At 35.2% G+C, this 211,985-nt stretch overlaps 1 protein-coding gene and 1 non-coding gene across 10 annotated transcripts; one reads left to right on the top strand and one right to left on the bottom strand.

Annotated features, from left to right (window-relative positions):
• Positions 1-3,405: 3,405 nt before the first annotated feature.
• Positions 3,406-126,680, bottom strand: CNOT2 (CCR4-NOT transcription complex subunit 2). Of its 9 annotated transcripts, XM_045073083.1 has the most exons (18): positions 126,559-126,598; positions 75,706-75,778; positions 59,551-59,608; positions 53,677-53,777; positions 49,524-49,646; positions 38,139-38,205; positions 27,595-27,742; positions 26,675-26,857; positions 24,265-24,344; positions 21,291-21,416; positions 19,377-19,501; positions 18,325-18,445; positions 18,077-18,233; positions 15,271-15,332; positions 15,132-15,181; positions 12,920-13,020; positions 10,744-10,888; positions 3,406-4,561 (listed from the first exon to the last, which is right to left on the bottom strand). In XM_045073083.1, exons 5-18 carry the CDS (start codon positions 49,632-49,634, stop codon positions 4,475-4,477), a joined length of 1,563 nt encoding a protein of 520 aa, XP_044929018.1. In that variant the 5' UTR covers positions 49,635-49,646; positions 53,677-53,777; positions 59,551-59,608; positions 75,706-75,778; positions 126,559-126,598; the 3' UTR covers positions 3,406-4,474. The 9 variants fall into 9 exon arrangements, with proteins under 9 accessions (XP_044929018.1, XP_044929016.1, XP_004752499.1 ...); XM_045073081.1 differs by lacking the exon at positions 53,677-53,777; XM_004752442.3 differs by lacking the exons at positions 53,677-53,777; positions 59,551-59,608 and having other exon boundaries at positions 75,706-75,848; positions 126,559-126,680.
• LOC123390082 lies at positions 66,064-66,195 on the top strand. The gene has a single exon (XR_006604725.1). It is a non-coding gene; the product is annotated as a small nucleolar RNA SNORA18 (small nucleolar RNA).
• Positions 126,681-211,985: the final 85,305 nt, after the last annotated feature.

Below are 211,985 nucleotides of genomic sequence, written 5' to 3'. Positions count from 1 at the left end.
GAGCTCTTTTCTTCCTTAGCGGTACAGTGAAGTCGTACCTAATAGTTCGCAACTAGGTTTGCTAAAATACAGTAACTACCCTATTTTAACACTTTTCCAATGAACAGAAACATTCAGGTCATCCAGTTCAACTCCTTACCTTATGCACAAAACACTGCCCAGTCGGTCTCTCCTTAGTTATGTTCTGAGGTTGAACAGAATGCCTTACAAAACAAGTCATTTCAAAATCTTAACTATCTCCGTTTTAATAGTGCACTGAAATCTTTTTCTCTGTTTGGTCCTAGTTCTGTTCTTCAGACCCGCAAATGAATGACAACTCTTGAATTTGATACCTGAAGAAAGATACCATGTTTCTAGAGTTTATTCTCTAACGCTAAACTTTGCTACTACCTGTTGGGTTTTTGTTTTTGGTATATTTAAAATGTAACGTAAAACAGAGATATTAAAAACCTACCTTAATGATGCTATGCTAAAGACAGGATAAAATAATGCATGTGAAACACTTAGTACATTGCTTGGCAGCTAGAAGGCATGCCACATCCTTTTCTCCTGCGTTCCCCAGTCCTAGCAGCTCTTAAAACACAGCAGACTTCCTACCTTGTTCTGAGCACTTTACTTTTAATGTAGCTAAAAAATCGCTGTCAGTATTTTTGGAAATAGTTACAGTTTACATTGATCTACATATCAACCACTCTTCAGACAGGTCACATTCCACTATTCTTTATTCTTTTAGCAACTGAAGTGGGAAAGTAATCCTCTTGACTCAGCATATCCTATATGATGCAACTCAACATACAAACTACTGGGTTAGATTTAGATCCTGATTTTGACGTGCACTGCGTTTATTTGCCTCCTCTCCTAGATCTATCAAGTATTTATGATATGATCTACTTCACTGGCAATGCTAGTGGCAAGGAAAGAGCTTTCTGGCATGCTGTTAGGACCTAGTTTTTAAAAAGGCATTGAGGGGTAGCTCAATGGGTTAAGCCGCTGCCTTCGGCTCAGGTCATGATCTCAGGGTCCTGGGATCGAGTCCTGCATTGGGCTCTCTGCTCAGCAGGGAGCCTGCTTCTCTCTCTCTCTGCCTGCCTCTGTCTACTTGTGATCTCTCTCTGTCAAATAAATAAATAAATCTTAAAAAAAAAAAAAAAGGCATTGAGATAAGTCTGGCTTGTTATCCACAGATTGTCTTAATGGAACTAATTAATAGGTATTCCTAGGTCTCCTTTAACTACACAAGCTATGATTAAGAGAACATTAAATATGAACATCTCTCTTATGCACGTGCACATTTAGATTTTTAGTAACCTTCTGCAAAACTGATGCTATTAAGCAAATCTAAGTTAAATAATAAATGCCCTTCTTTGCAGGGATGCTCAGATTCCCCATAATTTATAAGCACTGGGTGTTAACAGAATGGGAGATCTGTTTTTGAAGAAGAATTCAGAGGAAGAATCAACTAGAAAGGGTAAAGTTGGAAAAATTTGAAAGTTTCAAAAGTTAATTGAAAATGCCTTAAAAAAGGATTTTGAAAATGAAATTACAGCAAAAAATTGTAAATTATTTCAAAGCCCAATGCTTTAATTTGTACATTTTATTTTCAAATTGAAATATCAATTTATACCATTCAATCAACATGTATTTATCAAGCACCTACGGTGTACCAAGTTCAGTGGCAAAAAGGAAAAGACCAGTTAAGTGGTTGGCTTTATATTATACTGTAAGAATTCAAATAAACTTTTCAGTTCTTAAAAATTTTTTATATCTAAGGAAAACTTTGTGCAGTGAAAAAAATCCCTGAAAATGGAGTTTTATCATATAAATTATAGTATCACCACAAGAAGCATAGAATATATATTTGAAACTGAATAGGTGAAAGGACTTTCTTTTGCAACTGAATAGCTTTTTACCCCTAGAGCCAATTATAATATAATCACAAAGTTAACAACGTACACATCTATGTCACTAGTTATATAGGGAAAATTTAACAGAATTAAAGCTAAGAAAGAAAATGTGAAATATTAGTTCAGGTCAACTTCTGTACATGTATAACCACAAGTTATAAAACCAAAGAATATAACAGTGTGTTATATTAAAGAGTTTAATATAGTACTTTGAAGATTTCAAATAGACTTTTTAAACTTGGATTTGAAGTCAAGAGCATGGTAATTTCGGATATTAACAAGTTATAAAAAATTGGTTTACATGCAAGAGTTTTCTCATTTTGATGATTCAGGGTAAAAAGAACTTAGAAACTGGAAAAGTGTGCACTTAAAACTTTCTAATGGCCGTTAAAACAAACAATTAGAGTCAAACAACAAAAGACTTTGATATGAGCTATCTTGCTTTTCTTAGTCATTCACAAAAGTACCAGTCATGATCAGGGTGACACTTTATACTGTTAGGTTTATACTCATAAATATAAAGATCCCTTCCCTTTTCTCTTTTAAGTGTTTCTCATGATTATGTTGGAAAAGTTACGCTTTACAAAGTCAATTATTGTGAAAAAATGTAATGTTTTTTTTTAAAGAAAACAGTTTCTAGAATTTGATTCTGGTTTATGTCAAATATGTGAGAGGGGTTTGTGCACAACAATTAAAACTATAATTATATAAGTGCCATCTTTCCTACAGAAGAGATGCTTTGGTTTAAATCTGAAAGGTTAAAAAATCCTGATATTTTTATGTCAGTTTCTCCATATCTCAAAATACATAGAAAAAGGTAAATCTTAATTCATTTCATATTCCTGATACACAAACACAGCAATGTCATAAATGTTTCATTTTCAAACATGATTTGGTAAATGTCAACAAACTTTCACTCTTCATAGAAAAATAGGTTAAAAATGAAAATTTAGAAAATCAAAACTCACTGCCTTTTTTACTCTCTATCTCTAGTGTTTGTAGCTTCAGTCTTCAGACATTTTTAAATACAGTATTTTCCTTTAGATGGAAACGAATCCATCAACTTGTAAATGTGAAATATCCAGGCCAGCACGCTGAAGGTAAAGTCTCTTATCCCTGCTTTTGGCTTACCTTAATTTGTGTATTAATTCTTAAAGCTAAATCTCAAAGGTCTGAAATGTCTCACAGATTTCTCACTAAAGTATTTTGACTGGGTCCCGTAAGTGTTCAGAAAGTTTTATTTCTAATGCAGCCATAATTATTAAAAAAAAAAAAAAGTTTTTGACTTAGTTAATAAAGAAAAATGCATCTGCATTTTTAACCTACAAGTAAAATAATGTATGGCTCCATCAAATTACTTGTCAAAAGCTGAAAAAAAGACTACATTTTAAATTGTTTAGTCACATCATTCAGTTGGATATTTGTAAAACTTGAGGGTTTGGGTCTATTTTTCATGTTGAAGAAATAATTTCACAATTTCAAATCAAAGTCAACACTGCAGTGAGGAGAGCTTTTCTACTTTATTACAAAGAGAAGAAGCCTTTATGTGGTCAGAAAATACAAGATTGATCTTTTTTTCTCTTCCTATGAAACGCTGCTGTTCAAACAGCCAGAGTGAATTGTCTCAGTTCACTTCTTTAAGTCCCATCACATTCACTTGGGTATGGATGTCCTTGGCTGCTGAAAATCTGGCCCTTTAGTGCACAGGGCGACAAAGTCCCCTGACCAGCAGTTCCAGAATGTCCCATTTTCATATATTGCATCCATGCACACCTCCTAAAAATGAGGTACAGCAGGGCAAACATTTTCCAAAATAGATGTCATATATATAATATATACACATTCGTACATACATACCTTTATTCATGTGATGTCCAAAAATTTAAAAAAAATGTACACATTTATTACAAAATCGTAACAAAGACTGGACAGTGTTTTGCTCATTCTGGAAAGATGAAGCTCAGTAATAACACAACCCTGGAAACCATCCAGAGATTGTGGCAATATCTTTCTTCTAAACAGTCAGATATTCTTGCATTAAGCTTGGCGAAACTGCCTTTCAAAAACAGAAGGGGAAGTAAAATGAAGGAAGCAGACCTTGCTCATCTTTCCAAATGAAATACGAGAAGGATCTTCACATAAAAAATGCACAAACATTTGTTATTTTATTACCAATAGTGCTACAATGAACAATGCAAATTTTGTGGTCTAATTTTGTTGAGTCTTTTGTGGGTTTTCTTTTTTTACATTTTAGAAACTAAATGGTAAACTTCTGTCAGTGTGTACTTGCTTGTCTTTACAGACTCAAGTCTGTCTGCTGGCAAAAAAAAGAAAATAAATGAAAAAAAAAAAATTCAGACCCTGCTCAAACTAGAGAAAAACAAATTACAAATTTAGTTGTTGGGCAGCACATAATTAGTAAGGCAGGACCTCAAATGGTGACCCTTTGCATAAGCCAATTGCCAGATCCTCAAGGAATTAAAACCAGGGTGCCTGAGCCACATCAGTTCTGCAGTTATGTTGAGTATTGTGCTGAGACAGCCATACCCCAAGAAAAGGGAAGTCTTTTTTTAGAAGGCTTGCTGAGCAGGGTTGTAGTTGAAGGTGGATGGCAGGTGAGGCCGTTCTTCTAATTTGTCATATTCCAGATGAAACTCCTATAAAACCAAATTTAAGAATTTAGATGATTTCCATTCCCTCAGATCTCAGATTTTTGTCAAAATATATTTTACTAGGTAAACAAAATACCTACATGTATGAGAATGAACAGACACAGATGTACCAACTCTTTTTTACCCCTCTAAAATACAGCTTGAAGAAAAGTAATGTGCTGCCGTTTCTGCTAAGTGACTTTCTGTGTAGAAGTCAGAGACTACTCATGAACATTTATTTTATAACCACTGAAACCATGCATTTTTTTGCTCAAAAGTAGAAGTCTGAGCAGCAATTACTGTACCATCAGTAAAAAGCACGGAACATTGCAGGATATTTAAAATAAAGGCAACCTTCAATGATGTAAAAAAAAAAAATTTTTTTACTTTTTTCTAAAAAAAAAAAAAAATTTTTACTTTTTTCTCAAAAAAAAAAAATTTTTTTTTCCAACTTGTAATTATTACACCTACTTTTTAAAAAAAGCAAACACATAAAGTTATCCTAACCTTACAATTCACTTCTCTCTCGACTTCCCACTTCAAACCCAAACACTGAAAAGATGTAAATGCCACTCAAAACTAAATAGTGGTTTTGTTGTATGCACATCTTAACACAAACTACTTAGCTCATTTTAATTGAACTTTCAAAATACATGAACTTCATGAGAGTTTTAAAGTTTGAGAATGAAGTAATTTCTTTATACTTCCTATGATCAAGACAGAGAAGAAAATTTTGTATATTAAAAAAAAAACAAAAAAAGTACCTTTGCAAATCCAAAATGCAAAAGGTTCTAAAATCACTAATTCTATAATATGAATTCAGTAACAGCACAAACTAAATTCCATTTAAGACATTATGAACCTTTATTTATACTATGTATTAAAGAAAGCCAACAAGTAGTTAACACTATGGGTTAACATATCTTACCATACATTCCCATTATTAAATTAAAATGAAAACCTATGTTGTAATGATTGAACTCTGAGATATAAAACCAAGTATTTAAATTTAAGAATATTACATTAACAACTGAAAATCTAGTATGTGCCCAAACTAGAGAAACAGCTAATTTTAATCTTTCTGATTGTATATTTCTGTAAATATCATTATCTTCATTGTGCACCTGAAGAAATGAGGTTCCCAAGTAACCTGCCCAAATCATATAAGTGGCAGATCTAGGATTAGGATTCAGACCTATGTAGCACCAAAGCCCATGACCACCTAGAGTTAACACATTATTTTTAATAGTGTTAGCACAAGATCTAAATAAATTCACTTCATTACAACCCTTACGCAGAAATGTTGAAAAAATTCAGTTCACTGACAAATGTTCTTAAAGAAGGGACAGTGTAATGTCTTTAATCTACAAAGGGCACATAGGTTATTTGCTTATCATTAAAACTAGCAAACTCCAGAATCACCATCGTTCCCTCCCACCCCCCCAATGCACCGTGTAGACACCACTCTCTTTCTCCCTACCCCTAAGTTTTAAAAGCAATTTATTGCCTGGCTAAAGAAGAATATCAATATGAGTAAAGAAAGAATCTTCTTCTTATATCACTCTTTACGAATTAAAACTGGCAAGTTAGTTCCAAAAGATGTGTAGCTGCAGGGTAAAAAATCTGTAACTATAACAAATCACAGGCCCCAATAAATTACGTAAATTTTGTTCAGTTATCCTGTCCTTGTCATTGTACAGAGGTGAACTACACAGTATTATTAGAAATTAAACTAGAGTAACTTCATCAGTGCACATATTTTTCTCCCTACATATTAAAAGAAAAAGATCAGTTTTAAACCTAGGGAACATAATACATTTTTTAATGTAATTTAAAAACTCATATATCAGAGATTCAGAAATTAAGTAAGTCAAAATTTTGTCTTCCTTCTTCTTACATCTTTGTTTTAGTCTTCTGTTTATTTTTATTTTTCTTAAAATACATAAATTTACAGTATATACTGGTATCTCTTTGTACCCTTTGACTGTTGGTAACATCTCTTTTACACATCTGTTTTCTGTACACACAACACACATGCACACCTCTTTATATAACCAGTAGGTACAAAAATAGGCCTGTTTTTGTATACCACTACATACTGCCTATAATACAGTGCCATGCCCCTAGCAGGTTTGTAATTAATGGCTGATGAATTAATAAACACCAGTTTCTTTCATTTAAGAACAAAACATTAAAATTTAATGATTTAAAAGGTTATAAAGTATTTTAGACACTTTTTATAGACAACTTTTAAAGTTATTTTTCTGTTAATCAAACTAGGCTACATATTCTCAAAAGTTCACTGTAAGCAGAACTGTACTGTACATGTACCGGATTCAGATAATCAAATGAAATTACTACAAAAGCATTAATGTAATCACTGATCAAATGACACAGAGAAACATATACTGCAGGAATATTTTCTCTAATTCTCAAAAACGTCAGCTTTCTCTTACCTAAGATAAATCCTTCAATTTTAGGAAGTTTCAAACTATCTTACGTATACTTATTAGACATAATTTTTTGCTACTTTGATGAAAAGTACGTATTACTGATTAAAGTATAGGTATACTAATAGTAATGTGTACCAGTGAAATTAATGAAAAAAAATCACATTTATATCAGGCTCTGTTATTATAAAAAATTTTAAGCATTAGAAATCCCTAGTCAGTGTTGGATCTACAAGGTGAAGTCAGGCTAAAGTAATTCAATTTTTAAGTCTTTAGTCTGAGAAAGCTACTGATCGTATGGCAAGCCTCCATCACCTGAAAATTCTGTGGACAAAATTATTTTTAAAATTCTACTCATTAAGAATATACACAATCTGGGGGTGCCTGGGCGGCTCAGACATTGGGTGTTTGTCTGCTTTCAGCTTGGGTCATGATTCTGGGGTCCTGGGACCGAGCCCCACATCAGGCTCTCCACTCAGCAGGAGGCCTGCTTCTCCCTCTCCCACTCCCTTCTGCTTGTTGTGTTCCCTCTCTCACACACTCGCTCTGTCAAATAAGTAAATAAAATCTTTTAAAAAGTTAAAAAAAATATATATATATATAATCTGAATGATCACTATTTTTAAATTAGTGAGATAGTGAGTAATTCTAGTTAAATTACAAAGGCTAGACCACATAGCCTGCTGACAAGTCCAGATTATTTAAAAGGGGAAAAAAAGATACAGTTCAAAATTCTTACGTATACATTACTGACATACAATAAATACTTTAATGGGCTGGATCCTAGAACTCAGTTACAGAATTTTCAGGGCTAAAAAATACTTATGATTTAAATCATCAAATTTCATAATAACGATTTTTCAAATCTCTGAAAATATTAAGTAATCTGCAAAAAAGAAAGAACTTCATATAAGACATTGTGAGATGGAGGTCTGACAAAAGTCTAGATCAGGTCAATACTTTCCAAAGACAACATGATATTATCAAGCTATTACTTGTAATACTAATTCAGACTGCAGGCTTCTTACAATGAGCTGAAGCTATTTACCTGTGAGTAAGAAACCACACCCACTTTATAGGGTGGGGACATTGAGGTTAACTTGGGACATGGCATTTTAAGGGCTTTTCTGTAGTTTGATAAACTGTTAATACATTTTAAATGGAACTAAAGGTCTTAATTCCTAAACAATTTAAGAAAACACTGAGAACATCTTTAAAACAAACAAAAACCAGAAGCCATTGTGAAAAGTTTATTCTGAGGATACAACTTAAAAGTTTTAAGTTCATGAATCTATTTTAATATAACAAAAGTGAACTATGTGTAATACTTAGTAGAAACCAGTAATTCTGCTTGCTTTCATCATTGTGAAAATAATTTTGATGAAAAGTGTCAGTGCCAGTGGCAAGCAATTACCTCAAAAGAGATTTCTTAAAGAAACAGTTTAATGATATTTCTCAAATTTTACTTTCCAACTTCAGAGCTAAAAATTATAAAGGTAAAGGTTAAGACAAAGCTCAACTGTACAGGAGATCAGATAAATTTGGGTAAAATTACTTTATATATGCACACTACATATTTATACACACACACACACTTTTCTTTAAAATGACATGTGTGTGAGTGGGGAATTGCTTTTGATGGGAAAGTAAAGGGGCCTACTAATGTTTAAGTTGCTTCTGAATATTTAACTTTGTGGGAAGAAAGTAGTATTAGAAACGGACCTTTTCACATAAGAAAATCTGTCATTTATACTGAACTATAATTTAACTAAAACAATACATCAATCTACTACAAACATCCATCCTTTTTGCATATAGAAGTTTGGAATAACACAATGATATTGAGCAAAAAAGCTTCCAATAGAATAAAGAAAACTTCATTTATTTACTAAAAGACTCTTTTCCCCCTCCAAAGATCATTTTTCTCTCCGGTACAATCAACTGTTCTTGAAGTATGGCTCAAAGACCAGAAAAATCATTGGCATCACTTAGGAAATTGTCAGAAATGCAAACCTTCAGGCCCCATGCATAGACTTCTTAAATCAGAAACAATGGAGGTATGGCTCAGCAACTTATGTTTTTAATAAGGCTGCCAGGTAATTCTGGTGCAAGTTAAGTTTGAGAACCACTGACCTGACCTAACAACAGTTATAGTTTTTCCATCTTTGAAGAAGAGTAGTAGTAAGCTGTAAGAATGCGGAAACAGCAACAAACTACAACTACTCCCATGTATCAAATACCCAATATATGAGAAACATTGTACTCAGTGTGTGTGTGTATATGTGTGTGTGTGTGTGTAAAATCTCATTTAATCCTCACGACAATCTAGAAGCAAATATGATTTTGATTTAAAAGATAAGGAAGCAGGCATGGAAAAGAAACATGCACAAGGGCAAAGCGTAAATAGCTGAAACAGCAGTTAAATTCAAATCTATGATGTAAAGGCTATCACTTTCTACCACACTATACTTCTTAACAGGTAACATATACAATGCCTCTTGTACTATTTGAAATGAATGTGATTATTTCTACTTAAAAGGTCAGATCATGGATCTGCCTTCTGAAATTAAGATATGCATATTAATTATAAATGTTATAAAGTAGCTCAAATACAGTATGGTGGTCTATAAACTTGGTCTGAGAAGTAATGACATTTACCACTGACAAACACCCAAAAGTAAAAATAAAAAAAAAAAAGATTTAACCTCTTGTATGTGTCTTGTCTGGTGTTTTTTTACTTGGGCACAACTTTTCCTATTTTCTTCTTTAAGGTTTGTATTAAATTTTCTTGTGATGTAAAACATTTTTGTGATAAAGATCTGGTAAGCATTTTACGTTATCTCGTTAAAATGTTGTACCTTCTTATTAATTTGGTAAAGTTGATTCAAAAGATAAAAAAGCCCAAACCAACAACTAAAGAATTATCCAATGGACTGTCAAGAAATGTTTTTCTTCTGTTTAAATTTTTTGAGAACACTTCAGTTTTTAAACCTAAGAATCCTCAAGGGAAACAAGAAATTTGGGGAGTTATGAAATCAGATGTTGGTTAATACTCTCTACTACTAGGTAGACTAAATTTATACATAAGAACTACATACAAACGTGAAATACGCTATGACACTAATGAAAATTTTGCACATGGGACAGTTAAATAGGTGGTTTTGTGAGGAAAAGTTGCAAAACAAAACGTAACAACCAACTTTTCCCACAGCCCTCTTCCCTCCAATACTCAGCATACTAGTCCTAGGAACAATCATGGTTAATGCTTACAATTTTCTTTCTTTTGTTTTCATTCGCAAACAAAAACTCAAGCATCTTTCCTGCAATGAGTGCAAGTGTTTTAAAAAGCCTATTATCTGTTTATATACCAGTTTTAGGAAAATCTTCTACTTGCTTAAAGTAGTAAGAATACATGACTGGGATTGCAAGAGGGTGATCTTTATTTTACAACTGAGTAGACACAAAAATATTTCAATTGTTACCAAGGCTTGTGAAAAATTACAAAATTTCTTACCAAGTTCAATCATTTTCCTAACTATGGGTGAAATGAGATGTTTCCGGATACTCTCCTAGAATTTAAATCAAGCCAAGGAGGTGAAGACAAAAAAACTTATTTAGCAAGTATCTGGCACATTATTGGAATTGATGTATTGGTACATATAAACAGATAAAAGAGGATACTTCTTTTTAAAATCTAGATTTATACATTTACACATTTGCACATGGAAAAAAATATACCTTAGCTACTTTCCTCCAGTTAAGACAGTCAAAGAAGTAATATGTTCCCCTCTCATATGTATTGGTTTTCATTGTTGGCTCCATGCCTGGTGCCCTGGTAATCCATACTCGTTCTTCTTTGTGGTATCTCCAATCACGGTTAAAACTTCAATTTTTAAGAGAAAAAGACAATTAATTTTTTCCTGTGGCTCACATCCAACATTTCCTACATTTTGTAAAAATTTTTCTCAGAAAATAATTATACAGAAAATACATAAATATGGATGATTCTTTACCCTTTGTTATTAAATATAACCTTAGTGAAATAGAGGAAAAGAATTCCTTAATTTTCCAAAAACCACACTCATTAATTAATATACACATCTTTATTTAACTGAAGAGACTTTTTTATGCAAACATTAATGAGATCTTAAAAGCTCTATGAGCAGTGTGTGAAAAACTTAGGCAGACCAAATAAAGATACACTGTGTTCCAGAAACTTCACTCCTTTTTCGTTCTTCTTAACATTCAATAGAAATTGAGATATCTATTAAAACAAACAAAACCCCCAGCTATTTGTATTATTTTCTAAGGAACAAAATACAGTATTTTTATCTACTTAAATTCACATAATTTTTAAACTATGCTGAAAATAGAATATCCACTTAAAAAATTCTTAATGAATGTATTACTTTTTTTATTCAAATCTCACTGATCTTAAATTTTCAAAAGCCAAAATGATATCCATTAGAATTCATGCAAGAATCAATAAGGATTTAATATCACTTGTAAACTGGGGAAGTAACATCCAAAGGAGGTAGAAGTACCAGAAAAAACATCTCTGGTAGAATAAACCTCCATGTAAACAAATTCTTTCCTACTAATAAGTGAGATCGTTTTTAGACATAAGATATGAGACAGAACTGCCAGTAATGGATAGGTGAATGACTAAATGAATTTATTTACTTATGAATAAATTAAAAAGAACAGGTAACAGTTGCTATGTTACAAAAAATGAGGGGAAAACATGGGAGAAAACAAATTCTCAATAGAGAAATAAAAAAACAATTTATTATCAACATAGTGAATTTTACATTTTTAAGTATCTGATCCAAGGTCATTTATAGAAATATTAGGAATATTATAAAATACTTAAAATCTGTAAAAATTAGGTCTCTATATCATAATTTTCTTTTTGTAAGCTCTAGGCCCAACATAGGGCTTAACCTCACAACCCCAAGATCAAGAGTCACATGCTCTACCAACTGAGCCATATGGGAGTCCCACAATATTATAAAATTTTAATAGCAATTTATTCTAGTAAACATGATTAATAGAATAATCTATTGGTAACAAAATATACTACCAATTATATATGAGAAAGGACACAAAAATTTTTATTCTTAGAGCATCAGGTAAAAACAGAAATGCTCAAGAAAAAACATTCCATGGACCAACTTCTTTTTTTTTTTTTTTTTTTTTTTTTTTTTTTTAAATATTTTATTTATTTATTTGACAGAGAGAGATCACAAGTAGGCAGAGAGGCAGGCAGAGAGAGAGAGAGGGAAGCAGGCTACCTGCTGAGCAGAGAGCCTGATGCGGGACTCGATCCCAGGACCCTGAGATCATGACCTGAGCCGAAGGCAGCGGCTTTACCCACTGAGCCACCCAGGTGCCCCATGGACCAACTTCTTAACACTAATTTATTTAAGTTGGCCAACAGGCTTCTGATAATGAATGTGGACTTCATCAATACTTCAAAACACACAAGATGTATGCAGTGCTTTGCCCATATAATACTCAACAGATGTTCATTAATGATGAAATTCACTATCATTAATATATGTGTTTCCACAAAAAGATGAGCCACAGTTATGAACCATATCTTATACTTCACATATTTATAAAAAATATTCATAAAAATTAGATTCACCAAATTCATGAATCAATTCTGTCTTCTTACAAATTTAGGATTTAAATCTGAAATAACTCTTTTTATACAGTGACCATTAACCATGATAACAAATTTTCAATCTAAATTAATTTTATTAAATGTAAAAACAGATTTTTTCTTGATGGAAATATTTTCACTTTAAAAACAAAAGACAGAAACCATAACTATCATTTAAAAGAAAAGCTTTCAGAATAAACAAGATCCACTATAATACAAAAGTGTTTAAAAATACTTTGAACATACAGCTCTACTGCAGCTAAAAGTTGTAATACGTCTCCTCCATTCATGTAATAGAGATAGAAGAGCAGGTCTTCTCCGTATCGGCCAAGTTTTATTGCAGCCAGCTGGAAAAGAGAAATCAATTATTCTGAAGTGTAAAATAAGTTTGAAAATCCTAACATATTGCTACCACTTAAGTAAAAATAAAAAGATAAACAGAAACTCTTTTCTTTATAGCAGATCACCATTATTACGTGATTTTGCAGGTAGTTACAATTTTAAGGGAGAGTTTTACCATTTAACTGAAGTAATTTAACAATTATTTCTGGTACCTCTACTTTATGTACTAATAGGATAAAAGGCTATATAAAAACTTCTAACCAAGACCAAATGCTGTTTTACTAGAGGGCTTATTAATACCCAACATGGTAATAATAGTGGAAACAATGCTCAGAGATGTAGGACTTCTATTCAAGATCCAGTTCCATTATTTACAAATATAATCATATCTAAGTTATTTAATGCTATGAACTTCCATACAAAATGCAGAAATGAGACCTATTACATTATTAAGAATGTAAATGAAATGGATAAAGTGTCTATATATGAATGTACCTTAAAGAATGTCTGATCACATAGAAAACTTGTATGAAATGTTAGCTGAATCTACACTGGACAGCAACTCACAAATCAGTAGGTTATGCATTTTACCAAATCACAGATGGTAAACACAAAAATCATAAAGGGATTCTCTTTATTTTGTTTAAATGGATGATTAAAAGATGACTGCCTTACATCCTTCCACAAAGCAGAAACATTAACCGCCAATCAAAATAGAAAACATCAAGTTGAACATTATCGAAATCTTGTATTAGGAAAAACCTTTATTTAAAAGCTAAGCAAGGGACGCCTGGGTGGCTCAGCGGGGTAAAGCCTCTGACTTCAGCTCAGGTCATGGTCCCAGGCTCCTGGGATCGAGCCAAGCATCAGGCTCTCACTCAGTGGGGAGCCTGTTTCCTCCTCTGTCTCTGGCCTGCCTCTTTATCTACTTGTGATCTCTGTCAGGTGAATGGATAGAATCTTTAAAAAAAAAAAAAAAAAAAAGCTAACCAAAATGAGCACTTTAATCTCTTCCCCTATTTCTGTATCTAAATGTTTATTTAACTGTTACACAATTGTGGAATATAATTTTTGCCTCCATTTATATCATCCCCATTCAAGCAGCACTTCTGAAGGTGATAAATTCTCCTAAATCAGTATTTCTTAAATTGCCCTAAGAAAAGGTTCTGGAACCCCTAGGTGTTTGGAGCAAAAAAGCCCTATCTATGGTGGAGGTGGCAGAAAAATCACAAAGTCCACAAACAGAAAAAATTAGTTCTATATCACACTTCTTGTCTTCCATTTACTCAAGTATCAAAAGACATATTGAGAAGTATCTCTTTAACTTGCCTGTCCAAAAAATCAACATCCATTTGACCATGCAACTTGAAGGCACAGACAAAGGACACTGTCATTTTGGTATGTATTTTATATATTTATGAAATATTTTAGACTTATACTTAAATATATAATACATTAGACACATATGTATAACATGTAATTTTTACTAAATTATGTCCTTCCTCAAGGCCAAAATCTAGGGACACAATTTCTAACAGAAATGAACACTTAGTTCTTTCCCCTAAACAAAATATTTACCATTTTCTTCTTTAAGAATAAGAAAAAGATTAAAACTGTAATCTGTTAATAGTTACTTTAGAACTAGCATTTTGGGTAATTAAGACATTTTAAAAAGTCAAATGTCAAAGTTTTTAAAGTATATATTTATATGCTGTTCCACTGAAAACACTATATAACATTTGTAAAAAGCATATTTTATTGATAAGAGCATAAAATGAGAATATCAGAAGGAAATTTATCAAATTTTCTAAGACAGTTTATTCTCATCAACCATGGTTATACCATTATTAATAGTAACTCCAAGAAATACTTTACCAGTCCTACCACTGTTTTTAAAACATACTCTTTAAATGTAACCCAGGATCTCATCAAAACAATAAGATAAACAAAAATAGAAATAAAATTGTTTTACATAATTGAATGGACACATATGAAAGCATACCCCTGAAACCACTGCTAATTATTTCAAAAAATTTTATGCCATCTGACCTGAATAACAGTACCTGACAAATAGATACATTCATGCTGACTGAGGAGAATAATAAACTACACTCACCTTATCCCTAATGTGAATGTTCGTTAAGTACTCAGATGGAACATGGAAGTCTGGATAATAAAATGAAAAAAGCCTTATTAACTGATTCTCAGTTAAAAAAATATTTTTAAAAGGTCTGAACACAAATTGATTCTCCTACCTATGTCTTGAGGTCGACAAGGTGAAGATGCCCAGGGTGATGCAAATTTGGGGTAGAGATTTCTGAATAAGAGGGGGAAAAAAACAAACACTCTGAAGTCCAAAGCAGAAAAAATTTCAGATTTTATTTCAGAAAAACAGTGACTTCAAAAGTGAAACGAGCATCTTTACTTCTAATTTCTTTTCATGTGTTTACTATGACTTATACAGAAAAATGAAACAAGTTAACCAGGGGTATGTGTGTGTGTGTGTGTATACATATATATACGCAAAGTGTATAAAGTTATGTATATGTGTGTATATATATATTCATTCATTCACATTTACATGTAACTTCAACTCAGAATGCTTTAAACTGATAAACAGCATGCCCCCAAGTAAAACTACTTTCCCAGAAAAAAAACAGTAATTATTAAAAGCTAAAGTTCAAATTCACCGAATATTTACTGAGTGTCTGCTGTATGCCTGGCACTGTTCTAGGTGTTCTGGATACATTAGTGAACAAAAGAAAGGAAACTGACAATATGAAACTTACTTTCTGATTGAGGAGGATAGATGAGAGGGAGGCAGACAAAAATAATTTGCATAATAAGTAATATTCCATGTTTGTGGAGAGGTGGGGATGGGAGATTAGTTGCATTAAATAAAGCAGTGAGGTTAGGTCTCATTCAGAAGATCAGATTCGAAGAAGACTTGAAAGACATGAGGGAGTTAGCCCTATTAATTATCTGGCAGAAGACTACTCTAGTCAGAGGGAACTGCTAGAGTAACTAAGGTGGGGATATGACTGACATGTCTGAGGTACAGCAAGAAGGCCACGAAAGCTGGGAACAGAGTGAACAAAGGGACAAGCTATTAAGGTGGAGGAAGGAGAAGATGCCTATAAAGATAAATAGCCCTATAAAGATTTTGGGTTTTTTTGGTTTTTAAGATTTACTTATTTATTTGTCAGAGAGAGAGCATAAGCATGAACAAGGGGAGCAGCAGGGAGAGGGAAAAGCAGGCTCCCCGCTGAGCAGGAAGCCCAATGAGGGACTCAATCCCAGGAATCATAACCTGAGCCGAAGACAGAAGCTTAAGAGACTGAGCCACCCAGGCATCCCAAGATTTTAAGTTTTTATTCATAATGAAACCATAAACCCTCACTGAGCAGTGCACAGAAGATTGACCTATTCAAAAAGGATGGTCCTGGCTCCTCAATAAAGAAGAGACTGTGAGGGACACAGAGAGAATCAGGGATACCTGATGAATGGCTAATGGAGTAATCCAGGCAAGAGAGGAGGGAGATTCAAACCAGGGTGGCAGCTGTTAAAAGCTCTGAGAAACATACAGCAGTGAATCTACTATGCCAAACTGACAGGTCAAGGAGGATAAATTCCTTACAAGCAACCACTGAATTTAATAACATACACATCCATTTGATGACCTCCATGAGAGTAGTTTTAGTGAAGTGGTGAGGGAAAATTCTAAATGAAATGGGTTTAACTGAGAATGGGAAAACACAAATGGGAGATGCAAAGATGGCTTTTTGAAGAGTTTTGCTCTCCAAGAAATAAGGGCAGTTAACTCATAGAAGTTAGATAAAAAGAAGGCATTTTACTAACATAAAGTAACAGAATATTTGTATGCTGATTAAAATGACCCAACAAAAGCACAAAAACTTGTTAGAGCCACGTCTTTGAGTTTTCAAGAGACATTTTAAGTAGAAAGCATGGATCAACTATATCAACAGGGTGGAAAATAAGAATAAGGTCTTGGGATACAGACAGTAAACAGATTTGGTGGTAGAACTATGCTGACATTTTCTTCTGATTATTTCCATCTTTCTTAGTATAAGTAGAAATAAAAAACAAGGTCTTAATTCTACATCTGAAACTAGTATTATGCTGTTTGTTAACTAACTGGAATTCAAATAAAAACTTGGGGCGGGTGGGGGAAGCAAGGTCTTAGAATCTGAGAGTAAGGACAAGGAAAAAGATAATCAGATGTCTAAAGAGACAAATGTGAAACAGCTGCATAGGAGAACAAAAGAATGAATGGACCTGGCATGCCAGGTATGAATGGCAGAATTAAGCGCCTACTTTTGAAGTTCCTGGCCATGAATGAGAAATGAGACCAGGTAATGAAGCTGTGTGGTTTTCTTTAGCCAGGCTCAGTAGCAGAGATCAAGAATGGAAGTCAGAGTATAACCAGGGTTGTAGTTTCTGCCACACAATCTTGACAAAAAGCAAGAAAGGGGCAAAGTAGCCAAGAGTATATATAAACAATTATGAGTGACCACAGAATTTAACTGGATAAGAAGGAAGTGAGTCCTTCTCAGGGGAACTGTTGTGGAACAGTGAAAATATAGAGTAATCAATGGACTGAAGATCCCAAGGAGTCAAATGATTATAGGAGCCAGAACTAGAGGGAGAAAGATGGAAAACAGGGAGTGGTATGGGAGCACAGATAAAAATTATAAAGAAACTGAAGTTACTGATAATGGCAAAGTCAAAGGGATGACTAAATATGTAAGTAGCTGAGATACGGCAGAGAGTAAGATTTTTGAAGGTGAGAAACTCAATGAGCCAAGATTTCAGGATTTTGGAATGATCATATATGTGTATTCTGAAACTGCCAAAGAGGAATGATATTATCAAGTGACAGTAATCCAGAAGCTAACATGAGAGGGAATGACCCAAACAGTCAAGACATAACAGCAACGAGTGGCTACAAGAGATACAATCTGATCACATGAAATTAAAACCTAGAAATCTGCAAATAGGTATTACATACAAATGTAGAAGAAAAGAAAATGGAAAACTTACTCAGGAGAGTTCAGATTGAGGCCTAATGTTGTTAAGTCACTTCCTAATGCAAGATGTACCATTCCTGGGTCCGTCTCTGCTGCCCTGATAAATGTTAACAGGCCAATCATTCCAAATTGGTCCGTCACCATCCCTTGAGGAATGTTAGTAACCCGACCTGGACAAGAAGAACACAGTAATTTTATCTTTAAGGAAAAAGCAGAGAAATGAATTCTATAATATTTCTGAGGTATTTTATAGAGTCCCACCATCAGGTAACACCTGGATCCCTTTTTTCTGCTGGTTATTATTTTGTGTTGTTGAACTTTTATCTCCAGGGAATTTGGGTCCATCTGTACTTGAAGTTGTCTTGCCAGATGTATTCAAATTCTAACATGAAAAAAATTAAATGTGACATTAAAATTTGTTAAGTGTAAAAATTTCAAGTTCACATATTAGTTATCTTTCTATTCATTCTTTATTATATTTAAATTGGTAGTAAATTATTACCTGTTTTTCAAGTTCTACATGAAATTTTTTGTTTCCACAACCGTCCCATGGTTTATGAATAAATCCTGTATTTTACACATTTCAGTATTAAAAGGACAAGAAATATATGGAAAATATTCTTATTTAATCTCAGATCTTCGGTCACAGAAAAAAAAAATCTCAGAACTTTGCTTCAAGTTTCCCTCTTCAGTACTTTAATTTAGAAGAGAATACTACAGTATGTTGCCTATAAAATCAGCATAAAAACCTCCAGGAGAAGTTAGAATATATAAACTTTAAAAATTCATATTTAATTCTTACCCAATAATCTTCTTTATCAATTATTTTAACAATACATACAAACTCCCATCACACACAAAAAAGCTATTTTCAGTGAAATGTGGAAGAAATAAACACATTCGTTAAGTCAGAAAGAGGAAGCTGAGTTGGCTGAATCAACACAGGAATAAAAATGTGTATAAAGATTCTTCAAGGAGAAAACTTACTCAAGAAAAACACAGCTCCTTAGAAGGCTATAATATCAAACTTCATGGGATCCAGCTGACAGGGACTACAATAAAAGTCTAAATTAACTCTGAGAAGTTCAACAGAAATTTGCAAACCTATATGAAATAGGAAAAAAATAGGCTATCTTCTAAGTTATAAAGGTTTTCCACAGTCTTCAGAAGTTAGATTATTACAGATATTCAAGATAAACAATTTTGTAATAGTATTTAGTAAGTCCTTAATATAGTCTACAAAACTGTTAATACAAGAGAAATCTGAAGGGAAAAAACTACATCACTCACATATGTAATTCTCAGTTACTTACAGATTTACTGTCATCATTACTTGATGTTGGATCTTTATAGCTGGAACCAGGTAATGCTGGAAAATCTTCGTTGTGTATTGAGAAGTCCTGGGATTGCTCATTTGCTGGTTTTGTTACCATTCCAACTATGTAATGAAAATAATCCAGAGAATTGCAATTCATATTTATGGTATTTTTTTACAAATTATAAAAAATTAACTTTCCTCATGATACTGTACCAAAATGATTTTTTAAAATTACACTATGAAAACACACTTCAAAAAATTAGTATTCAGGATAACAATGAAGAACTAAACTTTTATATACTGATTAATAACTCAATATACAAAACAGTACAAGGGAAGTTAAGTGGTAATCCTGTAATTCTAAATCTAAGGTCATATATAGATGCTTAAAAACATAATTTGATATTGGTAATAGTTATCAAAATTTTTGGTTTAAAGCTTGATTTAAATATTTGACTAGCTATTATAAACACCAGTTAACTGTCAAATACAAATGAACAAAATAAATTTTAAAAGAACATGTCAGTATTCTACTTGAAAGTGACTTACAGAGTGAGCAAATTGCAATCAATTATAAAACAACTCCATATTATTTCAGATTTTCTTGGACTCCATGTAATAGATGTAAAACATGCAAGAACTGGGAAGTAATCCTCCCACTATACTTGGCATTAGTCAGGCCCTTATTGGAGAACAATATCCAGTTTGGGGCTCCACAATTCAAGAACGATATGGAGAAACTAGAGTTGGTCCAAGGAGAGCAACGGGAATGATTAAAGGGATGAAAAAATGGACCTATGAGGAAAGGTTAAAAACATTAGAGTCTGAACTGAGAATCAAGTAGCTAGGTACTCAACTTCCAGGGCAGATCATTTTTTGGTTATTTTTGGAAGACTAATTTGGAAACTTTAGAATATTAACAATATATTTTTCCCTTCTTCACATATTGTTATTTGTATTCATATTCTGAAAGGCAAAGAAATCCTTCTTGGATGAAAACAGGAAAAACAGTTATCTTAGAAAAGTTATGAACTGACCCCTCTAAGTTCATTGTTGCTAGTACTGTTGCTATCTACCAAATTCTCCCAAAAGGAAACAACTATGTGCAATGCATAGTAAGAATATGGCTGCACTGCAGTTATATGTAATTTTCATGTCCAAATTGTTACTGCACACATTTCACGCCCCCCTCTTTCCATTTAGCCAAATCTCTTATTTATTAGAGACAGTGAGAAAGGGTTTAAATTGTGACCAAGAGTCTACATAAACGATCCATGACCCAGGAGTCAGTGGTTTTCAACAGAAGACAATATTTTCTCCCATGGGACATTTGTCACTGTCTGGAGACACCTATGATTATCACAATGATGGGGAGGGGGTTACTACTGGCAACAAGTAGGCAAAGGCCAGGGAAATTGCTAAACATTCTACATCTCACACAATAGCCCCCTATTTATAAGGACTTATCTGACCCAAATGTGAGTAGTGTGGAGGTTAAGAAACTGGCTTAGAAAAAATCTTCCATGTGTGGTTGGTCATTATTAATCAATAAGAATGCAGGATTTAAATGAGTGACTTATAAAACGTGTGATGAATTAAGAAAAGGCAGAACACAAATAATCACTAAGGTGTAGTAAGACAGAAATGTCACAAGAAAATTACCGCTGAGTACCAATTAGGATTTCCTTTGGGGGTTTCTGTACAAACTGTTTGCTCATTTAACTTTTCTATCATGGCATTCTGGGAGGAAAATGCACTGTGCATGTATCAACTCTGACAAAACTATACTACCCTGATTAGAAAACATATGTGTGTGTGTACACACATGCACATGCATATAAATGTGTAAATGCATGTGTGTGCGCGCAATGGAAAGTTTCCATCAGCCATCATTAAAAAGTTTAATTACCATAAGGAGCTCTTCCAGCCAAGGGGTTTATTAATGGAGTTGGGTTACCACTTCCTTCCCTTCTGTTTCGGTCTGCTAAAGCTGGAAAATCTGAAAGGTCCAATCCTGTCACATTTTCACTTCCATCTAAATAATGAGAAAGAACATTAGTTACTGATTCTACAAGCATTTTATTTTAAGTAAGCTTTATGCCCAATATGGGGCTTGAACTCACGACCCAGAGATCAAGCATCATATGCTCTACTAAGTCAGCCTGGCACCCAGATTCTACAAACATTTTAAAGAGATTATTGAAGACCAACCATAATGTAACTTGAAATGACAGTATCTTCTTCCCAAATAATACTCAGCACTGTACTAGATATGTGTAGGTGTACAATAAACACATGAACTGATCTCACACAAAAGAATTTCATGAATAATTCAGTAAAGTAGTATGTAGCTAGCATAATAAAAGTCTCAAATCCTAGTGACTTCAGACAGACAATAAGGAGTAAGGTGGGACACTATTTCCCCAAGGGTGGCACTCTAAAGTTATAGCTTGTCAGCTAACAAAAAAAAAAAGACTGTTGTGATGTAATCGCTCTTTTCATTATATCCAGAGGTAGAGGTAGTATCTGGATGCTTGAAGCTTTAGTCATACACAGGTATGATAATGACAGTGCCTCTTGCAAATGACCGAATATTATCTGAAACACAGGCAGTGGAAGCAGAAACTCTAAGGATTTCTGTCCTGTGACCTACCTGTCCCATACACAAATGTGTGTGTGCATGTATGTGTGTGTTTTACAGTTGGGAAATATAAGTAAGGTTGTATGGACAGGGTTATAAGCAGGGTTCCCATGTATGGGAGGTGTGTGGAAAGCATGGGAATACGATACAAAGTCCAGAAGTTTATATTACTTATTACATAGTAGGCGCTCAATAAATATATATTAAATGAATAAAATTAATCGTTCATTTTAATTGAAAAAGAATTGGTTCACTTCCATTTAAAAATTAAAATTTAACCCAACATTTCTACTTTGCCTGTTTTATTTTTTAAAGATTTTATTTTTTAGTAATCTCTACACCCAATGTGGGGCTTAAACTCACAACCCCAAGGTTGAGTCATATATTCTACCACCTGAGCCAGCCAGGCGGCCCCTCTATTTTGCCTATTTTAATTATCTCCTTGATTTCTTCTCAACTTTTATTATTCTATTATTCTTACAATCTTACATTCTTAATTTTTGAAGAATTTAATTTCCTACCTTAGTTCTAGCCTGTATTATAGCTTTTCTTTAATCTTTGTTTTGTCTAACGTTTTAATGTTTTATAGCATTTTCAATTAATTTGGCCTTTCAGTTAATTTTTAACTTTTCTCCAAGTTCCATAATTAGAAGAATCTCAGAAACTAATTATTCACGATTACTTTGTTGATAGAAAAACAAAACACTCTATTAACATTTCAAGTCAGGTTACAATTTAAAAATATGAAAAGTAAAAGATAAAATCATGCCCACTATTTCTAAACCAATTGCAGTTTGTAACTTTTAAAAAGATACTACTAAATAAAAAGACAATAAATTTATACAGTGTTTCAAGTTATAAAAGTAATCTTACTTGAATTATTATAGTTACACAGTTATAAATTAACTAGAAACACTGAATATATATTAACTTTTAACACACATCTTCAGGTCCTGTAAGATGGAATTTAAAATGGTCATAGTATTGGAGAATAACTTTAACCGAAAAATTAGTTAGTAAACCCCCAAGTTATATTTTTAGGTAAAGACCTGGAAACAATTTCCCTAAAAATAGTTAAAATTTACTTAAAACTGAATTTTAGAAATGATTTAAAAATTTATGGAAGTATATGAAACCATAATTCAGAATATAAGATGGCATTGTCAGACACATTGTTACTTTATGATCCATTCAGGAAAAAAAGGATAACTTGTCAATTAAACTATGATACATAGCCTGATTTCAGAGATGATATGAAAAAAGTGTGCATTTCAGAAACAACGGGAATATGGTACTTAATAGCATTTTAACATCTTGAACACATAACTATAATTTTTAAGTGCTAAAATTTGGAATTTTAAAGTCTCATTTGATCAATCTATGCTGCTAAACATGTAATAACACTTAAAAATTAAAAGCTCATAGTCACAAATGACATTTCATTACTAAATCCTGTCTCCTGCTTCCACATATGCTACATTCCACTGATCAGTCTTTCCCTTCTATTTCCTTTAGAAGGAATGATTACACTCTCTGAATGATTACACTCATTATTTTTGCTCCTATGGCCATACTACATCCTTTATATCTTTTCTCAGGAAATGGTCTGGAGGCAAGGGTGGAAGAGGGTGAAATCTGAAGCAGAATAGAAATAAAGCCTCTTGTTCTCTTTCTCTGAAGCAGCTGATAAAACAAATAAACCAACAGACCACAGGAATTCAAAATCAGAATTCTATGTAATTAAAATTTACACATAAAACTGGATTAAAAAAAAACCCCAAGGGTTAAATGCCAATTATTAAAATTATTAAGAAATTAAGAACTGTTAAGTGCTCCAGTATAATTTTAGAGGTTTCTTTGGTCTAGGTCTCTATAGCCAGAATACCATACCACTCAATCTAATTTAGACTGCAGTGACAGGAATGAAGCTAGAAAATGCTCGAAGCAAAAGATATTCTGAGGCATATAGACTAAATTAATGTTTAGGCTTTCTCTAGGTGTTAAGGAAATAGTTCTAAAGTTATAACATTATGCTATTACCGTATCAAATGAAAAAATATATTTAAATATCTCTCAACTATTCACTGAATTAAATCCTATTCCTGTCAAATCCTCACTAAATTAAATTCTACCGGTTTAACACAAAAATCCTATAATATTTTAAGACCAGTATGTTCAATTGCTTTATATTTCAAAGATCTACCATATTTTTTATAGGTTACTACCTCCAGAATAAGCTTACCTGTTCCATTAAAAATGTTACTTGATAAGGAGTTATTCATTCCAAATGCCTGATTCCTGTTCATTCCAAATCCAGACATACTGGGTACATAGAAAATAATTTTAGATATACAGTAAGAACACTAACTTTTAGATGAAGAAAAACAAAAGTGTATACTTTTGATCTCCTCATATAAAACAACAGTATGCTTAAAAACAAATACTAATTTTATTTTTCTGAGTTTAACCTTTATTTAAAAACCCTCCTGAAGTCCTTCCATGAATAACTGAGAACCAAAATGTCTTAAACAGATGATTTTAAAAACAAATAAACAAGGAATTTGCATATAAGCCTTGAGGAAAACAGAGATTAATAGTACTATTTTAGTACTTGGAGAGCCAACTTACTGGATACACTGGCAGATGTAACTAACCTTAAAAACATGCAGTTAGAGCATAACTATTGTTCCTGAATACTTATTTTCCTTCCACTACTGGTAAGTATACCATTTACCATTATCACTTTCCATAAAAGATCATCTTTCATACAGAGTTTTCCCCATCTAGAAACTAAACGCCTCATGGACAGGATCTATGTCATGGTCATCTCTGCATCCTCTGCCTTCACTGTTCAGGAGGATAAAACAGGCACTCAATAAATGTTTCATTTACCTGAATTAAATGGTGCTTTTCTTTAACTAAGCTTAGTGTTCTAAAAAAAAAAAAGTCATTCTAATCTAAATATAGTTTATCTTTCAGCTACCTAAAAGAAAAAGCAAATCTCTCCATAAAACCCTCCATTCTAAATTAATGCACAACTGGTACTTGGTAAGTTACAAATGCCTCCTTTGTCTGCACAAGGCTAAACATGAGAGAACAGAAACAAGTCTGAACTTAAAGCAAGGCCAGAAGTAATTAAGAATGTCAAAACCAGCTATTAATGCAAATTCTACAATGAAAGTATGCAACTTTAACATTAAATAATCTGATAAAAGACAGTGTTATCAGTGTTATGAGTAGGGTTAAACTGTTTGTGGAGATGATGGGGTTTTTTGGTTTTTGTGTGTGTGTTTGTGTGTAACTTTGTAAAACTAACTATGGCCAAACAATATTTTCAAAAACATGAAGCTGGTGAAATAATACTCTGGAGAAGAGTAGGAAAGCCATTAGAAACACCTGTTTAGTTAATAACATGTTAGAATTGTTGATATAGGTACCTTCAAACACTGAAGGGATGAAAACATTCTATAACAAATACAACTTATCAACAGTAATAAGCAGGGTTATAGAGACCCATGTTTCATTGATAATTTATAAATAATGTGTTTTTTAGAAACAAAATGTAAAAAAAATATGGTAAGGCAAAAATTTAAATACACATTCAATGAACAATACTACAAGAAAAGATGTGATCAAGTCCAAGAAGTATATGATTAGGAAGCTATCAAGTAGATAAGAATTTTGATGACCCTTTACAAATAGTTATTTTTTAAATTAAGAGTAGTAAATTATTAAGAGAAATACTCATAAATCTAAATAAAAGAACTAGAGCTCATGGGATAAAGATCAAACAGGAAATGTGCTAATAACCTATTTTTAATCCACATTTTGCAAGCAGTAGATGAAAGAAAGTGAATTAAATGGGTAAGATGATAGCAAACAGATCAAGATCCTTTTTCTTCATACAGTTCCCCATTTAAAAAAAGAGATGAAAAAAACTGGCAAAATTAAATACAATTTTTTCAAGATACAAAGCCTTATACTGTAGTCATTACTCTCATATAAATTACCCGAACAGCTTAAAAATCCTAATAAAATGGACAATTGGTCTTCGTATTGTCATTATCACTTGCACAGTAAATATATGCAAATAGAAGTGCAAAAAGGAGTGAAAAAACACAACAGCTTATCTTCTTATTTTAAATCCCAGAACATGACACTATTTTCGAATACTGTAAATGTAGTCTTAAAACGTCTTTGGTCATTAAGTCTCCAAAGCACAAAACTGAATTTCAATTCAAAGAGTACTAAACCAAAGCACAAGTAAAGCAAGGCAGTAATAGTCAAACATATCCCCACTACTGTTTGTAAGTCTGGAACTCTTACACGTAAGTGGCCAGCCTTTTAACTGACAAAGGACATAAGCACAAAAATTTGCCTAGTGACAACTAAAGAACAAAATTCTTTTCTAACAATAACAAAAACCTCTAATGTGCTTTCCAAAATCAAACTAACTCTCAAAGAAGTGTCTTTAAGTTTGGGGAGACTGAAGTTGTAACATGTAACAGAAAGAGAATCTTTGGTCATAAAAATATGATGAAACAAACTTATGAGACAGAAGCCAAGACTCAAGAACAGAATGTTGAATATGAGAAGGCAAATTTGAAAATATCCAGAAAAACAATGATACACAGTATCAATAAACATCTTACCTGTTCACAGTAAAAGGCTGTCGAGAAGGCTGCTGCTTTGGCATACATATTATGCTTGGCGAGCTTCTGTTGGGGCTACCTAACCCTGAACTGCTCATGCTATTTGTCCTGCTAGGAATTCCAATGCCCTGACCAACCTGGGAGTGGTTCATCATATTCCTAGGATTCATAGGCAAAATACCCCTGAAAAAGAAGTCCATTATACTAAATAAGCTCTCTATAATCACTCATTAAAATTCTCTGTAAATAATCAATTGGCCTAACCCTAGAACCTCAAATATACTTTCAAATTATACCACTAATTTTCATTAATTTAATTCTTTTGTCTGGTCATTCTAGCTCTTTGAAAAGTCACACAAACCAACAAGAAATCGGGTAAATTTTAGCAGAACTAGTATATGGTGATATTTAAGATGAGAAAACTATTGGTTTGACTAAGACATAAAATAATACAAATGTATTTCATGCATTTATTTAAAATAAGTTCATTCCAAATGTATGTCATTCTACTTCAAACTAATATGCATTCATCTCTGTAATCAATCTCGTTTTATTTTACTCACTAGAGCAATGTATGTGTGTTGAGGGAGCAATAATCATAATTATCTGAGGAATGATTTTAAATTGCCCATCCTCTTTTGAGGAAAAGTTGACTTCTGAAAAAGCTCCCCAGGTGGTGATTAACCCTTGATACCCACCCCACTGACAACCAGTATGCTAGAAGCATGATAAAAACATCTTACACTATCCTTATCAATTTGCAGCGAAATAAAATGAGCATAGGGTATTAACTTTCTTTTCCTCAGTGAAAGGCACTGAACCAGAAAAATGAAATAATAGTTATCTTATTAAAAAACTAAAATGCTTGCTTACTCTACAAAGATACATTTTGAGAAATATTCTGGTCCATCAATAAATACCTGCTTGGAGATGGAGGCGTGTGAAGTGACATTGTTGGTACCCCTGTTGTTGGCGTGACGTGGCTCGGTAACTGAGTGCCTTGTGATAAGCTGCGATTTAACTGAGGGGTATTGTTGCTCATCCCCCTCATTGGAAGGCCTAGTGCACCTATTAAAAAAATTCAGAAGAAGGAAATTCATTGCCATCAGGAATGAAATTGTTATCCATCTTCTGGAGTTGGCAATTTAAAACATTTTTAAATGACCTAACATGTAATATAGTATGCAAATTTTTAATGGATATATTCAATTCACTCCAAATGGACTCTGATTTTAACAAAAATGTTCTAATCTGAAATTTAATATTATGAATGGATACTGCCTTCATATTTCTATCTTCTGTTCATATTTCTATTTTACAATAAACTATGTCTGCCCATGGTTTTAACAAATTAGATGACTTGTTTAAATGAAAACATTTTGTACAAATATGGCTTTAAGAAATTTGCAATCTTGTGTTTTTATGTTTTAAAATCATAACTGAGGTACACAGACATTTAACCCCACTTTGCTAAAGTAGCTTTAATTTTTATATGATCCTTTTAAAATGCATTTAAGAAATCTCTACTACTTACACATACATATTTCTCAACATTATAATTTTTTACAAACCCAACATAAAATGTCAGCAACTGCTAAAAATCTCAAGCTGATACTACGAGAGACAGGAATTTAAAACATTTAAGTTTTCAAAGTATAGCAACCTTCCATTTATCTAGTACTCCTGGGGAGAGATACAAAAGAATGGATGTGTTCCAACAGGTATATTTTACAGACTACTTAAGTTTCACCATTCAGATACAAAACATAAAAAAAAAAATGGGATAAATATTTCAAAAATGTATGACATATTTCCTTTTATTAATATGAAATATAAATTACTGATTTCTTAATGATTCATAAATGCCATGGATATCTAATATTCTAGATCTTTAGATATCCTTCCTACCCCTTTCATCCCTCAGAGTAAGGATGTCCAGCTGTCACCAGCTATCATATCTGCCTATGGATGCCTCCACTTCCTGACCCACCCTTTTCAGTGATTTCTGTTTCTAGTCAGTTGTGAAACAGCCTATCAGTCAACAAAACTTAACTCTGAATGGGAAGTTAAATAAAGTGATAAGATGAAAAGCAAATAAATACATAGTTACTTTAGTGCTAGGGATTTAAAGTGACTGATCTAATTACAAAAGCAAGAATTTCAAGGACCTGAATATTTTGAAACTGTGACCTCCAAAAACTGGTGTGTATATATATGTTCTGAATGGTTTACTTCAAGTACTTTTGTAACATTTACCTTTGGCATAACAATGTCATACCTAACCTAAGGAGAGCAGTGGGCCACAAAAATTCCACTGGAATCTGCCAGCCACGGTACTCAACTTATAGCCTAACTTTGCTTCTCAACTGAATGAACCCAATAAATCCAACTCAATGTAGCTACTATGTTCTTTGTACTAGGTGTACTCCTTTCAGTCAGGTTCCATTAGGACAAGAGGTTAGTTCTACCTTTCTTTCAATGACAGGAAGAGAATGAACTGGCCTAGATTATATGCTGGTTTAGTTCATCATATGTAATGTCGTGACCGTGAATGTACCACTAGGTGCAAATGTGTTCTCTGAATTTGGGACATAATAAGGAAAAATGAGATGAAAAATTAGCCATATAAGATTCTTCAGAAGAAATCAGTCTTTTCCTTCTCTTAAGCCACTCTAGTTTTCCTGATTGCCCTCTAGGAGCTCCCACAGTGAACCACCAAAGTGATACTTTTCATATGCATTCAATAAACATTTATTGAGTGCCTACTATGTGCCAAGCACTGTGCTAGCTGCTGGGGATACAGCAGTGAACAAGACAGAAAAGCTCCTACCCTTGGGGAGTTTACATCCTTCTCCCCAAATACTGCTGTCCTAAAGTCAGCAACAGCTGCAAATTAACCACAGGAATGTGTTTCACACAATTACTGACCACACCAAGAAATACACAATTTTAGAGCCAGAAGGGACCTTAAAGATCACCTAGTCCAATGTTCGCATTTTACAGATGAGGAATCTGAGCCTCAGATGAGTTAACTGCTTTCTCCAAGGTGACACAAAGAACCAAGACTAGAATTTAGATCTCTTAACTCCTAGTGTTCTTCACAGCAGCCTTATGGGAGGCTCACAGAACTCGAAGTGATCACCCTTTGTGTCTACCAATTTGTAACACCTCTTGCCTATTTTATGTTTTTTCTTGCTTTCTTTTTCTTTTTTAAAATATTTACTTCAAATTTTTTCTAAACCTCCATTTCCTGGTCTCTTCCCTCCATTTTCTTTCTCCCTCTCTTGTTTATACCTGTTCAAGTTTTCTTTCTCCTAATTTTACTTTCCCTTTCCTTTTCACTCTCATAACTTTATCATTTTAAATAAACATACACTTCCCAAAACTCTAGTACCCTCTGGCTGTTTTCTAGTAATCAATGCCTTACAAAACTGAGATTTGTTTACTTTAATCCTTCATATACAAATTATTCTATGTTGTATTATGAAAATCTAGAACTTCAGAGTAACTAGAGATTATCTGTAGCAGAAAACTTTTGGAGATCGAAACAAGAATGTATGATTATTTATTTAATCAATTAGGGACTGACACATGAGCTAATTTATAGTGCTGAGAATGGAGGAAGACAATATGAAATAAACTCAAAGATTCGTGTCTACTTTTATTTTTCCTTCAACACTCGATTTCATGAAACAGCTAATAATAAATTCAAAAAATCCGAACTGCATTTTGTTGAACTAGGGAGGTATGAAAAAAAGGAGTACATCAATTTCAAATGGGATCATCAAGCTTTAAATACCTTAATAAGCTAGTTCAAATTCAATTAAAAAACCGAATTCTTTTAAAGCATGAAGAGTATCACTGATAGGAACATACAAAGATTTATTTTTAGGAAACAAAATACACTAAATCTTTAAATTTGAGTTACTTGAGTCTAACACTTATAACTGGGTAAGGTCAAAGACAGAACTTTACTCTTTTAGTAATATATTTAGAAACAATCACAGAAATCATCTCCAAAATATTTTACCAAGAAGATATGCAAGCCAAAAGAGAATACCACGGGAAAAAGACTCATAAAAAAATCTGGCATAAAATACAATAGGTAAAAAATATAAACGAGGAATAATTGAACAAAAAGAGCTAAAAAGTAGCTAAAAAGGTTATAGTTCTGAAATTTTTCCTTCAACCTGACAAATTGCTAATGAAGAATAATACAGTATTAGGAGAAATATATGAACATACTCAAAGTATATTTCTACCTCTAATTTGGCAGGGTGCTAAACAGAGAATGAACTGAATTAATTGACCATTTTTCAGAAATCCAAAGGAATATGATCTAAGAAATGCTTCCATTATTTCCACTGTACAAACTGATTAACAGCAATCCCTTAAATATCTTATGCCTCCTTTATTCAATCTTTTGCTAAAAACAAAGAATATTAATAATATAAAAGTTATAAGAAAAAATCCAATCACAGCAACCAAATCCTTGGATACTGATACTTAAATCAAGTCTCCTGAAGGAGAAGGATACAAAATCCTAACTGCTGCCAAAGGGCTTAAAGCACACACTCCCCCTTCTATTTATTTCCAAAGCAACTAGTTTATCCTAGGAACCCACTGTCCTCTCCACACTGATGAACAACTAAACCTTCTAACCTCTAACCTGTCCTCACATCTTACTCCAATCTGCCCCGTACTCAGCTGTGTAATCTTCTCTGTAACATTATTTTAAGTATTTTCCTTCATTAAAATCAAAGGATTTTGGAGATAGAAAAGTCTCCAGAGATCATCCAACTAAGTTACAGATAAAGAACATCAAGAATTAAGTTACTTGCCAAAAATCACAATGAAGAATAAAAATAACAATCCAATTTCTTAACTCTTATTTTCATCCTTTTTCTGACCAACTTACTTTCTACTTCTTATAGTAGTTGCTAACTTTTACATCACCTGCAGAACACTAATGTCTGGGTCCCACGCCTAGAAATTGTCACTCAGTCTGAATGCTGGCAATTCATGACTTAGAGAGATTTAAAAAAAACTCTCCAGGTGTTTTTAGGTATATAGCCAGAGTTGCGAACCACTGCCTATTAATATTATATTCAATCACAGTTTAGTCTTTTAAACTTCTCTGTCAGGACTAAAAAGATTCTTTTAATCTCTGGGGTTTTTGTTTGTTTGTCTCCCAGCTTTACTGAGATAGAACTGACATCTATTCCTAATTAATATTTTATTCACTCCAATATAAGCTCTTTTTATATACCACATATTTTACTTACACTCTTCCTCTTTTCTCTGGTCCTCTCTCCAAATTTGTCCCTGAACTTTTATTCATACCTGTCTCCTCACCTGGAATACATCCCCTTCTCTCACCCTATAGAAATACAGAAGAGTATCTTAAAAAAAAAAAAAAAAAATCATGATGCAGCTGTTTACACACAGCACATGTTTAGTGTGCTCTGATGAATATGGGAGAGACCACTAAGTCAGATGTGAAAGTAAAATGGATTCAGAATCAGAAAATTGTTTCCTGGAGGACACAGTATATGAATTAAATAATGAAAGAGACCTAGTCAGGTACTTGGTGGTGGTGATGAGGAGGGATCAGGAAACTCAAAATGTTGAAACAGCTGAGCCTTAAAATGGCAAGATAAAAGAAGAGAAGGACAAGTGATATGCCTGGAGGAGGAGTGGGTTTGCTTTTGAGTACTAAGGGATGTGCGTGACAAGAAAGATACATGGATGAAGTTAACCAGCTTCAACATCCTCAACTAGGAAAAGCTGATGTTATGTTAGAACTGGCAGAGGGTACCTGCAAATGTTTGGCTAGATCTTTACAGAAACTGGCACTCTACCTATGGAACATCCATGTGAAGCTCCTAAGTATAGTTTGTACTCCTCAACCTAAGTTGCCATTACAGATTCATGTAACGCATTCATCAAGTAATGCAGATCTCAAACCTAAGAAATCCTGAGTCTCTCTCTTTCACATCCTCTATCACCATATAGTTTTAGCTCTATCTCTGAAATATCCCAAATCTGACCACTTCTTAACACCTCTACGCGCAGCCCACATCATCCTATTTTCTTGCCTGGACTACTGAAGCATTAGCCTAGTCTTGCTCTCTCTTATTATTTGTCCTAGTCCATTTGCTACAGAGCAAAGTGGTCTTTTAAAAATGAAACTGTAGGGGCACCTGGGTGGCTCAGTGGGTTAAGCCGCTGCCTTTGGCTCAGGTCATGATCTCAGAGTCCTGGGATCGAGTCCCACATCAGGCTCTCTGCTCAGCAGGGAGCCTGCTTCCTTATCTCTCTCTCTCTGGCTGCCTCTCCATCTACTTGTGATTTCTCTCTGTCAAATTAATAAATAAAATCTTAAAAAATAATAAATAAATAAATAAAATGAAATTGTATCTTAAAATCCTTCCCGTTAAACTTAGAATAAACCTAAATTATTTACCAAATCATTACAAGACTCCATGATCTGACACCTGGTACTCCATTAACCTTGTGCTTTCTTTGTTCACTACACTAGCCCTTTCGCTCTTCCTATAATACATTCAGTTCTTTCTTGCTTTCTCATGAGTAAGCACTTTCCCATTTGCTGTTGTCTGTACCTAAAAACCTCTCTATCAGATCTTTCCAAAGATTTCCCTTTCTCGACACTGAAGTTTTCATTCAAATACCACCTCCTCATAAGATAGCTTCTTTGCTCAATCCCTTAATCTGACTTGATTTTTATAGTATTTACTAGAATCATCTTATTTACTTAGTTGTCTGCATGATTATTCTTTCTTCATTAAAATGTAAGCTCCACGAAAACAAGATCTTTGATATTTGCCATTCTCTTAGCTCTTGGAATAGTATTTCACTCATGGTAGAGGTAGCTAACTAAATACTACCCCAATGCTCTGGTCAGTAGACCCTTGAAATCTGTGGATTTAAACATTTGCTGTTTCTACTATGTGCTAATGGCCCTCTAGGGTCATGACATTCAGTAAGCAGTATGTAGGATCCAGGTTTCAAGAAACTTCTGTTCTCATGTTAACATAGTTACACTTACTAGGTAATGTAATCCTGGCTCTACTACTTATTGCCTGTAAAACCTTGTGCAAATTCCTTAACCTCTTTCGGGATAGATGTGAAGATTAAATGAACTGATTCACATAAAATATTTAAATTAGCACCTGACACGCAGTAAATACATAATAATTATTAGTTTTGGGGAAGTGGTTGGGGTGGAACGTGAAACATGCCTATGCAAAAAAAAAAAAAAAAAAAAAAAAAAAAAAAAAAGAGTGAGTGAGTCAACAGGTGGTCCTAAAGGTGAAGGTGAAGATTACAGTCTAATGAACTAATGGTTTTCAGCAGAAAATCACTGTTTTCTGATGGAAAACTGTATGCTATAGCTCTGTTCTTGACCTTGGAAAGTGGTAAAGATCTTGAGAAATGTCCCACAGTATTGTAAAGACTGTACTTCTTGAATGAAATCAATCAACAGCCTAGTAAGTTTCCCTTGCCTTGATAAACCAGACCACTCCCAAATCTACCCCATTCTGTGGGTGTTGTTCCCACTACTAGAACAACCTTATCCAGTCTCTTCAAGGCCAATGACAAACATGACTTCATCTGTAAATCCTTTCCTGATTATTCTCCAAGATACGTGATTACTCCCACCTCTGAAATGTCTAGAAAACTCTACTACTTCCTTTGCTCTGTAGGAAAATAACTTGTGTACTTATCTACATTACATGTAGGAACCATATCTTGCTCATCATGCATTCAAAAAACATTTCTGAGTGCCTGTCATGTACAGAATACTAAGGATACAAAAGCAAAGGAAGACATGCAATAAACAAATGCGGCAACGTAATAGCAGTATGTATTCTGTACAGGGATGGCAGAAAAGAGCCTCTACCACTATGCAGCATAATGCCATTATACGGCAGGCATTCAGTAAGTATCTATTAAACTCCTTTTTGAAGCTTTTCCTTACCACTTAGCTCACTGTGCTCTTCTCTCTAAACCCTAAGTCTGTCCAACCAATTCAGTATGATACCTTTCAACCTATGTATCAACACTGTAGACTGTTATTTAACATTTTATATATAAATGTCTTGACCTCCCAAACTAATACCATGTGCTTCTTGAGAGCAAGAACTCCCAGAATATTAATTCAAGTATCTGTTAAATGTTCCTATAATTTCTTGAAGCTACTAAAATCTGTCAATGGACTAACCACACTATCAGTAGCATCACTTTTGAATCACCCCACCTGTGCTCTGGTTCTCCACAAAACTCATTTCAGTGTTGTTAAAACAGGAGGCCAAATAAATGTTGCTAAGCATGAGAATATGCCACTGCTCTCAAGCTGGGAGTCCAGATCCCAGAAAGACAAGTTTCTTTCTTTCCCCAGCTAGATGACTTGGTCCTCTGAGAATTCAGGTACAAGTGCGTTATCATGGACTCATCGTTGACAGCTAGTTAACCTATGTGCCTATAAGACAGTAGGCACAGAGGAAGCACTCAGTAAATAGTAGTTGCCCTTTTCTCCAAAACTCTAACGCTCTAAATCCTGTTGGTAAGAAAGTAAAAGTGACCCCAACTTTATTACCACTTAATTTTAATGCACTGAATATCAAGGAGAGATTAAATTCCTGGTTCCTAATTAATTCCAATCTAGTACAAGCTTTGGGGAGCCAAGGGGGTCTTTAAACTTATAAGGTACATCTAAAATTTTATGCACACTTGCAAAGAAAACAAGTAGAAAACATCATGTAACTGGAATATAAGTTTTTGTTCAATGGCTTCTATAGCTATCATTTGGTGCACTGTATTCACATGAATGTCTAGATGAAAAATCAGTTACATACTAGGATACAATCAGACTATAAGGGGATCTGTAATCATACAAGCCCCTAGTGCAGCACTTTCTAGGCACCCTTATATATCACACAATTACTTCCACCCAAATCTGGCAAAATGTAGGTTTCAGCAGCTCTGTATCCATTCCAAGAGGAATGTCCTCCCTTGTTTAATCTCAGTGAGACTGTTCTGGAGGATACTTTTCCTTCCACCTCTAAACTCTGTAATTATCAGGAACACAAAACAGATAGTAGACCCCTATTTTAATGGTAAAAATTTCTACTGAACTTTGCCAATCTGAATACAGAGTTAATGGTAGTATTCAATACACTCGTGAAGCAAAAGAACATTCAGTTGTATCAAACCTAATGTACAATTACAATTTGTTGCCATAAGAATAGTATCACTAACCTCTCCCACCTGCTATTCCTTCAACCTCTCCATCCTTTATGACAGTTAGCTCCTCAAGATTTATCATTCTGACTAATTTATACTACTGAAACCCAGACCCTCAAGTCCCACAGGGTAGCTGGTGTTCTCTCTGACAAGGTGTATGTTCAGAGTACTCATCAGCTAACTGAGCTATTTGGCCCTAGGGTGTATCCTAACAGATAGGAGAGACTGGGAATCCAGCCTCTGTCTTTTTTCATTAGTTGCAGTTTTCTACATCTGTACCCTGGAAAGGAGTAACTGTACCCTGACTTGACCCATTTCAGTTCCAACTGACCTAAGGTTCAATTTTTCTGTAGACTAATACCTTCACTGTCAGTTAAAAGACTAAACTGCACATTGAAAATGCTGATTACAACTGCTGCAGGAATACAGTCATTTAATATACTAAATTCCAAAAGGAAATATCTGTCATATGTGATTTCTTTTTAAACTGAATACCTTAAAATACTTTTTCTGATGAAAATAACTTTGTTCATTTACTAAGCTTTGATATCCCTAATAACCAGCACAATCATTTTACACAAATTAAGAAGCTAATATCTAATGTCAATAAAATAACTATATTTCAAACTTAACCCATTCTGTATCTTAGCCCAATTACAATTTCACATTTGCAGGTTAAAAAATGACATCAGATTCTAGAAGTCTATACAGCTGATTATATTGTAAAATAATTGCCATCCTCCTTCAAAAAATAACCTTAGCTTCTCAAATATAATTTTTCTCCATTCCATATCTATTTTTGGTTGCGATAAATTGTGGGCTTTAAAAAGAAAACAACAGAGGTTCTTTGCAGTTACTCTATAGAAATAAAGGGTAGCTTTAAAATAACTAAGTATTTTCATAATAAGGGTTGCCAGGAAGGTGAAAGTAGTAGGTTTCATACTAAAACACAGGCTAAATGAAGCAAATAACTAGCTAATAATATCCCCTCAACAATTAGGATAAACGTTTGTGAATAAATGAAGCAACACCTCTTTAACACAATATAAAGCTTTTAAAAAATGTTTTCCACTTAATTAGAGGAAAACTGCTAATATTTGTAACCAATTAATGAATTTTATTTACTAATTCTATGTTAACAAAATTGCACACCACAGCAAAAGGAGGAGGAAGAAAAAAGTAGATGAAATCTATATTTGTCTAACAAAGTAAGTTTCTTCCCCCTATTAAACTTCAAAATAAATCTAAAGAATGAAGTGGTCTGACAAACTATTCTGATACCTATCAAAACTTTATTTTATTATACTAGAAAAGGGTTCCAAATCAAATAACTGATTTTTATTTGAAGCTGGTTAAGATACTCAGTCATCAGATTGTTTTTTCCAGTTACTCTATGTCCTATAATCTTGGATGGGAATTTATATCCCTTTTAATACTCCCCTTCTGTTAACAGATGAGAGATCAGCAGTCTCTGACATTAACAGAGATAATAAAATCTTATTAATATTTAACAGTTTGGAAAATTAATGGAAAAAACAGGAAGATTTTATAACTTAGTTTTATAAAAATTTTATGTGATAATAATAGCAAACATTTATTGAGCGCTTACTATGCGCCAGGCACTGTGCTAAGCGCTATAAAAGCATTACAGTACTTAAAAAGAAATAAAATCTTAAATGTAGAAAAAGCATTGAACTGTGAGTCAAAAACAAATATTCTATATCCAGATGAGCAAAACTAAAAGAAGAAATATTTGCTAAACAAAGAGCATTTTGCAGACTGTTAAGTAATGGTCCTTCATTAATAAAAAGGCCAAAACCCACAAATAAAACCACCCATTTAACTGACCAAACAAAAAAGTTTAAGTTCCTCTAACTGAAAACATAGAGGAGGTCTATTTTTTTATTTGTTTAGCAAATTCTTCAAAAACATTGTACTGCAAAAGAACATACAGAAACAAACGATGTAAAAGTAACTTCCAGTCTTTCCTATACCCAAATAATAACAAATTTTGAATTAGAAAATATCTGAAATAATGAGGTTTTCCTATGTTAAGTGAAATAAGAAAAACTGAAAATTAAAAATCTTTCCTTTTAAATCTTAGAACTGACCCAGAAGGGCAGCACTGGTTGTTCTTTATTTTGTAGCTATTTTTTTCCTTAAATAAAGCATCCCAGAATAAATACAAAATTCTTACTTTGTTGCCCGTATAAACTTGCCCCAAACTGAGACAGCTGACCTGATGTAGATGGTGATGCCAGCATCTAGAAACAAATTAATTATATTAGAGCATAAAGAAAGTACACAAAGCAATGCGTTTACATGTTATGAATCTGTACAACACATAGTATGTGAGAGCCAAACCACATTTCCTATTCTTCAAAAAAGATAAACATTACATAATAAATTCTGTGTTTCTTAAGAAAATATTACAACTGGATAAAATAAAAATGTACAAACAAAACTAATTTCTGATTACAAGGTTTCTTCTTTCAAGTTACTCTAAAGAAAACTATAGCAGCATCATTACTTCACTTAAAAAACAATACAAAAAAAATAGGCTAACAAAAACATGAAGACAGTATCTCAGAAAGTTAGCCTCTATAAATTTAAATGAGTCTAATTATTGATCTTTAGATGATATATTAAGCTAAATTCTAAATTCAGTTTATAAAAAGTTGAAAATAAAATTACCTGAATAGACGAGTTTTGATTTATAAAAATATTACCCAACATTTATATATACAAATAGTTTATGTATAAAATGGGTAGAAAAATCTAACAAAGCATATAATCATATAATAAATGGAGAGATGACAAAATACCAAAGGACAAGTCAAAATTACTTACAAAAATATACAGACTTGGTATATAATGTATACTGTTAGTGTGACTTTCATGGACTTTTTTAAAAAATGTTTTATTTTATTTTTTATTTTTAAATATTTTATTTATTTATTTGACAGACAGAGATCCAAGTAGGCAGAGAGGCAGAGAGACAGGCAGGGGGTGGGAGGGAGAGGCCAGGTTCCCTGCTAAGCAGAGCACCCAATGCGGAGCTTGACCCAAGGACCCTAAGATCATGACCTGATCTTAGGCAGGGGCAGGGGCTTAACCCACTGAGCCACCAAGGTGCCCCTTTCATGGACTTTTTTTTTTTTTTAAAGAATGAAAGGAGAGAGCACGAGAGGGAAGAGGTCAGAGGGAGAAGCAGACCCCCTGCCGAGCAGGGAGCCTGATGCGGGACTAGATCCTGACCTCTAGATCATGACTCTAGATCATGACCGAAGGCAGTTGCTTAACCAACTGAACCACCCAAGTACCCTTTCATGGACTTCTTAACAGTGCCTTTCAATTTATTGCATCAGTACCTTTTTTCCTAATAGAATACACATTTTTTTTTTGATGACATGTTATATTCATGGAACACGTTACCTATATTTTTTATTTCCTCAAAGACACTGGCACTGCAAGTGCAGTGCTACAGACAAAGTAGATACTTAAATTGAGTTAAACTAAAGCACATACATGCAAATACATGTTTAAGTACTCTCTTATATTAAGTAACCACCAAGACAATTTAAAGACTTAGGCCATGTCATCAAAATTTTCATACCCTGTAGATGAAAAGAATGAATTATGTACCTAATTATACTCTAAGGCACAATGAGGTAAATCATCTGAAGTATCACAATAATCTAAGTATCAAAATAATTCTAAACAAGGGTGAGGTAACTGAAATATTTTACAGAGCAGTAACATCTGATAAGGAATCTTCCAGGCTGAGAACATGCGGTGAATGTAGTATGATAAAAGTTAGTGACATGATTAGAATACAAACAAAATAAGAAAAATTAGTGATTTCATAACAGGTAATTAGTGAGAGGAGATGAGGCATACACCGCTATGCACATGTGGACATACACAGAAGAATGAGAGAGAAAAAAGAGTATGCTGGGGCCAGATGTAAAGGGCAGATGACTACCAACTATGGCAATAAAAAGAAAAAAGCAGTATTAAGGAAAGAAGTGACCTGATCTGGCTGTGCTTTAGAGAGTTAATTCCAAAGCAAAACTGGATGGAAACAGGAAGATACTAAACCAGAACAGCAGAGGCGGAACTACAAAAGAGGGACCTTCTGGGGGTAGAAGCAACAGTATTTCAAGACCTGCTGAAATGGCTGACGTATAGGGAAAAAGAGGAGGGTAAGAATCACCCGACAGGGAACTCTCAGGGGCCACTTTGGTTTCCAGTGAAGAATTGTGCTGACATTGACCATCGAAAAAACAGAAGGAGAAATATTCAAATGAGAGGTTTTCATGTCAAAATTCTAAGTTGTTGTTTTAAAAAACAGTGGTTCTAACAAATGATAGAAATCACTCTTCTGAGGTAGGGCCAAGTAACACTACTTTAAAACTAGCAGTATTTAAATAAAGTAACAAACTTTCTAAAGAAGCATCAAACCTTGTAAATATTCCTTTTCAAATACAGAGGGTACACAATCTAAACAATTAAACTAAAAGAATACACATTTAATGCCTGATCAAGTTCTTTTGTTAGGTACAATCATCATTACTGTTAACCACATAACTGGAAATATCTCAAGCACCTTAAGACTCATTTCCATTGCAAAAACAAGATCAAAGAAAATGTATAATATACAGTAAAGCTTTAGTTAGTGACAGAAGGCAAAAGGTTTATATAAAACACTTAAAATCATGATATTATTATTATTGTTAAGCTACAAAGAAAGTAAAACAGCAGTTTCTAAAAGAGACTGGCAAATGACTGTATGTTTTAGAATGATCCACAATGTGCAGATTTTAGAATGGACCACTTAAAATTTTAATTTTCTCAGAAATTTATGTTTACTGAATATGTAAGTCCAAAGAACAGATATTTTAGTCTACTTTCTCTCAAAGGTTATATATCTACAAGGAGTTACGAGTGTGCCAAGATAACAACCCTCTCAGCGCTAGGAAGCTAAGAGAGGGGGGCACAACACGAAGGTAGAGAGGGAGGGCATGGCTCCCTGGGCCAAGTACTGCTGATCAAGAGCAGCAGAGTGACCCATTTACCAGTGTGACATAATAACTACTATCATTTTCTCTATGTGTGAGAGTACATGAGAAGGTTAGTGAACAATACTTTAAAGGAATATGAAAGTAGTTTGTTAAACTTCAGAGTTTATAGCCTTCAAAGCATCCATGTAAAATAAGCATTAATCAGTTCTGCAAACGGATGTTAAAATGACTGCCTCAAAACATGTAAAAAATGCAAAATATATAATTTCTTATTAAACCAGTTCCTAATGGTATATAATTTTGAAACACTGAAAGCATGCTTCATGAAATATGTCAGTGCTAAAAATATATGTAACGCACAATGAAGGAATGTGAATGGGATATAAATGCTATTTGAGAGGGCAAAGAAAATGCACAAGAAATGTACCATGGCACAGCAATAACTACAGTGAACAGACAACAGAAAACTTACATATTTACATACTAAAAGTTAATATAAAGATTAATTTCTTAGAGAAATATCAAAGTCTTAGATCAAGAGACACATTACAGTAGGAATGCAATATAAGCTCAGTTTTGGAGTTAAAAAAAAAAAAAATCTAGGTCTGAATCCTGGTTCTGACACTTACCTATGGGAGAGCCAGGCCTCTGTTTCTTTCCTGTTAAGATGGAAAAAATACTACCTACCAAATAGAGCTGAAGTGAAGATTAAATGAAATAAGCTATAGCACATAGTATGTGCTCACTATATGGTAGCAGCCTCACTAACAACCTAATTTTCCTCCCAAAGGAGGACTTCTTTTAACAGCAGTCAAAGGGTCATTCAACCTCTGGGGAATTTACCGCATAGTATCCTACATTTATACTAATTTTTGTCTAAGAAACTAAAGAAAGAAATTCATCATCACAAATTTCAGGTAAAATAAGCAGAGCTTGTGATCGTAGATGGGGGAAATGGCAGAAAAGAATTAAATGTTACATAATTAGTAGAACGCTGAAGCCACCAAGGATACTATGTTCCCAGTCCAAAACCATCATTTCAATTACACTCTTCCTCAGTTCTCAAGCAGTCTATAAAATAAACTGTAGTCAGACAACAACAAAAACCAAGAAGCAACTAGAAGAAACAGTAATGTGATTCATGATTCATGATGATTCCATGATGACCCAACAAAAAGCCCACTTACCCTTGGTTTACTACATAGAATGTTAAGAAAAGTTAGTAAGTTAGAAACTATTTAAAAAATTATTTCCACTGTTACTAGATACAACCCTGAAATCCATGACCAAAAAAAGTTTAAAATGTATATATATATATATATTTGAAAACTTAATAAGCAAATATGGGTCCTGCCCTCAAACCATTAACACCACAAAAGTATCAATTATTCTGTGCTTTCTAATAGAGACCACTTCTCAATCATTCCCTCCAATAAATGTACCTTCAATCCTAAAACAGATTTTGGAAACATTAAAATCAGTCTAGTCAAGAAAGTATTTTCTCAATAACAAATTACTTCAAAATACAAGAAAGTTTGGTTAAATAAAAGTTCCCTGCCCACAAAAGCAATTAAAAAATGAAGTTTTTAAATAACCTTTAAACAATTCATTGATCATATTACTTAAAGGTGTGGTAATAACATAATTCTAAATTCTGTTGTTAATCCAGAACAAAAATAACAAAGTATAACTTCAACTATAACATATATACAAACAGGGAGGGGGAAAAAAAAAACCCACAAAGGAAAAGAAGTTCTAAACCTAGGACAGAATCTGAAGAACATTTTAAAATTAAAAACAGTATGGTTTAAAAAATGAAACCACTCATCACAATGACATCTAACTGACACACAAAGAAAGACTATAAGAAGACAATACATTAAAAAGAACAAAAGAAAGGAGAAAAGAAGGCAGGAACAGTCAGATAAACAGCAAGTCATAGGACCTTGTACCTTATGAATCAGATAAAAATAAACTATGGGTTTAACTCAGTATTTCAAATAATTCTGATTAAAACATTAAGTTTTAAAAAGAGCATTTTAAAAAAGTGTACTACAAGCTGAAATAGTCAATGTAATTAATTCCTATTGAGCATTTAACATTCAAATTCAAAATATGACCATGAACATCTTTATATTATATTGTCTAAGTTTTAGGTTAGAGCTCAATATATAGCAAGGCATATGAATGAAGAAATGTTCACATTTTTAAAAGGTTTTCAGTACTCATTTCTAAACTGTTTTAGAAAGTCTGCATTAATTATAGTTCCCCAGCAATTGCTTCAATGACCTCTCAGAGAGCGGCTATTCTTCCATGAAAAAAGCACCTCCTGGGGCACCTGGGTGGCTCAGAGTGTTAAAGCCTCTGCCTTAGGCTCAGGTCATGATCCCAGGATCCTGGGATCAAGTCTCGCATTGGGCTCTCTGCTCAGTGAAGAGCCTGCTTCCCTTCCTCTCTCTCTGCCTGCCTCTCTGCCTACTTGTGATCTCTGTCCGTCAAATAAATAAATAAAATCTTTAAAAAAAATAGGAAAAAAAGGCGCCTTTCTAGTATAACAGAAAGTATCATTTTCTAACTATGAATTTTTAGTTATTATTGAGATGAAACATTTTATGATTCTTTTTGTACATATATCACAATCTGATAGATCTTTTAAGTATATCGTTTTTTATAAAAAGGCTTTTGTCTTTAAATACGGAGCTTGAAGATTTTGTGAATGTCAATGAATTTCAAAGGTTTTTAGAAGATTCCCTTCAAACGATTTGACATTTAATTCCAGTATCTTTAGAGTATAGTCTGATTTACTTACATTTAACTCTATTAGGTTATCACGGTCATAAAAATCTCCACATTTATATACATTCATTTTTTAAAGATTTATTTATCTGACACAGAGAGAGCACAGCAGGTAGAGTGGCAGGCAGAGAGGGAGGAGAAGAAAGAAGCAGGATCCCTGTTAAGCAGAGAGCCTAATGCGGGAACCCTGAGCCAAAGGCAGACGCTTAACTGAGCCACCCAAGTGCCCCCATATTTTCTAATTTTAAAGGTGATTTTTTAGTTTTTTAGGTAAATAATATCATCTACAAATAATCTTAACTGTTATATTTCAATATCAACTCCCTTCCCTCCCTTTAACAGATTCCCTATTTCCTGCACATTATTATATATAAGTTCTAAGAACATATCAGTAAACCAGACAGGCAAAGACCTTGCCCTTGTTAAACTTAAATCCTAGTGGAGTAGAGAGGATAATAAACAACTGATGAACACATACTTTTAGGTGAAGAGGTGTGATGACTGTAAAAATGCAAGAAAGAATTTAGAAGGATACAGTGGACGTAATATTCATAGTATATATGAGGCTACTTAGGAAAAGAAAGAAGGTTTCTTAGAGAAGGTATTTTAGCAGGTACATGGATATAATGAGAGAGAACCATGTGAAGATCTGAAAAACAAAGAGGAAAACTGTGCCAAGGTCTTCATGCAGAAAGGAATGTGAATGCAATGAACTGGAGCGTCAGCCAAGCCTGGACTCCAAAATGCAGTTAAATACTAATCACGCCAAGGACAATAATGGTGAAAAAAAGTATCCTTATTTTATAACAGATCCGCATTATAAAATATTGGTTATTAATTGTCCTGAAAGAAATCCTAGCAGCCATAACTGTTATAGGCTAACAAGTACGAAAGCTAGGTATGTGGGGCGCCTCAGTGGCTCAGCGGGTTAAACCTCTGCCTCAGGCATAGGTCATGATCTCAGGGTCCTGGGATCAAGCCCCGCATAGGGCTCTCTGCTCAGTGGGGAGCCTGCTCCCTCCCCCCTTTCCTGCCTCTCTGCCCAAAAAAAAAAAAAAAAAAAAGCTAGGTATGCATTCAGAATGTTGCTATTTGTCAAAAGAAGGAAGTGGTCTACTCTTACCAGTTTAATGAGTTTTTTTGAATGTAAGGAAAAGGTGTCACATTTTATGCCTTTACAGCATATATAAAAACAAGGAAAAAGTTTGTGCCTTTAAAATGATTATGCCTAAGAATCAAGTGAGTGCACAGACTCACAGGACTTTAAAATGTTAGCAATTAAAATACAAATATACTTAAATAACTCTTAAGATGCTTAATTTATATAATCCCCCCAGAGTTGTCTATTAACATCTTATATGAATGCTTTTAATGCTTTTAATTTTCTATAATGTCCCCCAAAAGAAAGTAATTATGATAAAAAGGAAATCAAGTCTGTATCTGCCTATGATTTATTTAATCTTGAAAAACATTTAAATAACATATTTGTAGTATTTATAAAATTAACTGTACATTTCAAATAGTAAATTCAGCATTCTATAGAAAGATACAAATATATACAGGTATCTCTTGATATAAAAGGCCTTGGAAAGGGAAGTAGTCCTGAAAAACTATTTCATAATTTAATTAATAGAGTCACATAAAGAACAGCCTCCCAAATACTTTTACAACCATGCATATGACAGAATTATATTTTATACTTTATGGATAAGGTAAATCAGGATTTTGTTTGTAAGTGGCTTAAAGACCGAATCACTGGCCAGTTTTTCTTTAACATAAATTAGAATTTGAAATTATTTTCTCACTGTTCCCAGAGAAAAAAAAATTACAAAATTATCCCAGTCATTTATGTTTAAAAACTTTCTCTTCAATTGTTTTTATCATAAAATAATTGCTATCTGCAGATGATATATATAACTATGTTAAAAAAACACAAAAGAATCAAATGGAGTAATATTATTATTACTACTTATTTTCTACATATTAATAGCAAAATTTATTACTATTATTTGCTACATATTAGTAGCAAAATTTACTTAATATTTACTATCTGGTCTTCTAAAAGTTTTGCATACAGTTATAACCAGCCATGAGTCACATACTATTATTCCTATTTTATAGATGAAAAAACTGAAACATAGAGACTGAGTAACTTCCCCAAGGACAGCTAGCTAGTACATCATGCGAATGAGATATAAAATCAAACAGCAGGACCTACAGAGCCCATGTTCCTGTTCCCATTCAACAAAAACTAGTTAAGAGTTTTGTTAGGTAGTTGGTTATAAACTAAACACACACAAAAGGTATTCTCTATATCAATAAAAAACAAATCAGAAAAAAGTAACAAAAATAAAATCCTACTTATTAAAAAAGCATAAAGAACAGAAATAGGAGACCTAGACTTCTGAAAAAAGGAAATCAGCAATATAAATGTTTATAAAGGACGTGAAAGACCTTACCTAAGATGTGAACAGTCTATAAAGCAACAGCAATTCAACTATGTTGTAGTTCTGCCATAGAATCAGTATGAGAAACAGAACAAAAGAGTTGGGAAACAGGCCCAAGAATACATGACATTAAAATATATTAAGGGAGGATTTCAATTAGCCTTAAATGAATGCTCTAACTCAAGGGTGAGCAAATTACTTCCTACAGGCCAAACCTAGCACACTGCTTGTATTTGTAGGTACATGTAGGTCTTTTTGTTACTTTTTAAATGGTTATATAAATACCCACATAATATACTATTATCTGGTCCCTTATGGAAAAGTTTTCTAACCTGTGATCTAAATTGTAACTGATGTTGGGACAATTAGATATTGGACATGCTCACTGAGAAAGTGGGGGAAGAATACAGGGAAGAGAACTGGGCACCACTATATTCACACCTTAAACCAAAATACCCCCCCCCTTTTTTTTGAGAGAGAAGAGAGAGACAGAGAGAGATTGTTGGTGGGGGAGGGGCAGAGGGAGAGAGAGAATCTTAAGCAGGCTCCACACCCAAAACATCACCCCACACAGGGCTCAATTTCACAACCCTGAGATCATGACCTAAGCCAAAATCAAGAGTCAAATGTTTAATCAACCAAATGAGCCACCCAGGCACCCCAACCAAAATACATTTCTAAGGCAGAAATTTTACTACTAAGTTATATCTGAAGAATGAGGCACAAAAACGCTTAGAAGAAAATAGATGGAAAAAGTCTAAGTATGATCTCAAAAACAGAAACCACAAATATAAAAAGACTGATGAGTCAAATTTAGTAAGAATGATAAATATTTTTATATTAAAGAACCACTCACTAAACTATAGGCAGAAAAACCTGGGAAAATATTTGTAACAAAGTACAAGAGACCATTAATTTATAGAAAACACTAACAAATAAACAAGACTTACCCTATCAAGAGAAAACAAAATGGCACAAAAATAGGTAATCCACAAAGGAAGAAATACAACTGGCCAGTAACTACATGGAAAAGATACATTACTTAGTGTGCGTAAATTTAACAACATCTTTACGTACTTTTTAAGGTGGGGAGGGGCAGAGGGAAAGGGAGAGAGAGACTCTCTAAGCAGGTTCCATGCCTAGCATGGAACCCCATGCAGGGCTCCAACTCATGACCCCAAGATCATGACCTGAGCCAAAATCAAGGGTGGATGCTTAACCACTGACTATCCAGGGACCCATCTTAACGTATTTTAAAACAATAAGCCTTTTTTTGTATATTGCAAAGACTTAAAGGTAATAGCTGATGAAAGTAGAAACTGGTATAAACTTTTTTGTGGAAAATATGCGGACATGTTCCAGAGATTTACATAACATTTTTAAAATAAAAATATTTAAAGTATTAAGTTAAAATTTTAGTAGTAAACTATTTCTGATCAGCAAAATTAAGGGTAATTTTTCTTCTCCCTTCTCATGCATGTTTTCTAAAATTTGCAATACTGTTCCTATACTATTTTGTTACAAAAAAGGTATCAGCAGCAGCAGAAATTTTTAAGTAGCTATTTATTATTATTCCCTGCTTAAAGAAGAAAAGGCTGAGGCTTGGTGTTCTTGCCAACAGGCCCAGCGAAGGTCCATACACATAAGGGTAAGGCTTTAGACCCTAAATTCTTAATCTCTATGTCTTACTACCTTCTTAATTTAAAAAGTTTAGTAAAGAAAATCATCCTGTGTTATTTTCATGACAACTAAACAGAAATGATAACCAACATATATAAGTGTATTTAATCATTCTGACTAAAAACCTCTGATAAAGAGTATTTCTGCTCTCTAGAAGACAGACATCTCTGTCATTCTCTGTACATACTTTATTCCAGATTTCAGTTTGAAAGCTTTGTATCTTCCTAATCAGAATGAGTACTTTTCATCAATAAGTAATATTACACTACCATTTTTTCCATCAAACTTAACTATGTGTGTACTATACTATGTGTATACTTAACTATGTGTACTATACAATCACAGTAATACACGCATGGATTAGTTTTATAGTTTTTACAAGCAACATGACATTCTTTAACTAGAATATCAACATGGGAATAAATAAACATAGAAACTTCAGTAAAAACAAATTCAATTATAATTTACATCCAAGAACAAAGAGCTATATGGTAAGTAAAGCAACAGAAAATTAATTAGATGACATTATTCAAGGAGCTATTAAACTGCACACTAATTATAAAGTCACCACATATTTTGAAAAGAGCCCTAATAACATAACTGATACATTATTGACAAAATGAAATAATTTTCAAATAAAAATAAAGGGGAGCAATAGCACAACAGAAGGAGAAAAAAATTCACCAAAATCCTAAATCTAAATTAAGCCAATCTGTGAATTCTAAAACAGAGGAAGTGATTTACTAATGATCAACTTTAATGAAAAATGAGAGCATTTGTTACATATTTTAGAATTTTATAAATGCTTTAAACATAAATAAGAATCTCAATAGCCTAATAACTAGAATAGATTGTTACACAGGTAGGGAAATTAGGAATAGCAAGTTTTAAAAAGGGTTCAAAGGAGAAAAAAGGTGTGTGGATACAAAGTACAAAAATGTAACTGGTTTGACTACTACAGTATATTATGTATATATGTATACATATGTATATTTAAAAAGGCTTACAAGAATTTGAAAATAACAATTTATTTAAAAATATTTTATCAATTTGCTAATTATGACTTGGCTGTGTTAAATCCTCATTCCAAATGGGATTACAGAACTACCAGCCTTCCAAGGCATTTAATCCACACCTCTATAATATAACAGCTTCAATGTTCTGAATATAGTTCTTCAAAAATGTTTCTGTAGTAGCATTCCTACAGCTGAACAGGAGATGCTCTTACTAACTAAAGTTTATGCTTACAGCTTGAAGGTTCCATAGCAACTGTAAAGTTTCATTTAATTTTGCCATTATATCTTTAAATTTTGCAAATCTGCTTTCTACTCTATGTGCCTACTTAATATAAAAATAGCAAGTTAAGAAAAACAACTGATGACCTAGATGTAATACCATGTTTACCTCTTGTCTTTTAGGGCTTCCAGTTTTGCCATATCCCAACTTCAGAATCACAGGACATTTTATCTCCCATTAAAATGTAAGCTCATCATTTTTGTATCCCCAGGGCCTAGCACTGTGCCTATAACACAGTCACTCGACCAAACATGGTATTCTGCAATTCATATACTGCTTTTCCAGAACCACAAAGAAACATTTACTGCTGCATAAACACAATATAACTGATTAACTTACATCTTTTTCTGACCGATGTGGAAACATAGAAGACTGGCTGTAGTACATGTTTTCGTCATGGTAGTCACTGTCGACCCCCTCTACAAACTTCTTTCTTGAAGCACCAAACATGCTGTTTGTCACCTAAACAAAAATATTGCTTTTATCAAGAGTAATATTTTGGAAAATGTCAAGCTTTACGAAATTCCTATGTGGAAAACAGAAAATGAAGGAAAACAATACTAAGATAAACAGATCAACTAAGGAAGGGCTAATAATGGGTCATGTGAAAAAGTCATAAATCTAACTAACTATAAGGATATAACATTAAATTTTTGCTTCCAGGCTCTAAAAGCAAGAGAAGAAACTTAATAAAGCCTATCATATGCAATAATTCCACTTACTTTAAAGAAATATATACCAGTTATTCTTGAGAATTTGCAACCTCAAATAAAATTTTCCCACAGAAAATTTTAAAAATTAACTTTGGGTTTAATTATTTAAAATCTTCACATGTATTTTTGATATCACTATGTCTTTTGTAAATGATCTGTTTTTCAGAGCGTATCATCTTCACTGACAATTTAAGTTTATTGAGATACAGCACTTTTTGAGTCAACATATAATGGCAGACTAAAAACTTTATCTCAAGCTACAAGCACCCACTCATAACAGTGATGTTTATCATCTAGGTGTAAATTTATGATTTCTATTATGTAACCTGCTTATTCCTCTTTTGCTTTTCAATCTTTCCCACATCTGACACTAATAATTTTGAGCCCACACCAATGCAAATAATTACTAAATCTATACTAATTTTTTTTAAGGCAATACTAGAAAATGGTCTTAACGCTTCTTTTATTTAGGCAATCTCTCCACCCAAGGTGAGGCTCAAACTCACGACCCTATGATCAAAAATGCATGTTCTACTAATTCAGCCAGGGAGGCAGCCCATGCTAATTTTCTTCCTTAGGATGACCTCTTAATAAAGTTTCCAAAACTATCAACTGACTATGTTATTTATGGTCAATGTGTCTCCCAACAATGGCACTTTGTAGTGCAAAGTAAAGTGAAATGTCATGATGGAAGACATCTATAAAGACTTGAATACATGGTGACTACATCTTTTCACAAAAATTTGGGGGAAAAACTCACATCAAATTTGACATCTGTCTTATACACTCATTGTGAAAAAGGGTATTTTCTTCAATTATCACTAAGAAACAAACAATTACTTTTATTTCTCATTTCAAAATAAGACCGTCTAGTTACTACTGTTTATCAGTAGACATGGTGAACTGATAAGCTACAGTCTTTAATGACCAAATTTGACATGCAAGTTTGTTGAAAGCATCAGGCTATTTAATAATTGCTTTTATATCTTAAGGTCCCTGTTAAGTTCTTAAGAACAAATATTTAACTATTCATCCTTTTGAGGTCTGAGAGAAAATTTTTAAGTTAAATATCAACAATGGTCTGATGACAGCTTAGACTTGCTGTACGTACTTGCTGTACGCTTTGGGGATATTAATCTCCTTAGGTCTGAAATACAGAAAGTTATTTTTAAAGTGTTTATTATTTTGCTAGAATATACTTAATCTTTTTTAGTAGTAGACTCCCTGGTAAATCCCATAAAAATTCTTCTGTAATTCTGAATGTAATTTCAGAGAGTAGAATCCTATATGCCTATCCACCAAACCCATAAGTATCCCTTAACAGGAAAAAGAAGTGTTTTTTTAGGGAGTTTTATTGCAGAAAAGTTAATAGTGAAAAAAAGCACTTTAGTCTACAAATTAAGACTCTTCACAGATGAGATTTTAAAAGTTTATTTTGAAAAAGTTAAGAATACATTTAATTCTCTTTAAAGGACCATTATTACTGAATTCTAAGGATAAACATGGGGAAATGGCATGTTACCTAGAATATTCATGGTTACCTCTCATCAAATCATACACACATAAATCAACTCAATGCATATAAAGCAAACTCCTCGTTTGACAATTCTGGTATAACATTTATCATCAAAACCAATTATAGACTCCCAGAATTCCAAAATTACAATTAAGTATATTGAATAGAAAATTTCGTACTAATATTGTATAAGAGGCTTCACTGTTTGCAAGTAAAACTAAACATAAGTAATGTCTCAAAGGAAGGCAGAAATGTTTGTTCATGAATACGAGATTTTCCTACACGAGATTTTTACTGCTCTGTGTATGTCTGTGAGAGAGTGAGAGAGAGAGAGAGAGAGAGGGAGAGAACGAGACGGAGAGAGGAAAGGAGGGAGGAGGGGAGAGAAGGAGAAAACACAAATATGCAGAATTTCATTTTTGTTTTGTGTGCTTCAACAAAGAAATTACATATCAGTGAAAATACTAATTATTCTTATGTGACTTCGGGAAAAAAAAAAGTGTTAATATTCTATGCTCCAAATGCAACACAAGTCCAGGAATGGGTTCTAAGACGAAACAAAGAATTATCTGATCCAGGGCAAAAAAGGAAGAAAAAGGAAAACAGGAAAAAAGAAAAGGAAAGGAAGGAAAGAAAAAAGGAAAGGACAGAACAACATAGTAAGTTTCTTACAAAAGCTAGTTTATTCCATTTTTAATTCCACACAGAATGATGCAATGGGGTAAGAAAAGCATTGTAGACTAGCCATGAAAGATGAAACTATGAAGATAATAATCAGGCAGAGAAGTAAGGGAACCAACTAGGCAAAAACCTGTGGGAAGAGCATTCAACAGACAGGCAACATCAAGATCCTTAGTGGTGTGACTCAAGCAGTAGGAACTTAAGAGAGAATGGGAGAAACTGAAGGTGGTCCCAAATCATGTTGTGCCTTGCAGGCCCTAGGGAACTTTTGGATTTTATTCTATGTGAGCTAGAAGTCAAAAGGGCTTGGGGATAGTTTCAGGAACATAATTTGGCAGGTATCTTATTTTTTAACCATTGCAGTTATTCTATAGCTAATGGACAAAAGAGGAAGCAAGAGTAAGGGAAAAGCAGGCAGTGAGAAAGGACAGTAGCTTAGACTACAAGACGCGGTGAGACATGGTTAGAAAAGGATCTATTTTGAGAGAGACCTCACACTAATGGATGGATGAATGGATGATACCAAAGGGTAAGGCCTTCACATTATCTCCTAGAAGAGAATAAGTAGGAATCAAAGGAATCTAGAAATCAATTTTTATCAATTTCTAAGAGGATATATCAACAGTATATTGAAATTACTGGTAATACCAAATATAGTGAGGTCAACTTGGTAAACGAAAATTTTTTTTAGATTTCATATAAAATCATACTACATTTTACATTATATATACCATAGTATCTTTGGTATATGTAATTTGTCAGCTTTTTTCAAGCAAACATAGCAAGGGCTTACATCTATTTTGTTAACTGACACATCCTCTCTTGACTTTTATACCCGATGTTATAACAATGGAAGAGTAAAACGTGAGATTTTACCAAGAAAAAATATGATATGACATATGTATACACCAAAAGCAGTTTCTTAAGCTTTTTTTGAACACAGATCTAAAACATTTAATAAAGACATTTTATCTTTCCTTTGATTCTACAAACTCTAATCAGAAAGCATACACATAGGTTAGCTTACACTAATCCTTTCTATCAGTCTAAACCCCCCAAATGCCACCCCTCAACCCCGCAAAAGACTTGGTCTCAAAATGAAGTAGTAGAGAGAGGGGGATTAAAGTGATAGGCAGAATGGAAGCACCAAGTTGGCTGGATTTTCCAGTATACTTCTTCATAATTTAATTTGGACTAGCAATGAATTCCTAAGGTCCAGTACTTCAAGCTCAAATGCAGTAAATCAGAATAATCACCAAAAAGAATGTGCAAAACCCCAAACTTACGATGATCTAAACGAGTAACTTCAAAGATTAGTAAAGAGGCTCCAGGTGGAACGGATGACAATTAAAGAACAAGGAACGAGAAGCAAAGCCTGGAGCTTTATAGAAAGTCAGAGAAACAAAAGTAGGACACTTTATAAATGAAAACTTGAAAATATATGTGTATATATGTGTATATACATATACAGAAAAAAACACATATAAAAGGGTAAAAAATAGACTCATATCATATCCAAGGCAGGATAATATTTAATCTTACACATTATTTCCTTCAGCAAGGCCTCTGGAGAGGAACTTACTCTGAAATCATTTATTGTCTATACTGCTGGCAAATGCTGGCCCAGGCATGGAATCCTATTCCCAGGGACAGAAACACATCCATGGCAGAGTGGTCCTTTTCCTGATAGCAAACAAATGTAGGTTGGTTTCAAAATCTATCTCCAGGTGTAACTCAAGGTTCTAGCAGCAAATTTTAAAGTACCTCTAAACATTTCTACCTGAGAAGTATAATTAATAAACTAAATCAGTTAATATTTAAAACTGATTTTCCAAGTTACTTTCTCTTGCTTTGTTCTGTACATCCAAGTTCTATCCTTTCTTCAAAATGGCTTTCACATCTGTTTTTGCCATTCTTCCTACCATCATCTTAGTTTAAGCTCTGAACTAGTTTGTTTTAGTCTCCTGACTGGTCTGCTTTCACATTTCAATGAACATACTAAGAAAATACTATATGAATTATGCCAAAAATTGTGATAATGTGGGGTACGTCAGCTCAGTCAGTTAAGCATCTGTCTTCACCTCAGGTCATGGTCCCAGGGTCCTGGGATGGAGCCCCATGTTGGGGGGGGGGTCCTGCTCGGCGGGGAGCCCGCTTCTCCCTCTCCCCCTGCACCCCACATGCTCTTTCTCTTTCTCAAATAAATAAAATCTTTTTTTTTAAATATGGTAGTGAATACAAAAGCTGAATAAGTAACAGTTCCAAGTCTTGAACAATGTCACAGTCTAGCTAAGAAACCTATCTGCAAATAAACAATTACAATATGAAAATCTGCACAGGTACTTTAAGAACACAAATAAGGGAATATCTGTGTCTGAGGAAAACTGACTATAACATGGTATTAAAAAAAACTAATGTCTGAACAAAGACTTGATTAAAAAAGATTTAAAAAATTTAAAAGTTGAAGTACATGGGTGGGAGATGGAAGCAAACTTGTGGAATAAGTAACAGCATGCACAAGTTCTGAGAAGTGAGAAACAGCCCAAGTAACAAGACTAGGAAGTCTAGAAGAATGGTGATAGGTGATAAGGAAAAGGAGGCCTAGACTTCAATGCCAGATTAAGAGGGAAACAGTATAGGCAGGAAAAGCAGGTACAAAAATCTAGGTGATGAACTAAGTCAGACTTCCCTTGACTAACTAGTTATTATGGTGCCATGTTAATAACCACTACACTGACTCACTCTCTTGCTCTCATCTCTTGTTAATTTCTCCTACCTAGAGGATACAGATGAAGATTTCTGAGATCATGACCTTAATGTGACTGTTTGGCAGTAATTATCTCAAAATACCAAACAAAACTTATGCCTCAGCTTAATATGAGTTATTCAGAGTTACTCCTATTCATGTTAATCTCTGCAAAATGCCATCTGTACCTTCTATGATCTTCAACAATTAAACCTTAAGCTGACTAGACTGACTTTAAATGTTTATTGACATTATCTATCTTTCCCTAGCACTAGCATCTTCAATATCATTCAAACAGATCTTTATTTATTAAGCCAATTCTTATTCCCTTCAAATAGACTCTACCACATTAACCAAAGTGAGTTTTTAAAGTAAAAATGTAATTGTTGTAGTGCTACTGATTGAAATGCCTCAACACCTTCCTAAAATAATATTAAGGCTTATGAGGTTCTATGTAAATTATCTGACCTTAACTCTCTCCACAGGTCCCCTGTCACCACTAAACTGCTACCACACCAACACAAGATCTTTCCCACCTCAGGGCTTTTGTATATGCTGCTACCTCTATTTAGAATGTTCTTTCTCCCACTTGAAACTTTCACACTAAGTTAGGGCTCCTGATTTACAGTCACTGAAAATGCTTTACCAAAACTACAATCATACAGTAACAAAAAATAACTTTCATTGACCACTTACTATGTGCCAGGCAATATACCCTAAATTCTTAAAAATGTATTGATTTACATAATCCTCAAGTATTTATTTGTATACTCCTCATTTTCAGATGAGAAATGGGGAAGTTGGATAACACGCCTAAGGTCATATATCTGATGTGCCCAAGGTTCCATTATCTGATAAATGACAGAGATGGGATATGAATCCACGCAATCTGCTACAGCTCCCCCTTTGTAACTACTATAGTATATTCTCACACATTCAACTAATAGTTTAATGTGTATGTTCTCCCTAAACTGTAAGCTTCACGAGGCAAAAAAGGAGTAAGGGTAAAAAAGGGAAGGGTGCTTATTTTGCAGTGAACAACAAATATACAGAATGTTACAATAAAATATGTGTGCAAGTCAAAACAATCTCTTTAGCAGGAAAATGAAAATGAACTGACTAGAAGTACATGAAACAAAAGCCACTCACTACCAAACTGTACCTATTTTAGAGAAAGTTCCATTAATTTTAGGATAAAATTATGCTTAAAAGAATACTATTACAATGATTAAAAAGTAATTAGTTTCCATATTCCAAATCAACTAATATTTTTAAGTACTTTCTAAATACAGTGAACAAAATTTAATCCTTCAAGGAATGAGGATTATAAAATCTCTAAGTTTCCTTATAAACCACTAAAATAGACATTATAGCATTGAATGTGTAGAATACATCTATTAAATGAGTTCAAATAAGAACAAATACCTAATGGCAACAACTTCTTATGGATTCTCTTCTCTAATGCAGCCAGGGGTTTTACGGTTAACACACTGATACATGTGCCCCACCATAAAATCAACTATTTCACAACTTTAAAGTATGAAGACTTTTTCTAGCAACAGAATTTGCTCCTAACTTGTATAATAAAGGATAAAACGTGCCAAATATAAGTCATATGGTGCCCTGGAGGGGAGGTGAACAGACTGTCCTTTCTTACAGTTTCCCTAATGGAGATTTTTACTAACTCACTCTGATAGCTGAATAAAGAATTTGACTTCTTCCTTGCCTTTCCCTCTCAATTCCACATTCACTATCAGCAAACACTTCACATACACGCAAGTTCTCTGCTGTCTACAAAGTAATCAGAAACTAATTAAAAATCACAATTACCATTAATATTTACCAGCTTTATCAAGATGCAATCAACCAACATTGAAACCAATCATGCAAAGCCATAATATCTGAAGATAATCTGGTATTTTTATTACTACCCATTACAGAGAAAAGTGGCAGGTCAAATCTCACTGAGATACTGCTCAAACTTTGTGAAACCAGAACATTCGTTTATCAAATATTATAGATGACAGCCTAGAAGTATTTATAACCCAAGGAATTTTTGTTTTGGAAGTATTTTTCGCTAACGGGATTCTAAGCTACCAACCCCATTTCACAACTACCATAAATAATCCTTATTTTACTTCATTCCTACAAAACAATAAAAAAAAAAAAAAAGAAATGGGCTTAAGTAAAGGAGGAAAGGATACATACACTGGAAAAAAAAATCTAGCTTTTCAAAAAACAAAGAACTCCGTATCTGAATATCTTTAGAAAAACAACAAATGATCTTTCTCTTCTCATCTAAGAAACATATTTCTTATGAAGTCCCACCAGTTCCAGAATACTGTATTTATAATCTGGCAAATACATAATGAAGTTTATGAATCTGCTTATGGTGGATCTAAGAAAGTGAAGGTTTATATAAATTTTAGAGGTAGAATTTCTAAATTCATCAACTTGAACCAAGAGCATATAAATAAATAAAAACAATTCACTTCACTTCAAACGCAGAATGCCCAATAAACGAATAATGAAAGCATTAATGAATACTGAAGAGGCAGTGAACAGGTAGAAGCACAGAGAACACATGTCTCTGGATTCAGCAAAAAACTAGGGGCTTATATGAACATATCCATAAACATTATTTTTCCAGGTAAATATTCTGGCACAGAGTTCTTTCCAGGGATTACAGAGATATTTTATAAGAGGTCTCATTCAACAAGAAGACCAAGGTAGCACATAATCAAGAAAAAAATGGAGAGGGCAAGCAAAGAAAAAAAAAATCACATCACTCTTCTTAATTCAAAAACCATCTAAAATGGTTTTTTAGAACTAAAATCTATTGTCTGAAGCTGCTTAACTCAGATATTCCCCCAAACCATGCACACCATCTCTTAATAAAATGCACCCCAAAATCAACAAATTCTCTAAAAAGTGTTACCAAGAGTCTATAAATGCCCCATCAGTTTGACTTTGATCTAGGGAGAATATGTTCTGTATGCCTCAACTTGAAGAAACAGATTTTGTGATTTTCCAGAATCTTAACATCACCTGTATCGATATGCCTTATACAGATTCAAAACTAAACCACCAAAATATAAGCTTTAAAAAATACAATATCCTAAAACAAAACTCTAATAACTCAAAATGTGCTACTCCACAGAAGAAAATACACAATTATATACCAACTAAAGAACCAACTATAATTGGTATGCCTTATGGGCACTAAGTTATTAGAGTTGAGAAATCACATAATAGTTCATAAAAATTTAAAAAACAGTACTTCATCCTTAAATATTAGAATATAAATCTATCATGTACAAGTAAAAGGACATACAACAATAGAAGATCTGCATGTTTAGGATACAAAACAAATCCTGTAAGCATAAGGGAAACTCTTAAATGAGAAGGAATATAGTATCTTAAACTAATCTTAAACCTTAAGAGAAAGGATCAGTCTAATAAAGAGGAAGGGAGAAAGGGAAATCCAGAAGAAATTGGATGTAGGGACTGCTTTGTCAAGGGACTATGTATTTCTACAAGGCTCTTAGTAAATTTAAAACAAAAACAACAAAAGCAATTCTAGAATTTAAGGGAAGAACAAGGGGGGTAAATTGCTGAGGATTCTCTATTTTTACCTAAAGTGCCAAACAGTCAGTGTTCCAAGCTCTTTGAGTGTGACACACTTTCTCTGAAGAAATGTTAGCAACCATAGGCTGTATTAAGTCTCCTTTCCCCGAATATAATTTTGAATGTCTTGTTATGTGCAAAAGAATGTAGAAATCATTTGAATAAGAATTATACAGGATCAGTCTGGGAGAATGAAAGAAACAATTTTTGAAGACTTTCTGAGAAGCAAGAGCCTAAAAGAACAGTATTAATTAGTAAGCAAAGTAGTACAGACCTAGGGCTACATTGCTACAAAATTATTTCAAATAACCATATATTAAGATGGAAAAATCTGTAATGTTAGATCATGACTTCCAGTACAAACCAGACAAAGAGAAAAATGCCTGGAGTGTTAGAATTTCACACACACATACACACACACACACTCTGGTGACCTTATTAATCCAACAAATCTTTGCTGAACTTCTGCAGCAGACATAATGCCTTCACTGCTCCTGCATTCATTTTTGTTAATCTCAAACCCCAAGATGGTAGAAATGTTCCAGTCTTCCTGTCTAGACCTCACAGAAAAAGACATTTGAAGTTTCTATTCCTGCAGATTTTAAAAATACAGCCATTTGCCTAAAATCTTGAGAAACAGAAGAACAGCATGTCTAAAGCTAGTGGAAGGAAACTAAAATTTGCCCCATTCTGAGACCAAGCTACATGTAGCAAAATTTTAAGTCCATGAATTTACACCTTCCCCAACATTTTTTCTTAGCTTCTTTTCTGAAAACAAATTTTCTGGTCCTGCCACACACTGTGGAAAAATATGAAGTTGGTTTAAAAAAAAAAAAATTTAATAACCTTCCTTTGTATTATCATATTAATGGCTTATTCAGTTTAAGGGTTTCTGTTTCACATCTAATAAAAAAGTAAAATTATTTCTTAGGACACTAGACTCTTCTATTTAATAATTTATGAAAGTTATATGACAAAGACATTGTATTTTTAATCTAACAAAATGACTCACTGGTAAATGGCCCAACATCCACCCTCAAAATACTGATGACAGTACCATTCCCCCCCCACCCACATACTTACCTGTGCAACTTCTTTCAACATTTGCTACTCTGGGGATTGGAAAGCTCAGAGCTGGAGGCTGAAGTGAAGAAGGAAAGGTTGGAGGGTGAGCCATGACACCAGCCCCACACTAGGAGCTCCCCTGAGATACTACAGCAGGGTTGACACCATAGCTCTGAAGTTCAAACTCCAGCAAACGATAAGAAAGGAGTCCAACCAGAACATGATAAACGATGGGATTCTTCTGCTCTTTGAAAAATAAGGAAATCATGCTATAAAGATCTGAACATCCAGTTTCAACATTATGACTCCCTGTTCACATCTTCATTATTCCCAACCCCAGAATCATCTCTCAGACTGATTGAAAGCATGAATCAAAAAAAAAAGGATGGGGGCAAAGTTTTCTATAAACTTGAACAGTTTTTCAGAAAATGAAAGGATAGGGCTTACCTGGCGATCATGAAACCATCTAAGACAGTATGTTAAAATACTTTGCCTATCCACTCCTTGTATACTTTTTCTTGTTCTCCTAAGCACTTGACATTAAATCTTAGACTCTCATATATATTAACACCATCAGCCAGCAGAATGACAGCTAAACTACATGGATGTATTAAAATTCTTAAAAGTGGACCAGTGAACTTTTTGAAAACCAGGGATACCTTCTGCTGTAAGTATATTCCTTGGGAGGAAATGACTGAGATCATTCCATCCTAAAACAGCAGAGTACACATTCTTTTCAAGAGCACATGGAACATTCTCCAGAATAGATTACATACATTAGGCCACAAAACAAGTCTCAACAAATTCAAAAAAACAGAATTTCTTAAACATGTTCCACTCTGATATAAACAAATTAAGGACCCCCTCAATTAAAATAACTTGAAACAAACTAAATGATAAAGAGAAAAATGTAAAGACTTTTAAAGAAATCAACCTAAACCCAGGACTTAAATGTGATTTATTCACTTTTATAAAAATGTGAATCTTTGTTGTATAATATAAGTGAATTACTGATTCAGAGAAAACCAGATCCTATTATGAATACTAGGGCTAATAAAATAGATGCTTTTAAGTTATTTAAAGATAATGTCTATTCAATAACAAATATTACTAAAGGTAGCAAATACTCTGAAATTGTAAACTAAATATAGCGGAGTATCAGAAAAATGTTATATGAAGCAGTTAAAAATGCAAAGTATTCCTTTAGCAAGGGAACACAGGACCTTTAAAATATTTCTAAACATCTTGCCATATAAATTAATTCAATAAACATTCAGTAGGCATCTACTATGTGTTAGATAATCACTTTTCTACTCTTACATACTTTACCCACTTGATGCTCAGAAATAAAAGAACATTACAGATCAAAGGGAACAGAGGTGAAAACACAAAAGCATTAATTCATTTACCCTTATCTTAAATCTCCTACCATTTCCCTTTCTCTTACTGTCTTCCTGCCACACTGCTTTCCCACTTCTATTCCAGGCCTTTGCACTTCTTTCCTCCAGGAATGCTATTCCCCTAGATATGTATCTGGGCTTCTTATCCCACCCAACTTCTGTTACGCAGTCATCTCAGTGAGGACTACCTTTCTTTTCTATTGAAAATTATGCTACCATTTTCCCCAACTCCTAAGACACTTTCCAACTCCTTTTTCAATTGTTTCTCCACAATATTATCAACATATAATTTATAGTATATTTTATTTATTCTGTTTAGTTAATTTTATTTATTTCTATGCTCTAACATATCAGCTCCATAAAAACAGAAAATTTTGTCTCTTTGTCTCCTTAGGACCTGGAACACTCGCTGCCTTACACAGTAGGCCCATAACATGAATGTGTACTCATTTTACTGCCATTACTTGAGTGTTACTTGACACAAACTGACCAATGAATTGCTTACAGCACAGGGTAAAAATTTTATGACACAACAGTTATTTTTAAAACTAATGGAATTATGTTGAAAGTTAATGTTAAACTTTACATTTCTGAAACATATGAATAAAATTGTTTTATGCCTTTTCTGACAACCACTGACAACAGACAACCACCTCCAAAATACCTAGAAGACTGTCAGAAACCTTCAGTGGTTAGAATGCTATGAGAAGTAGCAGATAAGAACTGGGATATTAAAAAATGTTTTTTCCATTTCCTTAATTTTTTTTTCAAGTCAGACTGCCTTTTAAAAAAAGCATGGTATGGTTTAATACAAAGAGACAAGACATGTCTCTTTTGTATCACAAAATCCCACTAGCAGAATTATACTACTTAGAGCCACTGGGTTGCACTGTAGTCCATGGGAATATGTACTCCTTGGGAGTTAGCCAAACAGTGCACTGCCTGAATAGTCTAATACAGTGAGCCTGCTACAACTAAGCACGAGTAAGTACTGTTCAAAGCACTGTGTAGGTGTATGTATGTGTATACATGCATGTGTACATGTTACACAGGTACATATATACATATGCACATATATATAAAACTTCACTTAATCACAACAAAACCTCTGTAAGATGATTACTTCTACCTCAAATTGAGGCATGGAAGAGTAGAGTCTACAGGTTCCAGATAGATCAAAGATGTTTTCCTATCACAGTTATCATGGAGAATACCCAGCCCTTGTGCCTCCAGTAAGATACCAGAAAAAACCCAAGTGGATAGGCTCTAAATCTTGGTACTTAGCCAAAGTGCAGGTAAAGGGTGAGGCACAGACCTGAAAGTTGAAGGATGAAAACATGTTTTAACTGTAAGTTCAATCCTTCTCTTTCTTTCCTTAACATGCTTACAGAATGCTACCACTGAAAAATATTAAGAACCACCTCTCTGTCCTCTCCTTGAAACTATGTATTTTCTGTGAAAAACTGAAATTGCTCAAGAGAAATGAACTTCACACACTATCAAAAGGAGGTACTTAGCCAACAGAAAGACTAATTTAATTACATGGTAATAAGCTCTGACCCCAAACATTGTCACCATGTTTTAAAAACTTTTTATTTAGAAATTATTTTAGACTTGAGAAATAGTACCAAGTTTCCATATGCTCCACTTTCCCCTAGTGGCAACATCTTATATCACCATAGTACAAGTACCAAAACTAAGAAATTAGCTGTTAACTAAACAACTTTATACAGATTTCATCAGTTTTTCCATGAATGTCTTTTTTATTTTTTTTATTCCAGGATCCACATTACTTTTAGTTTTATGTTTCCTCGGTCTTCTCCAACCTGGGACTTTACCTGTGTTTCCTTGCCTTTGACAACATGATGTCATTAGTTATACTGATGCAACTATACCATAGTGTCCTGCCATGTGAATGGGTCTTGTGTTTTCTCATGACTAGAGAGAGGTTATGCACTTTGAAAGCCACTTCACTACAGAGGTAATATGTCCTTCTCAAGTGCATTCTGTATGATGGACATATCCAGGAGTACATATCATCATAGTATGTTTTATTACAGGTGATATTAACCTTGATCTTCATTAAGCTGGTACATCTACCAGTTTTTTCCACTATAAACTCCAATTTTCCCATTAAAACAATTAATGCTTTGAAATATGTTCTTTGAGAGCATGCAAATATTTGTTTGACCTTAAAGTTTTACGTACTATTACAGTAGTCATCCATGGATACTGCTTGCAGCATCAATTACTATGATGCTCTAAGGATGATTTGCTATTTTCATCCTTCTATACTGTATTTGTTAACTGAAATGCTTCTATAAGAATTTTATAAAGATCTCACTTTTAAATATGAAGAGTGCCAAAGACTTTAACAAAGACTCCAAAGTAATATAGGTAGAAACTGAAGTATAGTATCTCAAAATTGTTACTCTAACAATCATTCTTTCAGGCTTATTACATTGCCTTTATCCCACTAGAGAAAAAGAGATTTAAAATTTCATATGTCCCGGGGCGCCTGGGTGGCTCAGTGGGTTAAAGCCTCTGCCTTCAGCTCAGGTCATGATCTCAGGGTCCTGGATCGAGCCCTGTATCGGGCTCTCTGCTCAAGCAGGGGGCTTGCTTCCTCCTCTCTCTCTCCCTCTCCCTGCCTGCCTCTCTGCCTACTTGTCATCTCTGTCAAATAAATAAATAAAAATTAAGAAAAAAAAATTCATATGTCCCAAGCAATCTCTCTTGACATTTCTGGCCCTAAATAAGAAAGATCTTCATTTTCTTTTTATTCTTGGAAAAATATCCCCCCCCCTTTTTTTAGCATTACGTACTATGCTGTCTAATTTACTGAGCCAGGTTAAACATAAAAGAGATGATCTAGTATTTTATGTTATAGGACACATATTTTACAGGAATACTAGTAAAATTACTACCTCAGCTAAGAAGATAAATGACTACTGTATTTACAGGTCTATTAGATTCTAGAAAACCTTGGGAAAGGAATTCAAGGGAAATCATGTAATTGTTTGCTTTAGGTTAAAGAGAATCACAGCTATGAAGACTACATATATGAATTGTAATATATTCGCTGACCTGTACTCTTTTATGTGTCTTTCCAAATGACTAAGTGTTAAGAAGTCTAATAATATTTCTGTGTATTACACACCACACAGCATTTTACGCAACAGTAAGTATTCAAGCATTAACTGAATATTGACACAAAAGCTTGTTCTCTTTATCAGAAATGATTTCTCATCTATCTTCTCAACTAAAATATAATTTTTTAAAAAATGAATTATGATTTGTACTTCCAACGAAGATGGAGTAGTAGGAGCAACTTTCCCTCCTGCCTTACCTGAAACAACTATAAGAAAGGACACAATACATGAACCAACAGTTTTCAGACATAGGACATAAGGCAGTTCAAGACAGTAAGCCTTAAGAGAGAGAGAATTGATGCAAGCCCTGCAAGTGCCCTTGCTTACACACTAGGGGAGTTTCTGGGCTGCATTGCAGGGAGAGGAAGCCCTGGTGGAACCCAGAAATCTCTGCGAATTGAGGAAGCGCAGATCTAGGTAGGCTAAGGCAGCAAGAGTAAAAAGTCTAGAACACCAGACAGAAGAGCGCTGCAAAGAGAAAGAGATACTGAGATCTGAACAATGTCCCTCTTGAGTCTTCAGCTAAGTACTGATCCACATAAGCACAAAGCAAATCACCAGGGATGCCTAGGTGGCTCAGTCAGTTAATCATCTGCCTTCCACTCAGGTCATGATCCCAGGGTTCTGGGATGGAGTTCCACATCGGGCTCCTTGCTCAGCAAGGAACTTGCTTCTTCCTCTGCCTGCTGCTCCCCCTGCTTGTGCTCTCTCTCCTTCTCTCTCCCTCTGACAAAATCTTTAAAAATAAAAACAAAAACAAAAAAACAAAGCAAACTACCAGAGGATAGAAAAAGACAATGGAAATAATCTCCAGGATTCACACAGGGCTGTTTCCACAAGTCAGAGTATTAAAATGTAATTCACTGTGTAGAGTACTCAGAAGAGTACAGTCTCAGTAGTTGGGAAAAATTAGCCTGAGATTAAAGGCTACCGGGGTTCTTTGTAGAAGAAACTTGAGAAGAAAAAAAGAAGGCTCAAAGGGCTCAAATGCTTCTAAATAACTAAACTTTGTTCCCAAGAAAGCTCAAGAATATCAACCAAAAAACAAATACATAGCACTGAAAAGATAAAATTTCCAAGGACTGGCATCCAAACAAGTTACTAAGCATACAAAGATGCAGTAAAATAAAACATATAATGGCAAAGGAAAAAACCTAAAAATCAACATAAACCCAAAAGGACACAGATGGTAGAACTGATAGGCAATAACACTAAAATAGTTATTATAACAATATTTTGTTTGTAAGTTATAATAAAACTGCCATGATAAAGAAAAAATTAGGAAACTTGAAAACAGCAATAAAAACTATTCAAAATAAAACACAGAGGACAGAAAAGAATTTAAAACACCAGTAAGCTGTGGGACAACTTCAAGTGAATCCACAAAGCAGAATAGGGAGAGAATAAATATTTCAAAAAATAATGAATTTAAAAATCCCCAAATTTGATAAAAACTCTGAACACAAACTCAAGGGGCTCACTAAATCACAAGAGTCATGTAGAAAATTATACCAAGATACGTCATTATCAAGAGGGCGCTTCGGTGGCTTAGCAGGTTAAGCGTCTGCCTTCAGCTCAGGTCAAGAGTCAGGGTCTCTGTATCAAGCCCTGCAGTGGGAGCCTTGCCTTTGCCCGTCCCTGCCATTCCTGCTCTTGCTCTCAAATAAACAAATCTTAAAGAAAAAAAAAAAAGTGTGTGTAAAACCGGTTAAGAAAATCTTAATAGTAGCCAGAGAGAAAAAGTTACATTATGTGAAGAGGATTAAAGATAAGAATGACATATTTTAGGTCAGAAATTATCTAAGTTGGAAGATAATAAAGCAAAACCTTTAAAACACTAAAAACAAAAAACCCTATCAATCTTGAATTCCACACCAGGTAAAAAAAAAACTTTCAAAACTGAACATGAAATAAACTTTTTCAGACATACATAAAAGAATTCAAAACCATCAGAAATGCAATACAAAAATGTTTTTTAGTTAGAAGTGTGTGCTGATGAGTCTTTATCCTGTAGAGCCATATTCTTGAAAATGCTTCATAGAGTAAATATGCGGTTTGCTTTATGCACAGAACTATTTGTTAGATCTATAGAAAAGAATTACTTGACAGATACTATACAATATCTAACAAGTCATTTTTTTTCATATTAGGAATTGGTCTATCCCAAAGATCTGTACTATTCTAGGGTGTGAAATAGTTTAAGAGTGAATACAATCAGAACATCCAGACACACATATTCAGGGTGTCTGAAATGGACAGAACTCTGACCATAAAAGTGGCCCTAAAACAAACTGCTTGATAAAACTGGATCCCAAAGATTGCAGGTTGGAAATTTCTGAAGTATGTCATCAATATGTCCATATTCAAATAGTAATCAAAGAAGCCCAACTAAAAGAACTGTGGACAAATGGGCATGACAATTGTGGGTTAAGCAAAAGTTCTTTTTGAAAGGGCTATATCGAAGATTATGACTCAAACTTTGGAGGAAACAAGGTGACAGGCTGTGCTGTGGAAGGAAACACAACATGTGAAATTCCTTAAATAAAAATTTAGTAACTTTAAATAATTCTGCCTAGATTACACATAAGAAAAGACTTAGAAAGTTCTGCAAGTAGAAAAAAATGACACTGAAGAAAGGGAAGGAAAGAAAAGGAAAGTGAAGGAGGCAGAGAGAAAAGGAGGGAAGAAAAAACAGAGGTATAAGAGAAGAAAAGGAAGGGTAGAGAAGGGATAGAAAAAAACTATCTAAATTCTTCTGTTATAGATGATGATAAAAAGCAGAAATAACATTAGATTCCCCTTCCAAATTACAATGAACAATAAGAATATGTACGAGAAGCAGGAAATGCTTCCTTAAAAAGTGAAATTTCAGCTGAGACCTACAAAATGATCAAGATATATGTTTCTGGTACTAGGGTATACTATGAACAAAAAACAAAATGCTCCACTCAAAACCAACTGAAAAATGCTCCCTGAAATCCTTATTCAGCCAATCAACACTTACTGCACATACCAGGCATTATTCTTAAATGCAGATACACTATGAACAAAATATCACTGAAAACTAACTCAGTGATTACATTTTTATTTTTAAATGAATTGTTGACCCTGGGAGGTTGGAAAGGAGGGAGAGAAGGAAATTCAACACCCCAAAACAAAGCAAAAGCTGGAGTACAGAGAAGCCACAAGTTTAAATCCCCAAAGGAGAATTTGTCCAAGGTAGAAAAGCTGTTAAAAGACCATCTCATAAACCTTTTTTTTTTTTTTGAAGATTTTATTTATTTATTTGACAGACAGAGATCACAAGCAGGTAGAGAGGCAGGCAGAGAGAGAGGAGGAAGCAGGCTCCCCGCTGAGCAGAGAATCCAATGCGGGGCTGATCCCAGGACCCCAGGATCATGACCTGAGCTGAAGGCAGAGGCTTTAACCCACTGAGCCACACAGGCACCCCTCTCATACAGCTTTTAAAAGCATCTATCATAACTGTCAACCCCTTAGTAAAAAAGGCTCTTGAATGTCATGATTTTGATGTTACACAGAAAGAGCTACAGGAAAGCTCTTCTTGGAATCTATAGCCATAAACCAGTCTGAATTCATAATACCTATTGTGGACTGCAACTTAAGCTAACATTTTATTTTTAAGTGGTCCTAGACTGATAGTTACTTAGGCATCAGCAAAAGCAAATGCAAATCAACACCCCTTGGGAAAAATGTCCTTCCACCTAGTCTTCAAAAATTCCCAAATAGTTCTAAGAAACATAAAATGGTAACTTAACACACACACAAGGAAGCAAGATACCATAAGGGAAGATCAGAAAAAACAAAAGACATTAGAATGATCTATAGCAACTTCCAGTTGTTTGATTTACCACATATTAAACATAAGAATGTATAAAATAATTAAAGAAATAGAGCATATGATGGAATATAGATCTAAAGGAAGGAATAAATGATAATGTGTGAATAATGGGTAAATACGTGGGTAAAGAAGATAGACTCCAAGATTAACAAATACGATCTAACGAAGAGAAATACAGCAAATATACCTGCCAATTAATTGGTCAATATGCATTTTGTTCAAGTTCTTAACAAGGAAGTGGTATACTTAATCACATTCTCTAGCTACAGTGGAATTACATGAGAAATCAGCAACAGAAAGACAACTAGAAAAATCTGCTAGGTTTAAAAGATTATAAACACTTAAGATTAAAGAACATCACAATAAACCCTAAGTAAAATAATTAAAGACTGATGAACAAAAATAAAATGATGAATACGAAACAAAAATTAAAAGAAAATAACTAAAGCTAAAAATTTCTAGTAAAACTGACAAATCTCCAGCAAGACTGACAAATAGAAGAAAAGGGACACAGACAACAACCATAAAAATGAAAAAAGTGCTACAGAGGAAAAATAAATTCTTTATCCTGATAAAGCATATATATAAAAAAGATACTGCATGAAGTATCATATTTATTGATGACAACATAAAGCTTTTAGGACAAGTAACAAGAGAAAGATTTCTACTATTAACACTTCTATTTGACAATGTATGAGAAGTATTAGTGAGATCAGAAAAGAAATTCAAGTTGTAAAAATTATAAAAGAGGTATCAAAACTATAATTTCTAGATGTTTATTCATATGAAAACACCAAAGTACCTAAAGATAAATTATAAGATTAAAAAAATTTAGCAATATTGACACAATCATCAGTTTAAAATGTTGACTGTATGTCAATATAATAGTAACACCTATAAAATGTAATTTTTAAAATGCCATTTACCAAAAAATCCCCAAACTGTATGCATATATCTGGGTCTTTTATTAAAAATATAACAAAACTTTACTGAGAGAAAATACAGAAGACCTGAATATAAGACTTCAGGAGAGGAAGACCATCATAAACATGTTACAATTCTTTCCCAAATAAAAATGAAGTCAATAAAATTCCCCTTTTGAACTCAATACTTTTGATATATATTGTAAATTTGTCATTGAACAAAAGGCCAAAAAAGTTAAGACACTCAGAAAGACTATAACACAACAGTATAGCAACTGAAATTCAGTACTGGTGCAGGTGTAGGCAAACACATCAAAGTAAAAGAACAGAGATTTTAAAAACAGACCCATGAATATAAAGTAACTTGATTTATAATACAGTAGTCCCATTAATTAGTTGAGGAAGGAAGAAAAAAATCACTACATGATCCTAATATAATCACCTATATGCCAAGGAATGGAAATTGGACTCCTAACACTGTGTATCAATTTCAAATAAATTTAAATAAGAAAAATAAAATAAATCTTTCAAAAGACATAGACTATTTTCATTTACTTGATATCAATAGCTCAGAAATGTTTCACACAACCTCCATAAATTCTTTAAAAAATTAAAACTTTGGCACCAAATGTCAGATCAGTATCAACACTAATGAGAACTCAAAATTAGTAAAAATATTCCTGAAAGACCTTTTGTGAATTTAATTTTCCTGAATTTTGAGAATATAACTTGGTTCAAAAAAACTTTCCTAACTTCATAAAGCTCCCTCCTTCTGTTGTTTTCATGTAACATTTAAAAAACACAGTGACTTGTTTTCTAGGACTTTCTGGCTCTGTTCTCCTCTATCCTTTTTATTTGGAGGTTCTCTTTCCTGTCTCTGTTGCCTCTATCCTGCTCAACTGTGATTCCATTCCCAGAAACTTCTCGGCAGGGTCCTGGGAAAAAAAAACACTAGTAGGCCAGTCTCGAGAGTTCATATTCATAGAGCAATCCTGCTCAAGTCTCTTTGGCCCACAGGTCCTCTATGAAGATCTAATGCAGTGGGAAAAATTTCTCACAGCTTCAAATTGGATAATTACACTTAATCACTTTCAAACTGGTAGTTCACCACCTTTGAAGTACATGAGGTGTTCCCAATGCTTCTTTCTACTTTCTTACACACTGTAAGTGATATATGTAGGTTTTCTGGTTAGTTTTCATCTGTTTATATTTGGGGATTCATGGAGATACCTCGTGAACAAGTTTTATTACAAATGTTTTCATGTGTCTGGGTTTTGCTATGTAGTTGTTCTATTTTTATGTGGAAATTCAGAAAGATCTAAAAAACTAAGCTGCCACCATTGATGCAATCATCTCAGAATCTAAGCCAGGCCTAGGAGTGCATTTTAAAAAATAATTTTGCTTACTTCTATATTTTTCTGGTTCACAGAAATATCAGCACTAATGTTTTAACTTTCTGTTTAACAATAAACATATTCCATATTTATGACTGAGGCAAACTACTAAAATGAAAACATTCTTCTGAAAGACAAAACAGCATATCATGTGTAAAACCTATGGCAAAAGGAATAATACCACAGTGAATACAGGAATGTATTAAAATATCTGGGATTTTAAATCTTGCGGAAACACAGCAGGATCTGTCGGTTACCATGCTAGCTACCACTATGACTTAGAACTAATTACTGAACAGAGCTGTTAGTTACTTCTTGTGGCCTAGGGGCACTGTGAAAAAGCTACCAATACACTAAGGGTATCATATACCATGTATCTTGGTTAAACTTGCTTTTTGGAAAAAAATTATCTCATTTGATGATTTCAGAAGATGAGGAAAATAAGTATCAGAAAATATAATGTAATCAAAGAAAGACTAACACTGTTGGTGTCCTGTAATAATGAGCCAACTAATGAAGAGTACCTTGGGAATTCATTGAACTTTATGTTCTTGGTTGGCCAGAGGAAGAAAAAAAAAAAAGGTGCCAAAAGTAACAAATAAATGTCAATTTTTAAGAAAATATTTAGGTCATGGAGTCAAAATGTTGTTGATAATGTGATTGTGACATAAGCAGAAGCATCACATTCAAAAGTGTAATTGTAAGAGCAACCCCATTGTGTAACTGAAAGTGAACAGTCATCCATTTTCAGTTTTTTCTATCTCCTTGCTTCATCTCTACCTACAGACAATAGGTTACAGCCATTTGTTCGCAAGAGTTGCAAGAGAAAAGAAGAGTAAGCTGTGAGCCAGTTCACTGGTTTCAGCCATATTTTTGAACTAATTCCTTCCTCAGTTAACTCTTCACCTTAACCCAACACCAAACAGCAACAATAATGAAAATCTCCATCTTTTTGCTCTGAGCACCAGATCCACTCTGACAAATCTTAAATTACTAAGTACCCATTTTCTAAAATTTCTTGTTCATTTTATTAAGTATTTTTATTTTATGTATCTTTAACATACTTGAACCTATTACAGATTCTAAGATGCTTTGATGTTGGTGCTGTTTTCAATCATACTAGACGGTAATCATCCAATAATGGTTACAAGCTACAACTATGACTCCAATATACCACAGTGTAAGATGTATCCTGACAGCAGAAAGACATAAATTTTCAATGAAGTGTAACTTAGAATAAAAGAAATGGGCATTTCATTCCTTATTTACATTACATTTTTACTACAGTGCAAAATATAAAAGTTAGAAATAGTCCTGTAACTGTCTTGCAAACCAAATGGAAACACACCTACTGATGCATTTGTATGTGTTAAAATAACTAGGCAACTTGTTCTTTAAATGCTTTATATTATGCAAAAATACTTGGGTGAATAGTCAGGTACTGAGTTGTTTGGCAATATCTGGGAATTTGTTCTGGGTGGGCTAGAAATTCATTATTTTTCTTCCTATATGAAAAAACAAAATATATAGTACCACTTTCCCCCAAATCACCACACAACACACAAAGAAAAGGTACACCTGTATATACTGAAACACACACATATAATAAAATTATAAAAATAAAAAGAATGAAACACAAAATTCAAGCTAGTGGTTACTTCTGGGATGGAGGCAGGGGAAGAAGGATGGCACATAGAAACTTCCCCATTAAGTACAACATGCAAGCTGCAGAAAAATGTCTATTTGTTAAAAACAAAGACAACAAATTACATTTGCCCCTATACAGTCACTAGAAAAGATCTGAAAAGATACACAAACTAAAGAATTAATGTAAACTTTCACATTCTATTTCCATTATTCTTCAAAGCTTTTGCAATGCACCTCTATAACTTCTGTGATTAACAAAATTAATAAAAAGGAAATAAAGTATTTAACTGCAGGGGTAGGTAGGAGGAAATGGCAATACAAATCACTGTCACAGTCATGTAACATGTTATATTCCACAAAGTTATAAATCAGCGACTGGGATGCATTAGATCCACACAGATATCACTGAACTAACCAACATGACATGATCAATGACCTCATATTATAAAAAGTTCCATTTGGAATAATATCTAAAAATTTTTGTAATATTAGTAATATGTTACCTAGCATATGCTACACTTTCTTTCTTTCACTTATTTCCTTGTTTTAATTTTACTGAAACAATGTGCATTAAACCCCTGTTATTTACCCAAAATCATGGTAGGTATTAATAGGCAGTATCAAAATTTAAAAAAAAAAGTGGCTCCAGTTTTCAAGAAGCTTATAACATACAGTAACACTGCAATGACAGAAAAGTTCTACATCTGCACTGTCTGACATGGTAGCCATTATCAGCAGGCAGCTGTTAAGCATCTGAAATGTGGCTAATGCAACTGAAAAACTAAATTTTTAAATTTTAATTTAAATGAATTTAAGTTTAAATATTCACTATGGCTAGTGCATATAGTATTAGCACAGGCCTACAGGAAGACAAGGACAAATAAACAGAACTACAATCTATTACGGTCAGCACTAAACTAGAAGTATTACAAAGGCTATGAGAGCAAGGAAAAGGAGCACTGAGCTCGTCAAAAAAGGGTTTCTGGGATTAATAACACCTAATTCTTGAATCATGTAAACAAAGGTGAAGCATTACATGAAGAGGAACTAAAACGAATAAAGGCTTAAAGCTATAAAAGTGTATGGGAGGTAGATTAAAATCAGCTTTATATTCCTAATTGAAAAAAATTCATAGTAGGGAGTAAGAAGAGAGACTGGAATGGTGAAAGCATGTTGGGATCAAAATGTAGAAACACTGTATAATGTTTAGGAGCTTGATTTTATTATATAAGAGAGGAAAAGCCATTGATGAGTTAAGATTAGTAATTAACATAATTAACATGGCTAGATTTGTACATACTTATAGCTGAAGTAAATTAGTATAAATTAAAGGAAGATAAGAAAATACTAGCAAAAAGCATTCAATGGAAAAAGCTTAACAATCCTTCCAAAAAAGAATGAGCTATGAATCATTTAAATAATTAAATTCTCATCTGACCTAATACAGCAGTCTAAACAAATACTTGTTCTGAGTTCAAATAAAACTCAACTACTCTATACAAACTCCAAAAACTTAACTGGGCCTAAAATTACAGAAAGAAATGCAACAAAATAATTACCAGTATAAAAATCAATACTTCAACCAACACCCATGTGAAAGTCGTAGGTTTTAGCACAAACGTGATGGAATGCATATTCTTAAACTAAGTTCCTAAGGCTTCAATCAGGTCTATAAAGAAATGAGAATTAGAAAAATATTATTCTTCTTGTTAACTTCTGGAATATTAGCGTATAATTATCAGGCTCCTTAAATATCACTATACGGCATCAAGTATCCTTCAAAAACAGAAGCCCTCAAGGATAAATTTAGTGCAAACATCAGTACGAAAAAATCCTACTTTACCCATGAAAAACAACAAATTCCTCAAAATGGAATTTTTAAAAATCCAAATCCTTCCATCTCAGCATATACAAACTTTCAGTGTTACCTATAAAAATACAAGTTATTTAATATTCCTTTGAATTTCCCATATGCTTTTAATATATGCATCATGATCAGATGGGAAATTATATTTCTATACATGTACTTTGCAGGAGATGCTTCAAAAATAAAATAATTTTACAGAATAAATTTAAATAATTGTTTCCAAGGGTATTTCAACATGCATTAAGTGTCACTAAGTAACAATAGAAGAAAAAAGGGGAAAATATTTTCAGCCAGAAAAACACTAACCAAGAATTCTTTCAGGTAAGTTAAGGAACCTGGATTAGTTATAAATAATGTAACTTGAACAACAGATTATTTTTAGAGTAGAATGAGCAGGAATTAGGAAATCTCCTCATGTATAAAACATAATTTCATTTTATTCCTTTCTTAAATGTAAATTTTGAATTCTGTATTAAAATGATTCTATGAAGTAAATTAACAACATTGTGTAGTCAATACAAAAAGTTCTATACTTACACTTTACAAACTTGATTATGAGCAACAAAAAGCTACATAGCCTAGAATCACAATATTCTTAAAATAATTTAGCAAAACCTATCAAAAGATGCAACAGCCCAAGTAGTATGACCAATTAAAACCTTATGAGTCAAGGTAGTTGGAAGTGGTTGTGAGGAAGGAGCTATAGCAAGTACGAAAATTAGCAAAGGCCGTGTTAGTCAAGTCTATGAGAACTCTGAGTAGGAAAGGTTACAGGGAGGAACTGATTTTGCATTGCCACAGCTATGGCTTATTAAAATCGTAACATTCTGGCAAGAAACTTCAGACAAGAAGTTAAGTGAAAGGAAGAATAATTTGACACTATTTTTATTAGGCACAGTGCTCAAAGACTCTTTGCTATTAACACCATGAAGACCCATTCACAACTTTTTCCACTATCTACCTTTCCTATCTGAGGGAAAAAAAGATTAACTGGGCTTAAATAAATAATTAGCAGATAAATGGTTAGTGAATCAAAGCTGTTACCACACTAGTTGCTTCAACAGTCTAGAGGGAATGAAAGTGGTAGGTTAAAGGGTCTGAGGGACACTTGAGTATGTTATCAGTGCAGAAAGCCTAAAGCTTATTCATACTTGAGTGGTGAACTATTCTCTATTGTGAATTGCTGCATAATTTGGTAATAAGTTATTATCAAATTTTAAAAAGGAGATTTTCTTTGAAAATATTAAATTGAAAAAATGTTTTTTAAATCACTACTTCATACCACTATCTTTCACCTTCTTTTAAAATCTAAGAAAGAAAAGGGAGTATTATACTTCAACCATCCTTTCAGCATCCTTAAATGCTACATAGGGAATGGATATTATTAACCAACTTAATAAATGACAAAACAAGAATCCAGCATTGTAAGGATAGCAAGCTAATGAGAAATTCAATAGAATTTGGGTCTCTGAGCACCCCGGGATTTGCATTTCTTTTATACTCTAACCAATTTTATCTACATTTCTGTGATGCTCTATTACTCTGCATACAGCCTAAGAATTCAGGTTTAGTCTTCCAGGAATAACACATATGAAAGTAATCAGCACTTTATTTTACAGAATACTACCTTGAAACCCAGCCATGGAGTCATAAATTGTGTATCAGATAATCTAAGTTTTGACATATACATGAAGCACCAGAAAAATGTTTTGATATTAAAAGAATATACATTTATCATAGCATTGTTTATTTTGAAAAATGTCCCCACCTATTTCTACTGCCAAAGCCAACACATGTATTTTAAATTATAAACCAAATTTTTCAAACTGAAGTGCATCTAATCTGCTGGTGTCAATTAAATATAATACATTAAACAGTTCAATGCACCTATATGAACAACAGAGAAAAAAGGAAAAAAAAACTGATCTTACCTGGTAGTTTCTTTTCTCAGATAATGTATGTCCATCAGTCCTCACCATAGAGTCGTGTCCTTTCCTCACAGTACTGGAGGCAATCAAACAGAACTGTCACTCAAGGGTCGTGTCACAGGAAGGACCGCCCACCAGTTCTCCCTCTAGAGTGGAATTATCCAAAAGCCGTCAAAATTACTAACATGTATATATATATGAACAGTAGCAAAAATATCCAATATGATACACAGAAAACAAAAACTACTTTTTTAAAAATAATACAACTCATCTTCCTCTTAACCACCTAGGGAGGGCTAGAGTGGGCAGATACTTTGAGAATTTACTAAATATAAAGAACTCTTCCCTCCCACTTCTACTCTCACCCATTAAAACTGTCCACCAGACTTCACACACAAGGAAGACACATAAAAAGTAGACAAAAAAATCAGCCCTCAGCTGACATATTTTTAAATATTCTCCTCTTAGTCTCAGAAATAACCAATTAATTCAGATTCAGTCATATAATTTCAAATCATTCTCCTCCAAGTACTTGTTTAATACAGCTGTTATTCTTTCAGTTTATGAGGTTTATTCCTATGCCATAAGACTAGAATAAATCATATATTCCCAGGATGATTAGTAGATATGAACTTAATTCAATTTTCTATTAAACTGAATTATAATATAACTTTATTTTATGTTATATATAAATGTATTTTATAAAAATACAATTTTCTATTAAAATTTACTCCTAGGAAGAGGAGCAACACATGTCAACTTTCTGGATGCCTTTGTCCTTCAATCCACCAATTTTGTACATGCTCTAATAGAATTTATTTTTTCACATTAAAGCAGAAAAATAATGGAGCTCATTTCTTAACCTGGACGGATAAATAATTCCAAAATGACGAAGCACTGTACACCTCAGTTACCAAAATAAATAAACAAACCACTGAAGTAGAGGTGATAGTCCCTAGAGATGCTAGTTGAAAAATACAGATTTAAAACAAAAGATCAAAAATTCAAAAGTGGTATCTACAAAGAATTTGTAAATATATCTTATCAAGACCAATGTCCCTCATCTAAGTTTTAGTAAAATGTTTACCCTATGGAAGTAGTAAGTATACCTATTAAAATAATATAATAATAGTCACTAATCACTAGAAATTATATTCACATTTAGAGCAATTATTTAACAACATATGAAATTTACTTTGGGAGAAGATAATAAAAACCTCTAATTTAAATTCATAGTAAGTATGAATCAACTGGATTAAAACCAACCAACCAACACACACACACACACACACACACACACACACACACACACGGATTACCTCTAAAAAGTAATCTAATAAGAGAAAACATTTCCAAGGAAAATAAATCACTGAAAATTAGTATGATTACATTTAAGTTTTTTAAAAAGTCCACATAATGAAAGCCTATATTGAAAACTGATATTCCATCTCTGGTTTTATATTTGATCACAAGCACAAAGTTAGTGAGTGTTATATTTTTACTTAATTTTAACCATCTTACATTGCATGCTTGGCTGAAATACTTTAATATGCCTGGCTCAAGGCCAAAAATGCTAATTGCTCATTACCAATGTATATGTACTACTGATATTAAGTATGTCTCCTCAAAAATAACAGAGAAAGACTTTTTTAAACCATAAGTATATTTACCCCCATAAATGTAAACTTTATCATCTCAAGGAATTAGGTTATTCATAAAATAAAATTATCAAGTGAATTGATGTCCAAGAATAATTAAGTGACACACATTTAGCTCCAACTTAAATTTTCATGACTGTTACAAAATGAGAGCAAAACTATTTTATTATGCATCCCATGAAAAAACATTAACCCCATTTTAATGTTAGTGCTTTATAAAAGTAGTAATTTAAAGCACTACTTGCCTTAACTATTAATCTTATCATGGCAACTCTGAATTCAATGGATAATAATATAAAGCTTCAGTTTTTTCTCACAGGCTAAATATGTTTCCCTTGTTAAATTAGTTATGTTTATATCAAAGTACATGCATAACATCACATTATGCATTTCATCAAAAGATGTTAGAAATCTAGTATCAGGCAAGACAATTTGAATGTAATTTAATGTATTTTAGCATAACCTAACTAAACAGGTTATAAAAAGACAACTAGGACTTTATATGCTAAATAAGACTTTAACTAAAAATAAAGGTTATTATTTAATCTGTAAACTTACCAGCTAAAAGAAAAGTATTAATTTTGGAACACTATGAATTTTAGTACAAAGGAAAAACTTGTTTTTGTTCATTTCTTTTGTTTCTTCCTCTTGGGATAACTTCAAGTATTTCATGGTTTTGGGTTTCAGTCAACAGCCACTTAATGCTCTAAGGACTATATGAATCATTATTCTATACTGATCAATAACTAAGACTCATCTCCTTTTGATAAAGGGAAAAAGGAATGGAGGCACTCTATTTTCTTTTAGGTAACCATAAAGAGCTAACATTTGTCACCATTATCTTGTATTAAATAAAAATCTTCAGTAATAGATTGCATTGATACTGGGAATGAAAGAATGCATAATATATTAAAAAGAAAGTAACTGTACATGTTAAGAGTATGTGAAAAGGAGCAAGTATGAGAAAACATGCCCTCTAACTGCCTACATTCACTGACGTTTATAAACTGGTTTTCCTACAAAGTCATGAATACTCAAAAGTAAGAAAAGACAAGTATTTATAAAACTACAGTGAAATTTCCTATAAGGCAGGAGGCCTTCCAAGATGGAAAAACAGAGACTGTATTTATCCTCCTGCCTTAAATAACTAGAAGATTAAATAAAATATATAAAATAATGATTTTCAGACAACAGACATCATCTCAGGATGTGTCCTGAGACAGAACAGAAAAAAGAACAACCAAACTAATGAAGCTCTACTGCTTGTAGAAGTATGCAGCTAAAACAGGGAGGGGGAAGGCAGAACCCAATCAAAGCCTAATGGTTTCAGTGAGTTAAAGGAAAAGAACCCAGACCTAGGAGAGACACCAAGACAGCTAGAATTTGCAGCGCAAATGATGAGAAGGAAGCTGCAGAGAAAGAGTTTCAAAGATCTGAAGACAACCAGATTGCCCTCAAGGTTTTAGATGAGTACTTATCTGTGTACGCATGTGAAAAAACTATTGAATCTGGAGAAAAAGCCTCTGAAAAGTAATCAGACCAATCCTCAGAACTCAAGTTTCCATCATCTGGAGTAGGGCAGTTTTAACACATGAAATACTGAATAGAGTTCAGAAGCTAATACATGCATGAACAATGAAACTGAGTAAGCTTTAGACTAAGGATATTCTGGAGCAGCAGTAACAAAGATAAAACAAGCCTCAAAAGGATAAAGCTACTTCACTTTTTTTTTTTAAGATTTTATTTATTTATTTATTAGAGATAGAATGAGAGTGCACATGCCAGAGAGCAAGCAAGAGTGAGTGAGCAGAAGTTGTGGGGGTTGGGGGGAAGGCATAGAGGGAGAAGCAGACTCCTGCTGAGCAAGGATCCTGATGTGGAGCTCAATGCCACCACCCTGGGATCATGACCTAAGCTGAAGGCAGAAGCTTAACTGACTGAGCCACCCAGGTGCCCCAGATGAAGCTACTTCTAAGTGCCATAACTGTAATCCAAAACAAAACCCAACAATATTAAAAACAATACAACACACTCCCACAATTAAATAATATAAAATTAAATGTCTGACATCCAATAAGAAATTACCAGTCATGTATAGAAACAGGAAATTCACCCCAAACAAGGTCAATTATAATAAGGAGAAAGACCAGCAATGATACAGGTGATAGACTTAGTAGACAAGCAGATTAAAACAGATACTATAAATATATTCCATGCATTCAAGAAGATAAAGAAAACTATGAATATGGTAAGAGAAATGCAAGGTCATGGAAAAGACCTAAGTTAGCAACACAGGAATTTATGGTGACAGAAAAGTTCTGTATCATGCTTGTGGTGGTGGTTGTAATAGGATTCTACATGTTTGATAAAATACCACCAGAATGATAAAGACATACAAAAAAAGAGGGATCTTGTGAAAACTATACTGTGTCAATTTCTGATTTCAATAATGCACTATAGTTATGGAAGACATCACTGGAGGAAGATGGGTGACAGGCATACGGGCTTCTCTGTGCTATGTTTGCATCTTCTTATGAGTTTATAATTATTTGAAAGTTAAAAAGATTTTTAAAAGGCTCAAACTGATCTTCTAGAAATAAAAATTCAGTATCTATAACTAAACATGCATTGGGTAAGATTAGCAGTCTTTTCTAAACTTTAAAGAAATATTTAATGAACTGAAGACACAACTAGCAATCAAAACATATATAAATATATATATAAAATATAAAGATATACATAAAATACATAATATATATATATATATATATCTGGGGTATCTTGGTGGCTCAGTCACTATAAGCATCTGCCTTTGTCTTGCATTGTGATCCCAGGGTTCTGGGGTCAAGCCCCACATCAGGCTCCCTGCTCAGTGGGAAGCCTGCTTCTTCCTCTCCTACCCCCCTGCTTGTATTCCCTCTCTAACTGTCTCTCTCTATCAAATAAATAAATAAAATCTTTAAAAAAGCAAATTTAAAAATCCAAAACTAAAGACAGTGAGAATAAAAGGAACTGTGGGACAATGAAATGTGAGAGAATAACAAGTGAAAAAGAGAACTACTGGGCAATATCAAGCAACTTAACATTAACATAACCAGTGCCTCAGAAAGAGTGAAAGAGTGGGAAGCAAAGAAAACAATGGCATTTTCCCTAAATCTGATGAAAACTATATTCATAGATAAAGAACTTCAACAACCTCTAAAGAGAATGAGAGCAACACCACCCTCATAATTTTAAAGTCAAGTTGCTGAAAAACAGTGAAGGAGAAATCTTAAAAAGCAGACATCAAGAGACAAACTACATACACAGAGAAAAATAACTCAGGAAAGACAGCAAACTTCTCATTAAAAACAATGCAAAGCAGAGGAGAGTGGATCAACATTTTTAAACTACAGAAAGAAAAATATCAACTAAGAATTCTAAATTCAGGGGTGCCTGGGTGGCTCAGTGAGCTAAACGTCTACCTTTGGCTCAGATCATGATCCCAGAGTCCTAGGATTGCGTCAGGCTCCGTGCACAACTCTGTGCACAGCCCTCCCTCTGCCTCTTCCCCCGGCTTGTGCTCTATCAAATAAAGAAATAAAATCTTAAAAAAAAAAAAAATTCCCCGAATCGCTAAGGAAATGTTAAAAAACAAAAATAAAACTGAGGGCATCACGTTACCTGATTTTAAGCTTTACTACAAAGCTGTGATCACCAAGACAGCATGGTACTGGCATAAAAACAGACACACAGACCAGTGAAACAGAGTAGACAGCCCAGATATGGACCCTCAACTCTATGGGCAAATAATGTTCGACAAAACAGGAAAAAATATACAGTGGAAAAAAGACAGTCTCTTCAATAAATGGTGCTGGGAAAACTGGACAGCTATATGTAGAAGAATGAAACTTGACCATTCTCTTACACCACACACAAAGATAAACTCAAAATGGATAAAAGACCTCAACGTGAAACAGGAATCCTTCAGAATCCTAGAGTGAGAACATAGGCAGTAATTTCTTCGATATCAGCCACAGCAACTTGACTTTCAAGATATGTCTCCAAAGGCAAAGGAAACAAAAGCGAAAATAAACTTTTGCGACTTCATCAAAATCAAAAGCTTCTGCACAGCAAAGGAAACAGTCAAAAAAACAAAGAGGCAACCCACGGAATGGGAGAAGATATTTGCAAATGACAGTACAGGCAAAAGGTTGATATCCAGGCTCTATAAAGAACTCCTCAAACTCAACACGCACAAAACAGATAATCATATCAAAAAATGGGCAGAAGATATGAACAGAGACTTCTCCAATGAAGACATACAAATGGCGATCAGACACATGAAAAAATGTTCATCATCACTATCCATCAGGGAGATTCAAATTAAAACTACATTGAGATATCACCTTACATCAGTTAGAATGGCCAAAATTAGCAAGACAGGAAACGTGTTGGAGGGGATGTGGGGAAAGGGGAACCCTCTTACACTGTTGGTGGGAATGCAAGTTAGTGCAGGCACTTTGGAGAACAGTGTAGAGATTCCTCAAGAAATTAAAAATAGAGCTTCCCTATGGCTCTGCCATTGCACTACTGGGCATTTACCCCAATGATACAGATGTAGTGAAAAGAAAGGCCATCTGTACCCCAATGTTTATAGCAGCAATGGCCACGGTCGCCAAACTGTGGAAAGAACCAAGATGCCCTTCAATGGACGAATGGATAAGGAAGATGTGGTCCATATACACTATGGAATATTATGCCTCCATCAGAAAGGATGAATACCCAACTTTTGTAGCAACATGGACGGGACTGGAAGAGATTATGTTGAGTGAAATAAGTCAAGCAGAGAGAGTCAATTATCATATGGTTTCACTTATTTGTGGAGCATAACAAATAGCATGGAGAACAAGGGGAGTTAGAGAGGAGAAGGGAGTTGGGGGAAATTGGAAGGGGAGGTGAACCATGAGAGACTATGGACTCTGAAAAACAATCTGAGGGGTTTGAAGTGGCGGGGGGGTGGGAGGTTGGGGGAACCAGGTGGTGGGTATTAGAGAGGGCACGGATTGCATGGAGCACTGGGTGTGGTGCAAAAATAATAAATACTGTTATGCTGAAAATAAAAAAATAATAATAATTTTTTTAAAAGACTCGAAAAAAAAATTCTAAATCCAGCTAAAATACATTTCAAAAAATGAAGGCAAATACAGCCACTTTGGAAGAGCGTGGCAATTTCTTATAAAGTTAAACAGACTTACCACACACACACAACCCAGCAACTGTGCCCTTGGGTATTTACCAGAGTGAACTAAAAACAGTTGTTCACTTGAAAACCTGTTCACAAATGTCTGTAACAATGAAGATGTTCTTTCAACAGCTGAAAGAACAAAATGGTGTATCTATACAATGAAATTCCACTCAACAATAAAAAAAATTAGCTATTAATTCATGCAACACAAATTTTCAATGTATTTTGTTAACCAAAAAGGCTGTATATTACTTGTTTCCATTCATATGACATTTTGGAAAGCAAAACTACAAGGACAGAAAATAAATCAGCGGCTGGCAGCAGACTGGAAAGGGGTGGGAGAAGTGACTGACTACAAAGACAGACACACAGGGGAACTTTTAAAGAAATGAACTATTCCATACAGCACTGAAATGGTAGATAGATAATGCTATGCATGTGTTTAAATCCATAGAACTTCACAACATAAAGAATGAACTTGAATGTGTGCAAATTTTAAAAGTCAACCAGGAGTTAGTAATGTAGACCTCAAAAAAGACTACCAGTATCATAAATGTATGAGTATGCAAAATGCAGTGACCTAAGTAACTTTAGAGAATGATGTTTTGACTGCTCGCTGTTAAGAGAGAAAAAGAAAACTCTACATAAATAGTGTATTTTAGTTGGTAAAGTGATCCATCACAGAGCTATGGGTTAATAACTCTGAAACTGCTATGCATGTCTACTGGAGATAAATATGAAGTAAAATAGACAGTGGTTGGTGGGAACCAGGTTCTCACTATCAGAATTATTAGCAGTGCGTTAGAGTCAGAAACATCTCTATTGGTATCACTCTGTTCTCAATTATAAAACACTTCAAATAAAGTAACTTCAGATCATTACAGAATAGATCATTTCACTAGTATATGTCACTTAAAAGTAATTAAAAGTTGATAAAATGCTAGGTGATTAACAGGTATGTCAAAACTATATTTTAAAACTTAAGTATGGGGGCGCCTGGATGGCTCAGTGGGTTGGGCCACTGCCTTCGGCTCGGGTCATGATCTCAGGGTCCTGGGATCGAGTCCCGCATCGGGTTCTCTGCTCGGCGGGGAGCCTGCTTCTCTCTCTCTCTCTGCCTGCCTCTCCATCTACTTGTGATCTCTCTCTGACAAATAAATAAATAAAATCTTGAAAAAAAAAAAAACATAAGTATGATAAAAGGGTTTTTAAAAATTTTTTAACAATGTAAACAAACCTATTTTTAAAAGGCTCCAAATTTTATTGAGTATTTGCAACCAAGTTAATTAAGTTTATCTCTAATCCTTTTAAGAAAATGGTCGCAGAATTAAATGTCAGGAATGCACAGTACTCTGTTTAACACATGTTATCACTAATGTCTACTCATGTGCAAAAATTTCTCTCAAAACTCAGGATACTTTTAGAATAAATTATTGAACACACCAGTATAAATGGAAAAGGTTGAACATTTTACACCTCCCTTTTCTGTGCTGAAAAGCCTTAAAATAGACTTAGTCATGTTATCAGCTTAAAATCTGACAAGAAGCCACTAAGGGGGGAAATATAAACCAAATCTTAAAATGAGAAAAAAAAAGTAGGCTATTCATTCTAGGTGTTTCCCTAAATCAGAGCCTAATTAAAAAAAAAAAAAAAAAGCACGTATTATCTAGTATAAATGATAACTGAACCCCAATTTTTCTTTCAGAAAAAAATTTCTCAGAATAAGAAATTAGTGATCATGAGTAAAATTCCTAGAATATACTTGAATAGAGACTGAAAATAGTTATTAGTTTTATTCCCTGTGTTAAATTAAATTTTAGATGTGACATTATCATATAAAAATGTATACCTTGAATGGCACAAGAACCAGAAAATCTGAATTCTAGGATTAGCTTAATCAATTTCTCCTCTCTGACCACAGTTTCCTAAGGAATTCATGAATTGTTTCTACAACATCTATAATCTGGCAGTCTTTACCAACTCAACTTTTAAACTACAGTGTGAATATGGTCAGGTTAAGATGGTCAAACCAGTTGGACAGGCTTTATTATTTTTTTTAAGGGGACATTATAGTCTAAGTTGGCTATTAATTAAAATAGACTACCAGATGGGATCAATTTCACTGGAGTTCAATAAAAGCTGAAGCGCACTCAGCCATTATCTTGAAAATATTAGGGTTTCTCAATTCCAGAACTATGTCAAGAGACTTCTTGTATATAAGGAAGACTAGTTATAAAATGTTATGACTTTATTTTCTGAACTAATTTTTGCTTCAATCACATGGATAAATGTTTTTAATATTCTGAGTTGATGACTTATGGTACATACAAGAAACGTGGGCAGATGAAACAGAAATAAGTAAAACTCAAGAATATCAGTTTCATACCAAACTGAGTCTGGGAAAACTGCCACATTAACTAAAAATAGTTTATCTGAATGTTTTAATAATACAGGTTTCATGGGTCTGTGATTATCATGTAAAATGAAAAGTTGTCTATACTTACAAAGAAAAATAAAAGTAAATTGACAGTATTCTCTTGAAATCAATTTATCCTCTGGTTGCCATAATTTCATATTTTGTAATTCAATTTGGTGCATCTTCTATTTTTTGTAGTGGTAGCCTCCCTGAGGCACTACTTCTAAATTTCTATGTAGGTCTCTCACATATATGCCAAGGAGGATTCTAGCCACCAGATACACAGAATTTAGTATGAGTAGAAAAATCAGTAAATCATCTAAAAACACCCAGCATCTCAAGACAGAAATTTTCTACTACCAAGTCTTAAAAGTCCCAAATAAAATGAAAGACAATAAAGACAGTCCCTGAATTTAAATGACAAAAGTTCAACTATTTTTTGAACCACAAGCTTGGGAATCAAAAGCTCCTTCTTTATTTTAGGCTTAAATGAAATTAAAGTCCAAACTTAAGACAACCAAGGGCCTTCTAATCTTCCTGCTACCCAAAAACTTACATATGTTTACATAAGTTGTTTAACCTGAGTGATTCAATTTCTTCACAGGAAGATAAGATCTATGCAATCTAGCTCATGACTATGACCAAATAAATTTGTAAACCAGATATATGATACATAAAACTTCACTTAAGTAACTGTTGTTTGAATTAATTCACTAATCGAATGTGTAAATGGTATAAATTATTAGTACTTAGCTAATTTCCTGCCAGTTTAGAGCTAAAGAAAGTATTAAAATTAATGAATGTTTTAGAACCTTTCATTACAATTGGCTAAAAATCCACAAAGATTTCCAAGGATTGAAGTAGCTATTGCCAAAGCAGTCCCTCTAAAATAAGACCAAGTCATATTAGCTTCACAATCTACTGTGGAATGGACAGACTAATTCTATTAATTCAACAGGGGAACCTGCTAAAGTTATAATCTATAATTACAACTCCTTAAAATATATAACAACTCCCCTGTTACTCTGCCTTGTAAAGTCATTAAGTATAGTTATTTCATATCAGCAATTAAAAATACCACGTGTGAAGGAGAAATCTGAAAACTGCAATTCTACTGTACTAAAATTTTTTTATAGGTAATATATATTTTTTTCATAATTTACAAGCTGTTGATTCTAGTGATAATGTGATTATCAAAACTGCCTAGTTCATATCCACTGCTTAGGCTTACCAAATTATCTCTGAAAAAAAATGTAAGTGACAAAGGGAAATTAAATGGTTTCTTATAAAAAGTAATTAAAAAGTTGCTCTTGAGGAGCACTTGGGTGGCACAGTTGGGTGAGCAGCCAGCTCTTGATTTCAGCTCAGGTTATGATCTCAAGGTCCTGGGTTACAGCCCCATGCTGGGCTTCAGCACGAGTCTCCCTGAGATTCTCCCTCCCTCTGCCCCTCCACCCCTGAGCATGCACATGTGCAGTCTCTCTCTCAAAAAAAATTTTTTTAAAGATTTTTATTTATTTACTTGACAGAGATCACAGGTAGACAGAGAGGCAGGCAGAGAGAAAGGAGGAAGCAGGCTCCCCGCTGAGCAGAGAGCCTGATGTGGGACTCGATCCCAGGACCTTGGGATCATGACCTGAGCCGAAGGCAGAGGTTTTAAGCCACTGAGCCACCCAGGTGCCCCTCAAATGTTTTTTTTTTAAATCTGTTCTTGAAATAAATCTAACAAATTAATTATATATTTTTAACTCTCAAAACTAATTATTTTCCAGTTTTCCTAACAGAGTATTAAATAAAGCTTAAGTAGAAGAGCAGAAAATAATTACAGCTGCCCATTAAAGAAGATAACCTAATAACTGGTGAACACTAACTATATGAACACTTCTTAAACCCCTCAAAGTTTAGTCTTTATACAGAAGAGGCAAACTGTACACAGTTTTTTATGTGATGGGCAAGGCAATGGCCAAAGGCATCCTGAAGAGGCCTGGTACACGACTGTCTAGGGCACTAACAAAGGAAGAGAAATGGGTATATTTAGAGAAGACAGAAACAGGCTCAAGGGGGCACCGGGGTGGCTCAGTAGGTTAAAGCCTCTGCCTTCAGCTCCGGTCATGATCCTAAGGTCCTGGGATGGAGCCCCACATCGGGCTGTCTGCTCAGCAGGGAGCCTGCTTCCTCCTCTCTCTCACTGCCTGCCTCTCAGCCTACTTGTGATCTCTATCTGTCAAATAAATAAATAAAATCTTAAAAAAAAAGAAAAAGAAACAGGCTCAAGGATTTATACTGTTTTTTCATCACCAGATGCAAATAAAATCACCTAGGGAGTTAAAAAAAAGTACTGATGGGGGTGCCTGAGTGGCATAGTGGGTTGGGCCTCTGCCTTCCACTCGGGTCATGGTCCCAGGGTCCTGGGATTGAGCCCCGCATAGGGCTCTCTGCTCAGCGGGGAGCCTGCTTCCCTGTCTCTCTGCCTGCCTCTCTGTCTACTTGTGATCCCCGTCTGTCAAATAAATAAATAAATGAATAAAGAAAGAAAGAAAGAAAGAAAGAAAGAACGAACTGATGTCTCCTCCCTTGCCCCTACTTTCATTACTTGGACAAGAATGGAACCTGGTCATTAAGATGCTTTTTAAAGAACTCCAGATGATTCTCATGTACATCCAAGGCTAAGGCTATCAGGGCTAAGATTGAACAGGAAAGTTTTCATCTCAGCATTAAGTATTAACCAAAAATAAACACTATAAATTAAAGGTAGTTTAAGAGCATTATTCATTTCCTTTGCACGCCAATGTGCCCTTTCCCTGCCTCTTATTCCTACCTCCGAGAAATAATACTAAGCCTTAAACATTAATTTTTAAAATGTTTTAAAAAGATTTCTTCAGTTGAAATACACTCATTAAGTTCAGAAGTGGCTAATACAAGAAATGCAAACATTACAGAAAACTTCTTTGTTAGAAGAAATTTCTAACATAGTATGGGTTTCCTTCACTATCTGGAAGTTTGCAATATGCTACTTCACTTTTATAAAAGACCTATATTAGTATCTGCTTTTGTTAACTGAAAGAAATCCAAAGAGGATTTTCGTTTCTAGGAAAAGGTAATTGTTTCTTTGCTTTACGTTGTTTCACTTAGGTTAAGGTTTCACAGGAATGAATGCTCTACTTACAGATAGCAGGGAAACCTCTACTGAGGTTTTATTAATTTTTTATCATTTTATTTATTGAGAGAAAGCACACAAGCCGGGGGGAGGGGCAGAGGAACAAGCTACTCTCCACCCCCACCCCTCCATTGCTGAGCAGGGAGCTGGACTCAGGGCTCCATCCCAAGACCCTGAGATCATGACCTGAACTGAAGTCAGATACTTACCCAACTGAGCCACCCAGATATCTCTGTTCTTACGGAGATTTTCTGGTTTTTGTTTGTTTGTTTTAAATATCTTATTTATTTGACAGAGAGAGAGAGAGAGAGAGAGAGGGAGACAGCGAGAACAGGAACACAAGCAGAGGGAGCAGGAGAGGGAAAAGCAGGAGAGGGAAAAGTCAATCCTCAGAATAATTCAGTAAACATTACCATCCCTTTTGTACAGATGAGAAAACAAACTAAGATCAAGAACTAGCAGTGCATTAACTAGAAGTAACAAAACCAGAATCTGAGTTCATACCTACTTGACTTGTATCCAAGTCTTAACCACTACACTTTACTACTTCCCACATATTTTTCATGAAAAAGTTATTTTTTGTTATGAAACCATTTCAAGAATTTCTAGCTATCAAATAATACTTCTCCTCGAAAGTCTCATTCTTCTGCTACAATGAAGAAATCAGCAATGGGGAGAAAAGTAACGGACGTTACTCACTTTGTGTACTCACAGTACACAAAGAAGGTGATCAGGAAGTACCCACAATACTGTTTCAGACAAAACAGCAGAAGCTAAGCAGAGAAAAAAATAGACACTAACAGCTAAACTGTTTTTATTTAATTTTAAAGCTGGCAGATTATTCTGGTCAACCAAGGTCTTGCTGTCTGCTCCAGCCACAGAAATGAATAAATTCAATGTATGTTATCTTTACACAATTCTTCATAAAGAATTCAATTCCTTTACAAATCCACTTTCTACATCTCTATCACCACCAGCACGGTTCAAGCCACAATTATTTCTTACCTAATTGATCTCCCTCTATTGTTTCCTCTAAGAACCATCTACCAACCAATCTGGTCTAGGTATCAGTGCATTTTGATATCTAGGAGTCAGATGAGATGAAACAAGCAAAGAAAACTGAAGGAGCATCAGTGATGGAAATGAAAACCAAGGAGGGTATGTAAGTATGTTCAAAATTTACCTGGAAAAGTGGTTCAAGGAAAAGCATAATGAATTGTTTCAAACACCACTGAGTAAAAAAAATACATTAAGATGGAAATTAATCTTTGGATTTAACAGCATGAAAGTCAATGCATAATCCTGACAAAAATAATTTTGGTGGAATGGGAAATAAAAGCACTGACTGGATCAGATTCATAAAATAGAAGGAAAAAACTGACATCCTTTTCAAGGAGTTTTGCCATAAATGTGAGGAGGAAATGGGAAATGTCTGAAAGAAAATGTCGAGGCAAGAGAATTCTTTTATAAGCTAGGAAAAATTACGGTATAAAGGGGAAAGCTGATGACATAAGATGGAGGGAGTAGTATTACTAGATGAAGGAGGGAATATGTAAGAGATATTGGCCTTAGATAGGCAAAAACATAAATGAGTATCATCGGAGTGAGGACAGTAAATGGGTACCAATTCAGGCATGTGGATAGAGCTTTCACTAAGTATGGGATTTCACATCTGCTTCTGTTTTCCATTTTCTTAATAAAATAAGAAATTAGGTCATTAACTCAGAGTGAAGATATAAAAAGAAGTATTAGAAATTTGAAGAGGGAGAAAAAGGTGTGAAACAGTGTTCTAAGAAAGTAGGAGAGACAAGAGATCAGAGGAAATGCCTCTGCCATGTAGAACTGCCAACTCTAAGTTGGTATTCATCGTTCTACTTTTCTCCAGCCATATGCAGCTGCAGTGGTTGGCAGAGGTTTGATTAACCAAAGCTAGTGAGTACAATGAAGCACGAGAAAGGAAAGGAGACGAAGGGTATAGACAAAATGATAATCCCAATGATAGGTAAGAAATAAAGTGAGGGTATATCTTACCATTTGCTTAAATTATAGCCAGACTGGATTTCTTTGTGACTCTCAAACACACCAGTCAGTTCTCATCTTAAAACCTTTACTTCAGTTGCTCCTTTTCAGTGATCTTCCTGCAAATTTTCACATGCCAGTTTCTTGACACTCACATCTCTACTTAACTATATTTTTCTTCAGAGAGGCCTTCCCTGAACATTCACAATCTGAATTTTGTTCTCATGTGTTTACTACAGTTCAGAATGCAAGCTCCTTAAACAGAGAAATCCTATTTTGCTTACCATTTAAAATACCTAAAATAGTTACAAAATAGAAGCTTTTAAACTGAATTCATTGAATAAATGAGCCATAAAAATATGCTAAATCCCTTACTAAGTTTAATATGAAAACACCATTTTCCTTAAAAGAACTGCAATAAAAGCATCTTGTCTGATAAGAACAAGATCAGTAATCACAGGTTAATTTTAAAGTTGGCTGCCACAAATATCACCCCAAAAAATTAAATACATTGCAAATATAATGCACATTTATTCCCCTTGATATTTTCATGCAGGACTAGGCCTTCACTTTAAGTTTAGGATTATTAAGTAGATTATCACATGATCTTTCTGTATAAACCACATCTATAATGCAGGTCTTAATATTTCCAGTTTTAATCTAGTTCAAAGCTGAACAAGATCTTAGAGATACTTAAGTAACAGAATCTTTCTGAATTCTTATAAATATTTTCTAGTGTTTTTAGTAATTGTCTCTGATACAGCACTTCATTAATGGTCCTTCTCCCTTGTGAATGCTAAGGTTGTTCACGTGTTCAACCATTTCCATATGTGTTAGGGGAATATACTGTTTAGTCTAAGTCAATAGGACAATGCTACCCATTTCTCAATAAATGATTTATGGAAAGGTATTTGAACCAATTCTGGCCACTGCAACATGCGGGGAAATCTAATGGTAGAATATTAAGAAAGGGCCGGGGGAGGTCTTTCTTTTTCCCCTGGGTATTGTCATATCAGAATACCCCATCTAGAACTACTTACTGAAGCCATCTTATAACCATAATGAGAGCTAGCTCAAGGGGAAAGAGGCATTCTAACAACTGGAAACAAAGATGGAAAGAAAATTGGCCCTGGTGTTGATCACACAGCTGCTGCATTCAGCAATACAAAAACTAACATTCCTCCAAATATGTGAAAAAATTAATTTCCTTTACTGTTTAGTTAGTTGAACCAAAAGCTTTCTAAACCTTTAGGCTTATCTACACCTATTACCCATTAATAATTTTCAAAGCACTTTTTTCAGTCTTCCCAAAGCATCCACCTTGTTTTTTATTAAAACAATTCTTTGGGGCACCTGTATGGCTCAGTTGGTTGAGCGACTGCCTTCAGATCAGGTCATGATCCTGGAATCCTGGGATAGAGTCCTACATCAGGTTCCCTGCTCAGCAGGGAGTCTGCTTCTCCCACTGACCTCTTTCCTCTCGTGCTCTCTCTCTCTCAAAAAAAAAAAAATCTTTAAAGAAAAAACAATTCTTTCAATTCTTTCTACACTTTTATTTCAGTAGCTTAGGTCATATTTGGAGTAAAAACTACATTAACATGGCCATAAAAACTAATTCTAATGCATATAACTAAGATCACAAGAGACAGATACAAGAGTAAGCTAGAGTAGTTCACAAGTTGTTGAGTGCTCAGAATACCATGGACCAAAGGAATTCGAAACAATGGTTGAAAAGAGCATGCCAGTTAAGTTTTTAAAGGACATTGGTCACAAACACAGATTCGATATATAACAAATAAATATGGTCTCTGAGGGGACAATAGCTAAAAAAAAAAAAAAAAACCTATAAATACTTAGGACATATGTTTCCAAGAGAGAAATTAAAAGTAGAAAAATCTAGAGTCAAAGAAGTTAAGAATATGAGCCTATTTAGTCTCAACTCAAGCCAAGCAGCACAGAAGTAAAAGAACATAGAATCTATAAAGAACCTTCACCCCAATATGTATTGTTTTACTGCTAATGAATTAAGAATACGGACAAAATTCTGAATTCAAAAACTTTCAGGCAATAAAGACTTAAGCTTTATTTGCTTAAGAGCCAAGCTCATTTTATCATGTGTCATATTAAGGATAACTATAGCAGTTGCCATTTATAAGGAATATTTGTATCCCCACTTAAGAAATAGAAATTTATCACTTGAAACAATTATTCACTATTAAAACAGTTAAAGATGCTTGATACTAATTAATAATCATACTCTTCTAAGTTCCTTCCAAAAATAATTACTGAGCTGTACCATATGGTAGGTAATAAACAAATAGTAATAGTAAAAAAGAGAACTCAATGAGAAACAGAAATCAGAAACACAAAACTAGAGAATTTATTTCTGTAATAAGAAGTCCACTTGTAAATATCCTGGGGTCAGAAACCATGTTTTCAAATTATTCTCCATGAAGTTATAATGCAGTGAGTAACACAAAGTTACAAATGGCAGTAATATTCACATCTTAATGATAACATTCCTTCACTAAGAAATGTAATTAATATGGTATTAAACATAATTTGATGTTTACCTAACATAATTAACAATAGCTTAAATGTCTTGGTGCCGAAAGTTCTTAGCCTGGGTTCTACAAATCCTCAGTCTGTTGATGAAATACAGAAGGTACGTGAACTTGAGTAAGAAATTACATCTTTATTGTATGAACCTCTGACTGGAATTTAGTATTTCCTTAATTACAAATGTAAGCAACAAACTATAGCAGTATTAGTTACACCATTAGAAACCACAGATATTTTCTTATCACTTTAGTTGCTTCAAATCTCAAATTTCCATTTATGCATTACTAGATTAAGAACTGTACACTACTAGACTTTGAGATGTGCATTACTGAATTTATTTGCTACTAAATACATTCTAGGGGCACCTGGGTGTTCAGTGGGTTAAAGCCTCTGCCTTCAGCTCAGATCATGATCCCAGGGTCCTGGGATCAATCCTCGAGTGGGCTTTCTGCTCAGCGGGGAGCCTGCTTACCTTCCTCTCTCTCTGCCTGCCTCTCTGCCTACTTGTGATCTCTGTCTGTCAAATAAATAAAATATTTTTAAAAACATTCTAATACATAATTAGATGCCTCATATGCATATACATTTAATTTTGCATGATTAAGATATTACTTCAGACAAGGATCCACATGCATCACCACAGACCAAACAGGTTCAAGCCCAAAAAGGAATAAGAACGCCTAGATTAGAGTATCAGAACATGGATTAGATTGTTTGCAGAGGTAACACCAAAGAACTTAAGGGCTGAAAAAAGCCTCAGGAGCATATTTAATTAAAATTCAAAGATAAACTGTGGCCTGGTAGAACTTAAGTGCCTTCCTCAAGGTCACATACCCAGCTATTTAGTGACAGGGCCAGAGAAACAGAATCTAGGTTTTCTGACTCACAAACTAAACGAACTTTGATGTGACTGGGATATAAGAAAGCAAGACAGGGCAAAGATAACTCTGCAAATACATGCCAAAAAGTTATTAGGAAAGAAATAAATTATACAGGAAGAAGAGCTAGTTTTGAAAAAGAAAATGGTTGGTTGAGGTGTTAAAGTGTTTTAAAATATATTATAGGGGCTTCTGGACAGCTCAGTCAGAAAAGCATGTGACTCTTGATCTCAGAGTTGTAAATTGGAGCCCTGTATTGAGTGTAGAGATTATGTAAAAATAAAATCTTAAATAAATAAAAATAAAAACAAATTCCATATCACATGCCAATACAAATGCTGGAAAAAAACAGAAAACAAATAGGTGAGATACTTTTTGCATACTAAATGCAAAGAAATGTTCTGAACACCTGAATATTCTAAATTGTCTATAATATAGTCTCCCCCACTTTCCTCAAACAGGAACTTCTCAATCTGTTTTCCCACTTTATAGAAAGAAATGTATAGAATGAAAATTTTACTTCCTTCCTAACCTATAAGAATTAGAACAGCATAAGCACAACAGTAAATATCAAATAACAGTTGGAATCAGTGTCAGAGAAAAGAAAGCAGAAACTGTGGCAAATAAGTCTGAACTCTGGACCACCTAAAGAAGGTAGTTGCTACTGCTCACCTCTAGTTAAATGCCACAAGAAATGTCAACCCAGAATTCTAGATGGAACAAAAGTAGCCTTCAAAAATGAAAAGGAAATAAATACATTTTCAGATGAAAGAAAACTAAGATAATTAATCATAAACAGATGTGCCTGAAGAAAGAAATTTTACTTGGACAAAGAGAAACAATGCCAGAATTTCATGAACAACAAAAATAGCAAATATGTGGATATGTATAATAGATGAAGTTGGCAAATTTCTCCTGTAAAGGGCCAGCCAGAGAGTACGTATTTAAGGCTTTGCAGGCCAAATGGTCTCTGTTGTAACTAATCAATTCCAAATTGCAGAGCAATAAAAACCATAGACAATACATAAACTAACAGGTCTGGCTGTATTCCAATAAAATTTACAGAAGCAGGTGGCAAGCTGGATTTGGCCTACAGTAACAGTTTGCCAATCCCTGTGATAGACTATGCTTTTCTTCTTAAATTCTTTAAAGTATGCAAAATAATTGAAAACAAAATTTACATCACTGTCTAAAGAGATATTCAAACCATGTGGATGAAATGCAACAACTACAACACAGAGGAGGGTAAAGAAAGGAAACTACAGAGTGACAAATTTCCACATTTTAATTCAAGTAGTAAAACATAAATTTTATGTGCAATAGGTTAACTGTATACCTGATTAAGATATATTCAACACCTAATGCCTGGTACCTCTGAATATACCCTTATTTGACATAAAGCCTTTGTAGATGCAATCAAGTTTAAAAGAGATGATACTAGATTTGGATGGGCCCAAATCTGATGACTGGTATTTTTACAACAAAGGGAGGGAGACAGAAAGACATACACAGAACAAAAAGACCCTAAGTGAAGATGAGGCAGAAATTGGAGTGATACAGTTATATAAGCTAAAGAATACCAACAACTAGTGACAACCATCAGAAGCTAGAAGAGGCAACAAAGGATTCTTCTCTAAAGCCTTCAAAAGGAACATGACCCTGCTCATGGCCTCCATTTCAAACTTTTAACCTCCAAAATCAACACACAATATGAATTATTTCTACTGAAAAAAAAGTGAATTCACAATTAAAATCCTCCAGGCCCAAACAGTTTCACCAGTGACTTCTACCAACATTTAAAGAATAACAATTCAAGACATTTTCCAAAAAGAGAGAACATGATGGATTATTTCCAAAGACATTTTTATGAGACTTAACATTATAATGATACAAAAACCAAAGAAAATTCAGGAAAAGAAAAACCTTAAAAACCAATATTCCTCCTGAACACAGATACAAAAATTCCCAATAAAACATTAGCAAATTAAATTCAACAAAATACCTAAACACTAATAAAAACGTACAAATAAAGCTTACTCTGGGAATACATCTGCTCTCCTTTCTTCTCTCAGTTTCTTTAAATAACACGAAATCATATGAAGGAATAATAACAATATACTGTTGGGTTTATAAAATAATGCCTGTAATATGTATAACAACAGCACAAAAAAAGAGAAAAATAAAACTACACAGAAATAAAATTTCTACATTTCACTGCCATTAGTGTTAAGTCTGAAACAGATTCTGACACAGTAAGATGCATATGATAAGCGCTCATGCAACAACTAAAAATATACAAAAGAACATAGTGAAAATACCACTAAAAGAATTAAAAGGTTACGATGGCGGGGGGTGGGGGGCATTTGATGCAAAAGAACACAGTAAAGGAAAAATTAAACAAGAAAACAAATCAAAATGGCAGACAGGTTGTATTACATCAATATTAAATAAACAATCCAACAAAAGGCAGTGTCAGACTGTAACAAATCAGAACCAATAAATTACATGTTGTCTACAGGAGACACACTTTACACTCAGGTTCACCTGGGTGACTCACTTAAGTATCTGACTCTTGGTTTTGGCTCAAGTAGTGATCTCCCCATGGAGATATTAAGCCCCATGTCGAGACTCCTTAGTAAGTGGGGAGTTTTCTTCCCCTCTGCTCTTCCCCCTGCTCACCTGCATGTGTGTGCACTCTAATAAATAAATTTTTAAAACTTAAATTAAAAATTAAAAATGCAAATAAACTGAAAGTAAAAGTGCGGGAAAAATATATCATGAAATACTTTTACAGCCAATACCAAATTAATGGCTGCATATGTTCTTCCAGGACTTTTGTCATTTTAGGTCTCATATTAAGACCTTTAATACATTGGGTTTATTTTTGTATATCGTGTAAGAAAGTTCCAGTTTCTTTCTTTTGCACATAGCTGTCCAGTTTCCCTAACACATCTGCTAAGAAACGGCCTTTTCCCCATTGCACATTCTTGCCTCTTTTGTTGTACATCAATTGATCACTTAAGTCTGGGTCTATTTCTGGGCTTTCTATTCTGTTCCATTCATCTAGGTGTCTATTTTGTGCCAACACCATCCTGTTTTGATTACTACATATTTGTAGTATGTCTTGAAATCTGGGATTATGATACTTGCAGCTTTGTTCTTCTTTCTCAAGAGTGCTTTAGCTATGTGGATCTTTTGTGGTTCCATACAAATTTTAGAATTATTTGTTCCAGTTCTGTGAAAAATGTTAGCACTTTTAGAGATTGCATTAAATCTATTCATTGCTTTGAGTTGTACAGACATTTTAACAATATCAGTTTATCCAATCCATGAGCATGAAATATCTTTCCATTTGTTTGTGTCATCTTCAATTTCTTTCATCAATGGTTTTTATAGTTTTCAGAACACAAGTCATTCACATCTTTGGCTAAGTTTATTCATAGATACTTCATTATTTTTGGTACAACTGTAAATGAGATTATTTTTAATTTCTTTTTGATACTACATTATTAGTATAGAGAATTTCAACAGATTTCTGTATATTAATTTTGTGTCCTGCAACTTTAGTGAAATCATGTATCAGTCCTAGCAGTTTTCTGGTAGAGTTTTTAAGGTTTTCCACTTATAACATCATGTCATCTGCAGATTAAGGTTTTACCTTTCTTACCAATTTAGATGCCTTTTATCCTTTTTCCTTGTCTGACTACTATGGCTAGGAGTTTCAGTACTATGTTGAATAAAAGTGGTAAGAGTGGACATCCTCATCTCTATTTCACTTATTTCTGCTCCAATCTTCACAATTTCCTTTCTTCTGCTGGCTTTGGGCTTGTTCTTTTTACAGCTTCCTTAAGGGTAAGATTAAGTTGTTTATTTGAGATTTTTCTTATTTCTTCAGGTAGGCCTGTATTACTATAATCTTTGCTTAGTAGCTTTTGCTGCCTCCCAAAGATTTTGGGCCATTTTGTTTTCATTTTCATTTGTCTCCATTTATTTTTTTATCTCCTTTTTGATTTTTTTGGTCTACCCATTCATTCTTCAGTAACATGCTAATTGGCCTCCATGTATCTGCATTCTTTCCAGACTTTCTGTGTGATTAATTTCTCGTTTCCTACTATCGTGGTTGGAAAGGATGCATGTTATGATTTCAATCTTATTTAACTCACTGAGATGTGTTTTGTGGCCTAACATGATCTCTTCTGGAGAATGTTTCCTGTGTACTTGAAAAGAATGTATATTCCACTGTTTTGGATGGAATGCACTGAATATATCTGCTGGATCCATCTGGTCTAAGGTGTCATTCAAAGCCATTGTTTGTTTTGTTGACTTTCTGGAATATCTATCCACTGATGTAACTAGGGTGTTAAAGTCCCCTAGTATTATTGTATTACTATCAATGTCTTCCTTTATGTCTCTTAATACTTGCTTTATGTATTTAGGTGTTGCCATGTTAGGTACACAGTTCTTTACAACTGGTATATCCTCCTGTTTGACTGTTCCTTTTACCATTATGTAGTATCCTTTTCTGTCGCTTGTTACCACCTTTGCTTTAAAGTCTATTTTGTCTAATACAAATATTGTCACCCCAGCTTTCCTTTCACTTCCATTTGCACAGTAAATGATTTTCCATCCGTTTCCTTTCAATCTGCATGTTCCTTTATGTCTGAACTGAGCATCCTATAGGCAGTATATGGACAGGTCTAGCTTTTTTATCCATTCAGTCATCCAATGTTTTTTATTGAAACATTTAGTCCTTTTACATTTAAAGTAATTACTGAGAGATAACTACTTGTTGCCATGTTGTTACTGTTTTACAATTATTCTGTAGCTCTTCTCTGTTCCTTTCTTTTGTTCTCTTTTCTTGTGATTAAAAGCATTTTTCTAGATAATTCTCCTCAGGCAAGTGAAGTGAAAATAGAATTATACTACTGGGACTATACCAAAATAAAAAGCTTTCACAGAGCAAAGGAAATCATCAATAAAACATCTTCTCCCACCAAATGGGAGAAGATATTTGCAAATAATATATCTGATAAGGGGGTTAATATCTAAAACATGTAAGAAACTTATATAATACAAAAAACCCCACAAATAATCTGATTAAAAAATGGGCAGAGAACCTGAATGATCACTTTTTCCAAAGATACATAGACAATGGAATATTACTCAGCTATAAAAAAGAACATCTTGGGGCGCCTGGGTGGCTCAGTGGGTTAAGGCCTCTGCCTTCGGCTCGGGTCATGATCCCGGCGTCCTGGGATCGAGCCCCGCATCGGGCTCTCTACTCTAAGGGGAGCCTGCTTCCTCCTCTCTCTCTGCCTGCCTCTCTGCCTACTTGTGATCTCTGTCTGTCAAATAAAAAAAAATAAAAAAAATAAAAGTTTAAAAAAGAACATCTTGCCATTTGCAACAACATGGATGGATCTAGAGGGTGTAATGCTAAGTGAAATAAGTCAGTCACAGAAAGATAAATACCGTATGATTTCATTTGTAGAATTCAAGAAACAAAACCAATGAACAAAGAAAAAAAAGAAACAAAAAAACCCCAGACTCTTAAATACAGTAGAGGAAAAATACGGTAGAGGTAGAGGAATGAAACAGATAAAGGGAATTAAGAGTACATTTAACTTGATGAGCACTGAATAATGTATAAGAAAAACAAAAGTTACTTATTTGTGTCTTCAAAAATTTTTAAACTCCTTTTCTATCATTATAGGCCAACAAAATCTGCAGAGTTTTAAGGGATTTTAAAAAGACTTCTAGCTCAATCTCTTACACATCTGCAAGAAATGAGTCCACAAAAATGACTTTTCATTAAGCTATCATGAAAAATATGTTCTAGAGTTCCCCCAATTAACCAATCTAGGACAACATAGTTACTATCAACAAATTTTTACTCTTATGTAGCTCAAAGACAGAAACCCTTTCTTAGTATTGAGTGAAAAGAAATATTACTATTATTAAATTTTACAACTCTAAAGTTACTTTAACTGTATTCATCAGCTATTGCCCAAAACTCACAGACAACAGAAATATTAGTTCCTTATTTTTACATTTGTGGGTTATTAAACTAAGCTCAGCTAGGCTGGCATCAAGGTGCTGGGTTGAACTAGGGCTAATCCATTTTTTCTCATTTTCAAATCAGTGGTTTCATGATGGTCTTCTGGTGGGAGAAGCAAGAGCACAAAGAAAAAGCCCACCTCCACCAATGCATTGAAAGTCAAAGCTCAGTCTGTGGGTGAACAGTTTTTTTTTTTTTTTTAGTTTAAATAAAAGACTTTTTTTTGAGATGGAGAGATAGGGAAAAAGAGAAAGATGGAGAAAGAGGGAGAGCACACACACACACACACACGCACGCACAGGTCAGGTAAGGGGGAGAGGGAAAGAAAGAATTTCAAGCAGACCTCATGTTGAGCATGGAGCCTGATACAGGGCTCAATCTCACAACCCTGAGATCATGACCAGAACCAAAATCAAGATTTGGATGCTTAACCAAGTGAGCCACCCAGGTACCCTGAAACTTATTTTAAATGAAAAAATAAAATAAGGCCTATGCTAGCTTGTAATCCACTAACATTCCTTTGGCCAAAGCAAATCACATATCCAAACATCAATGGAGCCAAAAAATAAATTCTACCTCTCATGGTAGGAACCACAATCACAAGGCAAAAGGTGTGGAATGGAGGACAAGTGGAAAAATAATGTGATCTATCAACCTATTCTTTTCTTTTTGAAACTAAAGCAGCAGTCAGTAACCTTCTTAGGAACCCTAGAAGACCCTACAGAATCTGATAAGCCTTCTGGATTTGAATGTTGGCTTTTCCACTGACTAGCTGGGAAAATTCTGGGAGATTATTCATCTTTTTCAGGTCCCAGTTCCTAAATCTGTAGAAGGGGAGAGTAAAAAACACGTATAAAGCTTAGCATAATGCGCTACCCACAGTAAAATGTGCTCAGTAAATACCAGCTTTTAATACTGGGTCACTCAATAGACTTTTTTTTAGAAAACTCTATTATGAAACAGCAATCACATGAATTCTGGAGTAGCTCAACTAATATATAAAATAGACTTAAGAATATTTTTGGAGATAAAGAGAAATACTTTCCTATCATAAATGGGTCAATCATCAAGAAAATATAATTAAAACATTAGATTCTAACAGAAACCCCAAATAAATGAAGTAAAAACTGAAAGAACAAAAGAAAAGTAGTCAATTCAACAACAGTCAGTGGGAGACTTTAATACCCCATTTCCAATAATAGATGAAGCAAGATCAACAAGCCAATAAGAGACCTGAATACTAATATAAAAACTAGATCTAACAAATATATCCAGAACACCTTAAAACAGCAAAATATTTGTTCTTCTCAAGTACTAATGGAACATTCTCCAGGATAACCAGATATGACAAACCTCAATAGATTCAAAAAGACTGAAATTATGCATATAAAAGGTTCTCTAACCAAAATGTAACAATGTAAGAAATAACAACAAAAGGAAACTGGGGAAATTTACAAACATGGGGGAAATTAAACAATACTTCTAAATAAACAATGGGTACAGAATCAAAAAGGACTAGAAAATATTTTCGGAAGAACGAAAAAAAAAAAAAACAACAAAAGAGATACCAAAATGTATGGAGTGTGGTGAAAGCAATAAAGGGAAATTTATAGTTGAAATGTAAAACCTCTACACTTAAAGAGAGATTAAATCAGGGACACCTGGGTGGCTCTGTGGGTTAAAGCCTCTGCCTTCGTCTCAGGTCATAATCCCAGAGTTCTGGGATTGAGCCCCACATCGGGCTCTCTGCTCAGCAGAGAGCCTGTTTCCTCCTCTCTCTCTCTCTGCCTGCCTCGTTGCCTACTTGTGAACTCTGTCAGTCAAATAAATATATAAAATCTTAAAAAGAGAGAGAGAGAGAGAGAGGTTAAATCAATAACTTAAACCTACTGTAACAATTTTTTTTAAAAGATTCTATTTATTTGAGAGAGACAGAGTTAAAACATGAGAGTGAGAATGAGAGAAAGAGTGCATAAGCAGGAAGGTGAAGGACAAGCAGGCTCCCCACCCCACTGGGCAGGAAGCCTGACTCTGGGCTCAGTCCTGGGCCTCTAGGATCATGACCTGAGCTGAAGGGAGAGGCTTAACCGGCTGAGCCACCCAGGCGCCCCAACTTTAACAAATTTTTAAAAAATAAACTAAGACAAAAGAAAGAAAATAATACAGATGGGTTGAGAAATAAGTGAAACACAAGAAAGACAAAAGAGAAAAATCGAAAGAACCAAAGTTGATTTTCTAAAAAGATAAAAAGATTAAAAAAAAAATTGACAAACTCGGAGCTAAAACGACCAAGAAAATAATTCAAAGTACCAAAATCAGGAACAAGAAAGGCACAGTAATAGAACCCTTACAGATAAAGGATCGTAAAGGAATAATATGAACTGTGTGCTGACAAATTAAATAACTAAATGAAATGGACATATTCCTAGAAAGTCACAACCAACCAAAACTGTCTCAAAAAACAGACAATCCGAATCAGCCTACAAGAAGTGAAGAGACTGAATTAGTAGCTTAAAAACTTCCCACAGGAAAAAAGTAATAAAAAATAAAATAAATAAACCTTCCCATAAAGAAATCCCCAGGCCCAGGTAGCTTCATTGGTAAATTCTATGCCAAACATGCAAAGAAAAATTATCAATGTTTCACAAAATCTTCCAAAACATAAAATAAAAACACCTGGAAGACTTCCCAATTCATCCTATCAGACTATATTATTTCTCCTGCTAACACCAAAACATCACAAGAAATGAAAACTACACATTAATTCCTCTTATGAAAAAGATACACCAAAAAAACACACTAACAGAATACTAGAAAATCAAACCCAGCCAATACATAAAAGGAATTACACACCATCACCAAGGAGGATTTATCCTAGGAATTCAAGACTTATCAACATCCAAGCATCAAATGATGAAATATACTAAGTTATTAGAAGACAAAAATCACATGATCTTCTTCATGTGCAGAAAAATTATTTGAAAAAAGCCAACAGTCTTTCATGATAGTAACATCAACAAACTAAAAATAGAAAGGAACTTCCTCAAACTGATAAAGGGTATCTAGGAAAAAACTACAGTAAGTCTGTCTACTCTTGCTACTTCTATTCAACGTTGTACTTACTGAATGTTCTAGCTGGAATAACTGGGCAAGATAATGAAATAAAAAACACACAGATCAGAAAGGAAGAAGTAAAACTATCACTGTTTCCAGATGGTATGATCTTGTATATAAAAAAACACTAAAAAAGTTACTTAAAAACCTTAAATTTTATGCAAGTTTAGTAATAGTTTAAATTCTAGTACCAATTTTATAATAGTTTAATAAGAGTTCAGCAAAGATGCGCCTGGGTGGCTCAGTGGGTTGAAGCCTCTGCCTTCGGCTCGGGTTGTAATCCTGGGATAGAGGGGTTGTAATCCTGGGATACCCGGCATCCAGCTCTCGGCTCAGCAGGGAGCTTGCTTCCTCCTCTCTGCCTGCCTCTCTGCCTACTTGGGATCTCTCTCTCTGTCAAGTAAATAAAATCTTAAAAAAAGATTTAAAAAAAAAGAGAGAGTTCAGCAAAGTTGCAGGGTACAAATGTGCAAAAAAAATTGCATTTCTATATACTAACAATAGGCAACCAAAAAATGAAATTAAGAAAACTCAGGCCACCTGGCTAGTTCAGTGGAGCATACTACTCTTGATCTTGGGGTCTTAATTCAAGACCCATGTTGGGCCTAGAGCTTACTTTAAAATAAGAAAAAAAAGAGAGAGAGAGTGAAAAGAATTCCATTTTTGAAGCATCAAAGAGAAAGGAATACTTAAGTTACAAGTTTAACCAAAAAACTACAAAATTAATATTCTGAAAACTACAAAACACTACTAAAAGAAATTAGAAGATGAACTATATAAATGGGAAGACACTCTGTTCACAGATCTAAAGGCAGGCAGTACTCCCCAAACTGAGGTACTGATTCAACACAAACACTACCAAAGTTCCACCTGGCTTCTCTGAATGGACAAATTAATCCTTAAATTCACAATGAAATGGAAGGGACTCAGACTAATAACTATCTTAATAAAGAACAGCAAAGCTGGAGTCGTCACACTTACTGGTCTGAAAATTTCACATTGTAATCAAGACATACTGGCATAACAATAAACATACAGATCAACAAAAGAGAATCGAGGGTCTAAGGGGAAAAGAGAAAAAAAAAAACAAAAACAAAGGAATGTATCTTCACAACCTTAGGTTAGGCAGTGCCTTCTTCCACACAACAGCAAAGACAAAATAGTAAGCTGAATGTTATCAAAACTATAAAAATTTAAAAATCAAATATCCAGGGTCCGCTGGGTGGCTAAGTCAGTTAAGCGTCTACCTTCAGCTCTGGTCATGATTCCCAGAGTCTTATCAAGCCCCACACTGGGCTCCCTGTTCAGTGGCAAGTCTGCTTCTCCCTCTCTCACTGCCCTTTCCCACCCAGCTCATGCTCTCTTGCTCTCTCTCAAACAAAATTAAAGGGAAAAAAAAAGGCATATCCAATTAGGAATCTGTATGTAGAATATACAAGAACTCTTAAAACTCATTAATAAAAAGATAAACTAAAAATAGATACAGGATCTGGATCTGACTAGATAGTTCTCCAAAGAAGATATACAAGTGACTAAATATGTACACTCAAAAATACTAATGTCGGGGCACGTGGGTGGCTCAGTGGGTTAAAGCCTCTGCCTTCTGCCTTTTTTTTTCCCCCCAGTTCTGGGTATTTTATTAGAAGAAAACAAAACCACTAATTTGAAGAGGATATGAGCCCATATGTTCATTGCAGCATTATTTACAATAGCCAAAATATTGAAGCAGCCCAAGTGTCCATTAATAGATGGAGAAAGATGTGGTATAGGTTATACAAATGCATGTTACTCAGATATTTTTTTAAAAAAATGAAATCTTGTCATTTTTGACAACAGTGATGAACCTAGAGGGTATTATGCCAAGTAAAATAAGTCAAAGACTAATAGCTTATGGTTTCACTTACACTAGAATCTAGAAAAAACCAACCAAATAAACCAGAAACCAACTCATAGGAAACAAAAGTGTTGTTTAGTAGTTGGGGGAACAGTTGGGGAGTGGGTGAAACAGGTGAAGGGGATTAAGAATGGTCATTAAACAGGTCATGATTCCGGGGGTTCTAGGATTGAGACCCGGATCAGGCTCTCTGTTCAGTGGGAAGCCTGCTTCCCCCTCTGTCTCTCCCTGCCTCTCTGCCTACTTGTGACCTCTGTCTATCAAATAAATAAATAAATCTTTTAAAAAAATATTAATGTCACTAATCAGGATAATACAAATGAAAACCACAAAGAGATTATACACAGCAGCATGGCTATAATAAAAATAATACATAATAAAAAAGATAAAACAGTAACAAGAGTTGGCCAGGATCAGGCACCTGGGTGGCTCAGTGGGTTAAGCCACTGCCTTCGGCTCAGGTCATGATCTCAGGGTCCTGGGATCGAGCCCCACATGTAGAGAGCCCACTTCCCTCTCACTCTCTCTGCCTGCCTCTCTGCCTACTTGTGATCTCTGTCAAATAAATAAATAAAATCTTTAAAAAAAAAAAAAAAAAGAGTTGGCCAGGATCTGGAGAAATTAAAACTCTCATATTCTGCTTGCAAGATGTAAAACAGTAGGGCTACTCTGGACAACAGTGGGCAATTCAAGAGGTTTAATAATATTACTACATGACCAAACAATTCCACTATGTATATAAGCAAGGGAAATGTAATGAACACTCATACAGAAATGTTCTCAGCAGCATATTCAAAATAACCAAAGTGTACAGAAAAAACAAATGTCCATCAAGTGATAAATGCATAAGTAAAATGTGGTATATCCACACAATGGAATATTCTTCAGCAATAAAAGGAATAAAATACACATAAATGCTTCCATTTGTACAATCTTTGAAAACATTATGCCAAGTGAAAGATGCCAGTCATGAGTATTCCATTTACATAAAATGTTCAGGACAGGCAAATGTATAGAGACAGAAAGCAGATCTATGGTTGCTTAAGGGTGGGTCAGGGTGGGGGTTGGAAGGAAATAGAGAGGGCCTGCTAAAGTGTATAAGATTTCTTTCTGGGGTGAAAAAAATGTTCTAAAATAAACTGTGGTAATGGTTGTAAGACTTTGTGAATAAACTAAGAACCACTGAATTTGACATCTTAGACACGTGAGTTAATACGTGGTATGTGAATGATAAGAAAACTGCTCTAATCAGGAGTGTCAATCAATACAATCTACCATATTAATAGGCAAAAAAACCAAGTTACCGTATTAACTGACACAGAAAAATTATTTGGCAAAATTCAACATTCATTCATCACGAAAACTTTCTGTGAACCAGGAATAAAATAGAATTTCCTTAATTTGACGAACTTGCATCTATCATTATACTTAACGGTTAAAGACTGAATTCTTTCATGTTTTAAGACTGCAAATTAGGGAAGGATGACCTAGGTAGTGTGGTAATGCAAGAAAAGAGAAACAAAAGGCATAGATTATAAAGACAAACAAATCTTCCCTACTTGAAGATGATATGGATTGCCTGAGTAACATTACAGAAAAATCTACCAAAAAAGTTCCTACTATATGAGCTTTGCAAGGTCACAAAAAAGATCACCATGTGAAGAAAAAAAAAATCCCATTTCCGTATCTAGTAACAGTTAGTATAGCTCCAAATAATTTTTCCAAAATGTGATATTTAAGTATAAATAAGATACATAGTTGTAAATCTAACAAAATATTTTCAGGATCTGTATACTAAAAACAAATTCACTGACAAGTAAAATCAAAGAACTAAATAAATGGGGAGATATATATACCAGGTCTAAGGTTTGGAAAACCCAATATAATTAAAAATGTCAACTTTTCCCAAACTTATTGATCAATTATTACAATGCCAATCAAAATCCCCATCAGATTTTTTTTATAGTGAGAAACATTTCCACTAGTCATTAGGGAAATCCAAATTAAAACCACAAGACCAAACTCAGTATAACAGCTATATTCACAAAAACACAGTAACAAGTGTTGGAGAGAAGTGGAAAAACTAGGTACCTCATACCTTGCAGGTGGGAATGTAACATTATTCTAGGTGGATACACAGGCAAGATACTAAGTAAAAAATAAGGCAGGCAGAGTACCTGCCCTCATGGATTTTCATCTAACAAATAATAAACACCAATGATTTCTGATAGTGACAGTGATAAATGCTAGGCCAGACAGAGAGTAATATGCTACTACAGTGAAGAATAGCAAAGGTATAGTACCAGATAAAAGTAATCAGACATGACCTTTCTGAGATTACAACCGCTATGTCAGTGGAAGGATGAGATGATAATTTCCATTATATATTTATATATATAAAGGGCTCACATGTTCAACAAGGACTCAAAACTATTTTTCTCCTATTTATGATTTTATTAGATAAAATGGGTTTTCTATCTTTATTAAACCCATGTAACTACCAATAAGGGATTCTAATCTCCAGAAGATGGTTGTGGTTACCATAAATTGATAGGTCTTTTATGAAAAGCCAAAAACAGTACTTTTAATTAGCCTGTTCAGTCTCAAAGCAAATAAAAATTTTTCATTAGGTTTGCATTTCTGAAATACTGAAATAACAAATGTATCCCAATTTTCAATGACCCCTTGAATCCTAAGGCACACAGGATTAAAAACTCCAAGTCCAAATCAGAATGTTTCCAGTCTATCCTAATGCCTAAAAACTGAATGCTAGTTTTTAAGGTTCTTATTTTAACATTTTTTTATATCTTCAAAAGCACAATTTATTATCTATCCCACATTATCACTTACAATTTAATCCCTATTGTATTTTTTCCTACTAAATTCTATCTTATCCTCTACATTATATATTTTCAGACTGAGCTACCCTTCCTCTAATAACTGTTTCATCTAATAGCTTTTTCTAATGAATGTGTGCTTACAGAAGCATGTTTGATTTAGCCAGTTATCAATAAGACAGAAAGTCAACTAAACTTAAACCATAAAATTTAAGAAAAAATGTAACATACTGGCAAACAGTAAAATTCTGTAGTGAAAAAAAACTACCAAAAAATACCCTTCAAAATTCAGTACCCCTGTTCTAAATTTTTTTTTAAGTTTTTATTTACATAATCTCTACACCCAACTTGGGACTCGAACTCACAACCCCAAGATCAAAGTCACATGTTTTCCAACTGAGTTCGTCAGGCACCCGTCCTTATTCTAAATTTGCTATATATACCAAACACAATCACAAAGCCCACTACTATACCCCCAACATTTTAATTTTTTCTTCCCAAAGGTCAAATCTTTTGATAAAAGCATAATCAGAAGTCACTTAAACCATATCAACATTTACAGCTTTAATAACCTTTTAATTATTTAGGTAAGTTAGAAACTATCTTCTGGTCACAAAAAGATTTAATATGCTAAAAAACACATTAAGTCACCTCTGCTCCAAAGCCAAATAAAAAGTTTAGTTCATTCAACAAATACACATTTATATAATACTTAAATACCCAGCAATAGCATTAAGTGGGGGGATTAAAAAGCAAAACGCATTAATTTCAAAAGCCCACCAACAGTGAGGCATGTACTAGATACCTAGTAGGTATTAAATTAAAATTTGCTGAATGAACAAATGGTATGTAAAAAACTACTACAAAAGCCTGACTCAAATATATGTTAGTTTCCTGGTTCCTTTCTCCCCATTAGTATTTTGCTCTTTGAAATAATTATCTGCCAATAATGAAGAGCTAGAATTACCGCTATTTTTTCCATCTTTTTAATTTCACTAAGCCTTCAACCTGTGAAAAAAAAGTTTATGAATTCTCTTTTATCATTTTAATTAGCAAAAACCTACAATTTTGTGACCTAAAAGTAAACTAATCAAGACCTAAAAGTAATCGATTTCACTAGATAAAACTGCTAGTAAGCATAAACATGTGTTTCTTCAAACCATTAATGAATACTAATAAAAAATCTAAAACTGCAACTCTATGGGTAGACACAATTTTGTTAGTAGATAAAAAGCAGACACTAAACACCTCTGTCCAAAAATCATCACTAAATTACATTACTATTTTTACAAAAGGCCTAATACATGTTTTACATAGAATGTTTACACACAATTTAATACATCAACAACTATTATTACCTTCATCTTAGAAAAGAGGAAACTAAGCTTAAAAAAAGTTAATTAACTTGCCTTATGAGGTATAGGGTGGCAAAACAAAAAGGATTCATGCAAAGGTCATTCAGCCTAAATCTTGAATATCTTTTACTATTAAATCATTCCATTACATAATGTATACACAACTTAAGTCTAGCAACATGTATACACAATCTAGAAGAGATTTTAGCATCCTCATAATAGAAAAAGAAATGCAGCAAAATTGTGGAGGGAGAGGTATTACTGTGCTAAATATGCATTCATTCAACAAAGTTGTAGTCACCTGTTAGAATACCACAAAATACTAACCAAAAGAAATGAACGATTGATACATGAAACAACACTGAATTAAAAATGTCACATTGAGCAAAAGATGTCAGACACAAAAGAAAGCATACTGTACAATTCCATTTGTTCAAACCTCTAAAAAAGTAAACTCCCATCTATAGAGACAAAAAGCAGATTGGTGGGTGCCTATGACCACAAATAAGGACTGCCTGGGCAGTAAACTTTGGATATGATGAGAATGTTTTCATTTGGATTGTGGTGATGGTTACGGGTATATACATTTGTCAAAACTCATTCTAAGGGACACTTAAACGGGCGTCTTGTATTATATGTATGTAGTTGACTTATAAATAAGAATGGTAATAAAGTGCTTTAAAAAAATGGTACTCGTTCCTATAGATATCAAACTGAACATAGGTTCTGCCCTAAGAGATTTGTAATAGGAGATATATGTATTTTTAAAACTTCTTAGAATATTTAAGAAACATATTAAATTGCTTTAAAAAAAAACAGTATAATAAATGTTTGACAGAAATCAGTAGTAGTGGTAATAGCAGCATTAACTTGTTGTTCTTAATTGTCCTATCCTCTTGCCACAAGACTTAATTCCGCCATCTAAATTTCCTTCCTAAGTTGCTGTTTTTCTGGAAGGAAAATTAAAATCATATATGAACTTTCAAATGTTATATATTTTTATAATCTGATTGCATAACATCTTGCTTCCTAACCGAAGAGCTAATTCTATAGATATAAGGATTTTTCTTAAGTAAACAAAGCACTCTTACAATTAATTCAAAGCCACAGATAAATTTGGAACTTCTGGCATTATAAAGAAAACAGTGTAGTGATTTTCAAACTATGGGCTCCAACACCGGGCCATGGAATCAATACAGTGTATTAAAACTAGCATGTTTAAAAACACGTTTTATAATGTAATAGAAGGTATCTGAATATATTTTGCACTAAGAGAACGGTTTTCTGAGCCTTTTAGTCCCCACACATGCATGGGGACACTCACCCTGGATCCACACTATAAATCCTGGTTTGGCTTTGGCCAGTGTGGGGGGAGGGGTTATTGTAGAAAGCCTCTAGAAGTATGCGAGGCAAGAATGACCGTGTAATAAAACAGCCATAAACTTTGAAGTCAAAGACCTAAGTTCATATCTTGGTTCTGCCATTCATTAGCTATTAAGACTTTGAAAAAATTAACTACAAGCTACCCTACAGAACCTTTATTAACTAAAAAATGGAAATAATTCAACCAACTATGTAACAATTGTGCAGTGTATATATAAGATTATTTTACTCAGAGTTAAAACCAAAGTTCTTTTAATGGCTTATAAAATCTTTCCTAACTTGCCTCTGGCTTCCTACCTTTTCTGTACCAACCTGCCATCCTCCCCGCTTCCCACCACATTCCAGTCACATAGGCTTCCTCACAATTTTTCAATCATAAGTCATCAAATCATTAGACATCCTTTCTCAGGGCATTTGTTCTGGGGTTTTGTTCCTTCCTGGAACCATTCTCCTGGATATGCAGAGGACTGTTCCTTCACCACAGGCTCACTCAATCACCTTCTAAGGAGAGGACTTCCAAGACCAATTTAAATCTGCATCCCATACATATTTCATACTCCCCTGGTCTCTTTTTCTCCATACCCCTACCATCCTCTGACACAGTATGTGTTATTTTTTATGTTACTTATTTTATTTGTTCATTTTATTATATTCTCTCAGAACAGTGCCTGGCACACAACAGGAGTCAAATAAATTATTTGCCAAATGAATAAATAAAAGAAATGAACAACATACAGAAAATATCTAATACAATACGTGTTACTTTGTCTAACGCCCACTATCAAACCACTAGCTCTTTTCAAATTCACATCTGGGTATCAAACTGAAGCCCTCCAGACAACGTAAGCTTAAGAAAATAGTAAAAATACAACCTTATTTTGGCATTTAATGTAACAGCTGCATTTTTACTGTTAATTAGCAAATTAAATTAGGGAAAAATCTCTTAAACTTTTACATCATTAGTTTATTCAGTGTAAACCATTTTTGTGCAGAATTTTGGTATTGAACCTCTATATGTTAACCTCACTCCAGATCTGTGTGGTATTGAATATGATTTGCTTTTCCCCCAGGATATATAAAATGATGCTTAGGAGAGGACCAGAGTTGGCATTATAACACTTTATTATTTTATTCTTAGTATTATTATTGAGAATGAAAGATATGAACAGAAAACATGTCAAACACAAATTGTACAATAAAAAAGATCCACTCTTCGAAAAGCAAAACAAAAAACCTACCAATTTTTAATATTCTAAGTTTATACCTTCAAATTTTAGGACTTTTTTTTTTTTACACAACCGTACTCCGCCTCATTAACAATAAAGTGAAAAAGACAATTCATTCACACATAGCTGGTGAGAATGTAAATTGGCAAAGCCTTGCTGTAAGAAAAAAGGTAAACACTAAAAGCTTTAGAAAATAACCTTTCATACATTCAACAATTATTTGTCAGGCCCTACATAAGGTTTCAAATACACATTAGTGAACAGAACTGACTCAATCCTTACTCATGATCTAGTGGTAGAATGAGAGACAAAATTGTTAAAAGTAATGACTATACAATAAATGTTACAGGAAAAGAAGCTTATTTATGAAAGGGCAGATGAGGAATGCTATAGGCTGTGCTGTTATTACATAGACTATCACTCACTGCTAACAATCCTAGGAGGTTAAGTATCAATATTAAGCCTCTTTTATAGAAGACATTAAGCTTGAAAAGTTATTTGACTAAAAACTCAGCAATTACTTAATAAGCACTGGAGTTACCTCCAATACTTTAAAATAATAATTACACTTATAGAAGTTTTTTTTTTTTTTAAGTTGGCATCCCTTGTGGAGACCAATAAGGTGCCTGAACTCAGGACCCTGAGATCAAGACCTGAGCTGAGATCAAGAGTCAGACGCCTAACCAGCTGAGACACCCAAGTGTCTCTAGAAACACTTTCTAAAGAAATATTCAAATGCGCAAATAAGAATGCAGGTACAAAAATATTCACCACAATATCATTTATAAAAATGAAACATCAAAATAAAATTAGATGTTCAATAATAATTAAGTCAGTTATGTTCTGCCCATTAGGAGTCGTGTTTTGGATAAATACTGAATGACACTGGAAAATGCTTATGATCTAAGGGTGTTTGTTTTTAAAGATACAGGTTGCAGGGGCGCCTGGGTGGCTCAGTGGGTTAAAGGTCATGATCCCAGGGTCCTGGGATTCAGCCCAGCATCAGGCTCTCTGCTCCGCAAGGAGCCTGCTTCCTCCTCTCTCTGACTGCCTCTCTGCTTACTTGTGATTTCTCTCTGTCGAATAAATAAATAAAATCTTAAAAAAAAAAAAAAAGATACAGGTTGCAAATCACTAAGTACAGCTCAATTTCTCTATTACAAAAATGGGAACAGTGGTTGTTTCTGGATGTTCTCCCTTTCTTTTTAAACTTTCTAGCAGTTTTTGGATATTCCACATTACCCTGTGTTACTTTAGTAATCAAGGAGAAATATAAGAGACCACAGTGCTGTACACACACACAGACACACACACAATACAATAATGTCTGCCCAGGTTAACAGTTTTCTACTATGCAAAACTGCCAACTAATTTTTACTTTCTTCTTTTTCTCATCTTTATTTTCCACTTTTCTATAAGTATTTGCTTTTATTACTTCTTACCAGACTCCTTTAGCATAACCTCACATTTTATTTGCGTCATATAAAAATGTAAAACTAGAAAATACTAGTATTTAATTTCCTCAGTATACTATAACAACATGTATCTATATTCAAGAATCCAAAGTGGTAAAATAGTAAGTTACAAGGAAATCATTTCTATTACAAGTTTTCTCTTTTAAAAAAATTCAACTTCTCAATACATTAATGTGAGTAATTTTAGAAATCAAAAGAATTTAGCTGTTCTTTTTCTGAGCCAATTAATAAGTCAGAAATAAAGATAAACGGTTTTTGAAGTAGTGTTAAAACTGAATCTAATTTTGTAAAATCAAAACCTGGGGCACCTGGGTAGCTCAGTTTGGTTATATGGCTGCCTTCAGCTCAGTCATGATCTCAGGGTCCTAGGATCAAGCCCCATGTAGGACTCCTGTTCAGAGGGAGTCTGTCTCTTCCTCTCCCTCTGCCTCTGCCTCTCCCTGCAGCTTGTGCGCGCTCTCTCACACTCGCTCTCTCTCTCTCAAATAAGTAAAATCTTAAAAAAAAAAATTACCTTTGCCATGTCTTAAAATTTCAGCACACTACCGCCCCAAGGCTCGCATATACAATTAAAAATAAAAGCCCTCTGGGGCGCCTGCGTGGCTCAGTGGGTTAAAGCCTCTGCCTTCGGCTCAGATCATGATCCCAGAGTCCTGGGATCAAGCCCCGCATCCGGCTCCCTGCTAAACTTCCCTTCCTCTCTCTCTGACTGCCCTCTGCCCACCTGTGATCTCTATCAAATAAATAAATAAAAATCTTTTAAAAATTTTTTAAAAAGTTAAAAAAAATAAAAGTTCTCTAACCATACAATTTAGACTGTAAACTATTCTGGGGAAAAAAATGAATTCTCTAGCTACTCTAGTCAATTCCAATTTTACAAGGGTGACAGTAAAAGCAAAGCCTTTCCCTTCAATGAACAATCAGTTTCCAAATTTCATTACTCTCTGATTCACTTTCTTTACTCTGCTACTGCAACTACTTAGTACTGCTTTCCTTATATGGTATTCAATACTTCAAAGGACTCAGCACCCAAGAGAGCTTACAGATTTAAGGGACGAAGGAAAAAAAAAATTAAGAAGTTATTCATACATATTACATAAACAAAGAATATACAACAGTTTCAAACTACTACATTGATACTCTCAAAGTGCTAATTGTAAATTATAAATGAATTTCACTTGTAGGGAAAACAGGCATGAAGTTCACAAAAATATGTCTGACTAGGGGTGCCTGGGTGGCTCAGTGGGCTAAAGCCTCTGCCTTCAGCTCAGGTCATGATCCCAGGGTCCTGGAATCAAGCCCTGCTTCGGGCTCTCTGCTGGGCAGGGAGCCTGCTTCTTCCTCTCTCTCTGCCTATTTGTGATCACTTGTGATCTCTGTCTGTCAAATAAATAAATAAAATCCTTAAGAAAAAAAAAAAAAGTCTGACTAACAATAATAAAGAGAAAGCACACCAATACAGTTACAAACAAAGGGAATAACCCAAAGAACATTTACCATCTTTCAACCTTAATGAAGAGGAAATGAAGATGAGGTAAACTTCCTGCCATATTTACTTACAGAAGGAAAGAATCAGGACTTCAGCATGCAAAAGTATCCAAGTATTAACCAGCCTACTACGATGAACTCCCCACACTCCCTCCTCCGAAAAGTCCAATAAGCCAATTACTTAACTGCACACAAATAAAGGGAAAACCCAGTGGACACAGCAGTACCACAAGGTAAAATAAAATGAAAGAATGAACACACAACTTAAAACTACTAGTTGTATCACAATCATTAATAACCAGGAATCATTACCATTAACACTTTCACACTGCCTTACAATTAAGCAAATGCTCTTGCTTTCATTATCTCAATTCTCATCAGGAACATTAAAAGATATAAATGACTAAAACGCTCTGCAATAGTAATTGATTTGCCCAAACACATAGCTGATAAATTCCTGGAACCCAGACTAGAACCCATTTGTTGAATCCAAGTGTGGTAGTCTTCCCAAAACAATGTATTATCTCTCTGTTTAAGATAAGCATATACTCAAAGGTAAATAAACAACCTGAGTTTCTCAACTTTCAAAAAATAAATAATAATTCTATGCTAATTTTTCCCTCTGAACTTCCTCCAATATTCTGGAATATTTACTCTGCATAAAGGAAAAGTGACACTGGGGCACCTGGGTGGCTCAGTGGGTTAAAGCCTCTGCCTTTGGCTCAGGTCAGGATCCCAGGGTACTGGGGTTGAGCCCCACATTGGGCTCCCTGCTCAGCAGGGAGCCTGCTTTCCTTCCTCTCTCTCTGCCTGCCTCTCTGCCTACTACTTGTGATCCCTGTCAAATAAATAAATAAAATCTTTTTAAAAAAAGGAAAAGTGACATAAACCCACACTGCTACAAATCTATTGTCAGATAGTCTACATGCTCCTAAGAAGATATTTTATTCATTTTAAGGATTTGGAAACTGAGGCAAAGAAAAGAAACTTGCTATAGACAGCTCGACATAACTCAGGCTTTAAGTGGTAAACACCTTAACTAAGGTTCTCTCCATTAGGTTTACCCATTTACCAAAGTAATTACTAAATGCCTATTATACCATACACCCTACCAAGAGCTTCAGAGAGAGCAACATATTTATTCAAAGAACCACCAAAGTACTTAACACAATGTGATCTAAAGAAAATTTCTGGTAGGAAAAACGTGTAGATTCTTTTTTTTAAAAGACTGATTTATTTATTTGGCAGAAGAGATCACAAGTAGGTAGAGAAACTGGCAGAGAGAGAAGGAAGCAGGCTCTCCGGGGAGCAAAGAGCCCGACTCGGGCTTGATCCCAGGACCCTGAGATCATGACCTAAGCCGAAGGCAGAGGCTTTAACCCACTGAGACACCCAAGGGCCCCCAAAATGTGTAGATTCTTAAGAGCAAAACTGCATTCTCCTTGTTTACATTTATAAATCTGACACAAAAAAGAGCATATTGCACTGTGAAAAACTGTGGCTAATTCTCTTTTGCTTCAGAATCTCATCTTTAAGTAGCAATCCCACTCTAAAAACAAAACAAAAACCCGACTCGAGCCTTTATTCCTTACATCAAATCTATTTATCCACATTTTTCAAATGAGAAAACTGAAGTTTAGGGAGAATAAGTCGGAGAGTTAATTAAAAGTGGTAGAATGGTTATTCCCATTCAGACTAGCTAGTACCAGAGAATTTAATGACATCATGTACAATCGCAGCACAATTTAATAACTCTCTTTAACAGGAGTCATAATCAGTTCCATCTTATTCAGCCAAAAATAAACTAAATAGACAATTGGGTAACTTGGGCAGCTGCAAGTCATAACGGTAAATTCATTAACTTCTGCTATGAAAACTGGCATATAATACATACTATCAAAGTATTAGTTTGCTCAAACTGCATTCTTATGGAATCAAGTCTGTTTAAAAACATACATTTGAGGTTTTCAGTTTTGTTGTTTTTTTTTCATTTTGGAATTAACAAATAATGCCGATAACCTAAAATAAGTGTGTAACTGTTATATAGTATTCTGAATAACATACACAGATGCACATATCTAAACACTATAAAATAAGCACCTGTAGTAACATAAATACAGGTTTCTCCACCATCTAAAAGTAAAGCATTCCTATGAAACCTTAAAGAGAAGCAATTACCATTAATTTGTATGGAAAATTTTTTGAGCATTCCCAAAGTCCCCCAAAATTTTTCTCTGGCTTTGCTGATATCTTAGGACACTTGTTGCTAACAAATGCACAAAATAAATCAAGATAAAGCACAGGTGCCTCCAGACACAGTTCAAAGCTATGGCAGCTTGATACTCAGATGCTGAGTTGGTTCCCGGAGAAGCACCCCTCTTGTTCACTCCAAATGTGCACTGAAGAGACTCACTATAAAACACTAAACACTACTTTCATTTCTCCTTCTTCTCATAAAGCAAAAGTTCTCTTCTTTTGGTTAGGGAAAACAGATAATAATGTAAATATTTCATAAAAACAAAGTGGCACAATGGGAACTTTTGAAAAGGAGGGAACACCTGTATAGGTTGGCATCATTTTCTATGAAGAATCTATCACTAACTCATATTGCTGGGGTTATTATCATTTATCTAAGTAATGTTAAATCTCATGCCTGCAAATAATGTCAAATAACATTTAAATTTTGCCTGCCCTAAAACGTATGTAACAAATCTCATCCATTGATGTAAAACTTCTAACTACCAGTATTGGCGTAAACATTTCTCTGGAAGATAGAAACTTAAAAGTTTCAGTCATACAGTTCTTAATAAATAACTTCTGCAGTATGAATAAAAAACACTCAATTTTTCTAACGAAGAAAATATATTCCTTCAAGAATTCCACACCATCAAGCTCATGATTTTAATTATAATGTGACTGTGGAATCCAAAAATCCCCCCCCACAAGCATAAATCTGATTATCACTAGCATTTAGTTAAAAAAAAATCCATTAATTATTCCTCATCATGTAAAGAAAGCGTCCCACATTATGGCAAGTTCATTCCTTCAGACAACTTCTCATTAACGTCCCAGAACTCCATTAAGAACTATAGCAGATTACTTTGCAATTCTCCAAATCCTACACACTCTCCCAGGCTCGGTTTATCTACAATGCTGATCATGTGCCCTCCACCACCTAGTGAACTCCTAATCACCCTTTAGAGCCCAATTCAACTATCTCCTCCTTGAAAACTCATTAACTACCTCAAACAAGGTTGCTCTACTCTAACATGTATCCACAGCATGCACCACAAAAAGTGAACCTCAAGAATTATTCAGTCGCACCTTTAAAAGTGCATGGCAGTGTACTGAACTGTACAAAGAGATATAATTAAACATGAAAATTATTACTAATTAATTTCTAAGGAAAATCTACTATGAACAGCTTTGCAAAACCCAAAACTCTTGAAGCATAATTCTATGCCAACATAAAAAGTTTAAAATCTACTCTTTCAAAATTTTCCACTAATGCAGGAAGATTCCCAATTCCACCTGATAAAGCAAACATCATGCCTCTTAGTAAAAAAATAATCCCTGCTGCCTATAGCTGTCTGTAAAAGTTACTGTAAATTACTGGATCCAACACAGTATTTTCAACAGCTGAAAGACACAAACTGTCTTATCTTTTTTCCTTTAGAATTTACCACTATTTATGCCAAAAGCACTAAGTAACTGCTGATGAAATTTCTTGTTACCATATGCAAAATTTGACCCCCTCTCAGGGCCCTCTGTTCTTCCTGTCTGGGAAACCATTCCCCCAGACTTTTGCATGGCTTTCTCTTTTTTTCAGTTTCTGCCCAAATGCTACCTCCAGAGAAAGGCTTTCCCTCACCACTCTACTTAAAATGGTTTCCTTCTTTTATCCGTGATCAACTGCCATACCCTTAACCCTCTTTATTCTCTTCATCACAATTACTATCTGAAATTATTTACTTGTTTATTTTGTCTCCCTAAGATGTAAGCTCCATGAAGGCAGAGACTTGTCTTGTTCACCATCACATACACCCAGCACTACAGCAATGTCTAGAAGAGCATAAACACTCAAATTATTAAAGAATTTATGTGAAAATACTTATAATGCTAACATTGAATCACTTGAGTCTGAAATTTAAACTTAAACAATTTCTACCCAAATGTTACTCAAAAACAAGTAAATCCTATGAATTCTTTATCTACGAAGAGACGAAACAGCCTTCACTTTCTAAAACCACAGAATTTCAGGGTGGAAATGACCTTAGCGATCAAGTCCAGTGGTTTTCAAACTATGCTCCGGAACACCTAAAAAGCAGAGTCAAATTCCCTGAAGCACTAGACTACAACTGTTTAATACATACACATCTATTTTAGGATGTGTGATATACACACACACAGAATCCAGAAGTACATCTCACATCAAATTTAAACACTTTGGAGGCTGCTCATTGCTGCCAGGTTAAATAGTTCTGCCATGCATCTCAAAGTCTAGCTTGACAGGTCTATGAATTCATCCACAATTTCTCATAAGTGGGCACAGATTAGAATGGTTATAGCTTTACTTTTTTTCTAATCTAAGGCCAAACATGCTCACTCAAATTATAAAAACTAGCATTTAGTTAAAAAAAAAATCCATTAATTATTCCTCATCATGTAAAGAAAGCGTCCCACATTATGGCAAGGGAAAACAGATAATAATGCACTATTTTGTACACTAGTAAATCAAGGCAAAGCTCAAGGCATATCTGCTCCACAATTATTGTCCTTTCAAAATAACTGTGCAGTAAGTTTATAAAATGTTGCATCGATGTGATATAATATTACTATCTATTCCTATATAACAAAATATAATTTATTTAAAGTTCTGACATTTCTTGACAGTTTACAATATTTTAAAATGTGAACTGTTGTATTTTAACAAAGTCAAGCTTGAAGCAAAAAATTTCCTCCCACCTCTCTTTCAAAAGTCTGTATTAATTATCCTGAATCAGCAAGATGACCAATTAAAAAAAAAAAAAACCTTCCACTTATACCTATTTAATCTGATAAATCAGGATAGAGTGGTATTAGTGTAGCATTAAACTGAGAAATATATTAGATGCTGAGTCCAGTCTAAGAATAAAATGGTTTTTATAATTCCCAATTACTAATGTTATTTATGTATTTTTTAAAGATTTATTTATGTATTTATTTGTCAGAGAGAGCGTGCACCCAAGCGTGAGCCCACATGCCAGCACAGGTGAGCGCAAGCAGAGGAGCAGCAGGCAGGAGGAGAAGCAGGCTACTCACTCAGGACTCTATCCCATGACCCAGGGATCAAGACCTAAAGTAATGGCAGACACTTAACCAAATGAGCCACCCAGGCATCCCACCAATTCCTAATTTCAGTAAAAGTCAAAGCAGCTTGCTTGTTCTATCTCCACGTTAATGTTAACATACAGACTTATTTAAAAAGTAACCATCAAGATGACAACCATGTATAGTTGAGATACTGGGGGCACCTGGCTAGCTCAATTGAAAGAACATGCAACTAACTCTTGATCTCTAGGTTGTGAGTTCGAGTCCCATTTGGGTGTAGAGATTATTTTACATATATAAACAAACAAACTTCAAATGGAAAATAATGCATATGAAAGTGCTTTGCAACCTATAAACTATTTTTTAAAATATTAAGTAGTAAAATTAAGCCAAAAGGAAATCAGGTCTTTTGAATGACATTAATTATTGAATACTGTTATGATACCACCCTCTAAAAACTCTTACAACAGAAAATTAAATATAAAAATTATATGAATAAGCATAATTTACAATATAAAAAGGAACACAAGAACACATTCCTGCCAAATATGACACAAAACCAAATGTTCTTCTCCCAAGCACACTGTATTACATAATCAATCATTACATTTTGTCAAGATGCTGACACAAAATGGAGTTCTGTTTCAATATCCAAACATATAAATGGTAAGACGGCATATCGGTATATTTAAAAAAAAAAAAAAATCAAGTCTACCCATTGTTACCTAAATTGCCAGGACACATAATTTTCTCTTGTTTATCATTCCTTGGCTGAGTAAAAAAATTACTAAGTGTGGCACTCATCTACTTTCATGTAAGGAAAGACATTTCAACTCAGTAAAAGCAGAGAAAGGACTGGTGTCCTGAGTACTGGATCCAATTACCTTTTTTTCCCCCAATTACATTTTTATTTTTATTTTTTTAAGACTTTATTTCAGAGAACAGAACGAGAATACATAAGCGGGGTGGGGAGGAGGCAAAGGGAGAGGGAGAAGCAGACTCCCTGCTGAGTGGGAGCCCAACGTGAGGCTCAATCTCTGTCTGGACCCTGAGATCATGACCTGAGCCAAAGGCAGACGCTTAACCAACTGAGCCAACCAGGAGCCCCTCAAATTATCTTTTTAAAAAAAATACCCTCTCTGTATCTTTATTTTTCAATTATTAAAAAGTCTCTGACAAATATATAAGCAAATGAAGCGTTTAAAAGATTTCTAAAAACTTAAGTGAAATATTAGCCTCTCCACTAAATGCAATTCAGTGAGTGTTATTTAATTTCTACCTCTCAAAAAATGGGACTCAAAATTGGTGCACAATCTCTAATTCAAACCTTTAAAGGCCAGATGGTTCTCAGAATTGAAATTCTTCAGGTTTTAAAAAGACAAAATAGTGTATATATCATTTATAACCTAATAAATTCCGGAGTGGCCTCGAAAGTACCAATAATCAAATACATTAATACTTCTCCAGCAGAAAGCTGGAAAATTAGATAAACCAATGAAGCCTATGGTCAGGTTTACTAATTTCAGTTGGAATTAGCCACCATGCTTGCAAATAAAAAAAAAACATCACTTTCAGGGCTTTTTAGATTTTAAACTACCAATAAAGATACATTAAGTCATCCCTACCTAGTTTTCATAAGGATAATGGTATTTGAACTGGAGAACTCCTAGGCACTCAATCATTATAAGTAAAAATGTGAAAACGAAACAATCTAACTTCAAAAGCGGAAATCTAATAGGAGCTCATGGTTAAGCAATGACAAATATATGTTACTGTGTAATAAACCCATTGTAAATTGAAATTATCATTATACTGAAAATGCATTTAATATTCCTAACCTACTGAAGACCATTCCTTAGCATACCTACATTAAATGTGCTCAACTGGACAAAAGGCCGCAACTGGACAAAATGCCACAAAGCATCTTTTATAATAAAGTACAGAAAATCTCATGTAATTTATTGAATATTACACTGAAAGTGTAAAACAGAATGATTATGGGTGTACTGGTTGTTTACCCTTGCGCCAGGCTGGCTGAGAGCTCTGAGTGGCTGCCTCTGTCCAGTATCAGAAGAGAATCAGAAGATACTGTCTAGTATCAGAAGAGCACACTGCTAGCCCCAGGGGTGGGTGGGAATCAAAATCTGAAGTATAGTTTCTACTCCTTCAGTAGTTTTGAGCCATTCTGAAACATCATAATGTCAAAAAAAAAATCATCAAGTTAACCATCCTAAGTCTGGGACTGTCTGTACTAAATATCTCCTTCAACCAGTGACCTTAGCCATACAAAATACTGCAATACAGACTTAAACACTCTGCCAGAGGCACTTTATTACTAATATCCTTCCCTTTCCTACACTTACTCTACATACAATTCTCTAAGAAGATGGTTATCTAGTTTCCCCTAGGTAGTTAATTAGATACAAATCTGTAAAAAAAAAATTCAAGGAAGCAAAAGAATACAAGGTGGACCTTCCTCCCATCCCCTTCTCCAGTCTGTTCAGCTCTCTGAAAGCATAGAATCAAAAGATGATATGGCACAGTTCAGTTTACCACATATTTATTGATAACCTACTGAATCCTATGCACTACAGAAGATAACAGAAATGTAAACATAAAAAAACAAAGTCCTACCTTTTAGGTAGGAAGGTACTTACAGTCCACTGGATGTTATTATGGTAGATATAGTGGACAGTAAATTACAATACAGCAAGACACGTTTAATTATCGAGGTTTGAAGACTAAAGGCAGTACAACAGAAGGATTTGGGGATTTAGGAAAGATTTCACTTAAAAAGTGACACCAGAGGGGCATCTGGGTAGCTCAGTGGGCTAAAGCCTCTGCCTTTGGCTCAGGTCATGGTCCCAGAGTCCTGGGATCCAGCCCCGAGCCCCGCATCCCCGCATTGGGCTCTCTGCTCAGCAGGGAGCCTGCTTCTCCCTCTCTCTCTGCCTGCCTCTCTGCCTACTTGTGATCTTTGTCAAATAAATAAATAAAATCTTTAAAAAGTGACACCAGAGTAAAGTTCTGAAGAATAAGAAGTTTGTCAAACAACAAAGAAGTGACAGTAAAAGTACTCCCACCCACCCACACAAAAACAGATGCATGAAAGCAAAAAAAAAAAAAAAAAAGGAAAAATTTCAAGGTGGCAAATATGTCCAAAATATCTAGCTAAATATAACTAGACTTAGACCCCAAGTAAGCCTATACAAAATATTTAAGAGTATCCAGAAATGGGAAATTTTTTTCTCCTATATAACTTATATTTCCATATTATATAAGCTATGAAATGTTACCAAAAACAAACACTATAAACCGTTTTATTATTTCGTAATGCAGCATACCCCCAAATGATATGCCAAGAGATGTGCATCTGCATCTCAGAGAACAAGCTGTTAGAAAAACATAATAGGGAATTCTTTTTCCAGGTCATCCCTAAAGTATAGACAAAATAAATAAATGAACGAGCCATATCAGCATGGCCCGTCATAGAGAGGAGTTTTAAGAATTAAAAATAAAGGACGCCAAACAGAATAACTAAAGCAAGAGGAAATATATATACATAGTATTTAAGCTGAAGATGAAAAGACTCCATGAACAAAACCAGGATCAAGATTTTAATTTTAAAACCTAAAAACACTAATGTCTATTCTATTTCTTTTCAAAGACAGGCTTTCTGTAACAGACATCAATTTACAGCTCTTTGAAAATATCTAATGAAAGTCACAATGTTAAGTATCACAGGTAGAAATTATCCGTAGTAAAGCAGAATGATCACCTATATCATCAATCAGAATGATTCTTATAACACAGCGCTAGATCCCTTGATAGTGTATGTACATACACTGGATGTAATTATATTCAAAAATTACAGTGCAACTCAGACTGACTCTCTGTCTGTAAAACTGCCCTACCTGGTACCCTGGTTTTCTTTTGCTTCTTTGTATTACAAAATCTACTGGAGGACTAGGTAACAAACAAAATCTTACTTAGTAGTATCTTTTCCTAAGACTGTATCACTATTTGCATAAGCTGTCCTCACTGCCTATTAAGTAACCACATGGAAATAAAGATATAATAATAGAACAAAATTTGTACAGCTAAAAATTTCAGCCTAATTTAAAAATACTATTTATCACTGCTTTTAAAAGAGCAAAAAAAACCCTTATTTTTATTAGTCTATTAATGTCTACTTGTTATTTTATAAATATAAAAGTGAAGCATGATCTACTTTTCTATAGTGTCAGAAAATCTCATGAAGCAAATCTGTCACTGAACAGGGCAAAATTATAACTTCCCATGGGTTGTGAAAAATTCTCTAAGAGTCTTTTAAGATACAAGTACCTTCAATACCATTACCTACCAGAGATAAGAACCAAAACAACTAGGTTAGAAGCACTTCTACTCATATATCTGAAGTACTTATTTTCTTATGAACAAAAAGAGATATCAGGTTAAAACTAAGTATCTCTGAAAAATCAAAAAGTAAATTAAACATTGAAAATCATTAAGTAACAATACAGATAATTAGATCTCTTGAGGAGGAATATCATTTTGTGTTTTATCTTCAAGACCAAGTACCTCTCAAACGAAGAGATATAAATACACTCTAACATTTTGCCCCAATTTTTCCACAACATAAATTTACTTTAAAACCGAAGTATTACAGGAACTGAAAAAATTTTAAAGGCCGTATCTGTTGCCTGGTTAAGCATACAGGCAATTCTCATTCCCCAAGAGTATCAGATTAGGTTACAGATATCTCTATACAGTATACTTGGAATAAAAGGGTTCTGCTTAAGATAATCTATTTTTACTGACACATTAATTAGGATGCAAAAAATGGGAAAGTTTCTCAATTCCTGTCTACAAAGTATGCACAGAAGTCACTGCAATTCACTGTCTTTAGAAAAGGAGAAAAGTACCTTTTTAAAAGTAAATGAGACAAAGTCAAGAAAGTGGAACAGTTTTGTTTTATAGTTACTTTTCCTTTAGATTTATTATCAGAAAAGAACTACAAACTAAAGAGGAGTTCAACATACAAAGCTTACTGAAGATCCTGGTCTAAGCAATATTTCAATGAAAATATCTGAATGTAGACCTCTAACCATTTCAATGTAGACATTTTAACCATTTCAGTCCAGTGCAATTCTCAATCAACCCTTTTTAATCCGGGATAAAGTTATCTTCCAAAATTGCAAAAGATATGTGCTCAATGATATTTAAGAAATAACTGCTGTCAAATATACTAAGTATTCCCAAACAACTCAACTTAAACCCATTATGTAAATAGATACTTTGAAATTTCTATCCAATAAATACTTTATTTCCACTAATGTTATTTCAAAAGGCGAATCAAAAGCTATACTTAACGATTCTTGAAGTCTAGAAATTCCTAATATCAAGCATGACAGGAAATGTGTTAACTTTGAACGGAATTAAGTATAGCCTCCCTCGTGAACAGATTTTAACTCCATACTCTCCACCATTTCTCCAAGAACGTAAAGATTGGTATTAATGTACTTAATTGTTAGAATAGGTCCAGAAGATTAAGAAAGAAGTAAGATTCTTTGACCAAAAGTTCTATGAAAATGAAACAGAATGTGTTGCATTCGGTCTTCTGGATGTTTAAAAGTGAAGGAAGGCCTCTCCTAGGATGCAAAGGAAGTTGATGTTTAGGTTCCTTCCGAGAGGGTGGTACCCGTATGTAAGACTTTTGTGGTGGAAATACCATACCTACAGGGCCAGGAATAAATGCAAATTCTAAAACACTGGAAGAGCTTTTATAAAAGAAACCTAGAATCCTCATTCGCCGAGGACTAACAGTTAACAAGAGTCAGATGCTCTCTCTCCCAGCTGGACTACAGCCTCAACTAAAAACTAGGAAGGCCTCCTTCAACCCCACTCATTTCTTCCGTGAAACTTTTAAGTTAGACCCAAGACAGCACAAGGTGGAGAGGCCCCGGCGGAAGTAGAAAGCTAGGACTAGCAACTTCACAAACAGAAGCGTCTCGGGTTCCTCCGCCGCCCCAGGACTATCCCGTCTCAGTCTCTATCTCTCCTCGCAAGCTTCACCCTCCGGGTGCGGTGGCAGAGAAAGCATTATACAGTTGCACTCCTCCTCTTTCTACCAACCATACTCTTTGGTATCCTAGGGCCTGGGGGCTCCTGAGGCCCGTTAGCCAGTCCCGTGTCCGTCTCCCCCAACCCCATCTATTACACACACACACACACACACACACACACACAAACACGCACAAGTTGCAGGTGATGTGGGTGTACTGAGAAAATGTGAACAGCCAGAGACCGCGGAAGCTGCTGGGAACGCGGCAGCCCGTCTAAAGCGGACCCGGGCTCCTCGGCCACCGCTGCTGCCGCCTTCTCTTCTTCCCCAGGAAGCAGCGCGGCGGTGGCGGCTCCTCCGCGCTGGCGGGAGCCGGGCGGAGCGGAGTCTAGGAGAAGCCTCCGCTCCCGCGAAAGGGACCAGGCCTAGGATCCAGGGCTGCCGCTGCAGCCACCCAAGTACAGCGACGCTTTACGTCCCGTCCACCACCCTCCTCATACACACCCCCTCCCTCCTCCACCGCCGCCACCCCCCCTCCCCGCCCGCTCCGCTCTCCCTCTCTCGATTGGAGCCGAGACAAAAGCAACGGGAAGCGGCGGGCCAGGACGCTGCCCGCGGACCCCGAGCGCGGCCGGGCCGGCCCCGAGGCATTCCCCAGCCTTGAGGGGGCCCCGAATCCGCCGCCCCCGCCGCGCGCCCCGCTGCCAGACTTCCGAAAATTTGCCAAAAACTCACCGCATGAATTTTCTTGTCCCGCGGATCCAAGATGGCGACGTATCCACCGCGGAGGCTGCTGGGAGCAAGACCTTTACCCTCTGACCCCCGCCGTGACCCCCGTCGTTCCGGCTTCACTCAAGGCGGCGGCGGAAGGTGGGAACAGCGATTGCCTACCGGACAGGGTTGGGGGTGGGCAGATCGCTTCCCGCGCGTTCAACAAGGGGTGTGGAGAGGCACTTCACTCCCTCACCTTTTCTCCGCGGCTTCCAGCCTGTCTCCCACCGATTCGCTGGGAGGCGCGCAGCCTCTTCGCAGCCGTTGTAACGATCAGGGCCCCTACGGCCGCTACAGTCCGCCTGGGGCCGGGTTGCTCTGCACTGAGCACTGACCCTCGGTCCGTGGCGGGCCGCGGGGTCCAGGGGCGGGGAATGGTGAGGTGGCGTCGGCCCGCCCTCTCTGGGGACGCGGAACGTGTTTGTGTTTGTGTTCGTGTCGGACACCACGCCCCTCCCACGTCCTCCTGGAAGGGCCCCCACACCCACCCCACCCCCGACTCCCACCACCTGAAGCAAAACTGATCGCTGTCCCCTTTTCTTCCCTCAGCCCCCGCGATCTCCGGTGCTTGTGCAGGCACTTCCAGGGACTGGCAGCATGTCACCATCACCTCCTGAGAAGTGAGTTTCCCTCGGCTGAAACCGTTGGTATTTTCTACTCACCACCCTTCCTTTTTTTTTTTTTTTTTTTTCTAAACTTGGTGGGAGGGAACTTACAGGGGAGCCAGTTTTTAAAGCACGGTTGCCTGAGTTTGCGCTAACCGAGTTAGATTTATAGCACTTTACCTCGCTTCTACTCCTCAGTCCCCACCTCAGCTTGAGTGACTTGCTGGGCTGTGAGCAAGACCGTTTGAAATTATGGTGCCTTTGGTGGAAACTTTGCGAGAGTGAAGTCTCTATTTTTCAGAAAAACAGTTGTCACTCAAAATTAAATTTATGTTCTTTGAAACAATCTCTTTTTATTCCTTTGTATATCGCTAAACGCTTTCCTTTTTGTTACCATTCGACATGTTTAGACGTAAGAAGAGTCTCTGCAAGTGTGTTTGGATTTGTGTAGTTTCATAAAGTGAATGGTTATTTTTTTTTTCTATTTGAATGATAGAACGTATTAATGTAAAGTACAAACCATTTGAAGTAAATAAAATTTCTCCTTCCTTTGTTGGTTTCTTTTATACAATCACCTTTTCCTTCCTAAAAGAATCACTGTCATCCAATTTAAAATTTATGATTGAAGGGCAGAGGGCATCTGTCAGCCTTAAATAGCAAGGAAAATAAGCATACCATAAATGAAAGGTGACTTTGTTACGCTTACAGAATGGAAGGTATTTTTACATATTAGTAAATGTTGTGTGAATGAATTTAAACTGCTAATGGTGCTGATGTCGCCAGTAGAAAATGTTTTGCCTGGTTATTCAGTCCATTAAACATTCTGCTTCGCTGTTTTTTTACTTCAGGAAAATTCAAAGAGGAGCAGCACCTCCTTATGTCGCTCCCTTCCCTGACCCTAACGGTTCCTTCCTGCCTCTTAAACATTCTCTTCTACTCTGTAAGATGGTGTGTTAAAAGACTGAATATATCTCTGCGTAAATGTAATCCAGCTTCATCCTGTTCTCACCTTCTTGCTTCCTTTCTATTTCTGTCATGCACCACCGAGCTCTTTCCGGTCTGCAGCAGAGACTGTTAGTTGTCCCTAAAATTTCTCCATTTTTTTAAATACTAATAGACATGGACACATGGCTGTCCAGAATAAAGACTATTGGTAGCCATGTGGTAGTTTTAGCCAGTGGTATATAAGCAGGTACATCATGTGACTCTCCTTTAGTACCATTCTTAGAAGACAGATGGTGTGCACCTTCAGTCCTTTGTTTCTTTTCCTCTTAATATCTTGCACCCTGGAATAAGGATGTGATGGCCTGGAACTCAGTCAGTTTGGGCTCTAGGCAAAATCTTAAGCTGTGGAAACCTGAGTCTTTGAGACCCTTGTGGAGCACCATACCAGCTCTACACTCTTTACATGCAGATTTTGATGTGAGGGGAAAGTAAACTTCTATCTTATTAAAGCCACTATTTGGGGTCTCTTGTTCTCAGTTGAATTTAATCTTAACTGGTACTCCATCTCAGGACCTCTGCACTTGCTGTTTTTTGTTTGTTTGTTTGTTTTTTCTGCCTGGGATGTGCTTTCTCTAAGTCTGTATGGCTAACTTATTCTCATCCTTCAGATCTTAACTCCAAAATCATCTCTGACAGGCCTTCCCTGGCCACTGTATTTAAAGTAGCTCCTTTCACCATTTATTCTGTTTTCTTTAATAGCATTTGTAATTTATCATTATCTTTATTAGCTGGTTCCCTTCATCCTGCTAAAAATTTAAGTTACATGAGAGCAGGGACTACATTTGTTTTGCTCACTGCATTCTCCACATGAAGTAGACATTAGGGAAGTCATGTTAAATGAGTGAGACAATGAATAAATAAATCAATGAATGAACGAAGTAGATTCTTATCTACGATTAGGTAATCTTTTTTTCTTTTTAAATATCTCAAAAGGCTTCCTTCACATGATGTGTAAAATCCAAACTATGAAGCAGTTGGGAAAAGTAGTGCTAACCTAATGGAATATGCTAGCTTCCAACCCTGAATAATGAAGAGTATACCTTTACAGCTTAATTGGGGAGGCATACTGACAAATCAGAAGAGTAGTCAGCATCACAACTGGGACAGAAATTCCTACTATGTAGTGGTCTGATTTATGTAACTTAATGGACCTCAGAGTCTTCATCTAGAATGTAAGTAAGAGGAGTGCCTGGGTGGCTTGGTTGGACATCCAATTCTTTTTTTTTTTTAATTTGACAGGCAGATATCACAAGCAGGCAGAAAGAGGAAGAAGCAGGCTCCCCACCGAGCGGAGAGCCCGATGTGGGGCTCGATCCCAGAACCCTGGGATCATGACCTGAGGCAAAGACAGAGGCTTTAACCCACTGAGCCACCCAAACGCCCCTGGACATCCAATTCTTGATTTAGGCTCAGGTCATGATCTCAGGGTTGTGAGTACGAGCCCTGTGTCCAGATCCATGCTCAGTGAGGAGGAGTCAGAATGAATTTTTCTTCCTCTGCCCCTCTCCCCACTTGCACACACACTCTCTCTCTAAAATAAATAAATGAATCTTAAAAAAATAAAAATAAATGTAGGTAAGAATCTTACACTTTCAGAGTAATAAAAAGGTTTTTTAATAGTCCAACTTATGAGTGACGTGTTATACATTAATTTGGACTTCAGGTATTATTTTAATAGGTGATTTATGTCTTGATAATACTAGCAAGGATTCAGAGAAACAGGGCTTCTTAAATGTCTGAGAATATAAATCCCCACACTTCCAGAGTGCTATTCGACAGTATGTATCAGAAGCCAGGAGCATGTGCATTTGACCCTGAAATTCCTCTTCTAGAAATGTATCATAAGGAAATAAGACTATATGTAGCAATTTGATTATAAGAGTATTCATTATTACATGGTTATGAGGATATTGGTTAAGTAGGTTAAGCTATATATATAATAGAACAGTATTCAGCCTTTAAAAATGATGTGGAGGAGGGGTAACTGGCTGGCTCAGTCCAGAGAGCATATGACTTTTGATCTCAGGGTCGTAAGTTCAAATTCCGCATTGGATATAGAGATTACTTAAATAAAACTTCAAAAAAATGATGTGGAGAAAATTTTATTGGCATGATACATTAAGTGTGAAGAGACATTTTAAAATGTAGACTTAACCCTTGAATAATGCAAGGCGCCTTAACTTCCCTCCCCTGCATGCGTAGTCGAAGAAAACTAAAGCATACTATTGACCAGAAGCCTTATTGAAAATATAGTTAACATATTTTGTATGTTATATGCTTTACATATTGCATAATAACAAAGCAAGCTAGAGGAAAAATATTAAGAAAATCATAAGGAATAATAAGTACAAAATATTGTACTATATTTGTTGAAAAAATTTGTGTTTAAGTGGACCCATGTAGTTCAAACCTTTGTTCTTCAACTATAATTCCAGTTTTGTGAAAATTTTAAGTCTCCTAAAGATCTAACATGATATAGACAAAGGGTTAATTCAGCCTTGCAGAAGTATTATTTACAGCTATTTATATTTTATTATTTCTGTTTAATGGTTTTTCTATTTCCATTGAATAAAGATTGTGTATAATACTAATTAAAAGGCTACTTCTCTCTTTATAAAAATAAGTGGATAATTTGGGGCAATAGTACCACATACTTATTTGCCAAGCCTAATATCTTTTATTCTTTCTTCTGCCCTAAGCCCCACAAATAATTACCAATTCTTGTGTGTTTTACCTTCTAATTAAGACATAGTAATAGCAGCAACAGATGTAGCAGACACTTAAGATTCACTACATGCCAGGCACCGTTGTAAGCATTTTACCTATATTAACACCTGAAATCCTTGCAACTACTCTATGTGCTAGGAACTGCTAAAATCTATAGTACAGACTAAGTTCTCTGTTAGAGCAGGAAAAAACAAAAACAAAAAAAAAGAAGATTGGTGTGTCTGGGATAATTTCACCAAGTGGCTGTTTAAATTCCATGTTGAATGACTGATTAGATGTGGATGAAAGGAAGGGACATTTTCAGTGAGGGGACTAACATGAGCAAAGGCAGATTGTATTTGCAAGGGCTGCTGTACAAAGTACCACAGACTGGGTAACTTAAACAAATTCATTTCCTCACTGTTACGGAAGCTAGAAGACTGAGACATAGTTGGTTTCTCCCCAAGGGCCTCTGTCCTTGACTTGTAGATGAGTCTGTTTGTAAGTTTACATGTATTCTCCCCACATGTGAGTTTGTTTCCAAATTTCCCCTTACAAGAACACCAGTCATATTGGATTAGGGTATACCCATTTGACTTCATGTAACATTAATTACCTTTTTTAAAGCTCCTATCTCCAAATACAATCACATTCTGAGGTACTGCGAATTAGTACCTCATAAATTTGGGGAGAACACAACACAATTCGGGCCAGCTCAGAAGCAGAAATGAGCATGGGCCAGGAACTAGAACCAAAGTAAGATAAGCAGAAGGAGGCTAGTGGAATTTATATAGAATAGGGTGGCAGGTTTTGGAGTGCTTTAAAATGCAGAATGTAGAAATGTTGATAGATGGTTTTTAATAAGTCACTGCAATCAATCCTTTCTCAAGGTTTAGTCAGCACCAAAAAGGGAAAAAATAAATAAATAAATAGGGGCGCCTGGGTGGCGCAGTCGGTTGGGCATCTGACTCTTGGTTTCAGCTCAGGTTGTGATCTCAGAGTTATAGGATCGTGGGATCCAGCCCCATGTTCTACTCTGTACTCAACACAGTCTGCTTAGCGGACTCTGCCCCTACCCATTGTGTGTACAAGCAGGTGCACACTCGCGCGCGCTCGCGCTCTCTCTCTCTTTCTCATATAAATCTTTAAAAAAAAAAAGAGTCATTTGTAGTATATCTTTTATCATACTCACTTTTATCACCTAATGTCACCACTGTCATCTTGCAAAGGTAAATTATCTGTGAATCAAAAATATAATATATAGCTATGTATCATCTCTAAATTAATGTGATGTAGGGGTGCGTGGGTGGCTCAGTTAAGCATCTGCCTCCCTGGGATTGAACCTCAAGTCGGGATCCCTATTCAGCAGGGAGCTGGCTTCTCTCTCTCTGCCTGCTGCTCCCCCTGCTTGTGCTCTCCCTCTTTCTTTCCCTCTCTGTCAAATAAATAAAATAAAATCTTTTTTTAAAAAAAGACGTAATTTTTCCCCATTCAAATCACTTACAGAATAAAAGTTTTTTCTCCACATCATGCAAAAGAATTGCTTACTCAATTATATCAGCTGTTAAATGTTCAAGTGCATGGTTAAGCTGTTTTTTTTTTTTAATAATGCCAGTTACTCTGTATGAATTATAAAGTATCTTTCACCTAAAAAAGTAAAATAAACACCCCAAAAGTTTCAAGATTCAATGAATATATAATAGTAAATCAATTTAAAACACATGTAATCAGCCAATACATTTTTTCTGGCAATAAAAAAATCAACTGAAATCTAGTTTAAAAGAGAAACAAGGATTAGGTACTGAAATGATAGTAGGAATGAAATTAATCTATATATACACAACTGATGAATTATCTGTGCTTTTTAAATAGTGATGGATTTAGTGATAGCCATTCAATGCTGAATGTTAATCTGTTTTATAACTGCGGAAATTGAAGTGAAAATACATTCAGTATAAAAGAAAGTGAAGATTATAAAATATATAGATCCCAAGAAAACCTTGGTCCTGGAAGAAGCAATCTAAACCATCCCCTTCCCTCCAACTTCAATTTATTCCATCCTATTCAGTAATCTTGCTCTCAGGAACTATTTTATGTTTATTTAACCTAAAATTTTTACATTGCCTTTTTGTTTTTGGATTTTATTTTTATTCCTTGAAAATGCCCACACTGCAAATTGTTCATGGATGAAATACAGACTTTAGCAGGTTTTTTTTCTCTATAAAACTATGGTATAAACTTGCTCAGTTTTCTACCTTGCTAATAAATGTTATACCCACAGAGTTTGTAAAAGAAACCCCTTCAGGACTAAATGTGTAGAGTATGCTGCAAAGTACGAGAAGTAAACAAAAGAGTATATAAACCTACATTTGGACCACCACAGTACTGAGTGCTGACAAAATCATAACATGGGGAAAATTTTTTTAGAGAGGTGTGGTTCAAGAGCACCTGGCCAGCTCAGTCAGTGGAGCATGTGACACTTGATCTCCAGGTTGTAAATTCAAGTCCCATGTTGGCTGTAGAGATTACTTTAAAATATATATAGGTATATATATATATATATTTCAGTCCTGAAAGGGTTAAGTAGAAAACTCTATGTATTATTGTTTGTAACCATCCATCACACATTACAGTGCTTGAAAACAGTCAAGTCTGGCACAAAAAATCACGCAATTTCTGTCTACATCAGAAACAGTAGTTTTTTTAATCAAAAGTAACTTGGTTAATAATTGAGAAACATTGTTTCATAAAGGAACTCAGTTACCCTGTTAAACGTGAGGAGTTAATTTAATTCTCAAAAACTGCATTGGATATTTTCAGTGAGTACCCATGATACCAGTTATATTTAAAGGATTTATTTTAGAGAATGAGTAGAAGAGGGAGAGAGAATCTCAAGCAAACTACCCGCTGAGAGCAGACCCCAATGCCAGGCCTCATATCATGGCCCTGAGATCACAACCAAACCCAAGAGTCAGTTGCTCAACCAACTGGGCCTCCCAGGTATCCCCACACCAATTTCATTTAAACAAAATGGTTGTCACAAGTCTGTTCAGTAAGAGGAACAAATATTTCACTAACTAATATATATACCAGCATGCCTTAAGTTGCCAAGGTTTAGGAAAACTCAGCAACAAGTTGAATATACTAGTGTTCAACTCTGAAACCTTTCAAAATATGAAGGGAATAGCCTTTAGCTCACCTTCCCAGTCTGATAAATTCAGTAGAACTAATGAAAACTGTTACGGGATCATTAACTCAGCTTCTATGCATATTTTTAAAAATTGCATAAAATAAGAGTATAAGATCTAAATATCTACTCAAAAAGTGGGGGTGGGGGATAACTAGAACAGGGGCGCCTGGGTGGGTCGGTCAGTTAAGCACCTGCCTTTGGCTCAGGTTATGATCTCAGGGTCCAGCGATCAAGCCACATGTCAGGCTCCTCAGGAAGGAGTCTGCTTCTCCGTCTGCCCCTCCCCCTCACTCCTTTTTTCCTCTCTCTCTCAAATAAATGAAATCTTTTAATAAAAAAAAAAATTAGAGGGATGGCTCATCTGTCTAGAGAGCCTCAGTGGCTCAGTTGGTTAAATGTCTATCTTTGGCTCAGGTCATGGTCCCAGGGTCTTGGGATCGAGTCCCTCATCAGGCTCCCTGCTCAGTAGGGAGCCTACTTCTCCCTCTGCCTCTGCTGTTGCCCCTGCCTGTGCTCGCTCACTCTCTCTCTCTCTTTGACAAATAAATAAAATATTTCTTAAAAATTAGAACATACTGTACTTGAAGCACTCACAATTCTAAAATGAGTCATTGTGAGCGGTGCCTGGGTGGCTCAGTCAGTTAAGTGTCTGACTCTTGATCAAACATCTGACTCTTGGTTTCCACTCAAGTCATGGTCTCAGGGTCATGAGATAGAACCCCACATGGGGTTCTGCACTCAGTGTGGAGTCTCCTTGTCCCTCTTCCACCTCCTCTGACCCCTTCTCTATGAGTGCACACATGCTGGTGTGTGCTCTCTCTCTCACACAAGTAAATAAATAAAATCTTTAAAATGAGTCATTGTGTTGATAAATAACCAGCATCTCTAATAAAGCCATAATTTGGGGAGGGGGATATGTTCCATTGTACATATTCTTTTGAAGATACTCTGTACAGTCTGAGGTTACTGTTTAGTTATAAAAACATTTTCTACTACTTGATCAAAATTAAGCATTTTGTGAATCCTCATAGTGATGTCCACAGTGACCCTCTCAAACACAAAAAAATTTATCTTCAACTGGTTACCTGTACATTTCATGAAATACTTGATGCTTAAAAATACCAAAATGACAATGAAAATAAAAGAATTTGGATAGTCCCTTACAGTTTATTATATAAGAATTTCTCCCATAATTTTGTTTTCAAAGTTTTGCATTATTTTCATGGTACTTTCTGAACTCCATCAATTTTTTGTATCCTTGTAGAATTGTTCCAGATATAAACATAAAAGGATGCTTTTAATATGACCAGTTTTGAGGAAAATAGAATAAATGCTTTCTCATCAGAATATATTGTTCTGTTCTGACTTGGTATCCATTTATTATTCGTTATTCGAATGTGATTGATTCTCAGGTTATATGCCACACACTTTATTTTATTTACTTTATTTTCATGTAATTTTCAAACTATGTGACATAGGTATAATAGTACAATTTCCTCCATTTTCTTGTATGCCATATGTATGTAGCAGATCTTACCCAATTTAAATTTGTGAGCCATATTTTGACCTTCAAATATCCTTGTCCTTATATTGAATTATCGTTTATTATTCATCACCTTTGGAATGGATCACAATGATGTTAAAGTTGCTTAGTATTTTGACCCAAACATTAAAGATGTCATTACCCTCCAGTGCTTTTGTGGATCACTATCTGTAAAAATAGATAGCCTAAAAGGAAAAACCAAATAAATAAGATAACAAGTGGGAAGAATATAAGATCCTTAGAAACTAGAAAATAGCTGCAACAAACCAATCAGCACAAGAAAACCTCAAACAGTAGTTAGAGATAAAATAGGAGGTCAATATTGTCCTGTTCAGTATAGCTACCACTTAATTTGGCATCTACTAAACTGCAAGCATCGTAATTACATTATTTTCCTAAGCTGCATAACATGGGATAGGTGGTATTCACACTGTACAGATGAAGAATAGAGATTTTAAGAAAGGTTACCTTCAATTATACAGATTATTTCCACCTTCACAGCCTGTTCTGTCTTTTAAACGTAGTTTATAATATTGTGTATTTTAAATATATATACACATAGGTATGTGTGTATATATAATATATATGTAATATATATGTGTTTGTATATATATATATTTTTAATTTATTTTATTTTATTTTTTTGGTGGGGAAAGAGCCCATAGATTTCATAAGATTCTCTAAGTGCTCCCTAGTGAAAAAGTCTTAAGAACCACTGAAATTCACTGGTGGGCGGGCATCTGGGTAGTTTAGTCAGTTGAGTCTTCAACTCTTGATTGAAGCTCCAACTCTTGATCTTCTGAGATCAAGACCTCGTTGGGCTCCACGCTGAACCTGCCAGAGAGAGAGAGAGAGAGATGGAAAGATAGATAGATAGGTAAAACCATCAAAAATTAAAGTTGGACTTTTAAAAAAACCTCACTGTTGGTTCAGAGCATTTATTATGAGAAAAAAGTCTAAGATATCTTGGCTGAATCAGTCAAATGAATAAATATGGAGAACCTACATAGATAATTAAAATTCTGGTTCAACTAACAATTGTGAGTCCTATTATGCACCAGCCATACAGATTGTGTAGTACTGTTGCTCAATCTTGAATAATATAGGAACACATAAGAATTTTTGTATAATCCCAATATAAGTTATTTTTATTACAAAGTTACCCTAATATGTGCTATGTGAACATAGAAAACCTGGTGTAAATCTGTGCTGATGGCTCTTTTTTAACTTTTAAACCAGAAATAAAAGAAATTAAACTAAAATATTTGAAATTAATAACATTAATTTTAGTGTAACAAAGAAAAGAAACAGTATTGTTTTGCTGAGCCTAAATCATCATCGTAAGTCATTACAAAGTAATACAGCACACATTTGTTTTAATTTGGAATACCTATATTACTAAGTGATGATTCAAGTTTCCCACCAGTTTTCTCTGTTACAATTTTTTTTTTTAAATCTTTGTTCCAGAACCAAGCAATCGCAATATTTGACCTTTACCTGGCATGTATGCTTCATTCATTTGTTTGTTTTTATTCTTTATTATATCCCAGGGCAATTTAAGTTTTATAGCTTGGCTCTAATTCAGTTATAAACATAGAAACCTGGCATTCAAATCAGGTGAAAGTATGAATTTATATAATGGTCTTCCCTGTGATCCAAAGTCTAATTATATTTTTAAGTTATTTTTGAAATGAGATTTCAAAACTAAAGGTTTTTGATAAGAAATCATAAATATTCAAGAAAATATTGCTGAATCACCAGAGATTTGAAAAGCAAAGTGTAAGAGCTTGGGGTTTTAGAATAGTTCTGAGCTGGAATTTTACCCAACTAAAATACATGTAAGCTGAGGTCCCTTGGGCAAGATGTTTAACCTCCAAGCCTCAGTTTTGTTACCTGAAAATTCTATGTGAAACTATTACCATGCCTTTCAGGGTTGTTAAATTTATTTATGAGATGATCTTTGTAAATCTTAGTATAATGTAGAAAGAGGCAAACAATCACAAAATAGAAGTTGCTGATATCATATTTTTATGTGAAATACTACATGTAATCTAAGAATTTTAAATAGAGAAGCTAATTATTAAGGCAGCATCTGAAAGGGAAAAATGCAAGAAAATGATAGATAATATAAAGAGCCATTTTAATAAAGGATAGCAGAGGCACCTGGGTAGCTCAGTGAGCTAAGCCTCTGCCTTTGGCTTAGGTCATGATCTCAGGGTCCTGGGATCAAGCCCCATGTGGGGCTCTTTGCTCAGCAAGGAACCTGCTTCTCCCTCTCCCTCTGCCTACTTGTGATCTCTCTCTCTCTCTCTGACAAATAAATAAATAAAATCTTTAAAAAGATAAAAAATTTTAAAAAGACAACAGACATAACTAGCTGTTAATATGTTTTCTGTTGAGAAATAAAAATAGGTAAAGTAGGGAAAGGAAACATTCTTAAATTATTACATTTCATAGCATCAAGTAGTGATTATGTTATACTTTGCTACTGTAAGACTATTTTTTAAAATAGTGGGGTTTTTAAAATAAACATATTAGCTAATCTTTCAGTTTCTGTGATGGCATCTCTTCTATAATTATTAACAGGATTTTAAAAGGCCCATGACTTTTTAAAGACATTGTTTACAAGAAGGTAGTTACTAAGTATTTACAATAATTTTCAAGTAACTTTGTATGAAGTTACTTCTTATAGTTCTATATGAAGCAGCTAGAAATTATATTCAGTCAATTAAGGTGTTTTTAAAAGACTGCTGGAGGGGGCAGTGCTTGGCTGGCTTAGTTGGTGAAATATGTGACTCTGGGTCTCCAGGTTGTGTAAGTTTGCTCTCATTGGTGGAGAGATTACTTAAAAATAAAAATCTTTTTAAAAAAATAAATAAAAGACTGCCTAGAATAGAAGTGTACACCATATTTCATAAAACACTTGTATTTCATCAACGTAAATAAATTTAGTTCCTATTAGCTTCTAGATATTAAAAGTTGTGCTATCTGCTAAACCTTTGGTGATGTTCGTGATCTTAGAAAAATATTATCTCCATACCTTCTCTTTTCCTTTTAGTGAAACAGCCTACAATTAGGAAATCAGTCTTCCTAAGCATAACCCACATTAGTGGGCATAGAACAGTTAAATGGCAGAACTCAGAGAAACAGCCAATTATTCACTTACAAATTTAGCCACTACTACTGAGGAGATAATTTGGTAGTGTAGCATCAAAAGAAATCTTAACGCACAAGACTTCTAAATAGGAAAGAAGACCTTTTCTGGCAGCCTCAACCCAGAAGCTAGCTTTTCCTGCTAAAAGCCAAGGAATCTTTTTTCTCTTTTTCTTTCTTTCTTTCTTTTTTTTTTTTAACTCTTACTATAGTAGCAGAGGAAGGAAAAAGCCTCTATTTTGAATGAACCAACAACAGACATACTTATTATACTTCTTTAAGTTGAAGAACTTTATAGATTTAGATATGTGTAGTTCCTTGTGGACACAAAAATTACAAAAAGGAAAAAGAAGAGAGGGAAGAAGGATCCAAACTAGGTTCCTCAGATTAGTTTCATGAGATATTGGGAAGTACTCTGGCGGGGGGGAGAGGGGGGATTCCACTGTAAATTAAGCACAGGGAATGCTGAGTTAAACCAAGTAAAAGAAGTTTCATTATTGCAACATTTGCTAGAATTTTTAATATGCTAATACATGTGTCTTAAAGTGCCTAAGTTGATTTTAAGACTTAATTCCTCACAAAACCATGAACTATCTAACTACATTTAAAAAAATACTTGAACGGCTTGAATTTTGGATTCCTGTAGACTGAGACTGAGGATTCTCCACCATCAATTTTGTTATAAGGAACTGGTATGGGATTTGAACTGGGTATCACAGTTGTTTTGAGGAGGACCAAATAAGAACTATTTCTCTTACCACTTAAGTGTAAGGTTTACCAATATATTAAGCAAGGATTGGCTGACATTTGATAATCACAATAATACTATAGTTATATAGCATATATAGCTGAATTTTTATATAGCTACATCATAGAATATATAACTGAGTATTTATATAGATACATTACAACAATGTAATGGATACATTACAACAATGTTCCACATTGTAGGTTAAAATAACTTAAAAATCCCACAGCATTAACTGAGTGTCACAACCAGCCTATCACCACCACCACCACCACTACCACTCCTACCCAGTCTTAGTCAAAAAACAGAGAGAGAGAGAGAGAAAGGAGACTGTTGGAGAAAGCAATGTTTATGGACAAGCTGTTTCTAATATGTAATTGGGGTGAAGAGTGCTTGAAGAGAATCACTTCTAAAGCTTGGATTTCTAAAATGGGGAGACACATATCTTTTCTCTGTTGGACATTTGCTTAGCCACAGGACTTGCTCATCTCCTAGAATGCAGGAGGAGAAAGAGGATTTGAACAGTGATAGACTGAGAGGCCACCAGGATAGCAGGGAAGTAACCCTATACCCATCATTTAGTGTGGCAAGAAAATAAAGTTTCCTATGGGTGGTACAAATCCCAGGAAAGGCTTGAGCCATTTTGTCAGTATGGGGGCCAACTACAGCAAGAGGGAACATTGTAGCAAGGAGAATGAAAGCCGTCCTAAGCTGGAACACAGCTTTTGGACACTGTCACATAGAAGTTATCAATATCCAGTCAATGAAGATTGCATTCTTACCCAGTCAAGGAAGGAAACATTTGCCTTTTTCTCTTTAAAGTAAGGAAGTTTTTTGTCTTTTCTTTGTCCTTCTCTTTGCCATAAACAAGGGCACCAAATCTAGAGAAGAGAGGAAAAACAGGCGTCTGAGAGCCAGATATTTCCCTACTCCCTCCAAGTCACTAGAGCTTTACTTGTATTGGGGTTGGTGGGTTGGTGGAAGAAGGGGAGAAGAAGTTCGAATCGAGTTCAAGGTTGAAGCTTTCACATTAGCAAGACTGATTCTTTAATCTTAGATTGTTATGTTTTAATAAAGTGGCTGAAAATCATAGATATATATGTATGGTATCATGAAAGGAGACACCCCTTTGAAAAAAAGAAGTTCTACCTGGTATTGTTGGGGATAGGTATTGAAAATAATAAGGACACTTCTTATTTATTGTCCCAAAAGTTTAAAGCATTTTAAGTGTTTGAAAACAAATACTTAAAAACATTTATGCTTGGAGCAACTGGGTGGCTCAGTCCGTGGGCATCTGCCTTCAGCTTAGGTCATGATCCTCTGATGGAGCCCTGCCTCCTTGGGCTCCCTGCTCAGTAGGGAGTCTGTGTCTCCCTCATCCCCTCCCTCTCCCCCTGTTCTGTCTGTCTCAAATAAATAAATAAAATCTTTTAAAAAATTATCCTTAAGTTTTATAAAAATTGTGATTTCTCCAATTTTTCATCAGTCTCTTCTGTGAACTTATAAATTTTTGAAATTTAAAACATCCTTACAAGTATTTTAGAGGTGTATCCACAACTGACAGTTTTGCTGAAGACTTTGGGGTCCAGACAACAAAGTAAGCAACACCCTATACAGAATGTAATTTTTAAAGTCCTGCCCCTTTCTACATTTGCCATCCATTACAGAGACACACAGCTATGTCATTCAATCCTGCTATCGTCACCCAGCCCAGATTTTAAACCAAAAAGTGGGATTAAAGAGCAAAGGGGTCTAAACTACCTGTTTTTTTGCACTGGCCTTGTTTAAGTTTTTTGTTTTTGTTTTTGTTTTTTTAAGATTTTATTTATTTATTTGACAGAGACACAGCGAGAGAGGGAGCACAAGCACGGGGAGTGGGAGAGGGAGAAGCAGGCTTCCCACTGAGCAGGGAGCCTGATGTGGGGCTTGATCCCAGGACTTCAGGATCATGACCTCAGCTGAAGGCAGCTCTTAACAGCTGAGCCACCCAAGCACCCCCTTGTTTAAGTTTTTGTTTTGTTTTGTTTTGTTTTTTAAAAGATTTTATTTATTTATTTGACAGACAGAGATCACAAGCAGGCAGAGAGGCAGAGAGGAGGAAGCAGGCTCCCTGCCGAGCAGAGAGCCCGATGCGGGACTCGATCCCAGGACCCTGAGATCATGACCTGAGCCAAAGGCAGCGGCTTAACCCACTGAGCCACCCAGGCGCCCCTTGTTTAAGTTTTTAAGTCAAATGAAATTCCACAGAATTTTAGATCAGTGTGTTCACTTCAAATTCAATAAAATTAATACTTTCACCCAGAAAAGAGTAAGGAGTAAATCTAAAACTTTTATTTAATATGATTTAGGATTAGGGGCACCTGGGTGACTCAGTTAGGCATCTGCCCTCAGTTCAGATCATGATCCTGGGGTCCTGGGATTGAACCCTGCATCGGGCTTCCTGCTCAGTGGGGAGTCTGCTTCTGTCCCTCGTCCTGCTCCTGCTCTTTCTCTCCCTCTCTCAAATAAAGAAATAAATAAAATCTTTTTTTAAAAAGATTTTATTTATTTGTCAGAGAGGAAGAAAGAGTGAGCACAGGCAGACAGAGCGGCAGGCAGAGACAGAGAAGCAGGCTCCCTGCCGAGCAAGGAGCCCAATGTGGGACTCCATCCCAGGACGCTGGGATCACGACCTGAGCCAAAGGCAGCCGCTTAACCAATTGAGCCACCCAGGCATCCCAAGAAATAAATAAAATATTTAATATGATTTAAGATTTGATATTCCAGATCAGTAGTGAATTTCACTGATACTTGATGGAATAATATCTAGCCTATACCTGTTCAAACATTTTTAACCATCTCACTCATTATGGTATGAAGCATGAAGAATTATTTTTTGTTTGTTTGTTTATTAGTGAGAGAATAATACAATACAAATGATTGCTTAGCAACTTCAGATCTGGGGACAAACAATTGGATCATTCTCATGAAGAACAACATGAGGGCATGCAAATTCCCAGTGCATTCATACTGACAAATATTTACTATGTGCCAGGCACTGATCCAAACACAGGGAAATAAAGCAGTAAGGAAGGCAGATAAGTTCCCTGTTTTCCTGGAGGAGATAGACAATAAACAAATATTTGTCATAATATTATGCAATAATAAGAATTATGGAGGAAATGAAGCAAGATAAGGGCTAGAGAGTGACAACGGGGTAGGGTGCTCTTTTAGATAAGGTGGTCAGTGCAGAGTTCCCTAAGGAGGTAATATTTGAACAAGTGTTCTGCAGGAAATGAGGTTGCACAAGTTCATTTGATAGACACGTGATTTTGGTGTCACCTATATTAGCTATGAATTTAATATCCCTTAAAGACTCTCTCTGTATAGATAGGTAGGTAGGTAGGTAGGTAGATATAGACCTACCTATAATATAAAATCAACACGCCGATCCAAGCAACAAAGTTACCTTGTCTTTACCAAAAGTAGCATATGGCTACTGATTTTTTGTTGCTTCTGGTCTCATTCCTTTCATTCCATTTTAATTCAACAGATCTTTATTGAGTAATTGCTATGTTCCAGGCTTTAATATAGGCTCTTGCCACATACCACTAAGTAAAACAGGTGAAGATTCCTGACTATGTGGAGATTACATTCTAGCAGGAAAAGATAATAAACACAATATATATACCTTATTAGGAAATGATTTATGCTATACAAGAACAAGTAGACCAGAGAAAGGGGGATTATAAATATGAGGACGAGGATAGTTTTCATTAGTAAATAAGCTAATGAGGGGGAGTCTCAATGAGATTAGACCCAAGCAAACACCTGAAGAAGTGGGGAAGTTAGCCCAGTGCCTATCAAAGGGAACAGCTCTCATTGACACATACCTGCAAACACACATATATACTTGTGCTTTTGCTATCAAGGAAGTTACTGTCTTTTTTTCAAAACACATTATTTTTTTTTTCTGCTTCACACCCCACATGGAACCTGATATGGGGCTTGATCCCAAGACTGTGAGATTGTGACCTGAGCTGAAAATCAAGAGTCAGATGCTTAACCAACTGAGCCACCCAGGAGCGCTTCAAGAGTGGTTATTATATAAGCTTATAAAAAATAGAGTGGATAGGGGCACCTGGGTGGCTCAGTGGGTTAAGGCCTCTGCCTTCAGCTCAGGTCATGATTTCAGGGTCCTGGGATAGAGCCCCTCATCCCAGGGCTCTCTGCTCAGCGGGGAGCCTGCTTCCTCCTCTCTCTCTGCCTGCCTCTTTGCCTACTTGTGATCTGTCTGTCAAATGAATAAATAAAATCTTTTTAAAAAATGCTTCCTCTTTCTTAAAAAAAAATAGAGTGGATATGATATACCTTTATTATATCACACAGAAAATATACTGTATCCTTTCTTGTTCATAGGTGCTGGTGTTAGAAGTTATGTTAGAAATCCAAAATAATTTAAAATAAATTGGAAAACACCTTAGATTACTGATTTCATGCTATAAATTGAATGAAAGCTTAAAAAGCATCATGATTTGTTAGTATTAGTAGTTAGAAAAATAGAATTTTATGAGTTCATTCAATAAAGTTAAAATTGTTTAGATTCTTTCATCTTATTTTTCCTTCATTTCATCTGTTTTTCCAGGCATCAATAACTTTATTATAAATTTGTTTAAAGTCAACCCTCATCAGTTTACATGCAATGTCTGTTATTCTACAAAGTAAAATCTTCTAATCTTTTTGTTCCTAAGACATGACTTTTTTAAAAAAAGTAACTAAATAATTACGACTAGCCATTAAGATATAGTAGCAATATTTCTCTTCCATTTTCTTTTTTCTTTTTTTCAAATAGCTTTCTGTTTTAAATTTTTAAGGACAAAATTACACTTCACTTCACTGATTTGTACTTTTGAATCAGTATTGAGTAACAGGCAACTTATCGTAACTTTAATTTTTTTTTTTTTTTTTTTGAGTAGGCTCCACACCCAGTGTGGGATTTGAACTCACAATCCTGAGATTAAGAATCTCATGCTCTGTTGCCTGAAACAGATAGGTGCCCCAACTTTTTGTAACATTAAATACCATATCTTTCACTGAAAGATCACAAATGTTTCATAAACTTAAACATTGTATATACTTCTTTTACTAAGATGAAAATAATATGTTTGATTTTGATTTTCTAAAAAAATTTAACTGATTTTTTTCGTAAAACTCTTTTCAATCCCAGGCTACAGTGTTCCCTTTCCTATTCTGAACTTATTTTCTTATCATTTATTTAACACTTCCTTAGTAGATGCTGACTTCTGTCTGTTTTAATTCCCCAAAACAGACTATACATTTTCCAAGGACAAAGATCCAGGTCTTATCTGTCAACATAATGATTTTTCACAAAGTAACTGTTTCACTAGCACTTTTTGTTTGATTGATACAAGTATAACTTGTAAAACTCAAAATTATACTATTGAGATATTGTGATTTTTAATAACATGTATTTGGTTTCTATCCCCATTTCTGGTAGAGTTCCCAAAAGCCTTAGGCGTTTCCTAAGTGATAAGAAAGATAAAGATGGGGCGCCTGGGTGGCTCAGTTGGTTAGGCAGCTGCCTTCGCCTCCTGGAGTCCCTGGATTGAGTCCCGGGATCAAGTCCTGAGTCCCGATTCCCGAGACGGGCTCCCAGCTCCAAGGAGAGTTTGCTTCTCCCTCTGACCTCCCCTCTTGTGCTCTCTCTCATTGCCTCTCTCTCAAATAAATAAATAAATAAATAAATAAATAAAATCCTTAAAAAAAAAAAAAAGAAAGATAAAGATGCCTTGTTATTCTTAAGGATCCCCTATAAACCACACCTGAGACTATGTTTATGAGGTGACTTTTGGAATCCCCCTAGGATGGGGGCTGGCTGCCAGGGGAACTGTGAATAGAACTTTCAGCACCACCCTACCCCCAACCTCCAGGGAGAGGGGAGGGACTGGAGCTTGGCTCAATTTCCAATGACCAGTGAGTCAATCAATCCTATCTACTGCAATGAAGCCTTCACAAAAACTCAAAAGGATGGGGTTCAGAGGACTTTCAGGTTGCTAAACATATGGAAGTGCTGGGAGGGTGGTACATACCCTTCACCCATACCTTGTTCTATGCGTCTCTATCTGGCTGTTCCTGAGTTGTATATCCTTTTATAATAAACTGATGATCTTAAGTAAACTGTTTTCCTGAGTTCTATGAGCCATTCTAGCAAACTAATTGAACCCAAGTAAGGGATTATGGGAACCTCCAATTTATACTGAGTTGTTTAAAGCATAGCTAACAACCTGGACTTGGAATTGGCATATGGGGGCACTTTTGTGAGACTGAGCTTTTAACCTGTGGAATCTGATATTGTCTCTAGGTTGATATTGTCAAAATTAAACTGAATTGTAGAACACCTGCTGCTGTCCACAGAGAATTGGAGAATTGCTTAGTGTGGGGAAAAAAACCCACACATTTTGTGACTAGAAGTGTCAGAAGTGAAGTGTGAGTGTTGTGTGTGTGTGTGTGTGTATATGTATATATACATATATATATATGCACATACTATAATGTACAAAGTTATAGTGTACTCTAAGTTTGAAAAGTGTTACATAGTATACCTTCCTTAGCTAGGAAAGGAGAAAAGTCAAGCTTTCCACAATTTCTCCTTCCTCTGTGGCATTTGGGGTTCTATTACCTGAAAAATTATGTAGCCAAACTGGTAATCATCAGCTTTTAGATATAAAAAGTTGGTCATGAAAAGTATTAAGTTGAGCTCCTCAATTTTTTTTTACTTTGACACCAAAACGTTTTTTCTTTTTTTTTTCTTTTTAAAGTAATTTCTAAGCCCAACATGGGACTCAAACCCATGATCCTGAGATCAAGAATCTCATGCTTTATGGACTAAGCCAGCCAGGCACCCTGTTTTTGCTTTTATATCAACAGTCTGAAGATTCAAAAGATAAACAAATGAAAGGGCAGCATTCTAATTTTTCCCCCCTAATCTGTATAAGTGTTAAACATAACAGTAGAAACATTCTGGCTATTAAAATAGGAGTATTGTATTTTAAAAGCAGCCATGAGAACTCTGCTGTCTGATGGACTTAATCTTTGAGTAACTAAGGTAACACATTCCTAGTTCTACCCAACTATGCATGCCCTTAGCTACTGATGCTAAATTAGATCATATGTCAGAATCAGTTGTGTCTAAGATGTCCTTAGGAAAACAGGTTCATCTTTGACTCCTACCCCTTAATCACTTTATGTCCTTGTCACTGGTAAGTACTTTCTTTCCTGCAGGAGCACTCCAATTCTATGGGAGATTGGGGATGGGAGAAGAGAAACCCCAGTCTTGGAAAAATCAGGTACTACACAAGTTATCAAGGCCCAGGAACCCAACTACTTTAACTAGAAATACTGTGGGAAGTTGAAAAAGGATTATTAGCCAATTAACCTGATGCAGAATAATGTGATCTATAGACACTGTGCTCCTTCAGTTTTTCCTGACCAAGGACAACATTGACCCATTAGCTCTGGGTACAGTTGGAGGTTCATGTGAAATTTTGTTTAGAACTGTAGGTAGTGGAAACAGATTGAGCAATTCATACTGACTTCCAGTTTCCCAGAATTTTTGCTGCCATGTTTCTCCTCCCTCTGCCTTTATTCTACCTACACACAGTCTTCATGGAAATTTACTTGTTATATATATATGATCTTCTCAAAGCCAAACAACCCTTACTTTAAAAAGGGTATCAAATAGTTAGTTAGTCTGATTATACAACCAAACACAAGAGGCCTACACTCCTGCACAGGTTGCATGCCCATGAAACTAGCCCTCTACATAAGTGCAGGATATATAATGAAAATCCTAGAAGCCTACTGCAACAAACACAACTTCTCATCCTGTCTTCTTCAAGAACTCTTAAGAATCCTTATGCTTATTAAGGTTTTATTTGGGAAGTTATTTGATGATATAACCGTAAAAGTTGTCATTATTTTATCATAGTCCAAATTAAAATGTACAACTATGTTAAAAATTCAGGAATCAGTATTAGATAAATCATAATCATTATTTTTCTTAACAACAGATATAAATTCAGACTAAGAGAAGTTATTTTTCAGATTGAATAAGAGGATGCAATTTTAATAGGGGTACTATGTCTTCAGTAGGATATTCTTTTGAACTCATTAATAAAAAGTTACACTTTAACAAAGGAACCCTAGTGTTATGCCAAATAACTGCTTCATTGGCCTGATTATTAATAATCACTAGACAAGGGACGCCTGGGTGGCTCAGTGGGTTAATGCCTCTGCTTTCAGCTCAGGTCATGATCCCAGGGTCCTGGGATCAAGCCCTGAGTCAGGCTTTCTGCTCAGCAGGGAGCCTGCTTCCTCCTCTCTCTCTCTGCCTGCCTCTCTGCCTACTTGTGATCTCTGTCTGTCAAATAAATAAAATCTTAAAAAACAATAATCACTAGACAAATAACTAGGAGAAAAAAAACACACATTTCACATTTATCAGACAAGCTTATGACTATAGAACCTATAAAGTACAGCAGGTAAATCCCAATGTGCTTAACCAAGTTTTTGTAGTTTACATATTCTTATAATGTGGAAACTGGAATTTGACCAAGAACCTTTAAACTTAATCTGTTACAACAGATTTACTAGCCCTTCTCTCCTTAAAAACTTTTCCAACAGTTAAGAAAGCCAAACTCACTTGATTTTTAAAATTATTTTTATTATTTTTAAGGATTTTATTTGTTTATGTATTTATGTATTTATTTATCAGAGAGAAAGAGAGACAGAGAGGGAGGGCACAAGCAAAGGGAGAGGCAAGCAGAGGGAGAAGCAGGCTGTCCTCTGAGAATGGAGACTAATGCGGGACTCGATCCCGGAATCCTGGGATCATGACCTGAGCCAAAGGCAGACACTTAGCTTACTGACTCACCCAGGTTCCCTAATTTGATTTTTTGTAAACTTCTAATTAGTGGATGAGATTGATAAACAGATAAATTCTCATTATGACAGTTCTTTGTAAAAAAAAAATAATAATAATGGCTACCTAAATACAAAACTTAAGTTTCAAGCTTCCTAAATTGCTTTCTTGAATTTTACAACTTACTCTTGGCCTTGAGAAACTGGATCACTGAATGAAATGTCTTCTCATATTACCCTGTCTCTAGAAATCTACTATGTGCCAGATGGAGCTACCTCAGTTAGCACAACTCAGGCAGCAAAGCTGCTTCATGGAATCAACTCTGGAAGAGAGTGAGGCAGGCCATAGACACTAATACATAAGCAAAATTTTGTTATGTTAGATGTGGTTAGTACTAGGAAGAAAGAGAAAGCAGTGAAGGAACATGGGGAATTCTGGGCGTGCGTGTGTGTGCAGGGGGAGTCTTTCAAGAATAAATAGAATAAAAGGATGTCCTCTCTGAAAATTTGACTAAATGGAAATGTGGAGAAAGAAATACTATGAGCTATTAATAATCTGGGAGAAGAACATTCTGGGCAATAGAAAACTGTAAATGCCAAGTCCTAGGGTATTCAAGGTCCAGCAAGAAATCCAGTGGAAAGCCACTGGAAAAGAATGAGCAAGTGGTAGTGCAGTAGGAGACAAGATAAGAGAGGTCATGAGGTGAGAGTAGAGAGTCTTGTGGACAAAGGTACAGGTTCCAATGACATAGTCTTTGCAAGTTATTTCAGTAATTTTGACTTTTACTCTAACTGAGATAATAAGCCATTGGAGGATTTAGAGCAGAGAGGGGACATGATTTACTTTGTTCAGGTCTGACTGAGCTGGTCAAGAAGCAGAAGCCAGGAGGCCAGTCAGGGTGCCAATAGTCCAGGTTAACAGAGGTAATGACGTGGACCAGAGCAATAGTAGAGAAGGTGATGAGAAATAGATTCTGAATACAGAATAAAGTAGAATAAAGAGCTCCCAAATCTATTTAGTTTATCATTGATTGAAACATTAATTTGTATAATTATTTCTGTTATGCATTTTCATGGTAAAGGGTGATGATTATTTCCCATTTAAATATTTTCTACCACATAATATTAGTGGCTGCAAAGTGTAGCGTAGATATAGCACAATTTAGCCATTGTATAGATAGAACAATTTATTTAATCAGTCTTCTGTTGTTGACCATTTAAGTATTATCCGTTTTTTCTCTATTATAAATACCATTAAAATGAACATCCTCATTGTTATGTCTTTGCAGATATAATTACTATATGATTTAGGGATCTCTGCCTGTTGATTTTAATAATTACTCTGCTGAATTTGAACTAGAAAGGAGAAACTAAAAAAGCCAGACTATTTATAAACCAACAACTTAAGTTGATATATTTTTTTAAGAAATCTCTATACCTAATATGGGGTTCAAACTCATGACCTCAAGATCAAGACTCACATGCCCTATAGACTGAGCCAGCCAGGCACCCCTTATGTTGGTATTTTTTCAGCTACAACCACAGAAAGAAGATTGTCTACATCAGATGTGCATTGATAGAGCTTAAAATATTAAAAAATATTTGAATATGAAATATTTACGAATTCCTGCTCAAGTTTGAATGAACATTCTGTATTTCAGAATTTGTTTTCTATTTCTGATAGACTTAGTTATTACTAGGAACAGATGACCAATTACAAGAATTGTCACCGTTTTAACATTCTACATGAACTTAGCCAGGCTGGATTTTTGGCACCTGAGCATTCACATCCATCTGTTTATAGGGCATTATGCCCACTCATGGTATTTATGCCAATTTCAAAAAGTCATGTGTAAATCAAGATAGACAATGGATATTCTTTGAGCTATAAATCATCTATTATTTAATCTCTTTGGATTATCTTTTTAAAAAGACTTTTAACCACTTACTGATTTAAGGTAACTTTTAATTAGACATATATAGGAAGAAAAATATAAGCAAAATTTTAACTTTATTGAGTAATAAATAGGATACCAACTTTTTTTAACATGAGAAAGTTGAAATTAGGAAAAGAGTAATGACAAGTCCTTTTAAAAAGTTCTGAATATATTATTTGAGGGAAAGAAACTAACATTAATTTGGTACCTGCTATGTGCAAGGTGCATTTACATAATTTGTTTCTGTAATTTTCATAATAATCTTATGAAGTAGGTATCATTAACCCTATTTTGCAGATTAAAAAAAAAAAACCTAAAAAGAAATGTCTTGCCTAGGATCACACATAGGAAATAACTAAGATAATTTCAAACCCAGTTTAATTCTGACTCCTAAACTCATGCTCTTTTAGCTATACAACACTATGTAAGTGGTTGGGATTCAAAAACCAGAGTGAATTTACATATCCATGGTGTGGATTGAAAGTGGTTTTTGTGAGTTAAAAAAAAAAAAATCAACCAATCAAAAGATTGCTTTACTCTTAAAACTCAACTAAACTTTCCAAGGTTAAGTGTGAAGATATACATTAGCTGTCATTATCAAGAAGGCAATACCAAATAGCAATTAATTATTTTTACTGTAAGAGAATATCTACTCCCTGAAACAAATAATACATTATATGTTAATTAAAATTGTTTTAAATGTAAATAATAATAATAATAAAGAAAATATCTACTATACGAAATAAGAGGAAAACCCAATCTGATGAGCTGTTTGCTTCCCTATAGATCAGTGATTTTTACACTTAAAAAAAAAAAAAGCTATTTCTTTTCCCCAAACAAAACTACATAAAATAAATGAGAATGGTTGAAGCAAGGGTGCAAGTGGGAGGTAGAGGCTGTTTGTTCCCTGTCCAATTTCCTCTCCCAATATTACCATGACCTCTGAGGGAATGCTTATAAATCCCAGGACTCAGGATGTCATTTAAATCCCCCATGTTGTGGCTGGAAGACTTGGTTGATCAGCTTACCTCTTCAGTATTCAACTGATTTATTTCGGTTATCCATCAATCATGGTAAAAATATGACTTGAAAGTGGTAAGAAAGTTCCTAGGACAATAGCAAAGAACTTTTTATTTTATACTGAATTGTCTTTCCTTATTTGAATGCATAATTTTTTTAACTAGTATACTAATTATATATCTGTAAAATTTCTTTCCGAAATGTAAAAGCCAAATCTGTGACTGCAATTTAAATACTATAGAAGAAATCTTAGATGCATTAAAGGAAAGGTTAATATACAGGAAAAATGAGCATTGCAGTTATCAAAAGTTTTGTGTTCTATTTCCTGTTGTGCAACTTAGTAGCTAGTTACCTCACTTAAATCACCTAATCTCTCTGAGTCAGCTTTAATATGATCATAAAAAAATTTGCCATGCTTGACAGGATTGATGTGAAGATCAAATATGAAATAAGCTAACATACATTAGAGTGCTTCATAAAGTCTAGTATATGATACTTCCCATATGCATACATACAAAACTTTACAATCACACTTCTATAAAACAGCTAATATAATAGTGAATATGTGTGAAATTGCGTATTCTGACCATTTGCTGTAATAGGGAAGTCTTAGTGAAATTGTTTTTGGAGAACTTTTTAATTTGATAACCTAGACTGCCAGTCACTTAATTCAAGTTTGTCTGATCTCTAAATGAGTTGAGACAATTTTCTCTCTCCTTTCCTTTGATCTTGCTTTTACGTTTCACCTCTCTTCAGTTCTAAATTTTGCTGGAATGCAACATGAAAATTTTTACTTATAACCATTAGAATTTTTTGTATGGCACATCTGAGTTTGTCTAGGGATTCTCCTGCAACAAGAATTATCTAGGGGTGCCTGGATGGCTCAGTCAGTTTAAGCGGCTGCCTTCAGCTCGAGTCATGATCCCGGAGTTCTGGGATCAAGCCCTACATTGTGCTCCCTGCTTAATGGAAAGTCTGCTTCTCCCTCTCCCTCTGCCTGCCGCTCTGCCTATTTGTGTTCTCTTTCTGTCAAATAAATAAAGTCTTAGAAAAAAAAAAAAAAAGAATTATCTAAATGCCACTTAAGAGTGTGAAGAATTTATTAGAAAGAAAAAATATGGAAGGCTTTTCTCATTGATAACCTCTTACCAATTAATCTATAACGAATTAAGGAAAGTCTTGGGAGGAGGGTATGAATAAGAGGATGGATAATAGCAGTATGTTCAGCTTTACTCTGGAGCGCCACCTGCTGGTAAGTTAAATCTAACAGTATTTGGCAAACAAAAATAAGAATTATATTGGAAGATTAGGACAATCAACTTGTTTTATATAAAGCACATACTAGTTATTAGAGTTATTGTGGAAAATTATGACTTGATTTACTAACTAAATGGTTCAACTTTTTTTTAAGATTTTATTTATTTGACAGACAGAGATCACAAGTATGCAGAGAGAGAGGCAGAGAGAGAGGGAGGTAAACAGACTCCCCACTGAGCAGAAAGCCCAATGCAGGGCTCCATCCAAAGATCCTGGAATCATGACCTGAGCCGAAGGCAGAGGCTTTAACCCACTGAGCCACCCAGGTGCCCCTAAATGATTCAATTATTAAAGAGATTTTTCTCAAAGCTTTTTTTTTAACACTGTTAAACACTCCTTAAATAGGAGTGTTGAACAGAGCTGAAGCATCATCAGCTTTTCTTTTTGGTCTGATCATATCTTTTTCTTCAGAACCTGAGCCAGTTTATAAAATCCAATCCAAGATCAAAGAATGATGAGATGATGACTCTGTTTAAACTACTTTCACTTTAGTTTACCATTGAACTATGAAACAAGCAGTGCTAGGGATGCAAATGACTGGTTGCAGCTCCCTACTGCCTTTCTCATATTTCACAAATGTCCAAGTTCAATAATTGAGGCAGCTCATGAGGAATCAGATCAAATCATTTGAGAACGGTACACCTCTGTAACATTGGGTTGGGTGAAGGGTGGTACTTGATCTAACCCACTACCATATAAAAAGTTTATTGTTGCACTACAGTACTGCCTGGATACAGTGTGTTTCTTAATGCCTTATGCTGGACCTGTAGGCCTACCAAACTTTCAGTGAAACCAAATCTAATTGGAGAGCTAAGAGTAAGATACAAACTTACATGGAATAATTGTTAGCTTAGAACTGAAATAAAAATTGAATTAAAAGAAAGGGAAACAACTTTTTTAATGACCTGACTCTTATGAAACTGGCTCCCATTGATAGCCTTTTATTTTGCGCTTTTTTTTGCACACATACACATATGCAAATAGCATACCTATCAATACAATCTATAAGCATTGATAAACTCCCTTCTTCAGTAAGAGAACTCTGAATTTTAGTTGGGCATTTTGTTGGTCCAGCTAACAGACTATGCTTCCTAACCTAAATCTCTACTAGGAGTGGCCATGTGATGAGTTCTTGACCACTGAATTTTAAGAGGAAGTGTGGTGTGGTATTTCTAGAAAATCTTGAAAGAGAAAGAGTGAATACCCATTCTTTCCCTTCTTTGATACTGCTGCTTGGAATATAGTTGTTGTGACTGGTGCTCCAAAGTTCACGTTAGATCAAGAGGTCAAGGGCTGTATCTAAGGCAAAACAACAGAAAACTGAAGGCATCTTGGTATGGTGTAGAGCTATTATACCAGCCCTGAGCCATCTCCTTTCTTCTTTTATGTAAGAAAGAAACATCTGTCTTGTTTATGACATTGCTCTCTGGAGTTTCTTTTACTCTGCTGAATTTTATCCTAACCAATCTGGTGAGTAACATAGATTTTGCGGATGTTTTCATGGCAAATGGAGGAGAAGGCATCATTTCACAGCACAAAGTAAACAATCTTTTCATTATACAAATTCCCTCTCTAGTCTCTCTCCAGATCCAAATTCTCTTTTCCCCACCTCCCTCAACCCCAACCATCTGTAACATTTTTTTTCCTCTCTTGGATCCCACTGTCCTGTCTCTGATCCTGTAATAACATTTGGGGGGAGGGGCAGATTCTGTTCACTTCAGCACTTCTTCAGGGATTCCTTTCCCTGTGAAGAGGGCCTATTTTACCTGAGCCTTTCCTCAGTGAGTATTTCCTCAGTGAATCCTTGTACAGTCAGCCACAAGAGGAAAGTAACAGTAGCATCAACATCAACCACATGATTAAATGCTTACTAGAGGCAGTCATTTTTTTTTTTTTTTTTTTTTTTAAGATTTCACAGCGAGAGAGGGAACACAAGCAGGGGAAATGGGAGAGGGAGAAGCAGCTTCCCACAGAGCAGGGAGGCCAATGTGGGGCTCGATTCCAGGACCCTGGGATCGTGACCTGAGCTGAAGGCAGATGCTTAATGATTGAGCCACCCAGGTGCCTGAGGCAGTCATTTAATTCTCACCACCACCCTATAAAGTATTACCTTATTTTACAGAGAGGGTAGGTAATCTACCTGTGGCAGAAATGGCTAGCTCTCTACTGAAAATTCACACTTCTCTTTCCCTAAAATGGAGTTTTCACTGAGGATTCGCGTTCATCACACTACATATATATTCATAATTGTCATATTTTCCTAATGATCCTTGATCATGATGAAGTATCCCTTTCTGTCCCTAGTAATACTCTTTTCTTTGACGTCTATTTTGTCTGATACTAATACAAAAACTCCTGCTTTCTTGTGTTTACTGTTTGCATGGAGTATCTTTTTTTCATCTTTTTTACTTTAAATCCATTTGTCTGTTTTTAAGGCACATCTTGTGTAGACTGCATATAGTTGATACTTGTTTTTTTAAGATTTCATTTTTAAGTAATTTCCGCACCAACGTGGGGCTCAAATTTATAACCCCAAGCGCAACTGTCACATGCTCCAGTGACTGAACCAGCCAGGTGCTCCTATTATGTATTAAAATATGTGGTTTTTAAAAAATTTATATTCAATTAGCCAACAAAATAAAAATGAAATTTGTATTTCATATGCATATTAAACACATTTCATTTTAATATACATGTCATGTAATTCTGGGCAGAATTCTGTGGTGGGGTGTTCTAGAAAGTTCAGTGGCAGGGTGAAGATACTGGGCACTTTGGGGCACCTGTGTGGCTCAGTGGGTTAAGCCTCTGCCTTCGGCTCAGGTCATGATCCCAGGGTCCTGGAATCGAGCCCCACATCGGGCTCTCTGCTCAGCAGGAAACCTGCTTCCCCCTCTCCCTCTCTGCCTGCCTCTCTGCCTACTTGTGATCACTGTCTGTCAAATGGATAAATAAAATCTTTTTTTTTTTTAAAGATACTGGGCACTTTATAGGGTTGGTAAGTGGGTAGAAGGGAGAGTAAAAGAAAAAGAGGAGAGAGAATACCAAATGGGGATGCAAGAATCATCCAATATTTATTCATTCAGTAGGCTTATTTGCATGCAGTAGCTACTAAACTTGTATTCTCCTTGAAGTGGCATTTGTCAATGACCATTTATTCCCATGGTTCCTTGCTGCTTTGCTCCTTCATTGAGATAGACATCAAAGTCCTTCGTAAAGCCTACTGTACTTTACATAGGCAAGATATTTTTATTATTTTGCCCTTCACACCTTCAAATTCCAAAGAGTTGCCTCAGTAGTTGAAGAAATTCATACCTAATAGAAGGACACAGTGAGAATACTATACCAGAGAAAATATATATGCTAGTTGATCAGGGCCTTCCAAAGATGATACCTCTCATTCCTTGGCTATCCCACATGGTGACAGCTCTTTGGATGAAATTTTAAACTAGATGAGAGAGAAGACAGAGATCTGCAGATGCTTTGGCCAGATAAGCCTTTCAAAGGCTTGTAAGGCAAGTTGCATTGTCAGCCTTTCAGTCTTTCTTCCAGGAGCAGTCCAAAGGAAGGAATTCTTAAATACACACACACAAAGTCAGAGATTCAGAATATGGAGGGACTTAATAAATTGAAATTTAACCCCTTCGTTGTACAAATAAAAAAGATTCAAGTCTTGACATTTGATTAACTTAACCAAGACTGTGCATAATAATGGCAGAGCCAGGATTAGAACTCAGATCTTTTAGCTGCTAATCTAATGGGTTTCCACAATAACACATTGCCCCAAGTCCAGTTGTTAGGTATACACCTTCAAAGCCCATTAAAAACATCAAACAAAGCAAGGCAAAAAGCCAAAAGCAAGATCCTGCAGGTCTGACATCAAACACCAGGTGAAAAAATGTGTAAACAATAGGTGAATTAGACTCTTAAGCCATGCTTTCTTTTGTAAAAAGTGGATTATGTCAACTCTACTAAATAATTTCTTCCTCCTAAAATAGCTAAATAAAAGAAGGGAACATAGGTTGCTGCTTCGTTGGGCCCTGAAACATTTTTTTGTATCAAATGGTGTATATCGTATGAAATCTTGCTTCAAGTGATTTGGGCAATACTTTTGGCCGACAAAGACTAAGATGAGCCTTCTGACAATCAATGAGAATATGTCTGGATGTGCGAGGTTCATCTGCTTTTGGACTGCAGTTAACTGCACGTGACTAAACCTTGGAAAGCAAAATAAGCAAATAAGTGGGAACTACCTTACTTCGTGATAGTTGGAATCCATCAAAGATTGCAAGAGATATTTATTTTTTTTAAAGATTTTATGTATTTATTTGACAGAGAGAGAGAGAGAGATCCCAAGTAGGCAGAGAGGCAGGCAGAGAGAGAGGGGGAAGCAGGCTCCCTGCTGAGCAGAGAGCCCGATGTGGGGCTCGATCCCGGGACCCTGAGATCATGACTTGAGCCCAAGGCAGAGGCTTAACCCATTGAGCCACCCAGGCACCCCTGCAAGAGATATTTAAATTAAAGGTTGACTTACCCAGAAATGTTAAAAGATCTAACTATACACATTCTCATCGAGTCATAGCTAAGTAGCAGTTTGATTATTCTGCAGAAGTATAACAGAAATGTTAAGTGATGTATAAGTAAAAGGGAACAGAATTATAAGAAAAAGAAGCATGGTTTTTAGGAAACATCCATCTAGCCTCCAGTTTTAAGAAGTTGATACGCCTTATAATGAAGTAGTAGTCTTTTTAACCAGCCAGGCCTCCTGGGATCTTAAAAGCAACAACTTTAGATTATCTCTCAGAAGAAGATTTTCCACTTCTGTATTCCGAAAAGTCAGGCAATTTAAAAATGTTAGATGTACCACAGCCATCTAGAGTGCTCTGCAGTTCTCCAAATGGCACATGCGCTGTTCGTGATCATTTTCCTGAGAAAACCAGCATGCTATTTTGACAGAGGGCACTGTGTCAGCATTAATTTACTCACTATATCCTTTTCTGAACCAATCCAGGGAATCCCAAACCACGTTTTTCCTTTGCCTACTCAGTTCTGTGTATCTGAAAGATTTAACTCATAAAGAAATTCAGTGAAAGGCCACAACTCTTCAGATTTATAGAACAACAATATTATATGTGCTGTAAGACAGTAAAAGGAGCATCAATGTCTGTGAAAGTACAGTTGTGATTATGAGGAATTTATTAGATGCATCAGATAAAAGTCCTTATTGAAAGAATTGTTTTTATGTTCATAGACCTTCAAACAAGGGCTTTATGGTTGAGGGAAACCTGTTTCTGACTCAAGTGATATTCGTGGAATTTATTAATGGGTACCAGCTAGGTGGGCCAGGCATTATTTATTTCAGTTTAGTCTTACTCAATGCCAAGTATTGTGCTTATGCTAGGTATACAAAGACAAATAAAAACATAATCACCGCCTTCAAGAGGCTGACTGTCTAATTGGGGAAAGAGATTCACAAGTAGTTGAATTCAGTAACGATGTGGTAAGTATAATGAAAGAGGCAAGCATGGGGGGGCATGGAAGTACACAGAGGGGGTTAGGCAAAGCCTTCTTTAAGACTTCGAAATAAGTCTTGAAGAAGGATAGAAGGAAGAAGAAACAGCTTGAGCTAGGGCCAAAGGCTAAGAAACTATCCTTCAATGGTACTGGAGAACAGAGAAGGGTGTGGGGAATGGGCGGATAATGATGGCCAAAGAGTCAGGCAGACTCCAGATCATGCAAGGCCTCATGTGACATTTTAAGGAGCTTCCCTAGAAGATGAAATATTTTGTTCCTAGGGAGAATTCTGTGGGGAAAGTGGTTTGGAAAATATTGGCTTGAAAACGCTTCTTTAACATAGAGTCTGTGAGAAGCTTAAAAATGCTAATATACAGTGTGACTCTCCAGGGACATAATATACAGTTTTCTGACTATGAAACACTTATAAAATATCATCTTTTGGGACTAGGGTTCTGAGAAACACACTTTGGGAAGTAATGCACAAATCTTTGGGGGAGCCGCTGAGGGTTTTAAATAGATCGGTGATGGGACAAGTTTGCATTTGAGAACACACTGGTAGCATTCCAGAACTCTCTGGCAGGAGTGTAGGAAACATTTTAGAGGGACAAAGTTGATGTCAGAGAGGCTAGTTAGGAGAGGACCTTTGCTTAGTAGTAGGAGGAAGATAAGAATTAAAAAAAATGTTTAGGAGATTGACCAAACTCGATCATTGACTGAATGTAGGGAGAGTGAGGGGTAGGAAAGATTCCAACTTTCTAACATGGGTAATCAGGTGGATTGGGTACCAACACTTGAATAATGAGAAGAGGAGGCATAGGTTTAAGAAAGATACCATCAGTTTAATTTAGAACAAGTTGAGATTGAGGAAATCTATATCATATCTAGAGGAAGTTTTAGGAGATAGTTGCATGAGATTGTGTGATAATTGGATGTTTCTGTTAAACACCCAGATTTGGTAGTCAGCAGCATTTAGGTATAGTTAAAATTATGACAATATTAAAAATCACTCAGGAAGCACAGGTATAATTAGAAGAAATATGGACCATATGGACACATGGATAATTGTTAAACTAGATTAAAAGCGTATATGTACATACATACGGTTTTAGGATTATAGGTGCATGTAATGTATATGTCACATTCTATAAGAGAATCATAATAAATAAATAATAGCAACCCACTAAATTTATAAATAAGACATGGTACTCATGATCTTAATAAATATTATTCTAGATTCAGAAGAAAAAAAGAAATATAATCCAAGTAGAGAAACTGGGGGAATTCTGACAAAAATGTTTACATACATAACAATTTCAAAACCTGAGACAACTCAAACCATAAACACAGGCTGCTACTTAAAAATACCAAAACACAATATTAGATCTGTTTTAGTGGTGATTTTATATCTGTATTAATTTCATGTCTTTCTTTACTTAGACTTTATATTTGTCTATTTCAATTATTTTATTTTATTTATTATTTATTTTTTAATAATTTTTAAATCTTTTTTATAAACATATAATGTATTATTAGCCCCAGGGGTACAGGTCTGTGAATCGCCAAGTTTACACACTTCACAGCACTCACCATAGCACATACCCTCCCCAATGTTCATAACCCCACCACCCTCTCCCTACCTATTTATTTTTTAAATAATTTATTTATTTATTTGACAGACAGAGATCACAAGTAGGCAGAGAGGCAGGCAGAGAGAGAGGAGGAAGCAGGCTCCCCGCTGAGCAGAGAGCCCGATGCGGGGCTCGATCCCAGGACCCTGAGATCATGACCTGAGCTGAAGGCAGAGGCTTTAACCCACTGAGCCACCCAAGCGCCCCTCTATTTCAATTATTTTAATAAGCATCTCCACTTTCACTTCAATTTTTAAATTACCAGATTTTTTTTTTTTTTTAACTTTGAAGTGCTTTCCTTCTTTTCATTGCTCTTTGAAAACAGATCTGGTGGCAAATAGCGATTTGAACTGAGGCCATCATATTTAAACCTATGATTTTGCAGATTGCTAGTGGTGGCTCCAAAGTTTCTGCTTAGGAAGGGCTTGGGCTTGGCTGAAAGAAGGGGCTAAAGCAAGGTTTAAATAAATGTTTTTACTAGGATTGAATATTTTTTGGGGGAGGATAAGGGATGGTGAAAATTATGCATGGGATGGAAGGAGTTAAATTATCCATAGAGTCTCCACTTGGCTCCATGATGCTGATTCACATAATTAAATATATAGCAATGAATGTTTTTTTGTTTATGAGAGACAGAAAGAGTTAGTTTGTTTATGAGAGTCAGAAAAAGAGCATGAAGAAGGGAGAAGGAGAGAGAAAATTTTAAGCAGGCTCCGTGCCCAGCGCAGCACGGGGCCCAATGCAGTGTTCCATCTTACGACCCTGAGATCACGGCCTGAGTCAAAATCAAGAGTCAGATGTTAACAGACTGAGCCACCCAGTTGCCCCTGTAGCAATTAATATTTCCAGCTGATATTAAGACTAACCTTCTCAGTAGCTAATAATGTGTCAATCTGAAAAATATAAAAATATATTGTGCTAAGCCACATCTTCACTATATATCTAATACCTAATGTAGATTGTTGACTAAATTACCTATTAACATTCTATTCTTTAGTACATTGAGGTTGCTTTTTTTTTTTTTTTTAAGCAGTATGATAGAAGCTTTCAAACAAAATCACCCATGGCAAAACATAGCTTTGTTAGTATCTACCATTGTTGGCTCTCAGTCTTTATATTGTAGATACTAAAATTTTTATGTAATCATCTAAATTCTTTGTGGAAAGAGAGTATAAATAAAAATGAGTAAATAAGTATATGCAGCATTATACCTATTATGATAAACTATATACAAGATAAATTATATATCTCACATTGTAAATGACATATTTTGGTGTTTGTGGTGCAAATTTAATGTTATATGAATGTGCAAGAGTATTAAAGAAACAGAACAAGCTTTAAAAAATTGTGAAATATTCTGTGTGTTTATTAATTAACAGCAATTTAATAGATTATACCTCATCGATTTGAAGAATTAAAGCAATTAGTTTCCTTGGCACAGAGTTTTTGTCCCAGGAGTAGGCATTACAAAATCTGTCATGTAGTTGTAACACTGGAAAAAGCAGAAGCAATGTCTCTGCTGTATTTGCCCTCTCGAAATACAGCTTTATAGTAGGCAGTTTTGCCTAGAATCCTTGCAATGGGTCCAATTATATGAAACTTACTAAAATCAAGGTGGTTTTCAATGCCCAGTTTCATGATCAAACCAATGTTTATTGTGCTGTTCTAGGAATGTCGAAGCATGGCTACTTCTTTGGCACAAGAGATAACATTTGGTTAAAGAATAAAACTATGACAACAATTACTTTCCCCAAAGTCTCGTTTATTTCAAAGAATGCCAAAGAAAGAGCATTTTATAGCAACAGAATCTGCAAATTTCAAGGAGAAATAGTAAATTGCATCTCTTAGGACTTTAAAGGTGGTGCTTAAAAATTTTTTTTATTTATGAAGAATAAAGCATATAATAAGAACAGGAAGTACAGCTTTGAAGAAGAGATAGTCTGTAGCTTATTCTTTGTCAGAAGAAGCTGGAAGTTAGGCACTGAAGGTGAGATTTTTAGTTAATGAGATAGATGATTATATTAACTAGTATTTCTTAGGAAATTTAGCTTTGGTATGTCTTTTTTTTTCCCCCCTCATACCTGGTATGACTTAGGAATTTCCTAGTTAATTCTCATAAAGTCTGCTTGTACATATGTATAATGGTAATGTTTATGGGAACATATCTCCCCTGCAGAAAGATGTCAAATACTTCTTTGATTTTTCTGGTTTCAAATTGAAAAGGAACCTCAGAACATAGGAATCTGGAGTTTAAGGATGACTAAAAAGGAAAAGTCTGCATAGAAAGGCTGAAGAGAATTTCAAGATCCCAAGGTGGTTAGCGGTACCATTTCCACACCCACATCTCCCCTGCCGCATTCCCTGAACGTGTATAATCCAAAAAGAGAAGGAAAAATATGCTTGAGAGTCAAAGAATAATGAAATATTCTTAGTAGACAAAGAACAAAAAACATTCATTTTTTAAAAAATTATGTAATAATTTTCTTACCCATCTTCATTCATCAGCGACAGGTTTTATTTATGTCATGAAAACCAGATCACATGAATGACCAAGAAATCTAGGCAGATGTTTGTGAAGCAGTTTTGATAGATTTTCTGTGTTTAAATATGTCTTTTACTTAATCCACTTTCTAGTAATATATAATTAATCCATAGTAAATCATAGATTCAGTATTGGTTGATTTGGGGGTAACATTTATATACCTGCATTCGTTCTTTTTTTTATTTAAGATTTTTATTTTTATTTTATTTGACAGACAGATCACAAGTAGACAGAGAGGTAGGCAGAGAGAGACAGAGAGAGAGAGGAGGAAGCAGGCTTCCTGCTGAGCAGAGAGCCCGATGCAGGGCTTGATCCCAGGACCCTGAGATTATGACCTGAGCTGAAGGCAGAGGCTTTAACCCACTCAGCCACCCAGGCACCCCTACCTGTGTTATTTCTAATAATATTTTTGATTTTAAGAAATGGCTGTTTTTGGTCATAGTGTGGTTTACTTTCTACTTTTTATATGATTATAGGTACATATCCAATTTGTTTATACTCAGAATTACTGTTACTTATTATAGAAAGGATTCTAACCTGTTATGTTTCAAAATGTTAATTATTTTACTTATCAACACAGATTACTTAGGTAATATCTGAATGCCTATGAATGCTCTTCCATCCCTTTGATCTTCTCCAGTTCCCTCTGTAGCCATCACTTTCAGCCACTCTTCTCACTCCATACTGTATCTTCCTATTCCTGCTAAATCGTGTTGAAATGGCCTTCTCTAGGAAATGTGAATTTGAACATAGTCAATCTAAATTTGACATGAGCTTTGAAGAATATTTTCATTAAAAAAACCAAACATTTTCAAAAGAATCTAATTTAGAACAACATTCTTGAACATGGACATTCAGCACCCAGGGCAAGTACAAGATGATCCATGAGGTATGTGATACAACTACTGGTGCTTCTGTTTCTATTTGTGCTTCCTTATTCTCTTAGAATTTCAAACTTTGCATGTTTTACAATATACACAATAGGTTCATAATACGTTAGTCTAGTTGAGCACATGTAATTTTTCTTTTTTTAATTGTTAGGTATAAGATCAAAGAAATTAAGAAATCAGAAGTGTAAAGATTAAAAACATTTGAAAAAAAAGGAATATTTGCTTAGTAGTCTCATAGACTTAGATTTATTTTTTTGTTTTTTAAAGATTTTATTTATTTTTTGACAGAGAGAGACACAGTGAGAAAGGAAACACGAGCAGGGAGAGTGGGAGAGGGAGAAGCAGGCTTCCCACTGAGCAGGGAGCCTGATGCGGGGCTCAATCCCAGGACCCTGGGATCATGACCTGAGCCAAAGGCAGACTCTTAACAACTGAGCCACCCAGGCACCCCTAGCCTTAGATTTGATCATTACTTCTATCATTTACTAGCTATGTCATCCTAGGCAGGTTCCAACACCCCTCTATGCCTCAGTGTCCTCATCTGTGGAATAGTAATGAACTTACCTTGTAAATGTTATAATAATATAATACTCTCTTGAAGAGCAAATTAAATGATGACTGTAAAGCACCTAGTGCTTAGTATATATGCAAAAATGTTAGGTATTTTTATGACTGGAAATGGTCATGTGGAAATCTATGGAATAATAGACCCAAACTCAAGGTTTCCTTTCACTGAGACATGGATTAGAATTTTATTACAGTCTGAGAGGTTTCAATTATCACATATTATTCAGACAGATCTGCTCATATTTTAAAGAACGGACTACAGAATCACTTCTGAAACCAATGATCTAGCTAGCACATGTTGGCCTGAGTTATATAGAGTGTTAATTTTAGTCCCATTAAAAAAATATTTATTCACTCAATACAGATAAAGATTGAATACCTAAATACATAATTCTTGGATCCCTGAAGGCGACAGGGCTCCTTCTGTATTTTTCATATATAAAGTTTGCTGATTTTCAATGTTATTGCAAAACCCATCCCATTAGAGAGATTTTGTTTTAAGTAATCTCTAGGTCCAATGTGGAGCTTGAACTCAGGGCCTCCAAGATCAAGAGTCCCATGTTTGACCAATTCAATCAGTCATGTGCCCCGAGAGAATTTTTGATTTTTGTAAAGAGGTATAATAAAGTAACTGACAACCATTACCCACTCAAAAATTATTGTGCATCAAATTTGTGTGTGTTATTAATGAGAAAAACCTCAATAATAATAAATATGGGAATCCTGCAAATCATCCTAAAAAAACTTATCTATTGATAACTTGCTCCAGAATTACAGAATAAACAACAGAATTTTTAAAATCAGTGAGACAATAAATTTTTATCCTCAGGTAGTCTTACCTCACTGAGATTTGAGAGTCTTCTTCACTCTTTTATAGTAGAACAGGGTTTCTCCCCCTAAAGCTTTGATAAAGATCAAAATATATTTTAAAAGGTTTGTTTTGTTTTGTTTTGTTTTTCGGTTTAGGCTGTGTTGACCCAGTTAGTCACTCGATTCAGAGAAATCTCATGAAACCTGAGTGTCAAGATGCTTGGATAATAGTTTTATTATGTGCTTACTGTGGAATTCTAAGAGGAAAGGATGAAAAGAAAAGTAAAGCAGAGGGACACCTGAATGGCTCAGCTGGTTAAGCCACGGATTCTTGATTTGGGCTCAGGTCATGATCTCAGGGTTGTGAGACTGATTGCTCTTATTGGCCCACACCCATGCTGTGCTAGGCATGGAGCCTGCCTAAGACTCTGTTTTTCCCGGGGCACCTGCGTGGCTCAGTGGGTTAAGCCTCTATCTTCCGCTCAGGTTATGATCTCAGGGTCCTGGGATTGAGCCTTACATCGAGCCCTACATTGGGCTCTCTGCTCTGCGGGAAGCCTGCTTCCCCTGTCTCTCTGCCTACTTGTGGTATCTCTCTCTGTGTCAAATAAATAAATAAAATTAAAAAAAAAAAAAAGGACTCTATCTTTCCCTCTCCTTCAGCCCCTATCCCCCCAACCCCCCACTCTCCTCTCTATCTAAAAACAAAAGCAAAAACTTTTTTTTTTTTGAAAAGTAAAGGCACAAAATGGAGTCTAAATATTTATGGCAATTGACCTGACATAAGGCTTTCATCTAAGTCAATATATGACTTTAGCAGAAATTTATCTTAAATAAATATACAATGAAAAAGCATATTCAATAATACATTGATAAAAGACTCAACATGCTCAGCAAAAATGTATGAAGCACCTGTTACATACAAAACATTACAAAATTCTGGGAGTGAGGGTGGGAGAGATGAAAAATATTAAGATAGGGGTGCCTGAGTAGCTCAGTTGTTAAGCGTCTGCCTTCGGCTCAGATCATGATTCCAGAGTCCTGGTATCAAGCCCCTCATTGGGCTCTCTGCTCAGCAGGAAGCCTGTTTCTCCCTCTCCCACTTCCCCTGCTTGTGTTCCCTCTCTCGATGGGTCTCTCGCCGTCAAATAAATAAATAAAATCATCTAAAAAAGTAATAAGATATACAGATAAATAAGACATGGCCTGTCCCCACAAGGAACTTCTACTCTAGTGAAGGAGATACACTCATACATGGTAGGCATAAGAAATATATTTTTTAAAAAACTGTCAGGTAATAGAAAGAAGACTGCTGGGGTTGGATCTTAAGCTTGGACTTAAAGTAAGTTTTTCTTACTGGTCTAGACTAAGTTGCCACATAAAAGACAGGACAGTAATTTAAATTTGAATTTTAAGTGAACAACGAATGAACCTTTAATCCTAAGTATATCCTATTACATGGGACAAACACTAAAAAATTACTTTTAAAAAACCTGAAATTCAAATTTAACAGGGCATTCTGTGTTTCTGTTTGTTAAATTGGGCAACCCTATCTTAGGCAACGTGCTGGTTATTTTTGGTTTGCCAAGTCCATCCATCCTTTTCTGCTCTGTGTCCCTCCTGGAGGCTGGCTCCTGTGATATCTATTTCCTGTACTCCCTTACCAGGTGGTTTTGTGTTGAATTCAGTCAGTGGGAGGACCTGGAAGGAGGGTCGACAGGATGAGGGGAGAGAGGTGAGGTTTTCTTCCTTGCCTCTTCCGTGCCTCAGCAAAGCATTGTTGGTGGTGGCAGTATTCCTCTGTAACTACAAGTCATGCCTGACAGTTCCTCCTATATGACTTCAGCGTTCCTGAGGTTCTGGTCCTTTTCCCTCCCATTGCTCCTTCAGTGTTAGAAGAGCAACAGCTTTCTTTTCTGCTAACTTCTGGGTGCTTCAGCAACCTTTTCGGTTTCCCTAACTTTGCCCATTTCTTTGTAGGTAGTCCATTATTTAGAACCACTGAGTTAAATTCTGTTTTCTTCCTGCTTGGAAGCTCAACTTGGAGCTCAACTTTTTATTTTCTAAAATGAGGGGGAAAATACCTCCCTCAAACATTTTTTGTACAGAGATTATATATATGGATATTCTGGTGGGGGGGTCTCTAAAATTTGAATTTATATTTAGCACAATATATTAATGACTCTTTCCAGCTCTGGTATGGCTGAGTAGTACCTGTTGAATCAAATCTCCTATAGATAACAGCTCTAAACTCATGACCAAATATTAAAATCAACTCTCTGAAGGAATTGCATAATGAGCCAAAGCAGGCAGATAGTGGAGTAGAGTTAATAACTGGATGAAGAGAACAGCACTGGGTAATCTTCTCATTTTTGTAGCTTTTGGATTGAGGACATACTTTGGTTTTCACCAAATGGGGAGGTTAAAAATCCTGTAGTCTAACTGGCTGAAGAACCATAGGACACAGTTTAGGACAACTATAGCCACTAGACAGTGAAGGAGGAAATCCAAGAAAGGAGAGTTCTAGAAAGGGGAAGTTCCAAATTATATGTGTAAACAAACTCTTCCCAAATTTCTGGCTGACCCTTAAATCTTACCTATATGGGGCAGACTCAAACAGGCCAACTAAAACTAAAGAACAGTACTGAGATTTAAGCTGGAGAGTTGGTAGCTTGAGTCCCTCTATTTTAAGTGTGTATTAAAACAATGGACACTTTTCAAAGAACTCTACAAGAATCTAGAGTCTCTACAACATATCACTCACAGTGTCTAAAATATAATCCACAATTGCTTGATGAAGAAACAGAAAACATGAAAAGTTTAAAGAGAAAAGACAATTATCAGAGGTTGACTTCTAAGAAAACACAGATGTTGGAAGTATCACACACAGATTTTAAAACAGCTGTTATAGCTATGCTTAAGGATATAAAGAAAAATATGCTCACAACATATGAAAAGATAAGTAAGTGCTATAGGGAAATAGAAACTATAAAAAATAAAAATTCTAGAACTGAAAAAAAAACACAATACATGACAAAAATACCACTGATTGGGATGGGCACAGAATGCATATGACAGAAGAAAAAATTAACTCAAAGGCAATAGAAATCATACAAATTACAGAAAGAAAAGATTGAAAAAAATTTACAGTACAAAAGGCATAACACTATATAATTGGAATCCCAGAAGAAGAGAAGAGAGAAAAATGGAGAGAACAAGATATTTGAAGAAATAACAGCTGAAATTTTCTCAATTTGGTAAAATAAAGAACTTATAGCTTCAAGAATCTCAGAAAGCCCCAATCAGGGTAAGTCTGTAGAAAAGCCGCACCCAGTCATATCATAGTGAAACCCAAGATGAACAGAAAATCTTGAGAAAGAAGGCTGAGAAAATGACACGTGGTATAAGGAGGAACAGTTCAAATGTTCAGATGAATTCAAACAATTTAAACAAACTCATCAGTAATAAGGAGGTTAGAAAACAGAAGAACAATATCTTTAAGCTGCTAAGAGAAAAAACAGAAACTAGAATTCTATAGTCAACCAAACATATCTTTCAATAATGAAGTCAGAATAAGCACATTTTCAGATTAAAAACAAAAACAAACACCAAAACCAAGAGAATGCATTGCTAACAAACCTGAGCTACAAGAAATGCAAAAGCAAGTTCTTCAGATAGATGGAAAATGGTAATTTTCCAGATAGAAATTCAGATCTTTAGGAAAGAATGAAAAACATTTCAAATGGTAAATATGTAGGTAAGTAAGTATTTCCTAGCAATTGACATGAAAATATTTTTTTCTCAATTTGGTGTTACTTTATAATAATGTATATAAATATATGTGAAAGACTAATAGATGAAAACTTTCACTGGAGACACCAAGATACAATAGAGGCCACATTCCAAAGGGTATGGTAATCTAGATGCAGATTTTCAAAGGAAATAGCTGAGAATATGTTAGATGACTCACCCATATTAAAAGTAAGCTGAGGGTTTTGGAGGGGAGGGAGGTGGGGGATTGGGTGAGCCTGGTGGTGGGTATTGTGAAGGGCACATATTGCATGCAGCACTGGGTGTGGTGCATACACAATGAATGCTGGAACACTGAAAAGAAATAAAATAAAATAGAAAAAATTTTTAAAAAAGCACTGCATTCTCAAATTTTTTAAAAAAATTATAAAAGGTTGGAATTTTGGAAGGTTGAAAGATTTTAAACAATGATTAATTTAGAGATAGCTATGTTGTGCTGTAATTACCAACTTTTACCATACAAAGAGATTGGAGTAGGGGACCTGACACTAAGTCCAATGAAAGGGGCCTCAATGGGACCATTTGGCTAGCTTGATATATGTTTCCCATTATTGAAGGGCACAAGAAGTTTTATTTAGTCTTTTTTATTTGCTAATTCAGCTTTATTGAGATATACATACAGTAAAACACACCTTTTTTTATTAGGTATACAGTTCTATGAGCTGTGACAAATATATATAGTCATATAAATAACACCACATCATTACCCCCCCCAAAAGTGCTCCTTTGTAGATTTTTGTCTCTATAGTTTTGTCTTTTGGAGAGTATCATATAAATAGAATCATATAGAATGTAGCTTTTTGTATCTGCCATCTTTCAGTTATCATACTGCTTTTGAGATTCATTTGTGTTATTGCATGTATCAGTAGTATTATTGAAGAATTTGTCCTCATCACAAGTTGATTATTTTGGGGTTGTTCCCCAGTCTTTGGCAATTATAAATAGAGCTGTTTTAAGAATTTGCATATAGATATATTTGTGTGAACATGTCTTCATTTCTCTTGGGCTAGAAGTGGGGTTTTGGGGGGCACTATGTTAAGTATATGTTTAACTTTACTAAATTGCTGTTTGACTCTGCTTGGGAAATCTGCCAGGTGGGTTCCTCAGTAGCTTTAACAGGAGAATGAAGGAGTGCTATCTGCTCTACCAGAGTATGCTGGGTTAAGGAATACATGAGTACTTACTATAAATCAGATAACCTTTGTATCAGTTATTTATTACTGCTGAAACAAAACCAAATGCAAACACCAGCCCCAAATACAGGAGCTTTAAAAGAAGAAGCAGTAATATATTTGCATATAATTGTGCAATTTGGACAAGACTCAGGGCTGGCTTGTCTCTGTTGTGTTGGCTGGAGTGTTTCCCCTCTGTGTTGCTGGAGAAACTAAAATGTCTTCACTCCTGTATCTGGTGCCTCAGCTGGTATGACTGGATTACCTGGGGTCTGGCAGAGCCTCTCTCTCCAGCAGAGTAATTGGACTAATTTACATGATGACTCAGACTTCAAAAGTGTAAAAATGGAAACTGTAAGGTCTCTTAAATTCTAGGCCTGGAAGTCACACAGCATCACTTTTGCTTCATTTTATTAGGATCATCCCAGTTTCAAAAGGAAGAAAAATAGACCCCATTTTTTTTCACGGGAGGAGTGGAAAAGTGACATTGCAAAAGGGAAATGGGATGAGGAGTGAATGTTAACGCTAGCTTTAAAAGCAATTGCCTTAGCCGGCACTGCATCTGTACTAGATTCTATTCAATATTGCTACTTGGAAGGGTAATAAGGACCTCAGAAGAAGGGAGTGGAGATGTGCTGTGGGATTCTAGGAGCTGGGAGAGAGTAATTCACTGCCAGAATAAAATCCATTCACCCAGATCAAGAGCACTAAAGTTGAGAAGCCTTTAGCGGGGTCAGAGATTTCCAAATAGCCAATAAAAATGTCCCGTGGGAAAAAAAGTCAGTTACACATCTTCCAGGCCCAGAGAACGCAAAGCTACGTCCCAACAGTATTAGTCATATATTAGTCATATATGCTCTTTCTCATTCTTTTCATATCTTCTCCCCCTTCCCATCCCACCTCCAACTCTGTTGGACACAGAAAATCAGAAACCATTGTTAATATACCAGGGAAAGAGGAGCAGGGAAAAAAAGAAGGACTTCTCTCGCTCTCCACTTGTTTATGTCCAGCCTACAGCAGGCCCTTGTTGGGAGAGGTGGAAAGATTTTTATGTTAATACAAATCTGGTCCTTTATAATAATGTACTTGGACTTATTTGTGACCTAACATGATTATAGGACTTTACTTAAGGGTTGTCGGAAAATACATGGGGCCTGCCTGAGCTTTAATCCAAGGATAGGAGAAAAACAGTTCACATTGAAAGCTTAAAAAGAGTGGCAGGAAACAAGTAATTTGTTTAAAATACCAGGTATCTTGTTAGCTCTATAATAGGTGAGGTTTCATGATAGTTAAAGAATCATTTAAAGGTGAAAAATTCTATTAAACAGGTACCTGGCATCCCCTGAGATATACTAGAATGTTCCATCATTTAACCAACTGTGTAATCATAGGCAAATCAATCTCTCTGTGCCTTATATTTTTTCACGTATAAATGAGAAAAATTACATCTGTCTCGTTGGGTAGATTAAGTACTTAGAACAGTATCTGGCAAATACTAGCTGTTCAGCAAATGATAGTTACCACTACCACCATCATCATCATCATCATCTGCCTAAACTTTTTTGCTGAGTTAAGTTTTTTTAGCAAGTCCGTTTTTCATTTTCCTTTTGTTAGTAGATACTCATATTTGGGCTTTAAAAAATAATAATATTTTTAATAATGCAATAATATCCTTAAAATGATTGAACATAGTAAGTGTTCAATAAATGGTAGTTGTAATTGTGGTCACTTCAAAGCAAACACTTTCAACTTTCTTTCTTCCGAACTAGCTATATACCATGCTAGTGCTCCATTTAATCTCTTTGAATTTCAGTTTCTTCGTGTAAAATAGGGCTTTTACTTGCTTTACCTACCTCACAGTGTTGTTACTGAGGAATAAGATCGTTTTTGTGGAAATACTTATGAAACCCTCTACAAATATGAGTTAGCATTCTTGTTTATTGTACAGATTACTTCTTTTTTATATTATTTATAAAATTCTTTCAAATGATTTTGAATGATATTCAATATTTTTCTGTAAGAAAACAGAGCTGAAATCTCCATTCACATATAAGCTGCTTTGTAAAAGTAGGTGTGTATTTTCTAGCCCTCACACATAGATGCTGTGATTGCCGAAGAGGTACAAGATCCCACTAGCCTCTCAGTTTTTCTTCTTGGTGCTGAGCTACTCTCTTATCTCACCTGAAATTTCTTGATTAGTGTTTCTAGAAAGGTCTAATATCCGATAACACATTCAGATTTTACCTAGAAAGGTAAGGCAAACTTAGGAGTTCAGAGAGTGTACTGTCTCCTAAAACTTCCCAGAAAGAATTAATTGACTAACTAGCCCAGAGTTAGCTAAAAGCATCTATCCTACAAGTGTGTAATTGTAAGATGGGTACACTTCACCAGAAGAGCAAAACATGATCACAACCATCTAAGAATAAATAGCTCAACAAGCTTTTATTCTATTTATGTCCAACAGAAGGTGGCCGCTTCCCTAAGATGCCTCCCACCAGATGGTGACTTCTCAGTTCATTTTTAACTACCTGCAAAATCATGGCACATGGCTCTGACCTCATTTCATTTTAGAATTCACCTTTTGTTTCAGCACTACATCACTATAGCTTCTGATTTCCATCTGGGCAAAAAAAGTTCCTCAAAAGGCAGGAGGTCAAAGTCATGGGCAAACACATAAGCACATGAATATATTTCCTTTTATAAACAACTTACTCTTCATAATCCATCTGTAATAATGGGCAACTGATTTTTTTTTCAGACCAGGTTCTCCTCTCTACACATAATAACAGCTACCTCTACTGACTTACTGACTGAAGGAATGAAAACAGATTTTAAATTATTCTAAAGAAAACCTCATTATGAAGACATTGGAAGTTCTCTCTATATAATGCATTGTAAAGTCAATCCAATAGATTGGATTACCTGTATCAATCCTCATATTCCAAATTTCCCTTTATTAGTATTCTTGACTGTTGACAGCAATTATATATTAAGCCTCTAGGACAATCAGGATAAGGAGTCACTAGGGAACTTAGCCATAACTCTAATCAATTACTTTGCTTTGCCTGGATTTATGACCACACATTGCCCCCTTAAAATTAGCCTGGAGAAGATATATATATATATTTTAAATAAGCTCTACTCCCAACATGAAGTTTGAACTTAAGGCTCTGAAATCAAGATTTGCCTACTCCACTGACTAAGCCAGCCAGGCACCTGAGGAACAAAGATATCTTAGAAGTTGGTGCTGCTTGTAGGAAAAGGTATACAGCCTGTAGAAGAATCAGGATCACTACCATTGAGAAAATAACTCACAATAAGCAAAAGATGGACTATTTTGCTATTTTCTTGAATGCAATTTAGCGAATGATGTTTTGAAGAAATGGCAGTGACCTACTGCTTTGCTATCAAATATAAATTTATCTCAACTGTTTTCGTTTTCCTTTTCCAGGGCGAATTGATTATTGTACTGAGTATAACAAATAGGTAACTGGGGAAAAGTGAAATGTATATATGAAAAGCAATTAGTTAAAAAGAAATAATGAAAAGTTAATGATACAGTTTCAGAACTAATGATAATTCCTTTCAGCATCATATGGAGAACATTGGTTGCTGTGTACTTTTTTAAAATTTCAGATTCTGTAGCATAGAATATTACAGCTGGAACTCTAAAAAGTGTAAAGTTGAAAAGAACATTTGAGAATAACTAGTCCAACATCCTAATTTTACATATGGGGAAACTAAAGGCCACAAAGATTAGGTGACTTTCCCAAGAACACACAGCTAACTTATGGCAAAAGATCATACCAAATGTGATCCCACATTCTGACTCTTAGTTTTACATTCTTCCCATTCCTATACACACCCAGCAGATAATTGCTTTTATATTAAAAATTAATTCATGCGCATAGTTAAAATTATACTTAAAAAGTAGTCCTCCATCTTAGACATGCATTAAAGTTATTTGTAGAGGGGTGCCTGGGTAGCTCATTCAATTGAGTATCAGACTCTTGATTTCAGCTCAGGTCATGATCTCAGGGTTGTGAGAGCAAGCCCCCAGGTTGGGCTCCAAGCTCAAACTGGAGCCTGCTTGAGATTCTCTCTCACTCCCTTTGCCCTTTCCCCCTGCTCACTCTCTCTCTAAAGTAAATAAATCCATAAAATCCTTAAAAAAATTAGCTGAAGAGCTATTAAAACTCCAACACCAGACTGTATCCAGATCAATTATATCACAATGTCTGCCAGTGGGATCTAGGCAGCACTAGTTTTCAAGTTTCCCCCCGTGATTGCAATGAGCAGCCAAGTTCGAGAATCTCTGTACAAAAATAATTATAATAATTATAATGAAAAACGGCCATCTTTTGCCTAACTCCTTCTAATTCCCTAGTCCTCTTCCTATAGTAGTTCTCAAAATTTGGGCCTAGGATGAGAAGCATTGTTAAGAGATTCTTAGAAAGGCATGTCCATGGAGCCCACCCCAACCTACTGAATCAGAATCTTTGAGGATGGGACCCAGTAAGCTATGATTCTTACTCATGTTAAAATTTGGAAATCCCTACCCCATAGACTTCCATTTTCAACTACTTTTAGTGAATTCCTCTGTATTTACCTCCGTCTCTGAAAATGCTTATAATCCTCTTTCTTGTTTTGACAATTTTCTACTTCCCCATTAACTTCCTGTTATGGCAAATCAGAATTTATTTAGTTCTATGTATTTTTTCTCCTGCCCTCATCCTTAGTAGAGTTATGTCGTAATTTTTTGCTGAACCAATCAGTCTGTATTTACATTATTAATAGTATAAAATGTTTCCTGGAAAGCCTGGATAAATCTATGCTTGTATGCCTTTGCTTACATAGTTATTGTTTTTCCTGAGACTAATAATTGCCTGGTTGTTTATCGGTTTGTTTTCTATGTATCTGTTCTTATTTTTGTACATACTCCTCTATATCTGTTATGCTTATTAATACAATTTTCAAAATATCCAACTATGAGATTTTGTGTCCAGCCCATTTGGGATCCTATGCCCCTCACCTCTCCATCATCCTGTTCTGATCTGAACTGTTTATTCTCTGAAGTCTGTGATACAGCTGATACTCTAGAACTTGGCATCATCCTTGACCTGTTTCTCTCACACGATCTTCAGTCTGTAGGCAAAGCTGCTTCTACCTTAAAAATGGATCTGGAATCTGATACCTTCTCTTGATCTCCTCTGCTACCATCCTGTCCTAATCACCATCATCTCTCACCAGGCTGACTGAAATTGTTTCCTTAATTCTTCCATCCATCATCCCCCCTTCAAACTGTATTCCACATTGTGGCCTTTAAAAACACAGTTCAGATCACATTTCATGTATCTATAGTTAAGTGTAAATAAATAAAGGAGCTATGTGCTATTTGTAAAATGTTTGTTACTTCCTGTGTATGGGGTGGATGGAGATGGGTTGGGGGAGAGGATAGGTGAACAGATTATGGGTGTGACAATTGCATATATCTTCTGATTGCCCTGTATAGGGTAAAACAAACAAAAAAATGAAATCTTTATACAGTGAATACTTACTGTGCACTTCTAGGATACAGAAACAGAACATGTGATGCTAGCCTGTGAAATGTACCAATTTTTATAGGAGATAAAGCATGTACATACATTACACTAGACAAAACAAGGTTGGATTATATGTAAAAATTAGTATTATAAGGCATCCTTAGAAATTCATAGAGGGGCGCCTGGGTGGCTCATTGGGTTAAAGCCTCTACCTTGGGCTCAGGTCATGATCCCAGGTTCCTGGGATCGAGCTCCGCATCGGGCTCTCTGTTCAGTGGGGAGCCTGCTCCTTTCGCTCTCTCTCTGCCTGCCTCTCTGCCTACTTGTGTTCTCTGTCTGTCAAATAAATAAATAAAATCTTAAAAAAAAAAATTCAGAGAGAATGAATCATTTTGGCTGACTAATCAGGAACACTGTAGAGAAGGCAGGATTTGTGTTGGGCTTAAAATATGGTTAATATTTTCATGTTAAGAGACTAGATGGAGAAATTTTAGAGTGAGGTAACAGTAGCATAAAGTGAGGAGCAAATATAAGGAATATTGATAGGACAATTTGACTGATATATTGAAACAGTGCCAGGAAATAGCTGAAAATAAAATGCAGAGGGTAGATAGGTTTTTATTGATGTTGAGCATTTAGTGGATTGGTTGCCCTTTTTAATAAAAAATTGATTTAATGAATCCTTTATATATTATGGGCAATAATAATAGCTCTCAGCTAACCCAAGAAAGTAGATTTTATTATCTCTATTTTATAGACAAAGAAACTTGAGGTACAAAAAAGTCAAGTAACTTGCAAAGGTCAGAACACTAGAATGTGGTGTAGCTAGTATTTAAACTCACACAATCTTGTTCCTGAGCCTGTGTTCTTAAATACCGCCTATATTGGCTTTACTTGCCTATGATGTATGTTGCAAATACTTTCTCCATTTTTCATTTATCCTCTTAACTTTGTGTATGGTATCTTTCACTGTGTAGACATTTAACATTTTTATGTAGTCATACTTTCAATATTTAAAAAAATTTTACTCGGTCTTGTTTCATATCAAGAAAGGCTTAGTATGTAAGGTAATAAAAATATTCTACTGAGCACACTTGTCATGGTAAAAACTGAGTTATGTGTGGTATTGTTGAATCAATATATTGTATACCTGAAACTAATATAATACTATATGTTGGATGCCTGGGTGGCTCAGTCAGTTAAGCATCTCCCTTTAGCCCAGGTCATGATCTCAGGGTCCTACAATTGAGTGCCATATCGTGCTGCCTGCTCAGGGGGTCGTCTGCTTCTCCATTTGCCTGCCTCTCCCCCTGTTTGCACGTTCTCTCTCTCTCTCGCAAATAAATAAATAAAATCTTTTTTTTTTTTAAAGAAAGAAAAATACACTGTATGTTAACTACACTGAAATTAAAATTAAAAAATAAAAAATATTCTCCTACTGTATTTTATTTGGAAGTTTTAGCTTTCATTTTTAACTTTATGATAATTAATCTTGAGTCTTTTACTGTGTGTGTTTATGGTCTGAGGTAGGGATCTAACTTTATATTTCCTCCAAATGGCTAGACAGTTATTCCAAAAATATGTTCTTTCGTTAGTGAGTTGACTTGCCACCTTGATATAGTTGATGTTCAGAAATTAGCCATGTTGCTACACAGCATACCAATTAATGTTTCATTCTGAATAAGAATTCTTTTAAAAATCCAACCCTGGAAGGAATACCAATTAGAAACACTACAGTGTAAATTAATTAGTTAATGTTGGGTTCTTAATACCCACCTGCCACAAATGTATCCAAGAACAGAAATTTTGGCTCTGGAGGTCAAATCTTCTGAAGGAAGAAGATGATGAAAGAAAAAGTTGATTTTTAAATTAGGGCATGGTAGAAGAAACTATTGCCTTCTTTACAATTTGGTCTTTCATAGGCAAAATTCTCACATTTTAGATGACGATAATTGGAGACCTTCTGACACCAACTGAAGTAATGAGTACTTATAACCTGACTTTTTAGTAAGCAAATCTTTTCAAATTTTTCAAATATTCACCAGTTTGGGACCAAAAAAAAAAAAAAAAACCCATCAAGCAAAACAACCATAAGGGTAAATAGTCCAATGAAGGCAATTTGAAATGGAAATGTGATGGGTTCTGGGGGGAAATGCCAAATCTTTTCCTTTCCTCCAGGACAACATCATACATGTATATCATTGGTCCTTCTATATTGTGTAGCAGGAACTCTATATGCACATATTGAATAATTTCCCATTTCACTACATGCCTGCTCTGAACAATTCATGTCCTTACTTGCCTTCACAATGGTTCAGTGTGATCTAACACGTATTCAACCATCTGTCTGTGTTTTCTTCCATTTGCACCATTTGTTCTTCCTGCTGATCTGACTGCTTCTTTTCTCTGCTTTCTGATTCAGACAGAGCAGTCTGTTCCAGAAATGTACTTGTTAGCCAAAAGTGAGTACCTTGGACTACAGAAATATAAAATTCACCCCAGCTAACAACATTTAAGAAAACCACTGTTTTGTTTTTTAAGTATGTAGCCTTTTTAAAGTATGTAGCATTCTAAGTTCTTAACGACAGACACTTTTTAACCTGTTGACAAAACCAAATATATATAAATCTAAAACCATACTTGGAAGACATAAGCAGTTTTCCTTGGACATGGCCCTGGGGATCATTAGTGTCCTGTTTCAGTATAGTGGTAAATCCTCTCAGTTTTTTTTTAATATAGTATATTTCATTTTTGTTCTCAGATCGTTTCAATTATATATTATTTCACTATCTTCTAGCTCCCATTATCATTATTATGACATTAGCTGCCAGGGTTACTTCCTTGTGGGGAATCTATCTTTTCTTTCTAGTTGTTTTTAAGATCTTCTTCCTGTCTTTGTTGTTCTGCAGCTTCACGCTATGTGTCTGCATGGGTTGTGTGTGTGTGTGTGTGTGTGTTTTAATTTTTATTTTTTACTGCTTGGGATTTATTGGGCTTCCTGAAAGTGACAACTGATGTCATTCATCAATTTTAGAAAACTTTTAGCCTTTTTTTTTTTTTGCATGTTGCTTTTCCTTATTTGAATTACCTCTTCCAGGAATTCTGATTAGCCCTTCTCACTCTATATTTTATGTTTACAAAACTCTCCTTAGTGTTTTACAACTATTTCTCTCTCTGAGCTGGCAATCTGAATATTTTTTTTCAGTTCTATAACCCCATTATTTATTCTAATCAGCTGCATCTAATCTGCTTTTTAATCCTCTGGTTGAGTTTTAAATTTTATTCATTACATTTTCACTTTTAGAAGCTCAGTATGGTTAGTTTTCAAATCTTCCTGATTAGTTCCTGTTGTCTTTTTCTCATTGCTCATGTATTTCAATCTCTGTGTTTTTCAATCTCATTTATATTTCTACAAACATATTAAGCATAGTTATTTTATATTTTTGTCTGATAATTCCAATACAAGAGGTTTGTCAGGGTCTGGTTCTCTGGTATGTTATTTGCTTTCATTTCTGGTGGATTGCCTCTTTTAGTGTTTGTGATTTTTAAGATATTATTAAATAATATTTAGAATTCTATCATAGAAATTTGGGCTAGCATAAAGAGCCTGTTCCTCCAGGGAGGGTTTTCTTTTCCAGGGGCCTAGAAACACAACACACCAATTCCACTTAAATTTCAACATTCCATTAGAATAAATTTAAGCTCCAAACCCTTGTGAAGGGCCACAATATTGTGGAGAGACTTTTTTTTTTTTTAACTTCTACCCAGAGCCCATTCTGAGACCAATCATTTATTTTACTATCAGCAGGGTCAGGTTTCTTTTCATTTTTAAAAATTTCATTCTTACCCTGAAAGCGTAGGCCTTCCAGGATTCCATCTTTATACAGTATGATCTCTGATCTACTCAAGACTGTTCCTACAAACTCTTCTGCATAGTAGTTCTAAAATACTATGACTCATATTATTGGCTAAGAATTTGATGACTTTAGGGTTCCCATATCTTTCTAATCTTGTGTTCCTTGCTTAAACCTGTCTTCAGTAGATTTCTATTATTTTGTTGCAGACTCATTCAATAATATTAAATGAATTATCTTTAATTTTAGAGAACAGTTTTAGCTGTTCTGTGGCAGGAAGGTTTTAAGATCTCTAATACACTATATTGCCATACTACTGACATTTTTATTTCTCTTTCAGTTTTGAAGGATTATTTCACTAGATATATAATTGCTTCTAGGTTGATTTTTTTTTCTCTCAACATATTGAATATTTCACTCCACCCTCTTCTTGCTTGCATAATTTCTAATAAGTAGTCTGGTGAAATTCCTCTGTAAGCAAGGTTTATCCTGCCTTGGTTTCTTTCAAGATTTTCTCTTTGTCTTTGGTATTCTGAAATTAAATTATGAAATGCCTAAGTATGGGTTGGTTGGTTGGTTGATTTGTTTCTTGTATCACTACTGTTTAGTGTTCTATGAGCTTACTGGATCTGTTGTTTAGTATCTGTCATTAATTTAGGAAGACTATTGGTTATTATTGCTTCAAATATTTCTCTCGCTGTTTTCTTTTTCTTCTCCTACTGGTGTTAAAATTATACATATGTTAGACCTTTTGCTATTGTCCTCAGTTCTTAGATTGTTCTGTTCTCTTTCTTTTATTCTTTTTACTCTTTGCTTTTCAGTTCGGAAAGTTTCTATGGACCTATCTTCAATTTCACTGATTCCTTCCCCAGCCATGTTGAGTCCACTGAAGGCGTTCTTCATTTCTATTACTTTATTTTTTTTATTTTTTATTTTTTGATTTTTATCACTTCTTCTGATTCTTTCTAAAAGTTCCCATTTTTCTGCTTATGTTACTCATCTGTTCTTGCATGTTGTCTACTTCTGTTAGCATCCCTAACATATATTTTAAATTCCCTATCTTATAATTCAAACATCTATGACCTATCTGAGTCTGGTCTAGTGGGTGCTTTGTCTTTTCAGACTGTGCTTTTTCTTGCCTTTTAGCATGCCTTATAATTTTATGTTGTATTGGGTAATTGCAACTGAAGCAGACAGATCTTTAGAGAGAGATTGTATGTTACTCTGGCTAGGAGATGGTGCTGCTTAATGTTCAAATTTCTCTAGTGTTCTTATATGTTCTTCTGAGGCGGTATCAGTCTATGAAGACTTTTTTCAACTGTAATCCATAATTATTATACTAGAGCTTTACTGGTATGGTGATAGAGTGTGTGGGAGGAGGAGCATTTTATAATCATCTGAGTCTCATCTAATTGAATCTTTTAAAGTGAGCCTATGCCTTGGGAATTTTGGCCTTCATAAGTGTTTCTATTCCTTCTTCAGTTGAATAGCTTTTACCATATATTCCCTCCTCTCTGGCTATAACGTTTTCAGTCTATCTCTTTAAAGCCTTGTCCCTTATTGAGTAGGGTTTTTATTTGTTTGTTTGTTTCCTTAAGACAGAAAACAAAAGGGACCTGGAGAGAGGAAGAATTCCCTTTCCATTCCTGGGATAAGTTTGTAAAATTGTGCTTTAGCAGCAACCTTTTCCCTAGAGAGTAGGCCTTTTTTTTTTTTTTTTTTAAAGATTTTATTTATTTATTTGACAGAGAGAAATCACAAGCAGATGGAGGGGCAGGCAGAGAGAGAGAGAGAGGGAAGCAGGCTCCCTGCTGAGCAGAGAGCCCGATGCAGGACTTGATCCCAGGACCCTGAGATCATGACCTGAGCCGAAGGCAGTGGCTTAACCCACTGAGCCACCCAGGCGCCCCAAGAGAGTAGGCCTTTTTTATGGAGAAGACTCTGGGTGTGATTTGCAATTGTTGCTTTCCCCACCCCTCACTCACCCATTGCCAAAACCAAGGATGAATTTTTGTGGGATCCTTGCCATGAGCACTTGGTGGCATTCCTGAATAGATAGATAACCCATGAAAGTGTGGGAGCCCCTCAAGACTGCAGTCCCTTGGGGCACTTGGGTGGCTCAGTGGGTTAAAGCTTCTGCCTTCGGCTCAAGTCATGATCTCAGGGTCCTGGGATCAAGTCCTGCATCGGGCTCTCTGCTCAGTGGGGAGCCTGCTTCCTCCTCTCTCTCTCTGCCTGCCTCTCTGCCTACTTGTGATCTGTATGTCAAATAAATAAATAAATATCTTAAAAAAAAAAAAAGACTGCAGTCCCTAGGGGTTTTTCACTCTCATACTAGTGCAAACTTGACCCTCAGAAATTTGTCAGAATTGCCACTTAAGTGGTACTACCAGTTTATGTCTCCACTAGTTTCTGCTTTAGGTAGGCAGATGTTGATTGCTCTTTCTCCCTGGTACCTGCTTTTCAAGATTACAGGGTATCACTTCATAATAAGGCATCAGTTCTCAGCTGGATCCAAGAAAAGTCACTGATTTTTCAGTTTGTCCAGATTTTTTTGTAAGGAATGGCAGAGACATCTTCCAATTTCTTTACACGTCAGAGTTAAAGTTAGAAGTTTCACTATTGGGCTCAGTGGCTCAGTGGCTCAGTCAGTTAACTGTCCAACTCGATTTTGGCTCAGGTCATGATTTCAGGGTCATGGGATCAAGCCCCACTTTGGACTTTGCACTCAGCATGGAGGCTACTTGTCCCTCTCACTCTGTTCCTCCCCCCTCCTTTAAAATAAATAAATAAATAAAATCTTTTTAAAAAAAGTTTTACCTTTTAGGCACCTGGCTGGATCAGTGGGTAGGGCATGTGACTCTTGATCTCAGAGTAGTGAGTTCAAGCTCCAAATTGGGCATCGAGCTCACCAAAAACAAAACAAAACAAAAAAGATTTCACTATTGACTTTTACATTTTCATTGCAGTTTGGGTACTTTGTTTTCAAACAAAAGAAACTAACACTGGCTAAGTTACATAAAAAAGTATTTGTGGGGCATATGGGTGGCTCAGTTGGTTAAGTGTCCAACTCTTGATTTCAGCTCAGGTCATGACCTCGGGTTGTGAGATTGAGTCCCAAGTCAGGCTGCATGCTAGGCATGCATCTGTGCTAGGCATCTGCTTAAGATTCTCTCCTACTCTCCCTCTGCCCAACTTGCATGCTCTCTCTCTCTTTAAAAAAAAAAACAGTATTGGTTAGAACTATATTGAGAATGAAGAGAGCTCTGGAGCATTAATTAATAAGAACTATAGGGAAAATTGATGGGGGGAAGTGGGTGGAGGATGGGCTAAATGGATAATGGATATTAAGGAGCACACTTGTGATGAGTACTGGGTATTCTATGTAAGTGATGAATCACTAAGTTCTACACCTGGAACCAATTTTACCATATATGTTAACTAACTTGAATTTAAATAAGAACTTGAAATTACAAAAAAAAAAAAAAAGAAGAAGAAGAAGAAGAAAGAAAGAAAGAAAAAGAAAAAGAACTATATGGAGTTTTATCAGCAACACTTTAGTTAGGATACCTCCACTGAGATGAGTGAATTCAACTACTTTCAGTACCTTAATTAGTACATTCAATATTTGAATTTCAGGAATTCAGGGAGGAAAGTGGCAGAATTTTCTCAAATCCTTCCACAAAAATAGAGCAAGGAACTAGATAGAAAAACTATCTGAGGAGGATTTTTAACAGAACTATGTGAGAAGATGTCCTCCCAAACCCCAAAACACCAGTATCTGTAGGTCTGTGTGTTATCACTGCCTTGGTAGAAGAAAGCAAGCCAGAGCAATGAGGCACGTGACAGAACAAAGAACAGCACAATACCTGAATAGCCAACAGGCATTTCTGGAAATTGCAGTGGATCAATTTGAGAACAGCAGCTGCGACTGGGAAGAATTTTACCCAATCCAGTAGATGATAAAGCATGATATAAGGACTCCTGGAATAGTCTATCTCCAATTCTCAAAATTAATTTACCAGAGTTTTCTTGCAATACTGAGCCACACAATGAAAAAGAAACTTCAGAGAGTAACATATGTTTTGAAAATAATGGCAATAGAGACTTAAAAAGGGCAAGATTCAGAAAATAATGGGAGGGGGAGACAGCCAGAAAATCTTGTAAGTAAACCTCTAATTTTAAAAACAGTATGTGATAAAACAACAGAAAGAGCTTTATGTAGGGGCACCTAGGTGATTCAGTTGGTTAAAGTCTCTGACTCTTGGTTTTGGCTGGGGTTATTTTCTGGAGGTCCTGGGATGGAGCCCCATGTTGGGCTCCATGCCCTGTGTGGAGTCTGCTTGGGAATCTCTTTCTAACTTTCCCTCTGCTATTCCCCTCAACCCCCTTGCTCTCTCTCTAAAATAAATAAATTTTGAGAGAAGAAAGAGCGAGCTTTATGTAGTTAGACAAGCTATCTGCAACAACCCTCCTTCTTGTAGTTTGGGAAAATTAAATTCATATAAAATTGAATAATAAAGAATCACAGTCAAATTCCTTACAAAGTTACTGTAATATAAAGAAGAATGAGAAACAGATAATTGCCTTATAGACAATGAATCACAGAAAACACATACAAAAATCAGATCAGTACTGTAATATTCTATTTCAAAACAAGCTAAAAGACATTAAGAAAATGATGCAAGGCATGAAGAAAAATAACATAAATCAGAATCAGAAAATGTCAAACATGAAGTGAGATTCTCAAGACAAAATTAAAAACAAAAAATATAATTTTAGAAATAGATAAAAGCAACATAAGCATTAATAAATATATCAAATAATTCTTTAGTAGAAAAAGAAGTACAAAGGGTACAAATTTTGGAAAGGAAGAAGAAATAAAAAAGGGAAATAAAATTAGAAAAAATGACAAATATTAAAGACAGGTAAAGAAGATCCATTATGTAAAGCCTTTATAGCCCAACAATCTATATTGTATATAGATTGTGCTATGTACCATAGTCATATAAGATGTGGGGAAAACTGGCACAGCACAAACATTTTTAACTGTACTAATATTAATTGGTGTTGGTATTGGTGTTCTGAGCTACTGTGTATGTATGGGGGATAAAACAAATGAATAGTTGTGGGCAATTATGACCTGTGTTCTTGAGAAATGGGACTCAGTGAGGAAGAAACTTCTGGTTTCCATAGTTTCTCTTTATTTTATTTTATTTTTTCATCATAAGTGTATACTTTTAAATCCCTAACACCTACCTATCTCCCTCTGGTAACCATCAGTTTTTTCTCTATAATTAAAATCTGTTTTTTGATTTCTCTCTCTCTTTTTCCACTTTGCTTATTTCTTTGTTCCTTAAATTCCATATGAGTGAGATCATATGGTATTTGTCTTTCTCTGACTGATTTATTTCACTTAGCATTATACTCTCTAGTTCTATCCATGTTGTTGCAAATGGCAAGATTTTATTCTTTTTTATTGCTGAATAATACATATATTATATATATATGTATATATATATATATATATATATATAATACCACATCTTTATCCATTCATCTAACAATGAACAGACACTTGGGCTGCTCCTACAGTTTGGCTATTGTAAAAAATGCTGCAATAACCATGGGAGTACATATATCCGTTTGAATTAGTGTTTTTTGTATTTTGGGGATAAATATCCAGTAGCATAATTACTGGATTGTAGAGTAGGTCTATTTTTAGTTTTTTGAGGAATCTCTATACTGTCTTCCAGAGTGGCTGCACCACTTTGCATTCCCATTAACAGTGCAAGAGGGTTCCTTTTTCTCCACATCCTCATCAACACCTATTGTTTCTTGTGTTTTGCTTTTAGCCATTCTGACAGGTGTGAGGTGATGTATCATTTTAGTTTTGATTTGCATTTCCCTGATGCTGAGTGATGTTGAATGTCTTTTCATGTATCTGTTGGTCTTCATTGGAGAAATGTCTGTCCGTGTCTTCTGCCGATTTTCTAAATTGGATTATTTGGTTTTTGTGTATTAATTTGTATAAGTTCTTTATATAGTTGGATACTTTATGTATTTTGGATACTAACCCTTTATTGGATATGTCATTTGCAAATATCTTCTCTCATTCAGTAGGTTGCCTTTTAGCTTTGTTGTTTCCTCTGCTGTGTAGAAACTTCATTTTGATGTAGTCCCAATAGTTTGATTTGCTTTTATTTTGCTTTCCTCAGGAGACATATCTAGAAAAATGTTGCGATGGCCAGTATCAAAGAAGATACTACCTATGTTCTCCTCAAGGACTTATACGGTTTCACATCTTGCACTTAGTCTTTAATCCATTTTGAGTTTGTTTTTGTGTATGGTGAAAGAAATTGGTCCAGTTTCATTCCTTTGCATTTAGCTGTCCAATTTTCCCAACACTGTTTATTGAAAAGACTGTCTTTTTACCATTGTACATTCATTACTCTTTTGTCAAAGATTAATTGACCTATAACTGTGGGTTTATTTCTGGGTTTTCTAATCTGTTCTATTGATTCATGTGTCTATTTTAATGCCAGTACTATACTATTTTAATTACTGCTGCTTAGTAATATAACTTAAAATCTGAGTTGTTATACCTCCAGTTTTGTTTTTCTTTTTCAAGATTGCTTTGGCTATTCAAGGTCTTTTATGGTTCCATACAGACTTTAAAATTGTTTGTTTTACTTTTGTGAAAAATACTGTTGGCATTTTGATAAGGATTGCATTAAATTGGTAGATTGCTTTGGGTAGCATAGATATTTTAACAATGTTTGTTCTTCCAACTCCTGAACATGACCGTCTTTCTATTTGTATTGTCTTAAATTTCTTTCATCAGTGTTTTATAGTTTTCAGAGTACATGTCTTTCAACTCTTTGGTTAAGTTTATTCCAAAATATTTTATTGTTTTTGGTGCAAATGTAAATGGAATTGTTTTCTCAGTTTCACTTTCTGCTGCTTCATTATTAGTGTCTAGGTATGCAACAAATTTCTGTACATTGATTTTGTAGCCTGCCACAGTTTGTTATGAAAAATTATCTATCACTTGTATTATTGTTCTGCTATATGTTCCATGTCTTTTTATTTCTGTCTGCTTTAAGATTTATTTTTTATTTTTATTTTTTTAAAGATTTTATTTGTTTATTTGACAGACAGAGATTACAAGTAGACAGAGAGGCAGATAGAGAGAGAGAGAGAGGGAAGCAGGCTCCCTGCTGAGCAGAGAGCCCGATGCGGGACTCGATCCCAGGACCCTGGGATCATGACCTGAGCCGAAGGCAGCGGCTTAACCCACTGAGCCACCCAGGCGCCCCCGCAGCTTTTAAAATTATGAAAATATATATAGTCCCAAGGGGCCACAAGTATAAGCCCCACTGGCCACCAGAGTTAGGTGGTCTGGAAGTATCCTTTGGGTGGCAATCACAAAACTCCGGTCTTCAGATGAGTGTAAACACTTGTTTCTGGGAGATACTGGCAAGCTAGAGGAAAACAGGAAAAGTACAAAGATGGCATCCACAGCCTACATTCCTTGAGAGCAGCTGTGTAGGTCACTAAATGTGTGCCAAACCTGAAACCTGCTCCTCAGTTCAAAGCTCCAGGACAAGCTATGTGGCATCCTTCACAGGAAGATGGGGAGTGTGCCTCAGTCTGCTGTCTGTGCCATGCTTTGGAAGTAGTAGCCTGCCAAGAGCTGTCTGTCTATTGCTACAATTCCGTGCAAACCAAGGGTGCAAACCCTTCTGTTCACCAAAACCAGGCAATCAAAGGGTCATCTCTTGGGCATCAGCTGCAAACACCAGGCACTAGATGCATGTAAAGCTCCCCACTAAGAGACTGACACTCTAGAGCATGACAAAGGTTGAGGATAAAGATTGTGCCTGCCCACTGAGGTTTTGGAAAGATTATAGTAATTAACCTGATGAATAGTTAAAAGTGATGGTCATAAAGCTGCTGGCTGAATTGGGGAGAAAAATGGATGAACACATTGAGAACTTCAAAAAGATGAAAAATATATGAAGGTAGCAAATAGAAGTTATAGGGCTGATGAATACAATAACCAAACTAAAAATACACTAGAGGGGTTCAAAATCAGACTAAGGGAAGCAGAATAAAGGATCCATCAACTTGAAGACAGAGCGATGGAACTCAATCGGAGCAGCAAAAAGTAAAAAAAAAAAAAAAAAAAAAGGAAAAAGAAAAAAGATTAAATGAAGATAGCTCATTGAACACGGGACATGCAACAACATTAAACAGACTAACAGTTGTATTATAGGGCTTCCAGAAAGAGGGAGAGAAGGGGCAGGGGTCTCAAAGAGATAATGGCCAAAAACTTTCCTAACGTGGGAAAGGAGGCAGATATCCAGATCCAAGAAGACTGGAGAGTTCTAAATAAGATGAATTCAGGGGCACCTGGGTGACTCAGTCAAGCATCCAACTCTTGATTTTAGCTCAAGTCATGATATCAGGGTCATGAGATCGAGTCCCATGTCGGGCTCTGTGCTAGGCATGAAGCCTGCCTAAGATTCTCTCTCTCTCCCTTTGCCCCTCCTCCCAACCCCCTGCTTACTCATGCACGTGCGCTCTCTTTCTCTGTCTTAAAAAAAAAGATGAACCCAAAGAGACCTAAGACACATTACAGATCTTCCTCAACTTATGATAGGGTTACATCTCAATAAACCCATTCTAAATTGAAAATATTGTAAGTCAAAAATGCATAGACTATATCCAACCTACCAAACTTCATAGTTTAATCTAGCCTACCTATGTGCTCAGAACACTTACTTTAGTCTACAGTTGGGCAAAATTATCTAACACAAAACATTTTATAATAAAATGTTGAATATTTCATGTAACTTGTTTAATACTGTACTGAAAATGAAAAACAGAATGGTTGCATAGGTACAGAATGTTTGTAAGTTTATCAGTTTTTTATCCTTGCAATCACATGGCTGACTGGGAGCTACAGTTCACTGTCACTACCCAACATCATGAGAGAGTATTGTATTGCATATCATTCGCCTGGGAAAAGATCAAAATTCAAAATTTGAAGTACAGATTCACAACATTGTAAATGTGTATTGTATTCAGTAGAAATGTGTATTGTTTTCACACCATTGTAAGTTGAACCATTGTAAGTCAGACTAACTCAGAAAAGTTATCATTCAGAATTGAAGGAGAGATAAAGAGTTTTCCAGGTGAACAAAAGCGAGAAGAGTTCATCCCCTCATCACCACTATATTAGTCTTACAAGAAATGTTAAAGAGACTTCTTTAAGTGGAAGAGAAAAGGCACTAATTATTAACAAGAGCATACATGAAAGAAGAAATCCCACTGGAAAAGTAAACATATAGTAAAGGTAGTGGTTTAATTATTCATAAAGCTAAAGTCAAAATGAAACAAGATGGTATCCAGAGGGAGACAAAGCCTAAGAGACTCTTGCTTGCTGGGGGATGGAGTGGTAGGAAAGGGTGGTTATGAACATTGGGGAGGGTGTGTGCTATGATGGGTGCTGTGAAATGTGTAAGCCTGATGATTCACAGACCTGAACCCTTGGGGCAAATAATACATTTTATGTTAATAAAAATAATTTTTTAAAGAAGCCAAAGTTTATAAGACACAAGTAATAAAAATAACTATGATCAAAATAATTAGTTAAGGGATACACAAAATAAGAAGATGTAAAATGTGAAATCAAAAATATAAATCATGCATGTATGTGTAGAGAGTAAAAATGTTGAGCTTTAGAACAGGTTCAAACTTAAGTTGTTATTAACTCAAAATTGACTGTTATAAGTTATTATAGTAACCTCTTAATAGCCACAAAACAAAAACCTATGGTAAATACACAAAAGATAAAAAGAAAGGAATATAAGCATACCACTAAAGAAGGTCATCAATTTACAAAAAAAGCAAGCAAGAGAAAAAGGGAACAGAGAGGAACTACAGAAAATAGCTACAAAAACAATTGACAGAATGGTAATAAGCACATGTCTATTGATAATAACTTTAAATGCAAATGGACTAAATTCTCTAATCAAAAGACATAGAGTGGCTAAATGGATTTTTAAAAAAATACCCATTTATACACAGTCTATAAGGACATATTTTAAAAGATTTTATTTATTTATTTGACAGAGAGAGAGATCACAAGTAGGCAGTAGGCAGAGAGGCAGGCAGAGAGAGAGGAGGAAGCAGGCTTCCCGCTGAGCAGAGAGCCCGATGCGGGGCTCGATTCCAGGACCCTGGGATCATGACCTGAGCCGAAGGCAGAGGCTTAACCCACTGAGCCACCCAGGTGCCCCTATAAGGACACATTTTAGATATAAGGACACAAACAGATGGAAAATAAAGGATGGGGGGTGCCTGGATGGCTCAGTGCATTAAGCCTCTGCCTTTGGCTCAGATCATGATCTCAGGGTCCTGGGTTCAAGCCCCGCATCAGGCTCTCTGCTCAGCAGGGAGCCTGCTTCCCCTTCTCTCTCTGCCTGCCTCCTCTCTACCTACTTGTGATTTCTCTCTGTCAAATAAATAAATAAAATCTTTAAAAGAAAAGAAAAGAAAGGGATAGAAAAACATATTTCATGCAAATGGAAACCAAAAGAAAGCTGAGTAGCTACATTTATATTAGACAAGATAGACTTTAAAAGAAAGACTGTAATAAGAGACCAAGAAGGGCATTATATAATGATAGAGGATTGACTCCAACAAGAAGATATAAATGTTGTAAATATTCATATATCCAACATAAAAGCACCTAAATATGTAAAGCAAAATATTAACAAACCTAAAGGGAGAAATAGACAGTACTATAATAATGTAGGGGACTTTAATACCCAACTTGGATCAATATATAGATTATCCAGACAGAAAATTAAAAAGGAAACATCAACCCTAAACAACACGTTAGACCAGATAAACTGAACAGACAATTATGGAACATTCTACCCAAAAGCAGCAGAATACACATTTCTTTTTTTCAAGTGCACTGAAACATTTTCCAAGATCAAATGTTAGGCCACAAGATAAGTCTTAATAAGTTTAAAAGAATTGAAATAATATCAAGCATCTTTTCTGAGCACAGTGGTATGACTCTAGAAATTAGTTACATAAAGAAAACTGGAAATTTCACAAATATGTGGAGATTAACAACATGGTGTAGAACAACTAAAAGGTCAAAGAAGAAATCAACAGAGAAATAAAAATATACCTTGCGATGAATGAAAATGTAAAGGTAACTATCAAAATTTATTAGATGCAGCAAAAGCAGTTCTAAGAGGGAAGTTCATAGCAATGCCTATCTCAAGAATCAAGAAAGTTTCAAATAAACAACTTCTTCACATCTCAAAGAGCTAGAAAAAAGAACAAATAAAGCCCAAAGTTACGGAAAGAAATAACAAGGATCAGAGCAGAAACAAACGAAATAGAGAAAAAAGGTAAAAGAAAAGATCCAGGATGGTTCTTTGAAAAGATAAACTGACAAACCATTGGCCAGATTCATCAAGAAAAAAAAAAGACTCAAATAAATAAAATCTGAAATGAAAGAGGATTGCATTTGATACCACAGAAATACAAATGTTCATAAGATATTACTATGAATTATTATATATAATATAACATTCATATGATATGCCAAAAAACCTAGAGGTTTCTAAAATTCAGTCAGCTAAGAAACTAACAAATTTCAAAAAAAATGATCTGTGTAGCTAAGGAAAACACATTATTTATGACAAAAATATAAACTTTTCAAAAGATTAGTATTTCAGAAGAATAAATATGGTAGTTTCCAGTTACAAATAAAACATGGCTTTGTTTACTAAATCTATATAAGCTTTTTGGAATATTTTTAAAATGATCATCTGAGATATATAATATTCTAACATTAAAATAGATAATCAATTATCTCAAAAATTATTCTCTACACATATTCTTATTAGCATTTTGGATAGGTAAGTCAAGATAGATTAGGACCATGATAACTTCTGAGTCTTGGTTCTCCAAATGATGTAAGCCAATCATCTCCTGTGACAATTTTTCCCCCCCTCTATAACAACTTTTCCCTCTCTATAACACCTTTCCCCCCTTTATAACTCCCTTTCAATAACACCTTCTCTTCTCATTTGCTGGAAAGAATTTGGGATCAGAGATGCCTGGGTGGCTAGTCTTTTAACATCTGCTTTCACCTCAGGTCATGATCCCAGGGTTTTGGGATCAAGTCCCATGTTGGCTCCCTGCCCTGTGGGGACCATGCTGCTCCCACTGCTTGTGCTGACTCTCTGTCTGTCAAATAAATAAAATCTTAAGAAAAAAGAATTTGGGATCAGAATGAGAGGCACTGATCATCATTGATCATTTAGAAATCAAATGTCAATATTGAATGAAGCATCATTCAGCTACATTAACTAAGGTGGTTGAGTATGCAGTTATTTGACCTGAACATGCTCTCTATCTCTGCTGATCATTCATTGCTATTTTTAACTCTCCAAAAAACTCTGGATGGTGTCCCTGAGAGACTGCCTCAAAGATTTCTGTGATTGTCTACATTTATTTATAAAATATTTATTTGCTAGACAAAGGGTTAATAAGCACTTGAGAAGATGCTCAACATCATTAGCTGTTTGAGGAGTACAAATTAAAACAATTAGACACCACACCTACCAGCATGGCTAACATAAAATGACAAGCAAAAATAAGCATTAGTGAGGATATGGAGGAATTAGAACTCTTATTCATTGGTAGGATTGTAAAATGGCTCAACCACTTTCCAAAAACAGTTTGGCAGTTCTTCAAAATGTTAAAAACAGGGTTACCATATGACCCAGAAATTCCATCTCTTGACATGTACCCACGAGAGTGGAGAACATATGTTCACATAAAACCTTATAAATGATTGTTCACGGCAGTATTTTCATGATAGCCAAAAAATGGAAACAACCCAAATGTCTATCACCTGATGAATGGATAAAAAATATGTCATAGACTCATATAATGGAATATTATTCAGCCACAAAAAGGAATGAAGTGCTGATACATGCTACAACATGGATGAAACTTGAAAATACTATGCTAAGTAAAAGAAACCAAAGCAAGAAAAGGCTACACATTATATAATTCCATTTATATAAATGTCCAGAACAGGCAAATCTATAGAGATACAAAATAGATTAGTGGCTTCTAGGAGTCAATGGGAGGAAAGAGGATTGCCAATGGGTGAGGAAGTTTGGGTGAGGATGATAAAAATGTTATAAAATTATATAGTGGTGATGGTTACACAACTCTGTGAATATAGTAAAAACAAATTGTGTACTTTAAAAGGGTGAATTTTATGTTTGTGAATTATTTCTCAATAAGTTTGTTATAAAAAATATTTATTGACTGCTTGTTCTGTGCCGGAAACCTTTCTAAGTGCTGGGAGTTAATGTAGTGAAGACATTGAAGACCCAGCTCTCAAAATAGATGTGTCTGCTGAATCTAAGTTTGTGTCCCTAACAGACTGCACGTAGGTTGGGGTCCTATACTTTTTGCAAAGGGAAAATTTGGCAGAATAATTTTCCCCATAGTAATTTTCACTTTCCCTTCTCTGTAGCTTTTTCCACTAAGAATATATAAAAAAGAAAACTGTCAAAGAAGTACAAGAGGAGAATGAGTTTTCACAGATTACAAGAATTTCAAGAAGGTAAGAATGAACAAAATTATCAGATGTTTTTCAGAGAGGTCAAGAAACATACCCCTTGGATTTAGCAATTAGGAGGTCTATGATAATCTCCTAGTACGGTTTCAGTAGAATAGTGAGCAGAGAGCAATTCTGTAATTGTTGCATGTAGCATAGTGCTGAAGACATAGTAGTTGCTAAAGATAATATTTGTTGGATTGAAAAATAAGTATTCTGTGAGAAAACAAAGACTATACTGACCTGAAGTCCTCATGAGAAGGGAAAATAGATAATGGGTGGATTTGAGGGAATATGAGTTAAAGGAACATATTTTTAGTGGAAGAGAAATTGACTGCAGTCTGAGAACACATTGTTAGTAGGGAACAAAAGTTTGTATGTAGTAGAAAGAGAAAAGGCAGCAAGGTTTGGAATAGGTGAGAGGGTTCCTCTGGGATTAAGTTAGATCTCTGTAGATACAAGTATATATGCAGGGGTGGGCAAAAGTTTAGGGAAATAATTAATATCTGAGGTCTTCAAATTTATTAATTAGGAAGTGAAATCATCTGCAAAACGTGAGGGTGAGGGGCGCCTGGGTGGCTCAGTGGGTTAAAGCCTCTGCCTTCGGCTCGGGTCATGATCTCAGGGTCCTGAGATCGAGCCCTGCATCGGGCTCTCTTCTCAGCAAGGAGTCTGCTTCCACCTTTCTCTCTATCTGCCTGCCTCTCTGCCTACTTGTGATCTCTGCCTGTCAAATAAATAAATAAAATTTAAAAAAAACAAAAACAAAAACCGTGAGGGTGAATAGTAGGGAACCATGAAGAGGGCTTGAAAAGAGCAGTGAAGATTTGGAACCAATTGTAAAGACTGGAAATATAAACTTGCCAAGCACAATATGAACTTGCCATAAGAGGATTGCCAGGGCATGGTGAGGTTTCCAATGTAACTGATGAAATTATTCATTAATATGCCTAAATATTTCAGATTTTGAAGTGTTCTTGGGCATACTTTCTTTAAATGTCTTCCAAGAGCTATCTAACTTCAAGGATAAAAAGATAAAGAAGGTGGATTAATGCTATACTGACATTTTCTTATGTGTGTGGATCTTACTGTTTTTAGAACTCAACTGAAGAATAATTCAGATTATAGGCAATACTTAACATTTTTTCTTTAATGAAATTGTCAAACATAACTTGTGTTAACTCAGATACCATCTTTGTTCTTTGGGCCACTTAAGACATGGATGAGACTGACTTTTCAACATTATCCGGTGGATTGTAGTTGTTCAAAAGTTTCCTCAAGATGTATGTGTATTCCCTGAAACCTTGTGATTTCATAATCATTTCTGGCTTGGAGCGCCTATTTCCTTTTAGTCTAGTTTATAGATCATGTAACTTTCTGTTCATTTTGCCTGTTTCCTATCATGTTAACCCAGTTGTTGATTTTGGTCTTTATCCCAGTAGCCACTAGACACATTCACAGAGGCAGAGACATGTAGAGATGACTTTGCTGAAGGTGGCAATATGCAGGGATTCTTATATCGTAGTAACAGAAAACAACTCAACTTGGTGTCAGTCTCCTGTACTTTTCTTACTCTTCTTTTCTGTCCTCTATTCTAGGGAAGAAAACTTCAGTTCCTCCCACTCTTAAATGGAGAGTCATTTAGCTGTTTATGTCTCCTGCTGCCAAAGTCAGACTGAGATACATCTCAGCCTATGCAAAGCCAATAAAATGCTCAACTGAACAAATGGACCTTTTTAAGAAATCTTTTTGTGTCCCTTACATAACTCTCTAGCCAATTTCATTTTTTCTTCTTTTTCAGAACTTATCATTAAACATATTCTTTTTCTTGCAAAAGATAAGACTATTAGGCAAAATAGAGGTGCCTGGGTGGCTCAGTGGGTTAAAACCTCTACTTTCAGCTCAGGTCATGATCCCAGGGTCCTGGGATTGAGCCCTGCACTGGGCTTTCCGCTCAGCGAGGAGCCTGCCTACCCCCTTCTCTCTCTGCGTGCCTCTCTGCCTACTTGTGATCTCTTTCTAATAAATAAATAAATAAATATTTTTAAAAAGACTATTAGGCAAAATAATTCTTTTTTAAAAATATTTTATCTATTTATTTGACAGACAGAGATCACAAGTAGTCAGGGAAGCAGACAGAGAGAGAGGAAGGGAAACAGGCTCCCCGCTGAGTGGAGAGCCCAATGCGGGGTTCAATCCCAGGACGCTGGGATCATGACCTGAGCCGAAGGCAGAGGCTGAGCCACCCAGGCACTCCTAGGCAAAATAATTCTTTATCAGAACTAAAAAGAAACTTAGATGCTGCAGCTCATTCCTGTATTGTACCAAAAAGAATTACAGTCAGAGGCCAGCCACATAGCTTTTCATATTCCTGAGTTTTATTTAATTTTTTAAAAAAGATTTTATTTATTTGAGAGAGGGGGACAGAGGGAGAAACAGACTCCCTGATGAGCAGGGAGCCAGTGATGGGGCTTGATCCCAGGCAGACACTTAAGTGACGGAGTCACCCAGGCACCCCAATATACTCCTAAGTTTTAAAAACTCTTCCGTATAACTTTTTTTAAAAGATTTTATTTATTTATTTGACAGAGAGAGAGAGAGAGAGAGAGAGCACAAGCAGGCAGAGGGAGAGGGAGAAGCAGGTTCCCTGCTCAGCAGGGAGCCTGATGTGGGACTCGATTCTAGGATCCAAGATCACAATCCAAACTGAAGGCAGATGCCCAACTGACTGAGCCACCCAGGTGACCCAACTTTTTTTTTTTTTTTTTTTAAGGTGAGGAAGGGCAGAGGGAGAGAGGGAATCTTAAGTAGGCTCCACCCCTAGGGCAGGGCCTGGCTATAGGGCTCCTCAGGGGTTAGGGCTTGGGCCTTGTCACCTGGGGTGGGACTTGGGTCTGGATCTCAAAACCCTGAGATGACCTAAGTCTAAATCTAGAGTCGGGTGTTTAACTGAGTGAGCCACCCAGATGCTGTACTTTTGTATAACTTTTATAGTCTATAAAACATGCAAAGTTTTCAAAGCAGACCATGTTTTTCATTAAGGCACCAAAGTCACATATTTTCTTTAGTGTTTTAATTTAAACTGTGGTATCATTGATAGGGATCTCCTGTTGACTATCATGGTGCAGTCATCATTACATATACATAAAAATCCCTATGCCAGACTTTTCACCAAGAAAAAAAAAATAAAAATTTACTTTATTAACAGACCTCATTTTTCTTAGTTTGGTGGAACTTTCCTCTGAAATAGCCAACAAGGTTCCTTCTCTCTTCCTGAGGGTAGTTGGTTGAGCTCTGTGTGGAGAATCAAGAATACTGGGTTATGTCATTAGACCTACCACTACTTGTTTACATCAGCTAAGTGCCATAACTGAACCTAATTGTTCATTAATCGCTCCCTTACAGGGATGAATAAAGAAGAAAAAGGGACTGTTTGAGAACAGTTGAGAAATCCAAAGAAAAATCTTTCTTATTAGATATGCAAGCAGTGAAATGGTCCAGTGAGTTCAGGATAATGCTGCAGGTGTTTTGAAGGAACCAATCAATGGTGAGGAAGGTGATGAGACTATAATCACATGCTGTCCTCACCAGTGGGATTGTACCTATTGTATCAAGAAGAATAAACAGGAAGTATTTTAATGGGAGGTTGAGAAGGAGCCTGTGATTTGAGCAATCCAGTATTCTTATTTCTAAGGAAAACACCCTCCTAGGATAAACACAGCAGGCTTTTCAGATTCAGAATGGTTCAGCTGTTAACATTAATGCAACTGTAGCTTAATGAAAAGGATTTCATGCTGTGACTACAAAATGTGACTGGAGATCCTTAATAACAGTAAGATAATAAAATGTCCAGGGCATGGATGGTCTTTAAAAAGTCGTTACTAGCAGCAGTAACTCACCTTGTACTATGGCACTGTGAGGAATAGAGAAAGCAGGGAGACCACCACTTGGATGGTGAAGGAGTGGAGTGGGGTGAAGGAGCCCCTGGGTTTTGTGGAGAAGGGGTTGGGGGATAGCTAGAATATCAGAAGATGAAGAAAACTGGAAATACTGCTAGCTCGGCAGGGAAGAACATTAGGGGCCACATGTTAAAAGAACATCTTCGCCGATACTCTATGTGTTTTCTGACTCTGGTGTTGTATTTTCTTTTTGAGCATTATAAAATTGTAAAATCAATGGTCAGACTTTTTCTAGGACCTTCTGAGGAGTTAGAGAATCCTTCAGAAATAGAAGACTGGAATTGGTAACTTAAGACAAAAAAAGAAAAAAAGAATAGAATATTGCATGGGCTGGAAATGTGTAGAGACCATTATTCACAAGTGAAGTATGGATAATAATAATAATAACTACCATTTATGGAGTTCTTACTCTTTTTTTTTTAAGATTTTATTTGTTTATTTGACAGACAGAGATTACAAGTAGGCAAGAGAGGCAGGCAGGGAGAGAGAGGAGGAAGCAGGCTCTCCATGGAGCAGAAAGCCTGATGTGGGGCTTGATCCCAGGACTCTGGGATCATGACCTGAGCAGAAAGCAGAGTCCTTAACCCACTGAGGCACCCAGGCACCCCGATGGAGTTCTTATTCTATACCAGGTGTTGTATTAGGCACTTTACAAAGGGAACCTCATTTAATTTACATAATAAACAAGGTGAGTATTTTCTCATGTCTGTGAATGAAGGAAATTGAGGTTAATTAGATGCATTCTGAAGACTAGAATCTATAAAATAAATGGGAAGTTCCAAGCAGGCATACTTGTAAGGAAGAACTTAGTAAACTCTGAGACCAGTGATGATGAGATGGTGTTATCTACTTTGTGCTTTATAGCAGAGATTAAGACTAGGGCCAAACTCGGGATATTAGTGGAGAAATAATTATCAAAATCTTATCCTCGCCTTGCTACCTTTTTAAGCACTACTAATCAGTTGCTGATATTACAATGCTAAACTAATGAAAAGAATCTCAAATCTCATGGAGCTTACATTCTAGTATGGGAAACAGATCATAAGTAAACAGATATTAAAGTAATTTCAGATAGTGATTTTGTTATGGAGAAAATGTGAAGATGAAATGGGGGAGGTTAACTTTAATTAGGTGGTTGCCTGCAGGAGCAAATTTGAGCTTATTCTCAAATTATGTGAATAGGTCAGCCATTTGAAGATCTGGCAGAAAAGCATTTCAGGTAAACAAAGTAAATATTGGGGAAATATTCTGATTGTTAAATACGGATGTTCTAGACTATTTAAAGATTGCCAGTATTTTGGTAAAGAAAGAGAGCTTCAGTTTGTCTTAATGTATCCCCTAACTTTTTTACTATTTAGATACTCAGTGGTCCAGTCTGCTTCTAAGGTTTCACTATAAATATAGTTGGTGGGCTCTTGTGTGGAGGCCTCTTGTGTCCTTTTCAGCTTCTGTCCCAGGTCCTAAAGGAGAAAGGTGTTACTCTACCCTAAGTAATTGCTTTAAAGACATCTGCAATGATTCATTCCATCTGTGTACAAATGTTTCTTTACAACAGTGATTTCACTACTTCTTTTATCAAGAGATAAAACCCTTTCTCCACAACCTTGAATCTGGCTGGCCTTGTGACGTGCTTTTCCAATAGAATGCTGTTGAAGTAATATTGTCAGATTTGTGAGTGTAGGCTTCTAGAGCTTCTGCTCTTGTCCTCTTGGGATGCTGCCATCCATATAAAAAAGTCCCAGTCAGTCTCCTCTAGAATAAGAAACCACATGGAGACAGTGGCCCAGCCAAGGCATCACCAACTACCATACTTTTAAAGAGTCAGGCCAGCTTTGATCATGCATCCCTAATGGCCTCATAATGCAGTGAGTGACCGTCAGCAGAATGATTGACATCAGCAGAAGAACCATCCAACTGAACCCACCTCAAATTTCTGACCCACAGAATTATGAGCAAATAAAATGGTTGTCATTTCAAGCCTTTAGTTGGCTATGCAGCAGTAGATCATTAAGAAATTAGCTAGGCTCTGAAGATCTTTCTTCTGGGCTTCATGTTATCTTGCTCTGACCTGAAGTTGCTAACTGAATGCTCCTTTGAGAGTTCTCTTGGAAGGTGCTAGAACGTGTTCTACTAATCTTTCATGCCTTTTTCAAATGACATAAATTCAAATTATTTTAAGTATGTATATCAGCAGAAAGATTAATTCTGCTTTTTTTTATTTTTTAAAAAGATTTTATTTTATTTATTTATTTGACAGAGAGAGAGATCACAAGTAGGCAAAGAGGCAGGCAGAGAGAGGGGGAGAAGCAGGCTCCCTGCTGAGCAGAGAGCCCGACGCAGGGCTCGATCCCAGGATCCTAGGATCATGACCCGAACTGAAGGCAGAGGCTTAACCCACTGAGTCACCCAGATGCCCCTGATAAAGTATTCTTAACTTATTATCCTGAACCTATGGACAAATGACAGTGCTAAATTGAACAGATGGATTCAGAGTCCTTTCTCACTGTTCCAAACATTTGTTTTCTTTTAGCCCATGCTCTAAATTCCCAGTTTAGGAAACATTTCTATATTAGGCTACTCACCAAGTATAGATGTCTAGTGTCCTGAGCACTAGAATCTTGACTACTAATTGTCTATAGATTCTTAGTGTGTCAAGTATCAAAGGGACGATTTTGATTTGGGACATTATAAAGATATAATTGAGAGTAATGGAGCTCAGATTAATAAAGGAATCGTACATAGTTCTAGCCTACTATCTGGCTGTGGCCTTAATTACTGCTTCCACTCCACTAAGAAATGGAGGCACTGGTTATGACCTGTCTTTATGGCTTTCCAATGTTATGGCTACATTTATTCCTTTTTGCTACTGAACAGATCCAGTCTCAATAATTCTTCAATTACAGAAAGATGCCTGCTGCAGTTCCTTTTAGGCACCTTCTTTTTCTGTTGTTGCTACTATGATAGTTTTTTAAGGATCTATGATGTTTGATGAGTAATCAGTTACTGATAGGAGTGTTTACTGAAAACCCTTCCACTGCTACTCATAGTTCCACCATTCTATGGTTATTTGTATTTCATTCAATCAATATCCCTTTTCTGCTTTCCCATCAGCATCAACTGTGGTCAAAGTTATCCATTTGCTGACCCACTGGGATTTGTGTGGTTTATTCAAGCAGGTGGAGTACACTAGTCTCTCAAATATTAGACTGACCATGTAATACCTCAGCCAGTTTCATTTTTAACTCCAGCTTTTCTGCATGGTGTCATATCCCTTTTAGACCACTCTCTTTCTGTTCCTAAGCTATGTTCCCTTTTAGACTAGGCACTCAACTTCCTGCTTCTTATTTGAAAAACAGTTCTCAGTTTAGAGTAGAAACAAATGGTATTTCCTGAACTCAGTCAGTTGTTGAAATTATGCTCTGCTCATTCGCTGCCTTAAATATCCTGCTCTGCACTTTTACCCATATTCTTTTTAGTGATTAACACTCACATCTTCTTAAGAGTTAATGTTTCTAAATGTCCTTTAGTTATAGTATTATAGTACCTGAGACTTTAAACATTTTAAGATGAAAGATGAATTCCATTAATGCTTTTTCATAAGGGATAGCAGATTTATAATTGGCAGACTTTTATAGATTTATTGATCTATAAAATTCCATCTCAGAAATCCTTTTCTATGATTCTATGTTATCAGTGTCTAAATGTGAAGTCGAGCAGAATGGGCTGGAAATATTGGTAGGATGCTAGCGCTTAACTTTGAAAGATTTAGATGGGTATTGAAGACATTGGTTACCATTTATAAGGTCTTCCCGTAGTAAAACAAAACATAAAACCCTAAAACAACATTTCAAATTCATAGGTATAATCTGGCAAGCTAATATTTGTATTATATTTTTTGAATGACATAAGTCCTACATGAATATGTTGTCATTGTGAAAAATTAATATACAAAAGCAATGCAGAATAAAAACTCAAGCATCTCTTATCTTTGTTTGAGTTCGTCCAAAAGCCAACTCTGAGAAAATGACTTGAGACTTTGGTATAATGTGAAAACTTCTGTTTTCCTCTTCTACTCACCACTCACTGAATACTTCTGTATTGTGTGGGGGTGGTTTTCCCATGCTAAGCAATTCTCCAACTTTCTGTGGACACCAGCCAGGTGGGTATCCTATAATTCAATTCAGTTCTGACACTGCTTGGAGACAGCGTCAGATCCCACAAGTTAAGGGCTTGATCTCAAAAGATTGCTGTGCCATTTCAGATGCTAATCACAAGTTCACCCAGGCTTTGACTGACTAGATGTATATCAGAGGTTCCCATAATCCCTCAGGTTTGATAATCTGCTAGAATGGCTCACAAAACTTAAGAAAACAGTGTTTTTACTACATTACCAGTTTATTACAAAGGATACACCTCAGGAGCAGGCAGATGTAAGAGATGCATAGGATAAGGTATGGGGGGAAAGTGTGTGGAACCTCCATGCCCTTTCAAGGCATACCACTGTCCCAGCATTTCCATGTGTTTACCAACCTGGAAGCTCTCTGAACCTGGTTGTCTGTAATGGAGGCTCCATTACATATGCATGATTGATTAAATCATATGCCTTTGATGATTAAGTCAACTTCCAGTCCCTAGCCCCTCCCCAGAGGTTGACAGATGAGGCTGAAAGTTCTAATCTTCTGGTCTTATGGTTGGCTCCTCTGGCAACTAGTCCCTATTCTGTGGTCATCTAGGAACTTTCAAAAAATCACCTAATTAACATAAATTGACGTGCTATTAAAAGGGGCTTGTTACAAATAACAAATGACACCGTTATCTCCCTTACACTTAGGAAAGTCCAAGGACATAGGACTTTGTGCCAGGAATAAGTATGAATACCAAATATATATTTCCCATTATAAATCACCACATCACAATAGGTATTTTAGTAGGGAGGCAAAGGAGTGAAGAAAGTGACAAGGAAAGAGAAGAAATTCCAAAAAAATTAATTACTACTATCGCAGGTAGTTGAAGCTTAATCCTGTTGGAGAATCTCTGAGGAATCCTGTAGAATTGTAGAAATTTGCTTTAGAATTTTCCTCCTAAACTATTCTTTTCCTTGATCTATTTATTTAGTCTAAGACTAGTTAATATCTTCCTGTTTTATTCTAGTGTATAGTATGTTTTGATTTCTAGTAGAGAAAATTGTCTTTCCTATTGCTATTCTTCTTAAGAGCTAATAATGTTCTTTGGGTTTTTAGTCATTGTTTTTTAAGTAAGCTCTACACCCAGTGTGGGGCTTGAGGTCACCACCCTGAGGTCAAGGGTGGCATGCTCTATGACAGAGTCAGCCAGGTATCCCAAAGCTAATAATGTTTATACATTTTTTTCTTCTGTATAATTTTTAGAATAAGCTAACCAAGTTGTTTTTTTTTTCTTTAATTCTTAGGGGATTTGGATTGGAATTGCTTTACTTTATAGTAAATATTGAGTCTTCCCATGCAGGAACATATATCTCCAATTTAGTTGGGTTGTTTTACATGTTTGTAAAATTTTTATTTTTTTACATGGATTTTGTACATTTCTTATTTCATTTTCTTGTCAATATTTTATAGTTCTTGTTGCTACTGTGAATGGGATCTTTAATTTATAAAATTTTATTTATTTATTTTTAAAATAATCTCTTTGCCCAAGGTGGGTTTGAAGTCATGACCCCGAGATCAAGAGTTGCATGCTCTACCCACTAAGCCAGCCAGGCGCCCTTAATTTATAATTTTAAAACATGTTTTTGGTAGTGTGCGAGAAAGCTATCTATTTCTGTAGGTTGCCTATGCATGTAACTTACTAATAGTTACTAACTTAAGTAATAGTTATTACTTACTTACTAATAAGTAATTATTTACCTATTAATTACTAGAGCAATTACTACAGTTAGTAAGTTATTAACTTACTAATAGTTATTGACAGGCAAACTTCTATCCCTTTATATTCTTCTCCTTTCAGACTCTCTTATCAGTAGTAGGAGACACAATTTGGTGGTTTTTTCTCCCACCTCTTACCCTTGGAGATTTAAAAAAAGACTTCATGTTTCTGACTATTTTAACTAGATTTTACTTACCTTTTGTGATCTATCGAATTTCCACTATTACTACCACACACTAGCCCCCTGGAATATACTTTTTCTACTTTAACATTCTGGCTCAAATAGAGCTAGAAATTTTAAAAAAGCACTTTAATAAATGCTAATGACTATTAAAGGACATGTTACAAACAACAAAACCTAGATTTATGTAAAGGCAGAATTTTTACCATAGCACTATTTCCTTACTTTAAAAGTATAAAGAACATTTCTTCCCAAGTGTCAACATATTTCTTTACACTGGACCTGGGTTTGATTTTCATCATTAATTCTATGGACATCAAAAAGAAGTAGAACAGCTTCTATAAAATCTCCTTGCTATTGGGGTACCTGGGTGGCTCAGTTGGTTAAGTGTCTGCCTTTGACTTGGGTCCTGACCTTGGGATCCTGGGATCCAGCCCCACATCTTTGCTATTGATTTTATGTTAATAACCTGTATACTCTATAGCGTATTGTATTACGCTCTTGAAAAAAATTTTTCCTAATAATGTGACTTTTTCTTTATTCCTTGCCTGAGTCCAAACCAAATTTCAAATAAATCTTTACACATGATAATCTACGTTTCTGAAATTAAGTAGTAATATGGCATTGTCATCAAGAGGTTTGAAACCAGACGGACCTGGATTTGAGTCCCAACTCTACCAATTATTACATGTGTAAGTGTGTAAAAATTATTCAACCTTTTTGAGATTTAGTTTTCTCCTTATAAAATGCTACTAATAATAACTACCCCATAGAGACTGTTGTTGAACAATTGTTGTTGAGATTAAGAAGCTCTAGTTTGTCAGTTAGTGCATACTGTTTTTTCTATTCCCACAGTTCTTATTTTCCTAGGCATTATTTGATATCCTATTGTTTATGGTCAATATTTTAATTTGAGTTGATCCAATAAAATATAAAATCTTAGGAAAACAGTGAACTCTGAGATTGATTCTTAACACTGTTTACTTCTTTCTAATATTCTAATCAGAATCTCATTGGTTCCAAGCTTTTTATTAAGGCTTTTAACCCTTAACTGTAGAGTTGGAGTTCATACATTAAGAAGTCAGGTAATTTTTATTCTTTTCAGTGGCATGGGTCACAAAAGAAAATTCCTTTCAAGATACAGAGTTGAGGAATAAAAGATAAATAGTAAGTCAGGCTGTGTGAAGTATAAATTGGAAATATACTGTATTATGCCATAAGAGATAAATGAGTTTATAGCATCAAAATAAATGACTCAAAGTATTATTTTGCTATAATTTCAGGCCGTACTAAATTACTTGCAGTTTCTTGGCCATACCATGAAGTTTTATATCTCTATCTTGACACATGCTGTTATCGCCTTCCTGGAATTCCCTTTTCTCTATCACTTTTATCTATCTAGTCTATTAGCTCTTCCCAGTGAGCTAATACAGTGCATATGTGCTTTTGTCATGCAGTGTTTCAGGTCATACTAGCAAAGATCACCTTCATCAGATCCCAATCAATTACTATGCTTCTTGTAAAGCTCTTTCTCTTCTAGGTACTTATTACTTACCTCTGTTCATGTACTAATTGTATTATATTATTACTTTGTCTGCCTCTGTCCCTTACATTACTATGAGCCTGATCACCATCGCATATTTTGCATCTAGAACTGAGTTGTAAACGTGTGTTAAATGAACTGACACTTATGTTGCACTGTTCATGTACCTTGACTTACCTAACCCCTAAACTTCTAAACTATTCAGCTATGCATTCATTCCACCCATTTATTTATCTATCCTATCCACTTATTCCATCCATCTTTCCCATCTATCCATCAATTTTATCCATTTGCTTATCTACTCCATTAGCCTATCTATCCACTTCATCTGTTCCATTCATCCATATCTATCCAGAAAATACTTAATTTGTGATTTTTAACACTGTGATTGGCAATAGACATAAAAAATGAGAAATATGTAAATTGCAGGTTCAAAGGATTCATAAAGAGGAAGTGGAACAAGCTAAAAAAGAAATCACTTTTCTATTTTTTTGCAGTGATTAAAGTAAGAAGTTCAAGTAATAATAGCATTATTTTGAGCCAACTGCATATTTTTATTTTCCAAAAATACAGTAAGTATTTGTTTAGAAGTGAAGTGGGATTTTACTTTTTTCCTAGAATTGAGCAATTTTATGGCATAAGAGATAATATTAATGTTCTGGAAGAAATATAGATCTGCTTTTTCCATAATCCAGTAACCTTTTAAAGCAATAGTAGATATGTGGTATCTTCTGATATAATTATTTTTATGATTTTCTTAATGCTCAATTACTACATAGAGATTTACTCTGTGTAAATAATAAAGCAAAATGTGTGAGCACATTTTATTTATTTTTATTAGTATTTTAAAAATTTAAATTCAGTTAAGTAACATATAATGTATTACTAGTTTCAGAGGTAGAGTTCAGTGATTCATCAGTCTTATATAATACCCAGTGCTTGTATGAGCATATTTCAATGTTTATGGTTTTTAAAATGTTTTTTTTTTCAGCCATAAATAAATAACTGTTCTGTTTTAGGAAATGAAATTAAGAAATAAATTTTCAATCTTAGATCCAAATAAGATTTAAAAATGTATCGCACGATTGTAATCGAAAGAACAGAGAAAGGCCAACCTCCTTCCACAAATGGGTAAAAGGACCAGGCCTTGGCTTTCTTACCACACTGGCCATATGAAACCAGAGAGTGAAAGAGAGACCAGGAGAGCACACTGTGCATGAACACTGATCTTTAACATGGTGTCCCTCCCTACTAGTAAAATTCGGCTCCTTGCCCAAAAAAGATTCTGACTGATGGGATGAATAACTCCCCACCCCAGTAGTCACTGTAAGCCCAGAGGTACTCAAGTGTTTTCTCTAGACTCACAGCATTCCCTTCTCACCCTTGAGCAGAATTCTATCTTCCCTATGTTCTGAGGTCAAAACAGAAGGAAAGGATGAATGTTTGAGTTTTGCAAAACGTTATTTTATTTGTGGATAAAATTATTGTTATGACTTAGAGGATTTGAAGCTTAAACAAAGAATGTGAAATAAAATTTTTCAAGCTTATTACACTATATTTTTATAATTTAAATCAGATTATATTGTTCAACATTAAAAGTAAGCATATTCGTATTCTGTTTATCCTTTGCTAGATTTAGATAGTAGATGTTGTCATTGAGTATCTTTTGCTAATAAATAAATTGCATCTAAAACTACAATTAACTTGCTATTTCCTCTAATATGATGTGCATATACTTTAAGAAATTTATAGAAAATTGTGTGTTTCAAGACTATAAATGGCAAATGATTTAATCATTGTTGTATCATTAAATGAATCTCAGTGGAAGAGAGAACAATTTAGATCTAAACAAATATGAGTCTAGTTTTACCACCAAAAGTAATCTAAAACCAACAGGAAATATTTTAGTTTTTTAAAATTTTATTTTGAAAGACTTTGTATTTCCTGTGTCTTTGCCACCTATTTTTCTCAACTGAAATAGGTCTGATAATGGGGTTATTTCTGCCATACATAAACATTAAAGCCTCCCATAAATATATATTTGTAAAAAAAAAAAACCAACTTGAAAGCTGAGAAGATACTGTCAAATATTTTATCTGAAAGCTGCTATTGATAAAAGAAGATAGATAAATGAGAAAGTTTACAAATATGAAAATAATCAGTTTTTTTGTAATTGCTCTACTCTATATTTATCTAGAATTAAGAGATTAAATTAAAGCTAAGTAAGAGTCCAACTATTTTTATATTTTTAGCAAAGTAGAAAATAATGGCATACTGCTCTTTCCTTTAGCTTTCCGTTACTAACTCTCATCTAGAAGGTTGCATAGCATATAGTATGTTAATTAATTTCCAAGGCTATAATAAAAACTTCCTTATAAAATATGATCTATTCACTGATATTTTTTTTTTTAAAGATTTTATTTACTTATTTGACAGAGAGAGATCACAAGTAGGTAGAGAGGCAGGCAGAGAGAGAGGAGTAAGCAGACTCCCTGCTGAGCAGAGAGCCAGATGCAGGGCTCGATCCCTGGACCCTGGGATCATGACAAGAGCTAAAGGCAGAGGCTTTAACCCACTGAGCCACCCAGGCACCTCTATATACTGATCTTTGATAATAAGCCAATGTAATATTCTTTAGGAAATGTAGAAATTAAAGGAATTAACAAAGATATCCATATTTCATGGTTAAAACGGTTAAAAACACATAATTTATATCAAAGTACTTTGAAAGATATAGAGTGCCATGCAAATATAAAATAGTAATTTCAAAAAATTTTTAATCTTACTTTTCCTGGTGTCTTTCTTATTTATAAGGCTTCCTTACACCTTTCGTGTGATCCCTATTCCATTTAAACTGTTGGCCAATCCTATCATGCAGAGAATGAGAAAGAGATAAGGAACCAATAAGCATGGTGTTAAGGCACTTCAAATAGTTCATTTAATCTTAGAGCATGAAAAATCTTGTCGGCTAGGCCAGATGTCTGTTTCTTTTATGGCCATAGATGAAATGGGTTGTAGTTGTTGTTTTGTTTGTGTCTGCTTTTGTTTTGATGTTATTATTTCTGTTAGTTTCCTTGCTGCTATTTTAATGAACTTGGAACCTTTAAACAAAACAATGAATTATCGTCTAATGATTGGACTGGAAGAGATTTTTAAGGATCCTTAGGCCCAACACATTCTTCATTGTAGAGACAAAGAATCTAAGGGCTCCTGAGAGGAGCGTCACAAGGACTAAATGCCACAAGCAATAGTTAACTTTCTTCTGTTGCGTTCTTAAACTACTTCTCTATTCAGCATCTGTAAGTGTTAGGACAGAAGCATGTCTGAAGTGCTATGATAGAATGAGGAGGGATCCTTAACAGAGGGGTGTGTGTGAAAGAGAAAGAGAGACAGACAGACACAGAGCGAGACCGCAGCACCGCGGTGAACAGACTAGGAGGGGAAATGGGTGGGTAAAGGCTTCTGGCAGTAACGGACACCTTAGGATCAGTAAGGAGTAGTCTAGGCAAAGGTAGAGAGAGAGGGGCATGAAACTCAGAGGAAACAGCATGTAGAAAGAAAGATATGAAAGTTCAGAGAATATAGGTGTGTGGAACTGAATGAGGAAATGGACTGATATAAATGGCCAAAGGAAGAGCATCTCTGAAAATACCAATATTACGAAGACTAAGAGGTAAGTTCTCAAGAGTTCTGAGAGTGTTTATTTTAATAATCTTGTGTTTTGTTTAATTGTTTAGACTTCCCCCCATGTTTTTTTTTTTCTTTTTTGCCATGGCTACCAGGAAGCTTAATGCTTACTATTGTATTTAATTGTGGTAGGCTCTGTGAGACTTGTTTTTGCTATATACTTGTGTTTACCTATTTTTTTTTTTTTAGTTCCTTCTCAGCTAGTTGCTTTTAATTATTTTTCTCTTGTTTTAGGTTCTCTCTAAAAAATTATTTGTGCTTTTTTATTGATGGCCTGGAAAATTCCCTCATATGGAAGAAAAGGGAACATCAGAACAAACCATGCCTACTTCTCTACTCTGGTCCAGGCTGACCCTGTATTGACCAATGGTTCCTTTTGTGAATGTAGAGAATAATTTTTTTGTGAAAATAGGCACAACTTAAGGGCATAGCCGTTTAATTAAAGTATCAAAGCTTAGATGCGAATAAGAAACGTGAAGACTGGTGCCTCAAGCACAGAATAATCTTTTATAATAATCAAAGAATTTCCTTTATTTCTTCCAGCGATTCAAAGTTTAAATAGACTATTTTTTTTTTTTAAAGATTTTATTTATTTGACAGAGAGAGACACAGCGAGAGAGGAACACAAGCAGGGGGAGTAGGAGAGAGAGAAGCCTGCTTCTCTATACCTTGATTTTGGACTGATCAGCCTCCAGAACTGTGAGAAATAAATTTATATAGTTTAAAGGCCATCAGATTTATGGTATTTTGTGCAAGTAGCCCAAACTGACTAAGACAGACATGGAATGGTAAATACAAAATAGAATTCTCCTATGAAGTTGTCTTAGAAAAGGAGACTTTGGGGGCGCCTGGGTGGCTCAGTGGGTCAAGCCGCTGCCTTCAGCTCCGGTCATGATCTCAGGGTCCTGGGATGGAGTCCCGCATCGGGCTCTCTGCTCAGTGGCGAGCTTGCTTCCCTCTCTCTCTCTCTGCCTGCCTCTCTGTCTACTTGTGATCTTTCTCTGTCAGATAAATAAATACAATCTTAAAAAAAAAAAAAAGAAAGAAAGAAAGAAAAAAAAGAAAAGGAGACTTTGTGCTCATTCTTGGTCAACAGGAAGTTTGCTCGGTGGGTATCTGTGCTGAGGAGCAAGGATTGTGGTGAGGAAGGAATTTCATATGCACACATATAGGATCTTTAAAGAAGAGCAACCTGGTCACATAGGCTGGACTATTAGATATGCCACACGGATGTGGGGCGCCTGGGTTGGTCAGTTATTAAGCGTCTGCCTTCGGCTTAGGTCATGATCCCAGGATGCTGGGATCTAGTCCCACATCAGGCCCCCTGCTCAGTGGGAGCTTGCTTCTCCCTCTCCAGCTCCCCTGTGCTTGTGTTCCCTCTCTCGCAGTCTCTATTTGTCATAAATAAATAAAATCTTAAAAAATAAATAGAAATGGCAAGATCCTTTGTGATGGCAGAATCCAGAATGAATGATTGACAGAAAGGTCCAGGAGTGGGGGTCAAGATCTCCTTAAGGCAAGATACTACCTTTTCTTTATCCTTGCATTTCCTATAGAACTTTATATAAAGGAGGATTAATAAGATCTACATATAACATGGTCTTCTTCACAAAGTAAATAAGTCCACAAAAAACCCCTTAGCTTCCCCCAATTCATATCTAGATGCTGGAGATATTTATCACTGAAGTTACTTTAATATAATGTGCCAGAGAGACAAAAGGTCAGAGAAAATTGAGATGGGCTTGAAAGGGCAGGCTGACATCTGTGGTTCTCATTCTTTGATCTTTGCCTCTGGTCTTTGATTTATAACAATTATCAAATAGCAGTTTGATAATGGTGAATACTGTAATTGGTAGACCTTGTAATTTTGCAATGGTGAACATTCAGTACAGCATTAAAGCGATTTTCAGCAATGTGCCATGATTAGGCGAGGGTATTTGCATTTACCATCACATTATTTTCTGTTTATTATTGGGTATAATCAAGACAATGAATTTATATAGGCCGGAATAGCAGAGTGGCTATATGCTATGGCTGTGTGAGTGTGCAGACAGAGAGCCAAAGCATGGCCTCCCTGTTCACACTGGTTATTTTCATAACTGATTGTAACGTATGCAGCTGGACTGACAATGTAACCAGTCCCTCCAGTCTGTTGTACAATAGTTACTTTGTACTTCTCGATTTAACCCATATGGATCAAAAATACTGCAAAGGTAAAGCTTTGTCTAAAGATATAACTTTTATAGGTTATCCATTTAGCTATCACTTCTCACTTCTGTCCTTGTTACTCTATTGTCTAAGCTATAAATCAAAATTCTCACAATTACCACGGAATCTATCCCAGATGACCGTGGTTACAATGAAAATAGATACTATTCTATATGAGGAATAGATGTGTTTTTTAAGTGTTTTATGTAAAGATTTCAAATCAATTTTTCTTTTATGTAAAGATTTCAAATCAATTTAGCCCCAAGGAATAATAAAGTCAGTCTTAAGGAAGCAGCAGATCCTTTACAATAACCATTTTTTATACTTTTTGAAAGACCTTATTTATTTATTTGACAGAGAGATAGAGAGCACAAGGAGGCAGAATGGCAGGCAGAGGAAGAGAGCCGGACACGGGACTCAATCCCAGCACCTTAGGATCATGACTTGAGCCAAAGGCAGATGCTCAACAGATTGAGCCACTGCCCCTACAGTAACCATTTTAAAGGAAAATATTATGAAGATAGCCCCAAGAAAATAAAACAACTCTTCTGTATTACTGCTAAAGAATTCTTTTGTAGACAGAAGTTTCAAAGGCTGCCCATAAGCTATAGAATAAAATCTAAATTTTTAGAATGATAGTCTTGTTTTGACTTACCAACTTCCTCTGCACTATTCTTCCCCAAGAGATCTCTGCTCAAGTCTTATGTTTTTCTTGCCATTTTCTGAGGATATGCTGTGATCTTGCCTCAGGACCTTTGCATTCAAACTTCCCTTCCTATGTGCTTCGCAAGCTTCTATTCACTTTTTCCTCCTCTTCCTGCTATTTTTGTGCTCACTTGACAACTTATGTCTATTACACTCTTTAATTCTCAGGAGTAATCACGTATGTGCCCATGGATTTTGTTGCACAGGTTCACTGTAACAACAATGAGAAGAAAGAAAAACTGGAAAAAAATCAGCATCTAACAATAAAATATTGATTAAATAAATAATATGATACATCTATATAATGGGATACAATGCATCTGTGAACACGATTTTATAGAATATTTAATATAAAGAGGAGATATTGACAATGTACTGTAATTTTAAAAAGCAGATTATAAAATACTGCATATATATAATCCTATTTTTAAATATACAAATGCATAAAGGAATGAAAAGATATATACTTGTAAGAATATTAACCCAATTTAATATTGTCTTTTAGTTGGTAGAATACCTGATAATCTTTGTTTTTCCGTAATACTATTATCACTTTTATAGTCAGAGAGAATTAGTAATTATTTTAAAAATCATCTACCTGTTTAGATGGCTACTTCATCTAGGTGGATTACAGGCCCCTTTGTATGATAGAGGTAATTAATACGTTAATTTATAAGTACATTTTACATTAATATATTGTTTTATCTTTGTATATAAGGAATCTACAGTAGTGGCTGGTATGGAATAACACAAATATTTGATAGATAACCAGTAGTATGGCGTTGTCACTGCCAGTTTTCTGATTAAATCTCTTTACACGTGTTTAACTCCTTTTTTCATTTCATCAGTGAACTATACATTCTTTTACACATAAGGCAAATTCATAGTTTATTATTGAAAGTTGGCCTACATTAATAACTTTTAGGACTATTATATTTTGCTGCTTTAGGCTCTGCTGAAATGCAGAAGTGGTTCTTACAAAGAAAAGCTAGTATTTTTCAGGAATCAGCTTTTGCTCCATAACAAACCACCCAAAATTAGAAGCTTAAAATAACTACTCTT

The sequence above is a fragment of the Mustela putorius genome, unplaced genomic scaffold (assembly GCF_011764305.1).
Source record: "Mustela putorius furo isolate JIRA1106 unplaced genomic scaffold, ASM1176430v1.1 tig00537227_pilon_pilon_pilon, whole genome shotgun sequence".
Taxonomy (NCBI): domain Eukaryota; kingdom Metazoa; phylum Chordata; class Mammalia; order Carnivora; family Mustelidae; genus Mustela; species Mustela putorius.
The sequence above is the reverse complement of the archived record's forward strand: the minus strand, read 5'-3'. Positions and strand labels throughout refer to the sequence as shown.

Excerpts from the sequence above, each read along its gene's own strand:
- CNOT2 (XM_004752441.3), bottom strand. Across the intron at positions 13,021-15,131 it reads ACATTCACATTAGGGATAAG|CTGGCTGCAATAAAACTTGG; the intron begins GTGAGTGTAGTT and ends TCTCTTTTCCAG. Across the intron at positions 10,889-12,919 it reads CTTTTAGCTGCAGTAGAGCT|TTTTAACCGTGATTGGAGAT; the intron begins GTATGTTCAAAG and ends TAAAAATTGAAG.